Here is a 245,841-nt window from a genome sequence, read left to right as displayed (position 1 = left end):
AACCCGTGTCCCCTGCATCGGCAGGCGGACTCTCAACCACTGCGCCACCAGGGAAGCCCAGTAAGCATACTTCTTGAAGGGCATTCTCATCTTCTCTACAAGAGGTATGCTAAGCCCTGCCTAGAGGAATGCTGTCAGAACCCGTAGACCACGTAGCAGATGTACAACACATATTCAGTCAACCTCCTCTTCATACCCCCTCCACTTTACAGAGTAAGTTACAGCTCACAAAATATTTTCTACATACAAAAACATGTTTAATTGCCATAATATTTCACCCTGTGAGATAAAGCCAAATATTCCTTCCCATTATACAGATGGAAAAACCGAGACTCAATGTTAATTGACTTACCAACAATTGTTAGAAGGCTAGAGAAAACGGGTGTCTGAGAACATGACGGACAGGAGTCAAGAGGCAGTGCCCCCTTTAGATGGGGAGAGTTTGCCAATCTAGTCACTTGACTTGTTTTCATGACTTTCATTACCTATCTGGCCCTTGTAGGCATTTGCGTTTATGACCCATGATGTGTTTCTAACTCCTGGCTCACATTGCTGGAATTTGTTCAAAGATCTTTCAGCTTGAACCCCTGAGGGGCCATGCTCATAGAGTTCCCCACCGACAGCTTTCAGTGGCCTCTTGGCCCTGGCTTCTTTCATCTCACAGGCTTTCCCGTCTCTGAACTCTGTGAGACAGTCCCATAGTTTGCCCCCTGGTTGGGCCAGGTGCCTGGTTTTGATAGCTCCTTATTCTTAGTCCGTAAAGCAGAGACTCAGACAGGAGCCTCATGCACAGGGTTGGGCATTCTGAAACAGACCAGGGAGGCCTGCTGAAGGGGACTCATGCTCTGCCCTCGGTGGTCACAAGGAAAGGGCCAGAGGGTGTGTTGAGGGCCCAGGAGTGAATGTCAGGAGTTAGGCTGCCTGGGTTCCAATCCTGGCTCACCCCACAGCCCGCTGACCCTGGTCAAGTTACCAACCCTTCTGTGCTTCAGTTTCCCATACGTAAAAAGGAAATCATCATTATTTCCCTCAAAGGAAAATTGTGAGGCCCAAGTGAATTACTGTACACGAAGCTGTTACTACAGAGCTTGGTACAAGGCGAGTGTTCGCCCTAGTCATAGGTAAGCCCAAAGAACCCTAAAAGCCTCTTTGCATGGGCTGTCTCTCTTCTCCATACGCACCCTATGCCTGGGGAAATCTGATTCCTCCTAAAGGAGAACGCAGGGTTCTGGAGAGGAGCAAGGGATCCAGAGGTTCTGGGTCTCTGTCACTGTGTAGCTTGACGTGCGTCGTTCCTGGTCTCCCAATCAGCCTCATCTGTACAAGGGGATGACAAAAGTGCGAGCCGCAGCCTCTGCCGCCGTGCGGAGGGCAGCCCACCCAACCCCGCCGCCCCTCCACTACACCGCCGGGACCTCCACTCTGCAGGCTCGGGAGTCGGGGGTGGGGGACCCCGGGGGCTGGGAAGGAGCGACTCCGGCCGAGTCCGAAGCTGTCTGGGCAACGTCCGAAGGCTGCCGGGAGGGGAGTGGACGGGCGGTCCTGTGCAAGAACGAGGCCCCGCCCCCAACGAGGCCCCGCCCCCAACAAGGCTCCGCCCAGAAGGGGGTTCCGGGCCTCAGTCCCTGGCTTCTGTGGCCTCCGCGGCGCTCTGATTCCATCAGTGCCTGACTGACTGCCTCTGACTGGCCGACTGTGTCTCAGTGACCACAGACGCCATCACTGCCGGATAATCCGTGTCTGTCTGGCTGTGTCGGACTGAACACAGATTTCATGGATGCCTGGTGGACCCAGACCGCGTGATCTGTCTGCCCGACCGCGGGTGACGACCGACTGACTGACCGCCCTATCTGGCTGATGGCATCTGGGCCTGATGGGGCGTGTCGACTGAGTCGATCTGCTTCTGACTGACCGGACTCCATCGGTGCTCGACAAGCTGTATCTGACTGATCGAGGCCCTCTGTGACTGACTGACCCGTTCACTGATAGCTCTGTGCCAACGTTTTGACCCCAGCTCTGCTGTGTGGGCTAAGCAGACAGCCTGAGCAGCTGATGGTGACCACGGCCGGGCCCGCGCGTCTGCCCGAGTCCCCTGACCGGCTGGCTGACAAGCTGGCTGGCTACCCTGACTGCACAGCCTCTGGGCCTGGTGCGGCCCGCCTGCCTGGCCATCTGACAGGTGGGATCAGCCCGCCTGATGGGTGGACCGACCGCATCTGCCAGACTGCGGTGGCTGAGGCTGCGGCTGGCTGGTGCTGGCTGCCCGTGCGAGTCTAACTGGATCTCAGGCGCCGGGTTCTGAATGACGGAGTCCGCCTGACTGTCCCTTCCTGACCACCTCTGCCTGACTCAGCTCGATGGACAGCGTCTGTGTCTGGCTACACCTGCCCGACGGCCGCCTCCTCTACATTCGATAATGTCAGTTGAGTCAGATTGCTGCCTGAAGTCCAGCTGACCAACTGAATCTGATTTGGCCCCTGAAATTCTCTCCCTGATGACCTCCTTCTCTCCAGCTGCCCAACAAATGGCTTCTGAAGTGTTACTTGTCCAGGGGCCTGGGGCCTAGACATTTTCGGCTATAAGTCTGGCCTGGGGGGTGGGGGTGTCCATAACAAGGCCGCCAACAGGAAAGGGAACCCAGGATGGAGGCCCGTGGGAGAGGGAGGCAGCAGGAGCAGGATTCCAGGCCAGGTAGGGAGCAGCTGGGAGAAGCTGTCGGGGTCCTCAGGGCCCTGAGCTCAGGGATATAATACTGTAACGGAGTCAGCACCTGGCGGAGGTGGGCTGGTGTGTGGCTGCCACAATGCATGACCCTGGAAACTTTGTTTCTTCCTGTTTGTGGGATATTTCTGTCAGTGTCTTGCTGCTCTTGCAGCAGGGCCCTCCCACAGAGCTCAGGTCTCCTCACAGATTCCCGAATTTAAATCTTTCCCATAGTGTGTGTGTGTGTGTGTGTGTGTGTGTGTGTGTGCTGGCCACATCAACTGCATGGAATGGAAGAAGAGGCTGTGTACTAGAATAAGGGGAAAGGAAATACAGGGAATTAGATTAGAGGGAAGTAAAAAAAAGAAAAAGTAAGCATGTCAAGTGCATGGGTGTGCTATGAATTATAGCTCTTGCTATTAACAATAATAAATGAGAGCACTGGACTAGCTTATCTCAATCGAGCTCTAGCATTCTAAGATGCTGCCTTTTCTTCAATAACAGAGGTCTAGCAGCTTCATTGATTTCATTATAAGCCAAGGGAGGGATGGGAGGAAATAAACAGCTCTGCTCCCCAGGGCTCCGTTTTAGTTAGCTTGGGCTGCTATAATACAATGCCATAGACTGAGTTCTTCTTTTTTTTTTTAAACTATAATTTATTTATTTATTTTTGGCTGCGTTGGGTATTTGCTGCGTGCGGGCTTTCTCTAGTTATGGCGAGCAGGGGCTGCTCTTCATTGCGGTGCGTGGGATTTTCATTGCGGTGGCTTCTCTTGTTGCAGAGCATGGGCTCTAGGAGCGTAGGCTTCAGTAGTTGTGGCGCACGGGCTTAGTTGCTCCGTGGCATGTGGGATCTTCCTGGACCAAGGCTCAAACCTGTGTCTCCTGCATTGGCAGGCGGATTCTTAACCACTGTGCCACCAGGGAAGTCCCAGACTGAGTCCTTAAACAACACACATTTGTTTCTCAAAGTTCTGGAGGTTGGAGAGTTCAAGATCAAGGTGCAGGTGGATTCGGTTCCTGATGAGGCCCCTTTCCTGGCTGGCGGATAGCCACCTTCTCACTGTGTCCTCACATGGTGGAGAAAGAGAGGGAGCTCTGATCTCTTCCTCTTCTTATAAGGACCCTAATCCCATTGTGGGGGCCCCACCTGCAAAACCTCCTCCAAACCTAATTACCTCCCTAAGGTCCCACCTCCAAATATCATCACATCAGAGGTTAGGGCTTCAACATATGAATTTGGGGCGGGGAGGAACACAAACATTCAGTCCATAGCAGGCTCTCACAACATGAAGCTGGATCTCAGCCAGTGTGGGCAGTGGAGCTACCCCAGGGCAGGGGCTCTCAGGGGGCTGGGAGAAGAGACAGCAACAAGTTGCATGGAGTACTTATACCTCATTTACTTATTCATTCATTCAACAAGTATTTATTGAATACTATGTGCCAGGTACTGTGCAGGGCCTTCAAAGAGCTTAGATAGATGGGCTCCAGGAATCCTTGTCTGTGCCTCTCAACTCTGGTCCTATCATGGCCAGTTACTGAGTACCAATTGCTTTCTTTTTGGACAACGTGAACAGCTGAAGGTGGAAGAGCTATTATAGCGCAGTGGGTCTCAAAGAGTGATCACCTAAGAATTTGTTAGAAATGCAAATTCTTGGGCTCTACCATAGATGAGCTGAATCAGAAACTATTAGTACTCTATGTTTTTCCAAGCCCTCCCAGTGGCGTTGATGTGTACTAAAGTTTCAGAACCACTAGTGGAGTGATTGAGTGTGTTAGCTCTGGTGTCAGACTGTCCACATTGGAATCTCAACTCTACTATGTAAGAGCTGTGTGACTTGTGCAAGTTCATGCATCTTGCTGTGCCTCATTTGCATAATCAGTATAATTACGATCACTTTAAACTCTTTTTGAGAGTATTAAGTCATATAAAGAAGTTAGCACATAAGTTCAGTTCTAGGAATGTGTCCTGTAGACCTATTCCAGCATATGCTGGATGATGTATGCTCAGGATATCCATGGATGCATTGTTTATGATAGAGAAGAAACACCCTAAATATCTCTCCATAGGGGACTGGTTTAATAAATCATGGTCCTGCCATATGAAGAATGAGGCAGCTCTTTTATAGACTCATATAAAAAGATCTCCAGAATTTTCAAGTCAAAAAAGCAAGGTACAGAACGGTGTGTCTAGTATGCTCCCATTTGCATAAAGAAAAAGAATCTATAGAATCTTTAAAAATGCATGGATTATCTGTGAAAGCACGCTCAGGATACAGCGGGACAAGAAATGGGTGGCTGGAAAGAGGGGAAGGAGGGAAATTTATTTTTACCATACATATATCTTTTTATGACTTAAAATTTGCAGTATGTACGTGCATTTTCTGTTCACAAAAATGAAGTTTTTTAAAAAAGGAACTACTTAGCATAGTGCCTGGCAGCGGTGGTGGTGGCAGTGACAGCTCTAAGCAGATGAATCATTGCAGAAATGCAGCCCAGAGGCGTCCAGGGTGTGGCCACGGCCTCTCCTTCCTTCATTTTCTATAGTCCATGTTGCCCCATTAGAGAATCCTTGCACTTTAGAGATGGAAAGGGCCTTAAGATTCTCTGGTATAACGATTTTATTTTAAAGATGAAGAAACCAAGCCCCAAGAGAGGCCATAAGCAGCCCAACTTCTCCCAGAGGACTGAGGCTCAACCTGAGGCCTCTTTTGTAAGGTCTTAAGACTAACCTTTCAAAAATTTTGCCTTTAGAACCTCATCACCACTCTGCTTGGAAACCGTAAGGACTCCTCCACATGGCTGTTAAGCCTAGTTGAGGTTTAGTTCCTAACCAAACTTTCTAGCCTTATTTTCCACCTTCTCCTGTGTTAATTCTCTACCCTAGTCAGATAGGTCTCTTCATTTACCCCCAAATGCTGCTGCTTTCCAGACACCACAACTTGCCAGTTCTGTGCTCTGTCTGAAATACCTCTCTCCTTCCTGTCTATTTGTGGAGATTCTACCTACACCTACACACTGCGGCAGAATCACACCTAAATCACACTTCCTCTAGGAAGTCTTCCCTGATTACTCAAGCTTATGGAGCTGTCTTTTCCCTCTGAACGAATTTTAAAATTTCTTGTAAAACATCTACTTCTTAAGAGGGGAATAGGATGGTTCTCTGCTCCTTGAACAATGGGAAGTGGACTAAGATAGAGCCAGCTCCTTATCCTGACTCCATTTCTGGAGAAAAGTGGGTAAATGACCTTGGCCCTCCTTATTGTCTCAGGGAAGCCCTGGGTGAGGATGCCACTGAGCCAGCCCGGAGCCAGGACCCTGTCTGCAGAAACTGCTGGGCCTGTTCCTACCCTGATGTTTACTTGGCCAGGAGGCCCAGCGTGATGAAACCCGGCCCTGTTGCCGAGCACCTTGGGAGGCCTCCCTCCAGGGTCCCTCTGTGCTCAGACAGTGGCCCTTTGTGGAGCAGAGGAGCAGGACTGAAAGTGGAGCCGCTGGAAACCCTTCCTCCTCACGCCACCCCCCCACCCCCGCCACCCGCCCCCGGCAGTCATGGACCATCCTGCGCCTGGGTGGCCTCTATGCAAGTCCACGGCTGGGGAAGTGAGGTAGGTCCTCCAGGCAGCCAGCTAGGCTGGGAGGGCAAGGAGGGGTCCCGCCAGGATGGCCTGCTGAAACACAGGCTGCTTCTAATGGAGCTCTCCAAAGAGGAGACTGGTCCCCCTGCAGGCCAGAGCAACACTTTCACCATTCCCACCACTGCCAAATATGCCCCTAGGATTTAGGGCTGGCCCTCCCTTCTGACGTGGGTTGTCCCTTCTGCCCCTGTTTCACTGGACCCTGCGCTCACTCGGGGGTGGGGTTTGGGGGGTGGGGGATGGGAGGGCAGATTGGGAATGCTTAGATGTCCTCCCAAACCTGGTGGGTAGGAATCAAGGGGAGGGACTAGTGACCACAGGAAGGAAGGTCACGTGTGGTGTAGGTGAAAGTGCAATCACTGGTCGGAGGTCAGGAGGCCTAGTACTCTAGTTCCTGCTCAGCCACTGACTTGCTGGGTGACCATAGCCAGTTGCTTTCCTTTCCTGTGCCCCTGTGTCACTTTCCCAGCTGCAAACTTATGGAGGCAAACTTACGGAGAGTAGATGAATGTCAAAGACTTTTGCAGTTCTGATGTTTCAAAATTCTGTGATCACAGGCAGGAAAAGGAAGAGCTAGGCGTGGGTTGGAGGTAGGTAACTGACACAGTACTCTCCGTGGATTCACCAGCAGTCGCTAAGCAGCCTCTTCTCTGCCTCCAGGATTCCTTCCCCGTCTTGTTTCCACCCCACTTTGAGGGCTTCTTGTGATGAGATCTAGAAGCTGTTTGATTTGGATTTGTTTTATCCCATATTTTGCCCTCAGAGGGAGGGGACTGTGCACAGAGCAGGAAGGCGGTCAGGAAATAAAAGAGAAAAGAAAAGAGGTAAGGGTGGCGGGATTTCCTTGGTGGCGCAGTGGTTAAGAATCCGCCTGCCAGTGCAGGGGACACGGGTTCAAGCCCTGGTCCGCGAAGATCCCACATGCCGCGGAGCAATTAAGCCCATGAGCCACAACTACTGAGCCTGCGCTCTAGAGCCCATGAGCTGCAACTACTGAAGCCTGTGTGCCTAGAGCCCGTGCTCCGCAACAAAAGCCACCACAATGAGAAGCCCACTCACCTCAAAGAAGAGTAGCCCCTGTTCACCGCAACTAGAGAAAGCCTGCGTGCAGCAAGGAACACCCAACACAGCCAAAAATAAAATTAAAAAATACAAAATAGGGCTTCCCTGGTGGCGCAGTGGTTGAGAGTCCGCCTGCCGATGCAGGGGACACGGGTTCGTGCCCCAGTCCAGGAAGATCCCACATGCCGCGGAGCGGCTGGGCCCGTGAGCCATGGCCACTGAGCCTGTGCGTCCGGAGCCTGTGCTCCGCAACGGGAGAGGCCGCAGCAGTGAGAGGCCCGCGTACCACAAAAAAAAAACAAAAAAAAAAAAACAAAATAATAAATAAATAAAATTTAAAAATAAAAGAATGACATAGCCATAGGACATGACAAAAACTAGTTAGAACCAAGTAGGTCCAAGATGGTGGAAGATTCAACTTCCAGTAAACCTTGAGCCTCATTATATGCTCATTGTAACATATTAGCATACTAAATGACACACCACTAGCACCAGGACAGTTCTGAGGTTAACCATAAAAGGTCGAAACATGGGCGGTGTCCCAATTCCTGGAAATCTCTACCCCTTCCCTGAAATAGTTGGAATAATCCTCCCACTCATTAGCCTATGAAATTACCCAGCCCATATAAACTAACCACCCGTATTTCAGGGCCTCTCATCTTCTGAGATGGCCCATACTCTGTCTGTGGAGTGTGTTTCTCTCTGAATAAATTCACTTCTTGGACTTCCCTGGTGGCGCAGTGGTTAAGAATCCACCTGCCAAGGCAGGGGACACGGATTTGATTACTGGTCCAGGAATATCCCACATGCCTCGGAGCAACTAAGCCCGTGTGCCACAACTACTGAGCCTTTGCTCTAGAACCCATGCTCCGCAACAAGAGAAGCCACCATAATAAGTCCGCGCACCACAACGACACAACTAGAGAAAGCCCGTGCACAGCAACAAATACCCAAATCGGCCAAAAAAAAAAAAAAAAATCCACTTCTTACCTATCACTTTGTCTCTCACTGAATTCTTTCTGCGATGAGACATAAAGAACCTGAGCTTCATTAAGTCCAGAGACCAAGTGTGTGATCTCAATTAAGAGATGGTAGGTTGGGCTTCCCTGGTGGTGCAGTGGTTGAGAATCCATATGCCAATGCAGGGGACACGGGTTTGAGCCCTGGTCCGAGAAAATCCCACATGCTGTGGAGCAACTAAGCCCGCGAGCCACAACTACTGAGCCCACATGCTGCAACTACTGAAGCCCACGTGCCTACAGCCTGTGCTCCACAACAAGGGAAGCCACCACAATGAGAAGCCCGAGCACCACAGTGAAGAATAGCCCCCGCTAATTGCAATTAGAGAAAGCCTGTGCGCAGCGACAAAGACCCAGCACAGCCACAAATAAATAAAATAAATAAATTTATATATATATAAAAAAAAGACGGCGGGTTCTGGCTGAGTTCGAGTCCCGGCCTATGGGTTCAAGTCCCATCCGAGTCACATGGTTTCATAACCATATGAGTCAATTCCTTATAATAAATCTATCTCTCTATCTATTGATATAGACATAGATATATAGAACATATATGCTACTGGTTCTATTTCTATGGATAACCCGGAGTAATACAATTTGTGATTTTTATGTCTTGTTTAAGAAATTCCTCTGTATCCTGAAGTCCTAAATATGATTTTCTTTAGTTACTTCTAAAGATTTTAAGGTTTTGCTTTTCAAATTTAGGTCTTTAATCCAACAGGTTATTACTATGTATGCTATGAGATAGGAATCCAATTTAATTGTTTTCCAAATGAATAACCAATTGTTCAGTATCACTTAAAAATAATCCATCTGTATTAATTTCCTAGGGCTGTCATAACAAATTACCACAAATTGGGTGGCTTAAAACAACAGAAATTTATTCTCTCACAGCTCAAGAGGCCAGAAGTCCAAAATCGAGGTGTGGACAGAGTTGGTTCCTCATGGGGGGAGGGAGAAAATATCCATGCCTTTCTCCTAGCTTCAGGTGTTTGCCAGCAATCCTTGGTGTTCCTTTGCTTGTAGACACATCACAGTAGTCTCTGCCTCCATCTTCACATTGCCTTCTTTTTGTTTCTATGTGTTTTCTTATATGGATAGCAGTCATTGGATTTAGGGCACACTCTAAATCCAGGATGAGTTAATCTTGAGATCCTTGACTAATTACATCTGTAAAGATCCTATTTCCAATAAGGTCATATTCTTTTTTTTTTGGCTGTATTGGGTCTTCGTTGCTGCACACGGGCTTTCTCTAGTTTCAGTGAGCAGGGGCTATGCTTCGTTGAGGTGAGCAGGCTTCTCACTGTGGTGGCTTCTCTTGTTGTGGCTCATGGGCTCTAGAGTGCAGGCTTCAGTAGTTGTGGAGCTCGGGCTTAGCTGCTCCGAGGCATGTGGGATCTTCCCGGACCAGGAATCGAACCCGTGTCCCCTGCACTGGCAGGCGGATTCTTAACCAGTGTGCCACCAGGGAAGTCCTAAGGTCATATTCTGAGGTTCTAGGTGAAATGAATTGTGGGGGGATACTATTCAACCTGTGACACCGTCCTTTGCGAGGCTTTTGCAAATGTCGTTTCTGTTGTATATCAAATGTCCATATATGTATGGGCAGAGTGATCATTTTATAATGCAATTTCTGATGAAATGGTTATACATTTTTCACAAGATCATCTTATTTAATCCTCACAACAGTTTTATGAGGTAAGTACTACTAAAATCCCTAGGTTATGCTAAGTTATGATGTGATAACAAACAACCCCCAAATCTCAGTGGCTTCCAACAAAGTTTTCTCCCTCAGATTACACAGATAGCTGTGGGGCAGCTGTGTGTTGGCTACAGCTCTGCTTTCTGCATCTTTTCATTCTAAGGTCCAGGCTGAAGGCACAGCCCCCATCCAGGTCATGCCATTCCAGTGGCAGAGATTAAAGAGTTTGATTTTAGACTAAAAACATGCAATGGTTCTTCAAGTTTCTGCCTAGAACTGGCATATATCTCTCCAGCTCAAATTCCACTGGCCAAAGTAAGTCATGTGATCAAGTCTGACATTGGTCTGGGGAAGTGTACTCCTTCCTCTGGAGTCACATGGCAACTGGCTAGAATGTGTAAGCTTACTGGGAAGGGGGAGAGCAAATAATAGGAGACAATGATATCTCTCCCAGAGGGGTTAAGTAACTTGCCCAAGGTCAAATAGCTGAGAAGGGACAGAGCCAGGATTCAAACTCAGGCAGTCTTTCTCAAATCCATAGTGCACTCCATACCTCCCTATTGCCTGCTAGATGGTGTGCAAATACATCTAAGCTTTAACGCTTCTGCCTGTGCGTTCCTGCAGCCTGGAGTGCCCCTCTACCTCTGCATGTTCAACTTACCCTTTAAGACTCCACTGTGATCTCAACTCCTTTGTGAACTTCTCTCCTTGGAATTCGTCACCACGTACCCCCATCACTTTTTATAAGTATATATTATTTTGTACTCACTGTCCTATCCCCTCTGAAGGGTGGGAATGCATTCTGATTTCTCACGTCTCCTCTGCCTCCGGGGTTTGCAGTATTTGGGGATGAGATGTGTGGGGGGGGGCCTGAGCTGCAACTGGGCCGTGCTCCTGGGGATGAGAACACTTGGCCTACTTTTCCACCCTTCTAACCTAAGCTTAGCACCTGATGCTCCGGTGACTGGCAGGTCAGCTCTGCGTGACTCACTCTAAGCCTTCAGCACTGTCACCTCAAGGCCCTGGGCTGGGGTGTGTGTGGGCTGGTGGTGGTGAGTGAGGAGATGGGAGTTAACTTTTGCCTTTCAGAAATTCCTCCCTCCCCATGCCCCAGAAAAAGGACAAGTAAAAGTCCTTCTCTTAAATGGTCTGGGCAAGTACCTACCGATCAGGCCTAGGAAGACTGGGGAGGCCCTGGAAGGTGCAGGGAAGGAGGAAAGCACTGCTGGGTCATAGGAGAGGAACAGAGATCAGGAAAGAGTGTGAACTGCACATTGAAAGCCTTTACTAACTTGTCCAAGTGACTTAATTTAACCTTTCCGAGCTTCCGTTTTCCCAGCTGTACCCTAGAGACCGTACTCATCTTGCCCTCTTCCCTAAGCTGTTGTAAAAATACATAGTAAAATGTTAGAAGCCTCTAGGAATGCAGCCTTGACATCACACAGACCTGTATTGGAATCCCCTTCATAAACTATGCAACTGTGGGAAAATTGCGAATCTCCATGAGCCACGGGTGTCCTCATCTATAAAATGGGGATAATAATTAGAGCTACCTCCCAGGGTGAGAAAGCTATGTAAGTGCTTAGCACACAGTGCTCAATAATATTGGCTGTTTTCATATGCATAGATGATACTTATTATTTAAGGGAAGGACCACAACCGGTGTCATTTGGGAACATTAAAAGGAGGGGAACAGAGTCTAACTTTTCCTAGAACTGATTGCTTCCCTTAGCCAAGTATGAGGTGTGGCTCAAAGGAATGAGGAAGCAGTTCATGTGGTGACAGCACACAGCACGCTGTCTTCACAGATCTTCGGGGAGGAGTAGAGAGGTTAGCTGACGCTCCCCAAAGATCAGAGGTCCTTGTCCCCTGAGCCCACCCCCTACACATGCAGTCCATTGACTCCTTCTTGTCCATTCCTACCAATCTAGTCACCAAGTTCTGGGGAGGCAGCCTTTGTAATAACAATGATAGTATGAGCCTAGTGATATTGTTCCTTTGAAGTGTATAAAGGCTGTCTACTACATTTTCCCAGTTAGCCTTCATAATCTCTTTCCCATAAACAGAATCCAGAGTTAGCAGGGACTTGGAGATTATTCTGCATTTCACAGATGGGGAAACTGAAGTCCAGAGAAGGGGAGGGATTTACCCCATACTCCACAATAAGTTAGTGGCAGAGGCAGAACTAAAACCTGTAGCTCCTGACTTCCAGCCCAGGGCCAGTGCTTCTGTCACCACACACCTGTCCTTGGCCTTCCATTCCCACTGCCACCTAATGGACCACTGCAATGGTTCCTAACTGGTCCTCCCTGCCTCTGGTCCCTTCATATCAATCTGTTCTATATATACAGCCAGGTAACTGTCTGGAAGCATGGCCTTGATCTTGTCTTTCCCCTTCTAATAGAACTTGCTCATTTTTCGGTTTGAAGGGTCATCTGATTCCTAGTTCAGCCTCCAGTTGAAGACCCAATCTTTCTTTGAATACATTTATTGGCAGGGAGTTCATCACTCCCAGGGTGGTCCATTGTTTTCTTGGATCGTGTTGACTGTTAGAGATCTTTATAATAAGCTGAAGTTCTCCTCCTGGATGTCCACACACCTGAGCTGAGTGGAATTCTTTCACATCCATTTGTCAGCAAATCTGTGTTTAATATGAGCCAGGTCCTGGGTGGATTAAGTGCTGAGGGGAACAGAAAGAGGAATTAGACATGGAGAGGGGGGCTTAGGGGTTCACAGAGTTTTTAATTTTGTTTACTAGACCTAAATGATAAGAAACAAATCAAATCCCCTTTCTGTATGACAGCCCTTCAGACGTTTGGAGACAGCCACTATATCCTCCAGTGCTTTACCTTCTCAAGGATAGTTAACTCATTCACCACACAACATGGCATCCAGGTCCTCAGCATCTGGTCTCTTCTAGACCTGCTCCAGTGTGACAGTGTACTCCTCAGAACGTGGGGCTGAGCTGAGCCCCGTGGTCCAGGTGTGGTCCAGCCCAGGGCAGCATAGAACCTCTAACAGAGGCTAACAGAGTTAGAACCACAGAGGCTCTGCTCCGCGGCATGTGGGATCTTCGCAGACCAGGGATTGAACCCGTGCCCCCTGCATTCGCAGGTGGATTCTTAACCACTGCGCCATCAGGGGAGTCCCTCCTCTTCTTCCTTTTTTCTTTCCTCCTTCCCTCCCTTCCTTCTTTCTTTTTTTGCAGCCACATTGCATTGTTGAGCTTGAGGTCAATTCAAACCTGTAAGTCATTTTCACCGGAACTGCTCTTAATCTGGATTCTTTCTACCCTGTATTTTGGGCACTTGTCCAATATGGCAGCCACTAGCCCCATGTGACAATTTACATTAAAAGTACTTAAAAAGAAAAAAAAGTTAAAATTTTAAAATTAATTGAAATTAAAATTTTAGTTTCTCAGTTGTAGGAGCTACATTTTAGGGGCTCAACAGCCACAGGTGGCTAGTGGCTACTACATCAGACAATGCCAATTTAGGACATTTCCATCATCCCAGAAAGTTTTGTGGGACTGCTGTGGTTTGGACTGAAGGGCAGGAGTTTACATTTATCCCTTGTGGTACCTCATCTTGTTAGTTCCAGCTCAGCTCCAAGGCTGCCGAGACCTTTTGGAAACTAATTTTGGTTTCTGGAGTGTTTGAGGGCGCTCCCAACTTCCTGATGGCTGTAGATATGATTAGCGTTTCATGCCTTATTCTGCTTCATCTAAAACCACTGATAAAAATGCCCAGCACAGCAGACAGAGCTGCAACCAAGCCCTGCACACGGCCCTCTGCACTCCAGCCTCAGTCATGCAATAGTTTAACAGATGAGCCTATATTCCAGGCCCCGTGTACTGGGTACTGGGTACACATAGCGAGACAGAAGACGGCAAGTAAAGAGTCATGCTGCGGTGGGTGCCCTAAGAATTCAAATGCCTTTGCCTCGCATTCAGGCCTGCTTCTCTCTGGCCTGTGGTAGTTAAGTGCAGGCTTGGGAATCAGCTTCCTGGGTTTGGATCCTGGCTCTGCCACTTTATAAACTATGTAATATCTTTGTGTTTCAGTTTCCTAAAAAATAACCTCCATCCCACAGTGTTGTTATAGGATTAAATGAGTTAGTGCAAGTAAAGCTCTTAGAACAGTGCCTGAAATACAGTAAGTGCTCCAAACACATTAGCTATGATTAGTTCTCATGATTAATTATAATTTTCCCCTGGACAAGCCATACTCAGTCCTGCTTTGGGGTCTCAGTGCCCTCACTTCTGCCCTCTTTTAGTTTGTGGAAGTCTTTCCAGGCCCAAACTAGGCCTGCCCTCCTTGATTTCTTATGTTCTTAGCTGCTCGCCTGGCACTTAGTATCCTATACTGGAGGGGGGATCGCAGTGAAGAACTTGAATAATTGTTGGGCTTCATCTTGGTTCTGCGCTGCCTGCTGGAGAGACCTAGGACACGCTTTCATCTATAAAATGGGGATGATCACAGCTGCTGCATAGGACCACGGTCAGGGCTAAGTGAGACAAAGTAGGTGAGAGTTCCTGCACTTAGTAGGCCTTTTCATCCAGTAAAACCTCTGAAAGTGCTTCTTCCACGTCTCTGTGTTTTATGTAGTATCTAACAAAGGAGGTCAGGCTCATTATTCCCTGCAGCTCTGGAGGGCCTGTCCCTGTCCCAGGAGCCCTGGGCAGGAATTCCCCGTTTCTTCTTCTATGTAATGTGGATACCTAATCTGTTCCCCACCTTCTCCTCGCTGCTATCTCAGGCTTGCTGACCTTGGGGTGGTTCCTCCCCCCCCCCCAACCCCCGCACCCTCAGTCTTTACTAGGACCTGAAGGAGCACCTATAAGGGCAGTGGTGATTTTAACTCTAATTTAGGAAAGCTCTTTACTTTGGGCGTGCCTGCGATTGTGGAGGGTGGGCGTCGGCGCCCAGAGCCAGGGTCCAGCCCTTGGGGGTCCCCTCCCCAGGGGTCCAGAGGTATCGCCACCTGAGGTGGGGTTGGAATGCGCGGCGCGGTCTTCCTCGAGCTCGGGCCGCGGGAACAATGGGAGGGCGGCGGGGAGGCGGGTGGGCGTCGGCCAGGTCAGGGCTGGAGGTGGAGGAGGCCGGCGAGCTGGGCGCCGGGCCGTGGGGTTAGCCCGGGGCACCGGGCCGAGAGCCGAGGCGTCTGGGCCAGGGAAAACCGAGGTTGGCGCTGGCGGGGACCAGGAGGAGGCGGGGGGCGGGGCCCGAGCCCACCGGGCTGGGACGGGAAGGGCGAGGGGGCCCAGGGTGGGGTCTCCTCTTCGTCGCCCCGCCGCTCGCCCCAGCCTCCGAGCTCCGCGGCGACACAGGTAGGCGCCTGCCCACGTTGGGAAGCGGGCAGCGGGTCACCAGCGCCAGGCGGGCTCGCAGGGCTCAGCCCCCTCCTTTCCTCCTCTCCCCAGGGGCCCGCGCGGCTCCTCCCTACGCGCGGCCCCGGCTCAGGCGGCGCTCCTCCGGTTGCTCGCTCGCTTGCCCGTGGCTGCCGCGGCGGCCGGGATCGCCGCCGCTTCCTCTTGGGGAGCCGGCCGGGGCGGGGCGGAGGGGGGAGACCGGGTGAGGGGGGCGGGCGGGGAGGGGGCTGCGCCGCGGGAGGGAGGGAGCTAGCGAGCAAGCGAGTGAGCGGGGCATTTGTGCGCAGCTCAAGTGCGCCTCGGAGCCCGCCGAGCGGCCGCGGGACAGACCGACCGAGGACAGACAGCGCCCGGAAGCCGCGCCGCCGCAGCCAGGTTAGCCGCCTCCTCCGGGCCCCGGGGACCCCGCCGCGTCTGGGCTGGTGTGTGTGGGGAGGTGATCACCGAGGGCTCCAGGCTCGGTTTCCCGTCCTCGAGTACTGACAGGCCGGCGGGCAGGCTCCGGGGGGCTGGACAGCACCGAGGCGGGGGGCGGGCGCCTGAGCCGGGAGGCGGGGAGCGGGCGCCCGAGCCGGGAGGCGGGGGGCGGGCGCCCGAGCCGGGAGCCCCGGGCCTCGGTTTGTGCGTTTCAGTGCTGGCGCGGTATGTGTGTCGGGGTCCACGTCGCCGGGTGTGTGCTGGGTGTGAGCGCGCGTGTGCCCGTGGGTCTGTGCAAGTGGATGATCGGTGTGTGCGCGCGTGCGTGTGTGCAGCGGGTGTGCATCTGTGTGTGTGTGAGAGGGTGTGTGCCCTGTGTGTCTCCGCGCGTCTGGGCTGGGCGGTGTGTGTGCGCGCGTCTATGCGTGAATGTGTTTATGAGAGGGTGTGTCTGAATGTGTAGCCGAGTGTGTGTACATTTGGATGAGGGTGTGTGCCAGTGGCTTCGCTTGTGGCTGGAACCTGTGGCGGAGTGTGTGTGTGTGCACGCGCGCCACTGTGAGTCCCCGTGTGTGCGCGTGTGAGGGCGGGTGTGCACCCGCGTAGCCCCGCGTAGCCCCCGTGTGCGTGTGCGCGGCTTTGTCTCCGCACAGCCTGGAGGAAGGGGTGGGGGCGGCGGCCGAAGCGCTGCCGTCGCCGGGAACCGGGCACCTGGCCGGGGCAGAGGGCGGCGGCAGCGGCGGCAGCGTCCCCGCTGGGCCTAGACTCCTTGCCGGCAGGTGGGCGGCCACACCCCGGGGGCCGGAGGGAGCCGGGCTGACAGAGGTGCCCGCTGGAGCGGAGGGCGTGTCCTGCCTGGAGCCCGGGTGTGTGTGTTGGTGATGGTGGAGACAGCGGTCCCCAGGCTGGTGACCCAGTCGGTTCAGGGATCCATTTCCTGTCGTGGTGCGGGGACAGTCGGCCAGAGCCAGACTGGGCCTGGCCAGCTCAGCCGCACTCCCATCCTCACCCCTCCCAGCTCCCTGGGGTAGAGCCGCACCTTAGGTGCCCTGAAGGGAGGAGGGAGAACCACTCTCTTAAAGGGCCAGTGCCCCCCCTCCAAGGAACGCCCCCTCAGATGTCTACTTTGAGAGAGGTCTCTGGGTGTGTCTTACTCCGTTCTTCATGTATCGGTGCAGCGCATGCATTTGGAGATGTGTGCATGTGTGTGTTTCTTGTGCATTTGGGGGTGCAGATGTATTTTATCAGTGAACAGTGAATAATGCATCTCTTGAAGTCTATGTGTATGTGTTTCTTAATGAGTTTTAGTATATTTGTTTTTATGTACACATAAACTGTTTGTATGTTAGTGAGTCTGTGCATGTGGGTTTGCAAGATAAGTGGCATTTTGCTGCCAACTGGAATAGGATAGAAAAATTTTGTCCAGGGCCACCCTATTTTAGAAAAACTGGGTGAAAAGGTGGTTTGGAAATTTAGCCCCCGGCTTTGTGGGTTTCAGATGCTGGTACTGAAATGTAGGTAGACTGGGATTAGACTGGATATGAGGATAGAAACCGAGACTCTTACAAGAGGAAGGAAGTGTTCTGGAAGAAGGCTATCCAAGTGTAAGAATTCACCCTCCACTTCCAGTTCTTCTTCCCTAGAACTTCACCTCCCCCTCTGCTACTCAGCTTGCCAGGATAAAGTGCACAGGATTTGGAGTGTAAAGGGAGGGAGCTGGGAGTGTGAAAGGAAGGAGGGTGGATGGGTGATAGGATTGGGGGCCAACAGCAGATTTTTGCAATTTTAAAAATGTTTCCCTACTGAAGGCAGCAGAAGCTGGGGGAAAGCTGAGCTTGCTGTCCCCTTTCCTGAATCCCTTTCGCAGGGTAGGAAAGGCTCTGGTCTGCAGCTCAGGAGCCCTGGAATTTGGTGCAGGGGTTTCCTTTGGACTTTGGTCAAACCTTTCATGTTTTTACCTGTTCACTCAACACATTTTTATTGAGCTTCTCTTATATAAGGGCCTAAACCCCCTAAGCCTCAGTTTCCCTAGCTGAGCAGCTAGTAGGCTGGATTCTGAGACTCTGAGTCCCCTTCCCTTTCTCAGAGTGCTAGAGTTTGTCTCATTGTTACCCACATTTAGGAATCTACCCTTTTAGGTTACCCAGATTTAGGAATCTACCCTTTTAGCTCCCAAGGATCCTGGCCATGGGCCCCACTCACCACTCCTCCTTGCCCTCGTATATTCTAGTCTAGAGCAGTGGTTCTCAAAGTATGGTCACCCCACCAGCAGCAGCAGGGTTACCTAGGATCTAGTTAGAAATACAAATTCTTGGGGCTCCCGCCAGATCTACTGAATCAATAACTCTGGGGGTGGGGCCCAGCAGTCTATGTTTTAACAAACACAGGAAATCCTGATTCACATTAGAGCTCAAGAGAGGTGCAGGCAGGGAGCTGGAACCTCCTATAGGGTGAAACACCTGGAAAGCATCTCCTGCCCCCTTCCACACACATACCTGAAGTAGCTGACAGCCCTAACCTGGCAAGTAGAGGTTCTGGCTTCAAGTCCCAGGTCTTCCTTGTGATCTTGGACAAATCACGCCTTCACAAAATAATTCAATGACTTGTTGACAGCATCTGCTCTGGGCTAGGTTCTGAGCAAGGGGTTTCCCTGCTCTGCTTCGTTTCTCCATTTCTTACGTTGATTTACAAGGCCTGCCCACCTCTCTAGAAACCAGTCACTCTGGCCTTCTTTTAGTTCATCTAGGCAGCAGGAGCTCTTTTGCCTCTGGGATTTTGCACATGCTGTTCCCTCCATCTACCACACCCTTCCCCTGCTTCTTCTTTTTTTTTTTTTTTCAGTACGCAGGCCTCTCACTGTTGTGGCCTCTGCAGTTGCGGAGCACAGGCTCCGGACACGCAGGCTCAGCGGCCATGGCTCACGGGCCCAGCTGCTCCGCAGCACATGGGATCTTCCCAGACCGGGGCACGAACCCGTGTCCCCTGCATCGGCAGGCGGACTCTCAACTACTGCGCCACCAGGGAAGCCCCCCCTGCTTCTTATGTTGGTTAACTCCCACTCTTCAGATTTCAACTGAAGAATCACTTTCTCAGGGGAGCCTTCACCAACAACTCCTTTAAGATAACTCAGTTTTTCCTGTTATACCTTCTTATAGCTCCCTGTATTTCATAACACTTATGAGATAAGTAATTATACATGAACTTGTTAGTTGTTTGTCTCTCCTCACTGGATTGAAAATGCCATCTGGGCACAAACTTGCTTATCAGTCTTCCTAGTGCCACCACACCATGTCTGGCTTATGACTGGTGTTCAATAAATTTGTTGAATGGTTGACTTTCTAATATGGGAGATGGTATTAAAGGATACCCTTTGTCCTCTCGAGGCCTGACATTGTAATATCTAAGCAGGCTTCATACTTTTCTTTTTTGGCTGCGTCAGATCTTAGTTGCAGCACGCGGGCTTCTCTCTAGTGTGGCGTGTGGGCTCCAGAGCGCATGGGCTCTGTAGTTGCAGCACACAGGCTCTCTAGTTGTGGCGTGTGCTCAGTAGATGTGGTGCGCGGCTTAGTTGCCCCGCAGCATGTGGGATCTTAGTTCCCCAACCAGGGATCGAACCTGCGTCTCCTGAATTGGAAGGTGGATTTTTAACCACTGGACCACGAGGGAAGTCCCCAGGCTTCAGACTTTGTTGAAGTAGATTCATCTGGTTTTTTTTACTGCTAAGTCGCCTGGCTATAGATTTGAGCCCCTGTTGTGTGGCCAGGCCTATGCTGGGCTCTGCTCTAGGGGAGACGGGAAAAAGCTCTCTAGGAGATACAGCCTACCTTGTTTTCTGTGTCCTCCTGGATTAAGATCCTGCAAGAATGAGAAGAGGAAGAACATTGAATAAGGAATCTAAAGATCTAGGTCCACATCTTGATACCTGACTGTGGGCAAGTCACTCTTCCTTTCTTGCTTGTTTCCTCTTCTGTAAAATGAGGATATTAGGATGGATGGTGTACCTAACATCGGTTACTAGCACTGGCGCTAGAGTATGGAGCACTGTCTTCGCTACCTACTAGTTGCGTGGACTTGGACAAGTGACTTCATGTCTTCATTTTCTCACCTGTAAAACAGGATCAGTAATAGCATCCGTTTCAAAGGGTTGTCTTGAGAGTGAAATGAAGTAACATACGTGGAATGCTCGGCACAGTGCTGAGCACATAGTAAATATTTGGTAAATGGTAGCAATTGCTACTGTTATGGCTACTCCACAGTTCAACATTCTTGAATGCCTTCATACTGGGCCCTAGGCCTACAGTGACAGAAATGAATACAACAGTGTTCCCAGGCTGAGTGTGCAGGGCAGACCTGTAAAGATGGACAATGTACAAGGTGGCAAGGTATGGCTGTTCATGGAGGAAAATGTGGTTGGGCTGGATTTTATTTTCCAGGTAGTTGGAGCAGCATGTGCAAAGGCACCATGACTTGTTAGGGGAAATACAAATAGTTCCATGTGGTTGGAGCAGAAGGCGGTGAGGGGTGGGGACAGGTGGGGTGAGTGGCTGGAGATAAAGAGGAATTTGAGGCCGGATCTGGCACAGGCTCTGGGTCCTACAGGCTGTGAAGAGTTAGGGAAGAAGATTAAGCTAGCCAGGAAGGATCGGATTTGCATTTCAAAACCACAGCTCTCCAGGTGGTGGTAGAGGCTGGCCTGGGTGGAGGGGGAGGATGGTCCATCTGGAGTCGGGGCTCAAAGGGTGCTTATGTGCATGATGGAAGGGCCCAGTGGGATGGCTAGACACCTGGGACATGGAAGAAGCCCAGCTGATGGACTTCAGGCCAGCCTGAACCAGGGAAGTGAAGGAGAGATGAGAAGGACTCCTCCATGGGCCCCAGGACTCCATTAACCTCCAAGGCTGCCTAATGAGTGGGAATCTGAAAAATGGAATTTAAGAGTCTCAGGTCTGCTGCTCAATGGACTCACTGTGTATTAATTTCCTAGGGCTGCTTATTGAAATACCACAATCTGGGTGTCTTTAAAAAGCAGAAATTTATTCTCTCGCAGTGTGGAGCTAGAAGTCAGAAAGCAGGGTGTTGGCAATGTTGGCTCCCTCTGAAAGCTCTGAGGTGGGGTGGCAGGGGCATCTGTTCTGTGCCCCTCTCCCAGCTCTGGTGGCGGCCAGTAATCCTTGGAGCTCCTTAGCTTGCAGCTGCATCTGCCTCTGTTGTCACATGGCTTTCTTCCCTTTCTCTGGTGTGTCTCTGTGTCATCTCTTCTTCTAAGGACACCAGTCATCTTGGGTTTAGGACCCACCCATATCCAGCATGACCTCATTTTATTTTAACTCATTGCTTCCGCAAAGACTCTATTTCCAAATAAGGTCACATTCTGAGCGTCTTTGTAGACATGAATTTGGGGGGACACTATTCAACTCAGTACATACAGGAAGATGGAAAAGACTGCAGGTCTTGGAGTCCCACAAGCCCAGGTCCCAATCCAGGCTTTGCAATGGAGCAGCCATGAGGCTTTTTCTCAGCCTCAGTGTCCTCTTCTCTGAAACGGGGACAGTAGCACCTGCAGTGCCGGGTTGTGGTGGTGACACTTGGTCAAGATGACAGATATGAGTGAGCCTAGTGAGGTGACGCACAGCAGGCATCCCGTAATTACTGCTTCTGCTTTGACTCCCCCTTCTCTGCACTTAGTAGCCTGGATAAGCCACTTAAATCTTTTTTTTTTTTAATTAGTTTATTTATTTTTGGCTGTGTTGGGTCTTCGTTGCTATGTGCGGGCTTTCTCTAGTTGTGGCGAGTGGGGGCTACTCTTCGTTGCGGTGCACAGGCTTCTCATTGTGGTGGCTTCTCTTGTTGCAGAGCATGGGCTCTAGGTGTGCGGGCTTCAGTAGTTGCAGCACATGGGCTCAGTAGTTGTGGCTCACGGGCTCTAGAGTGCAGGCTCAGTAGTTGTGGTGCATGGGCTTAGTTGCTCCGCGGCACGTGGGATCTTCCTGGACCAGGGCTCGAACCTGTGTCCCCTGCATTGGCAGGCAGATTCTTAACCACTGCGCCACCAGGGAAGTCACAAGCCACTTAAATCTTGCTTCACTTTCCTTATCTGCCAAATATGAATAATCATCGTCCAGCTCTACTTAAGTCACCAGATTGTGAATCCCAGGGGATAATGAGAAAGCTCTTTGTAAACTGCTTTAGAGTTTGTGGCTGTGTTTTTAAATTATAATCGTCATCTTCATAATAACCCTTGGCCATTGCCACATCCACGGCACTCTCAGCAGAGCCCAGCTCGGCACACTCCTCTTCTGAGGCAAGTCCTCTTTGCCCCTTTGTGCTCCAAGGTATCCTACCAGCAGGATAGCTGCTGTCGGAGTTGGGAGAACCTTAGAGAAACTCCTCGTCCTCCGTTGCCCTCATTAGCCAGAGGAAGGAAACATGCTCTGAGGGAAGTGACACCCCTCAGGTCACACAGCTGGTCAGTGGCAATCGGAACACCTCGTTTGTGCTTACTGTTTAGAGTCTGAATGGTGCTGTTTCCCTAGTTGCAACTTCAGCCTCCGAAGCAGGACCTTGGGGCAGGTAGAGGCCTGGAGAGGGCTCCGCATGGGACCCGGAGGTGGGGACCCAGTCGGGGGAGTCCTGCTGAGTCAGGATCAGAATCCACAAGGGGGTCCCTGAGTCCTAAGTGAGCGAGTAGTGCCTCTGCAGGCTGAATGGGCAAGTGGTTTTGTTCTCAGCCCGGCTCTGGCCGTCTCTGCCTGCTCCAGGGGAGGAGGCGGTCATGGGCAGGCAGCAGCCGCGTGGGGAGCCAGAGCCTGGAGGTAACCCAAGGCTTCAGTGTCCCTGCTGACAGCCAGGGCGGTGCTTCTCAGCAGACTGTGTCCCTTTAAGCCTTGCCTTGGCGGGCCTGGGGAGGCTCCGGGAAGGAGAGAAGGCTTATCCTGTGTTGGCAGCTTCCCTGAAGTCATCTTCCTTTCCCCCAAGCTGGGGAAGCCAGGCCGCCCCCACCCTTGATTTTCCTTTCACTTCCTCCCTCCTCTTCTCAGTCTTCTTTCTCTCCCTTCCCCTACCTCCCCCTCCTCTCTCTCCCCATCATCTCTCTGGGTTAAAGCTCTAAAGATAAAGCCTCCAGACCCAGTTCCGGTGGGTGGTTTGGGGGTTGCTTGAGGCCACCTAAGAATTAGAAAGCCTAGAGTCTTCCTCGTCAGAGGCTCGCTCTGGTGACTGATAAACAAGTGCTTACGTTTATTGGCTCACCATGTGCCAGGCCCCGTGCTCAGTGGTTTATGCGCCTTACGTCTTTTAATCCTTGCAACTACCCAGTGAGGCAGAGATTACGGTCCCCACTTTATTAAAGGAGGCTAAATAACTTGCCCAAGGCCTACCCAGTCCTCAGCCAGCAAGTGGCACAGTTGGATTTAAAGCCAGATCTAGCCAAAGCCCACAGGTGGTCTGGAGTCTTTCCTATACTGCCCCGGATGGAGGCTGTGAGAACGTTTAGGGGTCCACAGAGGGATGCACACTTGCTCAAATTTGGAGAACAGATTCTTGGCTCAGAGAGTGGGGTCTCCTGCTTCCTAAACCTATGCTGTCACCCCATCAGGGACTGGCCTTCCTACCAGGAAGGACAAGGCTCTGAGCCCCTCTGGTTCTAGGCAGCTGCCCACCTGTTGGAGAGATGCTGCGTCAAGAGCAGGTAACAGGGCAGGACTGCAGGCGCTTGGCTTTTTCTTTAGATGTTGTTTTGTCACTGGCAAAAAACAGTTCTTCATTGATTATCTTGAGTCTCCCAATTAAATGAGCTTATCATCTGCAAAGCATGATAGTTTTATCTCCTCAGAAGGGTGCTCGGGGGCTTGGAGGTCCTCTGTCAGGCTCGGTGATGGAGGGGAGGGAGGCAGAGGCTGCAGCCAGGAAACGGAGATTCAGGAGCAGAGTTGTGTAGAAAGGAAAAGGAAGGGAGCCGGACCTGGCTGAGGGCTGGAGTGAGAGTCTGGAGAGAGGAAAAGAGCCTTTAGGCTGGGGTTGATAGGAACCCTCCTCCCGCCCCAAGTGCAGCCCAGGAGTCCGGACTCTCTCCCAGGCAGGGCTGCTGATCTCAGAACGTCAATTCAGAACCTAGCCAGCTGCAGTCAGCTTGCTGGGCCTCCTCTCACCCTCACCACGACCATGACCATGACCAGGGCCAGCTTGAGCAGGTGGCTCAACCAGAAGGGACCTTGATTAATGAGCAGTGGCTTTAAAACTTCTAGCCACAGAGCCCTCTCTATGTTCAATCTGTGAACCAGCTAAAAGGAGAGCGGCTGAGCACCACGTGGTGGGGGCCCTGGAATCAGCCTGTTTTAATAGGTTCCAGTCGAGGTGACTGGGACACAGAGGGTTCTCAGACTGCCCTCGGGGAACGCTGGTCTCAGATGTTTGTGAACTTCCGAAACGGCATGCACAATTCTCAGAGTGTTCCCTGTCCTTGGGAAAGGATCCACAGGCACCACGTGAGTCTCTGAGTCACGACCCAGAAAAGTTCAGAACTGCCGACTTCAGGGCTGTTTTGTTGAGTGGGAGCCTAATGACTGGAGAAGGTCGCTGGGGGGTCATGGCAGAGTGAAGCATTGAAGGCAGATTTCTCCTACCTCTCAGCACATGGCTGGTTCTGCTGCAAAGGGACTGCGAACCGGTCTCTTCCCCTATCTGGGCCTCAGTTTTCCCAGCTGTAAAAATGAGGGTTGGACAGGATAAGCCCAAGGTCCCACGCAGCTTTGATCTGTAGTTCTGGAAGCCAGGTCTACTGCTGCCCAATTCACAGTCTTTGCCCCTTTCCTTGTTTCCTCCCCAGCATCACCCACTTCTGGTGGGGCCACTTCCTCCCTTCAGCATCTCCTATCTTGAGAGAGTCTGTACAGAGCCTGGATTCTAGCCCCTTGAGCCCCTTCTGGCAGACCATGCGTCCAGGCACTCAGCACTCTCTCCCTTTCCACGCCCACTTACCAGAATGAATCAGCTGCCTGGGAGTCTGGGGACGCTCATGGTGGCCTCTCTTCAGGGCCAGACACCTGGGACCAGTGCCAAGGGGAGGGGCTTGGAGAATGCATTTGCTGTGGCTCCTGGGACATGCCCAGTGCTTACCTGTGTCTTTGCCCCAACTTCCTGGGTTCATCTCTGCCAGGAATGCCACACCCCGTCCTTCCCCAGTCACTGTTGAAATCCTGCCTGCCTTGTCAAGGCTCAGCTCAGATGCCAACCTCTGTCCCCCAAAGCCTTGTGAGCCCTCCCGTCCCCAACCCCACAGGGAGATTTGTCTTGCTGTCCTCTGCATTCCCTTAGCACCTTATCGGGTCTCCTCTGGGGACAAGTTCTGCTTGCTCTTGACTTTATCCTGGGACGTGGCTTGTCTCTCTTGCTAGATTGTGAGTTCCAGATGTCTCATGTAATATTCTGTGCTCCCAGCACCTAGCATAGGGCTTTGCACAGAGTAGGTAGCTAATAGAAGGTTGTGAAGTTTTATTTATGGAATCTGCCTCTGGCCCTGGGCTGGGCTGGTTTCTATGGGACCCCCATAGCCCCATCACTGGCAGGTCACAGCTTCTCACATATCCCCTCCTTTATGTGTGGATTGGAGGGAGGCCAAGTAGGGCGGTGGATAAGAACTTAAATTCCAGTCTTATGACTGCCATCTCCTGGCTATGTGACCTTGGGCAAATCATTTCACCTCTCTGAGCCTCAATTTCCTCAGTTGAAGACAAAGGGGTAGGAATGACAAGTCTATGGGGGGCTTGGGAGGATGAACTTGAAATGATACGTGTAAAATGCTGAGATCTGAGCATTGTAAAGAATGAATGGTCAATAAGCAATTATAATTCATTATTTTTCAGGTAATGGTTATTATCGTTGTTTTAGCAGGCACCTACTGTGTTCTCACGGTGCTGGGGGGCAAGGGTGAGGGACAGAGACAAATAATTGCAGGAGTTCCTTGGTCTGCAGGGTCTTAAGGTCACATAGGGCTGGTAAGCCTCTCCTCTGGGGAGCAGTGTCTGGGAGAGACATGGCTGAGTGACTTGAGGAGTGAGTGATCAGTGTAGACTCCGTGCTGGAGATTTGAGCTGGATGGGCAAGAAGTGGGAGGGGGCCGTGGGGAGCAGGGAGACAGGTATTCCCTGTGGAGATAAAGGAGGCGAGCGCCAGGCCGGGCATGGGAAAGTGGGGCGCATTCTTGGAGCGATGCGGGCAGGATGCAGGAAAGGGCAGAGTGGAAGCCGAGGCCGCTCTAGAACCTCCACTTAGAAGGGCCTTAGGGTCAGCACCCCAGATGGAGGGGGAGCTTCAAGCCTTGTTTCACCAAGAAGAAATTGGGGGAATGGTAGCTCATGATGCCGCTACTGAGAACGACAGAGAGAAGACTGGAAAGGTGGGGCAGAAATAAAAAGCTGGGGATTTATGGTGGAGGTAGGAGAGCCCAGTGAGCCCTCAGGGCCTTTGTGCCTCTGCCCAGGCTTGAGCTGAGAATGCTCAGGGGTGAGCTGTAGCTCCGGGCGTCTGCGGGCCTGTTCTCGGAGTCTTTCTCATAATATCAAGGCTGCCTGTTTCCCTGGCCAGGATCTGAACTCTGGTCTGTCTGAAGTTAAAACGCAAACTGATCCCAGAAATGTCAGAATCTCTAAATATCTGGAGAAGCGATCTCTTAATCCACGCCCCCTCACCACCACATTACACAGATGGGAAGCAGAGGTCCAGAAGCGGGAGGCCCCGCCCAAGGACGCAGAGTGAACGGGCCACAGTGAGTTTTGCTCCAGCCTGGTGTGGGCTTTTGTCGTTTGTAGGCCTGGGTTAGGGGAAGAGGGTGAGGAGGGGGCCCGAGGAGGGGGCCCAAGGAGGGATGTAAATGACAAACAAATGACAAATTAGGAGCCGTCGGTTGCCAGGGTGTGTGTGTGATCCCAGGTGAGTAGGATGTGAGTGGGCTGGAGCCGTCATCATCCCGGGCTTTCCTTCCCGGAAAGGAAAAAGGGCCACATAGGTGGGATCCAGGGGAATATTGGGATGTGGGGGAGTTCAGGGGGTGGCCTGAGAAGAGGAGGCTGTTGCCAAGCAGCGAGAGACAAGACTATATTACAGCGGCACAGAGCATCCCAGCCTCTTGGGCCTGGCCTTGTACAGCCCTGTAGGTGATACCGTAGTGTTATCTGTCACCCCTTGTTTATAGGGAAGAATGAGGGCTGCAAAGGTCACAGCTAGGAAGAGCAGCGCCAGGGCTGGGGGACTTCAAAGCCATTTCCTGGCATGTCCTGGGTGGCTGCCCTCCTGGTTCTCAGCCCAGCTTGGTCTCAGCAAGGACCCAGGACAAGTGAACTTTTGCCTTCCTTCATTTCTCCTCCATCACTCCACCCCCTTATTTGTTAATTAGAAATATTTATTGAGCACCTACTATGTGCCAGGAGCTGTCTGTGACCTTATAGAACTTATGCTGTCACCCCTTAGCTGCCCCACACTGGTAGGTTGGGACCAGAAGGAGGAAGTGGGTTGCTTCACTAAACACCCCTTTCTCCCTTCACACCAAGCCCTTCCCCTCTATCCCCTTCCAAGTCCATCTACCCCAGATGGGACTTTTTTTTTAAATTTTTTATTTTTTTGCTGTACGCGGGCCTCTCACTGTTGTGGCCTCTCCCGTTGCGGAGCACAGGCTCCGGAGCGCAGGCTCAGCGGCCATGGCTCACGGGCCCAGCTGCTCCGCGGCATGTGGGATCTTCCCGGACCAGGGCACGAACCCGTGTCCCCTGCATCGGCAGGCGGACTCTCAACCACTGAGCCACCAGGGAAGCCCCAGATGGTACTTTTTGCTGGAACTGCCTCCTGCTGAAATGGAAACCAATCAGAGTTAATTGTTAAACCTAATAACTGGCGAGAGTTTCACCTGGTTAGGCTGCAGGGAGAGGGCTGACTGCTAGCTGTGCCCCCCAGGAGAGGGGTGGAGCTGCCCAGGTTTTTCTGGCCTATACCTGCCACCCTGTCCCTACTCTGGAATCTGCCGCCAGGGCCTGCTCCTCCCCTCCTCCCTGGGGGGTGAGAGGTGGACTGCCCCTTGGATCCTTTCCCTTGACTCCAGCTGAGGTGACCCTGGGAGGTGAGTACAGGCTCTGGCCCTAGTCCAGGGGCCTCTGGGTGAGTGTTCTTGGGTGAGATGTGGGGGAGGGCATGGCGACGAGCCTAGGAGACCCAACCCAGAGGGCAGGCAGCCAGTGAACCTTGCTGGCTTTGCCTCCTGCTGGGTAGGGGTGGGGAGGGTTGGGAATTGTACCCTAGCGGCCTAAGCCCTGTGTGCAGGACCGTCACCCAGTGCAGCCCATGCCACTTCCTTCCCTTTCCCCTCTTCACTGGTTATCCTGTTAGGGGCCATTCTTTGCCATTTAGACTGGGACAGGAGGGAATTTAGTGGCAAAGGCTAGAAGCCTGAGCCCCAGACCGGGCCCCTGCCAAGCTTTAGGGACAGAGCTTAGGCTTCCAAGTCAGACAGGCTGTGGGTCAAACCTGGGAGACCTTGGAGTGATGGCCCATCTCTCGGAGCCATAGTGCCATCTGAGCAATGGGTACTCTGTCCCTTTGTCACCCGCGCTGTAAGTATAAAGGCACCAGAGGTCGATATTAATATCAGGCTCCGTAGGGGGTTGGAATAAGTAGACACCATTCTATTGACATTCAACTTTATTTTGGGAGGCCTAGCTCTGGCTTAGGGCCAAGGAGGCCACCAGTCCCGCCCTCTAGGACTTGACTGTTAGAGCTGCCCCATACGGTAGCCACCAGCCACGTGAGACTACTGAGCACTTGGAATGTGGCTGGTGTCACCGAGGAACTGAATTTGTAATCTTATTTAATTTTAGTTAATTTAAAAATTAAAAAGAATATTCCAGTTATTGGAAAACTTCTGTGTATGTTTGTGAACTTAGATTTGTGCAAACACTTTTTCAATTGTCAAGGCTAAGACACTGTAAATATCTGATGAAAATTTAGTGTGAGAATCGAGATGTGCTGTAAGCGTAAGGTGTACACTGGATTTAGAAGACTTAGTATGAAAAAAAAGATTGTAAAATATTTCAGTAATACTTTTGGATTTTTTCTTTTTTGGTGGGGGTGGGTCTCAAGGCTTGTGGGATCTTAGTTCCCCAACCAGGGACTGAACCTGGGCCCCCAGCAGTGGAAGCGCAGAGTCCTAACCACTGGACTGCCAGGGAATTCCCTCAATAATACTTTTGATATTGATGACATGTTAAATAAATATACTGTTAGGGCTTCCTTGGTGGCGCAGTGGTTGAGAGTCCGCCTGCCGATGCAGGGGACGCGGGTTCGTGCCCCGGTCCGGGAGGATCCCACATGCCGCGGAGCCGCTGGGCCCGTGAGCCATGGCCGCTGAGCCTGCACGTCCGGAGCCTGTGCTCCGCAACGGGAGAGGCCACAACAGTGAGAGGCCCGCGTACCGCAAAAAAAAAAAAAAAAAAAAAAAAAAATATATATACTATTAAAACTAATTTCACCCACTCCTTTGTACTCTTTTAAATGTGGCTACTGGAAACTTTTAAATTACATATTTGGCTTGTATTATGTTTTGATTGGACAGCTCTGTTCTACCCTAAGTTGAGTTGGACACATTTGAATAATCATACAAGAAAATAGAGCCTAGTTATTTGGGGAGGTTTGGGGGTGAAGGTGAAGTCGAGATATTCCCCCACTCACCACCCCCCATACCTGGGCCACACTCCATGGTGGAATGTTACGCAGAATAACTCCATAGCCTCAAAGATAAGATCAGGGCTTCTGGTGTCAGATGAAGAGCCCCTGTCTGGGTGGCCATGCTATGCACTTGCTCTGTGGGTGACCTTAGGCAAGTCACTTCACTTTGCTGAACCTTAGTCTATCATCTGTAAATCTAGGCTAAAGGTGGGATTTATCTCATTGATGGAGGGGATCACCTGAGATATAATCCAAGTGCACACTTAGCACAGTGCCTGCACATTTGCACGGCAGAGTCTTAGCTGTGGCAGTGGTGACTACTACTCCTGGTTGTGGGAGTTGTTGCTAGTGCTGTTGCATCTATCAGCTTGGATTCAGTTATTCCATTTGTCCAAATGGGACATGGGTCAGAGGGAAAGGAGGAGTTAAAAGAGATTGAGGGTGGGAGCTGGGGTGGGGATTGCTTGCCTTTAGGGATAGCTCCTTGGATCTTCTGGTTCTATAGGTGATCAGGCAAAGATGTGTGCCCATTTTATAGATGAGGAAGGTGAGGCCTGTTGAGGGGAAGTGACCTGGCTATATAGCCAGAACCTGAATGCAGGACTTCCCATGCCTATTGTAGGAATATTGGAGCCAGCGTTAAGAGTCCCCCTCTGGGGCTTGTGAGAGCAGGGCCTGACCAGGAGTCTGGCGCTTATGAGAAATGGTTATGAATAGTCTTCTATAACTGCAAGGGATCTCGACACCATTCAGTACAACTGTCTCATTCTTGAGTTGAAGAAACAGAGACCTGAGTGTGTGTATGTGTGTGTGTGACCTCCCTAGGATCAGCCAGCAAGTTGGTGGCCAAGCTGGAACTGTTTCTGTTTGTTTAGATCCAGCCCTCAGCTCGGCCCTGGCGGGACGGATGGCCCTGCTTGTCAGCCCCTCCTCTCCTGCCCAGTCCCCAGTGAGCGCTGAGAAAGAGGCTTTTGTTTCACCCGCTCCTTCTGGTTTCCTCTCAAGGTAGCTTCACCACCACCCTCACTCCATCTGCCCAGATTTGCATTTGTCCCTGTTCCAGGTTTAAAGGGCCCTGAAATCTGAAGCTTCTCCACACACATCTACTTTCTGGATAGCCGTGGGGGAGACCAGGGGATTTTTCATCAAGAAGGCCTAGGTTCAAATCCTTCTTCTACCATGAATTCCCTCTGTGGCTCTGGTCAAGTCACTTGTAATTTTTTCGTCTCAACATCTTCATCTAAAAAAGAGGAACCCAGGGGCTTCCCGGGTGGTGCAGTGGTTAAGAATCCACCTGCCAATGCAGGGGACACAGGTTTGAGCCCTGGACCGGGAAGATCCCACATGCTGCGGAGCAACTAAGCCTGAGCACTACAACTACTGAGCCTGCGCTCTAGAGCCCACGAGCCACAACTACTGAGGCTGCACGCCACAACTACGGAAGCCCGTGTGCCTAGAGCCCGTGCTCCGCAACAAGATAAGCCACCGCAATGAGAAGCCCACGCACCGCAACGAAGAGTAGCCCCCGCTCGCTGCAACTGGAGAAAAGCCCGCACACAGCAACAAAGACCCAACACAGCCAAAAATAAAATAAATAAAATTTTAAAATAAATAATAAAAAAAGAGGAACCCAAATGGTTAGCATATAACCGGGCAGTTAAGACCCTGAGCTCTGGGTCTCACCCCTGTGCTGATTCTCCAATGATCTTCAGTGAGTCATTTCAACTCCCTGGGTCCCAGTGTCCACATCCGTAAATGGCGACTCCTCCTGGATTGTTGTGATAGGGAACTGTGCTGAGTTCTCCACATGTAGCGTCTCATTTAATCCTCCCGTTAGCCCTGGAAGCAGACACTATGACTCCTTTCCAAATGAGGAAACTGAGGCTCAGAGAAGTGAGGTGACTTGCCCCAGGCCACTTTGCTAGAAAGAGGTGGGGGCAGAATTCAAACCGGTCTGCATGGCTGCAGAGCCCCAGCTTAAACCACTGTCCTGCACTGCCTCCCAGGTCCCTCGGTACCTGGCCCCCAGGGTGAGCCTGGGCTCTGGGAAACAGTGGATGGGGAACCAGGTCGTAAGCCGCTGGGTGATGGATGTTACAGCTGCAGTGACAATGTCCTGAGGCCCCTGCCGGCCTCTGGAGCGGGGGCAGGAACAAGTTGCTCGGGCACACAGCTTCTGCTTCTGCTGTTCCAAGCTCAGCCCAGGTGGTCTTCCTATTTGCTCAGTTCTTGTGTTCTACGTGAAGCGGAAATACTTCATCTCACCTGGAGATAACTGTTCTAAGTGTGTGACTCCAGGGGCCCCGAGGATGCTCCCTCCAACGATCCTGCCCACTGTGTACTAGGCCAGGCCTGCAGTTGGGGCTTAAAGATGATTGAAAAGGGGCTTAAATACTCTGTGAGTGAATTAGACCAGAAGAGAACATTAATGCTAAAAAGACCTTAGGGACCCCTGAGTCCAACCATGTTTATTTTATTTTTAAATTTTTTTTAAATTTATTTTTTGGCTGCATTGGGCCTTTGTTGCTACGGGCCGGCTTTCTCTAGTTGCGGCGAGCAGGGGCTACTCTTCGTTGTGGTGTGTGGGCTTCTCATTGCAGTGGCTTCTCTTGTTGAGGAGCACGGGCTCTAGGTGTGTGGGCTTCAGTAGTTGCAGCACGCGAGCTCAGTAGTTGCGGCACATGGGCCCTAGAGCATGCGGGCTTCAGTAGTTGTGGAGGCGGGCTCAGTAGTTGTGGTTCATGGGCTCTAGAGCGCAGACTCAGTAGCTGGGGTGCATCGGGCTTAGCTGCTCTGCAGCATGTGGGATCTTCCCAGACCAGGGATTGAACCCATGTCCTCTGCACTGGCAGGTGGATTCTTAACCACTGTGCCACCAGGGAAGTCCCCAACCATGTTTATTTGACAGATGGGGAAACTGAGTTAAGGATAGGCCAGGTTGAGAGAACAATGGGTGTGGCTCGTCCTGGGTGCTGGAGACCAGGGGACTGACATGGAAGAGGCACCTGAGGGGTTGGCAGACCTCTCTCTCCCTTATCCCCCCAGATCTGGTCCACCGCCAAAGTCTGGAGATACCACCGCTCAAAAGAGCTCTGGAATCCATCCACCTCATCCGAGCTCTGCTGTCCCCACCCCAGCCTGGGCCCTTGTCACATGTCCCCAGACAGCCACAACAGCCTCCTAACTCACATGCCTAAAGCTACTCTTGCCTGTTTCCAGTCCATTCTCGACCCTACAGGTCAATGGTTTCTCATTGCTCTTAGACTCAGGACTGAATTCTTTACCTCGGCCTCCAAGGCCCTTCATGGCCTGGCCCCTCCTGGCCGCTCCAGTTTCATATTTGTTACTTTCCCTTTTGCTCTGCATCGTCACACAGGCCTTTCTGTGTAACAGGTTCAGCAACTTCCCAAAGGTTCCTCAGAGAGTCAAATGCCAGCCTCTCAGTTTCCAGCTCCACGCTGGGTCCACGAACTCAGTTCGGAGGTGCTAACACCGTTTCCTCCTTCCAGGTGCCTGACCGCCGTCCTTACCCCCAGGGAGCCGGTGTGGTCGCAGCAGGGGTGAGTGTTACAGAGGCTCAGCCTCATCCTGGCTCTTTTGCTCGGGTTGGACAAATTTGGTCTTTCAGCCCTCAGGCTGTTTTAATATATTTTACTGCTGGGGAGGCGAGAGGATTTGTCTAGGCCACAGATTCCTGGTGGGTTTGAAAAAGCGGGGCGGTGCTGAGGGTCATCTCTGGTTTTGGCTTGTTTTGAGGAGGGACTGCAGTGGGTATTCATTAAGCACCTCTGTGCTAGGCAGCACGCTTTGCCCAAATTGCTGATCTGTCCACCACGGCTGGGGACGGGTGGCCTCGGACCTGGAAGCCGGATCTGCTGACTTGCAGACCTTGTTTTCTTTTGCTTAACCACTGTGAGGTTGTAGACTAGATTCAGAAGAGGGTGTTTTCATTCTGTTCTGCCACTGACTCCTGCGTGACCTGGGGTAGCCACGTCCCTCTCTGTTGGCCTCAGGGTCATATATACATTGTCAGGGCGGGGAGGTGGGCTCAGAGTAAATGAGTTGCTTTCAGACTTTCCAGCAGTGAAATCCCCTTTTCAAATGAACCCCAGAGAATCTCAGTGTACAAAACAATAGAGGGGTGGGATTGCAGCCGTGGTCGAAGTTGGGGTGGGCCGGGGGACTCTAATTGGCTAAGTCCACAGCACCAGCAGCCCTCAGACAATGACGGAAACCCGTCCTGGGCTCTGTGCAAGACACTTTGCAAACTGCTGGCCTGGGACATGTCAGAGCCCCTTTCCACCTCCCGGGTTTCGTGACACTGGCAGGGTGAGGGTGTGGAGAGGGAACTGGGCCAATGAAGTTATACTGATTGGGAAATTGTGAAGTATTATGCAAATGTCATTGTGGGGTTACTAGTAAAGCACAACTGCCAGGGCTGTGATGTTGTCATTCTAGAATCCTCTGGTTTTTACTGTTGATTACATGTGAGGCACCTCTGTACCTAGGGGAACTCTCCTGTGTGTGTGCGTATGTGTGTGTGTATGTGTAGGGAGCAGAGGCTATGGACGTTGAGGTGGGGCTGAGCCAGGCCAGGGCAGGTAGAACAGATGCCTAACAGAGCTGGGAGCATGTTGCTCCCGGGGGTGGTAGGGACAGAGGTGCTTTAACGCCAGTTTAAAGGAGAGATTTGACTCTTTCCTGCCAGCGCATGGGCCCCACAGAGATCTCTGGGCAGGAAGCACTGCGAACAAGGAATCCTCTGTCCACAGTCACGGAACAGCCAGGACAGAGGAGGTGGATTAGGAGTTCCCAGGAGGGGGCCTGCCAGGCTTTCCCTGACGTTTGGGCAAATGGGTGGGGAGAAGGGGAACTGAGTGTATGTGTACATGGTAGGGGGAAGGTCGCGGTCAGTTCATACATTTATTCCACAAGTTCCTTGAGCTTCTGGAGCCCTCCAAGGAGCCAGGCTCAGGGGCAGGCAGCTCTGCAGGAGTCAGAGCTGAGAAAGGTGAGACTCTAGATATTAACTACCATCAGTTTACCGGAGGAGACAGGAAATGTGAGAGATGATAGATTTTCACAGGCAGCCTGGTGCAGTGGAGTTCGTTTGGCCTGCGAGTCCAGAGCCCTGCGTTCAAGTGCGTGCGCTGACACTGACGTGCTCTGTGGCCTCGGCCTCATCGTTTCCCCTTTCTGGGCCTCAGTTTTCTTTTTTGGAGAATGAGGGTAGACACAGCAGTCTTGGTTACTTCTTAATACTCTTCTGAGCGTCCGTTAGAATAAGATATTTCAGATCTCTGGGGGCAGCAGAATCCCGATACGTACGCATTCGCGACAGAACTGCTGTGGTTGAATTCGCAGCAATTTACACAGAATCTTGTTGCCCTCCTTACTGCCCTTTGTTCTGTGGGTGTTTTTGGAGGTGCCTCTGCAGATTCCCAGGGCTCTGGGAAGCAGTGTGTGAAGGCCATTGGGTCAGGATGATTCTTTAGAACATGCTTTGCGGACTGTCCTTTGCAGCCCAGATGACAGGGATTGTGCTGGAACACACAGGAGCAGTCATAATGCTGCCTCTGCCCTGCCCTGCCCATGGCCAGCACAGACTAAGTCTTGGTCAGAGCCTGTATAATTGGGCCTGGATTGTTCAGAAACAAATGACAAAAACTCTATTCAAAGTGGCTTTGAACTTCAAAGTGGACTTCAGTGGATCCTGGGGCAGTTCATAGAACTGAAGGATGAAGAATCAGATAGACTCCCCATCTCTCTCCCATCACGGCTTGTCTCTCCTCTCTGCCCTTATGAGGAACTGGCTGTCCACTGCCCCAGCTTAGCAACCCAAACAGAAAGAGGGAACTATTTTTCTTCTAGGATCTATATATCAACCCAAGGGAAGGACTCTGATTGGTTCAATCATTGTTGCTGGGGATAGGGATGTTCCCTATAGTGGCCCGGCCTGGGTCAATTGTCTACCTGTGTAGCAAATGGAGGAGCAGAGCTAACACCAGAAGAAGGGGGAGTGGACAGAGCCATGAGAACATACGCACATGTTAGCGGTATCTTGGGTTATAGGAGAATGAGTAGCTTATAGGCCTGCGAAGCACCATAACTCCTCTCTTCAGTAATAGTAATACAAATATCAACAATGATAACAATAGGTAATGTTTATTGAATTACTCTCTCTATGCTGAGCATGGTCTATTGTTTTTCATGTATTATTTCATTTAATCCTCATGACAATCCTTTGGGTAGGTGCCATTACTCTCCCCATTTTATAGATGGGAAAACCGAGGCATAGCTAGTGAAGGTCACACACTGAGTAAGCGGAGAAGCTGGGGTTCAAGTCCAAGGAGTCTGTCTTCAGAGCTCACGCTCTGATCACTATGTCTACTGCCTCCCGTCAGCAGTTCAAGTGGATCCTACATCTACTTGCATGCTGCTCCGTGACATGGAGCTCATGATCTGCAGAGACAGCCCAGGCCCAGGTTATTCTGCTCTGGGAGTAGAGAAAGTCTTCCTTATGTTGCACACAGATCCACCTCCATAGATATCCATTCATCCGTTGTGTATCTCTGTGGTAGGCTTTTCAGGAGATGTAAAGAAAACTCATCTGTGGGACTTCCCTGGTGGCACAGTGGATAAGACTCCATGCTCCCAATGTGGGGGGCCTGGGTTCGATCTCTGGTCAGGGAACTAGATCCCACATGCATGCTGCAACTAAGAATTTGCATGCCACAACTAAGGAGCCCGTGGGCTGCAACTAAGGAGCCCACGTGCTGCAACTTAAGGAGCCGGTGAGCTGCAACTAGGGACCCCGTCAGCCACAGCTAAGGAGCCCATCTGCTGCAGCTAAGACCCGGTGCAACCAAATAAATAAATAAATATTTCTTTTTTTAAAAAAGTGCAGATTATTAAAAATAAAAAAGAAAGAAAGAAAGAGAGGGAGGGAGGGAGGGAGGGAGGAAGGAAGGAAGGCAGGAAGGAAGGAAGGAAGGCAGGCAGGAAGGAAGGAAGAAAGAAAGAAAGAAAGAAAAGAAAGAAAGAAAGAAAGAAAGAAAGAAAGAAAGAAAAGAAAGAAAGAAAGAAAGAAAGAAAGAAAGGAAGAAAGAAAGAAGAAAGAAAGAAGGAAGGAAGGAAGGAAGGAAGAAAGAAAGAAAGAAAGAAAGAAAGAAAGAAAGAAAGAGAAAGAAAGAAAGAAAGAAAGAAAGAAAGAAAGAAAGAAAGAAAGAAAGAAAGAAAGAAAGAAAGAAAGAAAGAAAGAGAAAGAAAGAAAGAAAGAAAACTCATCTGTGAACTTGCCTGAAGGGTCACCATAACAAATAAGTCACATTACTGAGCTCCCAAGCTGTGCCAGGCTCTGTGCTGAGCACTTAATGTTCATTGTCTCATTTAATTGCAAGAACAGCTCTGTGGAGTAGGTACTATTATTACCCCCATTTTCCAGAGGAAACTGAGGCTCAGAGAGAAGTGACTCTCCCATGGTCAGGTGGCTAATAAATGGCAAAGCTGGCCTTTGAGTTCAGGTTTGCCTAGCTCTGAGCCTGTGCCAGAAACCACTGCAATCACCTGTGCCCCCCAGAGGGGAATAAATAAATGTGTGCAGGTGTTGGCTGTGACACAGTCAACAGTGCACATTGCCACTGGAGAGGGACAGGAAACTGATGCTCAGAGAAACGGGGGGGCAGCGTGGGGCACAGCAGTCAAAATGTGCTTCCGGGAGGAGGGGACATTTGATCTAGGCCTTGGACGGAGCTGGATTGGGACGTTTGGTTCAGGGAGGGCTCTCCAGGAGCTGCCTGGGAAAAGGCGTGGAAGGGAGAAGCAGCAGTGGTTCAGTTTGGCCAGAACTAAAGAGCTGGGGTTGGGGAGGGTGACTAGCCCATCTTTCAGGCTTCCCAGAAAGACCCCTCCTTCCATACTATTCTCTTCAGAGATGTGAAGAAGTTTGATCATCTCCAGCTGCACACAGGTGTCCAGATCCTTCACCTTTTATCCCACATAGATGGTGGACAAGGGCATCTGGGCACCAACAGGTGTCAGTCCTTCATTCCTGGTGGCGAGTGATGGGAAGAGTGCTCCCCTGTGGTCCATTGCCCAGGGGTCAGCCTTTCCTCCAGGCGACACAGGCTCAAGGAACCAGGATTGTTTCTAAGAGCCTTGGTGAACAGTAGTATTCCCCATCCCCTCCCCAGCCAGCAGGCTGAAACATGTACCTCTGACCCACGGAGAGGCCCCCTTTCCTTCCCCCCGCCCCTTCAACACACAACAGATCTCATCTACCTTGTCAGGAGATGGATAACGCCCTCAGGGCCTGGGCTCTGTCCTGAAAGTGCCTTCAGATTTTTTCTTTAAATAACTCAGGTGGAAAATTGGGGGAAGAAGCTGTCAGCACTGGGAGCCTCCAGGTTTCATAGGATGGGAGAATGACAGGCATGTTTACTGAACTGGACTCACGGCGTGTCAGAGGCTCTATCACCCCCATTTTACAGAGGAGGAAAGTGACACAGGTACAGTTGTCACATGAAAGGTAACATCATTGTCTCTTGCAGGAGGGATGGAGGTGGGGGAGACTCAACAGGGGAACACCTCCCACCCACAACAGCCTCCTCCCTGCTCTTGCCCAGAAACTCCTCTCACAGTGGTGGCTTGGAAATGCTGACTCTGGCTCCCCTGTCTGTTCCCCAGCCTCTCCCCGACATGGATACTGACCATTTCCCCTGGCTTGCTGCCTGCCTGAGAGCTAGAGGGGCTGTCTCGGGGACAGGGGGCCAGGCTTCACAAATGTCAGACAGACAAGACGCAGATGTCCAGTATTCCTTCTGTGACCCCTCTTGTCTCTGGGATCCCTGGATTTCTCCGACCCTTCTTGGAGGGATTCCAGCATTGCTGTAGGGGGAAAAGAGGTAGAAAAGGGCAGGGGAATTTTTTCTTGCGGTGGGTGGTGTGTTCTTCATCGCCATGGCTCTTATCACCTGGACTAGAATCAAAGTCCCTTATATTTTTCCTATAAGGGCTTTTCTATTCATCATCTCATCAGATTTCCCCCATAATCCTGAGAGGTAAGGCAGGGAGGATAGAATTATCCCCATTTTGCGGATGGGTTAACTGAGACTCAGAGAAGGTAAGTGACTTCTCCAAGGTCACACAGCTAATGAGTGGCAGAGCAGAGCTAGAAGATAGAAACCAGTGTCTGGAATCCTGACCTTTCTTCCTGTTGCTAATGGCTGTAAGGACAGCCCCCTTTCTGGCCCAGTCTGTGGGGGTCATGTCCCCAGTTCAAACTTTCCCAAGCTTCCTAAGGCCTGCAGAATAAAGCTTCATCACCAGTTCTGAATCTGATCATCCCCTAACCCAGCCCGGGCCTACTGCTCTTGCCAATCTCGGCTGACATAAGAGGATGGCCTTTATCTTCTGATAAGGTGGATGAGATTAGACATTTGTTGGGGAGGATCCCTCTGTGGAATGTTGGAGGCACCTGTTTCAGCCTGCTGCCCAGGGAGCAGATGGGGAAACTGAGGCCAGGGGCAGCACAATCGTTGCATTCAGGGCAGCTACAGAGGCAAGGCTGGGAAAAGGCTTGGGCTTGGGCTGGCCTGATATAGTGGGCCCCTTTCCCAGAAAATCCACAACTTTGTTTCACTAAGTGGAACACAGTGTCCACTGAGTGTTTACATTTTGCTCCACTTCTGCCCCAGAGAAATTCTTCCAGGGGCGCCCTGGCCTTTTGGCATCTGGGCCAAACCAGGGAGGAGCCCTGTGTTCCTAGGAGCGTTGGGGCTTGAAGCTCAGCACTTGCTAAGTATAAATGGGGTGCAGGCAGGAATTAGTGGTGATGGTTGCACAACTCTGTGAATACAATGTGGGCACGTTCTCTACCTCCAGACCTCCCTGGATTGGGGGCAGCAAGAAACAAAGGCGCTGAGACTGGCTTCCTGGGCTTTATGGGGGCCTGGGGCAACTGTTTTGGCCTCTAGAACTCTTTGCTGACCAAGTTAGTTTCCCCATTTGTAAGTTGGGGACTAAGACTCAGACTAGGAAAGTAATTGGCGTCAGTTGCTGGCCCTGGATGCAAAGGGGGTGGGGCAGCTAGCCGTGGAGTTGGGGGCAGCATTATAAAACTAGAAGAGCAGACACTGCTTTCTTCACATGTGTGTCTCACATATGAAGAAAGGTCTCAGGAAAGGTCTGAACGAATGACCTGGGCAGGTCCCTTTCCCTCTCCAGGCCTCAGTTTCCCCCTTGGGATCCACTCTCCACAGTCCTTTGTATTCCTGCTTTTCTATGATCAGTGAGTTGAGATACATGGTTGCCAAGTTTTCCTGGGGGTCAGTTGCCTCATTTGTCAAACAGGGATGACAAAATCAGCCAATCCTACCCATCTCAAGGGTTACTGCTGCAAGGATCAGAGAAGTGACTATGTTGCTTTGGGCCACGTCAGGCTTTGGCAAATGGGGAGTTGCTTTAGCAAGGTGACATGCTCCCACGGGGCAGTGGAATGAGCTGGAGCTCCAGACTCAGACAGACTTGGGTGTAGTCTGTCCCTGCTCCACCACCTATGGTGTGAATTTGAATATTTCATTTCTCAATGCCTCAGTTTTACCATCTGTAAAATGGACACAATAATAATTCTTGCCTCAGAGGTTATGGAGGCCAAATGAGAGAAGGCAGGCAACCTGCCTTTGACAGATTCAAGTGTTTAATAACTGATAGATTTTGCTATCAGTTTTTGGTGGCCATAATGATGATGATCACTGACCTTTAGAGACTGGGATTCTCTGGGGGCCAGCGGGGCTAGTGGTGGCAATGTTATTGTTATGAATAATCTCTTATATCTCTTTGACACTTTACAAAGCATGTTCACACGCATCACTGTATGTGGCTTTCAGAGCATTCCTTAAGAAGGCGTTACCATCTCCATTTTATTTATTTAAAATTTTATTTAGTTTTGGCTGCGTTGGGTCTTCGTTGATGCGTGCGGGCTTTCTCTAGTTGTGGCGAGCAGGGGCTTCTCATTGTGGTGGCTTCTCTTGTTACAGAGCACGGGCTCTAGGCGCGCGGGCTTCAGTAGTTGTGGCTTGCGGGCTCCAGAGCGCAGGCTCAGTAGTTGTGGCGCACGGGCTTAGCTGCTCCGCAGCATGTGGGATCTTCCCAGACCAGGGCTCGAACCTGTGTCCCCTGCATTGGCAGGCGGATTCTTTAACCACTGTGCCACCAGGGAAGTCCCCCATCTCCATTTTATAAGTGCAGTCGTGAGTTTTAGGAGAAGTGGCGTGCCCCTGATTTTAGCTCAGGTCTTCATGCTTTGGGAGCTCGACTCCTGGCCAAATGTATTACGGGGGTCAGCTCTGGGTCTGGCAGCACCGACAGGGAAGTGGGGGACGATTGTTACTGACCCTCATTTTTACCGCATAAGTTTTGGAGAGTGAGGGAGCAAGTGACTGAGTTAAATGACAGAGTGGCTGGCTTGGTGGCCTTGCCAAGTCACAGAAACACACACACAGGTCTTTTATGTTGGCTGCGCCGCGCAGCATGCGGGATCTTAGTTCTCCAACCAAGGATCGAACCTGCGCCCCCTGCAGTGGAAGTGCAGAGTCTTAACCACTGGACCGCCAGGGAAGTTACCCGCCCCCCCGCCACAGGTCTTTAAGTCCATACATTCAGGGTGATTGGGGGCAACCTGTCTCTCACTTTGGGGCCCAGGATTTCTGAAGCTGTGGGCCAACCGTGTCCCTGCTTGTTCAATGCAGCCTGCCTGGATCCTGAGCCTCTTCCGTTTCTCGCTTCTGTTTCCGGCTCCCCACCCCACCCCCAGGGCTGGGGCCTAGAAGTAGATTCTGCTTCCAGTCAATCCGCCACTGAGTCTTGATTTAGTCAACCAGTGTGCACTGAGTTCCTGCCCTACGCCAGGCACTGCCCAATGTGCTAGGACACAGAGGCAAACAGAGCAGGTATACACAGGATCCGTTTTGAACGGCAGAACTTCGTAGCAGTCTCTGGCAGTTTCCAAGCAGTGGCGAGGAAGGTGTCTCTCGGCTCCCCCGTGGGATGCATGATTTTGAATTTGGGAAAATGTGCTGTGGGAGGAAGTAGGTTCTGGAAGCCCTGGGCTGAGGGGGTCCCTCTCTGCCATGGCCTTGCTGTGTGACCTTGGTCCGGTCCCTGCCTCTTTCTGGGCCTCCTCCTCCCTGTCTACCAAGGGAGGGGATTGGTTGAGATACAAGAACAGTCTCTGACGTTTGTAGGGCACCTGCCTGGCCCATGTGTCCCATGCTTACAAAAGCCCAGACTGATGCCAGGGTCCCTTCCTGCCAAGCGGTTGGCTTCTGAGTCTTGCAGGCCTTGGGAGTGGTCTCTGAACTGGGTTCTGAGCCCTTGGGAAAAGTTGATAGAATCATCAGCCCCCCAAATAGTCTGGCCTGTGGGCCCCGTGTCCCCGGCTGGCACTAGTGCTGACAGAACAGATTCCGGCAAGGCAGCCCCTGACACAGAAGCTCTGTCCAGCAGGGGCCCTGCATACTGGTGGGTTTAACCTCTTATGCTTTCCTTTGGGCAGGAGGTGGTGAGAGGTGGGGTGGAGGTGGGGTGAGAGCAAAACTTAAAGGCTCCCTGAAACATGGAGTTGACCTAGCACCTCCAAGGGAAGGGTGGCGAGATTGGAGACTGAGAGGGCAGGTTTTCCCAAGTCCACACCGAGTGTCAGTGCTGCAGAGCTACCTAGGAACGCCGATCTCCTGCCCCCCTCCTCCAACAGTCACATCTTGTGCTCAGCTATTTCCTGGGTCTTGGTTACTGAGGTTGGGGGAGAGCAAGGGGTAGAGCATGTGTGTCCCCAACAGAGCAGAGAGGGTGGGACTTCATCCTGGTGGCTGTGGTTGGGAGGGGAGAAGTGTTTGTGTGTCATTTTTGTCACATTTCCCTGCCTCCTGTCATGTCTCCCAGATAAGTTCCTGGGTCTCTTGCCCTGGTGGCACTGACAGCTGACACGTTGAGAGTCCAGAGGGGGAGGGGAAGCAGAGGGCAGGCCCTTGTTTGGCCACAGGAGGCCTGGCAAGTCCCAGCTGTGCCTGATTCTGGGTGACGGAGCAGTTCAGCACTGAGCGCCCACCCTGGCCCTGGGGCAGTGCCTGTGTGGCCTGGCTGGCAGGCCAAGAGGCCTCTGTGTCCTCCCTGCCGCTTAGCTCCTGGTGTCTGCAGCCTAGTCTCACCCCTGTAGCTCTGGGCTCTGCCCCTTGGCCTGGGCACAGGCACTGGTTTGGCAGGTTTTGCTGCACCCATGAACAGTGGGAGGATTGCAAGCTGGAGCAGGGCCGGCCGGAGGAAGCAGTGCTGCCCTGTCCTTGCCTCCCTCTTCACCCACCTCTGCCCCCTTTGCCATCTTTCTCAAGGGAGGCTGCACGGGGAACTGGAAAGCAGAAGCTGCTCAGACTCCTAGTTCTTTTTTTTTTAAATTTATTCATTTATTTATTTATTTTTGGCTGCGTTTGGTCTTTGTTGCTGCACGTGGGCTTTTCTCTAGTTGCGGTGAGCGGGGGCTACTCTTCGTTGCGGTGCGCGGGCTTCTCATTGTGGTGGCTTCTCTTGTTGCAGAGCACAGGCTCTAGGCGCACAGGCTTCAGTAGTTGTGGCTTGTGGGCTCTAGAACTCAGGCTCAGTAGCTGTGGCACATGGGCTTAGTTGCTCCGCGGCATGTGGGATCTTTTCGGACCAGAGCTCGAACCCGTGTCCGCTGCATTGGCAGGCGGATTCTCAACCACTGTGCCACCAGGGAAGCCCTAGACTCCTAGTTCTGACTCTATCACTTACTCAGCATGTCACATCTCTTTCCCTTCTTGGACCTTAATGTCTTCAACTGTACAACAGAGTTTTCAGCTCAGTAATCCTCAAACAGCCACATACTATGATTCTAGTTCAAGCTCTGCCATGTTCTTTCCATCCTTAAGCAGGTCATAGCACACTGAGTGCCTCAGGTCCTGAGTGGGTAGAATGAGGGCCACAACCCTTGTCTGTTTCCTGGGGAAGGTGATAGGATCAGCCAGCATCCTAGCAAGTAGCCCGTCTCCATCTATAGTCTGGCCTGCCCTTATCTGGCTCAAGCAGAGGGAGAGAGTGTACCTAGACTGGGGGCTTACTCCAGGGCACCCACCACCCCGCCATCCTGAGCCCATAATTGCCTGGGAACCAGGCTTTCAGAGCTTCTCCATGAAGAGGTTGGGGGAGAACCTAGGGGGAAGGCCTTCGCACTTGGCGGCCTCCTCTTCCTCCTGACTTTTACAGTTCAGGGGGAAGAGAGAAGGCAGGAAAAGTCCACCACTGCTGCAGCCCCACTCTGTGACACTGGGTACATTGCATCCTCTCGCTGGTCCACATCTATACAGATCATTATATCCTCAGAAAATTCAAATTATGACAATGTATAGGTCAGGAGAAGGAATAGGAGTTAAAGAGGACATTTCCAGCCTGGGAAGGGAGGAGAGAGAGAGAAGGAAAAGAGGATTAACATTTACAGTGCCAGTTACTTTGCATACATTACATACTATATCTATATTCTCAAGTCTCCTTTCCAAGTGGCAGGCAGAGTGGTCTTCGTAAAATACACATCAGACCATGTCACTCAGTGTCTTTCCTCTGCTCCCAGAATAAACTCTGAAATCCTTACCATGGCTACAGGGCCCTGAATGAGCCTGTCTCTGCTTCCCCCTCTCCAGTCGTGTATCTCCTCATTGGTCATTTATTTCTTCCGTTGATTTAACAAATTTTTCCCCACCTCAGGACCTTTACATGTGCTGTTCTTTCTGCTTTGAATTCTCTTTCCCTGGCTCTTTGCAGTCTAGGATCCTTCTTATCCTTTACAACTCAGCTTAGTTAGACACCTTCCTTGCCGGCCCCACCGCACTGCTCTCTACCTCCGCCTCGATTCCTCACAACGCTTACCACAATTTGTAACCATTTGTCTTTTATTTTTAACAGCACGTTCGCTCCACATTGCATGGCACCTAGTAGATATTCAGTAGGTATTTGTTGGATGAATGAATGAATGAGTTGTAGGGAAATGAGATGCTAGTTAAGTGCCTGGCTCAGGGCATGGCTCTTAGTAGGTGCTCAGTAAATGGCAGCTTTTCGTGACAACCAACATGGCTGGGATGGTAAATACCAGTTTATTGTGGCTAGAGCACGCATGCATGGGGCCAGGGGATGCAGTGGGAAATTAAGGTTGAAAAGGTGAGCTGGGGGCCTTCTCTGGCTCTCCAGTGGTTAAGACTCTGTGCTTCCAATGTAGGGGGCACGGGTTCGATCCCTGGTCGGGGAACTAAGATCCCACGTGCCACTCAGCATGGCCAAAAAAAAGAAAAGATGAGTTGGTACCAGATCCTGGTGATTCCTTGATGCTAGGCCAAAGAGTTTGGACTTCCTGAAAGACATTGCTGGGAGTCACAGCTGGGCCATTTCTGGGAACTGTAGAGCTCTACTTCTGAGCTGGGGGCTCAGACTCTTAATACTTGAAGAGGTCGTGCTGTGTGGTTGGAGGAAAGTAGGGTTGGAGGCAACCCCAGAGGAACAGGCTGGGCCCTCTCCGGAGGCTCTCTGAGGCAGGCTATTCCCAAAGCCCAGAAAGAAAGAGCACTGCCGGGAACAAGCCGTGTTTCCTGATACCACGTTGCCACTACACTGTTCCCGGGGTCGCAGAGGACTGGGGCCACCTAAGAGTCTGATGCTTGGACTGCTATTCTGGCTCATCGCCTTAACAACCATGTGACTTCTGCCAGCTTCATTCATATCTCTGATCCCATTTCTTCAGCCGTAAACAGGCTGCGTTAAGTACCTGCCTCATAGGGTCTTGGAGAGGATAAATGAAATGGTGCTTAGCAGAGAGCTAAAGGTGAGCTGTTATCTCCATCCAACAGTGGGGGCTTCAGAAAGGGCATTCCAGGCAAAGGGAACCACAAGTGCAAACAAAAAAATGCACAGGCATGAAACAGGAGGGTGCTTTGGAGTGGTGGGAGTTTGCCGCGCACGCTGGGGATGGCAAGAAAAGAAAAGTGGACCACAGGCCGGCCCAGGTCCTGCAGCGCATGTGTACTGGGCCAGGAGCTGGAACTTGTCTGGAGGGTGATGAGGGCCACTGCAGGGTGTTATATTGGGAATGGTGTGATGTGATTTCTGGTGGCGGGAGGATGGGTTGGAAGGGCAAGGCTGAGGCCTGGAGGCCAGTGGGCAAGCTGTTGGCGTGGCCCTCACCACTGTTGGCAAGCGGCAGTGGTGGGAAGTGATGGGCCTAAACTCGGGCATGTGGAAGGACAAGAGGGAACAGATGAGAGATTGGGTGACAAGGGTGAGAGGATGCAGCACAGGGCCTGATGGGTACGGGGCTGGGTGGGGAGAGCAGCCGTGTCCTGGATGGTGGCAGGCTTTCTTTCTTTCTTTTCTTTTTTTTTTTTGTGGGATCTTAGTTCCCCGACCAGGGATTGAACCTGCACCTTCGGCAGTGAAAACACAGAATCCTAACCACTGGACCACCAGGGAATTCCCTTTTCTATCTTTTTTTCCTCTTTTTTTTTAGGGTTTCTTGCTAGGTGCCTGAGGGATCGTAGAGCTGAAAGCACGACCAGTGCATGTGGGTTTGGATGTCAATAGTTTGGCTTTTCTGGGAATTGAGAAGCTTCCTAAAAAACCTTTTTTTTTTGTTTTGACTCTCGGTGTGGAAAATCTTTCTAAAATCTGAATGATTGATTCCTCCCTGAGTGACAAGAGAGCCTTCTGTGGGGATGCTGCGCACACCTCGTCCCTGCTGGGCTAGGGACTGGGCAAGGGAAGGGGTGCTGGCTTGGCCTGTAGGTGGCCAAAGCTGGGGGTTTTATCTGGAATTGGTTTTTCAGCGTCCATCAGTTTTCTTGTGATTTTCTTCCTTCTTCTCAAAGTGTGTACAAAGAGGTAATTCCGGGGAGTGGAATGATTTATGTATTCCAAGGCTCTGGACCGGGGGCCAGGCAAACTTTCAAAAGTGGTATAAGGGGGACTTCCCTGGCGGTCCAGTGGTTAGGACTCTGCGCTTCCACTGCAGGGGGCACGGGTTCAATCCCTGGTCAGGGAACTAAGATTTCGCAAGTCGTGCGGTGTGGCCAAAACAAAACTAAAAAATAAAACCCCAAAGTGGTGTAAGGTAAGCTCCTGCCTATGCCCTGCCCTCAGTAATTTTTCTGGTGAGTGTGGACTGGGCGCTGTCATTCCAAAGAACCATAGGTCTTAGATTTTACACTTTACAGATGGAGGAAATGAGGCCCCAAGGGGAAGCGGATGAGACTTGCTCAGGTCCAGTTGTGAATGAATGCCGGAGCTGGGCCTGGACCAGGCGCCACCCTTCCAGCTCCAGGCTCTCCTGTGGCTCCGCAGCTGGCACGGCCTCTCAGAGGAGTATGGGGCTGATGAGCTGAGGAACATCCACACAGGGCCCCAGCCCAACTCAGGGGCACGCACCTGGTGAGAGAGGACCCCCGCAGACAGGGCAGGACTCAGCTATTGTCCTAAGTCCCCAACTAAGAGGCCCATCCCTACTCCTCCTCCTGATCTGAGATGGGTCCAGAGGCCTGGCTGGAGGTCGGAGGCTAAAACCAGAAGGATTGGGTTGGTTCCCTCCTTATGAGAAAAGGAACAGAGAGCCCAGTCTGAACGGGGTGGAATACAGTCTGCATCCTACTTCAGCTGATTGCTGTGCTGAGCAGAGGCCTTTGTCTGCGTTGCCAGGGGAACCAAAGCTTCTGCCTCCTTCCGGGGCTGTGATTGGCTCCTGGTAGAGCTTGAGCTTTGGTGAATGGAGGGGCTTCCCTCCTGCCTACGTCTTCCATGGAGGTGAGAGACTAGAGCGAGGCTGCGGTCCCCATGGAAGCACCGCATAGGTTTTTGTGCTCTGCTCCTTCAGGTCTAGCGGCGATGGGTCCCCTTGTTCGTTCACTCTTTCATTTATCCCAGGCAGCATCCGCTCCGGGCCCTTCATTCTTCCAGGTCTAGGAAAACTAACCTATGAGTCAGAGGGCCTGGCAGAGCCACAGACTCACTCTTGGCCTTGGGCGGTTCCCTTCGCCTCCCTGGGCCTCAGTTTCCCTACTGTATGTAAAAACAAAGGCATTGGGCGAAACTCTCCGGTCCTTCCAGCTCCAACTTCCCTGACCACACAGCTCATACCTTCTCCTCTTTGACTTCCCATCCTCCCGTCTGGCCTCTTGTTGAGCTCTGATCATGTTCTTTTTTGTAGGTGCCCATGCAAGATACAGGGCAGAATAGGGAGTTGCAACCAGCTCTTAGCATTGTTTTTTTTTTTTTTCCCCTAGGAAAATTTTGTTCTCTGAAGCCTCTCCCAGAAGCCCCAAATCCTGCAGTGCCTCTTGTCTCATCCCTTTCACTTGGACCCCAGGCTCGGGGTAATATGCCAAGGAGTAGCTAACGATGGATGCCCATCTCTGCTCAGGGTGGGGCGGAGCATCAGGCAGGGCAGAGCGGGCTGGGGCAGGTGGGGATGGTTGGAAGAACCCTGGGGCTCAGCAGTCCTGGGTTCCAGGCCTAACTCAGCTACATGCTGGCTGGGTGACGTCGGTCGGGTTGCTCAGCTTCAGTTTCTGCATCTGGGACACAGGAGTGGTAATGCCACCCTTGGGGTTTTGCAAAGGTTGAACGTGATGACACGCCTGCCCTACAGGAGGCACCGAGTCCCCTTCCCTGGTCTCTCCCCTAAAAAAGGTAGGGAGCTGGGGAAAGTCCAGACCGAGGAGGGCTGGGGGTGGCAGGGCCTGTGGTGCCACGTGGCAGGCTGTAGCCGCTGGTCTTTCCTGGCAGCGCCAAAAAGCAGGGAGCAAAGCGTTGCCTTGGGCGGCTGATGTCTGAGTGGGGGAGGCCGCGTGTCAGAGCTAATGTTTGAATAACACTTTCAAGATCCTCCAGGGACCTCAGATAAGGATTTTTCAGATGAGCTGAAAATGGAGCAAAGTAATAAGTCTGAGCTCACTGGCAGGAAAGGGGGCAGCCTAATTGGTACTGGCCTTGTCTCGCCCAGCCATGCTCATTACCACAGGCTGACTGGGAGAGTGGCCCCTGCATCTGGACTGTGGGCTACAGTAAGGAAGGTCAGTTTTCTCAGAACGAGGGCGTAATGGGTGACTCGGCCCCGCTTCTTGTTGACTCACTAGATTGATGGTCAGAGGTGGCTTCTTAGGTCATTGGTCTTCAGAGGCTGGTTCAGCGTTTAGCTCTATGACCCAGCCTCGCGCCACCACTGGGCTGTGGGAGCTGCCGCCTGGGCCGGGCCGCTGCCTGCCCTGGGTGTGGTGGGAGGCTGGGATGGGACAGTGAAGTGGGATGTGCGCGCTGCTGGGGGCCCTTCCCTCCTCTGCTCAGGTCTGCCGGGCTCTGTGATGAGGTGGGTGGACAGAGGAAGGGGCTTCTCAGGCAAAGAAAGCAGGCTGGTGGTGTGACTCTGGGCATGCTGGGTGTCTGCTTACACCAAGGAGGCACAGCATCTACGGCATGGGTCTCAAAGAGGCTGAGGAAAGGCCCAAGAAGTGAGTGTGTGTGTGTGTGTGTGTGTGTGTGTGTGCAAGTGCACCCGTGTATGTGCCTGTGTAGAATGTGGTCCCCACGGAAACAGGTGGCAGAATTGGTGTGTGGTTGTGGACCAGGAGTGCCTTGTCCTGAAGACAAAGAAACTCCTGACCGGGCTCTTCTACCTGAAGCCTCCTCTGCTTTGCTGGGCCTGGGCTGGGAGTGGATGGCCGTGGGGCAGAGCATCGCTGCTTCTCCTGGGTGCCTGGTTTCCACTGGAAGTCCTGCTCCTGGGACACTGGCCACTCTGAGACTCCTCAGTGGGGAACGTGTGCGGGTGGATGACTGATTCTTCCTGGTGCCTGGGTTGCCTTGTGAATGCTGTTGGGGACATAGGGACGAGCATCTGGTCACCAGCGCCTCCCAGGTGCCTCCCGGGGATCCCCACTTCCTTCTCTTCCCTCATCTCCGTGACACCACGCCCTTCTTTCCAGCTTCCCCACTACCTCCCTGGCCGGCTCGAATTTGCCTGTTCCCCCTCCTCTCCTTGACTGCTCAGTGTGTGGCGTCCTCAGGGCTCCATTGCAGTTTTTTGTTTTTTAATAATCCCTTTTTTTTTAAAAAAATGAGCAAAGTAATAACAGTACAGAGATTTTGGAAAACAGGAAGAGGAAAAAAATGACTCCTGAGTGTTGCTGAGAGTTTGGTTTCCTTCCAGCTCTTTTTTTACACAGTCATCGTCCTCCCCAGTTCATCTTCAGGGCTGTCCTGTGGTTTTCACTTAACGGTGGATGCGAAACCGCCTTCGGTGTCATTACAGAGGATTCCGTTAAATACGTGATCCATTCACCCCTTTTCCTGTTGATGGATAGTCAGGTTGTTTCCAGTTTGTTCTCTTGTAAATAACATGGCAATGAATATTGCCTAAAAGTGTTTTTTCTTCATTTCAGATGATGTCTCTGAGGGTGGGGACCCAGAAGGGGAATTCTGGGTCGAAGGCTGTGGGTGCCTTTCAGGCGCTCAGTAAATCTTGCCCAACTGCTGTGCCACTTTACAGCCCCAGCGTTCAGGGTGATGGAACAGGAATCGCTTTGGATTCCTTTCAGGTCTGCAGAACCTGTTCCTGGTGTCCAGCCCCTCATTCACTCTACGATGGGGGCAGAATAGGGCTGTGGAGTGAGGCTGCCTAGGTTCAGACCATGCTCCCCGCTTGACCTGCTTGACTCTTGTTTCCTCGGCTGTAAAATGGGCATGATGGGAGTGACCGCCTCGCAAGGTCATCGTGGGGCCTTTTCAATCCGTGTAAAGTGTGGAAGCACACAGCCTGGCACTTGATAGATGCTGAGCCATGGTGACAGTGGCTCAGAGAGAGGAAGCTACCTAGTGACTCAGACTGAGCTGAGGCCAGCACTCAGGCTTCTGCTTTCCGGGAAGTCTCTTTCCCTGAAGCCACCCTACCCCTGCAGATGGTCTGCCTTACGGGGATGTGTCCCTTTGTTGGAGAATGTGGTCGAGGGGCTGAGTCCGAGCGAAGCTGTAAGGTAGTGTCTCCCTTTCCTCCCAGAACCATCCGTTTTTCTGGAGTGCTGTTTCCACCAAAGGTGTCTCTCTGGCCTATTCCCTAGAGATGACTCAGGGTATGTTCTGGCCCTAGGAATCTCCCTGGCTGGCCCTTGAGGAGAAAATTTCATGGAGGGTTTCAATCCTGGAGGGAAAAGTGGGCTCCAAGGCTATATTAATTTTCTTTTTTTTTTTTTAAGGTTTTTTTTTTTTGATGTGGACCATTTTTACAGTCTTTATTGAATTTGTTACAATATTGCTTCTGTTTTATGTTTTGGTTTTTTGGCCACAAGGCGTGTGGGATCTTAGCTCCCCGACCAGGGGTCCAACCCACATGCCCTGCATTGGAAGGCAAAGTCTTGCCCATTGGACCGCCAGGGAAGTCCCAAGGCTGTATTAATTTTCTATTGCTGTTGTAACAAATTGCCAGGGAAGTAGTGGCTTAAAACAACCTGAATTTATTACCTTATAGTTCTGGAGGTCAGAAGTCTGAAAGTGGACCTTATGGGGCTAAAATCAAGGTGTCGACAGGGTTGTGTTCTTTGTAGAGGCTCCAGGGGTGAATCCGTACCTTGCCCTTTCCAGCTTCTAGAGGCCACCCACATTCCTTGGCTTGTGGCCCCCTCCTAGTAATGGCATCATTCCAACCTCTGCTTCCATTGTCACACCTCCTTCTCTGACACTCACTCCATCGCTTCCCTCTTTTACTTATAAGGACCCTGTGGTTGCATTGGACCCACTTGGATAATCCAGGATAATCTACCCATCCCCAAATTATTAACCTAATCACATGTACAAAGTCCCTTCTGCTACGTGAAGTAATATAGTCACAGATTCTAGGGATTAAGATGTGGTCATCATTGCGGGGGCCATTATTCTGCCTACCACAGTGGCCAATTCTGGAGGCATCTCTGGATTAGTGGACCCCCAGGTACTGCTGGAATTGTACCACCAACCTCCACGATGGAGGAAAGGTCAGGGGAACCCAGATCTAATTATGGTGCAGTTGGGGAGGGGCCTAAGAGACCGTATCACCAGGTTCTCTGTGGTGGAGGCCCCTGAGGGGAGGCAGTGTACCCTGCTGCAATGTGACAAAGGTGTTCCACAATGTAAGCATCAGAGGATGTAGCCCCTGGCCTTCACGGATAGGTGTGGGCCTGCTGTGAGGCACAGGAAGCCCAGCAGCCCCGTCCAAAAAGCACCATCACTGCCATGTGTATATGTGTTTGTGTGTGTGGTTGGTCATCTCATCTGCGTCTCTGCAGCAATACTCTTGGGAGGGGCCAAGGAACAACTCTTTAAAAAAGCCCTTTCTGTTCTTGTTCTAAGCAAAATAATTACACAAGTGACTAATTTTATCCCTAATCCCGTAATTACTTTATTCTGTAACTGGTGAGAGGACTCCGAGCTGTGCCTCTAGTGCCCCTTCCGCTGGCCAAGCTGGCCTGGTCTGCCAGCACGGAACCCCGCCTTGCTTCTGCCCTGGGCCTTCCATGATGCCAGGGTTGCTGCTCTAGTTCCACTCTGGCTGAAGCCAGCTATACTTTGGTATTTGGGGTCTAAAAGACCATCCTCCCTTTCCCCCAAATCCACGCACAAACACAGCTGCCTGGAGAGTAAGAGCTCGTGATTATGGAATTAAGTCCATAGGAGTCAGGAGATCTGGGCTCTCATTCAACGTTCTCATTAACTTGCTCCATGACCTTGAGCTAGTCATTTCCCTCTGGGTCTCGATTTACCTGTAAAATGGGGCCCTTGCCAGCTTTAACATTCCATGATTCCATGAGGGGAGCTGAGAGAGCAAGAGCTTTGAGACGGAGGTACCTTCTTGCTATCTGCTGGCAACATGATCCAATCATAGCATTAAAGATCGCAGTACTAACAAGAGACATCATTTATTGAACAAGCACTGTACCAGATCCTTTCTTTTTTTTTTTTTTTTGCGGTACACGGGCCTCTCACTGTTGTGGCCTCTCCCGTTGCAGAGCACAGGCTCCGGATGCTCAGGCTCCGCGGCCATGGCTCACGGGCCCAGCTGCTCCGCGGCATGTGGGATCTTCCCGGACCAGGGCACGAACCCGTGTCCCCTGCATCGGCAGGCGGACTCTCAACCACTGCGCCACCAGGGAAGCCCCAGGTCCTTTCTTAATATTTTTCTCATTCTATATTCAAATGACTGTATGAGGGAGGCTTTACAGAAGAGGAAATGGAAGCAATGATTGTATAGGGACTTACCCACCAGGAAGTGGCAGAGCTAGGACTGTAAGCTCTGCTCTTAGCTGCTGCCCTCCCATTCAGCTGGGAAGTGGTGGAGCGGGGCTTTGCACCCAGGTATATCTGTCCCCAAAGTTCTTGCCTTTCCCATGAAGCGAACACCCCAGCGTTAGGCTTATCGGGGTGACTAAACCTATTGAAATTTTAATACTTAAACAAAGTTGACACAACAAAAAAATAGGGAAGGCAAAATAGGAAACTCCAGTAGAACAGGGAGACAGGTACCTCAGGGTTGTGTTCCAGCTTTGCCGCTGGCTCACATTATGACCTTAAGCAGGTTCCCACTTATCTCCAGGCTTCAGTGTTCCCATCTGTATGACAAGGGATGGAATTAGATGGTCTCCAAAGGCCTTCCTGGTGTTGAGGCTCTGCAACCGTAGGTCACCTGGTTCCGGAAGTTGCCGTGGGGTGGGGGTCAGCCCATGGTGTAGGCCAGTGGGTAGGTGAGTTGGCAGCCCTGGTAGTTTCTATTATGTCCAGTCCCGTGAGAACGGAGACTGCTCAGGTTTCATCCCACAGAGCATCTGCAGAGCCACTGAGGTGGACCACAGAGTCAAGAACACAGTGGAGGAGGTCATTTCCTGATGCTCCTGCATGGTTCCTGCCCAGCTTGGGCTCTTCGCTCTCTCTGGGGTCTGGGTCTGGCCTCTGCCTTTGCTCCAAAGACTGCACTAGCCTCAGCCAGGGACAGACAATGGCTGCAAGTCTGTGTGTGGTTTCTCTGGCGGGTGCCTAGAGGCCTAAGCATAATGAATAATAAAAGCTACTTTGTGTTTCTTAGGATGACCGCATGCAAAGCACTTTTCTTGCGTTATTATGTTTGATTCTCTTAAAACCATATGACACAGGTGCTTGGTCATTCCCACTTAACAGTTAAGGAAACAGACGCTGAGAAGGTTGAGTAATTTTCTCCACATCACACAGCTAGTGAAGGATAGAGTGGGATTTGGGATTCTGACTGTAGAATCCTGGTCTTGGTCTTATGTCTTGGTATCCCATGGGCTGAAGGAATAAGCATGAGGTTAGGAGTCAGCTGGTTTTTAAATCCCTACTCTCTGTTTACCAGCTATGTTTACCATCTGTGTTTCCTTGGGTAAGTTACTTTATCTGTCTGAATTTGCATTTCTTTCTCCATAAAACACTAATACCTGCCTGTTAAGATTAAAGGTTACTGAGATGATGATGTAGGACAATGCCCAGCATGTGGTCGGTGGTCCCTAAAGGCCTTTTACCATTTGCCCCACTCTCTCCTTCCCACTTTCCTCTATTATACCAGAGGGTCCTGCCACCCTGGAGTGCTCCCCACATGTAGCACATAGCTCAAGGCCTTTGCACATGCTGCTCTGCTGCCTGGAAGTTGCCATCTCTACACGTACTTTCTTCCTTCACTTCCTCTGGGCTTTGATCCTTCCTGTTTCTCTGAGGATCCTGGGCAGTGGTGGAGGAATGAGGCTAAATTTTCCCACAGGCTTGTGCTCCAGTGATGACGAGAAGCACCACGCGGTGGGGACAGAATTGAGGATAGAGAGCAGACCCTGAGCATCCTGGAGGTGCAAGTCTCTACTGAAAATTCCTCCATTTATGCTCCATGGCTTTACAAGGGTGCGCATGCAAAGTGTGTGTTTCCTCTTTGGGTCACCCCATTTCTGTATTAGTATACTCTCACTTTTTCAGTTCTTTCTCTAGCTTGGTCTCTTAGTCTTTTACTCTCTTCCTTGGTTTTCAGACTGGCACTTTTTGTTAAACATTTTTTATTGTGGTAAAATGCTCATAACTTAAAATTTACCATCTTAACCGTTTTTAAGAGTAGAGTTCAGCAGCGCTGGGTACGTTCACGTTGTTTTGCAGCCGTCATCACATCTCTCACCAGAACTTTTGTCCTGTAAAACTGAAACTCTATACCCATCAAACAATAACTTTCTACTCTTCTCTCCTCTCAGCTCCTTGTGACCACCATTCTACTTTCTGTATCTACGATTTTGACTACTCTACATATACCACATAAGTAGAATCATACAGTGTTTGTCCTTTGTGATTGGTTCATTTCACTTAACATAATGTCCTCAAGGTTCATCCATGTTGTAGCATGTGTCAGAACGTCCTTTTCTTTTCTTAAGGTTGAATATTCCGTTGTATGTATATACTGCGTTTTGTTTATCCATTCATCTGTTGTCGGACACTTGTGTTGCTTCCACCTCTTGGCTATTGTGAATAATACTATGAACATGGATGTACGAACATCTCTTCGAGACCCTGCTTTCGATTCTTTTGGGTAAATTTACCTGGAAGTGGAATTGCTGGATTAGACGGTTAGCACTTTTTTTTTTTTTTTTTTTTTTTTTTGCGGTACGCAGGCCTCTCACTGTTGTGGCCTCTCCCGTTGCGGAGCACAGGCTCCGGACGCGCAGGCTCAGCGGCCATGGCTCACGGGCCCAGCCGCTCTGCGGCATGTGGGATCTTCCCGGACCGGGGCATGAACCCATGTCCCCTGCATCGGCAGGCAGACTCTCAACAACTGCACCACCAGGGAAGCCCAGCACTTATTTTGAAAGCCACTGTTTATTGTGTGCTTACTATGTGCCAGGAACTGGGTTAAGCACTGACATGTCTTGCCTCATTCAGTGCCTACATTCACTCTGTATCGTGAATACAATCCAGTGATAGAATTATCTGCAATTTGCAGCGGAGGCTGCAATTTGCAATAAAGGCCCAGAGAGGCGAAGTTATTTGCTCAGTCTCCCAGCTGGGAAGCACTGGAGCAGGGCTTGGAGCTCTGACCTGCCGCCAGTCCTTGACCATCGTGCTGTACTGCCTCCCAGTGGCCTCTTGTTCTCCACCTGTCCATCACGTTTTCTGCCTCTGCTGTGTAGTTTCTCTCGTTCGTGCTCACATTGTCATTCTCCTGCTTTGTGTGTGTTTATTCTCTCTCGAGACTGTGTTCACCCTCTCTGGAAACTTTGAGCAACTTGAGTAAAGCCCGTCTGATTATTAAGAAGTTTTTGTGACTTGGAAACCTGCAGAGAGAGGCCTGTAACTTGCTTTCTAATCATGGTTCTCTGGATTTATAGCTGCCTCTCTCCCAGTGGCCTATGGGATCTCCTTCTGCGTCATGTGGTTGCGGATCCACAGAAAACCTGCCCGGTAGGGTCAGTTCCCCTGGGGGCAGGGGCACTGTATCCCCCAAAGGGATAGTGTGGGAAGAGAGAAGGCCCAGCCAGTCAGAGTGGGATTCTCCTGGCTCACTGGTTTCCTAGCAACAACACAGAGGCAGAGAATTTTACAGAAGAATGGAGAAAGAGAGGCTATGATGTGGGTTCCAGCACACTTGCCTTTTCCGGAACTTCAAAACAATCAGCGCAGACTTCCCTGGTGGTGCAGTGGCTAAGAATCCGCCTGCCAATGCAGGGCACACGGGTTCGAGCCCTGGTCCGGGAAGATCCCACATGCCACGGAGCAACTAAGCCCATTCGCCACAACTACTGAGCCTGCGCTCTAGAGCCCGTGACACAACTACTGAGCCCGCGTGCCACAGCTCCTGAAGCCCACGTGCCTAGAGCCTGTGCTCCGCAACAAGAGAAGCCACTGCAATGAGAAGCCCGCGCACTGCAACAAAGAGTAGCCCCCGCTCACTACAACTAGAGAAAGCCTGCACGCAGCAACGAAGGCCCAATGCAGCCAAAAATAAATAAATAAGTAAATTTATAAAATGGGACAGCCTGGTTAAAAAAAACCAAACAGAGCAAAATATCCCCAAGTTTGGGTGATTTACTGATTATCTAGTCCAGCTAGACTTAAAATTTACATATTAATCAATCAATTTCTTTAGTCAATCTATAATCAATTTCTATAGTCCTTTTAAAACTTTTTTATTCCCTGAGAAAACCAAAATTCAAAAAGAGTCATGTACCAAAATGTTCATTGCAGCTCTATTTACAATAGCCCGGAGATGGAAACAACCTAAGTGCCCATCATCGGATGAATGGATAAAGAAGATGTGGCACATATGTACAATGGAATATTACTCAGCCATAAAAAGAAACGAAATTGAGCTATTTGTAATGAGGTGGATAGACCTAGAGTCTGTCATACAGAGTGAAGTAAGTCAGAAAGAAAAAGATAAATACCGTATGCTAACACATATATATGGAATTTAAGAAAAAAAAATGTCATGAAGAACCTAGGGGTAAGACAGGAATAAAGACACAGACCTACTGGAGAACGGACTTGAGGATATGGGGAGGGGGAAGGGTGAGCTGTGACAGGGCGAGAGAGAGTCATGGACATATACACACTAACAAACGTAAGGTAGATAGCTAGTGGCAAGCAGACGCATGGCACAGGGATATTGGCTCGGTGCTTTGTGACAGCCTGGAGGGGTGGGATAAGGAGGGTGGGAAGGAGGGAGACGCAAGAGGGAAGACATATGGGAACATATGTATATGTATAACTGATTCACTTTGTTATAAAGCAGAAACTAACACACCATTGTAAAGCAATTATACCCCAATAAAGATGTTAAAAAAAAAACTTTTTTATTATGGAAAATTTCAAACATGCAGAAGAGTACTAGAGAGAATATTATAGTGAACTTCCATGAACCCATTGCTCAGCTTTGACAATTTTCAGTAAATAGTCACTGCCCATCTATCCAACAGTGTGGAATTGAAATAGTTTATTATTCACATTTCTAGCTCCATGCATCACACACAGTAGTTGCTCAGTAAATAAGTAAATGCTGGATGATTAGAAATCCTTTCCCCTCTCTGGGTCTCAGTTTCCCTATCTGTGTGGTAAGAGGGTGGGACCAGATGATTTCTAAGAGCTGCGGTGTGGTACGGTGGTCAGAGCATACGCTTTGGTGTTAGACACACTTGTTCAAATCTCGTGCATTCCTTAGCTGAGTGTCTTTAGGCAGATTTCATCTCAGGTTCCTCATCTGTAAAATGGGGATGCTAGCTCCTGCTTCTCAGGGGTGGTTTTGAGCACTGAATAAAGTAACTCTTTTGTGACTAGTACTTATTACTGCTATTTTTAATATTAATATTCAGATGGGAAGATTCCATGTATTTCAGAAATGCAAAAGTACATCGGAATTGACCAGAATTCAAACCCTAGGATTCAGCTTCTTTTTTTGTCCCAGTCGGCAGATAGTCAGGAGCTCAAGAAAAGGGAAGTACAGCCAGAGCCAGTGCCCCAAGTGTGGAGCTGGGAGCAGGCCCAGAGTGGGGGCCATGCAGGCTGATGCCATCTCCTCCTCTCCCTGCCCCTACCACACATGGGTGCCACAACCCCTGTGAGAGGAGCCTGCTGGCTGCCCCCTCCCTCAGTGAGACAGGCCCAAGCTGGAGAGCCCAGAGGTGAAGAGAGAGGCGCCACAGGATGTCGCGTTGCTAGGAGACCCGAGGAGGCAGCAAGGACCCGTTGCCAGAGCTGGAAGGGAATGATGGACTGGTGTGGAGATGCAGGGCATGTGGCCCCAGAAGGGCTTTTGTGGGGTTCTGGGCAGGGGGTGGTGGTATAGCAACTGTGAGCTTAGCTGGGTGGAGGGGCTCTGTAGAATTCGGCTCCTAAGAAGTGGGCTCAGGGTAACCTGTTCAGTTCTTCCATTTAACTCCTTTTGTGTCAATCTCAGACCTGCATTTGAATCCTGACTCACTCTGGGACCTTTGGCAAATGTTGTGCAGCTATACTTGCTGGGCCTCATCTGTACAATGGGTATAATAATGCCTGCCTCACAAACCTTTGGGAGGGTTCAGTGAAATGTGTATAATAAAGTGCTCTATAAAAAGGAAGACAAAGTGTAAATGTGAAGGTTCACTACCACTCTTATCTTTATTATAATAATTATTATTTCTCTTACTGTAGAATGAGACACACTCTCTCCGGGATTGGACTCTCCCTGTCTGCATGAGTTTCATGAACAGGGGGCCTCGGAGGAGGGGACTTCCACTGTGGAGGCCTGTGTCAGGGGACTCTGGGCAATGGCTGGATGGGGCCCCCGGTTAGTGAAATCCCAGGGGGCAACTTGAGGAAGGCAGCAAATTTCAAAGCCAGAGGGAGACTTGATAAGAGTGGTGGCTGAAGTGGCGGGGGGCGGGAGGGCTCTGCTGAGATTCCAGGAAGGGCTAGGATGGTTCAGGCCAGAACCTGTGAGTGAGCTGAGGGTTATGGGCCTTTCTTGTTGCCTCTCTTATATAAATAATATATGTCCACACACATCCACACAGCAGAAAATAAACAATGAAATAAAACCAAACCCAAACAAGCACAGAAGAAATTCCGCTATCATAAAACAATCCCTGGGAACATTATGTTTTGAATATTTCCTTCCAAGTTTTCTTTTTTCTATGTATGCGTGCACATACTTTATAGAAATTGGGTCACATGTCCCATATGCTTTTAAAAACTCTGCATTATGTTACGAACGTTATTACATAGAATCATATAGATCCGTGACACTATATGTTAACAGCTGTATAGTATTTCAGGATATGTGTTATCACTATTTATATAAAATACCCACTATTTTTGGACATTTATATTAATTCCAAATTTCCACTTCACTCTGGTATACAAGACTCCTGTATAATATAATGTTCTTATGGCTACATCTTTGAGTATATCCACTGGTCTCACAGATAAATTCATAGAAGAGGAATTTCTGGATGAAAAGGTATGCACATTTTTAAGGCTTATCATGCACTTTTCCAAAGTGCCCTCCAGAGGGGACTTCCCTGGCGGCCCAGTGGTTAGGACTCTGCACTCTCACTGCCAAGCGCCCCTTTACTCCAGAAAGATGAAACCAGCTGATGGCTGCATTGACACTATCTAAGTCTGCCTGGTTGACTGGGTGCCCATTCATAACCAGATTGCAGTGGTGTGGGAGTGGGTGGCTTACAGATAGACTGGGCAGGGGAAGAGGTATCAACAGCCACTCTAAAAGGACTTGTGCAGAGAGAGGCCCCTGGTGGCCTGGTGGCACTGGCTGGACTGGGCTGGGCTGGGAGAGGCTGTCGGTCTGGATCGGCTGCACTAGCTCAGGCTGGGCGTCTTGCCCCTGGTGTGATCCTGGGCTCATGCTGGTGTGATCAGCATGGTCACCAATCCAAGGCATTCGTTCCAGAAGCCAAGGCAGCCTCTCTGGCCATGCTGACAGACATGGACATTCGCGTAGTGGGTAGTGATTCATCGGAGCTGGTGGTGGCAGCGGGAGCTCTGACAGAGTGGAACGGCTCTCACCCGTCCTGTCACTCAGCCTTTAAAAATAACCCTCACTTGTTCCAAGTGGCCACACCACCAAGTGTCTGGAAGTGCAGTCCCTTGGCTGTGGCTGTGTGAGGGAGGGCATGGGTGTGGCGCTGTGTGTGTGTGTTTTGGGGGGGCTGGAGGTGGCATCTTGGAGCGTCTTTAGGGATTGGCATCTGAGCCAAGGATTTGGGGTGGGGTAACAAGAGGCCAGACTCCTCCTCTTCTACCTTCTCGTGGCCGGGGACAATCTGTCTACGCTTTGGGAAGGGCCAGAGACAGCTGGTGGGGCAGGGGTGTCTTTCAGGACCATGTGCTCACTCTCTGCTGAGTTGGGGGAGACAGTGTGGAGAGACTGTTAAGGCCAAATGACAAGGGTGGAGGTAGGCTCTTGGAGGGATGCATAGCATTTAGCCGATCAACAACTGAATCTTATGAAAGCCCATTTCACATCTCATCTTTTTGGTGAAAATTTTAACATAGGGTTCCTTTAAATTAGATACAAATATAGCTGACTTCTTATCATAATGACTAGTGACCATCTAGCCAAGGTTTCTTAACCAAGTGTCCACGGACCCAAGGTGTGAACTATGCATGGGTTTCATGAGGTTTCTTGATGCTTGAAATCATAATAAGGTGTGTGTGTGTGCATGCACGTGTGCCTGTGTGCGTGTCTGCGTGTGTGTGTGTGTGTCTGGATGTGTGCCCATGTGCATTTTTCTGGGAGAAGCTCTGCAGTTTTTATTGCATTTTCAAAGGAAACCATGACCCATAAAAGGTTAAGAACACACTAGTCCAACACCCTCACATTAGAGGCAAGAAAATTGAATCCAAAGAGGAAAATGACTGCCCGAGATCTCACAGCCGAGATCAGAAACCAGGTTTATTGACGCTGTCCTCCCTGGCTAGTTCCCCGAGTCAGGACTGAGCTACCTGCAGTAGACAGAACCCCAGGCACCATTTCCTATGCCCTTTTGGCTGGCATGGGTCCAAATGAAAAGGCTTGAGGCTTTCAGTGGCAGTGGGCAGCTGGGTGCTCACCTCCAGACATCCTATTCGCAGGTCGTCTTGTAGGGGAAGACTCCTGGGGCATCTCCTGACCTGCTTCCTACCGGGACATCTTAGCTCAGGACATTAAATCTGCCCCTTTTGCCTTGACATTCTCCCCTGGTGGAAATGCTCCCTTGACACAGGAAGTGCCCCTGCCTTTCGGGAGAAGAACTGGCACTCTGGGCCTGGAGAAAAGTAAATGGTGGGATGGGGAGTGGGCCTAGGAATATTGTATGATGGACAGGCAGGTAGAGACAGATGCTGGTCCATTGTCTGTGGGAGGAATTCCACTTTGTACCGTAGGAGTATAGATGAAGTGGCCCACGAGGATTAAAAATAATTAACATTGGGCTTCCCTGGTGGCGCGGTGGTTGAGAGTCCGCCTGCCGGTGCAGGGGGCGCGGGTTCGTGCCCCGGTCCAGGAAGATCCCACATGCCGCGAAGCGGCTGGGCCTGTGAGCCATGGCCACTGAGCCTGCACGTCCGCAGCCTGTGCTTCGCAATGGGAGAGGCCACAGCAGTGAGAGGCCTGCCTACCGCAAAAAAAAAAAAAAAATAATAATAATAATAATTAACATTCATTGAGCACTTCCTATAGGCCAGGCACTCTTCTCAGACAAATACATGTATTAACTCCTTTAATCCTTATAAGACTGAGGCACAAAGGATTAAGCACAGCTAGTAAACAGCTGAGCCAAGACATGCACGACATGGAGGCAGGTCTTCTGACCCCAGGGTGTAGAGGTGTAGAGTCTGGAACCAGAGTGGGCTCCTAGCCTCTCTGCCGGGAGCACGCATCAGAATCAGGAGAGGGCTGATAAAAGCACAGGCTGCTGCTCTGAACCCCCAGTTTCTGACTTAGTAGATCTGGGATAGGGCCCAAGGATTTGCATACCGGGAAGTTCCTGGGTGATGCTGCTGTTCCAGGGACCACACTTTGAGAACCATGGCTCTCTGCTTTCCTGCTCACTGATAGGAAGAGAGGAGCCCAGGGAATAGACGTGGTTATTGATCTCACCTGGATTATTGCAAGGCCTGCTCTGGGTCCAGGCCTCTCTTACCTCCAGGTACCTACCCTTTACTGGGACAAATCAATCTTCCTAAAGCCCAGCTCCGATCATGTCGTACTTCTGCTCAGAGTCTTCTGGTTTCTCTGCTGTGTGTACCGGCGCTGTCCAGTGGAACTGTCTTTGGTGATGGAGATGTTCTACATCTGCACTGTCCAATATGGTAACCATCAACCACACGTGGCTCTGACTTTTACATTTTATCCCATTTTAACTAATTTAAATGTAAATAGTCACGTGTGGCTACTTGCTGGACAGTGCAGGAAACCCTTGGTGTGCCATTTGAGGCTCCCATTGGCACTATATGCCATTCCAGCCCCAGCCTCAACCTTTGGCATCCTTGGTTCTGGGTCATTCAAGGCCAGTTTCCTGGGAATTCCCTGGAAGTCCAGTGGTTCGGACTTGTCGCTTCCACTGCCAGGGCCTGGGTTCAATCCCTGGTTGGGGAACTAAGATCCCGCAAGCCACGAGGTGCGGCCAAAAAAAAAAAAAAAAGGCCAGTTTCCTGAGTCTCCCCTGTACTTCCCAACCCTGTGCCTCGTTTTATGCTATCTCCTCCATCTGGACTGTCCTTCTGGCCTGCCTTTAATGCTCAACCTAAATGCTACCTCTGCCTTGAAGCTTTCTTTGACAGCTGCTCTTCTCTCATTTCTTTCCCCTCTGAACTCCCAAAACATTTTTTCCCTTTCTGACAACCTTTAGCATTTTAGCCTTCTATTGCGGTTGGCTGATTTGTTGTTTCCTCTCTTTCCTTAAACTTTCAGCTTCCGGAGAACGTGACCGTGTTTTCTAGTGAGCCCATGCCCCCAACACAGGTCCCTCCAGGCACACAGAGGCGCTCAATAAATCCCACAAACCTTTGCCCTGGTGCCTTGGGGAAACAGAGATGGATAACGTGCCCTTCCTGTCTTCAAGCTGCCACAGGCTCTCACGAGAGTCTGATTTGTGCCCAGAGGACCACTGAAGCTAATGGTTATTTTGGGCAGGAGGATAAAAGCCACAGAGGGCCCAGTTGGCCAGGAGAGTCCGGCAAGAGCCGCCCAAGCAGAAGCCTGGGTTTACATACACAGACGGCTTCTCTCTGCCCAGCCTGGCCTGGTGCGAGGAAATGGGAACATCCAGACGTGGCTGCCTGGCCATTTCATGAAGCTGGGGATTAACAGTGATGCAGCGGCTGGTCTAGCTGTCTGGGGCAGATGGGTGGATGAGGAGAGGATTGCAAAAACTGCAGAGCAGTGCCAGCTCCTGGAAGTTGAATGTTGGCTAGGTGGCACCTGGGCTGGGAATGTAAGTGCAAGAAAATGTTTGTAGTCTGAGCAGCGGACAGACAGCAGGTGAAATTTTGCTGGTCTGGCTTGGGGGTTTCTGAGTTCTTTAGGACAGTCCCTATTGAAATGGAAAGATGGTTGGAAAGAAAAAAAAACAAAACCCAGCTTTCTAGCTTCAGACGAAGAGTATTTCACACCCCAAAAATCTCTAGCATAGATTCATCTCTGGGACAAAAACATTAAAAAAATAAACCTTATTGAAGTTATAATATAAATGCAGAAAAGTACACAGATCATAAGTTTACACATATTTATGTAACTACTTCCCAGACAGGAACTAAAGCATGGCCAGCATCTTTAGAGTAAATTTGTGTTAAATCAAATGTATGCAGGATTAATGGTGGACAAACAAGCTGTGGAATCAGGCAAACCTAGAAGTGAATCCTGGTTCCCCCACCTACTAGCAGTGTGACTTCGGACTAATGGCTTATCTGCTGTGAGCTTCATTTCCTCCCCTGTAAAATCAAGGTGGAATATGTAATCTCTGCCTTACAGAGAAGTAAGAAATTAAAAACTGAAAATGTACGCATATTGCTTGACACAGTGCCAGCACGTAGAGGGGTCCCAAAGGCTCTCTGCGATGGTGATGTTGATTGATGGTGTCGCTGCAGCATCTTCTGGCGCAGGGGACCACAGACAAACGCACATAGCCTTTCTCCTTTTGCCTCCCACTGCTCTCAGCCTCAGTGTGATCCTCTCCAAGGTCTCTTCTGACTGCAAGGGATCTGTGATGCTGTGATGATGCAAACCTCAGCTGACACTTCAGGCACCCGATGGGAGGCTGGGTGGATGTCTGAATCCAGTGGGAACGTGGCCAGATCTTTTATGTTCAGGCCCCAGGAGTATGGCTCCCAGACGTCTTAGGGGAGGGCTGATTTACCCGGGGCAGCAGGAGCATGGAGATCCATTAAGAAATGTAGCCGAGGTGGAGTTTGGGTCAGCAGGATTCAGCGTCGGCAGGGTCCTGGCATCCTGGGTGAACTCCTGACTCCGGCTTGCTCCCTGGCCTCTGGCTCTGAGAGTGCAGATGTGTCCCCAGGGACCTACACCATGCACGTATTTTGAGCTGGGCACTGGGGGGAGCAATTCACACATCCCAGGGCTGGAGGGCAGAGTGTAGGGGGGAGGGGGGAGGCCAAGAGGTTCCTTCTAGCTGGGAGGGCTTATTGTAAAGGGGAGGGGATCAGGAAGGACTTCCTGGAGGATGGCTGAAAGAATGACCGTGGGAAAGGGAAAGAGGGTCGCCCAGGGAGAGAAAAGAAGCTCTGCAAAAGCAGAGAGGCACTGCCAGCACCGCCGCGCCCTGGGGGCCCAGAACCATTGAGTCTGACTGAGCTTCCCCGCAGGGACCCTGAGGATGAGGCTGAAGAGGCAGGTGAGACCAGGCTGTGAAGGACTGCAGAGTCAGGCAGAGAGATTGGAGTTGCTTCATCAGAGAATTGTGGCCACTGAAGGCTCTTCCCACGAGGGAGCAGAGCGGGACCAGCTCCTTAGAATATGCACAGTCATCCGACCCACATTGTTTTTGGCCAAAGATAGTGGCCAAGTGTTCAAGCCACTAGAGTGGGCTGTGAGAGCCTCTGGGATGCGCAGCCCTGTGCAGGGGCCTGGCTGTGGGGGAAGTGCTGGGAGAGGGAGAAGGGGAGGAGCGATGGAAAGGAAGGGACAGGCAAGGTTCCCATCTTTGACAAACTACAGTCTTGTTGGAGAGGTCAGAGGGCCTCATCACAACTGAACTCCAAATTCAGAAGTAGAGACAAGAGATGTGTGGTGGGCCCAGCAGGTTAGAGGAGGGACAGACTGGGTGGCAGAGGCACGGAGGGTGAGCTTCCTGGAGGAGAGGTGACCTTTGGAGGCTTTGGAGGGACTGAGGGTACCGCAGGGGCCTGCTAAGCCCTTCCTGGGCATTCTCTCATGTCATGGGAGCTTGAAGAGGTGGTGCGGATATTACCCCCATTGTACAGAGGTGGGAACTGAGGCTCAGAGAGGTTTAGGCCCTGCCCAAGGTCACACAGCTCCTGTACTATTAATGTAACTCCCCTGTCCCTGCCCCGACCCCCTCCCCGGAGGTAACCACTGCCCCCAGACTCTTCACCACACGAAGGATGGACAAGTGCTTCGTGCTGTGCGACCCTCTGTGCAGCTTCGTCATCATTCCAGGCCAGAGCATGACCGAAGGCAGGAGTGTGTAGTTCCCACGGTCTGGGCTGGAAGGTTTGAGGGGATGGCGAGGTCCCTGGGGACTGTAGTGCTTTGGGAGGCTTCTTGGAGGAGACTGAAGGAGAGGCGGTAGGGGCAGCTGGAGCCGGGCGGTCCCCGTCAGGTGGGCATTGCTGCCCACCCCTCCACCTACACCCGGACACAGCTGCCCTGCAGGGCCTTCCAGAGAGCACCAAAGATCAGTGAGAACGGCCTTGTCAGGCAGAACCTCCCAGGCCTGTAGATCACGCCGATCTGGAAAATTTGGCTTTGGTAACTTCCCTCCCCGAGCTGGCCCAGCTCTCAGCTCCTGGGGCTGCAGCACAGCCCACCCAGGCCTGGCCGCCCTCTGGGGCCAGAGCCAGAGGCCCTGCAGCTCTCTTGCCCTGGCATACCTTCCTCCCCATGACCTTGCCTTTAACCGAGTTTGGTTTAGGTGTCCCCTCCCGCAGGAACCCTTTTCTGAGCCCCATGGGCTGGGCTAGGACCTCAGAGAATCTAAACCTGTGCTGACCAAAAGAGATATGTGAGCCACACATGCGAGCCACATATGTGATTTTCAATTTTCTGGTAGCCACGTGAAAAAAAAAAAGCCAAAAGAAACAGATGAAATTATTCTAATGATATATTTTATTAAACCTAATACATCCAAAATATTATCATTGCAATACAAAAGTTATTAAGGAGATATAGTACATTTCTTTTATTAAATCTTCAAAATCTAGGGACTTCCCTGGTGGTCCAGTGGTTAAGACTCCGAGCTTCCACTGCAGGGGGCACGGGTTCAATACCTGGTCAGGGAACTAGGATCCCGCATGATGCTGCGCAGCGCGGCCTAAAAAAATAAATTAAAAAAAAAATCTTTAAAATCTAGTGTGAATTTTACACTTACAGCACATCTCAACGTGCACGAGCCACATTTCAAGGGCTCAGAAGCCATATGTGAGTAGTGGCTCTCTGACGGGTCAGCAGAGCCTTAGAGGCAGGGAGAAAAGCATAAGGGTTGAAGCTCAGTGCTTGGCATCAGACAGATCTGGCAGTCACACCCTGGCCCTGCCATTTACTAGCTGGGTGAACTTTGGGAAGTCGTTAACCCCGAGCCTCAGTGACTCCAGCTATGAAAGGAGTTAATAATTTCGATGCCAAAGAATTGGTCTAAGGATTAAACAAATGTGTGACTGGGGCCAGGCACAGAGCTAGTACTCAGAAAGTGGTGGTGATTCATCTTACAGTACCCTCTGATGTGCGGGTCTGTGTGCCTTTCTCCGCCGCTGGACTGATGGCGAATTCAAGGACAGAGGCTACCCAATTCCTCTTGCCTTCCCCAGGCTCAGCGTGCACATCGCTGATTGCTAAATGAAAGAGTAAATCCTTGCACTACGAGTGCTTGCCACCCGACCCTGCTGACCCAGGAATCAAGGGGCCCCTGGTGTCCGGGAGTTGTGAGACCACTACCTGGGGTGACCTTGGCGAGGTGCTGCTTTGCTCTGGGCCTTGGTTTCCTCATCTGAAAGATAAAAGGGGAGGGGTGGGAGGGGCCTGCTGGAGTATTTTGTTTGGTCTCTGCCCCACCAGTGGCCTTGGGGGACTGTAGCGGACACCATGTGTTTTGCCTTCCCAGCCAAGGGACAGCATCACTTCCATCCTATTCCTGGCTTTCCTGTATCCTAGCACTTTTGCACCATCAAGTACCCTCCAGTTAAAATTTAAGAAGAAAGACTTTCTCCTGCTTCCCAGGCAGACCCGAGAGGGGATGAGGAGTCCTGTCCTTTCTCTTCTGCCAGCATCTGCTAACCCATCACAGCAACTCAGCGACAGAAGCAGGGCAGGAAGAATCTCTCCCACTTTATAGGTGAGAAAACTGAAGCTCAGAGAGGTCAAATCATCTACCCAAGAACACAGGAAGAAGTGGCAGAGCCAGGGCTGGAAGCTGAATTCAGAAGAGCCCCTCTTTACAGGGGGTGGGGTGGAGGCTCCCATCCTGCACCTGGGGCCCTAGCATTTCTCCATGGGGGCTTTCACAAGATGTGGTTCTGGGTTGGTCCTGTGCCTCAGTTTCCCTGCCCTGGGAATGAAGGCAGCCAAGTAACTGGGGAAGTGATTTCAACTGATGCCTACAGGGGGCCGTGTGTTCTTCAGAGAGTTCCCCCACCCCCCTTCCCCACCACAATCAGATTTCTCTGGAAAAGGTTATCGTGGGGTGAAGTGGAAGATGTCTGGTCCAGAGAGTCAGTGTTACTGTGCAAGTGTGACCTTGGACAAGTCACTCACCGCTCTGGACCTCAGACCGCCTGTTTATAAAATGGGGGGGGGGGTGACAAGATGTGAGAATGGAACATGAAAGTACTTTGCAAACTAGAAAGTGCTAATAGAAATGTTAGCCAATAATAATAATAGAAAGAGAAATAATGATAACAGTAGAAGAAGCCCAGTTTTCTGTGTGGTCCCACTGACCTGAAGGGAATTGGGCCCTTCGGGTATAAAACCAGAAGAATGTTCTGCCTTGGTTTTTGGAGTGTTGCCTGGATTCTTCTGGGAAAGTGAGAGGCTCCATCTAGCTGAGGAGGGTGGGAAAGTGGTCCTGCCCCAGGGGAGGGAGGGGAAGGCTCCTGCCTGGGGAAAGAAAGGAAGGGGAGGAGGGTTGAGGGAAGGAGAGTTGAACTAGGAGGAATGGAGGGCTCTGGCTGGGCAGCTCTGTCCTGCTCACAGGAACCCAGGGTCGGGAAAGGCGGCAAGCAGAGGAAGCTAAGAATCAATTTGGAATAAAAATACTTGAAGCAGGCAGTCAGAAATCTCTTAGCAGATGTGTGTATGAAACAATAAGTCCATCTGGTGTAACTCCTAAGTTTTACTGGTCCTTTCACTCATTCATTTGAAGAAATGTGTGGTGAATTGAATTCAAGCAGAGCACCCCAGAGTGGCAAAGTGACTTGCGCAAGGCCTTACTCCTGAGGGCCTGGGGAGTTCCTGGGAAGAACTGAATTTTGGAAGCTGGGGAGCGAAAAGTCCAAAGGCAAAGGAGAACATCTACAGGGAAGTCCGCCCAGCAGGACTCTGGTCCTTCTGGGAATTGGCCCTGTGCTGGTTTGTCCCTCTTCCTGTCTCCTGTCTGGAGGGAGGGCATGTTCTCTAGGACTGGGAGAATCTGGTTTCCTTCGGCTCTCTGCTCTCTGACCACCCCTGAGCCTAGTGGGCAGCAGAGAGGGTGAAGGCGCCAGAGAGGGTGAAAGCTGTGTCTTGGGAACATTTGGTGAAGGAGTGCGTGACATTTAACTTGGAGAAGAGAAGGCTTGATTTGGGGGTGGGGAGAAGGGACATGGTTGCTATCTTGGGTTCTCTGAGGGAGGCTGGGGAGAGGGCATAGCCTCGTTCTGTGGAGGCCCTAGGGTTGGTACTAGGACCTGGGGTGGAAGGTCACTGTGACGGAGCATCCACCTTGGGAGAGAGGAATGGAGGGGGGTGCTGCCTGTTGCTGGAGTGTGGGAGTTCAGATGGATACTGGTGAGGCTGACACCGAAGGAAATGCAGCCTGCCATGGGGAGGGGGTGGTGGCGTCCCAGCTTTGGGCCTCTGTAATTTCCAGTGTGGTGGATTCTGCAGTGCCTAGAACAGTGGCTGGCACATAGTAGGTCCTCAGGAATGATTTGAAGAATGAAAGAATAGATGTGTATGCCTGGGATGGTGGCGGTGCTGGCTAGGGAGTAGGGGTCATGTGGCCTGCAAATGCGGACCCATGGGCAGAAATCTTTGGGGATCATGTTGTGGGTTACACAACCATCTCTCAGGACTTCCCCACAAACTGGGAACCCTAGAGATAGGTACAGCCACCTCTTTTTTCACTGTTGGCAAAGTGAGGCCCAGAGCAGGAGAGCAGTGTGCCCAAAGGTACTGGTTGACCCATGACAGAGCTGGACTAGAACCCAGGCCGTTGGAGGTCCTCACTGTGGATCTCCTAAGTTGGTCTGGAGGGCTTTCTGAGACAGCGCTGCTGGAGGGGAGGAGCAGGGCTTCACTTGGTTTTGAGCCAGGACCTCAGTGCCACAGGCCAGCTGGCCACCCCCCAACCCCACCTTCCTGGAGCCTGGATGCACATCCAGAAACATCTGTACACGGGCCCACTCCCCACTGTTACACTTATGGCCATTGTCACCGAAGCACATATGAACAAATGCACACATACACACGCGGGATCCCAGGAGACATTTGCATGACCTCCTCCACGGTGGGGGAGGAGCGCTGAGTCCCAGAGAAGTTCTGACCCGCGCTGTGAGCTACAGGGGAGGCGAGGGTATTCGGCTGGGCCCGGTGGGCTGAGGCTGAGTCACCCCTTCTGCGTCAGGGATCCTCTCCTCTTCCTCTCCCCTCCGCCCCCTCCTCCCCCGCCGAGCCCCCAACAGGGGTTGGCCTGAGCGGGGCCAGGGGCTGTCCAAGGCCAGGGTGGGGTCAGCGGAGGCGCCGGGCTTGGCTGCCGATGCACAGTCCCGCGGTGGACCGGTAACTGCCGCTGTGGCAGCGCCCGGGAGGAGGTGGCCTGGGAGCCTGAGAGAGAGGGAGAGGGAGACCGGCAGGGAGGAGGCGGAGGCAGGGGCAGGGCCGCCGCGAGGGAGCAGGCAGGCGCGCGGCGGCTGCCCCACGGCTGGGCGCAGAGGCCGGGCGGGGGCGGGGACTGGCCGCGCGACGGGCGCCAGGCCCGGGGCTATAGGCACGGTGCCCAGCCCCCGGCGCACGCCGAGCCGCCGCCGCCGCCGCTGCTGCAGTCGGCATCCATCAGCGGGCGGGGGTGTCGCGGACCAGGCTGCTCCGCAGAGCCCAACGCGGCCCGGCGCGCCCGCCCCGCCCCGCGGCCTGCCGGCCCGCAGGAGCCGAGGGGGCGCCCCCCTCCCAGCCTGCCCGAGATGGGGACCCCCAGACCCAGGTAGGCACGTGCGGGGGATCAGGTGGCACGGGGGGCTAGGGGCTCGGTACCCGGGGGCCCAGCCTCCAGCCCTGGGGGAGGTCGGGACCGACCGGCAGGAACTGAGTTTGCAGGCTCTTGGCCCTCCGACCAGTGCGGGGGAGGTCCTTGCTGTTCCTCCCTACCTCCCAGGTCTGCAGCCTCCCCGAGGCCTGGAGAGAGAGGTGGGCAGGCGAGGGGGCTGACGCTTGCTGTAGGGATGAACGATTGCGCTGGGTGCTGGGCTGGCCCGCTCCGTTCTCCGAGACCACTCCTGCCGCCGCCGTGGAGGCCGAGAGCGCTCCGGATATCTCCGTCCAGGCTTCCGATGCTGCAGGACAGTCTCTTGGCTGAAGATTGGGGTGCTGGGGAGCTCTCGCCCTCACCCTCACCCTCTGGTTACAGTCCTTTCCCCACTCGGGGCTCACTTCCCATCCCACCTCCCTTCCGAGTCTCCCAAAGCTGGGGGGATAGAACTTAGCCCTAGGACCACTGAGGTTCTGGCCTGGTGTTGTCCTGACCAGAGGCTTCCCCTACCCGTTAGAGGGAGAGGACTTGAGGGTCCCAGTTGTGTCTGGCACCTTCACACTTGGGGACATCCAGGGCCCCAAGAGGCTGGGATCTTGGGGGCAGGCATGGTTGTGGTGGCGAGTGACTACAGCCATCAGGGTACTTACCAGATCCTAAGGCCACTGTCTGGCAGGGCTATGGCTGGGGGTGGTCCCTGGGGACCGTAGGAGGCTGGACAAGGAGGAGGAAAGAGTTCTGAGGATACTGGTCTCCTTTGCGGCACTGGCCGTGGTCCTTGCTTCCCAGCTCCCCCCCCTCCCCCCCCAGAGCTCTGAGAATGCATTGGTGAGGGAGAGACACTGCCGTGTGTTCCTGCCTCCTCTGCACCCAGAGGTGGGAGTGTACGAGGGCTGGGTTTAGGACCTCTCTGAGGCCCTGTGGGGTTCAGCTGCTCTATCTCTCCGCCACCTCCCAGCATTAGGAGTCTTCCAGATTCAGTAGCAGCTGGGCCAGGTTGAGAGCTAGGGACGCGAATGATGCCCTCAGAAGCTCCTGGAAGAATCGCGGTGCTGCCTGTCCCGGACAAGGGTGTGGAGAAGAGAGGCGACTGTGTGCCCGCCTGCCCACCCATTCCTCCATATGGAGCCTGCGGCAGTGGCGGCCTGTGCCAGCCTCCTCTCTGAGCCACTGTGGCCCAGGGAGGCTCTGCCAGCTCCGTGCAGAGATGAAGCTGGCTTCTGCTGGCCAGTCTGAGGTCATGCCTGCCTGCTGATCCCATGTACCAGATTTGTGTATGTGCAGAGCATGGTTCCTTGAGGGGCCCCTCAAGGCAATCCTGGAGAAGGAGATCAGTGCAGGGGGCATGATTCCTATTAAACCCTTCCTGGGCCACATGGCCATTCCCTGGGCCCAGGTCTGTGAGCTTCATGGAGGACTGCTTCCCAGAACCGGCATGAGTGGAATACTTGGTCCTGTAGTCCTCACTCAGTAAATATTGAAACGTTGAATGAGGCCTAGAGAGGAAGAATGACTTGTCCAAGGTCACAGGCAACTGGGTGAGAGAGCCAGCACTAACGTACCCAGCTCTTCTAACTGGTTTGGGGTTTTTGCAGCCCAAATGCCTGCTTCTGTGCTGCTACGGCTGTTCCATACGCAGGACTCTGATGGGCTGGGCATTGTAGCCTGGAGCCTGAGTCTACCTCTTAGGAGGTGCCTTCCATTGGTCTCCCAGCCCTTGCCCCCAAAAGGTGAGAAGGAAAGAAAGGTCAGGCTGCCTCACAGATAATGGGCCAGGGCTGAGGCATAGGCGGCTGGTAGCCCTGGTCCCTCTTGGGAGGATGCAGAGCCAAGAGGATGCTGGTGCCCAGGCAAGTTCTGGGTCTGAGCATGCGGGGGCAGTAGAGAGGGTCTCCTGACTAGGCCGGCTGAGGTAGGAGGTGCCTCTGTGTTTGCTCCAGCATGGGTGTCCTTGTGAGCCTCTTGGGCTTCTGTGTCCCCATTTATAAAAAAAGGATAATAGGGGCTTCCCTGGTGGCGCAGTGGTTGAGAGTCCGCCTGCCGATGCGGGGGACACGGGTTCGTGCCCCGGTCCGGGAAGATCCCACATGCCGCGGAGCGGCTTCGCCCGTGAGCCATGGCCGCTGAGACTGCGCGTCCGGAGCCTGTGCTCCACAACGGGAGAGGCCACAACAGTGAGAGGCCCACGTACCGCAAAAAAAAAAAAAAAAAAAGGATAATAATTTTTATCTGGAGTAATACCAATGATTACACAATCAGTGTGAGGACATTTATTGAGCATTTACTGTATGCCATGCACTGGGACAGTAAGTGCTTTGCATTACCTCACAGCAACCCTGACAAGTAGGTGCTATTATTATCTTCTTTTTACAGATGAGTAACTAAGGCTCAGAGAGATCAAGTTACCTGCCTGAGGTTACACAGCTGGAAAGTGGGTGGTTGAGTCCAGAACCCCTCTCTCTACCATGGCATTGTACCTGGGGCAGTGTCTGGGAATACCAGGCCGGTGTCCAGCAGAGCCAGACACCTGATGTGCCAGGGCTGGTCCAGGTGGAGAGGTCTACGTGTTGGATCTTGCGAGGCAAGGGCGGCTCTGTGGCCCGAGTGCTCCTGTGGTCCTGAGGGATGGGGGCAGAGAGGTACTGGCTGGGAGCCTGAGAGAGGGGTTGGCTGTGGCTTTCTGCTTCCTGGCCAGGATCCCCCGGAAGTGGGGAATGCTGTGGACTCCCTGCTCCCATTGGCTACGAGGGAAGACTGGTTGGCTCTGAGGCTGGTTGGCCCTGACACTCACCCCTGCCACATTTGATAGGAACCCAGTGACCAGAAAATGCAAGGGAGGGAATGCAGGGGCACCAGCTGGGACTGTGAAGAGGAGGCCCTGAGGGGAGGGGACGGAGCGTGGGTGGGCCGGTGGGGGTGGGAGCACGCTGGCACTGCTTCCTTTGTGGGCGGGAGGCTTGTGGGTAAGAATAGTCGCAGCCAACATTTATCGAGCACTTACTACATGCCAGGCACCTGCTTTAAGGGCTTAACTCATACAATCTTCCAAAACCCTTTGAGGTAGGAATTCTTCTTCCTCCCATTTTACAGATTGAGGGAACTGAGGCTTAGCCAAGAAAAGACAGTTGCTCAAGGTCACACAGCTCGGTCGGTCGTTGGGGAGCCAGGATTCAAATCTAGGCAGTGTGAGTCAGAGCCACATTCCTGATGGCAATGCGAGCTGCCCACAGTTTCTTCTCAGAGGTCATACTCAGTTTTGTTCAATTTGAAAAATATTCCCTGAGTACCTCCTGCAGGTCGTATATGGCCTCTGGGGAAGCATCCTCTCCTCAAGGGTCTCCCAGTCTAGCCTAGAGAGACACGGACATGACACAGGGGAGGTAAAGGAGGTCCTATGGCCTATCTCAGCGTGGATTCCTATTCTGGTGATCAGGGGAGGCTTCAAGGAGATTGGGGCCTTTGTGCTGGGCACCAAAGGCCAAGTGGAATTTTGATAGCTGTGGGGGTAAGGGCACCCACTCCCCTGGATCAGAGGGGAGGGAAATAGGGGTGTCTTTGAAGAATGGGCAGTCTGGTGTGCATGCAGGAGATGGTGCAGGGAGCTGGGGGGTGCTGGGAGGTGACTCAGAGTCAGCTTGTGTTTGGGTCTTTGTCAAAGCTCTGGAATCTGCGGGACCTGAGTTCTAGTCCCAGCTCCACTGTGTACTAGCCACGTGCCCTCGGGCTATCACTTAGCTGGTCTGAGCCTCCGCTTCCTCATCTGTCAAATGTGGACAAACACACCTATCTGATTGAGACCACATTAGGGTTGTTACGTAAAGGACCTAGAGCAGTGCTGGCACACCACAGGGGCACAGCTAACATCAGTTCCCTCCCCCTTTAGTCTCGCTCAAATGTCAGACACAGGTGTTTCCACTTGACAAGGAGCCTGGAGGCTGCCGGAACCTTTGCGGGTGTTTGGTCTGCACTGGGGCACGCGTTTGGGGCATGACAGAACCATGTCTGGGAAGGTCCCTTTGGCGACTGTAAAGGACCATAAGTAACGGGTGGGCTCGGCCTTGCAGGAAAAACATCTGCACTGTGGGGCTTCTCTGGTGGCGCAGTGAGTGGTTGAGAGTCCGCCTGCCGATGCAGGGGACACGGGTTCGTGCCTCGGTCCGGGAGGATCCCACATGTCACGGAGCGGCTGGGCCCGTGAGCCATGGCCGCTGCGCCTGCGCGTCCGGAGCCTGTGCTCCGCAACGGGAGAGGCCACAGCAGTGAGAGGCCCGCGTAACACCCCCCTCGCAAAAAAAAAAAAATCTGCACTGTGGACCTCGAGGGCTGGCGAGGAAGGAAGGTGGAAACCGCACTGAGATGTCCCCTGGAGTGGTTGGGGGAGGAGCAGGTTGGGGTGGGGGTCATGCATTTGGTTTGCAGCCTCATGAGTTTAAGATGAAGGACTGGTCTCCCTTCAGTCATTCCAAAGGTTGTGCAGCGTCTTTGTGCATCTGGTGTTTTTTTTTTTCTTTTTGCATAATTTCCTTTGGATGAATCCCCATCAGACTTCTCCCATAATAGTAGCAAATTGGGACTAAGTGCCCGACAACAGGAAGATGATTGAGAACGTTTGGGAACATCCAGTGGATAAAATAATATGCAGCCGTGAACAGTCACAGAAATACTTATGGAGTTGTGCACTTGTGAAGCTCCTTTGCATCCTTTCTTCATTTCATTTCATGTCCCTGTGACAGAGGTGGGATGGAGGTTAGAGCCTTCCCGTGCATGAAGAGATTCAGGCTAGGCTCTCATCTCTTTGAGGGCAGCGTTCATGTTTTCTTCATTGTTCTGTCTTCGGCGTGTGGCTAAGTGATTTGCAAATGCTTGTCTGGTGAAAGAATTGATTGAGTGGACAAAGCAGAGGGGAAGTGACTTGTCCAAGGTCATGCAAGTAGGAAGACCCAGGACCTGGGTCTCCTCATCTCTACTTGCTGCATTCTTCTCACTCACCACTCAGTACCTGGGAGGGGAGTAGGATGGAGAGGTTCGCAGCGAGGACTGTGGACAGACCAGGGTTTAAGTCTAGTTTCTGTCCTTACTGACTGTGAGGTCTTGGCAAATCAGTTCATCTTCTTAAGCCTCAGTTTCCTCATCTGTAATATGGATTGTCCAAGTACCTGCTTTTAAGCTTGTCGTGAAGACTAAGTGATTTTAGGTTTAGGCATGTCAAATTCTTAGCATGGGAATTCTAGCACATTCTAGCATACAGTGAAGCACCCACAAATGTTAGCTGTGTAATAATGATGATATAATAATGTGGAACTATTTCTGATACAATTAAAGTTTTTTGTTTTTTGTTTGTTTGTTTTGGCCACGCCATGTAGCATGCGGGATCTTAGTTCCCCGACCAGGGATCGAACCTGTGCCCCCTGCAGTGGAATGGAGTCTTAACCACTGGACCGCCAGGGAAGTCCCTCTGATACAACGAATGTTAAATAGAAAGAAACCCATAAAACTATGAGCACTCAGATTAAAGTGGTATAAAATTAGGTCTGACCATAGATACAGATTGGAAGAGAACAGGCAGAAATGGCATTACAGCAGGTACTGTGGGAAGTAAATGACTGATCCAAACAAACCTTTTTTTTAAAAATATTATATTTACTTTTTCTTTCTTTTTTAAACCAGAATTTAAGGCCACATTTCCACTTTTATAAATTTATTTATTTTTGGCTGCGTCGGGTCTTTGTTGCTGTGCGTGGGCTTTCTCTAGTTGTGTTCTGTAGTTGCGGCGAGCAGGGGCTACTCTTCATTGCGGTGCGCGGGCTTCTCATCACGATGGCTTCTCTTGTGGAGCACGGTCTCTAGGCGCACGGGCTTCAGTAGTTGTGGCTCGTGGGCTCTAGAGTGCAGGCTTAGTAGTCGTGGCGCACGGGCTTAGTTGCTCCACAGCATGTGGGATCTTCCCAGACCAGGGCTCGAACCCATGTCCCCTTCATTGGCAGGAGGATTCTCAACCACTGCGCCACCAGGGAAGCCCCCTTTTTCTTTCATTTTAATTACAAAAGACTTATGTGAAGAATCCTAATAATTCAGAAGCATATTCTCTCCGTGGCTCCCCAACCAAAATCCTTTTCTCCAGAAGTAGCCAATGATAACAGTGTGATGCGGGTCCTTCCGGAATTTTTTTCTATGCCTACATAAACATACAAACCAGAATGGGACCATAGCTTGCATTATTGTTTTACAATGTACATTTTTTCATTCTATAGGCTGACATCTTTCCCTGTCAATGTATATGAAATCCATCTCAAAAATGTTCACAATAGATATGTAATACTTTTGTAATTCATTTTTCTTTTTTTTAAAATTAATTAATTAATTAATGTATTTTTGGCTGTGTTGGGTCTTCGTTGCTGCATGCAGGCTCTCCCAAGCTGCGGCAAGCAGGGGCCACTCTTCTTTGCAGTGTGCGGGCTTCTCATTGCGGTAGCTTCTCTTGTTGCGGAGCTCGGGCTCTAGGCCTGAGGGCTTCCGTATTTGTGGCACGTGAGCTCAGTAGTCGTGGCTTGTGGGCTCAGTTGTTGTGGCTTGCGGGCTCTAGAGCGCAGGCTCAGTAGTTGTGGTGTACTGGCTTAGTTGCTCCGCGTCATGTGAGATCCTCCCGGACCAGGGCTTGAACCCCTGTCCCCTGCATTGGCAGGCGGATTCCTAACCATTGCGCCACCAGGGAAGCCTCTGTAATTCATTTTTCAATGGATAAACCCTAGTTCATTTGGCCATCAACAGGGGGTTGATGGACATGTAAAGTTGTTTCCAATTTTACTCTATTCGGAATAACGCTGACAATGAAATTTCCTAGTGTTTAAACAAAATCAAGTGAGAGAGATTCAGAAACTGCGAGATCACGAAGCGTTGCCAAGGAAGGTCTGCTGCTTCTCCCGTCTTCTTTCCCCTCCTCGCCTCCCTTCTCAGCGGAGCCCGGAACCCGAGGAGGCAAGGACACTGCTCCAAAGCCCATGTTTGTAACTTCAGCTCCGTGCTCCCTCTCACCAACTGCTGATTGGTGAGGTCCAAGCGAATGATGACAATAAACGGATCTTTTAGATTGTAAAGCACCCTGCATGTGGGAGAGGTTGATACTGCTGTTATTATTTCTACATCCAGAGCAACGGTAGCTTTGGTTACGTGGTTGACAGCAAGTCGGAGGTGGTGGGATGTAGCAGGATCGAGGGGGAAGGGCATGGGGCTGTGAGTCAGCAGACCTGGGTCCACATCCTGGCTCTACTCAAACTGAGTAGTTGTGTGACCTTGGCCAGCTGAGCCTGCCTGGGGAATAAACCTACCTATCTCGGGTGACCCTTGTGGAGCTCACAGGAGACGAAACCTGGAAGCTCATTGTCCAGCTCTCAGAGGATGTCCCACCAGAGGGAGATCTCTGTCTGCCTTTGCAGTCTTCAGTGTGGTCCAAGTGGGAGGCATTTCCCCTTTCTGATGCTGTTACTCTGCAGTTCTGGGCATGTGGTCCCCGGCCTACAACTGCACGTCAGTCTGTGGCTCCGCGGTGGCACGTGAAACCTTTGGGCAAGCAGCCAGTGCTGACGGGTGGCAGCCTCTTCACGTTGCTTGGTTTTATTTAATGCGGTGCCCATGGGTACCGCAGGCCTCTGACAAATTGCCGTCTCCCCACTGCCGTGTGCGGACCTGAGCATCAGTGGGGATGACTGCAGGCCCAGCTCCTGTTTCCACGCCTCTGACTCCATTAGGGGACCGGCTGGTAGGGCGGCACAGTCCCCCTCCTCCCTCCTCACAGGCGGTCATTTCATTCATGTCCACCGGGAGATTGTCACTCAAGGAAGTGAATGTTCCGTACTGGGGAGATCCTGGTGGCAATTACCATTATCCCCAGAGGGGAAGGAGAGTAGGCTCTCTCTCTCTCTCACGGCGTTTTTTCTTTTAATTCTTTTCTTTTTCTTTTCTGACTCCTAAGTAATACATGCTCATAGTAGAAAAATTGTGTAACACAGAGAACCCCCTTTAAAAAGCCCCCAAAATTCCTGCTCTAAGGGAATGGTATTGTTAACCTTTGAGCCTTTAGACTCAGAACTCAAGATGAGAATTTCTAATATTTCTTGAGCACTAACTGTGGGTTTTGGCATGTAAGTGCTTTACGGGCATGGTCCGATTCTGTTTTCATAGTAAACCTGTGAAGTGGGTGAGATTATCATCATGATTTTACAGATGAAGACACTGAGTCACAGGGAAGTTAAGAGAGTGTTCAAGGTCTCCAGCCTCCTATTTTATCCTTAACCACTAGACTAGACTGCCTCTTCCCGATTGCTCCTCCCCTCCCTCTCTAATTCGTATATCTATTTAGGGTCAGGTGGTGTATCAGTCAGATTCTGGCAGAAAACAGAATTCCACTCAGATGCTTCAACTTGGAGAAGTTAATAAAGCTGCGAGCAGGGTTAAGGGAACCCACAAGGGGTACCCGCAAACTCACAGTGACAGAAGCTGTTACCTCCCTTTGGCCTGAATGAACAGAGGGAGGGAATAGTGTTACCAGAATTCAGCGATGGCTGGGCCTGTGCAAGGAGCTGTCACAGAGGGGGGGTTCAGCCACCACCAGAACCACAGGAAGGGCAGTTGGGAAGATATACCCCTGTCCCTCTCTGCTTCCACCCTCTGACCTCCTGCCAGTGACTCCCATTGGCCAAAGGCAATCAGAGGTTAGCAGGCAAGGGAGTTCAAAGGGTAGTCCAAGGGCTCATCCTCCCGCTTCTTTGAGCAGGGCATGGTTCTAGGGGTGCAGATGAGGACCAACAGCCCAGGAGATGGTTGTAGGGGGACGGGGAAGATGTACTCCCTGGTTTCCCCCAAAGAAAGAAGGATTATCCTGGTAACTCTGATCATTGAAAACATCATTCAGAACAGAAGAATCTCACTTTCTGCCTAGCATTCTCTTTGTTTTGGTGTTTTCCACACCCTGTCCATTTCTTTCTCTCTCCACTCCTTCCTACCATTAGTTCCTACCTGGTTCAGCATTCCCACAAACACCTGGGTAGAAGTCGTCAGTGTCTCAGCTTTAGAACAGAACCTTCCTGGCTAGGGAGTGATTGTTCATGCCCATGGGCACTCGTGGCTGTGTGTGCCCCCATGCTGTTTCATTGCTACGTGTATGTATGCAAAGGCACACTTCCGGTACACATGTCGTAAACATCTGTGATATACTCTCCCTTGTCTTTAGCGTGACTGTAACTTTTGTGTTTCAAAGTCCTTTTGTTCTCTGAAACATCCTTGCTCTACACAGCCCTGCTCTGAAGTGGGAGGACAGGAGCTCTCGTCATTATTTGACAAATGGGGAAACTGATGCTCAGAAAGGGGAAGTGACTCACCCAAGGCCCATCAGATAGGAAGTGGCAGAACTGAAACAAGAAACAGTGGTCCCGATTTTGAATTCAGCTCTTCCAAGTGTATTTGCCTTTCAATCTTGGGAAGTTTTTCCTTAGCCAGCTTCACCCCTGGGAGAAATTATTCAGCACGAACCCCCTGAGGCTGCTGAAATGTCATGTAGTGGGATGGACTTTGAAGCCAGAGAGACTTGGCACACCTTATGACCTTGGGCAAATCGGTAGACCTCTTTGGGTCTCTGTGTCCTCATCAGTAAAATCAGGAGGAAAATAATCAGGAGTTTGGATGGAAAAGTCAGCTGCGTAAGGTCTGATAAGTTGTCAGGACAGGCTGGCTGGCTGGTAGCCAGAAAGGCTCCCGAGGTGAATGCAGCCCAGGTCTCTAGACTTGTCTCATTGGTGTCCCATCCACCCATCACCCATGTGTTTTTCCATTTATCCATCTACCCATCCCTCTGACTCCAGACTCCCTGGGTTTGAATTCTGACACTATTTACTGGCTGCGTGATCTTGGGCAAGTTACGTCACTTCTCAGTGCTTTAGTTTCTTCTTTTGTAAAATGGAGATGTTAAGAGTACCTATTATAGGTTATTATGAAGATTAAATGAGTTAATTGATGTAACATGCTTAGATCAGTGCCTGGTAAATAGCAAACTCTATAAATGTTAGCTTTATTGTTGTTATTTATTAAGAACTGCGCTAAGCCCTGGGGAAAATGGCAAATGAGACAGATAAATTTTTTTTTTTTTTTTTTTTTTTGGGCCACGCTGCACAGCTTGTGAGATCTTAGTTCCCTGACCAGAGATCAAACTCAGGCCTCCTGCAGTGGAAGCGCAGAGTCCTAACCACTGGACCGCCAGGGAATTCCTGAGACAGATAAATTTTTGTCTTTGTGGAGTTTATATTCTAGAGGAGAAATAGAAACAAATAAGTCAGTCAGTCAATCAGTATAAGTTCCGTTTGTGAACTTATGAAAAAACCAAACCCGGCATGCTTGCTTCATGGGAACAGAGTTTCTGTTCGAGGGGCGATGAAAAATTTTGGAAATAGGTGGCAGTGGTTGTTGTACAACATTGTGAATGTAATTAATGCCCCTGAATTGTTACACTTAAAAGTGGTTAAAATGGTTAAAATGGCAAAAACAAAATAAAGCAAAACTGAAAAACCAGCTATAACCAAAAAAAAATAGAAGGAGGGACCCACTTTAGACAGAGTGGTCAAGGAGCACATAGATTGAGATCTGAAAGGTGAGAGATGTCAAGAGACAGGGGACAAGTCCGCTGTCCCTGCAGAGGGACCATTAAGGGCAACCCCAAGACAGGGGCAAGCCTGGCGTGGCTGAGGTGCAGACAGAAAGCCAGTGTGACACCGTCATCACAGTGATGGTGGCAATAGGGGTGGGGAAGTAGTGGGAGCTGAAGCAGGGGCTGTGTGCAGGGACTCGGAGCTTTGATAAAGAATTTCTGTTTTATTTTGATGGGAGGTCATTGGAGGTTTTTTTTTTTTTTTTTTTTTTTTTTTGCGGTACGTGGTTCTCTCACTGTTGTGGCCTCTCCCGTTGCGGAGCACAGGCTCCGGACGCGCAGGCTCAGCGGCCATGGCTCACGGGCCTAGCTGCTCCGCGGCATGTGGGATCTTCCTGGACCGGGGCACGAACCTGTGTCCCCTGCATCGGCAGGCGGACTCTCAACCACTGCGCCACCAGGGAAGTCCTGGAGGTTTTAAAGAGGGCATCCAATGGAGGTTTGAAGAAATCCTTCTGGCTGCTCTGTGGAGAATAAACCCTAAGAGGGCCCGAGTGGCTACAGGGAGGCCATGGAAGAGGTAGGGCAGCCATGCAGGCAGGAGCTGAGAGTGGCTTGGACCTGGACGGAAGTGGGGATGGAGAAAAAGAACAAATCCAATTTACTGGGCTCAGAGATGCTGAGTCATGCGAACCCTGGTGGGACAGCTTGATGTATAAACCGGTCGATTCATTTTTAATGAGAGGTACAACTGCAAGCCAAGTGGATGTTGCCTCTTCTGGGCAAGGACACCCTCCCCCTTCAGGCCACCGAGATGGAAAGCCACAGCGTCTGAAGGCTGCTTAGTGACTCCGGAAGGCAAACCCGGGGATCCAGCCAGTGGTTGCAATGTTGAAGAGCATCAGAGGCTGACAGCCTGCTGAGCTGGCCCCAGAGGGGGCCAGGCAAGCATGCTGGGCCTCACTGGGCCCCTCTCTTCCAGACAGGGCTGGCGCAGGCACTGTCAGAATTTACCTCTCTGGCTGACCTTTCCCTTTTCTAATCCTGTGCATTTGGGTTTTCATATGTTAGTGTCATCAGTTAGGCTTTGCCAGCCTCTGTCTGTTCTGGGTGGGCACTATCCATCTGTTCTGGGTGGGCACTTCTTTTTTTTTGTTTTTTTTCTGGCCGCACCATGCAGCATGTGGGATCTGAGTTCCCCGACCAGGGATTCAACCCGTGCCCCCTGCGGTGGAAGCATGGAGTCTTGCCACTGGACCACCAAGGAAGTCCCTGGGTGGCCACTTCTAAACTCCTGCTTCGCAGACCACTCCCCACTCTGGCTTCCCATTACTGCTTGTAATTCTGGACCCTCTCAGGGTTGTTTTATTGGGTGCCGTCTTTATGTTATTTTCCTGAATCTCCATCACCCCCCTGAGAGGGAGGGAAGACTATCTCTGTTTTATAGGTGAGGTGACCTAGGCTCAGAGGAGTGAAGTCTCTTGCCCAAGGTCCCAGACTGAGCTAGTGGTGGAGCCGGGCTCCGTGTCTAGGTCTGACTGACCTGGGTCTGCCCCCTGCCTTGCTGCCCTGCATGGAGGGGTCCAGGAGATGACTGTGTATGGGGTCCCTGATGCTGGGCCTGGCCCGCAGTGGCTCAGCAATGGGAGTCTTACCCTTTCCAGCAGAGTAACACTTCTGACTCTTGCAAAGCTGCCAGCCCCCATCCCCCCACCGCACTCCTTCCCTTCTCCCTGATTCCAGCCTGTCCCTTCTGCCAGGCTGGGTGGAGCTCACCTTTATAGCCTTCTTGTTCCAAGGAGTCAGGATGTCAAGGCTCCTCCTTGTCCTCCGCACAGCCCTACTTATTCCCACATCTGGGCGTTTGCCCGCGTAGTGACTCAGCCCAAATGCCCTCCCTGCCATCTCCTGTCTAGATTCTCCCTTTTTTCAAAACCTAACTCCCTCACCCTGCACTCCCTACCCTCTAAGTCTTCTTTGGGAACTCCAGGCCATACTCCTGATCACCAGGTCCCAGAATCTTCTAGAGGCTGAAATGTACACTGGCAAATCTAAGTCACATCCTGGGTGAGTATCATCCTCCCGTGTTGCGATGAGCTCCACGGGAACCAGCACATGTCCCTCCGGGTCCCCTACGGTGCCTGGCCAGCTTGACCGCACAGCAGGCTCCATCAGTCTGTGCTGACCTGGGCCTGGGCAGCACCGTGCCCACGTGACTGGCTGTGGTAGAAGCCAAGGCCAGGTTCTTGGCTCGCATTCTGTGCCCCAGTGAGAGAACCATGCCGTTATCCCTGGATTTGTGAGATACAGAAGGATCTCATCATAGGTTTAAAAAATAATAATGTGATTTTTCTTTTTAATTCATAACTTTTTTTAGAATTTAAACAGATTTTATTTATCCCTTTCTCATCCTGTCATACCAGGCCATGTGCATTGGAAAAATTTATTTTTTAACTTCTAGTTTTTTTTAAATCATTCAAGAAATCTCCAAGTATAGTAGAAGAAAATGAGAACTACAGTTAAACAGAAAGAAGAAAAAAATGATTTGTAGACCTGCCTTCTAGAAGCAACCATAGTTAATATACTTGGCTGAAATTTCTGGCACTATATGTGTGCATTAATCAAACTAGGGTCAATCTGTACAAACTGTTGTGTATCATGCTTTCTCACTCTGGTGAAAATTTTCCATGATTCCATGATTTAAAAAATATATATATATATTTATTTATTTGGCTGCATCGGGTCTTAGCTGCAGCACACGGGATATTTCATGGCAGCACGTGGGCTTCTCTCTAGTTGTGGCGCACGGGCTCCAGAGCTCATGGGCTCAGCAGTTGGGACACATGGGCTCTCCAGTTGTGGCATGCGGGCTCTGCAGGGCGCAGGCTTAGTTGCCCCGCGGCATGTGGGATCTTAGTTCCCCAACCAGGTATTGAACCCACATCCCCTTCGTTGAAAGGTGGATTCTTAACCACTGGACCACCAGGGAAGTCCCTTCCATGATATATATATATATTTTTTTTTAATTAATTAATTAATTTATTTTTGGCTGCGTTGGGTCTTTGTTGCTGTGCGTGGGCTTTCTCTAGTTGCAGCGAGAGGGGCTACTCTTCGTTGCGGTGCACGGGCTTCTCATTGTGGTGGCTTCTCTTGTTGCGGAGCATGGGCTCTAGGCGCTCGGGCTTCAGTAGTTGCGGTACATGGGCTCAGTAGTTGTGGCTCACAGGCTCTAGAGCGCAGGCTCAGTAGTTGTGGCACACAAGATTAGTTGCTCCACGGCATGTGGGACCTTCCTGGACCAGGGCTCAAACCCTGCATTGGCAGGCGGATTCTTAACCACTGTTCCACCAGGGAAGTCCCACTCAAGCCTCTTTTGCTCTCTGTGTCTCACCTGTAAAAGAAGAGGAGAAGACTAATTATCTCAGAAGGCTTCCAGCTCCTTTCCTCTGAGGTTCTCCCAGCACCAGGCAGTCGTGCCAGCAGCCTCTGCTGGAGACCTGGGTGGTGAAAGCCTGGGATATTTATTTACGATTACTCTCCTGGCTATTTCCAAGATGATGCAGGCCCAGGGAAGGTTCAGAGAGTACGGGCTGAAATCAGACTGAGGCAGAGGTGGGAGTAGATGCGCTGGGCTCCCTGGACCCATGAGGGGCATGTGGATTCTGCTTCTCCCAGCACAAAACGTACAGATTAGTCTATGGTTCTGGTTTTTTTTTTTTTTTTTTTTGAAGCAAAATTAAGCAGGCATTTATTTTAAGGGCTCTTCCCTGTAAGCCTTATCTAGCATTATGGCTGATATCCTCCAGTGAGGGCTTAGAAGAAAGCCAGAGCCAGGCAGCTATGTCTCAGTTTGACACCATGAGGCTGTGAGCCCCCCTGAGCAGCTCTTCTTGCTTTGAGCTCTGGCACAGAGTCAGCACTTAGTGTCATATAAGCAACAGAGAGCCTTTATTTAACTATGGCTTTAAATTATACCCTTAAAGCCCGGGGTAATGACGTGAGTGGAAAGCATTTTTGGGTGGGGTTGAGGCAATGTGGACCAAGACCTTCCCTTCCTCCTCATCTTCTTAACGGCGGCATCTGTAACAACAGACCCTCTCATTTGTGCTATGAGCTCTAGCTTACAAAGTGTTCCACTCATTATCCACGAGGTGAGAATTGAGGATGCTCGTGACCTCTCTAGGGCCCTAGAGATGTTGGGTGGCTGAGTGGGGTGCTCAGGGCCCCTGACTTTCTGTCCAGTGCCCCTTGCTTTGGGTGGGGCTGGTGGCCCCTGGAAGGCAGGGGGAGAAACTGAAGAATAAAAAGGAAACGTGGGGCTGGGGCTTGGGGCATGTGCACAGCCCAGGGTGAATCCTGTGTCTGTCTGTCTAACTGCCCATCCAAGGCCCCATGGTGGGTGGGGTGAGGGAGGGACCTGCCAAGTCTCATCTGAATCTTTCTCAGTTAGTATGATGGATTCGGAGGAAGGCTTTAGACTCAGGGGTGCGGGTTCCTGCTCATTTCTCTGTTACCTGGTTTTAGCTCCAAATTTCTTTTTTTTTTGAGAGGTTTGTTTTGATCAATGGGGGTCAGAAATGGGTGCTTTTGCCTTCCTAAAAACAAACAAACAAACAAACAAACAACATGGGTTAAAAATATATAGATGTATTTTTTAAATTATACAAGTAATTCCAAAGTGTATGAAGTAACAAATGAAGCTCCCTCTCTTATCCCGCCCTCTCTCTTTGTCCTCTATCTACTTCTGAATTATTAACCTCTCTTAACAGTTTGGTTATCCTTTCAGATCTTTTACTACATGTGTACAAACACAAAGATGTATTGTTGAGGTTATTGGTATTTTTTTTAATATAAAAATGGGGCCATGCCATTCTTTCTTTCTCTCCCTTTCTTTCTTTCTCTCGCTCCTTTTCTCTCTTTGCAATTTGCTTATTCCAAAGAGCAGCTGGGCAACAGGTCCTTGATTCTCTGAAAGCTCCTCACTTCCTGCTCTGAGGGGGAAATGATAAGCATAATCGATTGCAGAGATAATTTCTAAGTCCCTCGCTTTTTGGATGAGTCCTAGTGAGACCAACCAACGGCCCATTTGTGGCAGATGTGGGGCCCGAGTCCAGTTCGCCTGACTTTGACATCATCAGGGCTATGCGTTTTTTAAGAGTACCTTCCTGCGTTATCCCTTTAAGTACATCCTGACAGCATCCCTGTGAAGTCAGGGGGCAGGAATTATTGAGGCTTGGGGCATGGAGAGCCTTGTCCGATGTCAGGGCTGGAAAGGCCAGGAGCACAGGGCTCTTTGGGTTGAGTTCCATTTATCCCACATTGATTGAGGGGCTACCGTGTGCCAGGTGCTGTAGTGGGAGAGACAGCCTGGCCAAGGGCCTGCCTGGAGGTGGTCACTGACTGTCCCTGGTGCTCTTGGCAGAGTGGGGCCCCCTGGAGAGACTCTCCTCGCCCTTAGGAAGGACCCTGATTCCAGACCTGGGCCAAGAGCTTGGAGTCCCTGAGGAGCTATATGGCACAAGGGTGGGTGGGGGTCTGTGACCTCGGCTGTTGCCACCGAGCCCTCACTTCTCATGACTCTGTCCCCATCCTCACTTCCTCTGTCTCTCCCTCCCTCCCTCCTCCTTCTCTCTGTGGCTTTTTGTCCGTTTGTCTCCATCTGTCTCTCTCCACGTGTGGTTCCTGTGCCCCTCGCACCGTTCTGTCGTACCACTGCTGCCCCTCTCCCCCATCACGTGCTCTCTCCTTTGTGCCAATGCAGGCGTGCTGGTCACCATGACAACAGAGACAGGCCCAGATTCTGAGGTGAAGAAGGCTCAGGAGGAGGCCCCGCAGCAGCCTGAGGCAGCCGCTGCAGCTACTACCCCTGTGACCCCCGCAGGCCACGGCCGTCCCGAGGCCAACTCCAATGAGAAGCATCCGCCCCATCAGGACGCCCGGCCTGCCGAACAGGTGTGTGCCTGAGAGCACGGGATCCCTCTTCCTGCCCAGCCAGTCCTCCAGAAGGGAGGCAACAGGGAAACTGAGATGTATTATTGACCCATTACATGCCAAGCACTGTGCAGGGGGCATAGTGTTCATTTCTATAATTAATTCTCTGAGACCTAAGAAGGTAACTGTTGATTTCCCCATTTTACACTTGGGGAAACAGAGCCTCAGCAGGATGAAGTGAGTTACCCAAAGTCACATGGCTATAAAGCGACAGAAGTGCAAGTCAGATCTAGATCTGATTTTGAAAATCGGTGTTCTTTCAACCTTATTTTCCTATCCCCCAAGGCTGTCCTTTCTAGCGGGGCAAGCCCAGGGTGACTGCAGAGCAAAATTCATCACCCTAAAAAGAGACAGAGGACTTGGGGGTTCATCTGGCCGTTGAATTCACACCTCCCCTAATTCACAGCTGGACCAGAGAGGGCAGGGACTTGGCCAAGGTCATTGAGGGTGTCAGTGACAGAGTTAGGACTAGTGGGCAGGGCTCTGGCCTCCCTTCCCTCCACTAGATCAGTCCCAGCCCCATGCTAGACCCAGTGACAGACTGGGGAGGAGGAGACCATGTCCTGATCGCTCATGCACTGTTCTCGGCAGATAGGACAGCTCCCGCCTGCAGGGGAGCAGTGGACCCCTCGTATGAGCCCACCCATTGTACGCAGAAGCTCTGGCTCTCTTCCTGCACACACCCACCATTGACCGTGGTCACCTGGGGGGTCTTAGGGGGCAGTGGCTCTCATTTTGGGGTCTGTCTGAGCCCGAGCTGCATCCTTATTGCATCTCATTTGGACGCAAAGCTATGGTTTCTAGCCCGCTGACTAAACCCTTCCCTTGGTTGGACCTGTAGAGCCTAGACATGGAGGAGAAGGACTTCGGGGAGGCCGATGGCCTGTCGGAGAGGACCACGCCCAGCAAGGCCCAGAAGTCGCCCCAGAAGATTGCCAAGAAATACAAGAGTGCCGTCTGCCGAGTCACTCTGCTCGATGCCTCTGAGTATGAGTGTGAGGTGGAGGTAGGGAGCACCACAGGCCCCGTCCTTGGTCGACCGTCCTCAGAGCCAGGACAGGCCTCTGTGCGCACGCAGCCTGGGCCAAGCCAGAGGGCATCCACTCTTCAAGGAGGCCTGGACCGACTGCCGCGTCCTGGGGAGATGACCCGGCCAGCCCTCCTTTGCACAGATGGTGGCACTGAGGCCCGCAGAAGGCTCTTCTCATTGCAGATAGTGTTAGGCGAGGCACAGGGCTGGTGCCAGGAATCAGGGTGGCTGTACCTCGGCAAGGAGTCACCGTTTTGGGGCTGATCTATAGCCTGGTAGGACCTGGGCTCTTTCATCTCACCCAGCAGACGCTGAGGTTTCAACCAGAATCATTTTCATTTATATAATGGGTGTGGAGAAGGCTTCTCCCTGTGAAGTACCCTATCCAGGGCACCAGGACAAACTGGTCACTCGAGGCTTCCATGGTGAGGCGTCCCCCAGGCATAGGGAGGTGGCCCATTGGAAGGACCCTCCCCCCCAGGCTGTGGAGACACCCTGTGGCATGGCTCTGGCCCACAGTGGGTGGCTGGGCAGACACCTCCTCTCTGGGATCAGCCCTCCTGGTCCCACGTGTAGCATCTCCCTTTCCTGTGCAGGCTGGAACTCCCACCCGAATTCTAAGCTCTCACTCGCCCCCTTTGAGGTTCTGCCCCAGTCCAGGCACCATTCCTGGCCCATCCACATGTATGGAAGAGTCCAGAGGGTGGCTTTACTGCTGAGAGTTACAGGACCCACCTCCCTTTCTCCCCCGATCCCTGGTCTTAAGGGACCGACTTCTGAGACCTGGGAGGCTGGCTCTGTCGTCTTTGCCGGGTTGGGTTTTGTTTTTTTTTTAATGTTTATTTATTCCATAGAAAGGTTGCAGGGTGGACATCTTGCCTACTCCTGGGCAAAACAAAGGGATATCTTCTCCCTCTTTCCTCCTGCCCATGGTGGCCCCAAGGTGCTGTTTCAGCTACCCTAGAAGAGCGTAAGGGTTTGGCTGAGGCCACTCTCTCTGAAGCTCTCCTCCAGGCTCAGGAATCCCTTGGTTTCCCAGCTGCTCCCCACATTCAGGCCTGGTGCCAGTCCCCAGTGACCTAGCCAGACCTTGCAGGGACCTCACCCGCTCCCTGGAGTCTGCTGCCTCTTTGGGTAGTGACTGCTTCACACGCCCCCTGCCCCGTGATCCCTTTATCGATGCTCATCCTCACCCCTGTGGGTTTGGGGTACCCAGCCAGGTTCTGGGCTTTGTCCTTCTGAATCCTCAGGCCCAGGTGGTGTTCAGAGAGGTACCACGCCTTGCTGATGGGAGTTGGGGGGAGAAGGTGGCTTGAACAGTGCTGCTTGCAACTGAGGCTGATTTAGGCTCTGTGAGCCCCTGTGGAACCTCACTTGCTGCCTGGGTAGAGGTGATGCTCCCTTAGTGTAAGGGGAGGGGCCAGTGGAGGACAGTCACGCTGTGACCCTGAGTCCCAGGCCCTCCCCTCCTCCCCTGCCCGTGTCCCTCACATGTCAGGTGGCTTGTCTCTTCCTCTCACACTCAAAACTCAGACTTTTGGTTTTCTGCTCCTTGGGTCCAACTTAGCCTGTTTCTCCTAATCACTGTACAGGGAGGAAAAATCAGTCACTCCCCCACCCCACGCTGGCTTTCCCCCAAGCAGGTCTGAGTTACAGGAGGGCCCCAGGAGGGCTTGGAAGAAGGCAGTTGATGGGCTAGGCATTAGTGTCCCCCCAGGATTCCTTAGGACTTGGAGAGCAGAACCAGGTGGGTGGCAGGAGTGCTGAGATCCTCCCCAGATGCTGGAAACCTCTTGCAGGTTTTCAGGTCGTCCTGGTGGAGCCTGGGGCATCTCCCCGCCCCATGCTGAGGTGTGTTCCGGCCTCACGGCAGCTCTGCTCTTCTCTTCAGAAACACGGCCGGGGCCAGGTGCTGTTTGACCTGGTCTGTGAGCACCTCAACCTCCTGGAGAAGGACTACTTTGGCCTGACCTTCTGTGATGCCGACAGCCAGAAGGTGCCTGGACTGGGGAGCGGGGCTGACTGGAAGGCCTGCCCTGGGTGGTGGGGGGGTCTCTTCCCTTAGGCCCCCATTGGCCTGGCCACATCCCATGGCTTCCATCAGTCCTCAGATCTTCATTAGGTACCTTCTGTCTGCATGCTTCCAGGGTTCAGCCTGCCCTGTCCATCCTCAGTTCTCTGTCTCCCCTGTGCCCCTTCCTTGGGGGCCTGCAAGTCAGCCCCAGATGGGTATCTGGAGAGCCGTGGCATGGCTTCCTGTGGGAGCTGAGGCACTCACCCCCCAGCCCCTCTTCCCCACCCTTGGGAAACTCCTGCCCGAGTTTCCTTCTTCCCACCAATCCCACTGCAGCTGCATTACCCGTTCACCGTGCTGCCTCCAAGCACTGCCAGGCCCAGGGCCCCGGGTCCCAAACCCTGAGTGAAGCCAGGCCTCATTCCCTCACCTCCCAGTCCCAGGGGAAAGGACCCAGACAGCTCAGCCAGGGAAGGGTGTTCCCAGCTAAGGGGCTGTTGGCAGGCCATTTCGGGACGTTTCTCTCTCCTAGCCCTACCCAAGTCCCCTCCTCCATCTCCCTCTAATGAACTCTATCTTCTCCTACAGAACTGGCTGGACCCCTCCAAGGAAATCAAGAAGCAGATCCGGAGTGAGTGGCTTGCTGTGGTTGGAACCGGTAGTGGAAGGTGGCGGGGGGGCTCCGGGCCTTGAGGGCCCTAGGTGCGCTGCTCCCTCCTCCTTTGGGAAGTGCGTTGGGACCCTGAGTTCGTTTGCTGTGTGTGGCACATTTTGGGGAAGGCAGGGTATTGTTTTAGAGATGAGGAGCCTGAGGCCTGGACAAGAGGAGTCACCCAGCAGGTTAGCAGAGGGATCACAGCTGCCTTCAGGACGTCAGCCCTAGAAGGGACCTGCAGAGTCATCTAGGGCAAGGGGACAGACCGATGGCCTCAAAACAGCCACCTTCTGTCCAGGGCCAGTGCAGGCTTCGGTGATCAGTGACCTTTGACTCAGCTCAGAATCCTTGTCCCCACAGTACTCTAGGCCACTGCCAACTGAGAGGAGTGAATGTGTCCTGTGTTTAATGATGGGTGACTGAGGCCCAGAAAGAGGCAGTTGTTTATCCAAGATCACAGAGTGAGGTATGGGCCACGCCAGGTCTTGAGCCCTGGCCCCCTGGCACCATCCTGCACTCTTTTCAGGGCCTGGGTCAAAGACAGATGAGCAAGCCAAAAACCTGTCTTTTCTGGCCCAGAGGAAAAAAGGCATGTTGGGAGGGGGGCGGGGCAGCCTTCCAACGCCAGAAGGGGGAGGTAGGTGGCCTCAGCCAGGGGGCATGCGGTGAGTGGGGACTTGGAGCCTAGAGGCAGTGATGCCTCCACTGGGGGCTCCTCCCCTTGGGTGTGCTTGGGCTTCCTGGTCCCCTGGCTGGAAAGCTAGAGCCAAGCCTGTTGCCGTGATAGCAGGCAGCTGGGCCTAGGGATGCCAGCTGACTATGCAGGAGGGGGCTGTAGCCTCCTGTAAGTTGGAGATAAAGAGGCATGCTCACGGACAGAGCTCCCCTCTCTGGGGCCAACAGGGTCCTAGGCCTGGCCTTTATGCTGTCCCCAGGAACCCCAGCCCAGCTGGGAGGCCTGGCTCTCATGCCTGAAAGAATCAGAACACCCACAGTGGCTGAGAGTGTTTGAGAAGGACCAGGACCTTAGAAAAGAGAAGCTGCTGACAGAATCTTTGGGTCTCGACTCCCTCCCCAGGGCAAGAAGTGATCCCCTTGGGTTATGAAGGAGCAGGGCTCCCTCCTTTATTTAGTAAAGCCACAGTCTCTCTTCCTACCCCTGCAGTCTCCACCCACTCACCCCAGTTCTGGCTTCTGGGGCCCCCACAGAGCAATTTTTTACCCACTGTCTTGATTTGTGACAACTCCAACCTTCTGAAGGTGGCACCTGAGTCCTTATGTCCTGGCCTTCAGAGTTGGGTATATTTCCTCCCAAATCTCAGGGCCCATCACCTAGGGCACTGGGGGCAATTCCTCCACCTCTCTGGATTCCCGCATCTCCCTAGCACGTGGATTAGTGATTACTGCCTCACTAGGTGGGGATGAAGGTTCAGTGATGTGAGTGTGGACAACAGCCAGCACATAGTAGGTGCTTCACATAGTAGGAGGCAATCTGGTGTGATGGTTAAAAGGACAGATGCGGGAAGCAGACTGCCTGGATTTGAATCCTGACTCCGTCACTGCTTCTCGTGTTATTTAATTGCTCTGTGCCTCATCATCTGTAAAGTGGGGGTAACCCTTATCATTAGGGTTGTTGTGAGGATTAAATGAGTTATTAGGCGTTCAACACCTAAAAGGTGCCTGCCCATAGTAACACGCAGTTTGTATTAGCCATTATTATTATGATTAATTATTACCATTATTCTCTCGCTCTCTTTTTTTCTTGGCTGTGCTGTGCGGCCTGTGAGATCTCAGCTCCCCGGGATCGAACCCGGGTCATGGCGGTGAAAGCCGGGAATCCTAACAACTAGGCCACCAGGGAACTCCCCCATTGTTATTCTTGAGACAGGGATTGTTTCCCCTTGAGGCTGCTGTTTCCAAGGAGTCAGCTGCAGTCAGGAGCCTAGGTTGTGGAGTCATATGATCAGAGGCTAGACCTGTTTTCTATCGCTGACTAGCTGGGTGATCCTGGGAGAATGACTTAACCTCTCAAAACCTGCATCTATTAAAAGGAAAGTCTACCTCAGGATCACTATAAAGATTAAATTCCAAAAACACGTGTAAAGTTCTTAGCAAGCCAAGCGACTGGCACTTAGTAAGTGTTGGAGACATGACAGCTGTAGGGTGAAGATGGTGGTGCCTGCAGGGACAGGATGGTAGTGATGGCATGGCCTCCAGCCCTTCCTGTCCACAGCCCTGCTCTGGATGGGTCTCTCTTTCTCACTTTGTCAGAGGTCCCTTTAGAGCATGGAGCCCAAAATGTCCCAGGGGTGGTCTGACCATTGTTCCGGATTATGGCCTTTCATCAAGGCCTCTTCCCTCCCCCCTCTTCTTAAGTGGTCATCCCTCTTCTTGGTTTGCAGAGCTTGTTTCCAGCCGAAACCGCAGCGTTTATTTTTCTCTACCTTGTAAATGTGTACCATTGATTTTTCATATCTAAACGTGGAGGTTAACATTTATCCCTGGGAAATGTTCTTTGTTACTTTTAGCCCATTATATTTGCTTTTGGGTCTTGTTTATAATCCAATTCTGCCATCTGAGATGGAGTCACCATTATATAGGGCAGAGTTTTGCAACATGTTTTCTGAGAAACTTTAATCTGGAAGGATGCCCTGTGACAAATAGATGCAACAGGTCAGATGGATTCTGGGAACTCTTGAATGCATGTCCCCCTTCAAGAGGTGCAATGCCCAGTAGCAGAGTGAGGGCTCTGAGAAGTCCAAAGTTAGGAAACCTGTTTAATGTGGTATTTTCTAGATTAATTATCTTCCCATGAATGTCCTGGGGCACAGACTTTGGTGTAGAGGGAAGAGCATGGGCTCTGGATCCAGGTGGCCTGGGTCTGAACCTCAGCATTGCCACTTCCTAGCTTGTGACCTTGGACTGGCCACTTTACTGCCTGGGCCTCACCGTCCTCATTTACAAAATGAGGATAATCATTATCAAGGACTTACTTACAGGGATGTTGTGAGGTTTAATGAAGCAATGTTTGTAAAGTAATTAACAGCATGTCTGGCATGCACCATTGTTTTCTTTCTTTCTACCTTCCTTCCCACTGCTAGTTCACAAGTCTGTTAATCTGGGCCTCAGTCTCCTCATCTGTCAAGTGGGAATAATGTGCCAGCCTCTCTTATTGGATTGTCCTAAGATGATTGTTATGGGAAGACTGAAAAATTGCCCATGGCATGGTGCATCTGGGCCACCCACCGGGGAGATGGGGCCTCTCTGATCTCTCCTCCATCTTCTCCTCTCAGGCAGCCCCTGGAATTTTGCCTTCACAGTCAAGTTCTACCCCCCTGACCCTGCCCAGCTGACAGAAGACATCACAAGGTGAGGGCTGGGGAGGGGTGGTGGTGGAGGGGGATGGACACAGAGCCCTGGGAGACACAAAGTGGTATATGGGTACATGATGGCAGGTGCAAACCCAGATGCCTACTGAGGCCAGGCAGACAGCATCAACAAGGGAAGCCAACTCAGTGTAAGAGAAAGTGATGCAAATGGAGTGGTCGATGGCAACTGACCCTTGACTTCAGAGGGGGAGGTGTCACAGGGAACAGTGGGGCTCAGTGTGAATTCAAGAGGACAGATGCCACTTAAAACAGTTGCCGTTCTGCTCGGGCAGTCACTGTCATGTGGGAACCAGGCCTGATAGTTGGAGTGAAGCTAGAGATTTGAGAGTAAAAACCACACTTTTTAAATATTGGCAACTAATTTAAACTCTTCAAAAGCATGGGGTGGGCCATCTCTGGGTAGGATAAAGCAGACATGTCTGAAGGCCGATGTGCTGGCTGGACCGCCAGGTTTTAACTTTGGGGATAGGAGGGATTAGAACACAGGTGCCTTTGCAAGTGGGAGTTTGGTCCTGTGTGCTACTCTGTGCACATGGCAGGCGAGCGGGAGTCAAATGAGGCATGTGACCACCCCAGGGAGGCAAGCCCAGGCTGCTGGGGTGAACGTGGGTTGTAGGTGCAGGCCTTGTGCCTCAGTGCCAGTAGATAACAAGGCTTAACGATTAGAAGGGGGTGCAAAGCATCTCTCAGGATGAGAGCTTCCATGGGGCTCATCCTGCCTCTGAAATCCAAAACAGGGAGGGGCCTTTCTCTTTATCTAAGCCCCTTCCAAAGAGATAGTCTTACTTTACAATATCCTGGGGCTGTGTCATCCTTGTGCTGGGCCCTAAACACCCACCAACCATAGGATGTGGCTTGGAGTTATTCCTACGGCAGGAGAGGGAGCTACTAAGCCATCCTCTGTCTCCCATTGGGTCCCTTCTTAATCTCTGCCATTTGCCAGGCAATGGGCCAAGGTCAAGATACGGACTCTGGCCTTGGGAGATAAAACAGATATCCCTGGAATAGATCAGACCTGAGGCCTTGGCCTCATTAGCCCCGCTCTAATCCCTGAGGTCAGCTTGGGGCCAAGGTGGCAGCAGCAGGGTCTAAACTTCATTCCCGAAAGGGCTGAGAGCTTTAGACCAATACAGCCCCCATCCCCTGGTCTTGCCCACTGGTGCCTCTCCTCTTTGTGCTGGTCCCTGGACATTTGGCCTCTAGGGACACCAGGAAGGAAGTTAGCCCTGCCCGGTGTGGCTGGCCTCAGAGGATGGGGTGGTAGTAGCAGCTGATTTAGTCAAAAATATTTAGAACCCAAATAAACTGGTCAGAATGACAAAGTGACTGAAATGAAAGACTGATCAGTGTGTTTGGTAATGATTTCTGAATTTGGAGACTTTTGAATGATATGCTTATAAGCCCACACTCGATGCCTGTAATGTTTGAGCAGCTGCTGGCTCTGAGCCTCTGCCGTGGCTCTGAGCACACACTGAGGCCACATGTATTGTGCTTTTGGCCAGAGCTTCAGTTCTGACTGCAAAATAATGTCGTGGAGCAGTAAAAACTATACTAAGTAAAAGCCACTTAAAAGGAAAAGAAACAAGTCATTGGAAAAAAAAAGTGGTGAAACATAGCAAAGTGGGCAAGGAGGTATTGTAGGCTGAGCGTGAACTGGAATATTAAAAAAAAATTACACAGTAACTTAAAAAGCAATAAAAAGTGCTTTGTAATGGTTCTAAAAGTTGTAAAATCATCCAAGTGTGCATGAAAGTTATAAAAAAAATCATGGCCTAGTGGTTGGAAATGTTTCTTTTAAACCAATTTGGACAATTCATTTAGAGCTGGAGCCAAATAAAAAAGTTTTGAGAAAACATTGGCAAAGAGGTTAGTCCAGACAGTGGAATATGGTGCAGAAGTTAAAATGAATAAAGGGGTCACGTGTGCTGACATGGGAAGGGCTCTAAGGCACATAGTTGGGAGTGAAAAAGCAAGCTGTGTGGGCAGATATAGCATTTGATAACATTTACATGGTAAAAACACCCATGAACCAAAACTACATGCATTTAAAAAAATTTATTTTATTGAAGTATAGTTGATTTACAATGTTGTGTTAATTTCTGCTGTACAGAAAATGATTCAGTTATATATACATATATACATATTCTTTTTCATATTCTTTTCCATTATGGTTTATTATAGGATATTGAGTATTGTTCCCTGTGCTATACAGTAGGACCTTGTCGTTTATCCATTCTATATATAATAGTTTGCAACTGCTGATTCCAAACTCCCATTCCATCCCTCCCCCACCCCCTCTCCCCTTTGGCAACCGCAAGTCTGTTTTCTATGTCTGTGAGTCTGTTTCTGTTTCATAGATAAGTTCATTTGTGTCATATTTTAGATTCCACATGTAAGTGATATCATGTGGTATTTGTCTTTCTGTTTCTGATTTACTTCACTTAGTATGATAATCTCTAGTTGCATCCATGTTGCTGTAAATGGCAATATTTCATTCTTTTTATGGCTGAGCAATATTCCATTGTATATATGTACCACATCTTCTTTATCCACTCATCTGTCGATGGACATTTAGAGTGCTTCCATGTCTTGGCTAATGTAGATAGTGCTGCTGTGAACCTAGGGGTGCATGTATCTTTTCTAATTACAGTTTTTTTCTGGATATATGCCCAGGAGTGGGATTGCTGGATCATATGGCAACTGTATTTTTAGTTTTTTGAGGAACTTCCGTACTGTTTTCCATAGTGGCTGCACCAATTTACATTCCCACCAACAGTGTAGGAGCGTTCCCTTTCTGCCACACCCTCTCCAGCACTTGTTATTTGCAGACTTTTTAATGATGGCCATTCTGACCAGTGTGAGGTGGTACCTCATTGTAGTATTGATTTGCATTTCTCTAATGTTTACCGATGATGAGCATCTTTTCATGTGCCTATTTGCCATCTGTATGTCATTTTGGAGAAATGTCTATTTAGGTCTTCTGCCCATTTTTTGATTGGGTTGTTTTGGGTTTTTTTGTTATTGAGTTGTATGAGCTGTTTGTGTATTTTGGAAATTAAGCCCTTGTTGGTTACATCATTTGCAAATATTTTCTCCCAGTCCGTAGGTAGTCTTTTTGTTTTGTTTATGGTTTCCTTTGCTGTGCAAAAGCTTGTAAGTTTGTTTAGGTTCCATTTGTTTACTTTTGATTTTATTTCTATTGCCTTGGGAGACTGACCTAAGAAAATGTTGGTACGATTTATGTCAGAATGTTTTGCTATGTTCACTTCTAGAAATTTTATGGTGTCCTGTCTGGTATTTAAGTTTTTAAGCCATTTTGAGTTTATTTTTGTGTATGGTATGAGGGTGTGTTCTAACTTCATTGGTTTACATGCAGCTGTCCAACTTTCCCAACACCACTTGCTAAAGAGACTGTCTTTTCCCCATTGTATATTCTTGCCTCCTTTGTCGAAGATTAATTGACCATAGGTGTGTGGGTGTATTTCTGGGCTCTCTATTCTGTTCCATTGATCCATATGTCTGTTTTTGTGCCAATATCATGCTGTTTTGATTACTGTAGCTTTGTAGTATTGTCTGAAATCTGGGAGGGTTATGCCTCCTGCTTTGTTTTTTTTTAAAAAAAATTTTTTTTTAATTTATTTATTTTTGGCTGCATTGAGTCTTCATTGCACTGTGCGGGCTTCCCATTGCAGTGTCTTCTCTTGTTGCAGAGCACGGGCGGGCTTCAGTAGTTGTGGCTCATGGGCTGTAGAGTGTAGCCTCAGTAGTTGTGGCGCATGGGCTTAGTTGCTCCGCAGCAGGTGGGATCTCCCCAGACCAGGGCTCTAACCCATGTCCCCTGCACTGGCAGGTGGATTCTTAACCACTGCCCCACCAGGGAAGTCCCTCCTGCTTTGTTCTTTTTCCTCAGGATTACTTTGGCAATTCTGGGTCTTTTATGGTTCCATATAAATTTTAGGATTATTTATTCTAGTTCTGTGAAAAATGTCATGGGTAATTTGATAGGGATTGCATTAAATTTGTAGATTGTTTTGGGTAGTATGGCCATTTTAACAATGTTAATTCTTCCAATCCAAGAGCATGGGATATCTTTCCATTTCTTTGAATCACCTTCAATTTCCTTTATTAATGTTTTATAGTTCTCAGCATATAAGTCTTTTACCTCCTTGGTCAGGTTTATTCCTAAGTATTTTATTTTATTTTTGATGTTATTCTAAAAGGGATTTTTTCAGCAATAATGGAGCTTCTGCATGTAGAGGATTGGTAACTTGTTCCATGGTGGCAAGAAAGAAGTCTTTTTTTTTCTTGCTGTATAATGTTTCAGTTTTAATAATTTTGAAGCACTTGGATGCATTCAGAAATTAAAAATAAAAACCATAGATTAAAAAAATAAATAAAAGGGATTTTTTTTTTACATTTCCTTTCTGATATTTTATTGTTAAGTGTAAAGAAATGCAGCCAATTTCTGTATGTTAGCCTTGTATCCTGCTGTCTTGCTGAATTCATTTGTCAGTTCTAGCAGTTTTTGTGTGGCGTCTCTAGGGCTTTCTATATGTAGTATCATGTCGTCTGCGTATAATGACAGTGTTACCTCTTCCCTACCAATTTGGATACCTTTTATTTCTTTTTCCTGACTGATTGCTGTAGCAAGGACTTGAAATACTATGTTGAATAGAAGTGATGAGAGTGGGTATCCTTGTCTTGTTCCAGATTTTAGAGAGAAGGCTTTCAGCTTTCACTGTTGAGTATTATATTGGCTATGGGTTTGCCATAAGTAGCTTTTATTATGTTGAGATATGTTCCCTCTATACGCAGTTTCATAAGAGTTTTTATCATGAATCGATGTTGAATTTTATCAAATGCATTTTCTACATCCATGGAGATGATCATGTGAAAACCACATGCATTTCTATATGTCCATGGAGGAAAAAGGTCTAAACACCACAGGGATAACAGGAGTGACCTCTGGGGGAGGGAATTAGGACTGAGAATGGACATCAAGAGGAAATTTAGAATTATCTCTAAAGTTTACATTTTTCCCACAATAAGAGTATATTAATAGTATAATTAAAAATACATCACATTTTTAAAAAAATGGTTAAACCAGCAAAGCAGTCCTAATTTAGCTTGAAAATGAGTTAGAAATCGAAAATGTTCCTATAGTAGGAAAAATCCTTCAAACTTAGAAACGAACAAAAATGCTTAACGTTGCACGAAATGTTACATAACCATCTTCTAGGATACACCCAAAGTATTAACACACGACATGCCAGCGTCTGGAAACATTTCTCTTCTGCTGCGCTGAGCATTGATCAGTTGGTGCTGATGGATCGGTGGGCAGCTGTGCTTGGGGGAATCTAGGGAGGGAGTGGCCCCCGTGCCCATGCCAGCTCTCCCCTATGTCCAGATACTACCTGTGCCTGCAGCTGCGGGCGGACATCATCACAGGCCGCCTGCCCTGCTCCTTCGTCACGCATGCCCTGCTGGGCTCCTATGCCGTGCAGGCTGAGCTGGGTGACTATGATGCTGAGGAACATGTGGGCAACTATGTCAGCGAGCTCCGCTTCGCCCCTAACCAGACCCGGGAGCTGGAAGAAAGGATCATGGAGTTGCACAAGACGTACAGGTGAGAGGGCCTCCGCCCAGTCCTCCCCTTGCTCCTTGCCCTGTTGGCCAGAACCTTCCTGGCTAGGCCACCGGATCGTATGCTGTAAGTACCCCACCTGGCTCTGCCGTTGACGTGAGGTGTGTCTGAGAGCACATCATCTCATCAGATGGGAATGATGGTAACTTGCTATGTGACCTTAAATGACTGCTTGGAACTTCAGGTTCTTAAGCTCTTGTACTGGTATGGTAATTCCCTGTCCTTGGCCTCTGAGAATCGGTCTCTTTAACTGCCAATTGGAGATGATAATAATGATTGTGTGTCCCTGGGTAAGTGTCCTGAGGTCTCCGGGCATAAAGTTCAAAAGTTTACATTCTAAAGCCAGACCGTCTGGTTCACCTTTTGGCTTTGTCTATTTCTAACCGGAGGATCTCGGGCTGGTCATTTCACTTGCCTGTGCTTTAGTTTCCTCATTTGTTTAATGGGGGCGCTAATAAAACCTATGCTGTAGGGTCCTGGAGGGGCTAAATGGTGCATATTAGAGACACACTGCATGGTGGCTATTACTGTTGCTCTGTGATTTGAGGGGTTGGGTAGTTGATTGTGCAGTGGAAAGCAGCTTGTGCCAGGAGTTAGAAGATAGTTAACTGGTTGTGTGATTATGGGCTGGGTGTTTAACCCATCAGCCCCATTTGTTACCTGTATAAGGACTAATAAGGACTTAGATTATCAGTGTTTCTCAACTACTGGTATTCGGGGCAGGAGAATTCACCGTGCAGGATGTCGGGCATCCCTGGGCCCCAGGCATTAAATGCCCATAACACCCCCTCAGTCATTGTAACAACCAAAATGCATCCCCCGTTTCCAAATCCCTGCCGTGAGGGTGATACTCGCACCCTGGGGGGACCCTTGGAACTAAATGATCCTTTTAAGCTGGAAGTACTTTGGACTCTAAGTCCAGGCTTGTCGGGGAACCCAATGTGATAAATGACGTGGAAGTGCGTTGTAAACTGTAAAGTGCTATGCATGTGGGAGGGGGTATGGTGATATTATCACATTGCTAATAAGGATGGAGGGAATGAGCAGGGTTGCGTCCTGGGGAGAGAGGCCATCTGGAGAGAGGCCCAGGTCCAGAGGTGGAGGGATCATGGGCGTGGGGAAGAAAGCCTGCTGGGGTGTGATGGGACACGAGGTCTGGGTGGCAAATGTGTCTCTCAGAGACTTGCACACCAACTCTGATTGGCTAGTAACGGCTGCTGTTGTATTGTGTTGAGCAGGATACTGAAACCGTGCAGCCGGTTAGCAGTGTCTGCCTGGGTTCTTTGTCATCCCTGTTGTAGGCAGCAAGGTGTGTTAGGGATTCGCAAGAGTCCTAATAATTCAGAGGGGGAAGTTCAGATCAATATGGGCTGGAGAAATCCTAACGGCCATCCCTTCAGCTGTAACAGCTCTTTTGACATAAAGCAGATGGACTACCAGTGTCCAGGTATTCTGCACAAAAGCTCCCCGAGGTAGACAGAGCACAGGAAACTGAGGCTATGAGACAGATGTCAACGAAGTGGCTGGGAACGTGAACCATGGAGCCACATTGTCTGGATTCAAATCCTGACTTTGCTACTTAATAGCTGTGTGCCCTTAGGCAAGTTATTCAACCTCTCTGTGCCGTAGTTTCCTCATCTGTAAAGTGGGAATAGCGGTATCTACCTTATAGTCCTGTTATGAGGCTTCAAATGAATTAATACATGTAAAGTGCTTGGAACAGTAACCAGCAGGTAGTACTCAATACATGTTACTCAGTAAAACGCTGTGAGAGTGTACAGTTTCCTGGCAGCCAAAGCCAAGAAGGAACTTGATGAGTTACGTAACTCTTCTTTTCAGAAAGGAGAGAGATTCCTCCTTTCCTCAAGGGCGATTAAGTGGTTTCTGATACAAAGTTCTGCGAAAAGTAGCCTTTATGGGTAATAAGTTAGGAGCCCCGGGTGATAACGATAAGCAGTGTCATCCACAGTGGTTTCACTGTCGTGGAGAAACAGAATTCATGGCCCCCATTTAATCCAGTGGCAGAATGAGGCAAAAATCTGGACTCCCGGCTGAGGCCTTGAACGCTTCCTGGAGAAAATAAGGCTGGACCTGAGTTTTGGCAGGAGATGAGAGTTCAGTGGGCTGAAGCGGGGGCTAGGGGTGCACTGTCCGGCACTGAGAGCAGAGGTGAGGGACCGGGGAGGCCCAGCCGCACTCCTGTTCCAGAATGCTTGCCTTCCTGGAATCACAGGTTCTGCTCACGGTCATCTTTGGCTGGCAGGACTCAGGCCTTGGTCCTTCCACCGGCCACCAGCGATCACTTTCTTTCCCTTAGGGGCATGACCCCAGGAGAAGCAGAAATCCACTTCCTGGAGAACGCCAAGAAGCTTTCTATGTACGGAGTAGACCTGCACCATGCCAAGGTATTGCTGGGTGCCAGGGTTCCCCTAGGTTCTGGGGCATGCTTCTGAGGAGCTACCGGGGTCTTCTGGAGGGCTTGGTGTGCCGGACTCTGTGCTACCTCCAACCTGAAGCCTTTTCTCTTCTCATTTCTCATAACTTGACCTTCCATAACCCTTTATTTCCCCATGACCCTTATGAATTTCTCCTTGTATTATATTTATTTATGAATCTGTCTGTGCCACCGCTAGATTGAGAGCTTCATGAGGGAAAGACATAGGCCTTAACTTATTTCTGTATCCTGAGCATATAGCATATGACCTAGTATGCATAGGTACCCCTGACTGTTTGCTGGGTGAATGAATGATTGAGTGATTGATAGAGAAAATGATTGAACAAGTGAGTGGGTGAATAAAGGACAAAATGAATGAACAAATGGCTCTGTGAGGGATTAGTCAGTGGGGCTCCAGCAGGGATGCTCAAACCCTGCTCCTGAGGGCTCATTACAAGCAGAGCTCAGAATGGGGTTTCGGGGTCATTCCACGGTCCCTCCTCACACAGGACTCTGAGGGCATCGACATCATGTTAGGAGTCTGTGCCAATGGCCTGCTCATCTACCGGGACCGGCTGAGGATCAACCGCTTTGCCTGGCCCAAGATTCTCAAGATCTCCTACAAGAGGAGTAACTTCTACATCAAGATTCGGCCCGGGGAGGTGAGCCTGCCTTGGAACTCCCTTCTTCACCAGGATCAGCTAAAACGGAGGGGACCCCGGCAGCTGGGCCTGGGTTTTTTCCTACCCAGGATACATGGATGGAGGTGCTGGGTGCTGGGTGGGGAGACAGTCCTCTTTTGCTGGGGCTCTCTACATAGACTTTGCACTTTAGGTATGTGCCTGCACACACACACACACACACACACACACACACACACACATACACACAGGCACACGGGAGTATACGCATAAAGAAAACCACATATATTCAGGTTATACAGATCAGGGAATGTTATGTCCATGTCCCTGATTTGCTTATATGTGGTACTCATACGAAGATACACACAGACACACGACTACACACACGTGCAAACATGAACATGCCCACTCTCCACATCCCGTCCATCACAAAGTCCGCTTGGTTCTACCTCTAGAATAAACGCGAGCCCGTCTGCTTCTGTCCCTCTGTCCACTGCACCAGCCGCCGTCTCTCCCCTCCATCCCTACACTGTCCTTCTCACTGGTCCCCCGGCCTCCACTGCCACTCCAGGCCATTTTCCTCATAGCTGCTGGAGAGAGCTTAAAAGTCCCTTGCATCAGTTCATGTCAAACCCACCCCACTCCCACTCCTCACTTGAACCTTCTGAGAGCTCTCCTTAGCTCTTGGACTCAAGTCCTAACTCTCTCTGGCCACCTGCCTCTCCCACGTGCCTCTGCCCCGCTGCCCCACGCCCACGCCCACGGGCACTCCAGCCCCTTCACCCTTCTCTGAGATCCTTGAATAGGCAAACTCTTTCCTGCCCTTTGCATTTGTTGTTCCCTCCACCTGAAATCCTCTGCCCCACCTTCTCACACAGCTTTGGTTCCTTTCCCATCCTCCAGTTCTCTGCTCAGAGATCCCCTGTGTAGAGGGCGTTCCCTGATCACCCTTTCTAAAGTAGCAGGCGTTCCCTGTCACATCACGCATCTCTATCCATTCCTTTGTGCCCTTATCAGTATCAGAGATGAGCTTGTTTACCCATTTATCATCCCCCCGCCCCCAAGAATCTTCTGTCTTGGTCACCCTGGTGTCTCTGTTGCTTAGCTCTGGATCTGTCACAGAGTAAGGGCTTAATCCAGGTGATTGATTAAATGAATGAATAAATGAACAAACAGGCCAGAGTCATACAGGCCTGAGAAAGAGGTTCAGAAAGGATGGACTGGTGGTGAGAGTGGGCCCAGGCCTTCCTTCTGACCCACCCTCCCTGGTTTTGCAGTATGAGCAGTTTGAGAGCACGATTGGCTTTAAGCTCCCAAATCACCGGTCGGCCAAGAGACTGTGGAAGGTCTGCATTGAGCACCATACGTTCTTCCGGTGAGCCTGCCCCTGGGGTGTGGTAACAGGGGCTGAGGCCGAGGCTGTGAGTGGATATGGGTAACGGCTGTGTTTTGTCAGTAGGAGGAGTTAGTAGGGACTCTAGGAAAGCCCTCCTCCTCCTCTTTCCCCAAGTCTCTCACCTTCTGGACCACTTAGAGTTGTCGTAGGTGGTGGGACAGCGGGACGGAAGGCCAGCTGTAGTCCAGCCTTGGGCCTGGCATTGCGCATCTGATCCTCTCTCCTTGCCTCCATCCCTTCCCTGCAGGCTGGTGTCCCCTGAGCCCCCACCCAAGGGCTTCCTGGTGATGGGCTCCAAATTTCGGTATAGTGGGAGGACCCAGGCACAGACCCGCCAGGCCAGCGCCCTCATCGACCGGCCCGCGCCCTTCTTTGAGCGTTCCTCCAGCAAACGGTACACCATGTCCCGCAGCCTTGACGGAGGTATGTCCCACGCTGGAGGTGGCGGGGAGAGTGGCGTGTCGAGGGGGATGGGAGCATGCCGGGTCCTGTAGAATGAGCAGTGGAGGCGGTAAACACATCATAGTTGATTTGCACCAGGCATGGTGGCCCCAGAGCACTGCTGCATCTGGGGACTCTCCGTGGGTTAGTCTAGCCTACGGTACCACTTCTGCTGGAATGTGACACTGACACTCTGGGCTTCTCACAACTTCCCTGAGTTGCGGCCTTTTGGGGTCCCAGGTTCAGCCATACGGTTTTCTGGGCCCCCTTCCCGAGAAGCTTAGCAGTTCACAGCCTGTCACCATTCTGGAATGGTATATTGTAACTGCAGTGTGGAGCTGGTGATGCCTTACTGGAGGCGAAGGAGTTGTTCCCAATCATTTTTTTGGTTCCACTGGGCTCTGGGCTGATTGACATCTAACTGCATGTTAGTCTCCACTGCCCCCGTGTCTCTTGAGTTGATAGGTGCCCTGACTATTCATGAGAATTGGCCATACATTGCCCTGTATCAAGCAGACCAGGGCTTCTCAAAATGTGGCATCAGAACCAGCTGTGAGCTTGTAAACATGAGAAGTCCCAGGCCTTTACCTAATCCTACTAACTCGGCACCCTTTAGGGCCCAGAACTCTCCCAGGATATGCTCACAAGTTTATAGGAGAGGGTCAGAGGCCACATGGGGCATTGGGAGTTAGGCAGAGTTAGGCCTCAGCCTTGATACGCACCAGTTGCTCCACGGATGAAGGAGGTGGTCCATAAATATTTGAATGAAAGCATGGGAGGCCTTGAGCAGCTTAACTCCCCTGGGCCTATTTCTTCTTCTGCAAAATGAATAATACCTACTTCATTGGGTTATAGGGAGAACTGAACAAGTAATACCTCTACCACACCCAAAACAGTTCATGGCACATAGTAGGACCTTAATAAATTGTAGGATCACTAATAAATTATTATTGCTTTTAGGTTTGTAGGGGGTAGCTCGAAGGTAGGAGATGGGGACTTTGGTGCGGGACCAGCAGATGCTCCCAGAACATATTGGGGCTGGCCTCCAGGCAAGGCAACAAATATTTTCTTAGTGTTAGATGTGTGCCAGGCCTTGTGTTAGGTCCTGGGTACGGTTTTCAGTATAAGTATGGCCCTCTCCTTTGAGGAGCTCACAGAATAGTAGGTTTGTCAGCGTCCAACATGATTCAGCTGGTGGGAGAAGTGTGTACAGAATACAGAGCAGCCTTGTGGAGACAGGGTTGGGCTAGGGTCTTGAAGGATGCTTAGGAGTTTGCCAGGGGATCAGGAGAGTCTGCTATGTTTCCAGTAGTATGGAGGTGAGTCCCGCCCCAGGACTCCCTGGCCGTGTTCGGAGGACATGCAGTTTTGCAAGGGTCCATTTGGGGCTCAGGAAGCTCCCTATTCTCCTTGAGTAGGTACAGTGCTGAGAGCTGAGATTTAAGCAAAGGGCAAAGCGGGCTGTGCTGTCCTTCTGTCCTCCCCTGCAGCTCCCATTACCATGCTGGGGGCTGAATGAAACCCAGATTGTTCAGGGCAGCAAAGGTTGGCCCAGAACTGGTGAAGTTCATTATCTAGGAAGCCCGGACTCTAAGCCAGGAGGCCTGGGTCCCTGTCCTGATTCACTGAAAGGTTACCAGTGAGACCTTTCTCCTTTCAAGGTCTCAATTTATCCTCTGTAAAGTGGAGATAGTAATTCCCATCCTAGCCATCAACACAGAGTATTATGTGGATCTAATGAAATAATGTGCATAAATGGGCAGTTTGTCAAGTGATATATATGAATAAAAGGGATAATTATTCTTTAAAAAAAATCTGTGCCCATCCTGAGGATAATCTGTGCTCTGATGATTTTAATGCAGTATTTTCCAGCCATTTTTTCCACTGAGACACAAGCCCTGGGCATAGTCTGGGTTTTGCCCAGTGTCTGATATAAAGTCTATAATTCCATCCCTTTCTTTCCTGTTCAGGAAAGGACTTTGGAATGCCAGTGAGTGAGAAAGACGTTAGTGCAGGGATCCCCTTGATTTCTCCCTAATTTAAAAAGAAGGTAAATCATGTGCAGACCTCAGGACTTTAACTTTCACTAATAAAAGCTGATCTCACAGTATCTGTGTCTTGTTAAATAACGGTCAAGTGAGTATCTGCTACGACCACCACAACAAAGACATTTGTGAGCCAACACTGATTGAATTGGCTCACTCTGAGCCAGCCGCTTCTCTGAGACACATGAGCTTCTCTGTTCCTCCTCCCAGTTGTCTGAATTAGGTACTGTTTGTAGATGAGGAAACTGAGGCCCAGAGAGGTTGTATAACTTACCCAAGATCACACAGCCAAGAAGAGATGGATTTGAGATTTGAACCCAGGCTCGAGTGCTGTAGAAATCAGGGGAGGGCCTGGCGCTGGAGGTAGCTCTGGCTCTCATGCCCTGAGTGACCTGGGGAAGGCCACGCCACTCCTCTGGGCACTGGCTCCTTATCCCCAGCGTGTTGAGGCTGTGGTGGTATCTGCTCTACACCAGGCATGGTTGGGGGGGCGGTGGGTTGGCTCCTGTTCCCTGTGCCTGGGAGGTGACTCACATGGCCGCCCGGCCGTCTCTGCCCACTTCAGCAGAGTTCTCTCGCCCAGCCTCTGTCAGTGAGAACCACGACGCAAGACCTGACAGTGACAAGCGGGAGGAGGATGGCGAGTCTGGGGGGCGGCGGTCAGAGGCTGAGGAGGGAGAGGTCAGGACCCCCACCAAGATCAAGGAGTTAAAGGTACGAGCCCCGCTTTCTCGTACCCTCTGACCTGGGCGTCAGGAGGCTGATCCTGGGTCTAGGCTCAGCTTTGACCTTCAGGTGCCCTCAGCGGTGGCCGGGCACCCTTGCTGTGCGGCGCACCACGGACGGGGCCTTGCTCTTGGGCCGTGCTCAATACCTGGCATCCGCGGGTGGGAGTGGGGCACGCTGCCCACCCTGTACCCTTCCTGGTGGACTCTGGCCTCCTCTTGCTCACTTCTAATTTGCCCTTTTGCCTGTGATCTGGATCTGCACAGCCCCCTCTCACTCATGATAGGATGTCCCTGCAGGCCACAAGGGTGAGGTTCAAGTTCCTGCCGCCCGCCCCCATTTCCCACCAACCTGTGCGCACGCTCACGCAGGCCCGCGTGGCCTGAGACTCGCAGGTGTTCACTCACAGACGTGTACCCCCTCGCCCATAGGGTTATGCCCCCAGACGTGCAGACAACGTGCGCACGCACATGGGCATGTGCACACACGGGTGTGCTGGTTTCCATCATGCACCCCCACCTTGGGAGCACAAGCCCCTGAACACACACTGACAGCAAGAAGCATGACTCTCCAGAACCCCACGTCCCATCTGCCGAGTGTGATGGGCCGCTTTGCCTCCAGGCCTCCCGCCCCCTTCTTCGCCTTCCTGGGCTCCCTGCTTCACGCCCCGTACCTTCTGACGACCTCACTGCCCTGCTGGTGGCCCACCCAGCTTCCCAGAGTGCTCTGGGCTACCTGCTGGACCAGGCCAGTCGCGGTATCTCTAATCCATTTGCTCTACTGACCCTGCTGGTTCCTTTTCCTCCTCCCACGTCCCGCTAGCCGGAGCAGGAAACCACGCCGAGGCACAAGCAGGAGGTACTGCATGGGGCCTGTCCCCACCCACCCAGCCATTCACCCACCCCAGCTCATTTGTCATCACCCCACCATCCATCCCAGGCTCACATCCCAGCACCACCTCAACTTAAGCTTCTCCTCCGCTCCCGGCCATCCTCCTCCCTCACCCAACCCCACCCTCCATCACCCCCTCCCCAACTTAAGCTCATCGAGAGGCTCCAGCCCCCCCAACCAACCACCCATGTTTTCCTCCCTCCCCACCTCTCCCTCCCTTTCCCAGCTTCATGCTCTGCCTCTCCAGACCACGCCGTGCTTGCTTCCCACCCACTGACCATCCCCCACTGTGTCCCCCCGTTCTTCCAGGCCATTCTGTGCTTTCACTGAGCTCATCTCCACCCCCATCCCCCACCCCCCCACTCCCACCCCAAAGCCTTCTTTTGACTCTTCTCCTCCCTGTACCACTGTCTTGTCATGCCTCCGCATCTGTGTCCCCTGTGTCCCCCCCCCCAAGCTTCTTTTTGTATCTATGGGCAACCAGATGTGGGAGTGGGGGGGTGTGGGGAGGGAGGGGCCTCAGAGCACATCTGTCTTCTCAGCCCCAGGTGCATCTCCCGCGGGCGGGGCCCCTGCTGCTCCAGCTCTGCCAGGAAAGCCTCCTCCTCCCGTTTGCTGCTTCTCTCAACACCCTCATCCTGTGCTAACCACTTCTCCTTCCCTTTCACATAGTGTCCAACTCTTCCTTTGATACTTAACTGCAGGAGAAATGGGTCTGTTCTTGGGCTGCTGAGGGAAAGGCCAGAGGCTGGGGCGTCAGAAAGGCATGGCTCTTGGGTTTCAGCCCCAGTTCTGCCACTGACTCTTTGAGGGTCTTGGTAAAGTCCCCTCAGGCCCCAGTCCCCCATCTGCACAGCAAGGCATTTGGACTAGGTTTCCCCCAGGCCCTTATCCTTCAAGGATCCACTGCTCCCTTCAGCCTTGGGGAACACCACATGCTCACAGGACCAGTGTGGCAGGTTCAAGATGGAAGGTCACCAGCCACATCTTAGGTCTGTGGAGGCCCAAACCCACCCACCTGTGCACCCTCCATCGGGTTTGATTTCTCAGACAGACGTTGTCCTGAGACAGCTGCTCAGGAAGGGATGCAGGAGGTACAGACAGATGACTAGAGGGAAAGCAGAGCCTCAGTGGCATCGGTTTCCTTCCTTAGTTAACTTAGGAGTCAATCATAGTGGATCCTCGGATGCCAGAGATAAGCCCAGGGGAACTCTAGCCTTGTCCAAGGGCAAGCCTGCCTTCCAAGTAGTTGTTCCAGAATCACTGATCTGACTTTATAATGAGCTGAGGTTGTCTATTTCTTGTCCTGAGTCCTCAAACAGCTTTGCAGATAAGGGTCCTTGGGCTGCCAGCGCACCTGCCCTGCCTCCAGAAGTAGGCAGACTACTGCTGGTTCCCGTGCAAAGGCTGGTCCTCACTTGACCTAAGGGCAAGGGTACCTCTGTACCGCCCAGAGCTCCGACTTGGCAATTTAATAGCGACACTTCTATGACTCCAGCTGTACCTGGCTCGGTTCTTGTGTCCAGCCTTGGGACTTACCTCCCTTCTTCCTGGTCTCTAATTCTAATCTTCCTGAACACCCCACAGAGCCCTAGTTTCTCTGTCTGGCTGTATCTCACCCTGTCTGCCCTTGAGGAGTTGGTACCCACAAGGAATCTGGAAGATCCTGGGTGGTTGGGGAAGGTAGTGGCTCACGGCAGAGCACGCTAAACATCATCTCTTCCTGGGCCCTGGTGTGGAAGCAGGGCACATTTCTCTGGATGTCCTTGGATTTAGAAGGGCCCCATGGGGCCTGAGCAGTGGCACACGTTGGACTAGGAGGGGCCTAGACCGAGGATCCTGCTAAGCACAGTGGTCCAAGTCGTGGCCAGAGGTAGGCACCAGGATCCAGGAGGCCGAGCAGTGGGCCAGAGCAGCCCAGTGAACAGGACTGGTGATTTCTCACTGTGCTTTGGTTGTAACCAGAGGGAAGTCACCTCTGCGCCTTGTGAAACTAAAGGTAACTTACCCAGACCTGTGGGATTTGGGTTGACTTAGGTGTTCCAAGACCAGGAGCCAGGCAGGGGAGAAGAAAAGATGGTACTTGGCCAGAAGTCTCCTCTCCTTAACCTCAAGTGCTTTTTGCTCTTCTCTTTAATCTTGAGTGGTTTGTGTACCTGTTGGGGCTAGTCATCCCTGCCCTGCTTGGCTTATGGGACGCTGTGAGGGTGAGACAGGGCCGTGGATGGGAATCACCTTGCTGATGTAGGGCGGTGATGGGGACCATTACCATTTTCACCACGCCTTGCATCCTCTTCTTGGAGCTGTTCCTCTGATACCTGACTGTCCTCTCTGTACACCCAAGTTCTTAGACAAGCCAGAGGATGTCTTGCTGAAGCACCAGGCCAGCATCAACGAGCTCAAGAGGACCTTGAAGGAACCCAACAGCAAACTGATCCACCGGGACCGAGACTGGGAGCGGGAACGCAGGCTACCCTCCTCTCCCGCCTCCCCCTCCCCCAAGGGCACCCCTGAGAAGGTCAACGAGGTAGGTCTCACCCGAACCCCTCACCTGGGGCCTTGGGTAAAGACGGTGGGGAAGGTTGCTATGTACTGACTTACCCTCCCCCTCCACGCCCCGTTGCTGCGTAAGGTGGTGATGGAGATAGGGCAGCAGGTTAAGCTGAGGAAGACAAATTCACTCACTCTTGGAACCTGGGCCCCAGGGACCACCTTGAAAAACTCAGAAGACTCACCGTAGTATGGTGTATTTCCCTTCCATCAGCCAGAGTGTAATGGGGAAAGGGTGCTGGTTAGAAATGCAGGTTCTGGGGCCCCAACTCGGACCTACTGAATCAGAGTATTTGGAGGTAGAGCCCTGGAATCAGTATTTTAAACAAGTGCCCCAGGTGATTCTCACACACACAAAATTTTAAGAATCCTGGTAGTTCTGTCCAGTAACCAGACCCTTTTGTGCCTATTGTGAAAACACAGATGGTGGGAGGGTTCCTTCCTAGGAAGATCCTCAGAGCCCACCAGAAGGGAACAGATCCTCTAGGAAAGTCAGAGCTGTTCCTGGTGCTCCAGAAAAAGATCCCACATGACCTGTCTTTCAGAGTAGAAAGCATGGGGTGTTTTCTCATTGAAAAAGAGAAAGATAGGATCTTGAGAATTCCTGTATTTATAATCCCAAGCTGGTATTTTTAGCACTGCTAAATCTTGGCACTCTTTACCCCCGTTTTTTGTTTGTTTGTTTGTTTTGTTTGTTTGTTTTTTGCGGGGCCTCTCACTGTTGTGGCCTCACCCGTTGCGGAGCAACAGGCTCCGGACGCGCAGGCTCAGCGGCCATGGCTCACGGGCCCAGCCGCTCCGCGGCATGTGGGATCCTCCCGGACCGGGGCACGAACCCGTGTCCCCTGCGTCGGCAGGCGGACTCTCAACCACTGCGCCACCAGGGAAGCCCAGCCCCCGTTTATATTAGGTGTTTTCTCCCCAGTGCTGCTGCTTCCTGGTCCTAAACCCTTCTGAGGTCTAGCCTTACAGTGCCTGGGTTTGAATTCCGGCCCTGCTGCCTGCTAGCTGGTTGACTCTGGGCTTGTTACTTAACCCCTCTGAGCCTCCGTTAGATACAGATAATAAAAGCACCTAGTTCCCAGGACTGTTGTGAGCATCCAATGAGATAAAACATGGAGGAGGCAGCAGAAGACCTAGATGCTCAATGTGAATTACTTATTGTTTCATTTGGAGAGCCTTGAACTCTCCCACAGAAGGTTAATTTCAAAGCAGAATCCTTTTTAAAGTTGGGAAGGACCCTCGGAACCCAGTTGGCTCAAGGTCCTCATTTTACACATGGGCACGGAAGCTCAGGAAGGGGAAGGACTTGATCAGTGTCATAGCTGATAGAAGACGGGCCAGAACCTAATGTTCTTATGTCCCAGGCCACTGTATTTGCTATTAAATCACAGCTGCCTGGGAGCAAGACCAAATCATATGAAGCTCAGGAGACAGTCAATTGTGCCTCTGCTGCCCTTTAGAGCTTTGAAAACTGATGATGCAGCTGTGATCTAATAAGTGAGCCTTTGATTGAATCAGCACTCCCGTGGCCTCAACATGCCGGGTACCAGGGCCTTGTCTAGCGAGGCTGCTGTGGTAGCTCCTTGGCCGGTGATTCACGACGTCAGGGATGCCATAGGGGCCTCTATGGCTGGTGCCATGGAAGGAGGGCAAATCTCTTCACCCACTGAGGGCTTCTGTGGTCACCGCTGGCACAATCAAGACACTGAAGACCCTGGATGGGGCCATGGGGCTGGTCTAGTGATCCAGTTACACACGCCCCTCCTCCTGCCCCGAGAGACGCTTGACCAGAGTGGCCTCTAGTCAGTCCTGAAGTCGGTGAGGTGGATGTAGAGGCTTCCAAAGGGGTCAGACTCCAGCAGAGAAAGGAAAGCTGGGCCCTGGAGGGCTGGACTCCGGGGAGCTGAGATGCTCTGAGCAGCCTGGCATGGGGGTGCCCCACCTGCTGGTGATAGCTGGAACTGCCAGAAGATGCGTCTCATTAAAAGGTGGAGTCTGTTCCACCTCCCATCCCCCCTACTGCCTCCCCGCAAGAAGTGTAGTCCATTGCTGGAGAGAAGTCTGGTCCAGGAGCTCACCTTGGAGCGATGGACCTTTTAACTGGCTTACAGGTCCCACTGGCATTTAGAGGCTCTTGAAAATTTGGGAGATGAGAGGAGCTGTCGCCAAGGACTGGACTGGGTCCTTGGGTGAGTGACGTCACTTCTTGGAAGCCTCACTGCCTTGTCAGTCCATCTAAAAGGGGACCAAAATTGCCACTCCACAGTGCTGTGGGGAAGGTCGAGTGAAATAATGGATATAAAATCACTTTATAAACTGGAAAGTGCTGGACAGTCCTGGGGCCACTGCTGATGGTAACTGGAATCCCTTATTCAAATATGGGCTCTCATGGCGTGGCTCCTTCCTGACCTAAGGATGCGGGATTTACAAAGCTGGGCTATTCACGGACTCTGTGTGTGTGTCTCTCTCCTGCTTTCTGTCCCTCCCTCTCTTTCTCTCCTTCCCTTCCTCCCTCTTCCCCTCTCTTCCGGCCCTGGGCCTCCCCTGCAGTCCCAGAGGACCCAGGACACCTCTCAGCAGGACTTGGCACCTGAGCCTGGGACGGCCACAGGCTTGGAAGTGTTCACTCAGAAAAGCCTCGCAGCATCTCCTGAGGTTACTGTCGTCACCTCCCCACCCACCCAGAACCACCCTAATAATCTTAAGAAAACCCTTTCTCTGGGCTGAGGGGGTGGGCCAGACTGCCCTGCAGGTGGGAGCAGTGGGTAGCTCATGTTGGCCCCATGCTGTGACAAGTGAGCGACCCCTGTCCCAGGGGTCCATAATGGGCCAGCCCGTCCCTCATCCATGGTTTCTCAGGAAGGATAGGACTGAAACCATTCAAGGAAGACGGAATGGTCTGAGTCGCCTCTGGCTTAAAAAGGGCAGGTAGAAATGACCTCTCAGGTCCCGCTGAGGCAGGTGACCTGGAGGCAGGTTCTGACTGCTAAGCTTGGGATCAGGGATCATGGCACCTAAATACCTCTGCTCTGAGGTCTTGTCTCTGTTCAGAAGCCTGAGTAAGGTCTAGCAGTGACTAATTAGCCCCTCCATCCCCTGCTTCCATTCTCTAAACTCCCCTTGGAGTTTGGGTCTGTCAGGGTCCCCAGGCAGGCAAAAGTGTGTGTGTTTCACCAGGGAGCATCCTTGGGGTTGTACAGATGTCGGTCCGGCAAGCATTCTAAATGAGGAGAGCATCACTTCTCTGCCCAGGATGGCAGTAGGCCGAGGGTCCTCGGAACTTCCTGTGCCCCTGCGTGGATGCCGGGTGGAATCCAGGCCCAGGAGCAGGGGGCTGCATCCTCCCTCTTTGCTGGGACTTCATAGACTGTCGGGATTGGAAGGGACCGATTGATCATCTGGGTGAAAATTCCTTCTCTCTGATAACCAACCCTGCTCTGTTGGCGTAGTGTGTACGAGGGCATATACCGTTCTCCATTCCCAGAGAAAAATTTTGTAGCTGCTAGAAACGTCCTGAAACTGTAAGAGAGCCGTGAGTCAGCTGCGTAAGTGGTAAAACATAAATCACAGTGCTACTCTGCATTTTTCCTAAATGTAAAATTAAAAACAAAGCTAGGAGCACTCTTGAGAGAAGCTGGACAGGAGTCAACAGCACCCCCAGGTTAGGGAAGCAGTGGTGCCTTGGAGCACAGAGATTCGCGCAGAGCCGAGCACAGGTGCCCTAACTTGGGGGGGTTGCAGGGTTGGGAGGGCAACATGCGCCCTTCACCAGCATCCCTGAAAATTGTCCGTCCAGCCTGTTCCACAAGGGGGCTCTCCCTGTTCTTAACAGCAGTCCGTTTTGTCTTCTTCAGTCATGTGTTGGGAAGTTTCCACGTTGAATTATAACCTGCCCTTCCGAGTCACCTGCCTGTGGGCCTCACTCTGCCCCCTGGCGCCTGTAGTCCCACTCTGCATCCTCCTCCAGGAAGGCCCTTCAGAGTTCAGCGTCCCCCCTGCCCCCCAACTCCCACTTTCTTCCGCAGCTTCTCCCGTGGGTTCTAGAGGGCTCCTTGTCCTGGACCCCTTCCTCTGGGGGTCTCCTGTAAAGAGCAGGGCCCAAAATGTAACGCAGAGCTCCAGGTGGACCCTGAACAGCCTGGGGTCAGCAGAATCCTGGCTGGAGATTTTCTTCCTGTCAGCTTGTGTGGGAACAGAACTGGCCCCACTCCGGCTCCCAGCTCCTGTTTCGCGGCCAGTCTTGCTGCAGTGGCTCCAGCTGACAGCAGGGGGTGCTCTGAGCAGGCACTGAAGGTCCCCTGGCTCAGTGGAAAGAATGGCCCGGCGGCTTCCCTGACATCTTTTATCCTGTGAATTGGGTCAGAGAGCCAAAGCTTTCCTCTCTTTGTTCAGGCTCTTTCTCTCTTCAGGATTTTTACTTGTTAGATGCAGAGCCTCTTCTTCCCTCTGGGAGCCTCAGTTTCCCCTTCTGAAATGAGGGTAACAGGACCTGCTTCACAGGTCGCCATTTGGATTAAAGTTAATAACTTCTCCAAAGGGCTGACACTGCCTGGCACATAGTAACTAAATATAAGTACATGTTTCCCTTTTTCTTTCTGCAGAAACTTTCTGTTCTGTGCCAGCTCCCACCCCACTCAACCTAGTTTCTAAGCTTCTGGTTGCTAGAAACTAGTTTCTAGTTAGACGTGGGCAGGAATGTTCCACAAGGGGTCTCATGGACCATCTTTGGCCATCCTTGCCGGGCTGATGGTGTCAGTACAAGCTGAAATGGGAGCAGCTAAAGGCGCCTGCTTCCCAAGTAGAAGAGAAAGGAGGCTTTGTAGGCTCTCAGAACTCTTCCCTCTGGGATGGTTGCAGTGTTGTTGTCCTGAAAGCTTAACAACCTGAAGTAGAATCTCCGAAACCCACGCAGATTTTGTCTGGGCCTCCCCTCTTCCTTTTCTCTCTCTTTCCTGTTGGCAAGATTCTCTTAATGAGGTTTGATTCCCTGACAATCATGGAGATTTTGCTAAAATGGAGCAGGGGGAGGGGTGGGGGAGGCCAGAGGGCTTATAATGCTCCCTTGAGTCTTCAGAATCCTTCAGATCTTCTGGGATCTGACAGACTCCTCACCGGGTCATAACCTGCATTGGAGCCCAAGCGCGTGGGAACCTGCCCCCTGCTGCAGTCAGGAGCAGTTTTCGGCACATCTTACCGTGGAGCTTTTCACAGGACACAGGATCAGAGACCGGGTTCTAGGCCTGCCTTTGCCACTGGCTCACTCTCTGACCTTGGGCACGGTGCTTACTTCCCCAGCCCTCAGTTTCCACATCTGTGCCATGAGGGACTTGGGTCAGAGCAGTGGTTTCAAAGGAGGGAGGCACTTTGGGGCACTAGGGCAGCCCAGGCCTCCAACTTCCACGGGGGGGGGGCCCTGTATCTGTGTTACATATTGGATTGCCATCAAGATTTTGTGTGAAAGTATTCTGTAGTTTCGAGAAGATTTAAATCCCATCGGCCTTCTTGCGTTGCTGTTGTTGTTTGCACCTCGCGGCTTGCAGGGTCTTAGGTCCCCAACCAGGGATCAAACTCGGGCCCCTGGCCGTGAAAGCACCGGGTCCTAACCACTGGACCACCAGGGAATTCCTGGCCTTCTTGCTTTTTGAACAATTCTAGAAGTCCATCCTTCCCTCCTAAGTGTTGCTTGAAAAACTCTAGGGGAGGTAGAGGGCTGTTTTGTTGATGGTTGACAGTGCTGTACTCTCAGTGCTTTGGACCAGTGATGATGCTTGGATATTTAGATCTTTACCTTCTATGATATGTTCAGGTCAGTCCTCTTCCAGTCTTTCTGTGGATTTTGTTAGAATTCTCCAAGAACAGGCCTTGGTATTTGTTTCTTTGGGAATGAACCCCACAGAGTTCAAGCTGTTTCAGCCACTGCAGCGACTGGCACTAACCTCTAGAGCTGGTCGTTTGGTATATTTTGGTCTAATCTCTTTCCTTCCAATTAGCGCTTGCAGAAAGGTCCGATTTCAGGCTGTGGCCTGTGAAACTTAACTCAGTGCCTCCCCGACAACTCGACATTAGATCGCAGTTGGGACCCATATTCCATTGGCTGTAAGTCAGCAAGGCTCTCAGGCATTCTTTTCCTGACTCGACTGACTGTGACCTTGAAAAAGTCACTGACCTTCTCTTGGCCTCAGTTTACCCATTTGCACAAGTAGGAGATTGGACTGCAGGAAGTCTTAGGAGTTCTTTTGGCTCTAGCCTTCAAAGATTCCATGTGATGTAAGCTACTTTCCCCTCTGACACTGGCAGCTCTATTATTAAAAGAGGAAGAGTCCTGGACCATCTGTGGATTTCCATTCCCCGATGGTTAACACGGGGAGGGTATGAGACCGCATCCCATTTTACCCGGTTAGGGTGGTGGTTGAGGGCAACAGTAGATAATTTGTTGGGTGCCTTGATGGGAAGAGTAGCCTTGATGAGGCTGACCTGCCTTCCTGTCCCCAGCCAGCTGACCTTGACCAAGGGGGCAGGTGGACCTTGGTCCCTTCTTGCGGAGGGAAAAAGTGAACCCATTCTTAAGGTGCCTGATATTTCATGTTAACTCTTCTTGCTCCAATTAAAACGCAGGGTTCAGAGCATTGGGTATTTATAGAAAGAGAGTACATTAGGCCAGAAGAACTCAGTCTCCTAAAAGTGACCGCCACACAGCAGGAAGAAAGGGAGGCAGGCCTCGCAGACATGCTTGCTGACGGCAGACTCTCCAAGGTAGACGTCCTGGTGGACAAGTTCACCTTTCAAATGGCCACAGAAGAAAAGGTGGGAGCCAAAGGAGCAAACACACAGCGACAAGGAAGAATGATCACGAGCCCTGAAGGCTTCAAGTCAGTGTGGGAGGAAAGCCCCTGGGTCAGGGAAGGCCCAGGAGGGGCTTCTCTGGCTGCAGGCCGCACGCTGGCAGGAACGCTCCCAGAGGGCTCCTGGTTCAGGGTGGACCCTGGGGAGGCAACCATCAGGAAGCAGCGGGCCTCCAGGGATCAGCTGGAGGGCCCGGCAGAGCTAAGGCAGAAGTGGGAGGAGTTCCAGGCTTGTGGAAGACCCGCCGCCCCGGCCACTGGCCCTGCAGAAGTGGATGTCCCCTCTCCAGCCTCCGACACGGGAGGACTCCGGTCGTTTCTGCTGGACCCAGCCTACACAGAAGCCAGAGCCGACTCGAGCGATGAAACCGACACTTCCTTTGCAGAGAGAAGCTTCTATTTAAACTATGGAGAGAAAGAGTCTGAAGACCAAGTCCTCCCTCCGGCCCTGGAAGAGAGAGAGGAGCACTTAGATGCCCCACCTGGCTGCGAGAGCAGGCGGAAGCTGTCGGAGGAGCTCACGGAGAGCTCAGAGCTGGACTCCTCAGGCCCATGGGGCTCTGCTGCCACTGTCAGCAGAAACAAGCACCACGAGGGTGAAGCCCACTCAGCTTCCTCAGAGGGAGGGGCGGGGCCCCCCAGGAACCAAGGACCAGATGACCTGGAGGTCTTTGTCAAGCAGCTCGGAAAGGGACCTTCTCCAGGGCTGATGTTTGCTGAGTACGAAGCCCGGTGGGAGGTGGAAGGAGAGTCTACCCACCCAGCATCCTCAGTAGCTGCAGAGGAAGAGGCCCCCCAGAGTGGAGATTTGATGGGAAAGGCTGAGAAAAGTCCCCCAGGAGAATGGAACCACTCACCTCACAGAGGAGGGGGCATGCGTCCAGACAGCCAGGTCTGTGTCCTTCCGTGGGCCATCCCTCCTAGTGATGTCAGGAAGCCAGCCAAGCCGGACAGAGGCAACTTCCTGCCCAGAGAGAGGGGACCAGTTCACACCCAAACAGGAGAACCTGTGACAGAGGACAGCAAGGCCCCAGCGTTTCTTCAGATGGAGGAGGTGATCACCCCCCTCCCAACCTCGCCCCGTCCCTTTGCGGCTCAGACGTCTCCAGAGGAAGCTTCTTCAAGCCCAGCCCCTTATGGGTCGGGGGAGCCTGTGCAGCTCAGGGACCGCTTTGGAGAACAGTCCCCCCTATTTCTCAAACATGCCCATCCTCCTAAAGAGAGCCCGGAGCCCAAGGACCGAGTAGGGCTGGCTGTGACCCCAGACGGAGGTGAGCGCAGGGCCCCTCCCATCGCCAGCAGGAAGCCCAGAGTTGTCCCTGAAGAAGCCCAGGGGTTGCGGTTCCCTTCAGGGAAGCAAAAGGAGATGACCTCTTTCCAGGCTGGGGGTCAAGAGGGCTCCCTGGAAGATATTAGCAAGACCTCTGTGGCCAACAAGATTCGGATCTTTGAGACCCACGGAGCTGAAACTCGCTGGGCGAGTCAGGGTGAAACCAGGGCCTTTGCAAACGAGTTGTCTTCGGAGGCCTCTGTGGGGCAGGTCGAGCAACAGCGGAGTAGGCGTTTAGACCTGGGATTTGCTCAGTTTCAGCCCCCAGAGGACTTTGCTGCCCCCAAAGCCACACATTCCTCCATGATGCCGCCAGCTACCAGACACTTCTGGGAGGGCATTTCTACCCCATCCCCCCGGGAAGGATGCATGGACGTCGAGCTCGTGTCCCCCAGTCCAGGCTGCGAAACTACACTGGAGGAAGCTACTGGGGGAACTGGCCACGTGAGCCCCCGCCCCCATGCTGCCCCCAGCCCGGGAGCTGACCGCATGCCGCGTAGTTCTTTAAAAGCATGTTTCTGTGGCCCCTCGTCATTACTGCCACCAGAGGCTGCTTGTCCATCCCTATGAGTTCTTTTCCCTAAACGGGCCTGAGCGTAGCCCAGGCGGAATGACGGGTTCATCTGCTTGGCCCATGTTAGCTTAGCCACACAGACCCTCGGCTTTTGGTGTGACCTGGTGCCCGGAGGGTCACGCAGCGCCGGTGGAGAAAGTGGCACCGCCTCCAGCAAACTACACATTTGCTTTGCCTTGCTGCCCGCACCTGCTGGGTTCCTACCGTTTTGCTTGGCTTGTCCAACGATCTTCCTTCATCCTTTCCCTTCCCTGGTGCTCCTGCCTTGGGGAAGCTGACAGTCCAGAGGTTTCCATCCTTCACTTCCGGCTCCCTCTCGGTCCTAGTGCCAAGTTCCTTTCTGCCTCCTTAAGACTAACTGTCTTCTCTAATCCAGAACAAATCCGGAGACGCGGTCAGGCAAGAGAAGCACGTTACCAGCTTAGCAGCGAATCCCCCAGGAAAGGGGGGGCACCTGAGATTCACCAGCCCCTCAGGCCCGCAGGTCTCTGCAGCCCCTCGGTGCCCTGATGACCTGGTCATCTTCGCCTGGCCAGGGTGCATCGCTGCCTTAGATCCCCACCTGCTCTGGCAGCGCCTCTTGTGGCAGCTCAACTCTGGCTTGTCTGGAATGAGTCCTCACACCTCTCAACCTTCCGGAAGCTGGCTAAAGCGAGGCTTGTCTAGCAAGTGAATCTCTAAGTGCACCGAGTCTCTGGAGCCTGAAGCCAAGTACTTTAAAAATATTGGGTGGGGCTTAGATTGGTCTTAAAAAAGAATGTCGTAAAACAGCCAAAAATGTGTGTGGTGTTTAATCCCTGACAGGCCAGTTGAGAGGTATGTATGTCGGACAAGAGTTGCTGGTCCCCCTCCAGCACTTCCTTGGCCTGCTGTTGTCAATTACACTGATGGGAGCAGAACCTCCACTCACGGAGCTCGGGGTTGAAGTGATGTAGCGCCCAGCTCCCACGAATTACCCGGTGTTGCTCCTCCCTCTAGACGATGCTGACCCCTCCCACGGAGACTCAGTGGAATTGACAAACCGTGTTGGCTTCCTCTTTGTTCCTCAAAGCTCTTGGCTCCAGCCTCTCTGCCTCCCTGTCCTGGGTGGTCCTGAATCCCTGGGTCTCCCTCCTTGGTTTTTGCCTCCTTGATGTCCGCCTGCACGGATGGGCCTGGGGTCCGGGCTCCCATCCCTGCCTTGTGCGCAGTGCCGCTTCTGATAAGCTCCCAGATCCAAACCTTGGATGGGGCCTCCTGTCCAGGACCAACTGGCAGGATGTTTGCTTTGTACTTGCTTCTGCCGTCAGCCGGAGACCCTCGGAAAGGAGTGTCCTCGCTCTTGAGAAGTGTTCTTTTTTTTTTTTTTAAACCTTATTATGGTGTCAAAGAACCTTTCCGGGGGTGTTTTTCTTTTCCTGACCTCCTCTTCCATTTGGGGCATCGAATGGCCCCGAGATTTCTTCTGTCATTCACCATCTTGATTTCTCTCTTTCTCTCTCTCTCTCCCCACATCCCACACCCCCATTCCTTTGATTTTACCTGGCCATAGAGAGCAGGGCTGAGGGAGGGCTCCGAGGAGAAAGTCAAACCGCCACGGCCCAGGGCCCCAGAGAGTGACACGGGAGACGAGGACCAGGACCAGGAGAGGGACGCGGTGTTCCTGAAGGACAACCACCTGGCCATTGAGCGGAAGTGCTCCAGCATCACGGTCAGCTCCACGTCCAGCCTGGAGGCCGAGGTTGACTTCACTGTCATCGGCGACTACCACGGCAGCGCCTTCGAAGACTTCTCCCGCAGCCTGCCTGAGCTTGACCGAGACAAAAGTGACTCAGAAACCGAGGGCCTGGTGTTCTCCCGGGATCTCAACAAACGGGGCCCGAGCCAGGATGATGAGTCTGGGGGCATCGAGGACAGCCCAGACCGACGGGCCTGCTCCACCCCGGATATGCCCCAGTTCGAGGTACAGTGGAGCATCATCGGGACCCGGGCCCACCGGGCACTGCATGTTCAGAGGGCCCTGGGCCATGTGTGAGAAGACTGAGCCACCAGCCTGAAGCTCTGTTCCGTGTTGCATGACCGCCCCTCCGCAGAACAGCATGGTTCTGTGCTCGCATGTTCGGCAGCTCGGTTTACCCCTAACGTGCACTCCTGGGCGCTTTAACCCTCTGACCCCGTCTCTTGCCTGAGGTCAAGTGATGACAGGCAGTCTGGTCCTACGCGACTCCTCCTCCCCCTGTCTGTGTTGCATGGCACCTGCAGAGACCGTGTGCTTGTGGACTCACGGGGGCGCCTGCCGCCTGCTCTGAAAGCCAGATGGTGTTTTCTGATCGCGGCCCTGGCTCCCCTCCCCAGGGCCTGGGGTCTTGGGGTAGTGGTGGAAACTCTTAGAGAAGAGGAACCGTCATCACCTGGGGGGGACACGGGTAGACTGCGTCTGGGCGTCTCTGCTCCCTGTCCTTCTTTCAGAGGATCTTTGATCACATTTTTCCTTCGCTCTCCCACCTCTTCCAGCCCCAGCTCCCTCCCACGTTCCAGGCATTGAAACAGGAGCTCGTCTACTCTGGGCTTTCACTCCATGCTATACCCTCTGGAGAAGGTGTCTCCTCCCTTTCTCTGCCTTGCAAACTTGTCACCTTCCAGGGCCAAGTTCAGATAGCACTTACCTAGCAAACGCTTTCCTGACAACCCTGGGCAGAAGTGTTGCTCCCTGCTCCGCCCCCTTGCTCTGCAATGCTTCTGCTTCCAGCGGTATCACAAGTAGTCAGGTTACTGGCTGACAGGTCTGCTTTCCTACCAGGTGGCAGCTCCACTAAGCTTGTACGTTCCAGGCACTAATGATTAACTGAATGAACGGCTAGATCTCCGAGTTACAACCATCTAGAAGAATCCCCTCTTAACCACCCTCCCAACAAGCTAACTTTCATTCATTTATTCAGCTCACATATGTTAGCACCTGCTGTGTGTACAGCCATGAACTAGCTTCTATGGAGGACTCAGAAGAAACTAATCATTTAACATAAGACTTCTAGAGGAGGCGTGGGAAACTGGTGGCCCTGGGCCAAATCTGGCTAGCAGATGTGTTTTCTTTGACTTTGATTTAAAAATCAGGACACTGAATATAAAATCCAGGGATTTTTTTTATATCATTAAAAAACAAAAATCAGATGATCCGGTCACTCAGGCCAAACCTGAGTGGACCCCATGTGCTCTCCAGTTCACCCCGGTCCTCAACAAGCCCGCTTCACTCGTTTACATCTCCTGCCTGGCCCCCCCGGGCCTCCAGGTGTGACTCCTACTCTAAAGAACAGTTCAGAGAAAGCAGCTGGGAGGTGGTGGCATAACCATTGAAGTCATTCAGGACTACGTATTATCAGGAAAATGCTGAGTGTGTGGCACGGCACAGAGCATGTTAATTGAATGGTGAATGTTCTCTTAATGGTAGCCTGAAACCCAGCATGCAGCCACCATGAGGTGGTATGGTGGCAGGGTCATGGGCAGGCTGTCCTGGCGCTGCTGGTGGTTCTGGCTCCCCTCTTGGGCTGTTTGTCTGTGACATCATACCAGGCCTCTTTGGCCCTGGCCTTCGACCCCCTCTGGAGACTTGGTCAGCGGCAGTGGCGGGAGATAGCCTGCTGACCCCGCGCCGCAGTTGCCTGTGAGTAGGAGTCGTGCCGGGGCTTGAGATACAGAGTGTTCTTCCCTCATCTGCCTACAGCCTGTGAAAACGGAAACCATGACAGTCAGCAGCCTGGCTATCAGGAAGAAGATCGAGCCGGAGGCTGTACTGCAGACCAGAGTTGCCACTGTGGACACCACCCAGGTAACCTGTGCCTTCCTGTGCACTCTGGGCCTAGGTACTGGGCATTTAAGGGTGGGGTCTCCGTCATGGCCAAGCCCCTTGGCCAGCTCTTGCTACCTTGGCTCCCCCGGAGCCACCATTTTAACCCTGATGCTCTTCTGAGCTTCGTTGTCCTCCCTGAGCTCCGGGTGTGGGTGGTGGGATGGGTTCTTATCCTGGGCAGACTACACCTCTTAAAGCCTCAATTTTCCCATCTGTAAAATGGGGAGGCTCACGTCTCCTTCATCCTCCTGGGAGTGTTCTAAGGACTAGCGGTTAGCGGATTAGACCATGGCTTTCAGATCGCTTGAAGGAGGTGGAGAGGTTTCTTAAGATATCCCAGGGGAAGAGGAGAGAGAACCCAATTCAGCTTGGGTCAGAGCAGCTCACATTGGATCATTTTCGTGTGTGTGCACGGAGGTTCCACATCACATTGACAAAATGAACAAACTGGAAAAAAAAGATAAAATGTCATTTGTCTTAGCAAGATGAAACATACTCAGTCCCCCGGAGACGTTGTTGTAAATAGACACGGGTGCATCATTACAGTGCATTTCCCAAGTTCCTTTTGTGGTTTTTAAGCTTTGAAAATGGAGACTAAGGGTCTGATAGATGCCCTCTTGGTTCTTTCTGGCCAGAGGAACCGCAGTGCTGGGGACTCTTTTGCCCTGGAGACCAGTCTTTGTCTTAAGAACTAAGGAAAGATGTAAATCTACAAAATGTGGGCAACTCTGCCGTTTCCAGACTTTTTTCTCTCACTTTTATAACATGCATAGAGGTTTATGAGGCTGCTAGTGCAGCTGTCGAGACTCTTGAGTTCTGACAAGCTGTGTGACCCCGGGGCAACTTACTCCCTCTCTGATCTATTTTGTTTTAGTAATGTGTGTTGGTTTTGTTTTTATACAAAGAAAACTAAAAATGGCCCCAAATTTTACAGCTCAGTAACCCCTATTGACATCAAAACAAAATAACAACAAAATATTCACAGTTATGAAATTCAAACAGAACAAAATGAATTTTTTTCTGAGTGCTCCCAGAAAAAAAAATATATGCATATACCAACATACGTTCTTATATCTCTAGGTATTTAAATTTTTTACACAAAAGAGATCATTCTCTTTTACACTTTACCTTTTTTCTTTTTTTTTTAAATAAATTTATTTATTTTATTTTTGGCTGCGTTGGGTCTATGTTGCTGCGCATGGGCTTTCTCTAGTTGCGGCGATTGGGGGCTACTCCTCGTTGCGGTAGACGGGCTTCTCATCGCAGAGGCTTCTCTTGTTGCGGAGCACAAGCTCTATGCGCACAGACTTCAGTAGTTGAGGCATGCGGTCTCAGTAGTTGTGGCTCGCGGGCTCTAGAGCCCAGGCTTAGTAGGTGTGGCACACAGGTTTAGCTGCTCCACGTCATGTGGGATCTTCCTGGACCAGGGATCGAACCCGTGTACCCTGCGTTGGCAGGCGGATTCTTAACCACTGCGCCACCAGGGAAATCCCTTTTTTTTTTTTTTTAATACTTACCTTGGAGATCACTCCATGTTGGCACATGTGGCCCCACCTCACTCTCCTTGTTCCCCCTTAGGAGTGGATCCTGATTTAGCATGCCTTTATCACCTATCAATGGACCTGTGATGGTTTTTGTCTTTTGCAGTTAATGTTGAATGCTGCAGTGAACTTTGTTGTTCAGACTTCCTGGCGAAATTTTCAAAGTTTATGCCTGAAGGGTGAATCCCTAGCAATGGGCTCGCCCAGTCAAAGAATACAGGCATTGAAATTTGGATAGGATGTATCAAATTATATGGGATTATTTTCCCTTTGTGAAATAAAATGATTGGAATGAGCTGGAGGACCTGTGAGACCCCTTTGTAGTTTGGTCTGTGTGTGGACGCATCCCCTCCCCAAGTGCATGTCTGCTCACGCTGCCCGTCACTTGGTACCTGGGGATGCCACGAGCCCAGGTGGCAGACGTTGCAGGCGTATCTGGCACTCTCCCTCTCTCTCTCCCCTCTCTAACGACTCCTCCTCTGGCCAGCAGGTTGACGGGACTGCCCCAGGGGGGAAGGAGTTCATAACAACTACTCCCTCCATCACCACAGAGACCGTATCAACCACCATGGTAAGTAGGACCCGAGACCTCCCTCTCTGACCAGCCCCATTGGCCCTGAAATGGCCAGATAACAAGCTAACCTCGCCAGCTATGGCAGGAAGTCCTCATCCGCCCTCACAGCATCAGGTGTGGCACACACAGTCAGACTTTTATTGTCTGACACACAGTCCAACTTTTATTGACTGGCCACAGGGCATCCAGTCAGACCTCAGCTTTGCAAATTGAATAATGTAGGAGGTGGCATCCCTGAGTCTCAGTCATCTGGACCATCTCAGGTACGGCAGGGATAATGAGAGGACGGTACTATTTGATTAACTGACTGTCGGCAACACAGGAGGGTTGTGCCTGAAAGTCCTCCCTGAGTGAGGTCCATCCTCCTGGCAGCCATGGCTCAGGATTTGGGACTGTGTCCTGAGGGACCCTGTGGTTCTGCTACCTATTTGCTGCCTGACCCATGAAGGAAGGTCTTTAGGTGTCCTCATCTATAAAATGGGAGTACTCCCATTCTGCCTGGTTCACGGGCTCTTAAGAGAGTTCAGTAACATCAGATTCTTCAAATGATGACACAGCACAGCTAGCATTCAGCCACAGGTTATGATACCATGCAGTGTGCTCATGGGGTAAAACCAGAGCTGTGAAGTGGATGCTCTTTTTCCCACCCTTTACAGATGAGGAAAATGCAGTTCAGAGAGGTACAGTGACTTACCCAAGGTCACACAACCAATACGTGGTAGAGCCAGGTCAAACCCAGGCATTCTGATTCCCGAAGCCCCACTGTCCACCTCAACCACTCTGCTCTGCTCCCTCATCCTGACCGTTGTGAACAGTGGCTGCGTGGGGCTGGGGCTGGGGCTGGGGCCGAGCAGGTATCAGTGCCTGGGCCAGATCTGTCTTGAGCTGTGGGAGGTTGTTTTCAAATGCTTTCTCTTGCCAAACCCCTCATATGCACATAGGAAGAAAATTACATTAATTGAGACGACCCAGCAGGAAGGTTTTGAGTAAACAAAGATTTTAAGAGAAATAAGCCCAAACCAGTTATCAGCTTGCACGCTCTCCCCTGGTCGCTCAGTTCCTCCTCTCCCCTCACCCCTTCACCACGTGGCATCAGGATGCTTATCGGGCTAAATGTAAATTCGTACCATGGTGAGCAGGCAGTCATATCATTCATTCACTCATCCATCCATCCATCCATTCATTTGTTCTAAAAACATTTCTTAATCTCTCCTCTGCCCAGTATGGGGAGTGGAAGAAAAGATACTGCCTGTTAGAACTCATTCATCGAAATAATAATCACAGGCACATCTAATGGGCTGTGCCTTTGTGTTTAGGTCCTGGGCACACAGTGGTGAACAAGGTCCAGCTCTCCCACTTCCTGGCTGGATGACCTTGGGCAAGTTACCCAAACCTTTCCAGACCTCAGTTTCCACTTCTGGAAAATGGGGTGAGGGGAACTAATAGCATATCTCCCAAAGGGTTGACGTGAGGCTAAACTAAGGTAATCTATGCAAAGCCCTCCAAAGAGTGCCTGGCACATTACAAGTGGTCTGTAAATGTGAGCGGCCGTTACTTTTTCCTGCCTTTCCTAGGGGGCATAGGGTGTGGAGTGACACTGTAGGAGCTGGGGAAGGCTTTATCTAGGCGGTGACATCTGAGCTATTCTTGAAGGATAAATTAGGGTGCAGTCATGGGAGGAGGTCTCCTAGGCTGTGGGAACAGCGGATGTAAAGGCAAGGATGTGAAGGAGCATAGCATTTAGGGAAAGGAAGTGGTCAGTGAAGCAAGATGTCAAGTGTTGGGGGGGGGCAGGGGGAGAAGAGGCTGGAAAGGAAGGCTGGGCCAGGGCTTGAAGGGCCTCGAATGCCATGTATGAAGTTCAAACTTCATCCTGGAGACCATGGAGAATCACTTCAACTTTTTAAGTAGAGGCATGATGTCATCAGATATGTGTTTCTGTGTTTTAGAAAGATTACTCTAGCAGCCCGTGTGGGACATGACTGGAGCAAAAAATTCCTTCCCTTGGGGGCGTGGGTCTCTTTTTTTATTTCTCCTTCCTTCCTTCCCCTCCTCCCTCCTTCCCTCCCTCCTTCCTTCAGCAAATATTTATTGAACACCCACGATGTGTGAAGTAGTGTGCCAGGCGCTGTGAATCCAGCTCTGCGGGAGACAGACAGCATCTCTGAGCCCACATTCTACTGGGAGAGACCGGAAGAGCAGGCAGGGAACTAGTTTAGGGGTGGGGGCAGGGCCAGGGTGCGAGGAGTTGGAGGCTGACCAGGAGGTCAGGGTTGAGGGTGCCTGGAGGGAGGAAAGTACCGGATTGGGTCACTGGTAGAACGTTCAGGTGATAGGAGGAAAGACGGGCCGCGACGCCGCGCACCAGTCCCGCTGGTCTCCGAGAGCGAGCTTGGCCCTGGGAACCTGTTAGAGAGGAAATTCCCAGGCCCCGCCCCAGACCTATTGACTCAAAAGCTCCGGGGCGGGGCCCGGGGGGGGGGTGGTCTCTGTTTTCACAAGCCCTCCAGGTGACACCCCTCAAGTCCGAGAAGCACTAATAGGAACAAGGAGCACAGAGGGGGGTTGCTCTTTAGCGGCAGGTGTGTGTTGGGGGTGGGAGGCAGCGAATTCCATTTTGGGTCTGATGAGTCTGAGGCGCCTGTGGGACGTTTCCAGGGAAAGTGTCTAGGCAAGTCTAGGGTTCAAGCAAGATCCGAGCTACAGATAAAGCGAGAGGGGACAGTGGCCTCGATGAGGCAGTGGAAGCCTTGAGTGGCTGAGGCGTCCCAGACAGAGGCGGCGAAGAGGAGAGCCCGGAGTCCGCCGGAGGAAGGGCCGGGGGCGGAGATGGCGGTGTCACCTTAGCCACGGAGAGGGGCTGCGCCTCCTAGAGGCGGGAGAGGGAACTGGCTGAAGATACAGGAGAGGCAGGCGGAGCAGCTGGCACCTTGTGGTGCCTCGGAATGACCTGTGTCCCCATCAGGGTGAAGGTGGAGGTGAGGCTTTTCCGGGAAAGAGGGGTCAATGGGAGAAGCAGAAGCTTGAGGGGAGAAGGGCCTGGAGGGACAATAGGATTCAAAGGGGCTAGTGACTGTTTCCTACCCTGGGAGAAAGGAAGCGTTGAGCCCAGAAGGCTGCCCTTTTAAGACCTGCTGCTGGGCCACATTCTGGGACTGCCTCTGAGAAAATAAGTGCCTTGTGCATGGAATGCCAGGTAACCAGGCCACCGACAGCCTCAGCTGGAGGCAGGCCTCGGGGAAAGGTGGGGCGAAGACAGAGGGCTTCTGTCCTCACCTGTCGCCTGGCAGGCAGAGGTCCAGATCTACTACCCTGCAGCCCACTGGGGAGCTGCAGAATGGACACAGCTTCTGGGCCCCAGGACAGACAAGGCTGATCCCTAAGATGGGGCAGGAAGTAGGAGGTAGAGGCCAGCAGCTGGGCCCCTTCCAGATGTGGGCCAGTAAGTCTAGGGCCAATTCCAGGAGTATCTAGCAGTTAGACTCCAAGGTAGGACCAGGAGAGCTGGCTCAAGGGCAAGTGTTCCAAGGGCAGAATGGCATGGCAGAAGGAGTGCACTGAATTTGGAGTCTGACCAACTTGGGTCTAAATCCAGACTCGATCACTCACTTTCGGGGGGCTTGAACAAGCCACTTCACATGCCCTGACCTTCCAGTTTCTCAACTATAAAACAGGAATATTAAAACAATTTCCTATGGTTGTTCAGAGGCTTAAATGAGATCATGCAGCCTTAACACAATGCTTAGCACATAGCGAGTACTCAGAAAACAGTAGTTAGTATGTTCTTAGTAGCCAGCCTGTACTCCTATATTAACCTGACAGATTTCCATTTGCAAAGCCCTTTCTCCTCTGTTATCTTCATAATGTCTCTGTGAGAGTGGGACAGGGGTCCCCTTTTTAAAAAATTTCTTAAGACTTTATTTTTTGAGAGCAGTTTTCAGTTCGCAGCAAAATTGAGAGGAATGTACAGAGATTTCTTGTAGACCCCCTGCCCTGGCACACATACAGCCCCCACCACCAACCCGTTATCAACACCCCTACCAGGATGGGACATTTGTTACCACTGATGAACACAGACTGCAGGGGTCCCTTTATGTAGGTGAATCCATGAGGCCCCGAGAGCGGAAGTGGTTCCATCCGGGTCACGTGGCTGGAACGTGGCAGGGCCAGGACCAGAACCTGGATGTCTTGACTCCTTTGTTAGTGCTTCCAGGGGGCAATACCGCGTCTTGTTCACCACAGTGTCCCTAATGCCAGGCACTCAGTAAATGTTTGTTAAATGAGTGGGTAAGTGTGTAAGCACGTGTGTGAGCGAGCGAGCGAGGGATGAACAAGAGCAGACTGGACTGAACGATGCCTTCAGCTCTCTGCTTCTGAGAGAAGAAGCACTATTCAACCTTGTGGCCGTGAGAGCTGCATGGCCACGTGCGCCAGCCATCCTGAGGGCCCGCCCACCTGAGACCTGGCCCTCTGAGCACTATTGTTTCCCCAGGAGAACAGTCTCAAGTCCGGGAAGGGGGCAGCTGCCATGATCCCAGGCCCACAGACGGTGGCCACGGAAATCCGTTCTCTTTCTCCGGTAAGTGGGCAGGGCCAACCCAGGCTAGCGGACTCCAGGCAGAGAATGTGGACGCGGGTCCACAGGTGGCCTGCAGCAAGTACGGCGTAGAGCGTGGGAGGCTGCCCCTTTAAGTGCAGCACCAGGAAACGGCATCACATTCAGATGCCCACAGGGCTCCCTGGTCCCCACTAGAGTCTCATCCGTTGGTGGTGCCTGTGATGTGACAGCTGCTTTGCATCTGCTCTCCTTACTGACCAGGAGGAGCAATGGACGAGGGCTCCAGAAGCTTGGACTCTGGACCCAGCTCTGTTGGTGGCTGCCTCAGTCGCCCACATCTGTCGCCGTGAGGTCTCTTGCAGCTCCTGTGTTCTCCAGATCTGTTGTTTTCATCATTTAGTCCCAGAGAGAGCACGTTCCCAGCCCTGACAGGGTGGGGGATTGGGGGGGCTCTGTGTCCACCTTGGATCCCTCTGTTCATTCTTGTAAGATGCCAGGATTCTTAAATTCTAGGGTCTTGTTAGGATTCTGGACCTCAGGAATCTCAGGTCCTAGGAATCTTAGATTCCAAGGTTTGAGGCTATCATGGGTCTAGCATTCTGAAGATTCCCATATTCCTGAGTTCTTAGACTCAGTGGCTCAAAGCATCTTGGCTTCCAAACTTCACCTTCATGGGACCCCCCCACACCCCGACTCCTCCCTTGGTTTACCTCACCCCCGCCCCCGTCCTGCAGAGTCCAGTGTCCTCACCTGAGCCCTGGGTGGGGGGTGGTTATATTCTGCAGATCATCGGGAAAGATGTCCTCACCAGCACCTACGGCGCCACCGCGGAAACCCTCTCCACTTCCACCACCACCCATGTTACCAAAGTGAGTAGCAGCAGGATGTCGTGTGCCCCCAGCCTGGCTGTGGGGCTCAGGAAGGTCATTGCCATGGCTCTGCCTTGTAACGTGGACAGAGAAGACCTGCGGTGTTCCCAGTTTCTGGGAGCTTTGTTCTGTGATAAGGGTTGTCCTAGGTGCCGACCTGCCCTTCAGCGTTGACAGCCAGGCTGGGGGGATGAGACCATCTCCTTGGAAGAAATTGTGAACCGTGGCGTTTGCGCCTTATAGATCCTAAGTGCTAGAGGGATTTAGAGGGGGGTGATTGAAGGAAGGCTCAAAGAATGAGGAAGGGTCTTCTGGAAAAAATGGGGTTTGTATAGGGTCTTGGAAAGCCAGGGCGGACTCATGAGGGAGGATGCAGACATTCTAAGCCACGGGGAAGATGGGAACAGAAACCGTGTGTTTACTTATTCATTCACTGAGCAAATGTTAGTGAGCATCAACCTCACGCTGGCCTCTGGGCTGAGGGCTGCTGGAGGGGCTGCAAGCAATGCACATGGGGAAACAGGAGAAGTGGTCTCTGTCAGGAAGAAGCAGCACCTAGGGGACGTAACTGGGAAATTAGGTTGGACTGGAGGTAGGGGAAGCAGAATAGAGACAAAAGACAGATCCCAGGACAAATGTGATAACAGAGGGTCTGAGTCTGAGAGCCATTGGAAAGCCATCAAGGTTTTCAAGATGGAGAGTGAACCAGTGAAAAGGGGTTTAAGGAGAGGAGATTAGGTCCACCAGGATGTGCAGGCAGATGGGAGAAAGAAGAGAGAGAGAGTCTCTCCATAGAGAGACTAGGGATGGAGGGCCTGGTGCAGGGTGCGGGGAGGAAGAGGCGGGGCCAAAGAAGGGAGACATTCCTGGTGAGACAGCCATGACTTAGCCCATGAGGACAGAGGGCTGGGGACAGGCTGGCCAGCATGTCCATGCCTGAGTGGCCAGGGCCCAGGCAGGGATGGAGGCCTGGAGGAGAGAGGCCAGAGAGCCAGGATGAGTTGGAGGTTTTGCTCAAGCACCAAAGGAGGAGTCTGGTAGGCAGCACTGGCCCTTGAGGAGCACAGACTGTCCCAGCCCTGCCCACTCCCATGCAGCACGGTCCCCAGAAAGCACCCACTCCTACCAAAAGCATCAGTGAGCGATGATGACTTCACTGAAAGCTTTATGGGAAGGTGTTCCGTCACACACCCCACTGCATACAGCTCAGATAACTCTTCTTCCCAAAGTCCCTCCTAGCCCTGCCACCTGGGAGCCCCCCTCTTCTTTCTGTCCACTCCTGACCCCAGCTGGGGTTTCCCTTAGCCACCACCCGCCTTTAATATGCCAAGCAAGTAGGTCCTGCCCTATCTTCTACTTCTAAACTTGCACCCGAACCCCAGCCCTTCGGAAAACAGTGGCGGTTTTAAGCATATGTATAAGCATCATCAATGCAGTTTTCTAGTATTGTTGGAAGTCATTTAAAGTAGAACCTTGTCACCATTCACATTTCATTCATGTGTTCATTCGACAAATCCGCATTTAGCACCTGCCCTGGTCAGGTTGGACAGGGGAGTGGGGGAGGAGGGGATCCAGAGATGAACAAAACACAGCCCCTGCCCTCGTGAGCCCCAGCCCAGTGAGCAGGGCCAGGTCACACACACAACGTCAGTACAAGGCAGAGAGGCCCAGGACCGTGAGAGATACGAACGTGCCGCTCAGGGAGTACCGAGGCAGGACGGAGGAAGGACCGCTCACCAGGGTCAGGGTGACAGCATTTGAACCGGGCTTGGAAGAGCTAGAGGGGGCAGCTTGGTAGTTGGGGGAGTGGTGGCAGCCAGGCAAAATGTGCAGTCTGAAGTCCCAAAACCAGAAAAAGGAGAAAACCGAGGGAGCCAGGAGAGAAGGCGACTGCTGGTTCCAGCCTTGCCCTTGAGGGATGCTTTGGACCGGTCCCCTGTCGAGGCTGCTGCCCCAGCAGGACCCAAGGCTGACCTCACCTCCCTCTCCCTCTGCAGACTGTGAAAGGAGGATTTTCTGAGACGAGGATCGAGAAGCGGATCATCATCACCGGGGACGAAGATGTCGATCAAGACCAGGTATGGGGATGCAGAGCATGGTTCCCAGTGGCACTGCCCAGGCCCCAGGCGCCCCCATATTGGTTTACCCATGGGCGGCTGCATCTGTGAGCAGAGATGTCCACTTCCTACTGACCCTGTCCAAAGGAGAAGCCCTCAAGGAAGGGGCACTGACTGGGAGTCAGAAGGAGCCAGAAGACCTGAGCTCTGGCCTCTCCCCTTAACTCCTGGTCCTCAGCTGTGTGCTGGAGGGGCCTGTTGGTCTCCGTGGCCTCTCCCGTATTCCATATGCTCTGACTCCTCACTTTGCGGTTCTTTTCCTCCAGGCCCTGGCTTTGGCCATCAAGGAGGCCAAACTGCAGCATCCTGACATGCTGGTAACCAAAGCTGTCGTATACAGAGAAACAGACCCATCCCCAGAGGAGAGGGACAAGAAGCCACAGGTGAGGCTCATGGGGTTCAGCAGCCACGAGATGGAGGAGAGAACAAGGTCCTCCGAGGGGCATTTCCATCTGAGGACCCACCAAGAGGCTTGGTCCCCAGCACAGCTCTGACCTCCCCAAGCTTCCTGGTTTGGGGCTCCAAGTGGAGAGGTAGCTCCCTCAGATATGACGAATCAGAGTGCAGAGGGGAAGGAAGGCTGGTTCCTTGGTTTCTTTGGGGTTTCAGGCTCCAGACCCAGAAAAGTAAATCCAGAAGTGGTCAGAACAGGGGAGAGAGGATTGACAGTGGGTACTGAGGTGGGACAGACAGAGACAAGTGTACCCTCACTGACCACTGCCTGTAGGCTGGAAGTCGGAAAAAGTCCTGCCAGGCCCAGGGCCACATTCCTGTCCCTGACTCTCTGTCTCCATCACCGGTCACTGGATGTTGCCAGGGAGGAATTTTTTTTTTTTTAAATTGAAGTATAGTTGATTTACAATGTTGTGCCAATTTTATTTTATTTTTTAATTTTTTAAATTGACGTATAGTTGATGCCAAGGAGGAATATGATGGCCAGAGCCCTCGATCCCATCTGTCTTGCTAGATTGGAAACCCTTCTCAGGCCACCAGGGGCGAGAATCTTAGGGACCCCAATCCTTACTCTTTCCACTGAAGGGCTATCAGTGCCTTCGTGAATAAGAGGAATGAGATGAGGAATGAGAGAGGTCTTTTAGCAGATGAAATTCGGGGAAGGGTTCTGGCCCGTCTGGAAGTTTACTGAATTTGGTCAGACCGATAATAACAAAATCTCACAGACATTGAATTGAATGAAATAAGTCAAACACAAAAAGTACATACAATGTGAGTCTATTCATAGGAAGTTCAAAACCAGGCCAAACTAATCAGCGATGATCAAAGTCTGAATATCGGTTCCTTCTGGGATGTGGCATTGACAGGGAAGAGCCGCAAAGGGAACTTCTAGGGTGCTGGAAATATCAGCGTCTTGAACGGGGTTGGGGGGGGGGTTGCATGGGTGTGTGTGTATGTAAGCGCCACACTTAGATTGGTATACTTTACTTACTTCACACCGTATACCTCAATGAAAAATAAATGCATTTCAAAGTCCCCTGCAAACAGCAGGTCTCCCTTTTGTCCTCTTCCCTGATGAAGAAACCCAGTGTTTTCTAGGAAGATACAGAATGTTTCTTTCTCATCCTTTGATTACCACCCCCTTCGTGTCAGAAGGAGAAGCACTGAACTTCCTGCAGTGACGGAAATGATTTTCTGTGCTGTGCAGTGTAGGGGCCACTAGCTGCACGCAGCTGTTGAGCACATGAAACTGGCTAATCTGAAATGAGATGCACCTTGAGGGTAGAATAGGTGCCGGAAAAAGGAGTATAAAATAACTCAGTAATTTTTATATCGATTACATGTTAAATGATAATGTTTGGATATATTGGGTTAAGTAAAATACATTATTAAAATTAATCTCACCTGTTTCTTTCTACTCTTTTTCATGTAAATTAAAACATATGAATTTTAATTTAGAAATTAAAATTTTCTATATAGCTGGAAAATTTTAGAAAACCAGAAATACTAGAAAATTTAGAAAATACTGTCTAGAAAATCTATTATCTAAAAAATTTTAAATTCCGTCTGTGGCTTCATTTCTGTTGGACAGCGCTGGTCTAAAAGATGTAAAAACTGATCACGGGCAGAGCCTGCCTCCCAGCCTTCCTCAGACTTTCAAGTAAATTGTCACTCCTGTCCTGTCAGTTGCCCAGTTACTGTTGCTTCTGTCCCCCAGATCTCAGAGTGGTAGAGTGTAGGTCACTTGCCAAGCTGGTGCTGGGCTGGCAGTATCAGCTGGGGAACACAAATACTAGAAAACTATTGCCGTAAAGTCTGACTTAGAAGTGCTGGGCCAGGACCTGGGAATCTTTATTTATACGTTGGTCCTTAGGAAGTCCATACGCAGCCAGGTGTAGGAGCCACTGATGCAAAGAGCTCTGTGCTGGGAATCAGGACCTGACTCCACTCCCAGCCATCCTGCTGACTTGGCTGTGTGGCCATTGGGGTCTCAGTTTCCTCATTTGCAAAAGGAAGAGATGGACAAGCCCCCTTCCAGTTATGCACAGTCCTCTGACTGTGTGTTTGCTTTCCTAGCTTCTCGTATCTTCTCCATTCCCCGTCTCACTCCTCCTCGTCTTTCCTGGGGCATCCCAGCCAGCCCCCCAGGCTCCTGCCCGCCCGCGTTCCCTGGCCATTTGGAGCTCTCGTCCCAGCCTCCACGTCCTGCCCACCCCATGCAGTCTTTCACATCTGCCCACCTCACTGCTCCCTTTGCGGTCCTTCCTCCTCGCCCCTCTTTTAGTCCTTTCTTTGTTGCCATTGTCCCACGCATCACTACACACGCTCTCTCTCTCTTTTGGATCCTTCTGTAAAGGTCACCTTGCTATGTTGTCCTGGAGAAACAGAAGTTTCTCCCTTGCCTTTTCTGCCCACCTGCTTTCCCATTAGTTATCGCCAAGTAGGAACCACCTCTGACTTTTAGTATAGTCAAACTCACTGATTCTGGGGGAAAGGTCTTCTCTGAATTAGAAAACTCTTTTTTAAAGTACTTGAAAAATGTTGGTTTGATGGATGGATGCATCTTGGCACCCGGGATGGTAGTCCTGACTCGAATCTCAGTCCTGACCGTTATTAGCTGAGCAACTTTGAGCACGCTATTTAACCTTCTCGGCCTGTGTTGCCTCATCAGCCAAATGACAATGACATAGTAACAATTGCAGTAACTTATGGAGTCCTTACACTCTTCCAGGCACCTGGCTGTGCACTAGGCGCAGTACTGTCACCTGCTCATTCATTTTACAAAGAAGGGAACTGAAGCTCTGAGATGTTAGGCGATTTGCTCACAGATTTGGAGCTGGGAACACAAAGAATTGGTTAGAGAGTCAAACCTCATCTGTTAGACTCCAAAGCTGCCTTATGGCCTTAATCTCCTGACCACGCTGACTGTTCACAGTATCTATCTCATAGGGTTACTGAGATCATACATCTACAGTAGTAAGCACCGTGCCTGGCACATAGTAAGTGCTCGATAAGAGTTAATTATGACCATGATTACTATTAACACAAAGTAAGCTAACAAAATGCTGCCCGTTTGGACTCTGCTGTAATAAACAGAAAAATACATGATCATACAGTATTGTTTAGATGTCCCCGGTCCTTCTGAAGTGTCTGTGGGCTTTAGAAGATATCCCACAAACCCAGAATCATGTGTACACTGAGTTTTGGGCAGGTACTTTATTAATCGATGAGGAAACTTAAGGTGAAGCCGGCACTGTAGGAAAAAATCCTCAGAAAGTAGCAGAATGGAGTAGCAAGAACACACCCAGCTTTGGACTCAGAAAGTGTGCCCAGAGGAACCTGCCTGGGCCTCAGTTTTCTAACCTACAAAATGGAGTTAATCTATAAACTGGAGCTGCTGTAATAATTAAACAACATCTATGAGTGTCAGAGTCCTCTCAGGCTGTTATAACAGAACACCGTAGACTGGGTGGCTTAAACAACACACACTTAATATCTCACAGTTATGGGGGCTGGGAAGTCCAAGGTCAAGGCGCTGGCCAGTCTGGTTCCTGGTGAGACCCTCTTCTGGTTTGCAGACAGCCATCCTCACGTGGTGGAGAGCAGAGAGAGAAGTTATCTGTCTCACGTCTCTTTTTATAAGGGCACTCATCCTATTTATGAGTGCCTTCTAAAGGCCCCGCTTCCATATACCATCACCTTGAGGGTTAGGGCTTCAACATTTGAATTTCAGGGGGACATAAACATTCAGTCCATAGCAATGATGTACCAGGTGGTATCTCACATACAGAAGGTGCTCGGCGATGTGAAGCTGCTTCCTTGTCCCAATAGTTTTGTCATGTTGAGGGGTTGATGAGAGCCCTGAGCAAGTCAGACCCTAAACTTCTATCACCAGCCTGGTGCACGAGGCCCTGTTTCCACGTGGGCATCCATCTTGCCAGTCATCTTCTCTCCCCTCCCTGAATCCTCCAGGAACACCTGTCCCTGCTCCAGTAGATTTCTTTATGAAGTTCTTCCTCCTTGAAGTTCTTGCTGTGACTGTGAAATCACGCCCATCTTAGAGTCTTCTCTTCTCTCCCTGCAACTCACAGGCCAGATGTGTGGCTTCTGCTCCATCTTTGTTCACTGGCCCATCTCCTCCACGCAAGACCTGTCTCCCAAACATTGCCAGCAAGAGGGCAGCATCCAGCCAGCTTCCCAGAGCTTTCTTACTTTCAAATTTTTAATTAAATGGGGGTGGGGATGACCTATTCCAAAGCAGGAGCCTAGGGTTCTCGTCTTGTTTCTGCCACCAACTTGCTAAGTCATTGAACCCTCTGGGCTTCGGTTTTCCCATTTGTCAAATGAGCTGAGAAGGATCAAATTTCTACAACTCCGTTAGCACCTGACCATATGTAAGTGGCAAAGGGCAGGGACAACAGGCCACTTGTTAAATGGTTTGGGGTAGTTGCTGTGTGTCAGTCATGGTGTTGGGCCCTGGAAAGACAACAATAAGTAAAACACAGCCCTTGCCCTCAATGAGATCAAATGTGGTTAAGTTAACGACAATAGTAATAAGAACAGCCAGTATTTACTCAGCACTTACTATATGCTGAGCCTTGTCTTGAATCCTCCCTACAACTTCGTGAGGTGGGACCCATTTTACAGAGGGAGCAACTAAGGTCTAAAGAGGTTAGGAAACTTGCCCAAGATGACAGAGCTAGTAGACTGTGGAATGGGATTTGAAACTAGAATTGTCTGATTTCAGAGCCCATGCCCCTTAACCTCTGAGTTTTGGAGTCAAACCTGAGTTGGAATCCAGACTCCAGTTTCTTTACTTAAACACTCCTCTGTGGGGTTTAACCCCCAGGACACAGCAGGCAGTGGCAAACAGAAGGGGAAGACAAAAAAAGAAGATCTGCAATCATGACTAAACATTTCTTAGAACTGAGAGCAGATAGAAAGACAAAAGGAAACAAGTATAATCTTAGCTTTCAGTGTTCGAGGAAACTTGGACAAATTTTCCAGCCAAAGTAAAAGATACCACCTGCCTGGAAACAACCCAGAAAACACACATGGCCTTTGGAGTCAGAGAGTCAGACAGAGGTGGCTTCAGTTCTCAGCGGCCACTTTCTTACAAGCTGTGTGGCCTTGGACAAGTCACTCTATCTTCCCTAGTCATAATAAATGGCACACGGTAAAGACAGGGAAGACAACCTCTTGCCATGTATTTAAAGATGAGTGACAAAAGTTACTAACTCTTCTTGTTCTCCTCCTTCCTTTGCATCTTCTCCCCGCAACACCTCTGGCTTCAGGAATCCTGACCTCTGTGAAGAGATGCTGGCGTTTCTGGTCCAACCCAAGCCAGAGAACCGTAAAGAAGGGGCCTTCATTCTGGATTCTCCAACTCAACACCGACGTCCCAGCTGCGACGTACTGTCCCTGACAAGAGACTGGGAAAGGAAAAGCATATATATATAGATATATATATAGATATAGATATATATACAGGAAACATCACGTCCTTGCACTGCTGCCGGGGCTGGCCGAGCATTCGGCCGACAGCAACGGCCAACATCTGAACGCCTACATTTCCTTTGCAGACAAATTGAAGAATTGGTGGGATTGTTCAGGAAAAAAAAATTATAACAACAATAATCCCTTGCTCCGCCCCCCCCCACCCCCCGCCGCGCCTGTCCCAACCCCCCTTGAAGCCCCGCGGAACAACCAAGACAAGCCAGACCGCGCTGATTGTAGAAGTACAATGCGACCCGGGTTCTTTCTACATGTTCCATTCAGTGGACGAGCATCCCATTTCTTCTTCTCCTGCGTCTGTTGCCCACTCAAATGCAAAGGAAAACACTTCTGCAGCCAAGCAAGAGAAGCTGCAGCAGCAAGACACGCCCCGTCAAACGTTTTCCAAGAGAGAAAAGTCCCTGCTCGGAAAGGAGGAGGAGGAACACTAGATTCTTATTTTTTGGGTCTTGACACTGGGCTGCAAAATCCACCTTCCTTTCTTCCGCCTCCCCTCCCCGTCGACTGTCACACATCTTGTCAGTCATTTTCTGTCTGGGTTCCCTCCTCCCTCTTCCCCACCCCACCCCCGCCTCACCTTCTGTGTCCTGGTCCTGCTGAGGGCCACTGCAGATGACTCTCACTGGAAGCGAGAAAAAGCAAAGCAAAGCAAGAATGTGAAACCAAGCCGCAGGAGGTGAAGTAGACATTGTGTGTTATGGGTTCTCATTATGAAGGTGCAGCTCGTAGATTCGTACGGATGTGCTTTTAAGTTATGTATATTACATATAACAGGAAACAAATATTAAAATAAACAGTGCTGGTAAGTATGAAGCTGACATTTTAAAATTATAATTATCTGACTGTGATTGATGTATCCCAAGGTTCCTAGATCTCACCGAACCGACCCTGCCAAGGAGACCCGGACTCTGGCTGTGGGTCGCTCACAGTAGGAGCCGACGGTTCAGTGTAGAAATACAGTGTGTGGTGTTTGTAACTGACTGATTGGTGGGGAGGGGCGGGGTCCCCAGGTGGAGAGGCAGGGATTTTGGCAAGAAGGGAGCAACACGGGTGTGGTTCAAGATGCCTTCTCCCCCTGGGCAGTAGCAACCAGGGGTCTGGTCTGTGCTCAGGCGTGGGGTCCAGAGTTAGGATTCTGCTGCACAGGTCTCCCGGCTCAGCGCCCCCGCCTCCCTAGGAGGCTCGCCTCCTTTCTCAATCTCTCTCTGTTTTGCCACGTCTTGCCTTTTCCTGACCGCATTGTGACAGCTGACTCCCATCCCGAGGGAGGTGACATACCCAGCTGCCGCGGAAGATGGTGGCTTCCACCTGGCTGTCTGAACATCCCCAGCCCAGTCTTTTCCTTTACCACTCCTGTATTCTGTCTGAATCATTCTCTGCTTCCTGGGCCAAAGCAGCCATGGTAGAGACTGAACACAGGGCAGGCCCTGATAGGTCAAAACCACACTCCCAACGGCTTCGCCTGCCCCAGAGTAAGCCGAGGAGGATCTACGTATAAGACCCTGGCTTTAGAGACCTCGCCTTCAGTCGGCGTCTGCGCTCTGAGCCTGTGCCCTCGGAGTCCCAAAAATGGCCTTGAGACCACAGAAGCCCTTGGAGAAGACCCCCATCAAAAGCTTGGCATTGCCCTCTGGCACACGTGGGCCTTCCCAGGCTCACTTGACACAAGATGCTTCCCTGAGCTTAATGAGGCCCCTTCTGAGGGAGTTTTTCCACACTGCCCTTCACTTTCTCAGTCCCATTTCATTTCCCCCATCCTGCTTCTAAAGCACGCGGCAAATTCACTCAACAAATATTTATTGAGTACTTACTTGTGTCAGGCACTATCCTTAGGCTCAAGGAGAAAGCGTGGGGGGGAGCAGAGGGACCTGGGAAGAGCCCTGAGCCAGGCTTACATCTCTAACCGCTCTGAGAACATTTCTGAATTCTCTCCAATTATCAGACATTGCCTAGGGATGTCCCAGAGAGGGGCTTGGCTTGCTTATTAGTTACCCCGGTGACACATATGCTTAGCTGCTTAACTGGTGCTGACCTGAGGCAGGACAAGAAACCGGAACAGTGTTTGCCTCTGTGGGCAAAAATGGGATGGAGAGAGGGCGGAGAGAGCCCTGCACCTGGGGCCCAGGTGACACAGTCAGCCACATCCCCTCTGGGGCAGGCTGGTGGCCCACTCCAACTCCCCCTGAGAGCGAAGGCACACTTCGAATGCACCAGGTTCTTTTTACAGTCCTGGGAGAGAAGCCACAGAACCTCGTTCCTGTCCTCCTCAGCCTGAGAGCCCCCAGCGTTTCTGGGCCAAGAGCTGGAGTGGCTCCGCCCTCTCCGGGCCACCTGGAATTGGACTCAGGCATCCCTGTCTTTGCAGGAACCAGGTGTCCCGAGAGCACTGGACATACCTCAGAGAGAGAATATTTGTTCTGGGTCTGTGCCTGCCTACAGACCCTAAGGGTGTGGCTTTAGGGCAGGGAAGATGTGACCAGGCTTCTTAGCTTGTGGGCCAGCCAGGGTTTGTGGAGCTCTCCATCCCACAGATGTTCTGACCTTCCGCCGAGAGGCAGGCAGTGCCAGCAGGGAGGAGGGGAGCTGCAAAGCTGAAATCTAGGGCACTGTTTCCTCCCCATCCTCCTCTTCATAGGGAATATAGACGTTTGTCTTGTCTGCCTTCAACCTACTTTTCCTTTTTACATTTCGCATCCTTTCTGTGCCACCTCTCCACCCAGGAGACCATGTAGCATGGTGGAAAAAGTCCTGGAGGGCAGTCAGGAGTTCTGGGTGGCCATCCTGGCTCAACCCCTAACTCACCACGTGCCACTGAGCTAGTCCCATTCCCGCTTCGGGGCCTCAGTTTCCTCACGTGCAAAACGAAGAGGAGAAAGCAGAGGGTCTCCATGCCCTTTTGCCACTCTGCCAGCCTACAGATCTTTGTTTTCCCTTCTTTTGCTTTCTTGGGATCTTTTCCATCTGAGGGTATAGGAAGTGCCAAGACCTGTTTCAGTTTTTGAATCCTGCAAGCACATTCCAAGACTGGCCTGAAACTGCATGAACAACATCACTCTAAATATATACTTTTTTTTTTTTTTTCCAAAAGCACCTTCCCAACCAACTGCGATGCTGTCCTGGTCCTTTTTACTCGCACCCTTCTCTCCTCTCTTGTCCCCGCGCTCCCCCACCTCAGTGCTCCGTGCTGTATGCGTGTGCTCTCTGTTCTTGTATACTCAATAAAAGTGAAATAAATGTGTTTGATGCTGAACCACAAACTGCCTTGGCATCTCTCTCTGTCTCTGACCTAGGCTACCAGTACAAGTTGGCATCGTGGGAAGGGCTAAAACTGGGTGGAGAGATCCCAACTGGGACACTTTCATTCAACCTACAACACTTTCATTCAAATATTTGCAGATCCCAACGTGGTCCAGGTCTTGGCTTTGGCTTTACACGTACAACAACAAATAAGACAAAGCCCCTGACCTCCAGGAGCTCACAGGCTAGTGGAGGAAGCTGATAACAAAACAGGTGAGCACTCAGAGATGATTCCAGAGTGATCAGCACCAGGAAAGAAGTGCATCAGGGAAGGGGATCGTCACTGAAGGAGACCACTTTAAATAAGGTGGCCAGTTATGGCCTCCCTGAGGACATGATTTTTGAGCTGAGTGAAGAGAAAGATCGAGTAAGGTGAAGAACTTGGGTGAGCGCATTCTAGGCAGCAGGAAGAGTAGGCGTGCGGACCCAGGACACAGAGGGGCTTGGTATGTGGAGACACACTTGAAAGAAGAGCACCACCATTGGGGTCTTTTCCCACATCCTCCTTCATGGGAGCCGAGTGGATAATGTATACAGCAAATGTTGCCATAACCCCATACATGCTACCCGTCCCAACGTTGACATCATCTTTCTTTCAATTGACTCTCTGTAAAAAAAAAAAAAAAATTATTTAAAAAGGAAACTATATTACTTCCACAAATGAAAAACTAGCGTCACTTGGCAAAGGAAGGAGGTCTTCATAAGTAAATGCAAGAATATTAAAACTTAAAAACCATAATCCATGTGAAACCTAAATGTGTCCCTTGGGCTACCTGAGGTTCATGTACCAGCACTTTGCTTTCATTCTACCAGACAGCTCACCCCAAACCACCTTTCTTTACTACCCCAAATCTCACAAGCAAGAACCACTGCTAACTCTCTGGTCCATTTTCTTCCAGTCTTTTCTCATGTATATGTATTTTATCAGAGTTGAAGTCACCTTGTACATGCTGTTCTAAACACTTTTTTTGGTGGGAAGGCTGTGACGCAAGGCATGCGGGATCTTAGTTCCCCAGCCAGGGATCGAGCCTGGGCCCCCTGCGGGGGAAGCCCGGAGTTCTAACCACTGGACCGCCAGGGAAGTCCCCCGTTCTAAATACTTTTAAAGACTTAAATCCTGAGCGTTTCCATATAACTTCAAACACTAAATACTGTCTTTTCTTTTTAAAGGTAATTCATTAAATGCTACAAGATGCTATGCAGTGAAAAGCAATTCTTCAACTCTCTCCAGACTCCTGTCCATTGTCAGAGGCAATTGCTTCCAGGAGTTTTGTGAATCCTTCCCTGAATTTTCCCTGTAGGTTTCCTTTAGTTATGTGTCACACCTGGGGTCCTGAAATAGGACAAGGTTTGCAAACATTGGGTTCCTACCCACCCTGGATCTGTGTCTCTGTCTCCCATAAATACAGAGTCAGCCTCCAAGCTGCTTAGGAATAACCTGGCTGATTCATTTAGATCAGTGACTCTTAACTTGTGTGTGTGTGCGCGCATGCGCGTGACTTTGTCCCTCGAGGAACATTTAGCAATGTTTGGAGATATTTTTGGTTGTCATAACTGAGAGGTGCTACTAGCATACAGTGGGTAGAGACCAGGGATGCTGCTAAACATCCTACAACACACAGGACAGCAGCCCTACAACAAAGAATTATCTAGCCTGGAATCTCAATAGTACCAAGGTTGAGAAACCTGATCTGGGTGGACATGCAACCCACCAGCTGGGATTCCTGAGCTACCACCTATGGCTCCTGTGCCCATAGTTCAGTGCCCTGGAGTCTCAGAAGATGGTGAGTCCTGCTAGAATAGGGAGCTCTGAAAACAGACCAAGGAGCTCAGCACCTAAGGCTGGAAATGGGGAGGGGTGGGGAGGGAGCTGAGCTGCTTCATGCAGGAAATGGAACTGACATGACAGACAGATTGACACGCATGACTGTGACTGATGGAGGCCATCTCTGGCTAATCCAGCAGCAGCTCGTTGTGATCAACCATGACTGCAGGGCCCGGTCTAGTCTGTAACCCACTAAGGGATGAATTTTGACTGAGACAGATTGGCATGCTTAGTAGGGTTAGTGCAAGGATTAGACATCATACACCAAGTGGCCTGCCCTATGGATCTTGCACTTACCTAGGCAGCCCTCACAATCATGTAAGCCAATTCCTTGTAATAAAGCTCTTATATACCTCCTGTTGGCTCTGCCTCTTTGGTTGAACCCTGACTGATACAACCACCCAGCACAGGGCTAGGCTCCAAAATAGAAGCCATTAATTAATAAAGAATTACTGTCATTAATTAAATGCATAATATATGTATTGAGCTGGGCCTTTGTGCCTGGCTTTGTGCTAGGTTCCAGGAAAACAGTGGAGAACAAGACAGGCAGGTTTCCTCCCTCAAGGTGCGTTTACAGCCTGACTGAGATATCATAGTAGGCCCGCACTGTCGGAGGACACTGGGTGGTTATAGCTAGAGGGACCGATGTGGTGACTACTGCTGTGAGACTGGTTCTCTCTGGGCTGGGTTTCTGAAGCTCTCCTCTACAGCTGAGTATGGTTGGAAGCTGGGACCGGGTGATAACGGGCCAGCTGTGACACTGTCACTCGGATAGAGATCGACTGAACCGAACCACGACTGAGCCTCTGTCTGTGGCTACTGGGCAGCCATGAACTTGACCCCAGCCTCAGAAACCATGACTGATTGAGACCGAAAATCCATGGCTGGTGGATGTGTTTCTGGAGCGGGATATAAAGTGCATCGTTTGATGAAAGTTATTATCCACTGTTCAGAAGCTAAAACCAGTAACTAAAAGTAGCAAAAGGCAATATTTGATGGGGCGGAACCTGCAGAGGCGGACCGTTCCTCCCGCGACCGAGAGATCCGCCCGGCCCCTTTTCCCATTGCTCCAGTCCGGCGCCCGAGAGGGAGAACTTCCGGTGCGCTTCCGCGGTGCCTGAGCCTGAGGCAAGACCGAAGTCGGTGAGCGTGGCCTCCTGTCCTCTTTTAACTCCTCTGCTTTCTTTGTCTGTGTGGTCCGGCCACCCCTCTTCCCAGCTTGGGATCGCGGAGGGCCCTGCACTAGGGCACCTAGCGGGGACTGGGACATCCCCGTCTGTGGGCCGGTGGTGGGACCCACCTGTCTCTACAGGCCTTGCTCCCTGAGAAACCGTCACCAGATACACCGTCGCCAGGACTTCCTGGGGCACCCGCGGTAACTTGCTTTTTTTCGTAACTTTAGAACTTGCGGGCCGGAGGCCGTGGCTCCGCCTGACGTGGTTCTGAGCTACTCTCTGTAACTTCGGCTAAGGTCTTTTCTCCGAACCGAGGCTTTGTTTCTTATCTACAAAATGGGTATCATGCTTTTATTAAACAAATGTTTACCAAGTGTCTAATATGTGCTAGAGATACAAAAGACCCACGTCTCCTGGAGATGACAGCCCTCTATTAACATTTGCAAAATTGCAGCTGTGATAAGTGACATGGAAAGATACGAGGCACCGTGAGAGCGAATTACAGGAGAACTGACTTAGACCCGGGCAAAGCAGCTTTACTGAGGAGATGAATATTGAGCAGAGATCAGAAAAATGATTTGAGAAAGAGGGGAGGGAAGAGTTTTCTATCGGGGAAGCCTCCTGTTTGAGGGTCTGAAAGGGGTCAGTTTGGCTGCAACAGAGAGCGTGTGGGGGAAGGCATGGTATGACACAAGCTGGAGGAGTTGCCAGGGACCAGACCGCGCAGGCCTTCCTTGTAGGTCATGGTAGGAATTTAGTTTGCCAAGAGCCACGTGAGAAGCCTCTCAGAGGATATTAAGTATGGGTGGTGACATGCTTAGATTAGTGCTTTGAGAAGGTCACTCCAGCTATTGGATGGAGAAGGGATTGAAGGGGCGATCGCTCTCTGGGTGAGGGATGTGGTAGCTTAGCTTAAGGAGGTGGTAGAGAGAAGTGGGTGGATGTGACTTTCTGCCTCCCAAGGCATCTTCTTTGTGCCAGGCCATGTGCCAGCTGCTGAAGATATAGTGAGGAGAATTACAGTCTGGTGGAAATAGAAGGAAAGGAATGGCATTATCAAGGAGGGGCATACAGATGCCACCAGGGAAGATGGCTAATTGATGAGCAGTTATTCTAAATGCGATAGCTGTTCATCTAGCAAATATTTATTAAGTACCTTCTGAATTCAAGATTAGGAATAGGAAAATGATATAAATTATTCAGAGCAGTGGCTTTCAGACTTTTTTGATTGTGACCTACAGTAACAAATACATTTTATGTTGTGGCCAAGAGTCCATTCAAACACACAAAGCTTCCGAAAACAGTACTTAGCTTTAATATTTATGATGTACTCTGATTTTTAAAAATTCTGTCCTTTTATTTTAAAAAATTAATGCTGGCTGAGATTCCCTAAAATGATCTCTTGACCCATTAACAGGTTGTGACTTGCAGTTTGGAAAAATAATGCTGATTTAGAGTGAGAGTCATTTGTGGTGGGTATTGGGTTAAGACAATAAAATATGTCCTTAACATTTTTGGAAAAGGGTTGCTCTTCCTTTCCTCATGGTTTTATTTTGTTTTGTTTGTTTAAATAAAATGAGTAAAAAGGATTAAACAGGCAGCTGGTCCTTCTGTTTGTGAAGTTTTGGGGCCTTGTTTGTATGTCTGGCTAGATTGGAAGTGCCTAGAGGGCAGTAACTGTCTTACTCTGTGAATGTTTCTGTTAGTGCCTGGCAAAGATCCTGGCACAGTGCAGGCATTCCAGGGTTATTTGTTGAATTGAATAGGTAGGTGTCTTGGGACTAAAGGGTTAGATAATTGTCCTGTTTAAATTAGTTCATGTTGGAACCATTCTTTTTTTTTTTAATTAATTAATTTATTTATTTGGCTGTGCCAGGTCTTTTTTTTATAACAACACCTTTTATTAATTAATTAATTATTATTATTATTATTTTTTTTGCTGTGTTGGGTCTTGGTTTCTGTGTGAGGGCTTTCTCTAGTGCGGCGAGCGGGGGCCACTCTTCATCGCGGTGCGCGGGCCTCTCACTATCGCGGCCTCTCTTGTTACAGAGCACAAGCTCCAGACGCGCAGGCTCAGTAGTTGTGGCTCACGGGCCTAGTTGCTCCGCGGCATGTGGGATCCTCCCAGACCAGGGCCCGAACCCGTGTCCCCTGCATTAGCAGGCGGATTCTCAACCACTGCGCCACCAGGGAAGCCCTGGAACCATTCTTATAAATACAGAGGCAGTGTGTGTCTGCTTACAGAAGTTTTATCAGTGTGTCCTCATGGGTAGTTCAGAGGTAGACAAAATAAATGTTCTATGGTCTTTCTCTTCGGATCCAAGGCCAGCTGTGCTTCCTGGATCCCTTCTGGGTGAGCAGTCCAGAGCTGCTACTGACTGTGAACCCTTTGGGAAGTCGTTTCACTCTCTGGACTTCAGGTTTTTTATAAGTAAGAGAAGAAGGGTGTGGTTGTGGTTGAAAAGCTCTTTCACTGCCCAAACCTTTTGTGAATTTTAGATACTGAGCACCCACTTTCCACCTTTGGTCCATTTCTGGGCCTTCCCTGAGGCTTACAGGAAACTGAGTGGGTGCTTCTCAACTCTTCTGGGGACTCTCCAGCAATAGGTTTTAGACAGAGTTAGAGTTTAAGACAGTTTAGGCAGAGTTATAGTTAGAATGGACCAGCCAAGCTTTCTCTGCCTTCATCCTCTGTTGTGAGAAGGAGATCTGAGAGTAGATCCTGAGTGAACAGTGGAAAGAACACTGGCCTGGAGGGCAGGGTACCCAGGTTCTAACTGGGTCCTCTGTGACCTTGAACATGTCACTTTTCTTTAACTGATGTCTTTCCAGCTGTGAAGTGAGTGTTCTTGCTCATTAAACCAAAACACAAAACCCCTCTTCTCTTTGAGTCTTATTTTCTTCATCTGTAAAACAATGCGGGGTTGTGGTGAAAATTAAGGGGGATAATTATGTCAGGGGTCTAGTTCAATATCTAGCACATAGAGAATGCTCAGCAAATGAAGCATCCTTCCCCAGGTTCTGATTAACTCTGATATATTTCTTTTTCAGCTGTTCTGGAAAACTAGAAAAGTTTTCTTTTTGGTCACTCACCACTGGTCCCATGGCTGCCATGCAGATGGATCCTGAGCTTGCCAAGCACCTCTTCTTTGAAGGGGCCACTGTGGTCATCCTGAATATGCCCAAGGGGACAGAGTTTGGCATTGACTACAATTCCTGGGAGGTGGGGCCCAAGTTCCGGGGTGTGAAGATGATCCCTCCAGGCATCCACTTCCTCCACTACAGCTCTGTGGACAAGGCCAATCCCAGGGAGGTGGGCCCCCGTATGGGCTTCTTCCTTAGCCTACAGCAGCGGGGGCTGAAGGTCCTGCGCTGGGATGCAGTCCAGGAAGAGGTAGACCTGTCCCCAGCCCCAGAGGCTGTGGTGGAGGCCATGAGGGCCAACCTCCAGGAGCTGGACCAGTTCCTGGGACCTTACCCATATGCCACACTCAAGAAGTGGATCTCACTAACCAACTTCATCAGCGAGGCCACAGTGGAGAAGCTCCAGCCCGAGAGTCGGCAGATCTGTGCCTTCTCAGATGTGCTGCCTGTGCTCTCCATGAAGTACACCAAGGACCGGGTGGAGCAGAATCTACCCCGCTGCGGCACTGAGTGCAAAAGCTACCAGGAAGGCCTGGCCCGGCTGCCCGAGATGAAGCCCAGACCCGGCACAGAGATCCGGTTCTCCGAGCTGCCCACACAGATGTTTCCGGCAGGTGCCACGCCGGCCGAGATAACCAGGCACAGCATGGACCTCAGCTATGCTCTGGAGACCGTGCTCAGCAAGCAGTTCCCCCAAAGTCCCCAGGACGTGCTAGGTGAGGAGGAACGAGGCTTTGAGAGTGGGCCAGGGGAGGTGTATATAGTAGGAGGGCTTGAAAACAAGGAGTACATCTTGGGTTATCTAGTCCAGTGGTTCCTAAACCTGGCTAGGAGGCGGTCTTGCCCAGAATGCTTGTTAAAGATACAGATCCCCAGGTCTTACCCCTGGAGGCTGATTCAAGAGATCTGGATTGGGGCCCCAGCAATTTATCTCTCTGTCTACCTAACAGACAAGCACTGTAGGTGAACCTGATGCAGACAGTCCTGTGTTTGTGTACTGATGGTGTGGCCCAGCCTCCCTGCCACCGTGTCTTACAGATTGAGGTCCATAGAGGGAAAGGATTTGGCTGCTAAGTGGTGTAGTCGAAGTGAGACCAAAGCCTAGGGCTCCTGGTTCCCAGGCCCAGCCGTGTTCCTGGGGGCCTCCCACCTCCCCGCTCAGTTTGCTCCTGACTCTCTCAAGGCTTCATCCAGAACAGTGATTTTCTTTTTCTTTTTTTTTTAAAGGTCCAATTCTTTTTCTTTAAATTTTTAAAATTTTATTTTAAAAAAATTTTGGCTGCATCAGGTCTTAGTTGTGGCACGTGGACTCTTTCATTGTCGTGTGTGGGCTTCTCTCTAGCTGTGGCACACAGGCTGCAGAGTGTACGGGCTCAGTAGTTGTGGTGCACGGGCTCTCCTCTAGTTGTGGGGCACGGCCTCCAGAGCACGTGGGCTAAGTAGTTGTGGCGCATGGGCTCAGTTGCCCCATGGCATGTGGGATCTTAGTTCCCCAACCAGGGATCGAACCCACGTGCCCTGCATTGGAAGGCGGATTCTTAACCACTGGACCACCAGGGAAGTCCCAGTGATTTTCTTTTAATTGTCATAGTTTTTATTGTTGTTTTTCCCCCTTATTACAAAAAAATAACATATATTCATCCTAGAAGAAAAACAAAAATAAAATTCCAAATCCCACCACCTAGAAATAACCATTGTTTTGCACTTTGTTGTACTTATTTTCCATCTTTTAGGTATATATTTATATGTATTTCTCAGTTTAATATATTTTTGTGTTTCCTTTTAGTCTTTTTTTATTCAATTATGTGTTTTTGTATATATAATATTTTTACAAAAACAAGACTACAGTATATTATTCTGTAATTTGCTTTAATATAAACATTTTTCCATGTCACTGAAATGGTCACTTCTCTTTAGTGGCTACTTATGTTCCATAGTAATTGAACCAACCCCTGTTGATGGATCTTTAAGATGTCCCTATTTTCCCTATTATAAGTGGCGTCTAATGAATGTCCTTGTGTGCCCTTCTGCATACATTTCGGGGTGAAATTGTTGGATCAGAGTGTGCATGTTGCCAGGAGAAGGTCATGCATCCTTGCCAGCTGGTGAGGCTGTTGCCCATCACCTTTGACATGGCATTTGATATGGCAGTTTAGCAAAGGTCTCTTCCAACTGGATAGTTGAAAAATGACATCTTGTTTCAATTTATATTTCTCCGATTACTAGTGATAGCGAACATTTGTCACATCTTTAATAGTTGTTAATATTTTTTCTTGTATAAGTTGTCCAATATTTACATCTTTTTCTATTGGAAGATCAGTGAGAATTTTGAATATAGGGCCTTTTACATAATAGGCTTAGCTGATAAAAAGGGACATTTTATGGGGTGTATCTATTTTCATTTAATAAGTAACACTTGAAATTCTGGCTTAAAAATAAACAGAAAAAAAAATGAACAGAAATCCTGTTTTCTACCTCTTAAACATTTCAGTTCTTCAAAGTAATCTTGTGAAAAGGTCTGTTTCAGGGATTACTGTATCTTCATGACAGTCCTTTGAAATTATTTCTGATCTCATAATGTAATTTTAGACTGAGCCAGAAATGTATGAATTTAAACAAATGCCCTAAATTCAGAGAATAAGCTCGTATTTTCACAAACTAACAAGGTAAAGCCAACTGAAGAAGCAAATCATTAACCTCTAGAAAAGGTTAAATTTTCTAACCTATAGAAAGTTTAACTATATTTTGAAAATATTGATCAAATGTTCAAAATATCTAGACTAGGTAGCTATCCACACAAATCAAACTTTGTTCCACAAGCCTAGGAACAGAGAACTAGTTTTCCAGGTCTCCAGAGGTGACAGATCAGACACCATGCATTTAAAGAGGTATTAGTGTTGAGTACATCTGTTCTTTTTATGGCCCACACGTAGATATACCACAGAAGCCCTCCTTAAATTTGAAGCCAGAGAGAGCGTCTCTGATCAGCAACAGTTTATCTTGGCAACTAGAGACCCAGCTGCTTGCCCAAGGACAATGGCTTCTGGATTACCAGGTCTCAGTTTGAGACAGGGATCTGGTGGGAATGTGGGAATAATAACTAAGATTTCTTGAGTGATACTTTGTGCCAGGCATTATGCTAAATGCATTATGTATACTATATTGATTCATTTAATCTTCACTACAACCCTCAAATAAGGAAATTGAAGCATAAACAGATTAAGTAACGTGCCCAAAGTCACACAGCTGCTAAGTGGTTGGAGCTGAGATTTGAACCGATGCATTTTGGCTCCAGAGCCCATGCTCTTAACCACAGGCTGCTCATAGAGATCAAATCACAGAGCCCTGTGATTAAACTAGGAAAAATAATTTGGCTGGCAGGCTAACCCTGGAACAAGTACTCATGAATTTTCTTGTTCAGGGAGGCTCTAGGACTGTTCCCACCCAACAGAAATCTGTTTTAGGGCTTCCCTGGTGGCGTAGTGGTTAAGAATCTGCCTGCCAAAGCAGGGGACATGGGTTCAAGCCCTGGTCCGGGAAAATCCCACATGCCACGGAGCAACTAAGCCCGCGAGCCACAACTACTGAAGCCACACTACTGAAGCCCATGCGCCTAGAGCTGGTGCTCTGCAACAGGAGAAGCCACCACAATGAGGAGCCCACGCACCGCAACTAGAGAAAAGCCCGCGCACAGCAACGAAGACCCAATGCAGCCCAAAATAAATGAATAAAGTAAATAAATTTTAAAAAGAAATCTGTTTTATCTTTCCATTGTTCAGTTGCTAAGCATTAGATGTGTGACCTTGGGCAATTTGCTTGACCTCATCTATGAAATGAGGCAAATACCACCTTCCCTGATCACCTTGCGGAGTTGGGCTGAGGATTATGTGGTGTAATGCAGCATTTCCCTGACCCTGAAGCAGACCGTGTGCATCAGAAGCACCCGGGAAGCTTGTTAGAGCTACAGATACTGAGGCCCCATCATCTGTCCTCAACCAGGATCTCTGGTGGTGAGGCTTGGGCAGCTTTATTTTTAACAAGTTCTCTTAGTATTTCAGATGGGCAGCCAGTTTGGGGATCCACTTGGCATAATATCCATGGACACATTTGTAAACTTGTTAAATGCTAGGCAGATACTCTGTGTGCCTCTTCTCTTGCACTCAGATGTCACAGAAATCCAAAACCAGTTTGGTTTCTCATGGCTTGAGTTTATAGCAGTTCAGCAAACTTTTATTGAGCAGCTGCTAGGTGCAAAACCCTGTGCCGGGCTCTGGAAGAGTGACAAGGATAGAAAGCCACTTATTGCTGAGGCCCAGTGGAACTGGCGGCTTAGTAGTGTCAGCCAGTACTCCTGTCCCTCAGGATCATTTCTCCTCTCTGCACCTTTCAGGTGAACTCCAGTTTGCCTTTGTATGCTTCCTGCTGGGGAACGTGTACGAGGCATTCGAGCACTGGAAGCAGCTCCTGAACCTTCTGTGCCGGTCAGAAGAGGCCATGGTGAAGCACCACACCCTTTACGTCAACCTCATCTCCATCCTGTACCACCAGCTTGGTGAGATCCCCGCCGACTTCTTTGTGGACATTGTCTCCCAGGACAACTTCCTCACCAGCACCTTACAGGTGAGCAGGCTTTTGGCTGACACCCAAGTGGGTCAGAATTAAGGCCAGGGTGTGTGAAAGTGCCCTTGGAGGCTTACCTTTTTTTTTTTTGCTGTTCTTTCCTGAGCCAAGTTGTCATCATTTCAGTTTCCTAATAGTAGGTTGTTCCCTGGTTCTCTCTCCTACTTGATTATAAGCTCCTTAATTCCAGAGACCCTCTCTCCTTCTCTCCGCCTCGCCCCCCAAGGTGCCTAGCACTGGGGTACTTGGAATTTGAGTCAGCCCCACCCCTTGAGCAACTCGGCTCAAAACAGTTTTTATTTCTGCCTCCCTGTAGCTGTAAGTTGCTGCAAACCAGTAGGACAGAGTTTTGAAGCTAGTTATTCCCAGGGAAACATCTGCAGCTCCTTAGATCTCATTTAGGCATTAAAGTAACTTTGATTTCCTGTTCAAACAAAATGTGCCAGTTTCTTCAGAGATTCTCTGACAGAAAAAGTGAAATTTGCTTTTAACTCAGCAATTAAATTTTCATTATGAGTGATAATTAGGGAAGAAGCTTCAAACAACTTACAATCTCCATCCTGTGCTATTTCCTCCCTTTGCAAACAGATTAGCTTCCTTTATGTTCTTGGGACAGCCTCTGTCACTCACATTGTGTAACTTTCTCAAGTATAGAAGAGGCAGAAGCTGCAGGCTGTCAGTTTCCATACTTTCTGTTTCATGACTTTTTTTTCACTGTGTGTGAGACCCCCACAGGCCTGCTCCTTAAAAGGTGGCTATTCACTAACCTCTCACTCCCACCCATGGTAAGGGAAGGAATGAACAGTCATTAAATGCCTGTGGCATTTAATAGGCACCATGCTTATCTCTTTATATGGGTTCCCTCATTTAATCTCTCTGGAGCACGTGAGACAGGGAGGATTATTCCCATTTTACAAATGAGAACGCTGAGACTCAAAAAGATTAAATCATTAATATAAGGTCACACAGCTGGTAGGTGGCAGAGTCAGGATTTGTACCCAGGCCTGAGTCTTGGTTTAAGGCCTATGCTTATGCCCCTACATACCGAATACAGTGTAGATCCCCGCCCCCCCCCCACCGAAAAGAGTCTTGATTGACATTAGTGGACATACCTATCAGGGGCCTGTTTCTCAGAGATACAGAATACTTTTCTAAAACCAGCATTCTGTTGGAAGAGTCCCTGTGATCAGGCAGCTGACATAAACCTCTGAAGTTGAAGGACTTGTGTGGACCATGGGGATGAGTCAGTCAGGCTGATGGTTTGAGCCTGGTGTATTCCACTTCATGAGAGTTATAAAACTGCCCTTTTATTGGTTCTTGATATCACAGAGAAATTAAATCCCTTTAGCCTTCCTCTGCAGGGGAAATCGCCCCAGTTACTGGGTCATGGGTTGCAGAGCAGTAGGAGGCAGCAGCCTGCTAACTGGCCTCTGGCAGCGGGAATACGTGCTGCCCTTGTGATATGCCCTAGTGCTGTCGTGCAAACATAGGAGGGCCGCAGTGTGTCGTTGGCTGTCCAACCATTGTCAGCATGACCAGCAGCTGAGCTCTCATTGCTGAGGCTTTGTTGCCAGCAATGATTTACAAAGCAGAAAGGGCCCAGCTGGATTGCTCGATGTCCAGGTAGGGTGTGCAAAGCTGATGATTAGAAGAATTTTGTCTTTGGACTTTTCACCAAGAAAATTTGATGTCATTATTTGGAAAAATCCAGGACATGTGCCTTAAAAAAAAATATATCAACACCTGTTTTTTGTTTTTTAAAGCACATTCTCTGCATTCAAAGACCTTATTCTTTTTTTGTTTTTTTTTTAATTAATTAATTTATTTTTGCTGTGTTGGGTCTTCGTTTCTGTGCGAGGGCTTTCTCTAGTTGTGGCAAGTGGGGGCTACTCTTCATCGCGGTGCGCTGGCCTCTCACTATCGCGGCCTCTCTTGTTGGGGAGCACAGGCTCCAGATGCGCAGGCTTAATACTTGTGGCTCACAGGCTTAGTTGCTCCGCGGCATGTGGGATCCTCCCAGACCAGGGCTCGGACCCGTGTCCCCTGCATTAGCAGGCAGATTCTCAACCACTGCGCTACCAGGGAAGCCCCCTCAACACCTGTTTTTTAAGCATCCTTTCTTTATATACAACGTTCTTCTCAGAGTGTTGAGGAATATGTATATGAGTTAGCCTGTTTCTTAGAGGTACAGAGCACTTTTCTAAAACCAGCATACTGTTGGAAGAGTCCATGTGATCAGGCAGCTGACATAAAACTCTGAAAGTTGAAGGACTTGTGCAGAAGCATCTCTTCATTGATTTAGCAGGCGTTTGCTGTGCACCTGTTGTATACAAGGCCCTGTTCTAGGATGGGAAATGTAGCTCTGGGCAAGACAGACAGAGTCCCTGACTTGGAGTTTAGATTTTGGTGGGAAAGTAAACAAATGAATTAACCAGATAACTCCAGGTAGCCCTAAGTGTTTTAGAAGGCAGTACCATTTTCCTAACCCAGGCCTTTTGGTCTCATCTAGACTGCATCAGAGTTTATCAACTTCCATGTTTACCCCCATCAGTCCATCTGTCTCCCACACTGCCACCAAAATGCACCTCTGATTCTATTTCTCTGTGGTCCTCGTTGCCTAAAAAGTTAAAAGCCCAAACCTAAGTGATAATACCCATTCTGATCGGGCTCCTAATCTGTTTTCCAGCTTTTCCTTCCTTTCCCTATTTTCCACCATCAACTCCAGCAGCAGTGGTCTCCTTGCAAGTTGCCAGACATGCCATGCTGTTCCATGCCTTCCTCTTTTTTTTTTAATTGTAAAGAATACGTAACATGAGATTTACCCTCTTAATTTTTTAAGTGTACAGTACAGTACTGTTAACTATAAGCAGAGAGGATCTCTAGAACTTTTTCATCTGGCACGATTGAAACTTTGTACCCATGTTTCATGTCTTCTTAACTGAACCTGATTTTCCCTCCGCCTGTACTTGTTGATCCTACAGGATGCCCTCTAGGCATCCCTCTCTGTGGTGCCATCCCTGATATCTCCCTCCTTTCCATACTATTAGCCTACTTTGTACGTGTCACTATTATATTGCACAGGCTGTGCTTGTGAAATGTATATATTGTCTGCCTGACTTCCCCACTGAGCCATGGGCTTTTACCAGACGCCTATTTTTTGTTCATCTGGTTATATGCAACACCTACTTGAGGCCTAGCACTGATCTCACTTTGTGTTATTGGGTGTTTTTAGTGCATAATTCCTGTGGCAGTGTGAACAGATGACCCTGCTATGACAGGTGTAAACAGTGAAGTCTGGTCAAAGGGCATTAGGAGCACCAGAGAGGGGTTGGTTGGTTCATTCAGGCTGGAGTTGAGATTTGAGGAGACAGAGAGTCAGGAATGGCGTTTTTGTGAAGGGGGGCATTTGATCGTGAGCTTGAAGGATGACACAGATTTCAATGGGCAAAATGCAGAAAGGGTATTTCAAAACTTTTCTCTTTTTTGATGGCAAGTTTCACTGATGCCATCTTGGCAGTGAGATCCTGTCACCCTACACACAGGCACTCACTCCGGGTGTTTGTGAGTGAATGAATCAGCCCATAAAAGCCTTCCTTAGCCAGCCGCCTGCTCTCCCCGCAGGTCATCAAGTAAGTGGAACTGGCTTTCTTACTTCAGAGTTTAAATGGCTGCTACACATGGAGAGGGACTGGTGTTTGTGTGTGAGCACTTAAAGACAGCCACATTAGCTTGTGTAAAATCAGCGACATAATGCCCTCTGCCAGTAGAGGCCCCTTTGAATAGATGCCACTGATTTTTACAAATCCCATGGATTAGCTTGAGTAAAAATTATTTGTTTTATAAAAATAGATACAGTTTTTTCTTTTATTTGAAGCAACTTGAGTCATCATAATTTGTTTAAAACCAATGAAAGGATAATCTGAATTTAATAGTATGTTATAAAGTGAATTATGTACAAAATAAGAATTCTTATTACTGATTGCATAGCATTTAGGCATATAGTCATGTAACCTGGTTTTTTTTAATACTTTTAGTCGCAATAGGCCACTAAATAGGCTCTCCAGCTTCATTTCTTGCCAGTATTCGAAATACTAGTGTCCACCTTTAACTCTCGAGGGAAAACACTAGCTCTGACAATGATGTCTGTAGTACTGGCATACCTTGGAGATATTGTGGGTTTGGTGCTGGGCTACCACAATAAAGTGAATATCACCAAAAGTGAGTCACATGAATTTTTTGGTTTCCCAGTGCATATAAAAGTCATGTTTACTCTATACATAGTCTATTAAGTGTGCAGTAGCATTATGTCTTAAAAGAAAATACCTTAGTGAAGCACTTTATTGCTAAAAACTGCTAACCGTCATCTGCGCCCTCAGTGAGTCGTAATCTTTTTTTTTTTTAACATCTTTATTGGAGTATCATTTCCTTACAATGGTGTGTTAGTTTCTGCTTTATAACAAAGTGAATCAGCTATACATATATATATATATCCCCATATCTCCTCCCTCTTGCATCTCCCTCCCACCCTCCCTATCCCACCCCTCTAGGTGGTCACAAAGCACCAAGCTGATCTCCCTGTGCTATGTGGCTGCTTCCCACTAGCTATCTATTTTACATTTGGTAGTGTATATATGTCCATGCCACTCTCTCACTTCGTCCCAGCTTACCCTTCCCCCTCCCCGTGTCCTCAAGTCCATTCTCTATGTCTGCATCTTTATTCCTTTCCTGCCCCAAGGTTCTTCAGAACCATTTTTTTTTTTTTTAAGATTCCATGTATATGTGTTAGCATACGGTATTTGCTTTTCTCTTTCTGACTTACTTCACTCTGTATGACAGACTCTGGGTCCATCCACCTCACTACAAATAACTCAATTTCGTTCCTTTTTATGGCTGAGTAGTATTCCATTGTGTATATGTGCCACATCTTCTTTATCCATTCATCTGTGGATGGACACTTAGGTTGCTTGCATGTCCTAGCTATTGTAAGTAGAGCTGCAATGAACATTGTGGTACATGACTCTTTTTGATTTATGGTTTTCTCAGGGTATATACCCAGTAGTGGGATTTAGTTTTTTAAGGAACCTCCATACTGTTCTCCACAGTGGCTGTATCAATTTACATTCCCACCAACAGTGCAAGAGGGTTCCCTTTTCTCCACACCCTCTCCAGCATTTATTGTTTGTAGATTTTTTGATGATGGCCGTTCTCACTGGTGTGAGGTGATACCTCATTGTAGTTTTGATTTGCATTTCTCTAATGATTAGTGATGTTGAGCATCCTTTCACGTGTTTGTTGGCAATCTGTATATCTTCTTTGGAGAAATGTCTATTTAGGTCTTCTGCCCGTTTTTGGATTGGGTTGTTTGTTTTTTTTGATATTGAGCTGCATGAGCTGCTTGTAAATTTTGGAGATTAATCCTTTGTCAGTTGCTTCATTTGCGAATACTTTCTCCCATTCTGAGGGTTGTCTTTTCGTCTTGTTTATGGTTTCCTTTGCTGTGCAAAAGCTTTTAAGTTTCATTAGGTCCCATTTGTTTATTTTTGTTTTTATTTCCATTTCTCTACAAGGTGGGTCAAAAAGGCTTTTGCTGTTATTTATGTCATAGAGTGTTCTGCCTATGTTTTCCTCTAAGAGTTAGATAGTGTCTGGTTTTACATTTAGGTCTTTAATCCAGTTTGAGTTTATTTTTGTGTATGGTGTTAGGGAGTGTTCTAATTTCATTCTTTTTTTTTTTTTTTTTTTTTTTTTTTAGAAATGGCTTTTATTTATTTATTTTTGGCTGTGTTGGGTCTTCGTTTCTGTGCGAGGGCTTTCTCTAGTTGTGGCAAGCAGGGGCCACTCTTCATCGCGGTGTGCAGACCTCTCACTATCGCGGCCTCTCTTGTTGCGGAGCACAGGCTCCAGACGTGCCGGCTCAGTAGTTGTGGCTCACAGGCTTAGTTGCTCCGCAGCATGTGGGATCTTCCCGGACCAGGGCTCGAACCTGTGTCCCCTGCATTGGCAGGCAGACTCTCAACCACTGCGCCACCAGGGAAGCCCTCTAATTTCATTCTTTTACATGTAGCTGTCCAGTTTTCCCAGCACCACTTATTGAAGAGGCTGTCTTTTCTCCATTATATATTCTTGCCTCCTTCATCAAAAATAAGGTGACCATAGGTGCTTGGGTTTATCTCTGGGCTTTCTATCCTGTTCCATTGATCTGTATTTCTGTTTTTGTGCCAGTACCATACTGTCTTGATTACTGTAGCTTTGTAGTATCCTCTGAAGTCCGGGAGCCTGGTTCCTCCAGCTCTGTTTTTCTTTCTCAAGATTGCTTTGGCTGTTCGGGGTCTTTTGTGTTTCCATACAAATTGTGAAATTTTTTGTTCTAGTTCTGTGAAAAATGCCATTGGTAGTTTGATAGGGATTGCATTGAGTCTTTGGGTAGTATAGTCGTTTTCACAATGTTGATTCTTCCAATCCAAGAACATGGTCTATCTCTCCATCTGTTTGTATCATCTTTAATTTCTTTCATCAGTGTCTTATAGTTTTCTGCATACAGGTCTTTTGTCTCCTTAGGTAGGTTTATTCCTAGGTATAGTCGTAATGTTTTTGGTTTGAAATATTTTGAGAATTACCAGAATATGACACAGACACAAAGTGAGCAAATGCTGTTGGGAAAATGGTGCTGATAGACTTGCTCAATGCAGGGTTGCCACAGACCTTCATTTTGTAAAAAATGCAATACCTGAGAAGTGCAATAAAACAGCATATGCCTGTGTTTTTGTCATAACACCAGCTCTGATAAATTTCACCTGCCTACTCCTGCACCTCCTGCCATCAACTATCACTTCTGCACACTTACTGTGCATTATTTCATTTAGCCCTCACAACAATGCTAGAAGTTAAGTATATAATCCCATTTTATAGATGAGAAGACAGGCACAGGGAGGTCACATAATTTTGCCTGAGTTTGTCAGAGCTAGTGGATGGCAAGGCTGAACTTTGATTCTAAAGCCCACTGTGGTGGGCTCCCATATATGATTAGAGCCCCAGATGAAACATCCCAAATTCTTTAAACTGACCTCAGAAAACATGATTCTGCTGCTTTTCGCCTTCTTGGTAATTGTTGTGAAGTGATAGTCTTGCTTTTAACACCACTTACTTCTTCTGCAAGTGGAAATAAAATGTACTACCTCTGGCTAGTTTCATTCTAAGTTGAATAATCATGTGGGAATTGAAAAAATTAGGAAATTTCATCTTTTTGGTCTAGCCACAAAATAGGATAAGCAGTGACTCAGCTATCTACCGTGGTATTTTGAATTTCTCAAGGTGACCTGACTGAACTCAATTTATTTAACTGGGGTTTAAAAGAAAGCTTTCACATTTCTGACTAAAGTACAATTTTACAATATATAGACTTAATGGTAAAAGTATTAATACCTTTTTTTTTTTAATTTGAAGAAAAATACCCAATGGGTGTGCTTTTAGTTCTAAAGTGCAGATGTTTGTGAAATGTTATTATCCTTTTTCAAAAGTATTTTTAAAATATCCAGGATTAATATTCCCATATTAAGATGATTCATTTCTCAGTGATTTTAAAAAGTTTACTTGTTTCACTTAAGTAAATAAAATAACCAGATCATTACTAAATTTATATAAGAAGGCATACAATTAATCTAAAAACAAGAGAATCAAAGTAACTTGTTGTTTGGAAACCAGATACTGTCTAAACATCTCTTCTGAATTGTGAATTTTTAAAATAACAAGTTTGTAAACTATAGGGACAAAAATAGATCAATGGATGCCAGGGGCTAGGGTCAAGGGGAGGATTTGATCTGTAAGGGGGCAGTGTGAGGGAATATTTTTGGAGTGATGGAACGGTTCAGTATCCTGATTGTGATGGTATATGGGCCTTTAAACTCATAGACTGGATACCAAAAGAAAAAGCTATAAACAGATACCTATCTTGATTACATCATATAGTGGTTGCATGGGTGTATACATTTATCAAAACGAATTGAACACTTAAAATGGATGAATTTAATTGTATGTAAATTATGCATCAATAAAGTTGGTTTTTTAAAACGGGCAACCTAGGCTGTGACCTGGGTCCTGGAGGCCTGCAGAAGGGACAGTTCCAGAAGCACCTGGTCTCCAAGCCCCTTGGTTCCCCATAGGACACGGCTGAAAATATCAAGGATGTATTACGTCTGTGTCAAGACAAAAAGAAGGTTTTGGTAGGGAAGAAGGCTTTCGATTTGCCTACTGGGACTGGATCTTGCTTGACATTTATCACTTGCTCAGCATTTATCACCATCCTTATCTGTACAATGGGAATAGTAATTTCCTATCCTACCTCCCAGTTTGTAGTAAAGATTAGACTGACAAGTTCTTTAAAAAGGACATAGTGCTTTTCAAATTAGAAGCCTTATTTTTCAGACTGAAGCCTTCAGTTATACCTGCCTCTAGTTGATGTTACCCCCATGGCGATGTTGGAGAGGTGGGTGGGAAGGATGAATGACGAGTATGCACCCAGCCTGTTCCAGTCTCTCACTGCTGGCCATCCCTACATCTCACTCATATTCATTCAGGGAGCATCCTGTGGGCCCCAACTCTATGCCAGGCCCTGGGCGATCTGCTGTGTGGGTCACATTGATAATTAGGAAGTGACCCCTACTCTGAAGGGGCACAGATCCCTGTGATGCAAGCAGAGTGTGAGAAATGCCATAAGGGATGCTCAGGCGCAGTCCTGGGGGAACAGAGGTTGGAGCAGTTCCTTTCAGCTTGGGCTTTTATAAGAGAACTGTCACAAGGAGATGGCTTGTGAGCCGGTGGCATTCAGGGGCCTGGTAAATAAGCCACATCCTCCCCAGGACGAGTCCCTTATTCTGTCCAGCACCATCATGTAATTATCGAGCAATCATTTGGTACAGGCACTGTGCAAAAGGGACCCAGAAATAGATTTCATAGAACGTATGATCTTCTTCGTTCTTTTGTTCATTAAACATCCAATGGGTCCTTTTTATATGGCAGACTCTGTGCCAGGGGAGTGGGATGCAGGTAGGAAAAGGAGTCTCTGCTTTGGGGTTGCTCCTTGTCTCTTGGGAGAGCTCAATGGTAAATAGACGGTTACTGACTGAGAGTGAGGCTATGTCCCAAGTAACCCTGGGCACCGGGGGAGCACAGAGGAGCACCTGTTCCGTCTTTGGTCTGGGAAGACATCCCAAAGGAGGTGGCATCTGAACTGAGCTTGGGTCACTAGTAGAAATTAGTAGGTGAAGGAGGAGAAAGCAGGGGTGGAGAAGCGTGTTATAAGCAGAGGGAAAAGCCTGTGTGAGTAGAGGCACAGAAGAGGCAATGGAGCATGTTTGGGCAGCTGCTCAATGTGGCAGGAGAGGAAGGGCTGTGTAGAGAGTAGTACAATTTACCATGTAAGGAGGGAGAACAGGAAGAGGCTTTTGCTAATTCAGCCAGCAGGCCCCCACCCCCAGGACCTCTGGGGGCAGACCCATGGGTGCACAGGGCCTCCAGCACTAATGCTGTTTGAAACAAGGCTTCTCTGCTTCCCATACCAGGCCCCTCCCCAGGGTTCAGCCAGCCTCACGTTCAATGCTCCAGAGCAAGCTCCATTAGCTGCCTATGGACAGGCCACCGGCTTCCCCACTGCCCTCTCACCAGTGAGCTCACACAGCCCCTCTAATTAGTTATTGATCTGGTATTTTGTTGTAGCTGTGCTTCCTGCTCCTGTATTTAGTCGATTCCCAAGTAATGAAACTAAATTCTGTAACCCCCCCACCTTCTGCTTCTGAACTCCCCTCCCCGTCACTTCAGTCCCTGCTACCACCCCAACAAAGTGTCTCCAAGCAAAGACCACTGACCATGAGCCTCACTCCTGCTAACAGAAAGACAGTGAGAGGCGGTTAGGAGGCGTGTTTCCCTGGAAGCAGCTGCAGAGTACACCTGTTACCTTTGTCAGGTCAAGGCCCCTGGAACCCAGATTCCTTCCTTGGTGGCCTGCGGGCCAGCTGTGACACGAAGGTGATGGGGATCAGATTGCTGCTTTCACCCTCATGCTGCTGTGTCTGGGGTGGTCTTGCAGGGAGCCAACGGGTAGTCTGGGAAAAACTGCTCCTTCCTTTCTGGTAATTTTGACCCAGCCATTTAACTCCCTTCAGCCTCCATTTCCATAAAATAGGCATCCTAGTGTGTCTTCCCAGGGCCTTGTGAGGATCCATTGGACTACTCTATGAAACTTCTTTGAGAACAATAAAATAGTGTGAGAAGGAGTAATGGGTTTGCTGTCATTCTTAGAGAAGCGGTTGAGATCCGGGACAATCTGGAATGGAGTTTCAGAGGTAGGGAAAATTATTCTGTTTGCCCCTGCCCATGTTTATATTAGACGAAACTGAATTTAAAAGAACATCAAAACAAGGGATTAATATCCAGAATATATAAAGAACTTCGATGACTCAACAACACAAATAAAAAAACCTGATCAAAAAAGGGCAAAAAGGGCTTCCCTGGTGGCGCAGTGGTTGAGAGTCCGCCTGCCGATGCAGGAGACACGGGTTCGTGCCCCGGTCCGGAAAGATCCCACATGCCACGGAGCGGCTGGGCCTGTGAGCCATGGCCGCTGAGCCTGCGCGTCCAGAGCCTGTGCTCCGCAACGGGAGAGGACACAACAGTGAGAGGCCCGTGTACCGCAAAAAAAAAAAAAAAAAAAAAAGAGCAAAGGACTTGAATAGACTTTTCTCCAAGGAAGATATACACATGGCCAATAAATACATGAAAAGATATTCAGCATCACTAATCCTTAGGGAAATGCAAATCAAAACCACAATGAGACACCACACCCATTTGGGTAGCTATTGTAAACAAACAAACAAAAACAAAATAACAGATACTGAAGAGATTCTAGAGAAATTGGAACCCTCGTTCATTGCTGATGGGAATGTAGAATGACACAGCCACTGTGGAAAACAGTATGGTGGTTCCTCAAAACATTAAACAGAATTACCTTATGATCCAGAAACTCCACTTCTGGGTATATACCCCAAAGAATTGAAAGCAATGACTCTGTAAGAGATATTTTTATATCCGTGTTCATAGCAGCATTATTTATAATAGCCAAAAGGTAGAAACAACCCAAATGGCCATTGACAGATGAGTGGGGAAAAAATGTGGTATCTACATACAGTGGCATATCATTCAGCCTTAGAAAGGAAGGAAATTCTGGCACTCCCTACATGAGTGAACCTTGAGGACATTATGTTAAGTGAAATAAGTCAGGCACAAAAGGACAAATATTGTATGATTCCACTTACATGAGGTACCTAGAGTAGTCAGATTCATAGAGAGAAAGTAGAATGGTGGTTACCAGGGGCTGGAAGCAGGGAATGGGGAGTTAATGGGTGTCGTTTCAGTTGGGCAAGATGAAAAAGTTCTGGAGATGGTTGGTGGTGACGGTTGTGTAATAATGTAAATATACTTAATGCCACTGGACTATACTCTTAACATGGTGAATATTATGTGTATTTAGTACAGTCTTTTAAATTATAATTTTTTTAATGTTTAAAATGGTAGATTTTGTGTTATGTATATATTACCACAATTTAAAAAAAAACAAAGCTTTTAAGGGGAATAGAAACCTCAGATTGGCAGCCTGGGGCCCATTTAGATTAGAGCAGCAATTCACCCTCACTGGGTTAGGGCCTGGGATTTTATGGGATCCAAGGGCTTATAAGCACCCCCATGCCTTTCTTAGTACCAGCTGGGGTAGCTACTGCCTCTTTTTCTTTTTTTTTTTTTTTTTAACATCTTTATTGGGGTATAATTACTTTACAATGGTGTGTTAGTTTCTGCTTTATAACAAAGTGAATCAGTTATACATATACATATGTTCCCATATCTCTTCCCTCTTGCGTCTCCCTCCCTCCCACCCTCCCTATCCCACCCCTCCAGGCTGTCACAAAGCACCGAGCCAATATCCCTGTGCCATGCGGCTGCTTCCCACTAGCTATCTACCTTACTACGTTTGTTAGTGTGTATATGTCCATGACTCTCTCTCGCCCCGTCACAGCTCACCCTTCCCCCTCCCCATAACCTCAAGTCCGTTCTCTAGGAGGTCTGCGTCTTTATTCCTGCCTTACCCCTAGGTTCTTCATGACATTTTTTTTTCTTAAATTCCATATATATGTGTTAGCATACTGTATTTGTCTTTTTCTTTCTGACTTACTTCACTGTGTATGACAGACTCTAGGTCTATCCACCTCATTACAAATAGCTCAATTTCGTTTCTTTTTATGGCTGAGTAATATTCCATTGTATATATGTGCCACATCTTCTTTATCCATTCATCCGATGATGGGCACTTAGGTTGTTTCCATCTCCGGGCTATTGTAAATAGAGCTGCGATGAACATTTTGGTACATGACTCTTTTTGAATTTCGGTTTTCTCAGGGTATATGCCCAGTAGTGGGATTGCTGGGTCATATGGTAGTTCTATTTGTAGTTTTTTAAGGAACCTCCATACTGTTCTCCATAGTGGCTGAACCAATTCACATTCCCACCAGCAGTGCAAGAGGGTTCCCTTTTCTCCACACCCTCTCCAGCATTTATTGTTTCTAGATTTTTTGATGATGGCCATTCTGACTGGTGTGAGATGATATCTCATTGTAGTTTTGTTTACTGCCTCTTTTTCTAAGTTACTGTCCAGGTGCCCAGTAGATCTCCCCGGAGAGCAGGGCCAGGGTGATGGCCCCGCTGGCCTTACTCTCAGTGGGGCATCTCTGCCCAAGATAGTAATTTTCCATTCTGGTCCTGCCCGAGCTTCTCAGCTGGGCTTGGACCTTCTTTCTTGGTTTGGGGGGAGCACAGTAGGTGTCCTGAGCCTGTGCCAGCAGCGGCTGATCCACCCACCCTGGAGAGCTGAACGCCACGAGGAAATTTCCACAGCTTTCTCAGCCCCTCTGTGTTCTCAGGAGTGACTTATCCTCTGTTCTCTGTAGGTTTTCTTTTCATCCGCCTGCAGCGTTGCCGTGGATGCCACCCTGAGGCAGAAAGCTGAAAAGTTCCAAGCTCACCTAACCAAGAAGTTTCAGTGGGACTTTGAGGCGGAGCCTGAGGACTGCGCCCCGGTGGTGGTGGTTCTTCCCGAGGGCGTGGGGACTGGCTAAGTGGAAAAGCTCTCAGCCAGAGGAGGCCCCTTCCCCACGGCTGCGGTCCTGGCTCCTCCATTCACCTGTCCTACTGGGACTTACTGGGGCAGCAGCCCTGCCAGGTTCTACAAAGATGGAGCCAGAATTCCCTCCTTCACCAATAAATAAGTTCCTTCAGTGCCAGCGAGGCTGTACCCCATCTAGAAGGCGCATTTGTGGGTTCGCCGTCAGCCTGGCCTCGGTGCTATAACCTAACTGAATTCCAGATGAGCTCTTGGGAGAGACCTGCCTCAGCAGCAGCCTGCTTCCTCCCAGAAGAGAAGAAGTTGAGCCAAAAGCCCAGGAGAACCGATTGTTTATTCCGTAGAACGATTAGAAACCCTGGAGTGCCCAGGAGTCTGAGATGTCAGTTGGTGACTTTTTAAAAGTTAATCAGAGGGTAATAGGGAGATGAGCCAGGATTTCTGCCTGCCCCTTGTTGGATGGGAATACGTCACAGAAAACATGGGTGTGTGACCACCCTGGAGCCCCAGGTTGGGGAGGGCATAACAGAAGACAGTTGGGTTGAATCTGACGAGTGGTCAGCTTTTGCTTTAAGTCCCTTTCTCCTGTCCAGAGGTCCCAGTGGATAATCTTTCAAGATCATTGCAGCCCCTGACCTCAGAGGCGTTGCTAGTGCCACACCCCTCCCATCTGCTCCGTTCTGAGGCCTCAGACCCAGAAGTGGGCCTTGGTGACCCTTTGAATGGCCCCATTCCTCACCAGAGCCAGCACGAGTGTTTCTGATGACCTGGAGATTCAACGACAAAAGAGAAAGGTTCTTGCTTTGTACAGGCTTCTTTGGCCCTGTTGAAGTTCTGTGCCTTTATTCAGAGCTCCAGAGATGACCTGGTCAGCCTGGGTCCACCCCCCGTCCTGCTGTAGGGCTGTCAGCCACAGGAGTGATGGTGCTCCGGTTTCCTGGGAGTCCTGAGGGCCCGCGCATCATACACACAGGCCCTGCCACCCTGACCTCACACTGTTGTACTGTGATCAGAGTCCCTGTGCTGCTCTCTCCCAAGGCTGCGGCTCACACTAGGTTTCTGAATAAGAATCCCCTCCGGTTAAGACTTTCGGTTCCACTTGTCTCCTTGGAATTGTTTTTCCAAGAGCATAACGTACATTAAAGTCTTGGAGTTGAGACTAAATCCCCTTGTGTGAGTCTCATAGTTCATCTGCCCAGTTCCCACCGCAGCCAGGCACTGTCCTTAGATGCACATGTCCTCCCTACCAGGCACCAGGAGACCCTGCCCAACCTCTGCAGGCTCTGGAGGAGGCAAGTGACCAGCGATGTCTCCTGTCACCAGCGGGGCTTCTGAGATGGGCACACCTGCAGGAATGATTGAGGCCCTGTATCTATATAGCAACCAGAAGGTTCACCTTGTGTGAATTTGCTGTTCTTTTTCTCCCCAAAGCCCAATCATCAGAACTACTGGGGAGCTTGTTAAAATTGCAGATTCTAAAGGAATAAAGCCCTGATCCATGCCGCAGCATAGACAAACCTTGGAAACACTGTGCAGAGTGAAAGAAGTTGGACGCAAAGACCACATGTTGTACGATTGCATTCTTATGAATCGTCCAGAGTTGACAAATCCTTAGAGACAGAGGGATTAGTGGTTACCAGGGGATGGGAGAGTGGGGAAGGGGGAGTGACTGCTAATGGGTACTGGGTTTCTTTTTGGGGTGATGACAAGGTTCTGGAAGTGGGTAGTGGTGGTGGTTGGCCAACCTTATGAGTATCATAAAAACCCATACAAGTGTATGCTTTAAAATGGTGAATTTTATGGTGTGTAAATTATATCTCAATAATTTTTAAAAGTTCAGACTCCCAAGTCCCACCATACAGGAACTCGGAGGCAGTGAATCTGGGTGCAGCCTGGGTTCTGAGGCACACTCAGTTTTGAGTTACTACCTAGAAGTAACAGCATTGCAATTTAGTACCTAGAGCTCCACTGGGACAATTTGTCTCCCACTGGCCTTGACAGGGCAGCATCTGGAAGTTGGATCATGTGACCTGTTCTCTAAGCTTGTTGGTCTTATGTCTGCACAGACACATACACCCCCCAACCGCGCCCACTCACACAAATGGGTTAAAGAAAAGCAGCTACAATGTATAAGTGCTCTGTTCTGTTAGTTCACTTAATCCTCACAACAGTACGTGGTAAGTGCTATTATTATCCCCATTTTACTGATAGGAAAATGGGCTCAGAGAGCTTCCGTCATTTTGCTAGGGTCCCACAGCTTGTAAGGATTGAGCTCAAGAGTCAAACCAAGCCCTTTGGTGTCCAGGGTCCGCACTCAGTACTGCATTCACTACTGTGATTTACTCCTTCCCTACCCTTGCATGTCCAGGACAGCTTGCTTTCTTCCTGCTTCCCCGGATCTAGGCTTGGCCCTGTTGACAGCCAGCTGTGTGACCGTGGGCAAGCCACTTACGTTCTCCGGGCTTCAGTGTATTTTTGTATAAAGTAAGAGAGTTTGCTTGGACTGAAGATTTCTGGTAAAGATACTCCAGGCTCCTTCAGGCTCCCTCCACTTAAAAATGGAACCTTGTGTTTTAAATGTTTTCAAAGGGAAACTATATTTACATGAGATAATATGGCTGGGCTGACAAAAAAAAAAAACAATAGGTCTCTTGTTGGGGGCTAGAGTGACATAGATGCTGTGTCTTCTCCTTCTCCCAGCTGGCAGTCCTCTGTGTCTTTGATGAATAAAAAATGTGAAAACAAATTAATTATTACTTAATACTTGCAGTATTTTTGGAAAGCAGAAACCTTGAAAACTGAGAACCAGTGGCGTTGCTGATCTCTAAGCTCCCTTCCAGTTCTAACACATCTAAAAGTGAAGCTATTGGCAGGAGCTGGCCTGATTTTAAAATCCCCTCAAATGCAGGCCTCCTGGGGTCTGGCTCTTGTTTGCGAGGCTGCTTTATCCTATTAACAGAATCAGCAGAGGTAGCGACTTTCCAACCCCTTCTGCTGTCCCCGTGACAAACCCTCGCTGCTCATAGCCCCGGTCCGTCTAATTTCTTACCACTTGAGCAGTGGAGGAGTTCCCGCCGCTGATTGCCTCTTACCATCGGTAATTATTTTCCCAACGTCATCCCTTTATAAATATTATTTAATATTCTCAGGGTGCTCTGACATGTTGGTTTCTCCAACTAATCAGACTTTGGCTTGACCAAGATGCCATCCCCTGCTGAAACGGGGGCTGGCAATGCAGAGGATGCCGTGGCAAAGCCATCGCTGAGTCACGTCCGCCAGACTTAAAGCAGGACAGAGTTGGGCAGCTCACCTGAGCCACGTGCTAATACTGGGGGCCGCATGGTCCTGTGATTCTGCAGAACCACCCCCGCTGACCACGGCACTGCCTCACCTTGGAGTTCACCACATCTGGCCCAGGCAGTCTTTGTTGTCAGTAGGCCCTTCTAGACCCTTCTCCTCAACATCCAACGTCTGTCTCCGAGGTGGTTCATTCTCCCCACAAACCCTGGGCTCCTGCTCTGGACTGGCCTCCCTGCTGAGATGGGGTTGAGAGCCAAGGTAACATCAGCTGCTCCCTGCTGGGGGGTGGGGGAGGAGTGTGTCCAGCCCTCCCCCACCTGCTAGGCCTTCTGTCCTGTGTCCTCAGTCTGGTGCTCACCTGTGTAGACTCAACAGATTTCTCTGGAAAACAGGGATCCTCAGGGTTCTCAGGCTGTCAGTTAAAATGCTCGGTGGGAGGAAGGTGGGAGAAGTCGGTGGCTTCCCAGTCCAACGTCAGACGCCTGTTCGAAAGGAACTCCACAGGGGTCTCTTCCTTGGATCTCTGTCTTGCTTCTTCCCTCCGCACAATTTCTCCATTTTCCCTTTGTCCGCCTCCAGACGTTCTTACCTGGCTCAAGTCTGGACTCTACACCGCTAAGGGTATGCCGACAGATGGAGTTTCATCTTGAGGAGAGGGAGCCATCCCATGAGAAGCAGAGAAAAATGTGGGACCTACACCAAAGAGCAGAGAAGCTGGGAGAGCTGTCTTGAAGGAGGAGGTCTCTGCATCCTTTAGAAGGGAGAGCTGGGACCCGTGGAAGAAACTGCAGGGGGCAGAGCTTGGCTTCATTCCTTCTCTACCCAACTAATACTCTCTGAGCTCCTGCCCCTGGGAGCTTACATTCCAGTGGGGCGAGGGACAGGCAATAAGTGTAATAAACAGACTGAAGAGTATGTTAGTTGTGAGAAATGCTCTGGAAAAAAATAGAGCAGGATAAGGGAAGTTGGGAGTCCTGGCAGGGTAAGGGGACATGTTGCAATTTAAATGGGGTGACGCTTGAGCAAGGATTTGAAGGGGGTGAGCAAGGGAGCCATGTGGTTATCTGAGGGAAGTGTTCCAGGCAAAATGAAGTGAGTGCAAAGGCCCTGGGGCAGGAGCATGTCTGATGTGTTGGAGGAGCACCAGGGGGTCAGCATGGTGTGAGTGGAGTGATCAAGAAGAGAATGGAAGGAGAGAACATCTGGGAGGGTACAGAGCAATCAGATTGTCCAGGGCTTAGGGACTGTTGTAAGAATGTTGCATTTTAGTCAGTGAAATGGGATCCATTAGAGGGTTTTAAGCAGAAGAGTGGCTTTTGTTTTAACAGGGTCACCAGCTGTCCTGTTGGACATAGACTGCAGGGGGCTGGGTAGAAGCAGGGAGACGAGTAAGAAGGCTAGTGCAGTGGAGGTGAGGGATGACGCTGGCTCAATCAGAGTGATATCAGGTATGCACGCTGGGGCTATTCATGACTCGGATCAGGGATGGACTGGATGTCTTCCAAGGGCCCTTCTAGCCTGATAACCTCGCCTCTGAAGTCTCAGAATCTGGGCAGAATACTGACTCGTGGGGTCCTCCCACCCCCACCCTACAAGTCCCCTGTCTACTGTGCCATCAGGGATCTGCCAGCCCTGCCTGTTCCCAGATGTCCATGGTACCTTAGGGCAGGTGAGGCAATGGTGAAGGGCTGGGGAGGAACTCACAGGAGTTCTGGGCTGTCGGGGTGGAGGCAGGGGACTCGATTGCTCTGTTGAGAAGCCGTAAATGAGTCAGGGCCGCGACAGGCTCTGGTCACACTGCCAGCGAGTGCTGAGGAGGGTCACACTTGCTGTTCGGGGGTTCTCGTGACTCACAGAGTTGAGGGCTGTTGGTACTAATTTGTCTTGGTCAAGAAGCGTTCACACACCCATCTCCACCAGGGAATGTCCATGGACTTCGAGGTGACTAACGTGAGCCGGCATGGAGGGGGGAGGTGCTCCCTCTTCTCTGCTGGGAACGTGCTGGATCCTTTATTCACGTTATTCAGGCAGAGCCGTAGGTCTTCAAGGAAGGTCTTATCATTCCTCATCGTACAGACAAGGAAACAAGGCTCAGAGAGGTGAGGCACAGGCTCACGAGTCTCAGAGCCAGAATCCCAGCCTGTCTGAGTCCGGCACGGCCCTGCCACCACACAGCTCTCCTTAATAAGAACGGTTACATAATCTGTGATAATTACCAGTGGATCCAAGGCTGCCAGCCTGATAACTGACAGTGTCAGCCACTTGCAAGGGTGGTGGGCAGGCCCCACTGGCCTCTTGGTTCATGACAGCTTGCTAATGTTTCCACCCAGACTCTTAGTGTCCGGAGCTGGCCTTGGGTACAATGGACTGACTGGCTCAGGCGAGGTGGCACCTGGGTGTGGTAGGAGGGGGAGCTGCATCTGGTCCAGAAGGAGTCTGCTTCTAGACTCTGTGGACCACTGGGGACCCCGAGGGGCTGCTCCGTCTGGGGCGCACCTGAGTAGAGGCCTCTCCCACCCTGTCCTGCCAGAGTTGCTGTTGAATTTGCAAAAGGTCTTTGCTTTACTGCCATATGTGAGGCCTCTGAGGGGTTGATTTAATGCCCAGACATCCTCCGTAGATCAATAAGCTGTTTTGTTCCGAGTCTAGGAGCCCAAAGGTAGAGAACAGGATGTAGGGGATGGAGGGGGCGTCTCTTCTTCTCGATTTTTGAATGAAGAAGGCTACACCATTGTTGATTTCCCTTTTGGAAATTGTCTATTTATGGCCTCTGCCCATTTTTCTTTTGCATCTTCTTTTTTTTTAATATACATTTGTCTTATATCTTAATATTAGAAATATTTCCCCCAATTTGCCTTTTAATTTTATGATGTTTTGAAATGTATACTTTACTTTTTTATGTCAAATATGCCAAGCTTGTTCTTTTTGATTTGATCTTTTTCCCACTGCTTTAATGCTGAAAAGTCTATTCCCATATCAAGATGAAATTTATACTAACCTATACTTTGTTCTAGCATTTCTCAGTGTTACGGTTTTTTATTGTATTTTGCCAGAGTCAAAACCATGTTTCCTCGGCCCCACTTAATCCATCCCCACTCCTACCTTTCACACCTCACATCCGTTCTCGATTTTTCCTCTCCAGATTTTAAGTCCTAACTACCGCCTCATGCCTCTGTCCTTTTCCTTTCCTCAGCCACCGAGGGCTTCTCATAAGCCTTCCTGATCCCCTCACAGCATCTACAGCCAGAACCACGCCCATATCTGGCCCTTGGCATTACAGTCTGGTGATGTGGAGTGCTTTTCTTGTTGCTTCCCAAGGCTAGAATCATTTGTTCATGATCCTATACTGCCTTGCTCCAAACATGGGGCTAAGTGCAGCAATGCTTTGGGTTTTTCTTTTTCTTTTTTTTTAAAGAAGATAGAATTTAGTAGAGGGAAGGGTCTCTTCCAGAACAGCAGGCTGACTTCCTAGTAGTCTGGGAGAGTCGAGCCTGAACATGTGCTATAGATCAGTTTTTATAGCCAGAAAACAAAAGAATGGTCCGAGGTGAAAATTTTGTTTACTGATTGGTCGAGGCACATATACCTTCCTTCTATAGGGTGGGAGTGGGACAGGGCATATGCCTTTCCTTATTTGGGACAGGTCCCGTTGCCTTTCCTTATTTGGGACAGGTCCCTTATTTGGGACAGGTCCCGTTGTTGTCCCACGTGGGCTCAGGAATTTCGTAACCATCGCAACATGCTGGGGAGGGCAATTAAGCGTCCGGTAGGGAGTGTAATGCTGAAACTTTTTCAGGCCGGTTTTCTTTGTCCTTGAAGCACCATTGTCCTTGGAGCACCACATTCCCCCCTGTATTTATAGGGCCAATTCCTTGGCCCTGTTGTATACCCTGCTCATATCTACCTAACTGCCTAATTGCCTCTCAAGCATTCGGGGAACCCTTTTGTGAGAAGGGACAATGAACTCTCTGGCTGCTTCCTGCTGAGCGGAGGCCTCATGGGGCCCTGGGTTCCCGTTGCCTGCTCTGTCAGGGTGTATCTAGGGAGGAGTGCGGGCCCCGTGGAAAGTGATGGCGGCCTGTTCAAGCGTTGTACGAGTGTTGACTGGCTGGTATTCTTGTTGCATCACCATGTGGAGGCTTATTTGTTGTATTCTGGAAGAGACAAACTTAACAAGGAGGTTAAAAATACATGGCCCGAAGATTAGTAGAAGTAGAAAAGCCACTATAGGGCCTAGGAAAGGGGTTAGCCAAGAGAACCAGGACCAGATATTAGTCTTGAAGTCCCACCAGTCGAATTCCCCTGAGACTCCTTGTAGAATCCACTTAGCTCTTTCAATAATGGCTCGAAGTTGAGTCTGGACCTTGCCTGATTGGTTGACAAGAAAACAGCAATCCTCCTTTAACATTGCACAGGTCCCTCCTTGATTAGCTGTTAGGAGGTCCAGAGCTCTTCTATTTTGTAAAACCACTCCTGCTAGAGAATTTATTTGCTCTTGTAGCATGTTAATTTGAGCTGCTAGGTTGGCAGTCTCTTGTGTGAGTTCAAGAGAGAGCTGTCGGGCAGTGAAAATAGAGTTTAAAAGTCCAGCTGAGCCTGTTCCCATCCCTGTTAGGAGGATTGAAGAATGGCAAGTGGGACCAGAGAAGGAGGTCAGGGCTGAATAAGTAGCCCCAGTGTCAATTAGAAAGTTTACAGTAGCCCCTGCTACATCCAGGGTTACCCGGGGCTCCTCTGGTCTTATGGGGAACATAGGGGCTTGTAGACTGAGCCTCGGGCACCTTCAGTCATCTACTTCCAGGAGCCCCAGATCTAGAGTGCAATCCGGTTCTTGATCCTGATAGTCAGTTACCACTCACAGGGGCAATTGGCCTTGACCTCGGCCCAGGGGGCTGGGACCTGAAATACCCCGGGTGTTGAGTGGTTGTGGAATTGGCCTACCCGCTTGAGGGTGGGAGGGACAACTCCTCTTCCAATGGCCTTTTTGGCGACGGTAAGGGCACGGCGTAACGGGTGGTGGGGTGCAGCAGTTCCTGACAGTGTGCCCCTGGTGACCGCACTGGTAGCAGGTTGGTGGTGGCTTCTGAGACGGGAGAGGGGCTCCCGTGGGTCCCTGATTGGGAGGGACTGAGGCAAGAGCCATATATTGAGCGTGACGTTTTAATTTTTCCTCCTCTCAGTTCTCATCTGTTCCTAGAAGGCTCCTCCCTGTTGTTGAAGACCTTAAGGCTGTGTCAAGTAGGACAGAAAATGGGGTCTGTGGCCCTTGCTCTAGTTTCTGTAATTTCTGTCTTATCTCTGGGGATGCCTGGCTTATAAAGTGAACTGCAAGTATAGCCTGACCTTCAGGGGTCTCAGGGTCTAGGTTGGTATATTTCCTCATAGGCTCTACTCATCAGGCCTGAAAAAGGGCTGGATTCTCAGAGGGTTCCTGTGTGACTTCTCTGAGTTGATTATAATTGACAGGTTTGATGATTGCCTTTTTCATACCTTCTAGTAGACAGCTAATCATGTAATTTCTCCTAGTGAGCCCTCCTGCTGGCCCATTTTCATTTGCCTGGTATCTCCATCCTGGGTCTGCCCATGGGACTCCCCCCGCTCGGTTCTCATTAGGATTTTGGGCATGTGTCTCATCTGCCCAGGCCTGAGCCAAGGCCCAGATCCTGACCCTTTCTTCGTGAGAGCAGCAGGTAGTTAGGACCACATGAATATCTTGCCAAGTTAAGTCAAGGGCTATAGTTAGGGCCTGGAATTCCCTGATGAACACGGAGGGGTCCTGGCTAAAGGAGCCCAGTTTCCCTTGAATATGAGAGAGATCAGACATGGGGAAGGGGACCTGAACTCTGATAGTACCTAGGTCTCCGGTAGTGACCTCTCATAGGAGAAGCATACTGGGACTCGATTCAGAGCGTTGGGCTGCTTGTGACCGAGTGTCGGGAGGGGAGGGAAGGTCTGCTTCCAGGTATGGAGGTGGGGTTGGGGAGCAGAAGGTTGAGGAGGAGGCTGGGGAGACTGGGGACAAGAAGGCTCATCCAAGATACCTGGTGGAGGGGGAGATGCGGAGGGACGAGGTAGTGAAACTGAAGGAGGAGGAGAGGGGGGAGGGCGAGGCATTAAAGTGGTAATGGAGAGACACATGCGACAGGAGTCCCTTGGGCTCGGATTCTGACTGAGGGCCATGATGGCCTGGATATATGGAACCTCGGAATCCTTTCCTAGTTTCCGACAATAGAGATCAAGTTGGAGGATCATGTTGTAATTTAGTGTCCCATTAAGAGGCCATTGTTCTTGTTCTCTCAGTTTGTATTGGGGCCAAGCCATATTACAAAAGAAAATGGCAACTTCCCTGGTGGTGCAGTGGTTAAGAATCCACCTGCCAATGCAAGGGACACGGGTTTTATCCTTGGTCCAGGAAGATCCCACATGCCACGGAGCAACTAAGCCCGTGCGCTGCAACTACTGAGCCTGTGCTCTAGAGCCCACGAGCCACAACTACTGAAGCCCTTGCACCTAGAGCCTGTGCTCCGCAACAAGAGAAGCCACCGCAATGAGAAGCCCGCGCACCACAACGAAGAGTAGCCCCCACTCGCCACAACTAGAGAAAGCCCGTGTGCAGCAACGAAGAGCCAATGCAGCCATAAATAAATAATAAATAAATAAATAAATAAATAAGCCTCTTTTTTTGTTTTTTTTGTTTTTTTTTTTGCGGTACGCGGGCCTCTCTGCTCTGCTCTGTGAAGGCCTCTCTCACTGCTGTGGCCTCTCCCGTTGTGGAGCACAGGCTCCGGATGCGCAGGCTCAGCGGCCATGGCTCACAGGCCTAGCCGCTCCGTGGCATGTGGGATCTTCCCGGACCGGGGCACGAACGCGTGTCCCCTGCATCGGCAGGCGGACTCCCAACCACTGCGCCACCAGGGAAGCCCAAGCCTCTTCTTTTTAAGATTGTCTGGGTCAAATTCCTTCCAATTTGTGAGTCCAAGGGGATAGACGTACCTGAACACATTCTTAGCCTCAGTGCCATAGAATGGGGGTACTGAGAATTACTGATGGGCAAAAAGGCATCCCTCTTTGTCTCAGTGACATTTCCGTGTGACTAAGGCACCAGTGACCAGAAAAGGGAATTCCCGGAAGCCAGCGGGAAATTGACTCACCGTTAGAAGACGGGAAGGAGCTCTTGGGACGATCTAGAGGTGGTGGAGTCCTTTGGAGTCAGTCCGAGCCTAGGAGAAAGAAGCAGAAGCAACAGAAAAGAGGACTGAGGTTTCCTCTTCTAACCCTACTGAGGAGGCGGTGGCCAAGGGACTGGGGGCTTTGTGTTTTGCTTTGTCCATGATGTGCCTCATGTTGCACAGAAGTTGTCTTGACGGGGGCAGACTCGCTAATAGCCTGGTCCGTTCCATGACCCCCTTATCCTTTCACGGGAGTCTTCAAGCGGCAGGCGCCCTAATGGCTTTTAAATGCCTGACCCGTGCCCTCACGATACCCTTTGGCCTAGCCCTCAGTCAGAAGGAAGACAGAGGGGTCCTCACCCGTTCTGGGCGGCAGTTACTGGGGTGAAGTGAATCTTCGGAACACACCAGGGTGTGGCCCTGGCCAGAGTTCCTCCATTGCTTCCACAGCAACTTGGCTGTTCACAGAGGGTCCCAAGGAATGAGGAGAGGAGGTGAGGAAAGAGATCCCCCCTGGAGATACCCGTACAGGCCACCAAATGTCGTGGTCCAAACGTGGGTTGGAAAAGAATCTCCAGACACAAGGCAGATGTAAAGAAGATAGAATTTATTAGAGGGAAGTGTCGCTGCCAGAACAGTGGGCCGACTTCCTCGTAGTCTGGGAGAGTCTATCCTCAATGCTTTGTTGATGGGAAGATTACCTCTCCCTCCTTGAGAAGGCCCCATCCCTGCACTAAAGGCCCTGGAATGGCCAGTAGTTGCTGTTTTGTAGACTGCACAACCCATTTCTCTTCACCGCCCTTCTGATGTCAAGCCTTCTTTGCTTTGAGGAAGCCTTTTTCTACTCCATGTCATCTTTGGTAGGAGTGCCAATCATGGGACCTCATTCCATCCTTCTACCTGCAGAGATAGACACATAACTTCAGCTAAGCCACTTGTCACCTTCCCTGGGATGCTTCTTCTGGAAGGTGCAGAAAGATACTGCATGCTTTTGGAGTTATGGTGGTAGAGGACTCTCACCTGGACCTAATAGGGCTCATCATACCCATAAAAAAAGAAAAAAGAGCCCTTGCACCAGAGGATGAGGACAGCACAGAAGGAAGCTGAGATGAGAGGTGAGAGTGAGAGAGAGAGAGAGCCAACAACATCACTGGAACACCTGGATCCAGCACCACCTGCAGCCCACAGTCCCCAGGATTCCTTCAAATGAGCCAAAATAACGCCTTTTTTTTCTTCCCTAAATTTTATTTTATTGTGGTAAGAACATTTAACATGAGATCTACCTTCTTAAGAATTTTTTAGGTGTAAAATACAGTATTGTTGATTATAGGTACAATGTTGTACAGCAGATCTCTGGAACTTAATCATCTTTCTTAACTGGAACTTTATGTCCATTGACTTGTAACTTCTCATTTCTCCCTCCCCTGACCCTCTGGCAACCACTATTCCATTCTTTGATTCTATGAATTTGACTGTTTTTGATACTTCATACTATTCACAATAGTATGTGGAAACAACCTAAATGTCCATCCACAGATGAATGGATAATGCAAAGGTGGTATATGCATACAATGGAATATTATTCAGCCTTAAAAAAGAAGGAGGTTCTACAATATGTGACAAGCTGGATGAACCCTGAGGACATTATACTGAGTGAAATAAGCCAGTCGCAGAAAGACAAATACCTCTTTTCTTTAAGCCCCTTTGTGACAGGTTCCTGCCCTTTGCAACCAGAAGTTTCCTGACTAATTCATTCTTGCATTTGTGAGGCTTTGACCTTCATTGCCTTCCCATCTGCAAAACTCCCAAGATGTCAGAGCTCAAAGGAGCACTAGAGACCACAGGCTGACCCTGCTGTTAGTGAAACCAAGATCCCAGGAGGAAAAAAGAACTCATTCAAGGTTACATGGTAAGTTGTTTTCTGCCTGAACAGAAAGCGCTTGAACTCACTGGCCAGCAGCCTGGACCGTGGCGCGGGCCTCAGCCATGGCATTGGAGTGCTGAGTGGCTATCGATCTGTTGTTTTCGGATGCATCACCCAGCCAAGATTGCCACCACCCCACAGGCATTTGTGCAGCCAAGGGAGAGCTCCAGGATGGGCCCAGGCCAGGCTGGGGAGGGCGTCAAGGGCTGCTGTTTCTGCTGTTCCAGACCCTGCGGCCCCTGTCGGGAGGGGGTGGCCATGATTGAGACCAGGGTTGCCATTTACTGAGCGCTCACTATGTGCCAGGCAGCATCTTCAACCATAGCAGCAGCTTTACGTACATCTGCCTTCATATGGAAGACTTGCCGCGTCCATGTGAAGGAAGTACTATGGGAATCCCCATTTCACCAGCGAGGAAACAGGCCCAGAGAAGTTAAGGAACTTTCTGATAGTCACACTGTAATTGAGCCACCCGCTTGGATTAACCCAGGCCGGCCTGACTCCAGAGCCCATGGTCTCACCCTTTGCATCAGGGGAGACGAACTCGGATGCTGACAAGGGGTCAGGCAGGCCCGTGGCTGAGTGGACGGGAGTACACCTCTGCTCCCCAGCTCTGGCCCGGGGCGGCCAATTCAAGGCAGACTTGTCAAAGCTTCCAGTTTTTCAAGAGAAGCCAGCAACCTGGATTTTTATATGAAACTTCTCTATTTTTAAGTGTTGGCAACAAATTCAGATTAAAAAAAACAACACTGTGCAAGCCAACCAAAAGCACATTTGCAAGCCTGTGGATTGCAACTTTTCTACTTTACTCTACTCTGTGTGGCTGGAGAACGATATTCTTACCCACAGGGGTCTCTGTCCATCCTCTGGTGGGAGAACTGCTATTGTTAGACCCTGACCCTGCCCGGGCCCACACTCATTCACTCTCGAATATGCCTCAAAGGCGAAGCACCAGAAGTGGGGGCTGGGTGGGAGCTGAGACAGCAGAAGAGACTTAACTATTCAATTTTACGGGTGAGGGCGGAAGACCAAGTGAGGCAATGTAAATGGTCGACATCCCACAGTAACTCAGCGAAAGAGCGGCTGGGACTAGATCTGAGGTCCTTCTGAGCCACAGGTAAGGTGCTCATATCACCGTATTACCCAGCTGATGGCCATTTGGCTAGAAAGAGGAAACACCTGGATTCTGGAAATGACAGACTTCCAGCCTTGCTCATAATGATAATACTAGGGAGGTTACTGAACCTTTCTGGGACTCAGTTTTCTCATCTGTAAAATGGGGGTAGTAACCACCTCTCAGGGTAAGAGTGAAGAGCAAATGAAGTACAGAAAGTGGGAGTGCCTGGCACACAATAAGTCTTTTTCTTCCGGATCTGTCCAGGACAGTGCCGAGAACCAGGAAGGCAAGGGGAAGACCTCGCTCATGCCCTCCACTCTCTGTATAGTTCTTACTGCGTCCACGCAGACTCTTTACTTGTATTCAGTCCACACTGAAGGCAGGCAGTGTCCCCTCTAATCGATTCTGTCAGAATCGATTAGAGGGGAAGGCGTTGGGGAACTGGCCGTGCATCAGGGCTGTGTCATTGTGAAGATGGGCCCAAATCACAAGCCAACTGGGCTCAGTGGCCTCTGGGGGCAGGGCTGGGCCATAGCACACGATGCCCTGGGTGCTCCTCAGAAAGAGGTTCAACGCGTTTCCTGCCTCCCATGGAGTAAGGAGGGTCCCTGGCGGGCATTCGTGGAGGCTTCAGGTTTGTGGACTCGACGCCGATGCTGCCCAGAGGTGGGGACTCCTGGTGATTCTCTGATCCAGACAGGTTGTGCCCCGACACACGCTGCCGCTCCGGTCCCTCACCGGAGATGTGACGAATTGATCATGACACCCTTTCTTTCTCAAGGTGATGCCCCAAGCAGCCCCAGCCAATGCAGGAAGCTGACATGTGAGGGGAAATCTGCTTGTTTTTCCCGATCCAGTTGAAGTGCCCTTGTCTTAGGGCAAGGGGCAGACAGGCCCAGAGAGAGCAGAGGCTTCGTCCAAGGTCACCTAGCATGTTCATGTCAGGGTGGGCATCCCAGCTGCCCTGTGCAGCCCAGAGCGTGGGGCTGAGGCTGCTCAGTAGGGCAAGTGTCCTGCGGCCTCATCTACCTGCCGCAAGCTCAAGATCTGCATTCTCACCTGCGTTCCCCACCAGGAAGCCGCGGCTCTGCAAGCATGTCGGGAGTCTTAACCCTGCTGTAATCCTTGGACCAGTCCTTCCGCTTCTCCGGGGGTCAGTTTCCTCCTCTGTCACATAGGGTATTGGCTGTGCCCCAGGCTCCCGTGAAACCCCAGTGCCCAGTCCCTGAAGGATAAGGGGTTGCGTGCTCCCCACCTCCCCAAGCAGGGCACTGAGCTGAAGATGCTCACAACCCCTTCTGCGCACTGCATCTGGAGCCGGGGTCTGTGTGCCGGGCGTGCACTGATGCACGATGACTCGCCAGAGCGGGGTCTGTCCCCTCCCGCCTAGTCCTCGGGGACAGGGGTGGGGCTGCACCTGCTTCATCTCCAGGTCACCAGCCCTCAGCCCTGGGCCTGGCGCAGAGGAGGAGAGTGAGTGAATGAATGGGTGGATGGATGAATAATATCCTAACAGCAGTGCTCACCCAGCGCCCTCCGTGTGCCAAGCTCCCTGCACACATCATAGCTCATCCTGGCGGCCTCCTTGCGCTGTGGAGGGAACCACACCCCCTCCCCATCATCTGTTCACTATGCGCACATGCCCTTCTCTCCAAGCCGTGGTTCCCAGAGACCCCCAGAGCTCAGAGCTGTCCCTGAGACCCTGACCCAGGCCCGGCCAAGGCAGCCACCCCCAAGCTTCCGTCAGGCAATAGCGGCCTCACCCTGCATCCTTGGCCTGGCAGCACCGGGGAGTCTCATCTCCTCAGCCATGAGATCAGCCCCTAACAGAATGATCAGCCCTTGGCCTCCCCGTGTCTGCTCAGCTTGGCGTGTCTTTGAGGTTCTCAACCTATCACCTGGCCTCAGAAACAGCCTCTGGACCTGAGGGTCTCCACAAGGCTTTGTACTGACTTACCCCGACCTCAGCAGGAATGATCAATGTTGAGCCTCATGGGCCTCAGCGGGCAGGGCTGAGACCCGTGGGGTGAAGCTATGGGAGGCAGATCTAAAATCTCAGTATGAGGTAGAACTTACAGTTAAAGCTGCCCGGAATGGAATGGGCTCTTTGGAAGTAGTGAGTTCTCCGTTCTTAGAGGTATGCAAGTAAAACCTAGGCAGCTTAATGGGGCTAACAGAGATATCCACCAGGAGAGTAGCTTCACTAGGTGGTTGTGAAGTTCTCTTCCAGTTCTTTGACCACAAATCTCCTTTTTTCTAGGACTTTCTCCTCAAACCACGCCCCCCCCCCCAAGACAGACACAAGCAATAGCAGACCCAATTCAGGGCAGAGGAAAGGGGAGTCCAGAGGCTAAAGGAAAGTTGTCTGTGAACACACAGCTGGGCTCAGAACCAGGGATTCTGGAACCCAGCTGCCTTTTTGCAGGGGCTTAACTGGTCCTCCCTGAATCAAGTCCAAGGCTGATGTGGGATCCTAATCTCCAAGAGATTCCCCCGCTGGTGCTGGGTGTGAGGGCCAGGGAAAGCAATGGGCGTGGGGACTATGGACTCTGGGTTCAATTTGGCAATATGTGGGGATACCTGGGGGACAGGCAGCTTTTCAGGGGCCCAATGCCATGGACCTCTGAAGGTCTCTACTTCCACCCCTACGAGCAGGACGGGAGGGAGCATAGCCCGGAACTCTCTGGCACCGGCTTCCTCTCGCGGGCTCCACAGAGCTCACACTCATCTGTCTCTCTCACACGCTCCGTGCCGGGACAGACGCAGCAGCACCCACATCCAAACCACTCACACACATCAGACGCACACACACGTTGGGCACAGGGACACCCACACAGAGACAGAGACACACCCTCCCGGAGCCACGCAGACACCACGTGCAGGCACAAACGTGGACCCCCTGGCTGGGGAAGGTGGGCAGGCCGGGGGTTGTGCGCTGGGTCCTAGTTCTGGAAGTTCTGATTGTGTGGAAGCCATTTCCTGCCTCTCCCCATGACTGACTCCGCATCCGGGGCCAGCAGGGCTGGGGTCTGCAGGGAGGCGGCAGAGCAATGCAGCAGGCTCTCAAGTCAGGTAATCTGCGTTCAAGCTTTAGCTCTACCTCCTTCTAGCTCTGTGACCTTGGCAAGTCATTGGACCTCTCTGAGCCTCAGCTGCCTCATCTGGAGAATGGGCATAAACATAGTACCACTTAGATCCAGTAATCTCTGTAGCCTGCAGGCCTGGCACATAGTGGTGTGGAGTAAATGGAGATATTGCTGTTGGTTCAGGGCAGAGGCTCAGCTACCAAACGGCCACTCACTCCTTGCAGCCCCACATACGGTGAGGGCCCTTATTCATGAGCTGTCATTTCCACGTCTCCTTCAGGAGGCTACCTGAGGTCTGAACCCATGTGTCTCCCTTGCAGGGGCCCAGGACTGCGAATGTGTGTTCCCCACCTGGTGAAGACAGCTCCCAAGCCGCTGGCAAATGTGGCGCTCGGCCTGGGGGGCTAGGAGAGGGATGTCCCCAGAAACACTCTTTGATATTGAACAGTGAGCAACCCCTCCGTTAGAACCTGAACTAGACTCCTAGCAATTTCATACCATTGCATTCTAGACCCATGGACTGCAAAATCCAGAGTCTTTGCCAGCGTATGTTAGACTCTCAAGGATCTCAAAGCACAAATCTCAGAATCTTAGAGCTGTAAGGAGGCCTAGTAGATATCTGGTCCAGCTGCCTCACTCCTGGGATGGGATCTCAAACACAGAGCCTCTGAGTGGGAAGAGAAAGTTGAGTCCATCCTAGTCCAATTTGACGGAAGTGGCAACTGAGGCTCAGAGAGGGTGAGCCACTGGTGCGAGGTTGCACAGCAAGATAGTGGAAGTGTTGAGACCAGAACCCTGCTCCTGGCCTCACAGGCTTAGACTTGGCCCATCTATGGAGGCCTGGAGGAGGTGGGGGAAGATGGAGGAGGAAACATTTGGACCAAAGCAAGGATTTTCCAGAGACTGTTTTTGAAAAATCAAACCAAAAAGAAAAATGGGAAAGGGTGCTGGCTTCCCTTTATTTTCTGCCTTGTCTTCCTCTGGGCACTCATTCTCTGCAGCTCTCAGCCGGCCCCCAGCTCTGCTCACAAGCTGCTTCCAACCGCCCACAGGCTTCCTAAAACGGTCTCTGCAAGCTAATTCCAGAGGGTGAATGGCAGAGAGCAGGCCTGGGGGGTGGCGGGGGGGGCGCTTCCTTAGCTAGCGCAGGCGCAGGGAGTCTCCTTGGGCAGGCGCAGAGCTGGCTGCCCCCACTCCCAGCCCTCTCCCCAGGTGCTTCAGCCCCTGCCCGCCCTGCAGGGGAGTCGGGATGGGGTCCAGCGCCCACCACTCACTGTCTGAGCTCTCAGAATAGGCTATTTATTTTTGCTTCTTCAAAAATTAATTTTTAAAACTCTGTATGTAATAATACATATGTAATAATAAGTATGCAGTAATATATATTTATCGTATAATAATTGGGAAAGTGTAAAGAAGAAAATTAAGATCACCTATAATCAACTTCTGTCAGTGAAACAACCATTAACATCTAAACATATATCCTTCCAGATTTTGGATCAAACACATATTATAGAAAGAAGGGCTGATTTCAGTACATAATGTTCTAAAACCTGTTTTTTCTTCCAATCATATATTCACAAACATCTGTCCTAGTCAACAATTGAACTTCTACAGCATGATTCTTAGTGGCTGCGTAGCATGCTACATATGACTACACCACGCTTTACTCAACCAATCCCCAGTGCTGAAAATTTTAGCTTATGTCCCTTTTTTTTCCCCATGAGAAGCAACGAATCATTGATTCTTGTAGTTAAATCTTTGTGTTTATCCTAATTATTTCCTTAGGACAGTGTTCTGGAATTGGTATGACTGGTCAAAGGACTTACACTTTTTTTTTTTTTTTTTTTTTGGCGGTACGCGGGCCTCTCACTGTTGTGGCCTCTCCCGTTGTGGAGCACAGGCTCCGGACGTGCAGGCTCAGCGGCCATGGCTCACAGGCCTAGCCGCTCCGCGGCATGTGGTATCTTCCCGGACCGGGGCACGAACCTGTGTCCCCTGCATCGGCAGGGGGACTCTCAACCACAGCGCCACCAGGGAAGCCCGACTTACACTTTTTAAAAAACGATCAATGCAAAATATAGCTCTATTCTCTCCTCCTACAATGAACGTGTGATAAAGAAAGATTAGAAAATACAAATGATGAAAAAACTCCTTAAGTTCCCCTGATTTTTTTTTTTAAGATGATGGGGGTAGGAGTTTATTAATTAATCAATTTATTTTTGCTGTGTTGGATCTTCGTTTCTGTGCGAGGGCTTTCTCTATTTGCGGCGAGCGGGGGCCACTCTTCATCGTGGTGCGCGGGCCTCTCACTATCGCTGGCCTCTCTTGTTGCAGAGCACAGGCTCCAGACACGCAGACTCAGTAGTTGTGGCTCACGGGCCTAGTTGTTCCGCGGCACGTGGGATCCTCCCAGACCAGGGCTTGAACCCGTGTCCCCTGCATTAGCAGGCAGATTCTCAACCACTGCGCCACCAGGGAAGCCCAAGTTCCCCTGATTCTTACCACCAAGCTGCGGTTAAGAATTTGGCTGTAAAACACTAGGCTTTTTCATATGCGTGCATGCACGTGTGTGTGTGTGTGTGTGTGTGTGTGTGTATACACACATATAAATAATGTGATTCCACTGAACATGCTGTTTTGTAAAATTCTGACTATTTGTTCATGTCAGTAAAGTTACATTCACAGCGTCACTTGTATCAGCCACATAGTATTTCGTTGTAGGTATGTACCCCGGCATAACCGCTTTCCTACTGCTGGGGAACAGATTTCTGATTTTGCTCCAGTATGAACAGTTCTGTAATGAACATGCTTGGAGAAGCAGCTTTGCTTCTTGTCCACATGCATTCTTAGGCTCGATAGTAGTGAACTTGCTGGGTCAAGGGCTTTGTGTCCTTGATATTGCATCATTTCTGACCGTAACTCGAAACACCAAGCTGGCACAGAGGCTTGACCAGGCTCTGCTGGGGGCTACAGGGAAGGCCCCGCGATCTGTAGAACAGTCAGGCCTCCTCTCTTGCGTGGCTGCCTCTCCTCTCCTCCTCCCCCTCCCTCTTCCTCCCCCACCTCTCTTTCTCCCTCTCTTTCCTGTTGGCTCTAAGCTTGTCTTTTTCTCAGATGGCTCTTTCCTCTCCCAAGTCTGAACAGAGCGAGACCCCAGAGAACAGAGCAGTGCCATGAGGGATGGAGGGGCACCGAATGAGGAGAGGAAGTCCTGGGCTGGCCTGGTCCCCAGCAGCCAGGAAGCTCTAGGCAGAGCCCCCTCCACGCTCTCTCGCCTTGTTCTGCCCCACTGTCCAGGGCAGCTCCTGGCCCTTCCTGCTCTGAGCACCTCAGCTAGGCAGTGTCACCTCCCTTCTGTGTTGGCCACCCCCATTCTCTCCTCTGCCCAGGGTGACCTTCAGCCTCTGGTGGAGCTCAACCCCCTTCATACACCCCTCAGGCCTGCCCCCCGGGCCCCCCATGCCCTGCAAGGCCAGCGGCTCCCATCTGCCCTACCGTCTCTAAGCACCAGCTGCCAACTGGCAGTATCCTGGCTGCATCTTTCCCCTCCTCAGAGCAATGCAGACATGTCACACTTGCTCTCCAGCTGTCCACAGTCTCAGGTGAGTGCGGAGCTGGAGGCACAGAGAGGGGAACATTGACCCTGCCTCCTGTTATTATGCCCATTTTATAGATGGAGAAAGTGAGGTACAGAGAGGTTAAGGAACTGGCCCAAGATCTCATAGCCAGCAGGTAGCAGAGCTGGATTTAGAGCCCACGCTTGTCACCCAGAGCCAACCGAACGCTAATCAGGCTTTATATCATCCGAGCTCTGTGAAACCCTCCAGTCTGTCCTGGGCTCCCCAAAACCTTTCTTTCTCTGGCCTAGACCTTGGAACCCACCCCTTGTCTGGGCCAGAGAGAGGAAATCTGTAAGCCACCCATTTCCATCCAATGCAGTATGCTCCCTGAAGGCAGCTTTGTCTGTCTCACTCCCTGGCATTTCCAGTGCCTAGAATAAGTGCTTGCAACGTAGTAATTGCTCAGTAAATCTTTGCTGAATGAAAGAACAAGACTTGCCCCGAGAAGAGGCGCTGTTTTGACGGAGCGGTGCCATCGCAGGCATGCGGTGCGGTTAAGAGAGAGGCCTGGAGCCAGGCTGCCTGGCCCAGTCCTCCCTGTGTGACACTGGACAAGTCACTCCACATCTCTGAGCTTCACTCTCCCCATTTGTGGGGCCACTGCACAAATGCTCTGGGGATATCTAGCTGCTATTATTACTATGTTATTACCCAAGGACACCTACCGCCCATATTGGAACTTGGGTCTGGACCAACGTGGTTCTCTCCCCACACGCCTGTCTCTGGATGCTGCCCGGGGCTTGGGGTAGGGGGTGGGGGCTGCTGCTGGGCTGGACCATGCCCTCCCCTTCATCCCTCGTCAGGAAAGAGGCCCTGTTGACACCCGATCCCAGCCCCAGCAGCTATTCTTGGTCCCTCCCCATATCACTCATCGCCAGGCATTTTCCCTCCTAAACTCGTTCTGCGTTTCCATAGGAACCGGGGGGGGGGCGGGGGGGAGGGGGGAGGGGCCTCTCCCACGGAAAGGAACTTCATTTGAGGCCTTTCGGGAGCAGCTGGCAGCGCCTGGCGGAGCTTTTCCCACTGCTCCTCACCCCACTTTACAGACCCCTCCCTGAACGGCGTGTTCCTCCGACCGTGATTTTTAATGCATTTATCCTGGCGCTTAATTTATCCCGCGTTGTGATCAGATTTAGCCGAGAGCGCTCTGTGCGCGCGGGCCTGCCTGCATATTCATGAGCCGGTTCATTCATGCCACCTGAGAGGATGCCAGGTGCCGGGCGCCGTGGGCAGCGGCCTGGGCCCACGGATCCCACCCGCGGCAAGGGCGCCCCAGGGTCAGCGGTCAAGGGCCCGGACTGGAGCGAGGCAGGTGGCCTAGGGTACAGCCTGTGTGGGGAGTCACCGGGCGCAGGCTCTGGAGTCGAACTGGCTTTAAGTCCTTCTCTGCTGTCGCTAATGAAGTCGCTTCACCTCTCAGTTTACTCATCTGCAAAGGGGGCTGATAACGGCACTGCCCTGGGTCACTGGAAGGCTTGAAAGAGAGAATACACGTCAGTGATCACGGTGGTGGGGTGGGATGGGGTAGGAGCGGTGTATGCAATCAACACATTCTACCATCATCATTATGGTCACGGCTGAGCAGTCGTTCATCTGGTCTGGTTCCCCAGGGAGAAATAGGGCAGCAGCAGGGTGGTGCCTAGGTCTGTTCTGGTGGGGGAAGGAGGGGGGGGTTGTATTTCTCCCCAGCCTGTGCCTGCCTGCTGATACCCTTGATAACAGCATTGGGAGGCCAGTCCCCAAGAAGGCAGGAGAAGCCCAAAGAAGCCATCCAGCCTCTGAGGAAAGGCCACACATGTGGATGTGTGAGCCCTTCCCTGGGCCAGCAGGTCCTCAGGAGGCTGCGGCTCTGGAAGGAGGCCAGGCTCTTGGCTCCAGGTTCTTGTTACCCGTGGGAATTTTTCTGTAGATTTACTCTGTTTACTATTCATTCTGTCAGTTTACTGATGCCAACCCCTGCTGGGCTCTGGGGACATGCGTCCTCAAAGAGATCTCATCCTGTGAGGGAGGTGAGCTCAGGGTAGGGAATAGTCAGGACTTTCATATGAAGCCAGATCAACTTCTGTGGAAATTCAGAAGTGAAGTGGAAGAAGCCACCCCAGCTGGGGCATCAGGGAAGGCTTCCTGCAGGAGGTGGCATTTAGGCTGAGCCTTGAAAATGTGGCTGTAAAGAGACAGGATGGAATAAGAAGGTGTCTTGGTGTCTAAGGGACAGCAAAGGCCTGGAGATGGGAACTCGGCTTGGGAGGTGTAGTTCAGGTGGTGCTGGGAGAACCACGAGCCCCAGGCGGAGGGATCAGGACTGATTTCAGTTCATCCCTGAGGCAGGGAGCCAGAGGGGGATCACCTCTGTCCTTCACGTGTGTGTGCACTCAGAGGTCACGTTCCAGCTTGCTGGAGAAAAGAGGAGAGCTCCCGCCCTGGCTCTCCTGATTAATCTATAATTAAATCAGCACAGATGCCACAGAACCATGTTGTCATTAGGGGGCTGGTGAGGGAAGCAGTGATTTCTCTGTGAACCAAGAGCCCTGCCAGGTGGCAGTGTATTAGGCCACTCACAGGCAGCCATCAGGGGTGAGGGGCAGGCAAGGGAGGCCAGAGCTTCAGCCAGGAATAAGAAAACCAGCAGATCACAGTTGGCCATTTACATAGTCTTCCCATCACTATCTTGGTTAATCACGACAGTGCTACGAGGGGATTACCATTATTTGCTTCCATTTTACAGATAGAGAAACTGAGGGGCAGAGAGCAAAGGGGTGAGATAGCCTGGTTGAGGATGTGGGTTTTGGAATCAGAAAATCTTGGGTTCAGAATTCCCAGATTTGCCTCTTGCTGCCTGTGTGGCCCCAGGCAGATTGCTTACCCTCTCTGTTCCTCAATTTCTTCATTTGTATATTGAGGACAAAATACTATGACTTCAAAATAGTATTGTTGTAAGGATTGAATGAAGCAATCCATGCAAAGAATTTAACACAGTGGTTGGCACTCAGCAAGTTCTCATCAAATGCTACTACTTATCATCACGATTTGTCTAACTGCTTGCTTCTTGTCCATCTTTCTCACTAGAATGTGGGCTCCATGAGGACAGGGACTACGTCCACCTTGTTTACCTCTGTGGCCCCAGCAACGGTCACTTGGTAAATTATTTGTATCTGAGCCCGCAGTTGGTAGGCTGCAAAATGCCAAATAAACGTTAGATACTATTTTCTCTGTGTTCTGCCTTGCTGTAAAAAGGATTCAAGGAGACAGGTATTGTTATTATTGTTGTTATCTTTGTTATTATCACTGTCATGTCGCAAGTCTGTTATTTAGAGCTGGTCCTTCCTGAAACGGGTTCAGGAAAGGTCTAGAAAATGCAAGAAGCCTCAATCCACAGGTGGCTGCTAAGAAGTAAGGGAGCAGGTTGGAGGAGACCTGGCTTCTGGAGGAGTCATCAGGGCACAACTACAGAATCTTATCGAATCGGGGGTCCCCTTGCTCACCACTTACCAAATCAATATTCACAGGTGCTGATAGAAAGGAAAGATGCCTTTACTCAGAATGCCGGCAATCTGGGGAGATGATGGACTCAATGTCCCTCAAAAACCACCTCAGAAGATTCTGCTCGGCCATGAAAGTTTTAAAGGGAAGAAGGGAAGTAATCTCAGTTAATCACTGAGCTGGGAGGTCAGAGTCATTGCCATCCCCCTGCATGCAGGCTCGTGGACTACTTGTGATCTTCCTCTAGATGTTATCTTGTTCACACAGTTTGGTCACACAGTTTGTTTGCGAGATTACTGAAGGGGAATCTAGGGAAGAGATCTGGTCATCTGTTAATGTCATTCTTCTGTCATCTGTCATCTGTCATTCTTATTCTTCATTTCTACTTCTTTGATCTATGGAAATAACCGACAAGTTAGGCAAACTATTGTGTGATTAAAAGATTTGAAAGGTGTGCTTGGGCCAGAGATGAGTAGAGCATGGGGGTGCCTGGTTTAAAAGTTAGTTACTGGGACTTCCCTGGCAGTCCATTGGCTGGGACTCCGTGCTTCCACTGCAGGGGGCATGGGTTTGATCTCTGGCTGGGGATCTAAGATCCTGCATGCCATGCAGCCAAAAAAATAAAAATAAAAATTAGTTACAATATAGCTTTGCTAAAGTGACAAGAAAAGGGGCTTCCTGCTGAGGGTGGTTTCCTGGAAAGACCTGCTTACAAAACCTCTGGGCTACCCAGCAAGCCACAGCCTGGGTCGGGGGGTGCCTGGAAGAGCCTCTTCCTCTTGTCATCTGGGGGACTTTGGACTTGAAGAGAGATCAGAGGGGCTGGAGCCTGCAGCCCACTTAAAGCAGATTGGATCTAAGGGAATCAAACTTCGGTGATTCAGAGGGCGTTCGGGAATCATTATCATCTCTGTCCTGTGGGGCAGTGGTTTCCAACCTCTCCACTGGGATCTGTGGTTTGTTATGCAAATAAGTGTTAAAGCCCTAGACTCTCCAAGTGATTTACTTTAAGTATGATCAACTTGAGTAGATTCAGAGTCACAGAGATAACTGTGAGGCCCCGCTCACCTGCGTCCTTGAGTGGACGATAAAGGAATAGAGTTACCTGGAGCTTGCAGGACCTGGCGCCTCTCACCTGTACCTCAAGCCATGAGTAACTGATGTCTGCTGGCCGTCACTTACCTGTGACAAAAGGGCGTGTATGAATATGGCGCCATCAGGGGCTGGTGTGCCCTGCCTACGTTCCCGGAGGTGCCGGCTGATGGCCTCTCTGCCCGAAGGTGTTCTCCACTGTGTGGGCACGCTCAGCCAGAAACGCCGGGGCCTTAACGCCCCAGGAGCCACTCTCAACCGTGGGGGATAGGGGTGGTGGAGAAAGACTTCCTCGCCCCTCGGCAGGACAATCGCCCACAGCGGTAACTTGAGTATTAGCCCCGTTGTTGACGTCCCCCCCTTTCCTGGCTCATTCTCCTCGTCGCAAGCAGACTATCGCACCCCAGTCCTCATCCAGGATCTGCACCGGGGAAACGTGGGCTAAGACACCCTCCAAAATCATGTGTGCTTTCCTGACCTACAAAAATTTTTGAGAGGTGTCAAGGGCCTGCAGATGCTCAAGGGACTGCATCCATCATGGGGGCTGTGATGACAAAAATGTGGGAGCCTGTGGCGCTAGGTGGGGACGTGTTGGTCAGCAGATGGTTCTGATAAAGAGAAGCTGATGGTAAATGGAAAGCCGGGTAGCAGAGAGCTCTGTATTGTGGCAGCTTCACCTCAAACCCTTGTCGGGAGCCCGAGGTGGATCCTGAACTGAGGACTCTGTGCCGAACCAGGAAGGCACTTGCTTTGCTTTAGTAATCACCGATTAAGCACCTGCTGTATGCTGGGGATACAAAAGGATAAAAAAGGTGAATAAGAGTGAGTATCCTTGCCCCTGGGGACGTCAGTGTCAGTTGGGGAAGAGATATGTCATCATGTGAACTGAGGTTAGAGAGGAGCTGAGAAGACTTGAGAGGACTTTGAGAAATTCATCCATTGATTTAAGATACATTTATTGAGTGCTTAGGGTATACAAGGCACTGAACTAGGCCTTGTGGATAGAAGAGAGATGGGTTACAGCTATACTCCACTCAGGAGTGAGGAAAGGTAACTGAAATGTAGAGCTCTTCCTGTGTGCCAGGCACTGAGTAGGGTGCCTTCCAAAGTTCATCTCATTTCTTCTCACAACAAACCCATGACGAGGTAGCTATTCTTATCCCCACTACACAGAAGAGGCCCAGAAACGTGATATAACTTGTAAGACCATACGGCTGGCAAGTGGCAGAGCTGGGATTCAACCTAGATCTGTCGATTCCTAGACCCCAATACTATTTTTTCCCCTTGAATCAGCCTGTGGTTTTTGTCTTAAATACCCACTGAGTGAACCAGTTTTAAAAAGAACAAAACCTGGGAGCAAACCAGGCCAGTCTCAGATGGAGCCAGAACATGCTTTTGCTGGAGTCGAGCTCCTGCTCAGAAGCCCCGTCTCATCAACAGGGGCCCCAGCCTGGTCTTGACCCCTGTCTGTAGGGAATCCAGGACACCTGGAAGCCGACCTCATTCCACCCTGAAAAGTCATGGAGGGAGAGCTTGGTAGAGGCCCTCTCCTCGTGCTCACTGGGCCTCAGGTGCGACTGATGCGGGATTCAGGGCGGCTCAGGGCTCAGACCCTCCCCCTCACCTCCCCAAGAGTAGTTAAGGCAGGGCCTGGCTGGTGGAGGGAGGATGTTCCAGTTACTGTTACTGCAAAATAAACCACCCTAAAACTTAGAGGCACACAATATCCATTTAATTATGCTCACAGACTCTGTAAGTCAAGAATATGAACAGGGCACAGTGAGGATGGACGCCTCACTACGTCTGGGGCCTCCTCTGGGAAGACTCAGTAGCTGGGGGTGACTCGCCAGCTGGAGGCTGGAATCACCTGGAATTCCTTCACTCACACGTCTGATGGCTGATGCTGCCTGTCGGCTGGGACCTCAGTGGAGCTGTGAGCCAGATCAGCTACCTGCGGCCCTTCCATGCCACCTCTCCCTGGACTAGATTGGGCTTCCTCACAGCATGGCAGCGGGGTTCTAAGAGTGAGCACCCCAAAAGAGCCAAGTGGAAGTTGCAGCACCTTTTATGACCTAACCTTGGCAATCACATAGCCTTGTGTCACTTCTGCAATCATCACAAGCCCACCCAGTTTCAAGGGAAAGGAACATAGACCTTACCTCTCGATGGGACAGCACGTGGAATTGGAGATGCTGTTGTGTCCACCTCTGTCACATGATCTGCTACAGACATCATTTGCTACTGTAGGGTGTAGGTGGGTGTTGGCTGTCAAAGCTATTAGACCCGTTTGAGTGAGTGGCTGCCCTGAGTGGAGATAGGGCCAGCGTTGTGAATGCTAGAATGGGAGGTGGGTAGCCTGAGTGGGTCAGACAATAAGTAGCTTGACTGAGGTTGACTTCTGAGGTCTAGGCAACAAGGCTGGAGGTAACAAGGCAGGGCTTGATCTGGCAAAGAGGAACAGAGATTATTTTGTTTGTTTATGCACCAGCCCTGCCTCAGTACAGCCACCCTTTCACCCATCCATCCATCCGTCCATCCAACCATCCATCCTTTTATCCATTTACCTACCTACTCTCCTATCCACCTGTCCTTTCCTTTGTTCAACAGTACAATTGGATCATATGCACATTGAACTTGCATAAATTCAACCATATCCTTAGCCAAACAGAGAGAGGGAAAACTAATTTTAAAAGCACAATTGACTCTACCTGCCATTCCACTCAGTGGGTGTTTGCCCCTGAGGGAACGTGAGCTGAGCCATGAGACTTTCCAGATCATCATACAGGAACATGCTACCAAAAAGGGTGGTGAAAGCAAAACCACAAATGCCACAGTTCGGGGGGATTGATTGGATCTCATAGGGCAATTTTAACTGTTCATGTTTCACCTTTCATGCTGACTTTCCTACTTTCTGTATGGGATGGGACCCACCTCTCTGAAATGGGCTGGTCCCTGGTGGCGCAGACACAGTAAGACCTGGTCCCTGACCTCAGTATGCTCTGTCTATGGCGAGTGCAATGGGACAGGCACGCAAACGGATCATAACAGTGTAATATGGAAAATACCATGACAGTATTAAAATACAAGTCTGTATAAAATTGAAGAAGCATCAAAGGGCACAAGACCTCTGGTGGTGGGACAGGAAGAGCTTTGTGAGTGTAGGATGTTTGAACAAAATCTTTTTGTTTTTGAATTTTATTTTATTTATTTTTTATACAGCAAGTTCTTATTAGTTATCTATTTTATACATATTAATGTATATATGTCAATCCCAATCTCCCAATTCATCATACCACCACCATCCCCACTGCCACTTTCCCCCCTGGTGTCCATACGTTTGTTCTCTACATCTGTGTCTCTATTTCTGCCCTGCAAACTGGTTCATCTGTACCATTTTTCTAGGGTCCACATATATGCATTAATATACGATATTTGTTTTTCTCTTTCTGACTTACTTCACTCTGTATGACACTCTCTAGGTCCATCCACGTCTCTACAAATGACCCAATTTTGTTCCTTTTTATGGCTGAGTCATATATTCCATTGTATATATGTACCACATCTTCTTTATCCATTCCTCTGTTGATGGACATTTAGGTTGCTTCCATGTCCTGGCTATTGTAAATAGTGCTGCTATGAACATTGGGGTACATGTGTCTTTTTGAATTATGGTTTTCTCTCTAAGAGTTTTAAAATTCCTATTATTATATTTTTCACTTCTGGAAGTTTGACCTGGTTCTCTTTCAAATCTGCTTGTTCTTTTGGGAGAGTCTGTTCCTCCATATTCATGTTTTCAACTGGCTCTATTACTTCTCTAAACACATGGAATGTATTTATTTTATATTTTCAACCGTAGAATACAAACATCTGAAGTCTTTGGGGATCTGATTCCATTGTTTGTGGTTTCTCCCGTCTTGCTCAGGGTGGCATGTTTCTTGAATGCTTTGAATCTTTTAAATTGTCAGTTGGACCTATATCTGTGGGGATTCACTGAAGACTAGATTGAGGGTATTTTCTTCCAGGGAGGATTTAGTTTTGTTTCTGTTGAGCACCTGGGAGCACCACAGAATTTATTTTTGTAACTTTTATACTTTCAAAAATTGAACTATTTCCTATAAAAAGTAATGTCCACAAGACTTTAGAGGGAACCATTATTCTAACTTCTACCATCACTAATTAGTTGTGAAACTTTATACAAATGGAATAATTCAGGATTCCTTGTCTTGATGTAACATTGATGTGATTCATTCATGCTATTGTATGTTGTGAGAATCTGTGTACTATTCTAGTGTATGAATATACCACAATTCGCTTATCCATTGTCCTGATAATGGACATTTAGGTTGTTTCCAGTTTAATGCTATTATGAGTGAAGCTGCTGTGAATATTCTTGTATATTACCTTTGGTGAACACAAGCACTTATTTTTATTGGATAAATATACCCAGGAATGAAATTGGTGGGTGACGGAGTATATTGGATGTTTGGTTTTAGTAGATACTGACAAAGAGTTTTCCAAAATTGTTGTGCCAGTTTACCCTCCCACAAGCCATGTATGAGAGTTCCCAGTGCTCTACATTCTCACCGACCCTTGGCCTTGTGTGTTTTTAATGCTTGCCATTCTGGTGGGGACGTAGTGGTATTTCACCGTGGCTTTAATTTGTACTTTCCTGATGATTAATGCTGTAGAACACCTTTTATGTTTATTGGCCATTTTGATATCCTATTTGGTGTGTGTCCAAATCTGTTGCCCTCCTTTTTTTGAACTTAGGCTTAATTGGAATTCATTGGAAAAGTAAAAATGGTGCATTTTCCACCTTATGTAACACTTCCAGCAGCGCGTAGGGCAGTGGTGCACTGATACTGGCTCTTGGAAGTAAAAAATAGCCTGATTTGTAGCATTTTCTGATTTCTGTGGTGTAAATACTCCAACCATAGCCGATTTCAAGCTACCAACTGAATGGCTCACAAAATTCCTGAATATTTAACAAGCAGCTCTCATGAGCCAGCCTTGATCAGCTCTGGGACACCACTCTGTCTGGGATAGCACCTCTAATGAAACTAATTGATATTTCTGCGGCAAAATATGTAAATATTCACAGTAATTGGTATAAAACAAGCCTCACATCAGTTGAGGTCAGTTTTTTTTTTGCCTGCACATGAGTCAACCACCAATTAACTGTAAAAGAACTTCCGGTTTACAGAGCTCTTTGGATTTTCGCATTGCACATAAAAGATTGTGGATCTGTAACTGCTTCTAGTCCACTGTTTGAAGGTTTGCTGGTGCTGTTAGGGCACGTCAGGAAATCCTCTTGGACTTGTGTGCACAGCAGCAAACAATGATTTTGAGCTAACTGACCTCCGAGGTCCCTTCTAGCCCTGGAAGTCTACAGCTTAAAGTTCATGAAATAGTCCATTAATTGTCCCCTTGGCTTTATTTCTATTTTAGCATTGCTGTGGAATAGAGATTTTCAGAACATGTATCCATATTTTTTTCTGGAACTTTTATTGTTTCAGTTTCCACATACAGATCTATGATCCTCCATCTTGAATTAATTTTTGTGTGAGGTAAGGATCAAAAATCTTTTTTTCTTTTTCATACGGATATCCAGTTTTGACAGCACTATTTATTGAAAATAAAAAATAAATATACTTTTTTTGTAAATATTTTTTAATTGAAAAATACATATCCTTTCCCCCACTGAATTTCAGGGTCACCTCAATAGCCAGGTGTTCATATATGTGTGCGTCTGTTTTTTGTACTCTCTGTTCTGTACTCCTGATCTACTGGTCTATCTGTGTACTGATGGTACACTGTCTTAATTACTATAGGTTATTTTTTAATTAAACTTTTAAATTCACTTTTTACTGACATATAAGATTATATTAGTTTCAGGTGAACAACATAATGATTTGATATTTATATATATTGCAAAATAATTGAACATTTAATTGCAAGATAATTGTAGGTTCTCATACAGTTGTAAGAAATAATGCAGAGAGATCCTGTGTGCTCTTTACCAAGTTTCTCCTAGTGGTAACATCTTGCAAAGGTATAATACAATGTCACAACCAGGATGTTGATATTGATACAATCTACCAATCTTATTCAGAATTCCCCAGTTTTGTACTCATTTGTGTGTGTGTGTGTGTGTGTGTGTGTGTGCATGTTTTCAGTTCTATACAGTTTTATCACACGTGTAGGTTCATGTATCCACCACCATCGAGATACACAACAGTTCCATCTCCAGAAGAATCCCCGTGTTTCCCTTTTTTAGCCACATCCACCTCCCTCTCACACTGTCTCCCCACGATATCAACCATCCCTAACCCCTGGCAATCACTGATCTAGTCTTCATTTCTATAATTTTGCCATTTCAAAAATATTGTATAAATGGAATCACATAGTATGTAACCTTTTAGGATTGGCTTCTTTCTCTCTGCATAAATTCCCTTGAGATTCACCCAGGTTGTTACACTATCGATAGCTTGTTCCTTTTTATTACTGAATAGTGTTCCAGGGTGTGGATGTACCCTTTTGTTTAATCATTCACCCAGTGAAGGACATGAATTGTTTCCAGTTTGGGGCTATTATCAATAAAGTTGCTATGAACATTCATATACAGGTTTTTGTGTGAACCTAAGTTTCTATTTCTCTTGGATAAATGCCCACGAGAGTGCAATTTCTGGGTTGTATGGTGATAGCATGTTTAGTTTTTTAAAAATACAGACTTTATTTTTTAGAGCAATTTTAGATTCACAGCAAGTTGAGTGGAAAGTACGGAGAATTCTCATACACCCCCTGCCCCCGCATTTGTACAGCTTCTCCCACTATCAAAATACCCCACCAGAACGGTACATTTGTTATATCTATGGCTCTACATTGACACATCATTATCACCTAAAGTGAATAGTTCATATTAGGATTTACTCTGTTGTACATTCTATGGGTTTGGACAAAGGCATGACATGTATACCGTTACAGTATCATACAGAGTAGTTTCACTGCCATAAAAGTCCTCTGTGCTCTGCCTATTCATCCCTCCCATTTCCAACTTCTGGCAACCACTGATCTTTTTATTGTCTCCATAGTCGCCTTTCCCAAAAAAGTCATATAGTTGCAATTATACAGTATGAAGACTTCTCATAGTGGCTTATTTCACTTAGTAATATTCGTTTGTTTCCTCCATGTCTTTTCGAGATGAGCTTGATAGCTCACCTCTTTTTTGCACTGAATAATATTTCATCGTGTGGATGTACCACAGTTATTTTTCCATTCACCTATTGAAGGACATCTTGGTTGCTTCCAAGTTTTGGCAATTATGAACAAAGGTGCTATAAATATTTGTGTGGAGCTTTTGTGTGGACCTGACTTTTCAGTTTATCTCGGTAAATACCAAAGGGTGCAACTGGTGGATCATATGCTAAGAGTATGTTTAGTTTAGTAAGAAATTGCCTTCCAAAGTGGCTGCACCATTTTGCATTCGCACCAGCAATGAAATGAGAGTTCCTATTGCTCCACATCCTCATCAGCATTTGGTGTTTTCAGTGTTTTGAATTTTGGTCATTCTAATAGGTGGGTAGTGGTATCTCCTTGTTTTAATGAGCAATTTCCTAATGACATATGATGTTGAACATCTTTTCATATGCTTACTTGCCATCTATATATCTTCTTTGGTAAGGTGTCTGTTCAGGTCTCTTGCCTATTTTTAATTATTTTCATTTATTTATTATTATTATTGTTGGCTGTGCCATGAGGCTTGTGGGATCTCAGTTCCCCAACCAGGGATAGAACCCAGGCCCTTGGCAGTGAAAGTGCAGCGTCCTAACCACTGGACCGCCAGGGAATTCCCCTCTTGCCTATTTGTAAATTGGATTTTTCATTTTCTTATTGTTAAGTTTTAAGAATTTTTTGCATATTTTGGATAACAGTCCTTTATTAGACATGTCTTTTTCAAATATTTTCTCCCAATCTGTGGCTTGTCTTCTCATTCTTTTGACACTGTCTTTCATAAAGCAAATATTTCTAATTTTAATAGCATCTAGCTTATTATTTCTTTCACAGGTCATGCCTTTGATGTTGTATTTTAAAAGTCATCACCACACCCAAGATCATCTAAGTTTTCTCCTTTGTTGTCTTGTAGGAGTTTTATAATTTTACATTTAGGTCTATGATCCATTTTGACTTAATTTTTGTGAAGGGTATAAGGTCAGTGTATATACTCTTTTTTTTTTTTTCCTGTGGGTGTTGTTCCAGCACCATTTTTTGAAGACTACCTTTGCTCCATTGGATTCCCTTTACTCCAACACCAGTTGACTATATTTATGTGGTTCTATTTCTGGGTTCTCAATTCTTTTCCATGGATCTGTTTGTCTATTCTTTCACTAATACCACACTGTCTTGATTACTGCAGCTTTACAGTAAGTCTTAAAGTTGGGAAGTGTCAGTTCTCTGACTTTGTTCTTCTCCAACAATATTGAGTTGGATATTCTGGGTCTTTTGCCTCTCCGTATAAACTTTAGAGTTAGTTTGTCAATATTCATAAAATAACTTGCTGGGATTTTGATTTGGATTGTGTCAAACCTATAGATCAGGTTGGGAAGAACTGACATCTTGACAGTGTTTTCTTCCTATCCATAGATGCGGAATATCGCTCCATTTATTTAGTTCTTCAATTTCTTTTCATCAGTTTTAGAAATTTCCTCATAAAGATCTTGTATATATATATTTTTAGATTTATACCTAAGTAATTCCTTTCGGGAGATGCTAGTGTAAATGGTGTTGAATTTCTTAATTTCAAATTCCACTTGTCCATTGCTGGTGTCAATAGGAAAGCAATTGACTTTTATGTATTAACCTTGTGTTCTGCGACCTTGCTAAATTCTCTTATTAGTTCCAGGAGTTCATGTGTAGCTTTATTTAAAACAACAACAACAACAACAACAACTGTCAAACTGTTTTCCAGAGGAGCTATACCATTTTACATTTCTACCAGCAATGTCTGGGTCATCCAGTTTCTCTGCGTCCTTGATCGCATTTGGTGGTGTTGCTACGTTATACTTCAGCCATTCTGATAGGTATATAGTCATAGCTCATTGTGGTTTTAATTTGCATTTCCTAATGGTTAATGATGTTGAACATCTTTTCATGTGTTTATTTGTCATCTGCATGTATTCTTTGGTAAAATGTCTATTCATGTCTTTTGTCCATTTTCTAGTTGGATTGTTTTTTTACTGTTGAGTTTTTTACTGTTAGAGTTTTATATACTCTAGAACTTAGTCCTCCAAAGTATAGTTTTCAATATACCCTGAAATCTAGTATTATTTTAAAGATTTAAAACATTTTTATTTTATATTGGAGTATAGTTGATTTATAATGTTGTGTTAGTTTCAGGTGTACAGCAAAGTTATTCAGTTATACATATACATATATCTATTCTTTTTCAGATTCTTTTCCCATATAGGTTATTATAGAGTATTGAGTAGAGTTCCCTGTGCTCTACAGTGGGTCTTTGTTGATTATCTATTATAATATCTATTATCTATTATCTATTTTATACACACAGTAGTGTGTATATGTTAATCCCAGCCTCCTACTTTATCCCTCCCCCTCCCATCTTCCCCCTTTGGTAACCATAAGTTTGTTTTCTAAACCTGTGAGTCTATGAAATCTAGCATTGTCAGTCCTACAGCTTTATTCTTCTTCTTCAATATAGTCTCTACAGTAGAAAGTCCTTTGAACTTTCATATAAATTTTAGAATGTGCTTATCAGAACCTTGAGAAGATTTTGATTTGGATTGGGATCTACAGATCGATGTGAGGAGAAATGACACCTTTCCAATAGTGAGTGGGCCAATTTATGAACATAGTATATTTCTCAACTTATTAAGGTCTTATTTAATTTCTCTCTGAAAGGTTTTGTAATTTTCAGTGTAGAAGTCTTGCACATCTTTCATTAGAGTTATTACTAGGTATTTTATAGGCTTTGGTGCTATTGTAAATGGTATTGTTTTATTTAAATTTTATTTTTAATTGTTTATTGCTCATACATGTAAATACAACTAATTTTTGAATATTGACTTTTTATACAGAGATCTTGCTAAATTCACTCATTTTAATAGTTTGCTTGTAGGGTCTTTGGATTTTCCACATACACAAAATGTCATCTGTGAATAAGGATATTTTTACTTCTTCTGTTCCAATTTTGTACATTTTTCCCTTCCTGATTGCACTGGCTAGCCTGTAATGTTGAATAACTATGGTGATAGTGGACAGTTAATCTAAAGGGAAAAGCATTCAGATTTTCACCAATAAGTATGATGTTAGCTGTAGGGTTTTGTAATGCCCTTTGTAAGATTAATGAAAATGCTTCTATTCCAAGATTGCTGAGAGTTTTTATTATGAATGGGTGTTGAAGTTGATCAAATATATTTTCCACATCTTTTGAGATGATTATTTAACAAACTCTATTAAAGTGGTGAATTACATTGATAGATTTTTGAATGCCAAACCAACTTTGCAGTCATGGAATAAATCATATTTGTTCATGATGTATTGTGATTTTATACATGATTAGATTTGTTATGTCAATATTTTGTTTAGTAGTTTTGCATCTACATTCATGGAGATATTGGCTTATAATTTTCCTTTCTTGTAATGTCCTTTTCAGAATTTGGTAACAAGTTTAGGCTGAAATCATCAACCAAGTCACGAAATATTCCCTCCTTTTTTATTCTCTAGAAGAATTTATAGAATTGATTCTTTTTATTTTCTAAACATTTGAAAGAATTCACCACTGAGATCATCTGGGTTTAGAATTTTCTTTATGGTAAGTTTTGTTTTGTTTTGTTTTGGCCGCGCCGCATGGCATGTGAGATCTTAGTTCCCCAACCAGGGATCGAACCTAAGCCCCGTGCAGTGGAAGCATGGAGTCTTAATATGGTAAGATTTTTAGTTACAGATTCAATTTCCTTAATAGATATGACTATTCAAAACTGTCATTTCTTTTGTGTCTGTTTTAATAAGTAATATTTTTTGAAGAATTTGTCCACTTCAATGAAATTATCCATTTTTTGGCATAAAATTGTTTACAATATCTTGTTACCTTTTAAATGTCTGTAGCATCTGTAGTGATGTCCTTTCTTCATTCCTGATGTTGATAATTTGTGTGATCTTTTTACCTCTGTCTCTTCTCGATCTTTTTTCAGAGAACCAACTTTCGGCTTTGTTAATTTGGAGGTCCATTTTATTTATGTATTTATTTATTTATTGGTTGCATTGCGCAGCATGTGGGATCTTAGTTCCCGACCAGGGATCGAACCCATGCCCCCCTTCAGTGGAAGCACGGAGTCTTAACCACTGGACTGCTGGAGAAGTCCCTGGAGGTCCACTTTAAATTAAAATTCTCAGTCAATGTCCATACCTTCGCAGGTGAGATTTTTCTTTAAGCTCACACAGATCTCAGGCTGAGACGGACAGTTGTCTTTGCTGCCTGCCTCTGTGAGGCAGAATCTCTTCTTAAATTCACCATTTTTTTCTGTGATGTAGCCCTTCCTGAATCCATAATTTATGCAGGATGGTCTCTGACTCATTTGGCTCTCTGCCCTGTGTGGGCCATAGACTTTGTGTTACCTGAGCTGTAGGTGTCTGCGTGGCATCTCACAGCTTCAGTGTGGGTTTCTCATTGGTCTCATGTTCCCAATTTGAGGATTTCTCTACTTTCTTTAAGACTTATCCATTTCCATATTTTTTTTAATCTAGGATTTTTAGATGTTTAATAATAGGAAGATTTTCGTATCTCAGACCCTAGGGCATTTACAGTGGCTGTTCCTTCTATCTGGAAAGCTTTTCCCCCAGATACCTGCAAGGATGTCATATCCCCTTCACTCTTTTCCTCACATATTACCTTCTCAGTGAGCACTACCTGACTACCCTATTTAAAATTAATAATCTGTGCCAATTCTCCAACTCTAGCACTTCCTACTCCTCTTACCCATATCTACCTTTCTCTTCCTTTTTTTCATAAAACTTATAATCACCTAATAAACTGTATCATGTCTTGCATTATGTTTTTTGCTTATTGACAAGTCCCCTATGCTCTAGGAAGGCTGGACCGTTATCTTTTTCGTTTACTGAAGTCTCCCAAATTCCTAGGACAGTGTCTGACACGTAGCAGGTTCTCAGTAAATATTTCTTGAATTAGTTGAACAAATAAAGGAATGCTTCCAGAAACTGGAGCCCTCTTGTTAGATAGAGAGAGAAACAGGGGTCTCGAGAGAGAAAGGGATTTGTCCAAGGTCACCTGAGAGGTGGTGGCAGAGCCAGGACCAGAACAATTACCCTTGACCTTTGTCCAGCACTCCACAGTACTGAAGTACAGTCACAGTCTCCTTGGAGATTTGCCCCAGCCCCCAAGGTGTGGGCAGCGCAGGAAAAACAGTCCTCACTTCACAACACTGTTGGCCACTTTCTCCTGGAAGCATGGCCTTCCCCAGTTCGGCCCCCCAGCAGTCTCTTGGTCTTTCTTCTGCTTCTCTGCTCACATCATTTTAGCCTCTCTTTTTTTTTGCCATGAATACCTTTTGCTGAAATACTGTAGGACTCACTTTCACAATAAGGTAACCGAACTGTTTCTAATAGAGGAACCAAGTAACATCCAACTCTCCATGTACAGCATCTTGTCATTTCTAGAAAAATCCTTTCACATTTTACGATCAGCTTCGGCTGGAAGGCCTGGGCTGTTGATTGAAGCCCAGAGGGTCTCTGGAGATGCTGCGTGAGAGTTTTCACTGCTGCTCTGTTGGCTGGGAGCCCCACCTGCCGCTGAGGAGGCCACAGCCCCACCGATGAATGAGGAGGCCAGGCAAGATGAGCTGGAACGTAGGCAGGAGCTGGGTTCTGCATGTAGGGATACCCAGACTGTCAGTTTCTCATCCCTCCTAGATGGGCTCTGGAAGATGGTCGTTTATGTGCACCTCTTGGGCTGCACCCCACAGGCCTACAAGGCCTGTGCTTGCCCAGCTTCAAGACCAAAGAAAGAGCCCAGAGTCAGCAACAGAGACATCAAAAAAAAAAAAAAAATTCAAGCTGAGAATTTTAATTTAAAGTGGACCTCCAGGGACTTCGCCAGCAGTTCAGTGGTTAAGACTCCGTGCTTCCACTGCAGGGGGCATGGGTTCGATCCCTGGTTTGATGAATGGGGGAGCTTACTTGTCTGAAGCAAGTCCTGGTGCGTGACACACGGCCGTGCGCGGTGGCCTGGGGGCAGGACGTGGCAGCAGTCTTCACTCTGCTCAACTCTTGAAGGTTGCCGATACTTAAGGTTCTGCCCAGGTGATTTTCTCGTCTCTCTCGATGCCCTCTCCGTGAGTGACTTTGTCTACTCCATGCCTCCCCTCTCTCTGTCTCCAGCCCCAGCCTCTCCCCTGATTTCCCATTTCTCTGGACATCTCCTTACAAACCTCTGGTGACTGGGAGGCCCCTTGGGTGCAGGAGAAAAGCCTGGGTATGGAAGGCAGAAGAGCTAGCTCCATCACCCACTTGGATCAGTCATTGCTGCTCTCTGAGCCTTGAATTTTCTCTCCGAGAGAAATGGGGTTGGCCTCACAGGTTGTTGGCGGGCGTGGCTTCCAGGGAGTCTGTGGATCGGCAGCCCTTTGAAAACTGTAAACTACGGAGCCCGCAGGAGGAGCAGCTCCATGTGCCCTGAGATCCCTCACGTGACCCGGGTGCCCATGTGGCCTTCCTCCCGTTTGCCTTTTGCCCAGTCCTCGCCTCTCAAGGCTGTCCTATCAGCCGCTCACACCAGAAACCTGAGCCTCATTTTTGCCTCCTCCTCTCCCGTCGCCCCACATCAGGATCCATCAGCAACAACTCTTGATTCTGTCTCTTTGACATCTCTCCAGACTATCTCCTTCCTCTCCCTTTCCACAGCTGCAGCCTAGTCTAGGCCCATCACTCCTCTGGATGGTTGCAGTGGCCTCGGCACTAGCCTCCCTGCCTCCAGTCTCACGTTCTCTTGATGGCCATCCTCTACACTGGCCACGATTAAACAACATTGGATCACATCCTCCCTGTCCTCTAAACCCTGTAACAGCACCTCTTTGCCTCCCAGATGAAGTCTGAGCTGTTCACCTGGTACTCAAAGTCTTTCCTGATCAAACCCCTGCTCTGGCCTCAGCTCTGCTGCTCTCCACACGCACCCGCACTCAACTGTTTGCTTTTCCCTGAATCCCCTGTGCCTCCTGCCTTTTGTTCATGCCAGTCCCTCCACCCAGCATTTCCTCCCTTCTTCCCTTGCCTGCTGTGGGGGTTGTCACAGCCCCTGTAGTGCACTGCAGAGTAGGAGAGTGAAAGGTGTACACACAGCATGCAGGCATTTTGATATGACAGTGACCCCACTTTTGCCAGAAATCTTTGGAAATAGCCTCTCCTCCCCTAGGCTGAACCATCAGATGTGAGAGTTGCCTCTTAAACCCACGATTTAGACTAGTGTGATCAACCAGATGGGCTGGTTTAGGGTTTAGGACACAAGGGTTTAGGGTTGACCAGATATCCACGGGGTGAGGTATGTCTATGAGATGCTTTGAGTGGGACTCACTAGATACTAAGGTGGGATCTGGTCACCTCTTTGCTTGAGCTGGTGGTGTCAGATACCCTGGTGATATCAGCCTTGGAGACGGCTCAAGAGGACTGAGGCCAGAAAGGGGCTGAGACCCATCTGTCCACATCCTTTCATTTCTCCCCCTCCACTCAAGGGTCCTTGAGCTGCCAGCTACCACTCCTTCCCAACCTCACAGCAGCACCTTGTTCAGGTCTCGGGGGGCCATTCCAGCAAGTTTTAGCATAATCTGGGACTTTATCCTGGTTCCACCACTTTCTCCCTGTATATCTTTGGATAAGTGAATTAACTTCTTTGGGCCTCAGTTTCCTTTCTGAAAAATGGGGTTCTTAAATCCTACCAACTGCGGTATTCAGAGGATCAGCTGAAATGGTCCCCCCGAAGCTTTTGGTGTATGCACAGGAAATAAATGTCCTTCTGTCCATCCCACTCCCCCTACACTCTATTTCAAGGGAGAAGACTTTGTTCCATTCACATCTGAGATACTCTTCCTATTCTGTGTGTGGCCCAGGGCCTAACATATGACAGGTGTCCGTAAGTGTTTCTGAATTGGTCATGTAAGGGAGGGTGACTTGGGGGGATAGGTAGTGCCCTGTCCAGGGCATTCGGACATGGGGTAAGGGCAGCACAAATGCACCTTCCCCTTACGTCACACAGGCTTTAGGTTTTGAACCCTACAGACCCGGGTTCAAATCCTGGCTGTGCTCTTACTTGCTCTGAAATTTGGGGCCTGTGATCACCGGTCTCCATGCCTCAGTTCCTCATCTGAAAAGGGATGGGGGGATCCCCAGGTCAAAGGGGTGTGATGAGGGTCAGAGCCAACACACAGTAGGTACTCAGGAAACGGGACCCAACTCGTCCTCCTCCCTCCGTCCCTCCCTCCCTCCCTTCCTTTCTTCCATGTGAGAGATGTCTCCAAGGAGACGAGAGGAACTATTTAAGGAAAAGAGCTAAGGCTCTGGTGGGAGCAGATGGTAGCTCGGGCATCTGGGAGGCTGAGGCAGGTGGTCTGGCCCTTTAAGGAGACGGTGGAACCCAAGCACCTCCCGTCCCAAAAAGCACCAGGACGGGCCCTGGAGGTGAATCTATGTTGAGGGGCAGAGAAAAGCATTTCTGGTGTCACAGAGAAGGGACAGAACACTGGACCTGGCTGTGCTTTTGACTCACTTGATGACCCTAGAAAAGTCCCCACCCTCGTCTCTTGCCTGTGGGCAAGTAGCAGGCCCCACTGAGTGGGGTAGGGCAGGGAGAAGGTAGGATTGCGGGGAGGAGGCTGAGTTCCAGGCTGAGACTAGTGTGAGGGAAGGCACCTGGCAGAAATTCATTCATTCGTTTGCTCACTCATCCATTCATTCCATTCATATGAATGAACGGAGCGCCTTCCTCAGCCAGGCCCTGAGCACACTTCATTTCAAGCCCTCCTCAGAACATCCTTGTTGTGATATTTTTTCCCCCAGTGTACAGACGAGGAAGCTGAGGCTCTGAGAGGCAAAAGGAGTTGCCCTGGTTCACAAAGGAAGTCAAAGATTCTTTCCCAGTCTTGTCCTCATTTTTCGTAGATCCCCACCACCTTCAGCTGAAAATCCTGATTCCTCAGAGGACTTCAAGGTTGTGATGATCCAGCCCTGGCTGCATTCTGGCTTCATCTTTGAACTCTGAGACTTCAGCCCCAATGAGCTGCCCACAGTGGCTTGCAAGGGCCCGGCCTGGCCTCCAGGCCTTAGTGTACATTGTCTCCTCTTGCTGGAATGTACACTCTGTCCTTCCTTTGCTCATCAGACTAAGTCCTGCACAACTTGGGAGTTACCTCTTCCCGGACATCTTCCCACACTCCCCCGACAGTTGGTCAGAGCCCCTCTGGGAATGGTGGGTTTTCTTGGGTCTCCCCTGGAGCTGGCAAGGCTCCTGAGACCAGAGACATTCCTCCTACAACTGTGTATCCCCGGTGCCCAGCATAGGGCTTGGCCCAAGTGGTATCAGTGAGCATGGAATGAATGAATGAACAAGATGAGGAAAACCCTGGGGCTCCACTACTAGCTTCACTCCTTGTGTTCTCCAGATATTTCCCAGGCACCTCCTCCATGCCAGGCTTGATGCCAGCCCCAGGGACAACAATAACCCAGGCTTGCAATTTACTCTGTGGTTTACAACGAGCTTCTATCCTAAAAGTCACAACCACCCTGCAAAGTAGGTGCTCATGCTTATGTCCATTTTCCAGATGTGGAAACTGAGGCCCAGTGAGGTTGAGTGACTTGCCTAGTCACAGCTAGTACGTGACAGAGCCAAGATCTGAACCCAGGCTTGCTCAGTCCAGAGGTCACACTCCTTCCACACCATCAAGACAAAGCAAAACAAAGCAAAGGAATATGTGAATACTCAAAAAAATTGGAAAACATAGGAAAAGAGAAGGAAGAGTGAAGTCCTATATTCCGCCCCCCCGTCGACCCTGGGATATATTTCATTAACGGTCTGGGAATCTCCTACTTTCTTTTGCTGAGCCTCTGTCTTCAAGGAAGTGACTTGGTCAAGGTCACACAATGCAAGTAGCAGGATGTGAACCCAGATTGCTGGCCACAATTTGAGGTGAATTCAATGTGGCCTCAGACGTCAAGGAGCTATATCCAGTTTTATGTAAGAGATGGAAGCAAACAGGTATGTTTTACTTTGGGTTCCCCCCAAAAGCAGCAGCCCCTGAGACAGTGACTTGAGCACAGGTAGTTCATTTGGGAGGTGATCCTAGGAAGTGGGAGGGAGGGAGTCTGGAGAGTGAGACAGGAGAAGAGAGAAAGTCAATAAAGTGTGCATTAGCACATGGCCACTGGAATGCCATCCTGCTGGGGACCTTCCAAGGAACAGTGGAGAAGATGCCTCAGAACTGTCTCCCTGAAGGAGGAGCATTTACCCACTGATTCCTGACCGCATGATGGAAGGATGCTCCTAAGGGCATTAACTCCGCTGCATTTCCAAGTTGTCCTGTGCTTGAGCTCTTGTGACTTCAGAAAATGCTGTCTGTTTACAACAGCTAAGACATGGAAGCTACCTTCACGTGCCCAACAACAGATGAATGGATAAAGAAGATGTGGTACATATATACAATGGAATACTACTCAGCCATAAGAAAGAATGAAATAATGCCATTTGCAGCAACACGGATGGACTTAGAGATGATCATACTCAGTGAAGTAAGTCAGACAAAGAAAGACAAATATTATATGATATCACTTATATGTGGAATCTAAAAAAATAACACAAATGAGCTTATTTACAAAACAGAAACAGTCTCACAGACATAGAAAACAAACTTACGGTTACCAAAGGGGAAAGGGAGGGATAGATTCTGAGTATGGAATTAACAGATACTCACTACTATATATAAAATAGATAAACAGCTAGAAGTTACTGTATAGCACAGGGAACTATATTCTGTATCTTGTAATAACCTATAATGGAAAATAATCTGAAAAAGAATATACATATCACTGAATCACTTTGCCATATATCCGAAACTAACACAATATTGTAAATCAACTATACTTCAATTATTTAAAAAAAGCCATCAGGCAGAAGAATTGGAGAGAGCTGTTGGGTGCCTCCAGTGGACCAGTGTCTGGGAGCTGTCCACCTTGTCTGCTGCTGGACCCCAAGGTGGGTGGCAAAACCATTTGTTATAAGGTGTTTGAGGCATGGTGTGTCTTTGCAATCATAAAGCATCTGGGGAGTCTACAGTTAACAATACTGTATTGTATACTTGAAATGTGCTAAGAGTGTAATCTTAAGTGTTCTCACCAGAAGAAAAAAAAGGTAACCATGTGAGGTGTGGACATGTTAATAAACTTGATTGTGGCGGTCATTCCACAATATATACATATATCAAAACATCAAGTTGTACACCTTAAATATATACAATTTTTATTTGTCGATTATACCTCAGTAAAGCTAAAGAAGAAAGAAAGAAAGAAATGCTTGGTAATACCAAGGGGAAAAAATAAAGTATTTGGGGTGACAAACTGGGAATGGGGAATGGGGCGTAGAAGTTAGGGAAGGTTTCCCCAGAGTAGGTGACATCTGAGTCGAATTTCAAAAGATGAGTATCCAATGGGGGAGAGGCATTCCAGGTCGAAGGACCTGCATAGGCTGAGGTGTGAAACAGCTTGTCTTTGGGAGAAACTGCAGAGCCTGTACCTGAGTCATGGGATTTGACCAGAATCTAATTAGGAGAGGGTACAAAAGACAAATGGTGAAGAGTTTTGAATACCAGGCTAACGCTGAATACCAGTTCAAACTTTCACCCCAGGTGGTAGGGAGCCAATGCAGAGTTCTGAGCAAGGGAGGGACACATCTGTTTTATAGAAAGTTCTCTCTGAGGCTGGTGTGGAGGATGTATTGGAAAGGGAGAGACCGGAGCAGAAGTCCTGGGAGGAGGCTGGAGTGGTCCAGTCAGGGGATGCAGAGGCTGAGCCAGGGCAAAGACAGAGCAATGGGGAGGCGGGGCCAGCCCCAAGGGCTGTGTAGGGGAGAGAGAGTTCATCGCATGCAGTAGGGTGAGGAGAAAGAGGCCAACCCTCACTGCCTGCAGGGGCCCTGGGATTTTCCTCCCTCTCCATTTCCCCCAGGGGCTGACCAAGGCTGACCAGATGCCTCGTTGACCTGGAGAGCAGTGTTGGGGCCAGGCATCCCCAGATCTGATCTTGACGGATATGGACATTATCTGATTTGGTCACAAGCCAAGACTCATCATTAGCTAGATGTGGTTACCACTCGGATCTAGTCATTACCAGAGCTGGTCTTTACCCAAGGCTGGAGGTTACCTGCTGCCAAGTGGACTCTCTCCACTTGGTTTGAGTCATTCTGTCCTCTCCTAGGGTCTTTCCTGAAGTCTGTGGCTCTGCATGGTCTGAGCTGGTGGCCTGATGGCAGGAGTCAGAAGAGAATCTGACACCCAGGCTGCTACAGCCTCTTCCCCATGATAACCCCTTTCTGGCCCCTGGCTGGGTCAGGCAAACATCCCACAGTCCCACAACTTCTGTTCCCTTCAGAGCCCTGACCGCTCTGTGCTGTGCTTGGGTTAGAACACACGTTCCCAAATGGACCATGCCTGTCCTCAACTCTCCCCATCTCTCTCAGTCTCTCCATCTCTCTTTGAGTCTCTGTCTCTATGAGTTTCTCTCTCTCTTTTTAAATACGGACCTCAGGGACTCATGATTGAGTTAACAGCATCCTTGGCTCATGACACAATCTCAGGATTGGTCCATGCACGGCCCTGTGTACATAATACAATACAATACACTATAAAACACAACATATGTGCCTGTGAACCACTGTCCCCTACCCACCCACCCCCGCCCCAAGAACTAGAACAGAAACAAAATCTGACATCCATTTCTGTGCTCCAGCCCATCCCATCCCCCAGCTCTCTGCCAGAGGTCACTAATATTCTGAATTTTGAGTTTATCCTTCCCTAGTTTCTTTGATTTTAGTCTTCTTACATGTATGAATGCCTATACAATTTATTTGTTTTTACTTATTATTTTAAACAGTATACTGTATAGAATGTTGTCTTAAAAAAAAAAACCTCAATGCCACGTTGGTGAGAATTCATCCATGTTGTGTGTAGTTGTGATTTTAAGGGCTGTGTGTGACTATACCACAATTTATTTATTTGTTCCTTCTCTCGTCAATTGATAATTGGATCGTTTTCAGGTTTTCTGATCTTACGAACAGTGCTGCCGTGGATATTCATCTGCATTTCTCCTACTGCTCTTCAAAAATGTGTTGTGTTCCAGGGTCGGCATCACCTGGAAACTTGTTAGAAATGTAGACTCCTCAGCCCTGCCCTAGACCTGCCGAATCAGAACCTGCCTTTGAACAAGATCCCTGGGGGATTCCTATGAACACTGAAGTTCGAGAAGCATTGGCCCAGGCTACGTGTGCAGGGTTCTCTTGGGCACACGTATCCAGGAGTGGATTTGCTGGGTCACAGTGGTGTTGCAGTGTGCAACAGAGCTGCACTGATCTACATCTTTACCCACACTTGGTATTGTCAGACTTTCTCATTTTTGCCAGTCGAATGGGAATAAAGTGGCAATTCATCACTGTCTGGACTTACCTCTCCCTGATGACTAATGAGGTCAGGCAACTCGTGTTTACCGGCCATGTTTCCCTTCTGTGAAATGCCCTGTTGGTGATTTTTGCTCTTCTGGGCTCACTCAGCTCTACCCCTGCCTTTGCACTTGCTATTCTCTCAGCCTGAAACAACTTCCCCCTTCACTGCCCAGTGTCAGTTCTTCCAGGAAGCCCTCCACGACTGCTGCTCAGGCTGTGAGCCTCTTCAGCCTCACTGGCAGGAAAACTTGGTGTCACTGTCCCTTCATTTCATCTCCTGGAGGCTCTTCCTCACCAAAGAGATCGCAAACCTTATGGCTTGGCCCCCACAGAGTTTTGTTTGTTTTTTTTTCAACTTAGTTCCATCATTTAAAATTTGGAAAATTTTGTATTTTAAAAAAATCTGAAAAATTTTGTATTTTAAAAAATCGGAATTGCTGATTTATCTTCAAAAAAACAAGATGTAACCCCACTGGGCCTCTTTTTCTACGTGGCAACAATCAGCTGGTGCTGAGTAGGGGCTGCCCCTGCCAGACCATGTGTCACAGTCCCCACACCTCCATGCTCACCGCCTGCTTAATGACCTGCCTGGGCTCTGTGAGCATTTAAGTTTGTGACGCTTGCCTAAGCACACCAGTTGTTTATTCCTCTAAATCTCTCCCATCCTTTTCCTTCTCCCCATAACTCTGTCTCTGTCCCCCCTCAGGCCTTCACACCTGTCCCCTGGACTGTCACACCAGCCTCCCCACGACCTTGCTTTTCTAGTCTTGCCCCTTCCAGTCCACTGACCATGTCACGACCCCACTCAAGAACCAACAGTGGCTCCCCATTGCCTTCCCAGGCATCTCCTGACTTTCTAAAAAAAAATAAATAAATAAAGCAGGGACTTCCCTGGTGGTCCAGTGGTTAAGACTCTGCGCTCCCAATGCAGGGGGCCTGGGTTTGATCCCTGGTCAGGGAACTAGATCCCACATGCTGCAACTAAGACCCAGTGCAGACAAATAAATAAAGAATTATTTTTAATTTTAAAAAAAGCATTATTACATTATGAATATTTCATGTTCACAACAAAGTCTAGAGAACAGCATAACAAACACCCATGTACCCACCACCCAGCTTAAGAAATAAACCGTTTCAAGTGTAATTGAAGCCCCATCACATTCCCTTCCCTTTCTCCCTCTGGGTCACTACTCTCTTGAATTTGCTCTTTATTACTGCCATGTGTGTTTTTATGTAATACACTTATATTACATATGCATGTGTCCCTCAACAATATATAGTATTGTGGGTTTTCAAACTTTATATATCTGGCATCAAACTGTGTCTTCCATCTGCAATTTGCTTTTTTCATCCAATGATGTATTAAAAAATTTTTTTATTGTATTGAAGTATAAAATTCATACAAAGAGTACACGAATCATAAGTGTACAACTCTGAATTTTCACGAATTGCATCAACAGTGTGTTTTTCTGAGATTTCTTTTCATGGACGCATGAGGCTTGCATTCACCTATTTTGAAGATCATGGTGTGGAGAGCTTTCCCACTGCTTGAGTTCATCACTATTTACCCCATCTCTGCTTGATGGATAGCTAGGCTGTGTCCAACTTTCCACTATTACACATGACGCTGCTATGAACATCCTTGTACAAGTCTCCTGGGACCCCTGTGTGAGGTGTTCTCCAGGGCAAAGCCTGCTCATCTTCAACCTGACCATATGTTGCCAGGTCACTGCCCAGCCCTCGGCTCTTGCTGGCTCCCAGCTCAGACAATAAGGTCTTCCCAACTGCTCCAGGCGGCACATTCTCTGTGGCCTTATTGACACTCTGCCCAAACATAAACCACCTCTTTGCCTGCCACACACTCTCCTTCCTCCCCCTGGAACTCCAGACTCACTTCTCCTTCCAGGCCCTACTAAAGCTGCCTCCTCCAAGGAACATGACCTCATGGTGTCATCTCCTCTGAGTGATATCCTCTCACCACAGTTGTCAGAGCCCATGAAGACAGAGACAAACCTAGACCAGGCAGTGGGAAAGGAGAAGGGAGGCATGGATGGGCAGCTAGGGAGTGTGAGAAACTGGGATATGTGACTGATTGCTCAGGGCTTTGATGGATGAATAGGAGTTTGCCGGGCAGAGATGGTGGGAAGGCATTGCAGACACAGGGAAAGGCAGAGAAGCACTGGAACAGATGTTTCTGGGATGAGGATGAGGCAGGGTGGGTGGGCAGTGGATCAAGCCAGAAAAAGAGCTTGTAAGGAGCCTTGAATGCCAACCTTTAACACCATTTTGACTCTGCATTCAACTGGCATTCTTGGGAGATGTGGGAGCCAGGGAGAGTGAACACATTCATTTGACACTTACTGAATGCCAGGCACCAGCAAGGAGCTTAACATCCATTATCTCCTTGTTTCCTCGATCCCAGTTGGGGATACTATACTAGTGTTGTTCCCATTTTAGGTGAAGAAACTGGGGCTCCGAAAGAACAGTCTCTCATCTCTGATCTCAGAGCCTCAGGAGAGGTAGGATGGGTACTCTGCCCGGTCCATCCGACTTCAGGGATTGTCTTTAACCCCCGTGCTGCCATAGGCAAGAAGACACCAGGGAGAGGTTTCTGCAAGAAACAGGTCACCAGGAGGGGGCACACGTTCCCAGCGGCAGGACCCCTAGGTTCGAATCCCAAGGGCCTCCTGACTCGCACGGTATGGCCCAGACCAATCTCATCCTCTGTGGGCCTCAGTTTCTCTTCTCCACGGGCCTGGCGCTCGTCAACCTACGTTCCCGCTGACCCACTCTGCAGCCTGGAGTTCCAGGTTCCCACGCTACCGCAGCCCGCGCTGTGTGACCTTGTGCCAGTAGCCTGCACTCTCTGGGCGGCCAACCAGGGATCTCCAAGCGCCCTTCCGCCTCGCGCGCGACCCAGCGTCGCCGGCTGCGGAGACCCTCCCCCTCCCCCCCGGGGTTGCGGGGGCGTGAGTGGGGGTGGGCGTTGGAAACGGCGCCCCCCCACCCCCAGCCCCGGGCCGGTGGCTGCATCCGCGCCTGGTTTTGGGCGCAGCCGCGCGGCCCCCTCCCCCGCGCGCCTCTCCCCGCCCCCCGCCCCCCGCCCCCTCCCCGCCGCTCTCGGGGAGCCGGGGCCGCGCGGCTCCTCCTCCCGCAGCCGCATCTGGGGCGCCGCGCCGGTCAGAGGAGAGGCATGGGGCGCCCGCGGGCCGGGGCCGGGGCCGGGGCCGGGGCCTAGGCGAGAGGACCTGCGAGCGGACCTGAGCGGCGGCGGCGGCGCAGCGCAGCGGTCGAGCGGGCCGGAGGCGGCCGGGGCGCCGGGCGCAGGTGAGGGCGCGGGGGTGGCGCGCGGTAGCCGGGACCCCCTTTCCGGGGCCGGTGCGCCCCGTCCCTCTTCAAGACCCCCAAATCCGGTCTCCTCTCGGACAGACTTCCCTAAACCGAGGGGCGGCGCTGGCGCAGAAAAGCCCCCTCCCCCTGCCAGTTCTGTCTTCTGAGCCCCAGAACCGAGGGGGCGGCTCTGCGGCTGGGAAGCCCCTTTCTCTGGGTGGGATCCCCCAATCTAGGTCTCCCCCGACCCTCAAGCCGGGGGGCGGTGGCGCTGGGCCCGGAACCCTCTATCCGGGGCCGGGCCCCCATTCCACCTCTTTTTCCCGCGGACTCCCCCTTGTCAACCGGTTGCCAAAGCTGGGAAGCCTCTCCTCCGGCCCAACCCTCCATCAGCAGGGTGGACAGGGGGGTCAGGTAGACCCCTCCCCTGCCCACCAACCTTGGAGCTAAGGAGACGGAGGGTTCTGCCGGCCGGCCGGCCCGGGCATTCCTCCATTCAACCCAGCTGCTTCCGATCCCGCCTCAGTAGCCCCGGGAGCCTGCCCGGCCGGCTACCCCCTTACCGAGCTCTTTCCCCGAACCTGGCATCTGGGGAGGGGGCAGGGGCCACCCCCCCACCCCCGCTGCATAGCGCCCCCTCCCTGTTTGCGTACCCGGGAGGGGCCGGGCTGACCTGGGCACCTGGGCTGGGGGGGTGCTCACATGGCTACTGGAGGCCCCCACGTGCGGCGCCCCACGGTGAAAGGGGGATCGTGTTCAGAGCGGGTGGCGGGTGGACCAGGTGGCCCGAGAGGCCAGCTGGGTTCAGATGTGCCTGGCCTGCTGGGAGGGGATATGTGCTACCTGGACATGTGATGGCCTCTGGCCTCTTTCGACCAAACCTAATGCCTCCAGTCCCCCTCCATCCTTCCATTCCTCTATCCCTTCATCCCTCTCGCTTCTCCCTTCTCCCTTCTTCCTCGGTGCTGCCTGTGTTGCAGAGGGGCTGCCAGAGACTGTTGATGTGGGGAAAAAAATGAAATAGGGGAAGGGCTTATGGGATGGGGAAGGCCAGTTGGGGGATGAGGGGGCGGAGGAGGTGCCCCTAGAATGGGAAGCTTCAAGCTTGGAAAGCAGGGCTAACGGGGGGGAGGGTTCCTGCACCCACACCTGCCTGGAAGTGGAAATGACAGAGGGGGAGGGGGCTGCAGTCCCCAGCCTCAAGGGAGGCTGGGCTGGCCTGGCTCTACCCGGTTGCACCTCCCAGCCCAGCCCAGTTCCCTGGGGTCCTGGCTCCCTCTACCTCTGGGCCTTCGCTGGTGGGAGGGGGTTGTGTCTTCTGCCAGGCCAGAGGTGGTGAAGCGAGATTGTACAGGACCGTCCCAGAGAGGCTGTTGGAGGAGCCCAGTTTCTGTCCCACAGGGGGGACTGTGGGCTGCCTGGCCCCAGGGTGGCCTGAGGGGCCGGAGCCAGACTCCTGTGGGCACCAGGACTGGGTGGGGCCGCAGAGCCGGCTAGCCCGTTGGTAGCTGGAGTCGGGAGCCACCGCCAGGCCCCGGAACTGGGCTGTTGGCAGCCAGTCGGCGGCAGATGCCAATTGTATTCCCAGCAGCTCCTGGAGACACTGGCTGTGCACGTGGGGCAGGCGTGTGTGCTCGTGCCTGCGCCGTGGCAGGGGTGCGCCGGGACTCCTGTGTCCTCCTGGAGCTGAGAGACGGCCGCTGGACTTCAGCGAGTGTGCTTGTGTGTGGTGTCCCTGGCACCCGCCCCTCATTCATCCATCAGAGGCCAGGCTAGGCCTGTGCAAGGCGCTGGGGACATGTGATGGCCTGATGTGGTCCCCACCCTCGAGGAGCCCCTGTTTTGTCAGGGGGAGGCGGTCTGTGTTGGGCACTGGGGACGGAAGGCAAGGTCTAGACTGGAGAGGAGGTGTGGGGTGGAGCGGGCTGATGGACGGCTGTTATGTGGGACCCGGGGCAGCATTCCGCTAGTGCCAGCCTTGCTATGGAGCTGTGGGTTTGAGGGCTGTGCCCTGAGCGCGAGGCTGCCTGGCAGCTGAGTTGGTGTTTTTGAAGACAGGCTGTGCAGCACTTGGAAACTAAGGATAGATTGTGTACTTTGGAGCTTTCAGAAGACTCAGTGACGTACTGGATGTACCGGGGGCACCCACTGGCATCTCGTTAGGTTCTTGTGTGGTTTATGGGCCACTGGCTTCATCGGTGCCAGCGTTTCTCCGTGATGGGGAGGCCCTGAGGAATTGTATAGGGCACTCTGTGTGATGGGGGCAGGTGGTCTCTACCCTCCTATACATCTGTGATTGATTGATTGATTGATAGTTTCATTCATTCAAAAAAGCATTAAAAAATAGCACTGTCTGATTACAGTGCATTTAAACACTTTCACTTAAACATTCTGGAATGTGAATTCATAAAATCATGAATGCAGATTTTTTTTTAAGCACACAGTAAGTACTCAGTAAATGCCCACAGCTCCCAGGATGAAGCCCAGCCTCCTTCCCCAACTCGCTACTCCTCTAGCCACATCTTGCACTGCTGCCCCCCTCCCCGCCACCTTTTGGCTCCGATCCCCCTAGCCTGCTTTCAGTTCCTGGAACAGGCCAGGTTCCCTCCAGCCTCAGGGCCTTTGCACATGCTGATTCCTCTGCCTGAACCTCCTGCCTTCCTTCCCCTCATTTTCCTACTTAACTACTACTAATCATCCAGGTCTCCAGAAAAAAGCTTTCCTTGGTACCCAGGCCAGGTGTGTCCCTGACACCACCTTTACAGCCCCACGGACCTCTGCCTTCACTGACCCAGTCACCGTTCCTTATTATTGGATGTCGCTCAGTGTGGTTGGTGTGGGGAGGGCCAGGGTTATGCCTGCCTCTTCATGCCATTCCCCTGGGGCTGAGGACAGGTCTAGGCCATTCTCAGTCAAGGACTGGGTGGTGGGGTATGGTGGGACCCTTGGCCAGTCCCAGTCGCCACCTTGGCCATCCCTGTGGGTTCCTGGCCTCCAGCTGGGTCTGCAAACCTAGAGGCATTTGGCTGGGCTCTGATGGGCCTGTGGCCTCTAAAATCCCAGTACATCTAGGAGCCCCCAGAGGCTCTCCATGAGGGTGAGGGGCCACACTTGGGCAAGACCCTACATCTTCGGTGGTGTGTCTGTGCCCATCATGCCAGGCATTTATTCCTGAATCAGTTCATCTGCTCACATCATCACCTATTTACTGGTTCATCCCTTCTTTCTTTCACTAGACCACCAGCTCCTTCACCTCTCCAGTTCCTCATCGTCCATTCTGTCTTTGGGCCACCAGTGCTTCCTGAGGCCTGCTGAGTGCCCACCCCTGTGCCAGGCATGGGGACCCAGAGGTCCCCCACAGGGCCCTGCTCTGTAAACTCGAGTCATCTGCCAGGCCCCTCTCAGGGATGGAGGCTGGGGCTGCTCGAGTGCTGGGAAGGGGCCACTAGTTAGGACCTGCAGGGAGTGCTTCCTGGAGGACACACACTGGATCTGGGGTGGGTTCTGGAGGATTCGAGGGATTTGGGTCGATGGAGAATGGCGGGGAAGGGCACTGCTGGCTGAGAGAACTGCATGGTTAGAGGCAAGGAGGCAGCCAAGTGCTGGGCAGGCTTGGGGTTGGCGTGGGTATGTGTCCTTCTAGGAGGAGGGGGCCTCCTGAGCAGGCTGGCTATGGAGGTGGGCAATGTACTGTCATGGTGGGTGTCCAGCCTGTGCCAGGAGCCTTGTTGCTGCCTTGCTGTGTGCTCTTGGATGAGACATGTCCCCTCTCTGGACTGCCTTAGTAAAGTGAAAGCTAGGGCCTGGTGAACTCAGAGGGGCCTTGCGTCTACCCACAGTCTGGAGTCTGTGATCCTGACATCCCGGGAAGGGAGTCCTCAGGGGCCCTGCCTCTTCTTTGCGCGTGAGGAGGGCTGTCCCACATTGGGGCTTGGTGGCTTTGAGGGGCTGGGCGTGAGGCTCCGAAGTTCCTTCTAATGGAGGATCCTGATGGTTTAAGGGAGTGTGGAGGCCGGCTCAGCTGGGAGGGGGCCCCTGCCGTGCAAACTGTCACTCCACCCTCTTTGGGAAAGGCTCTCACTAAGGAGGGGCTTCCTGTGTTGCACCAAAGACAAGCCCACTCCCCTCTTCATCAGACTCTTGTGGGGGGAACCCTTTAAAACTCAGGTGACTAGATTTTCTTTTGTTGTGGCCTCTGGGGGGGTGGGGGGTGGAGCCTGTTCTGCTCCCACACCCACTCCACAGTGTCTTCTGGTGGTTGCCCCAGGCCAGGACTGAGGCCTGTAGGGTGTGCGTGATACTCTACAGCTTGCAGAACACATTCAATCCCCTCACCTTCTAACCACCCCCAGGGAGGGGTACGCATGAAAACAGAAATTGTCTCCATTTGACAGATGAGGAAACTGAGGCTCAGAGCAGTTGGGTGGCTGCTCAGGGTCACTCAGAGAGTGGGGATAAACCCAGGAGTCCCCTGGACCGAGCCCTGGGGGTGCCGGCTCCGAGGGCCCCCTTGCTCACGGATCGCAGATCATTTCCCAAGCCGAGGAGCGGGGCCCAGATCCCTCTGTGCTGGGTTTCGCAATGCCGCCTCCTCCTTGCCGAGCTGTCTGACGTGGCCTTTTCAAAAATGAATGGAAGCAAATTTTGTTTGGAAATTTTTGCTACACCCTATAGCAGGGCTAGTTGCAAAACCAGGCTTGGGGATCCCTGCTGGTGTTGATGATGATAATAGTAATGACAACGGATCATTGACTAACACCCATTCATGCCACAGAGCATCAGTGACCGTCGCCTAGGAGCCATGCACAGTGCTGGGCCCTCTGTTGAGCGAGCACCGCCTCTGAGCACCGTAAATCCAGGCCCTCCTTTTGTCCCATCCCACCCTATGATTACTCTCCCCACTTTACAGACGAGGAAACTGGGGCAAAGAGAGCTATAGTAGGTTGTCCAATGCCCCACAACTGGTGAAGTGGTGGCACCAGGATTTGAAACCAGGTGGGTTAGAGTTTAGAGTCTAGTCTTAGCCCTGTGTTATGGAAATTCTAAAGCTCCCATTTGTTCAACAGAAGTGATGGGTGGAGGGCATGGAAGGCGGGTATTAGGCCGTGGGAATCAAATGTGGGTGGCAGAGCCAGATCCTGGTTTGAGGGCACCTGGACATACACTGCAGGTGGAGCTCAGCCTGGTCTGAGAGCGCCTGATGTCGCTGGTCACTCACTCAGCAGCGCCTCACCTCCCAGGCCCTGCTGGAGGCCCCGGGGGAAGCATGCTGTTAGTAAGAGAGCCGTGGCCTGTCCCAGCTCCTTTAGTTGCCACTAACACACAGTTCCGGTAGGTGGCCCATCTCCCCGGCTTCCGGGGGGGACGGGGAGGTGACATGGGTCCTGAGAAGTGACCGTGACTGCAGAACAGAGGGAGAACAAAGCGCTTGGTTCCTGGGGCCGTCCAATGACGGGGCAGACCCATCTCACACAGACACCGCGGCCCCCAGGGCCCAGTCACAGGGGTGCGGGTGCTCCTGAGGAGGCAGAAAGCAGACACAGCATTTGTATTCCTCTCTTCAGCGTAAGAAGGCCTGTGCAGGTGATCCGTCTCCCGGAGTTTACTTCAAAAGTGGCTGAAGCGACATTTGGTACGCGAGGGGGTCATCTTTAGAAAACACATGATGTGGGCGGGTTCTGTCTTTGACAATGTAGAAATGGGGCCAGCATCCCGGCACATAAATGGAGTACAAGACCACTTATTGAGCGCCTGCTGTGTACCTAGCACTGTGCTGCGCCCCACGACAGGGGCTCAGAACCACACCCCGCTGAGGTGCTTGTGATCGTGCAGGTGGGGGTCTCTGTGCTTCCAGGTGCCAGGGCCGGGGAGTGAGAACTAGGCCTCTAGTTCAGACATTTTTCTTTCTGCAGTGACAGATGAGCCCGTGGCGACAGAGGTGGGTCCAGGAGGCCTTTGCTTTGCGGTTGCTAGGAGATAGGGGTTTGGAATTCGAATGATGAGCTAGCTCGCTGCTGTGTGTCACCGACTGAATCCCAGCCCCTCTCTGAGCCTCATGGTCTCCATCTATTTGTGGGACACTAGGGGTTAAGTCTCTGAGGCTCTCCCAGCTCAGCCTTCTGTGATTCCAGGGGTGAATCCAGCTGGGCTTCCCTCTGGGAGCAGTCAGGGAGCCTTCACTGTCCTCACCCCTGACCCTCTGCCTGGCTCCCCACCACCCCCCTGCCCCCCAGCCCCTGCCAGAGGGAGGGAGCCTCCCCTTCCGCCCACTGCGGGCTGACTGCGTGCAGTGACGCAGCAACTGAGGGCTCTGGAGCACAGCTTGGAAACGGGGACCCGAGTTTGCTAAAGACAGGGGAAAAAAAGGTTCTTCCCACCACCTCCAGCTGCCTGCCTGCCTGCCTCCCTCCCTCCTGCGGCTGCCGCCAAGCCCTGGCACCTCCTTGGCTCTGCCAGATCCGCTTTGGGGTGGGAGGCTCGGGGCTGGAGTTTCAGCTGAACAGGGCCCAAGTTCAAGTGTCTGCATGCTGGGGTCTTGCTGTGTGACCCTGGCATGGTTGCCTATCTTTTCTGGGCAGGGTGCACTGTGAGAGCCGGGCTTTGGGACACTGGAGCTGAGCAGGCAGCTTTGCAGTGATGGCTCTGAGGGGGTCACCTGCAACTCGGGAGGTGTCCTGGCTGGACTCGGCCTGCTGTGGGAGGACAGGGCCCTCTGCCACCTCTGTTCTCCACGTGTGCACCCCGCAGTGAGGGGGCAAGGTGCTGTGAACATCCCCATCTTATCTCCGAGGATACTGAGGCTGTACAGCTGGTGCGGGTAGAGCGAGGATCTGAAGCCAGGTCTGTGTGACTCAGGCATCCAGGTGAGAAGGCAGGAAAGTCCCAGGCAAGAGGCCAGCCTGGTGACCATGACCGCCCCCGCCCCCGCCATGCCCTCTCTGGGTCTCAGTTTCTCCATCTGTGCAGGAGGAGTGGGATGGGGTAGGAGGGGTTGAGGCTGCCCCGGCCCATCTCTGGGCCCTCACCTGGCTGTGCTGGGAATTTTCTGAGCTGCAGCTCCAGTCCTCGAAGCTGAGGTGAGATGGCAGGGAGAAGGTGTTAGTGTCTCATGCCTGGTAGTGGGGGGAAACCTGCCACCTTGGGGTGTGAGAGATTCCTGGAGGACTGGGAGTGTGCAGGGCCTCCCGGGGACAGAGTGGGCGGGGACGGAGGCTGGTTGGTTCTGGGCAGCCTGGTGGTCTTGGCGGGTCATGGGGCCAGACCCACCTCTGCCAGTCTGTGCATCTGACCCTTGTCTGTCTGGTTCATCAGGGCACTCGGGGAGGGTGTGGGCGTGGACAGGGAGGTATGGCCGCCCGCGGGCCCCTTCCCACCCCTGTGTGCGATATGTGTATGTTTGGGTGTGTGGGGCTGGTGTGACGTTGCCTTCGCTCAGGCCAGGCCTTTTGCATATTGTCAGATCCTCCTAACACTGGGAGATAGATATTATCATCCCTCTGGACTTCCCTTCCCTTTCTCCCTTTCTTTTTCTAAGTATTCATTCAACAGACAACATGGTAGGTGCCTGCTCTGTGCCCAGAGCAGGTGCCAGGTACATATCAGTGAACTGAGCCCCCGGTCCCAGCCCTCTGGGGCCCACGATCCGCTTGGGAGGTCAGCGGTCATAACCTAGCCTCCCAGATGAATGTAAACGCACATCAGTGACAGGCGCGGCTGCTGCAGAGAAGCACAAGGAGATCTGCCCTAGGCTGGGGCGGTCCGGGAGGGCTGCCCCAGGGAGGGGACACTCAAGCTGAGACCTGCAAGTGGGAGTTAACTGGTGCGAAGGCCCTGACCTGGGGGCAGCATGGGGAGCGTGAGGGTCTCAAGCCTGGAGGGAGCTTGGAGGAGCTCGATGTGAGGGGCAGTCAGGGCCTGGAGGAGCACACGGTGCACTGCTGATGTACAGTGAAACTGAGGCTCAGAGAAGTGAAGCAGCCTGTCCAGGTGGGGCTCGAAACTTGGCCGGATGTGGGTTGGATCCCTGAGGGGTCCCTGGGGAAAGCTTTTGGCTCTCACTGAGTCCAGCTCAGGTCGTTTGAGTGACTTGCCTGAGGCTCTGCAGCAAGTCAGAGTGGAGCTGGGCCCCTCCTCCCAGCCTCTTGGGCTCCCCCTGCAAGGGTGCTTCCCACTGAGAGAAACTGGGGAGCCACAGAAGGTTCTGGAGCAGGGCAGACCCACAGTGTTCTCCTGGCCGGCCACGCCTCAGGCCTTCCCGGCACTGGCACGGAGCGTTGGCCATCTGCCTGCCTGGTGAGGCTGAGGCCAAAGCCGACTGACTGCTGACCCGGTGTGTCCTCACCCTCTGCTGCCACTGGACGGGGCAGGGGCAGAGGCAGCCGGCAGCCCGTTTTGGGGGTGGGGGGGTGGGCAGGGGCACCACCGCACAGCCAGCAGCCCCGAGGCTTCCAGGAACCATTTGCCAGGCTGGGTTTGATAAATGACAAGGCCACTCCTGGAGGCTGGGGGAGGGGAGGCAGCCTTAGGCATGGAGCCCTTGGGGTGGGACTAGGGGTTTGGCTACGAAGCAGAAGTTGGGCTCCTTCCCTGCCCCATGTCCCCTTCTCAGGCATCTTTTGACTTCAGCACGTCGTGGCCTCTCGTCAAGGTGACTGTCCCGGCCCTCTCCTAGGTCTCCTGCCCGTATACCCTCCACACACAGGCAAAGAGATGGATCCAGACCCACACCCGGCCCCTTACACCCTGTCACGGCCCAGAGCCCTGAGCAGTCCATGCCTCTGTCACCTGCGCCTGTCACACCCTCACCTACGGATCAGCTGAAGGACTTGGGACTCCCAGAGCACACCATGTCCCCTGGACCCCAGCCTCCCTCTGCCTGAAAACCCTTCCCCAGAGTCTTTGCTCAGGAGCTCCTGTTGTTATTTACTACTCGGCTTAGGCCTCATCCTCGTCCCACGTGGGTCACTCCTGCCCTCCAGGCAGGGGCCAGGCTGGTGCCTCTTGGTTCCCCTAGCCGTGCCCAGCCTGAGGCCTGGCACACAGTAGGTGCACAGCTCATAGGTGTCAGCCAAGCACTGTTGCGCCCAGTGACCAGGGGCAGCCTGTGCCCCTCAGGCTCCTGTCCCACAGAAATGTCCGGGTCAAGCCCAGGTCACGTGGCAAGTGCCTCAGACCAGAGCCCAGCCCGTACATCCCACCGTGGGCCCTCGCGCCTCTCCTCCCCAACCAGGAGTGGGGGCGGTGGCTGCATGAGCCCATCTGGGGCGCCATGGGGGTGCCCAGGGGCTGAGCAAGTGGGGAGCTGGCTGATTGGTCGCCCTCTTTTAGCTTGTGGACCCACCAGAGCTGTTTTTTGCCAACCTGGGGAGAAGCCCAATTGTTTGAAAGGAGTACAGTTCTTGTTCTTTAAGCCCCTGAAATTTGGGGTCTATTTATCACTGCTGCCCAGTCCATACAGAGTAATACAAACACCTATTATGTGCCAGGTATTATTCTAGGCACTGGGCATAATAAAGAATTGAATGAAAACTGATATGTGAAAGCCTTTATCTTTTTAAATTAAATTTAATTAATTAATTTTTATTTTTGGCTGCGTTGGGTCTTCGTTGCTGCGCGCGGGCTTTCTCTAGTTGGTGGAGAGTGGGGGCTACTCTTCGTTGCGGTGTGCGGGCTTCTCGTTGCGGTGGCTTCTCTTGTTGCGGAGCACGGGCTCTAGGCGCGCAGGCTTCAATAGTTGTGGTGTGCGGGCTCAGTAGTTGTGGCGCGCGGGCTCTAGAGCGCAGGCTCAGTAGTTGTGGCGCAAGGGCTTAGTTGCTCCGCGGCATATGCGATCTTCCGGGACCAGGGATCGAACCCGTCTCCTGCATTGGCAGGTGGATTCTTAACCACTGTGCCACCAGGGAAGTCCAAAAGCCTTTAGCTTTGAGCTGGCGCATGGTAGGCTCTGTGGGTTAGAGGAGTTCTTTCTGATCTGTACTTGTGTCTATAAACAGTCAAAGGAAGCAGCCATAGAGGGAAGGCTGAGGTCGGGGGGAGGCATGAGAGGAAGGCACCCCTGCATGCCCAGCCTGGGAGACATAAATTGCACCCTCTGGAACCAGCCCCCAGTTGCTCTCTGCCCTCTCCTCTACCCCCTCTCAAGGCTGACCTTCTGTGTTAGTTATCTGGTGCTGCATAACAAATTATCCCAAAACTTAATGGCTTAAAATGATAATAAACATTTACGATCTCTCTCTCACACACACACATTCTATCTCCAGGAGCCACTCTGAGGGAATCTGGGGATCTTTTTTTAGGGAATCTTACCCTGTCATCAGTGATAGGTTAAACCAGAGTGATGCTGGCTGTTTCCTGTGGGACGTGGGCCAGAACTTGGCCTTGGCCGTCTCTCCAGTACAGCCAGTGACACTGGGTCAGGGGACCCACTGTCCTCTCACAGGTGGGGAGATGAGGCACAGAGAGCAAGAGTGACAATCTGAAGGTCTCCCAGCCAGCAGCTGGTAGAGCCAGGATTTGAACCCAGACCAGCTGTCCTCGGCATCCAGGCTCTGCGCCATCCTGCCTAGGGTGAGAGCGGGTGAGGGCCGGGAGGTGGGCTCGGCTGTGTGGGGCCTTAGTGCCTGTTTAAGAATGAAGCAGCGAGTGTTGATGTCCAGCTGTTTCAGTAAACAGGGTTTTTTTGGGTTTTTTTTTCTGCTTCTGTTTTTAATTGAAAGAGCAAGACTGAGTAGAAAGGTGGCGACTGCCTCATCCCTGAGGACCCTGGGAGGCTTTCTGGAGCCACGGGCGGACCTCCCTGCGTGGCCACCAGTGAGCTCTTGCACCCACAGGAGGAAGTCAGCCGACTCTGAGGGTTGGCTCGAGTTCGAGTCTGGCTCTCCTCACCAGCTGTGTGACCTTCAGCAGGTCACAGAAACCTCTCGGAGCCTCAGTTTCCCCATCTCTTCCCCGTGGGATAACACGTCACTGCCTGCCTTGGAGGCTTGGTGTGACGTTGAGGTGACGTAAGATGTTATGGAAAAACCCAAACAAACTTTTTGGCCAACCCAGTACGTAGGACGGGGCCTGGCACATAGCAGGTGGTCAAGAAAAAGCAGCTGATGCTGTTGTGTTCTCTCATGACTCCCCCACCCCTACGCACACACACACTCTGGAGGCTTCTGGCGTTCCTTCCCCACACCCCAGTGCAGACCAGCTCACAGAAGGTTGGCCCGGGCTCCCAATGAGACCAGCTTGGAAGGGAGGGCCAAGAAGTGGACACTCCTACGTGCAGAGTGCCTGCACACACAGGGATGCGTGCTTATGGCCATTTTACAGATGGGGAAACAGGGGCCCAGAGAGGACTTGCCTGAGGGCCTCAGTGGTAGAGACGGGGCTGAACCACAGCCTCTTTTTAAACATTTTTTATTTATTTATTTATGCTTTGGCCGTGCCATGCGGCATGCGGGATCTTACTTCCCCGACCAGGGATCAAACCCAGGCTCCCTGCAGTGGAAGCACGGAGTCCTAAACCACTGGACCGCCAGGGAAGTCCCGAACCACAGCCTCTTGACTCTGAACCCAGTGCTCTTTCTGCTATCCCACTCTGAAAGATCGTTGGGAGAAGCTGAAGAGAATTCTAGAAGCCCTCGGTGGCTGGGAGCCAAGACACTTGGGTCCTCCACCCCTCACTGCCCCCAGACCCCCATGTGACCCTGTTGGAGTTGCCTCCCTCTCTGTGCCTTTGTTACAAGGTGGTGGGGAGAGTCTGGACTGCCTGGGACCAAGGCCTCTTCCCCCAGCTCCGTGTCCCCCTCCCCCAGGTCCCTCCTCTGCTGGCCTGGTTTGTGCGTGGCCCACATTCAAGGCAGCTGCTTTTGGGGAGGTCAGGCATTGGGAACCCTGCTTGGAAAAGCCCACCCAGGCCTGCCCCTGGCCCTGGGCCCCAGGGTGGATTTCCGCCTGCTGGGGCAGGGGCCATGGGCCGGGCGAGTGAGTGAGGCTCTCCCAGCACTCAGGCCCACCGTGCCCCCCACTCCCTCCCTGTGTGTCCTGTATTGGGATTAGATATATTTAGACAGAACGCTCTGTTCTGTACAGATTCCACGTCCACTGCGCCTGTCAGGGCTGGGGAGGCGGGGCCTGCGGGCAGCCACACCTGGTACCTGGAGCTCTGGGGCCGGCTGGCTAGAGGAGGGCAAGCCCATCAGACAGGGGTTGCAGCTGACGGTGGATGCCGCCCCACCCCCCAGGACCACACCTCTCTACCCTCGGCCTCCAGGTCACAGCCACACTCAATCACTGGCTCTCCTCCCGCTCCCCTGTCCCCGACTTCCTGTGTCCCTCTCAGCACCTGGAGCACTTTCTCCCTCTTGTAGTCAGTCAGCAAACGTGGATTCGTGTCTGCTATGGGCCACTCCCTTGCTGGACTCTGGGACATGGAGATGACTATGGAGGACCCACAAGGTGGCCACATCACAGGCTGGGAGAGGGATCACAGGCCACCAGGTCATCGGGATCTGTGTTGTGATAGCAGGCAGCGCTGGGACAAGGGCTGGGGGGATGATCAGTGAAGGTTTCTTGGAGGAGTTTTCCAAGCTGAGACCCACAGGTTAAGTGGGAGCGAGCCGACTACTGGGGCCGAGCAGGCATTCCTGGTAGAGGGAACAGCACGTGCAAAGGCCAGGAGTTGAGTGAGGACCTGGCTGCACTTGGGAGAGTGGAGAGCAGGAAGGTGGGCGGGGACCTTGCTGAGCCTCAAATGCCAGGTGGAGGGTCTTGCCCTCCCCTTCCCCCCCCACCCCCCGACCCTGGGTGCTGGAGAGCTAAGGGACGGTTTTCAGTAGGTCAGTGGCCAGGTCTGGTGTGATGAGTGTGCAGGGTAGCTGGCCAGCGGTTCTACCTGCCGGGCAGCCCCGTTTCCTGCGGCTTCCTGCGGCAGATGCACTGTGCCCGGCCAGGTGGGAATCAGAAATAGCTCACACGTGCTCAGCGCTCGGTGAAGCGGCTCCACCCCCCTCCCCCCCTCGCCCGACCTCCCCCGCCCCCAGCGCATTTCATGTGCACCTGGGTCAAGGACGGCTCCGCTCGGAGCTTGCAAGCTGGGTGACCTTCTCCCTCCGTTTATTAATACACCGCCCACTGGGGCTGCAGGCAGAGCTGGGAGAACTCTGTAGGGGTCAAGGAGGGTGGCAGACGGGGGTCCCCCAGACAGGGGAAGTGCTGAGGGGTTGGAAGATGATATCTGCCACCAGGAACACTATCCAGCCAGATAAACCCCAAAGTACAAAAATGAGAGTAAAAATTCCCCGGAATCCACCTCCCTGTGGTGACCATCGTCGACATTTTGATGTCAGCCTTCCAGAGCCCCCTCCAAGTCGATCTGACCTGGCAGGTGGATTCATTCATTCACTTATTCATTCCTTCAGCAAATATTTGTTGAGTGCCCAATCCACGCCAGGCCCTACAGTGGGCAGAGGGGACCTGGATCTGAGTGAAACAGACACTTCCTCACTCTCAGGGGACTCAAAAAGCAGGTAGAACAGTGATGAGGTCCACAGGGGAGAGTCATGGGAACGATGGACGCAAATGAGAGGTCTCAGCCCAGGCTGGGGGTCCGGAAGGCTGCCTGGAGGAGGTGACACTTGGGCTGAGACCGGAGGGATGAGAAGACGTTCCTAGTGGAGAGAACGGCAAATGTGCAAACCCTGCAGTGTGAGGGCAGTGGTGTTTTCAGGGAAGAGAAAGGAAGAGGAGAAGCCTGGAATGTTGGGATGAGGAGGGAGGATGAGTTAAAGCATGAGGGTTGTGACAGGGACCAGACTGTGTGCAGCCTCAGGGGCTGTGGTCAGGGTTTACATAAGAGCATGGGCACTGGTGCCATAAGGCCTAAGTTCAGATCCCACCCTGCCACTTACTTAGTTGACTTCAATCAAGTTACCTAATCTCTCTGTGCCTCGGTCTTCTCATCTGTAAAGTGGGGCCAGTAATGGTGCCAACCTCATAAGACGGTTGTGAGGATGAAATGATGTAAAAAAGTGCTTAGGCCAATGCTTGGTGTACACAAAGTACTCTCATAAATTTTAGTTCATATAGTTTTGAAGTCATCTGCAGGTGAAATGCATATGTGTAGACGATTTTGCATAAATAGGGTCATATGAGTCCTGTTTGTCTGTAGCTACCTTTCCCCTTGATGCTGGCCATCTTTCTGAGTCAATGACTACAGAGTATTATTATATTTAAAAGTTTTGTATTGAGGTGTAACATATGTGTGGTAGAGTACACTAACCTTAATGTATATATAGTATGGCTTGATTCATGGGTATATGTATATATAATGGAAAATAATGGAAGTAACCAAGATGTCCTTCAATGGATGACTGGATAAACAAATTGTGGTACATCCATTGAATGCAATATTATTTAGCAATAGCAAGAAATGAGCTATCAAACCACAAAAAGACATGGAGGAGCTTTAAACACAATTACTAAGTGAAAGAAGCTAGTCCGAAAAGGTTACATACTGTCTGATTCCAACTGTATGACATGCTGGAGAAGGTAAAACTGCAGAGAAAGTAAAAAGATCAGTGGTTGCCAAGGATTCGAGGGGAGGAAGGGGGGATGAGTAGGTGGAGCACAGAGGATTTTAGGACAGTGAAACTCTTCTGTATGATACTGAGGTGGTGGATACATGACATTAGACATTTGTCAAAACCCATAGAACTTTACAAAGAGTGAACCCTAGTTTAAACAATGGACTTCAGTTAATAATAATGTATCAATGTTGGTTCATCCATTGTAACAAAGGTACCACAGTGATGCAAGGTATTAATCATGGGGAACTACAAGGAGGAAAGAGAAAGGATATATGGGAACTCTGTAGTTTCTGCTCAGTTTTTCTGTAAACCTAAAATTGCTCTAAAAAACAAAGCCTGTTCATTTAAGAATGAAAAATTAAATTAAAATGTAAAAAATTTTTAAAGGAAAAAGATGAAAACAAAAATCACTAGTGGTGTCTGCGGTAGCTTTGGAGCTATGTCCCATTGATCGTTCTGTCCGGGGAGGTTTTTCTTCTCCGTGTGGGCTGACACTCCAGAATACCTCTGTGTTTCACTTCTGTTCCCTCTCCCTGCTCATGCCTGTGGTGGAAGCACATCCCCGTATTACTTAAAACTCTTCCGAAACATCATGTTCAGTGGCTCCCTAAAGCGAGAGGTGATTTAAATTCTAATGATGGAGTAGGAGCCATTCTATTCCTCCGTTCATGCGTGTTTGAAGAAAAGAATGGAGATGGAGAAAGCGATGGAATCATACGATCTCAGGTTATGGGTGTTACATTTTAGGAGAAATGATTTAGCATCACAGCCTCTTACTTGGTATCAATGCATCTCAGAACCTCAGTATAGTTATCTTCAAAATGACAGAATGAGGTATGTTTATACTCTGGAAATAAATGATTATGAATCCTTGAACAGATGAGACTTAGCATTTCAAGACTCAAAAAATGATAGAACCTCTAAGTTGAAAAAACCAGTCAAAGTATTCTAGTTTAATCCTTCTCCCCCCCCGCCCCCCCCCCCCGCTTCCAGTGTAACTCTCACTGTTGTGGCCTCTACCATTGCGGAGCACAGGCTCCGGGCACGCAGGCTCAGAGCCCAGCCGCTCTGCGGCATGTAGGATCTTCCGAGACCCGGGCACGAACCCGTGTCCCCTGCGTCGGCAGGCGGACTCTCAACCACTGCGCCACCAGGGAAGCCCTCCAGTGTAACTTTGATTTATTTTCCTTTTTAAAAAACAGCTTTTATTGAGGTATAACTGACATAACAATAAATCACACATAGTCAAAGTGTTCAAATTGATAGGTTTTGACAGATGTATACACCCTGAAACCATCACCGTGATCAAGATAATGAACATATCCATCCCTCCCAAAAGTCTCCTCATGGCCCTAGGTAAGCCTTCCTCTTCCCCCCTTCCCCCCTCCCACTCTACTCTTGCCCCTCCCCATCCCCAGGCAAGTATTCATTTGTGTTCCCTAGAATTCTATATAAGTGGACTTATACGTACTCTTTTTGTCTGGCTTCTTTCACTCAGCATAATTATTTGGATATTCATCCATGTTGTTGCATGTATCAGTGGTTTGTTCTTTTTTATTGTATTGAGTAGTATTCCATTGTGTGGATATGCCACAGTTTATTTCTTCATTTACTTGTTGATGGAAATTTGGGCTTCTTTCCAGTTTGGGGCTATTACAAATAAAGCTTCTATGAATTTGTGTGTACAAATCTTTGTATGAACCTATGCTTTCATTCCTCTTGAGTAAACACCTGGGAGAGGAATGACTGGACGATATGGTTGGTGTATGTTTAATTTTTTAAGAAACCTATCAAAGTGTTTTCCAAAGTGGGTGCACCATTTAAAATTCACACTAGCAACGTGTGGGAGTTCCAGTTCCTCCACATCCACACCAACACTTTGCAGCATCAATCTTTCCAATTTTAAGTATTCTAATAGTTGCAGTATCTCATTGTGGTGTTCATTTGCAATTCCTTAATGACCAGTGATGTTGAGCAACTTCTCACGTCCTTATTTTGCCATCTGTATATCTTCTTTGTGCAGTGTCTCTTTGTACAACATCTTTGCCCATTTTTATCTTTTATTTTTAAAAATATTTATTTATTATTTATTTTGGCTGTGCCAGGTCTTAGTTGGGGCAGGCATGTGGGATCTAGTTCCCCGACCAGGGATTGAACCCAGGCCCCCTGCATTGGGAGTGTAGGGTCTTACCCAGTGGACCACCAGGGAAGTCCCTGGCCCATTTTTAAACTGGGTTGTCTGTTTTCTTACTCTTGAGTTTTGTGGGTTCTTTTTGTATTCTGGATACAAGTCCTATAAAGGGTATATGCTTTGCAAATATTTTCCTCCAGTCTATGTATTGTCTTTTCAAAGCACAGGCATTTAAAATTTTCGATGAAGTCCAATTTAACAATTTGTTCTTTTCTGGATTGTGTCTGTTGTTGTCTGTCATATCTAAGAAATCTTTAGCTCGTCCAAGATCATAAAGGTTTAGTCTATGTTTTCTTCTTGAAGTTTTATAGTTTTATGTTTATATCTATGATCCATTTTGAGTTAATTTATATAGTGTGAGATATGGATTAAATTTCACATTTTACTCATAAATGTTCTATCATTCCAGCACCATTTGTGGAAAAAACCCTTATGGCTCTGCTGATTATCTCTGCTCCTTTGTCAAAAGTCAATTTGAGAGTGAACATCTTAGCAATATTGAATCTCCTAATCCATGAGCAAGATATCTCAGTTTATTTAGGTGTTTTTTAAAAACTTATCTCAGCAATAATTTAGTTTCCTGTATCCAGGTCTTTCACGTCTATTGCCATATTTATTCCTAGTTCATATTTTTGATGCTGTTGTATATGGTATTTAAAAATTTTAATTTCTGGTTGTTTGTAGCTAGTATATAGAAAAATTGATATTTGTATATTGATCTTATATCCTGCACCTTGGTAAGCTTACTTATTAGTTATAATAGCTTTTTTGTGTGTGGCTTCTATTGGATTTTCTTTATAGGTGAGCATGTTATCTGCAAATAAAGATAGTTTTATTTCTTTCTTTCTAGTCTGGATGCCTTTTGTTTCATTTTCTTGCCTTATTGCCCTGGCTGGAAACTCCAGGGCAGTGTTGAATAGGAGTGGTGAGAGTGGACATCCTTGTCTTGTTCCTGATCTTAGAAGGGAGCTTTCAGTCTTTCACCTTTAAATATGATATTAGCTCTGGGGTTTTTGTAGATGCCTTTTTCAGGTTGAGGAATTTTCCTTCTATTCCCAGTTTGCTGAGAATTTTAAAAACCAGGAATGGTTACTGGATTTTGTGAAATGCTTTTTCTGTGTCTTTTGAGATGATCCCATGGTTTTTCTCTTTTGTTCTGTTATGAAATACATTGATTAATTTTCAAACATTGAGCCAACTCTACACTCCTAAGATGAGACCCACTTGACCTTTTAACATATTGTTGAATTAGATTTGCTGAAATGTTGTTTAGGATTTTTTTTTTTTTTTGCCTGCGTTGGGTCTTCATTGCTGCATGCGGGCTTTCTCTAGTTGTGGCAAGTGGGGGCTACTCTTCGTTGCGGTGCATGGGCTTCTCATTGCGGTGGCTTCTCTGGTTGTGGAGCATGGGCTCTAGGTGAGTGGGCTTCAGTAGTTGCAGCACACAGGCTCAGTAGTTGCGGCACATGGGCCCTAGAGCGTGCAGGCTTCAATAGTTGTGGTGAGTGGGCTCAGTAGTTGTGGTGTGTGGGCTCTAGGGTGCGTGGGCTTCAGTAGTTGTGGCTCATGGGCTCAGTAGTTGTGGCTCGTGGGCTCTAGAGCACAGGCTCAGTAGTTGTGGTGCTTGGGCTTGGTTGCTCCACGGCATGTGGGATCTTCTCAGACTAGGGATTGAACCTGTGTCTGCTGCATTGGCAGGCGGATTCTTAACCACTGCACCACCAGGGAAGTACCAGGATTTAAAAAAAAAATACATCATATTCATTGCACAGCATTTTAGTACTGTAAAGCAGAGGGGTTTGGGGTTTTTTTTTAAAGATTTATTTATTTATCTTATTTATTTTTGGCTGCATCAGGTCTTAGTTGCGGCACATGGGATCTTCTTTGAGGCATGCGGGATCTTTCGTTGCGGCGCGCGGGCTTCTCTCTAGTTGTGGCGCACAGGCTCCAGGGTGTGTGGGCTCCGTAGTTGTGGCACGTGGGTTCCAGAGTGTGTGGGCTCTGTAGTTGGCAGCACCCGGGCTCTCTAGTTGAGGCATGCGAGCTCAGTAGTTGTGGCGCCCAGGCTTAGTTGCCCCGCGGCATGTGGGATCTTAGTTCCCTGACCAAGGATGGAACCCGAGCCCCCTTCATTGGAAGGCGGATTCTTTACCACTAGACCACCAAGGAAGTCCCTGTTGAGGATTTTGACATCTATATTCATGAAGGCTGTTGGTCTGTAGTTTTCACTTATTGTATTGAGTTTGTCTGGTTTTGGTATCAGGGCCCCATAAAGTGCAGTGGAAAGTATTTCCCTCTCTTCAGTCTTTTACAAGAGTTTGTATAGAATTAGCATACAAATGTTTGTTTAGAATCACCAGTGAAGCCATCTGAGCCATGAGTTTTCTTTGTGGGAAAGTTTTATCTAAAAATTCAACTTCTTTAATAAATATAGGGCTATTCAGGTTGCCTATAGCTTCTTCCATGGGCTTTGGTAATTTGTATCTTCAAGGAAATTTGTCCATTTTATCTAAGTTGTCAAATGTATTGGCATAAAGTTGTGCATCATATTCCTTTGTTATCCCTTTTAAAAAATAACAGCTTTATTGAGATATAATTTATATATATTATAAATTTTATTATTATATATTATATTGAGATATAATTTATATACCATACAATTTACCTATTTAAAGTATAAAAATCAATGTTTTTAAAAAAATTTTATTGGAGTAAAATTGCTTTACAATGTTGTGTTAGTTTCTTGCTGTACAGCAAAATGAATCAGTCATTCATATACATATATCCACTCTTTTTTAGGTTTCCTTCCCATTTAGGTCGCCACAGAGCATGAAATAGAGTTCCCTGTGCTATACATTAGGTTCTCATTAGTTTGTGTATTTCATACATAGTAGTGTACATATGTCAGTCCCAGTCTCCCAGTTCATCCCACCCTCCTCCCCTCTTGGTAACCATAAGTTTGTTCTCTACCTCTGTGACTCTATTTCTGCTTTGCAAATAAGTTCATTTCTACCATTTTTCTAGATTCCACATGTAAGCGATATTATATGATATATGTTTTTCTCTTTCTGACTTACTTCACTCTGTCTCTAGGTCCAGCCACGTCTCTCTCTGCAAATGTCACTATTTTGTTCCTTTTTATGGCTGAGTAATATTCCATTGTATATATGTACCACATCTTCTTTATCTGTTCCTCTGTCGATGAACATTTAGGTTGCTTCCATGTGCTGGCTATTGTAAATAATGCTGCATTGAACATTGGGGTGCATGTATCATTTTGGACCATGTTTTTCTCTGGATATATGCCTATAAGTGGGATTGCTAGGTCATATGGTAGCTCTATTTTTAGTTTTTTAAAGAACCTCCGTACTGTTCTCCATAGCGGCTGTACCAGTTTACGTTCCCACCAACAGTGTAGGAGGGTTCCCTTTTCTCCACACCCTCTCCAGCATTTATTGTGAAAAATCAGTGGTTTTAATGCCATTGTACACAGTTGTACACCAATCATCACATCAAGTTTAGAACGTTTCATCACCCCCAAAAGTAACTGTATCCTTATTAGAAGCCACTCCCCTTTTCCCACTACCCACTCCCCTACCCTCAGTCCTGGGCAACCACTAATCTACTTTCCATCTCTGTTGATTTGCTTATTTCGGACACTTCATGTAAATGGAATCGTACAATATATGGCCTTTTGTGACTGTCTTTTTACACTTATCATGATGTTTTCAAGGTTCATACAAGTTGTAGCAGGTAACAGTACCTCATTCATTTTTATTGCTGAATGGTATTCTGTTGTGTGGATACACTACATTTTATCTATCCATTCTTCAATTTATGGACATTTATGTTGTATCCACTTTTTAGCCATTACAAATAATGCTGCTGTGAACATTGCATATAGGTTTTTTAAAAATAATTTATTTAGTTTTGGCTGCGTTGGGTCTTCGTTGCTACGTGTGGGCTTTTCTCTAGTTGCGGAGAAGGGGCTACTCTTCATTGCGGTGTGTAGGCTTCTCATTGCAGTGGCTTTTCTTGTTGCGGAGCACAGGCTCTAGGCGTGCGGGCTTCAGTAGTTGTGGCACACGGGCTTAGTTGCTCCGCGGCATGTGCAGTCTTCCTGGACCAGGGCTCAAACACGTGTCCCTTGCACTGGTAGGCAGATTCTTAACCACTGCACCACAAGGGAAGCCCTGGATATAGGTTTCTGTGTGGGCATATGCTTTCATGTTGGGGTTATATATCTAGGAGTGGAATCACTGATTCATATGATGTGTTTAAGCTTTTGAGCAACTTCCAGGATGTTTTCCAAAGTGACTACACCATTTTTCATTTCCACGGCCGTGTATGAGGGTTCCAATTTTTCCAGATTTTCACCAACATTTGTAGCTGTCTGTCTTTTTAATTATAGCCCTCCTAGTGGATGTGAAGTGGTGTCTCATTGTGGTTTTGATTTGCATTACTTTAATGGCTGCCGGTGTTGAGCATGTGTTGATTGACCACTTGTGTCTTCTTTTGAGAAATGTCCATTCAAATCCTTTGTCCATGTTAAAATTGGACTACTCATCTCTATATTATTAAGCTGTGAGTGTTCTTTATATACTTTGGAATATAAGTCTTCTATCAGATATATGATTTTCACATTTTTTAAAATATTTATTTATTTTGGCTGTGCCGGGTCTTAGTTGCGGCATGTATGTGGGATCTAGTTCTCTGACCAGGGATCAAACTCGGGCCCCCTTCATTGGGAGCGCGGAGTCTTACCCACTGGGCCACCAGGGAAGTCCCCGATTTTCACATGTTTATCCCATGCTATGAGTTGTCTTTTCACATTCTTGGTAGTGTCCTTTGTAGTCCTTTTCAATTTTGATGAAGTCGAACTTACCTATTTTTTTCTTCTGATGCATGTGCTTTTGGTGTCATATATAAGAAACCATTGCCTAGTTCAAGGTTGTAAAGATTTACACTTGTGTTCTCTTCTAAGAGCCTTATAGTTTTAGCTCTTACATTTAGGTCTTTGATCCATTTTGAGTTAATTTTTTGTACATGGTGTGAGGTAGTCCAACTTCATTTTTTTTTTTTTTTTGCATGTGTATATTCAGTTGTTCCATCTCCATTTGTTGAAAAGGCTGTTCTTCCCCTCTTTGAATGGTCTTGGCACCCTTGTTGGAAATCAGCTAACCATAAATGTGAGGGTTATTTTTTTTCTGGACTCCTAATTCTGTTCCATTGATCTATCCTTATAACAGTACCACCCTGACTTTATTACTATAGCTTTGTAATAAGTTTTGAACCTTATTATCCTTTTAATATCTGTGTAATCTGTAGTGATGTCACCTCTTTCATTCCTGATATTGGTAATTTGTGTCTTCTCTCCCTCTCTTTTTATATTTTCTTTCTTTGATCTGTCTGGTTAGAGATTTTTCAATTTTATTGACCTTTTCAAAGAACCAGCTTTTGGTGTGTCTGATGTTTCTCTATTACTTTTCTGTGTTCTTTTTTTATTGATTTCCCATCTAATCTTTATTATTTCCTTGTTCTTACTTAGTTTGGTTTAATTTGTTCTTCTAGTTTCTTAAGGTAAAAGCAGAAGTCATTGGTTTGAAACCTTTCTTCTTCACTAATATAGGCCTTTCGTGCTGTAAAGTTTCCCCGAAGTACTGCTTTAGTAGCGTCCCAGACATTTTGATATGTGATGTTTTTGTTTTCATTTTCATTCAGTTCAAAATTTTCTAATTTCCCTGTTGATATCCCTTTGACCCATGGGTTATTTAGAAGTGTATTATTCTGTTTCCCAATATTTGGGGATTTTCCAGGGATTTTTCTGTTACTGGTTTTTACTTTAATTCCATTGTGATCATAGAATGTATTTTGTATGAATCGAATCTTTTAAAATGTGTGGAGACTTTTTTAATGGCCCAGAGTATGGTCTATTTTGGTAAGTGTTCCATGAAAAGAATATGTATTCTGCTGTTATTGGGTGGAGTGTTCTATAAATGTCAGGTCAAGTTGGTTGATGGTCTTATTCAAGTCTTCTGTATCCTTATTTATTTTCTGTTTCACTTGTTCTATCAATTATTGAGAGAGTGATATTGAAATCCCTGACTATAATTGGGGATTGTCTATCACTTTTTGCTTCATGTATTTTGCACTTTCGTTATTAAATACACGAATATTTAAATACACAAATATTTAGGATTATTGTTCCTCTTGATGGATTGACCTCTTAATCATTATAAGATGACTTCCTTTATCCTCTAAACATACTTTTTCTAATGTAAATATAGCCCTCCAGTTTTCTTCTTTCTTTTCTTTTAATTTTTTTTAAAAAAATATTTATTTATTTGCTGCCTGAGGTCTTAGTTGCGGCACGTGGGATCTTTCATTGCCGTGCACGGGCTCTTTGTTGCGGTGCATGGGCTTCTCTCTCGTTGTGGCCCCCAGGCTTAGTTGCCCCATGGCGTGTGGGATCTTAGTTCCCCGACCAGGGATCGAACTGGCATCCCTGCATTGCAAGATGGATTCTTAATCACTGGACCACCAGGGAAGTCCCCCTCCTATTTTCCTTTAATTAGTGTTAAAATGGTCTACAGTTTTCCATCCTTTTACTTTTAACCCACTTGGTTTTATTTTTATATTTGAAGTGCATTTCTTATAAGCAGCATATAGTTAGGTCTATTTCTTTATCCAATCTGAAAATTTCTGCCTTTTAGTTGGAGTATTTAGACCATTTACATTTGATGTGATTGTTAATATGGTTAGGTTTAAATCTTTTATCTTGCTATTTGTTTTCTACTTGTCCTGTCTGTTCTTTGTTCCCCTTTTCCTCTTCTTCTGCCCGTGTTTTAGGATTAATTAAATGTTTTTATAATTCTATTTATCTCTTGTTGATTATTAGCTATAACTCTTTGCTTTGTTATTTTAGTTATTCCTGTATAGTTTATAGTATACATCTTTAACTTATCACCATCTACTTTCAAGTGATATTATATCACTTCGTGTATAATATAAGACTCTTACATTCTTATTCTATTATATTATGCATTTTACTTTTACATATTTTAAATACAACATGACATTATTATTATTTTCGTCTAAACAGTAAGTTATCTTTTAAAGAGATTTAAATAATGAGAAAAATAATCCTACATATTATTTATGTAGTTACCATTTCCAGTGCTCTTCATTCCTTTTTGTAGCTCCACATTTCTCTCTGGTATCGTTTTCCTGAAGCCTGAGGGACGTTGACTTTTCTTTTAGTGTGGGTCTGCTGGTGATGAATTCTTTCAGCTTCTCTGTCTGAAAAAGTCTTTATTTTTAACCTTCATTTTTGAAAGTTATCTTTGCTAGACATAGAATTCTAAGTTGACAGATTTATTTCTTTCAATACTTTAAAGACGTCGTTCCCTGCTTTCTCACTGCATTATCTTCGGCAAGAAATCTGTTGTCATTCTTGTCTTTTTTCCTCGGTATGTAACTTTTCTTTTTAATCCGATGGCTTTTTTTAAAAAAAATATTTCTTTATTTATTTATTTGGCTGCACCAGGTATTAGTTGCAGCACACGGGATCTTTGTTGTGACATGCAGGATCTTTAGTTGCGGCACGTGGGCTCTTAGTTTCGGCATGCGGGATCTAGTTCCCTGACCAGGGATTGAACCCAGGTCCCTTGCATTGGGAGCGTGGAGTCTTAACCCTCGGACCACCAGGGAAGTCCCTTAACCTGATTGCTTTTAAGATTTCCTCTTTCTCACTGGTTTTGAACAGTTTGATTATGATTTACCTTGGTATAGTTTTCTTCCTACTTCTTGTCCTTGGATTCATTGAATTTACTGGATCTGAAGGTTTACAGTTTTTCACATGATAGAGTGACACTCAGGAACAGAGAGGAAGTACCAAGCCGAAAACTTGGGGAAAGCCACTTCTGACTTAGTTTCGCTGTCAGGTAGGCTGAGGGATACCTGCATTTGAGGGCATTCTGTTTTCCTTATAGGACTTGCTTCTAAGATCAAAGTACACAGTGACAGAGTGGCTAAGGTGTCAGGTAACTGGGTACAACTCTTAACTTGTTGACTCAGCATCTCTTCTGGTTCCTTCTGTGTTGAGATATGGGGCTTCCAGCTGGGAGGACATTAGGCCCTGGCCAGTCATGCCCCAGATCCACAAGGGTGCAAATTGAGACCCCCTTTTTTTAGGACAAGTTGGTATAGAATTTTTTTAAATTAGGATTTAAAAAGCTTAGAATTTTACATATGCTTGACCTGGCAATTCCAGCACCAGGAAGTTATCATAAGAAAACAGTTCAGATTATTAGAGCCAAAAGATGTGAGTTTGAACCTGGCTGGATCAGTGATCAGCTTTGTGACCTTGGACATATTACTTTACCTCTCTGAACCTACATTTGCTTATCTATAAAATTGGGATTTTAATCATTGTATTATCTTGCTGTAGTGAGGATGAAATGAGATCATATGAGGGTTAAATGAGGTAATGTGTACCAGATACTCAGCACAGGGCCAAGTACAGAGCAAATCTTGTGCTGCTGGGCAATGTTTTGATAATGATTATATATGGAAAATAAAAAGACTAGAACAACATGCCCAGAATATCAAAAATGGTCATCTCTGGGAGAGGAATCATTTTATTTTCTAAATGCTTTTCTGTTTTCTTCTAGTTTTCTACAGTGAACAAATATTGCTTTTATAATGAGGAGAAAAAAATAGATGGCAGTTAAAACACAATGTGTGTCATTCTTCCAAAACTTCTTTTGAAAGGGGTGAGAAACCCAATGGGCCAGGCTAGAGGTGGGAGTGGCAGGGCTGGAGAAGGGCCGGGTGACCGGTCCTCCACCTCCAAGACCAGCGCCTGGGTTGGAATCTGAAAGGAGGCTGTGGAGGGAGGCGCTGGAGCAGATAGAATTCAAGGTCCACTTACGGTATGCCTCAGTCAAGCATCTTTGCTGCTCTGTGCCTCAGTTTCTGCATCTGTAAAATGGGCACATAAGAGGCTCTGTCTCATAGGGTTGTTGAGACTTTAGTGACTGTTTAGTTTTTAGCACAGTGCCCGGTGAACAGTAAGTGTCAGCTGTTGTCATTGTTATTATTACTATTCTTATTATAGTCATTCACCATTGCCTCTAGTGTAGGTGGTGAGGGGTGGGGACTGTCAGTCCAAAGTGGGGCTCCATCTCCCTCGCAAGATGAGAGATGTGAGAGAGACAGCTCAACCCAGCTGGAGACCCTTGGGCAGGCCACCCCATCTCTCTGGGCCTTCTCTCTGGGCCTCTGGTTCCCCCTCTGACCAGTGGGGACACTTGTTTCCACATGTGAATAATAAACGGGCCCCCATGTCCAATGCCTGCACACCAGTGGCATCTACTGTTGGTTTCCTTCCCTTCGTGGATGACACCTGTGTCAGGGAGAAGAGTAGGAGAGGCCATGTGGCCAGGCTGGGTGGGGTCAGGCACCCCAACCACCCAGAGGCCGGTGCCCCAAAGCCCCAGATGTCCCTCCTCCAGCTCCCTGATGGCCGTGGAGGGAACGGGAGCAACATGGGAACATTAATCTTCCTCATTAACTCACTTTGCTCTGGAGTTGTAGCTATTAGCCCTGCATGCAGTCAGAGCAGCAGTCGGAGCCGGACAGGGGTCACCCAGGCTGCTGGCCCACTGCCTGCCCAACCTCTGCCCAGTACTTGCTCTGTCCTCAGGGAGGGGGGGCCAGAGGAGGGGGTTTCTCTAGCAGCAGAGTTCCTTACGTCACTAAAGACGGAGGCGGAAATGGAAGCCTTGACTTCTGTTCACTTACTGACTCACAGTCATTCGAAGGCTGTTTCTAGAGCACCTACTGTGTGCCAAGGAGATCGCACCTTCCATATACTTCGCATGTGGCTGGGAAGAATGGGGGGCAAGTAGCAGGAGATGAGGTCATAGAAATAAGGGGGCATATAGCTGTAGGAAGGACTTGGCCTTTTCCCTGAGTCAAGCCAGAGTCGTTGGAGAGCTTGGGGCGAGGAGGCGACGTGATCAGATTTGCATTTCATGAGACTTTTCATCTGGAGAAGGGGCGCCATGAGGAGGCTGGCTGGGCCAGTCATCCCAGCAGTGTGGAGACTGACCAGGGAGGCGTTGAGGGTTGAGGAGTGCGGTTACCATGGGGATGAAGGACAGATCAAGGAGCTGGGCAGGGCAAAGGGTTCCCGTCCTTCCAGTGAGTCCTTCCTAGTCTTTGCGCCTCATCTTCTTCACCGAGAAGTGCGCTGATCTACAAGGCCCCTCTTCTGTCAGCTTGCAGCCTTTCCGCTGCCTGGCCCGTGCCTTGTCCCACCCATCCCAGGCCTCGGCTACAGCGAGGAGCCAAAGCCATGATCGTGAACCTCAAGGACCATAAGATTGGCTTTGTATGTTAGTGTTGACCAGAGTTTGCGTATATCTTAGCTCCTTTCATCCCCACAGCACCCAGGGTAGGTAAACAGAAGTCTTCACATTTTACGGATGAGGAAACTGAGGTGCAGAGAGGTGACGTTTCTTACCCAACGGCACAGAGCTAGTGGCAAGCAGAGCAAGGACTTGAACTCAGGTCGGATGGATTGCCAATCCCATCCTTCTCCATTATTAACTGTTCCAGTGGTCCCTCCCAGCTCTGGGTTCAGTGAAATAAGCACCGGCAAGTGTTGGGCGCCTACTGTGTACCAGGTGCCATGTTGGATGTGTCACTTAGCATCATCTTCTGTCCCTGCCAGCCCCAGGAGGGAGTGTTCCCATTTCACAGGTGAGAAAATGGAGGCTCAGAAGGGAAAGGAGTTGCCCCAGGTCAGAGCTGGCCACCCGGGTCTCCAGTCTCTCCAGCACCTGCTATCTCATCCTAGCTCCCCCCGCACCATTCGAGGTCCCCTCAAAGCCAATGACCCCAATTTCCCAAAGTAAGGTATCCTGTTAGCATCTCAAAGAGCCTTCTGCCTGCCGCCATGTATATTCATGGAGGTTCAAAGAGGAAGCTCCAGACAGGAGACTCTTTTCTTTCCTTCCAAGAGCAAATTCTCACCCTCTCAGATGCAGGAAACGTAGTCTGGCTGGGAAAAGACTTTCTTTCTTTTTCCTTTTTCACCAGAGTTGGTAAAAGAGAACTGCTACCTCCAGCTCTGACGTCTGAACATGGTTGGTTCAGACTTTGCCTGGTTGGTTCTAGGAGTTGGGAGGGCATGAGAGCTGCTGGCTGAGTAGAGTCCTCTGTCCTCTCTCCAAGGCCATCTGGTCTCTCTTTAGAGTGACAGAAAGCAGAGGTCAGAGTGCGAGGGGGCCCCGCATGCCAGGGTTACCTACTCACCCAGCTTAAAATACACCACATAAATGTGGCTCTTCTCCCTGCCTTCGTGTATGTTTGAAAGTTTTCATAAGAAGTTAATAAAGGAGTTTTTTTAAAAAACACTAAAAGCAAAAAACAAACAACCCAACTCTGTAGGCGGATGTCCTTTGGGGGGAGGGCCACCCCTTCTGGACGTGGCAGCCCAGGCTTTCATAGTCAGGCTTCTCTAGTGCTGGGGCTACAAATGAGGGTCTGCTCCCTGACACTCCCTCTTCACTCCACCCTTTGCATGTGCTTTCCCCTCAGGCCTCACGAACTCCTGTTCATTTTTCAAGACATTTCCCATGTCACCTCCTCTCTGAAGCCTTCCCTGATTCCTTCAGGCAGTCACACCTGCCTCTCTCAGAGCCCCTTGTTCATCTTCCCTCACCAGCAGCCCCCACCAGTGCACGAACAGTGCTTTAGGCTCTGTGCTCTGTTCTTTACCCAGGCTGTGGCTTTGATTCCTCATGCAGTGGTCCCACATGTTCATGAGGAAACTTAAGGCTCAGAGAGGTGAGGTCACTTGCCCAAAGTCACACAGCAAGTGAGTAGTGGGGTGAGGATCCAAATGAACGTGTGGCTACGTGACCCAGCCCCCAAACCACTCCCCGCTCTGCCCTGCGTTATCACACCATGGCACTTTGTAACACAGATCTTTCTGGCTTGATCACCCCTGCTGGCCTGTAAGCCCCCCAAGGGTGGGTCCCAGGCCCTGGACCCTGTGTACCCAGCTCAGTGCTGGCACCGGGGTGGCCAGTGAAAACCTAGATCCGAAATGGGTGAAAACCTAGATCCGAAATCTTGGAGACCATTTTCCCTGGTCCCTGCCATTACAGAGTGAAAGCAAAGGCTTGGAAGTCTCATGGAACCACCTGTAGAGGCCTCAGGAGCAAGAAACCCAGGGAGGCTAGAAAACCACCGCCCCCAGCTACCCACAAGGATGACCAGATATTTGGGGAGCAGTGGCTCCTTGGACTGCAGGGAGGGAGGGAGGGCAGGGCTCAGTAGACAGCAGGGAGGTCGTGGTTGCTGGATCGTTCAGGAAGCATTGATTGAGCACTTACTGTGTGCCAGGCACAGTGCGAGGCACGGGGGCAAAGCTGCCAACAAGCCGGACCCAGTCCGTACCCTCACAGGGATCTCACCTGTGAGGCGGAGCGTAGGCAGTCAAGAAATTGACAGAAATGCTCCAGCATTGGAAAGAATGATGGGAGGGGTCTGGGGAGGGGGGCAAGTATCAGAGGCTTTCAGGAGGTGGTGTTGAGGCTGAGCTCTACCAGGTGAGGGAGCCTGTCAGGGAGGTATGGGCTGCAGGGTCTCCCACGTGGACTGTGCAAAGGCCCTGCGGTGGAGAAAGTCTGGGCTCACTCAGGGACAGATGAGAGGGGGGTGTCCCTGAGGGCAGGGGCGGGGGTGCCAGAGGAGGTAGGGTGCCACTGGCGAGATCTGAGGGGATGACAGTAGAGGCAGCATTTGGCTTGAGCTTAGTTGCAGGGACCCAGATGAACATGGAGACCCCTGGTAGGAGGCTGGTGTGTTTCTCGGGGGAGATAAAAGTGGACCAAATCAGGACAGGGGCTGTGGATGTGGAGGTGAGGGGCCAATTAGATTTTAGTGGCAGGGCCTGTTGGCTTTGTGTTGGGCTGTGTAGGGGGACAGGAGGGGGACACTGACTCCCAAGACGGGGGCTGGGACACGCAGCTGAAGCCCTCCTTGTGAGGGTCCCCAAAGTGGCCCGGGGGCAGCTGAGTCCCTGACACAGGGTGGTCCCTTTCTCTGAATCCATCCCATCCCAGCCTGTGTCTGGAACTGACATGTCTATTGGAGGTGAAAATTGTGCCTCCCGCCTGCGCCCCAAATTGCCCCCTGGGGGTGGCAGAAAGCCAGGTGCCCATTTTAATTCTCTGACTGTCGTACTGTTTTATTGTTCCTATTTGGGGTTTTATTATTATTGCTGCTAATGGTTTGAAAAAGCCTTTTAATTAAAGCTACAGGTTGGAGCTGGTGCCCAAGCCCCTGGGGTGGGTGGGAGGAGGCCTTGCTGAGTACTTGCTCCCTGCCTTACAGAGCTGGGGGCTTCTGCGCTGGGGTCTGGGGTCCCTTCCACAGGAATACTAAGGCAGGAGGCCCTGCCATTGAGACCATGGCAGCAGCCACTGTGGGG

General features: G+C 49.9%; 3 protein-coding genes and 1 long non-coding RNA gene across 24 annotated transcripts in view; 3 read left to right on the top strand and 1 right to left on the bottom strand.

The window, feature by feature from the left end:
- The first annotated feature begins 33,068 nt into the window (after positions 1–33,068).
- Positions 33,069–142,758, top strand: EPB41L1 (erythrocyte membrane protein band 4.1 like 1). 13 transcript variants are annotated; one of them, XM_069541472.1, is made up of 25 exons: positions 33,069–33,179; positions 87,224–87,414; positions 88,295–88,459; positions 90,375–90,479; positions 91,086–91,128; positions 94,446–94,521; positions 99,949–100,167; positions 102,503–102,590; positions 103,129–103,281; positions 104,538–104,635; positions 104,904–105,079; positions 107,708–107,856; positions 108,691–108,726; positions 111,104–111,286; positions 113,863–113,967; positions 117,928–119,928; positions 120,435–120,542; positions 121,590–122,000; positions 123,756–123,860; positions 125,913–125,993; positions 130,489–130,575; positions 131,340–131,423; positions 133,421–133,501; positions 133,807–133,923; positions 139,288–142,758. In XM_069541472.1, exons 2-25 carry the CDS (start codon positions 87,238–87,240, stop codon positions 139,294–139,296), a joined length of 4,857 nt encoding a protein of 1,618 aa, XP_069397573.1. In that variant the 5' UTR covers positions 33,069–33,179; positions 87,224–87,237; the 3' UTR covers positions 139,297–142,758. The 13 variants fall into 13 exon arrangements, with proteins under 13 accessions (XP_069397573.1, XP_059886846.1, XP_059886845.1 ...); XM_060030863.1 differs by lacking the exons at positions 113,863–113,967; positions 117,928–119,928; positions 120,435–120,542 and having other exon boundaries at positions 107,711–107,856; positions 125,910–125,993; XM_060030862.1 differs by lacking the exons at positions 113,863–113,967; positions 117,928–119,928; positions 120,435–120,542.
- LOC132437585 (uncharacterized) lies at positions 66,568–71,618 on the bottom strand. The gene is made up of 5 exons (XR_009522092.1): positions 71,480–71,618; positions 70,949–71,133; positions 67,325–67,376; positions 67,105–67,221; positions 66,568–66,704 (listed from the first exon to the last, which is right to left on the bottom strand). It is a non-coding gene; the product is annotated as an uncharacterized lncRNA (long non-coding RNA).
- Positions 142,759–145,723: 2,965 nt separating the features above from the next.
- On the top strand, positions 145,724–190,133 carry AAR2 (AAR2 splicing factor). 3 transcript variants are annotated; one of them, XM_060030858.1, is made up of 4 exons: positions 145,724–145,772; positions 148,856–149,664; positions 153,339–153,568; positions 166,558–169,467. In XM_060030858.1, exons 2-4 carry the CDS (start codon positions 148,908–148,910, stop codon positions 166,723–166,725), a joined length of 1,155 nt encoding a protein of 384 aa, XP_059886841.1. In that variant the 5' UTR covers positions 145,724–145,772; positions 148,856–148,907; the 3' UTR covers positions 166,726–169,467. The 3 variants fall into 3 exon arrangements, with proteins under 3 accessions (XP_059886841.1, XP_059886842.1, XP_059886840.1); XM_060030859.1 differs by lacking the exon at positions 166,558–169,467 and adding an exon at positions 190,013–190,133 and having other exon boundaries at positions 145,753–146,004; XM_060030857.1 differs by having other exon boundaries at positions 145,753–146,004.
- A 25,287-nt stretch (positions 190,134–215,420) lies between these two features.
- Positions 215,421–245,841, top strand: part of DLGAP4 (DLG associated protein 4) — a 201,320-nt gene continuing 170,899 nt past the window's right edge. For all 7 annotated transcript variants that reach the window (XM_060030850.1, XM_060030847.1, XM_060030848.1 and 4 more), the window contains exon 1: positions 215,421–215,567. The gene's annotated coding sequence lies outside the window, so the exon portion shown is untranslated. The remainder of the gene's footprint in view (positions 215,568–245,841) is intronic.

This window comes from Delphinus delphis, chromosome 15, assembly GCF_949987515.2.
Source record: "Delphinus delphis chromosome 15, mDelDel1.2, whole genome shotgun sequence".
NCBI classification, from domain to species: Eukaryota; Metazoa; Chordata; class Mammalia; order Artiodactyla; family Delphinidae; genus Delphinus; species Delphinus delphis.
Note: the sequence above shows the minus strand (reverse complement) of the source record. Positions and strands in the feature narration are given on the sequence as shown.

Excerpts from the sequence above, each read along its gene's own strand:
- EPB41L1 (XM_069541472.1), top strand. The coding sequence starts at position 87,238 with ATGACAACAGAGACAGGCCCAGATTCTGAGGTGAAGAAGGCTCAGGAG. Across the intron at positions 105,080-107,707 it reads GTCCCGCAGCCTTGACGGAG|CAGAGTTCTCTCGCCCAGCC; the intron begins GTATGTCCCACG and ends TGCCCACTTCAG. Across the intron at positions 123,861-125,912 it reads CCACTGTGGACACCACCCAG|GTTGACGGGACTGCCCCAGG; the intron begins GTAACCTGTGCC and ends TCTGGCCAGCAG.
- AAR2 (XM_060030858.1), top strand. The coding sequence starts at position 148,908 with ATGGCTGCCATGCAGATGGATCCTGAGCTTGCCAAGCACCTCTTCTTT. Across the intron at positions 149,665-153,338 it reads AAGTCCCCAGGACGTGCTAG|GTGAACTCCAGTTTGCCTTT; the intron begins GTGAGGAGGAAC and ends TGCACCTTTCAG. Across the intron at positions 153,569-166,557 it reads TCCTCACCAGCACCTTACAG|GTTTTCTTTTCATCCGCCTG; the intron begins GTGAGCAGGCTT and ends TGTTCTCTGTAG.